Source organism: Coregonus clupeaformis, chromosome 14 (genome assembly GCF_020615455.1).
Source record: "Coregonus clupeaformis isolate EN_2021a chromosome 14, ASM2061545v1, whole genome shotgun sequence".
NCBI lineage: Eukaryota > Metazoa > Chordata > Actinopteri > Salmoniformes > Salmonidae > Coregonus > Coregonus clupeaformis.
The window spans coordinates 25,691,521-25,894,577 of record NC_059205.1 but is presented as its reverse complement, the minus strand read 5'-3'; the positions used below and the strand labels follow the sequence as shown (position 1 = coordinate 25,894,577).

The following is a 203,057-nucleotide window of genomic DNA, read 5'->3' as shown; positions in this document are numbered from 1 at the left end:
TTTTCGGTTGCAATTGATGAAAGCACGGACATTATAGATGTTGCACAACTGGCCATTTTCCTCCGCGGAGTTGATGACACATTGACCGTCACCGAGGAGTTCGTGGAGTTGGTGCCGATGACAGATACAACGACAGCAGCTGATATTTCTACCGCGACTCGCCGGGCGCCGCTGGACAGGGTCGGAGTGGACTGGTCCCGCGCTGTCAGCCTGGCTACAGATGGTGCGCCCCTCAATGATCGGGAAAAAAAGCAGCCGTTGTGACAAAGTTGAGAGAGAAAGTGCAATCTGCAAATGGAGGACGTGATTTTTTGACTTTTCACTGTATTTTGCACCAGGAGGCTTTGTGTTGCAAGTCATTAAAGATGGATAACGTCATGAAGGTGGTCATCCAAACTGTTAATTTCATCCGATCCAGAAGCCTGAATCACCGTCAGTTTGACAGCCTTCTCAAGAGAAAGACCACATCTATGGCCTGCCATACCACACTGAGGTAAGATGGTTAAGCCGAGGTGCTGTGCTGAGGCGTTTCTTTGATTTACGAGAAGAAATTGAACAGTTCATGGAAGAAAAGGGCAAACCAGTGTTAGAATTTCATTCCGCAGAATGGATGCAGGACCTTGCATTTATGGTGCATGTTACAGAGCACCTGAATAACTTGAACAAACAGCTGCAAGGGCGCAACAAAGTTGTCACGCAGTATTATGACAGCATACGTTCTTTCAAGTTGAAGCTGTCATTGTGGGAGACGCAACTTGCCGGTGGTGATGCAGCTCACTTCCCCTGTCTGAAAAATGTGTGCGCGACCCAACATGTGGCAGACATGAAGCGGTTCAAAGATAAAATAACGGGACTGTTACGGGAGTTTGAGCAACGCTTTCAGATTTATGTTTATGTTGATGTGCTATTGTTTTTAATTGATTTTATTTGTATATTTAACCTATTCTTGACTCTGTGGTTCTTGCACTTGTTTGGGGAACAGGATTTCATTATTTTTATCTACATTTCTGCCTGAGAAATGACACCCTGATATAGTTCTGTGATCTGTGAAACAGTTCTGTTAATCACTGAGGCATTGTGTGTTTGTGTGTTCTTTTTCTTTAGAATTTTCAAATAAACTTGACGTGTTTTATGATTAATAGTGATGTTGTGCTTGTACTATTTTGGACACACTGTCCTCAGGCTCCAGCTTTATGTTGTATGTTGATCGTATTAAAACAAAGAAAACAATCTGAAGTTGTTGTTTTTAAGTTATATATACCATGATCTTTCCGGTCCGGCCCACTTGGGAATAGATTTTCCTCCATGTGGCCCCTGAGCTAAAATGAGTTTGACACCTCTGGTATATAACATGATTGACATAACCGTAATAATCATAATGGAAAGGCCTTGGAAGTGCCATAAGTGAAAGCCGACATATTTCATTATTTGACATTAACCTCTTTAACATGAATTATGAAGAAAATGGTGTAATCTAGGCTCTACGAAATATGAAATGCATTATGAAGAAAATCGTGTGCTGTTGCCTACACGAAAAAAGGGCCTTTCTGACTAGAAGTGCACCAGTATCCCAAAGTATTTATCGAAATCAAGCATAGAAAACAGCATTGGCATTAATAAATAAAAAAATCCCACAAATTAAGTCGCACGTAAATGTGTGTATTTTCTCACAAATGATGTTCAGAAAATCTAAAACAGTACATAGGCATACATACTACAATGTTTGAAACATTATTAAATAAAGACAACATTTCTGTATATTCACAACGTTTAATTAGCCATAATGAAGAAAAAAAAGAAAAAATGTTGTGTGCAGCCTACTGTTTAAATTGGTGTCTTTTCGCACGAATTAAGTAGCACATACAGTGAAGGAAAAAAGTATTTGATCCCCTGCTGATTTTGTACGTTTGCCCACTGACAAAGAAATGATCAGTCTATAATTTTAATGGTAGGTTTATTTGAACAGTGAGAGACAGAATGACAACAAAAAAATCCAGAAAAACGCATGTCAAAAATGTTATAAATTGATTTGCAATGAGATTATTCGCAAATGGAAGAAACACAAAAGAACTGTCAATCTCCCTCGGCCTGGGGCTCCATGCAAGTTCTCACCTCATGGAGTTGCAATGATCATGAGAACGGTGAGGAATCAGCCCAGAACTACACGGGAGGATCTTGTCAATGATCTCAAGGCAGCTGGGACAATAGTCACCAAGAAAACAATTGGTAACACACTACGCCGTGAAGGACTGAAATCCTGCAGCACCCGCATGGTCCCCTGCTCAAGAAAGCACATATACAGGGCCGTCTGAAGTTTTCCAATGAACATCTGAATGATTCAGAGGAGAACTGGGTGAAAGTGTTGTGGTCAGATGAGACCAAAATGGAGCTCTTTGGCATCAACTCAACTCGCCGTGTTTGGAGGAGGAGGAATGCTGCCTATGACCCCAAGAACACTATCCCCACCGTCAAACATGGAGGTGGAAACATTATGCTTTGGGGGTGTTTTTCTGCTAAGGGGACAGGACAACAACACCGCATCAAAGGGACAATGAACGGGGCCATGTACCATCAAATCTTGGGTGAGAACCTCATTCCCTCAGCCAGGGCATTGAAAATGGGTCGTGGATGGGTATTCCAGCATGACAATGACCCAAAACACACGGCCAAGGCAACAAAGGAGTGGCTCAAGAAGAAGCACATTAAGGTCCTGGAGTGGCCTAGACAGTCTCCAGACCTTAATCCCATAGAAATTCTGTGGAGGGAGCTGCAGGTTCGAGTTGCCAAACGTCAGCCTCAAAACCTTAATGACTTGGAGAAGATCTGCAAAGAGGAGTGGAACAAAATCCCTCCTGAGATATGTGCAAACCTGGTGGCCAACTACAAGAAACATCTGACCTCTGTGATTGCCAACAAGGGTTTTGCCACCAAGTACTAAGTCATGTTTTGCAGAGGGGTCAAATACTTATTTCCTTCATTAAAATGCAAATCAATTTATAACTTTTTTGACATGCGTTTTTCTGGATTATTTTGTTGTTATTCTGTCTCTCACTGTTAAAATAAACCTACCATTAAAATTATAGACTGATCATGTCTTTGTCAGTGGGCAAACGTACAAAATCAGCAGGGGATCAAATATTTCTTTCCCTCACTGTAAATTTGTGTCTTTTCACACAGAAATGCACGAAATCTGCTGAAATACGTTATGCTACCTGTGGCTTTCTCGAGCACGGTTATATGTCAGTAATTTAAACGGCTACGGATAGCGGAAAGCAAACCCCGTATTGAGTCAATACTGACATCTATTGGTAAACATAATCCTTAACATAAATATCCCAGGTAAGTACACAACGATTTTCCTTACATGTTGTGCTAGGTCCTGCAGGACATCACCCCCTTCATCTTCCTGTAAAAAAAACAATATAGTTGTAATTACCTGGGATGAACCGGTTGAGGTGGTACCACTCCAGAGATGTGGAGCCACGTATGTAGCAATACACCGGTAGCTTCACTCCGCCCTTGGTGATTGGCTTGCCGGTGTCTGTGTACAACTGTACACCGGGAGGGTCTTGGATGTAGCGGAGGTGACGCCTCTGCTCTTGACAGATTGCTTGGATGCGGACGGGGTCCAGCAGCGGAATGCTCAGGGTGTCATGCCCCATCTCACTGTTGAAGGTCCCCAGCGTGTCCATGAGGAGGAGTTCCGTCTCTACAGCTCCACGCGTACAGCGACGGCAGTGAAGAGTCATCTCCCTCCTCCCCAAGTGGCTGTAGACCTCTGTGTCAGTAAGGCCAACCATTTCACAGCTTCCCCAGCTTGGATCGCTTGGCCTCCAGCAGTTGACGGACATCTCCTGCATCCCATTAAAAAATGCAGGACGACAGCTGCCGCATGAACGCCCTATACAGCTGGTGGCTTTCGGTGGTGACACCTGCTACGAACCGCCGCAGCAGATGCCAGATGTCAAGACGAACCACGAGCTGGTCCAATTCAAGAAACATGGAAGCTGTCTTCGATCCGCCAAAGCTGGAGCAACAGTCCCGGTCCACGTACATGAGCTGGGGGGGTGGTACCCCAGCGAGTTGGTACCGCTTCATAAGGCCCTCGCCCTCACCAGCAGTGAGGACATGGTTGAGGACCTGCCCGTGTTCATTCCCCACGTTTGTGGCCCAGGCAGCCATGTCCGAAGCGTAACCGGCGAGCTTCTTGGTCACCTGAAAAGAGAGAGAGAGGGGGAGAGAGTGAGCGTCAGTGGGATGCGGAGGGATGAAATTATGGTATACTTTCAATATGGTGTGACAAAAGTGTTACCTTCTTTGTGGAGTCCATCTTTAAGATGGTCCCGAAGACAGAGGTAACCCTGACCTTCACCTCGTCAAGCCGCGACAGCACATCCATGCTGTACACTGTCAGCAGCCAGACGGGAGAGGGCACCACCAGCATTTCTGGTAGTGGTGGGAACTGTGGCCGGATGGTGCCCGAGGCCAGGAAGTGCTCACACTCGCCGACGTACTTGTTGTATAGCTGAGTTGCGCTGTTCCCCAAAGCACGCTCCCTCAGCATTCCCACAACTGCCAGGTCACAGGAACGCCTGGAGAGAGGGGCAGTGAGAAAAGGGTGAGGGACATTTAGTGTACTCAACTGTACTACAGCATTAAAAGTAAAAATATGCATTTCAACACTTACCTGTAGGTCAGAATTGCTGGAAACTGGCAACGATGCGCAGGGTCCAGCTGACCCAGGACGTCCTGCGACCAGCCCGCCACCTACTTCTTACACCGTGGGCACTCCAGGTACTCAATGGCCATGAGATACTAACCCTTGATGTCCAAGACCCTCCGGATAGTCTTGTACAGCCCAGCCTTGGTGAGGGTGGTGTTACACACAGGCTGGGTGCATGTCAGCTTCAATGCCCACATACGAACGGGCATCCAGAGGAACAGCGGACATGCAAAGAAGAGGTCGGGGAGGGTACCACCACGGACGCAAGTCTGTGATGAATAAGGACCTCCCTGAGCTGCTCCTGGTAAACAGCGTCCGGCCAATCCACCGCTGCTGCTCCTTGTTGAGAGTTTCCCGCTAGCTCTCTGGAAGCTGCAGCTGCATTAAGAGAGAGGAGTTAAAGAGAGTTAAAAGTACAATAAATGGAAGATTCATTTTCCAGCGTGACACAATAAAAATATCAAATTACCTTTTGTAAGATTTGCGATGTTACTTTATTCACCTCAGCACTTTCTTGGGCAGGCCTTGGAGGCAGGAAGGACAGCCGGGGCACATCCCCCTCTTCTTCTCTTCGCCCCACCAGGGCAAGGACAGAAGCCAGCGATGGATTCAGGGGGTCCCGGTCCAGGGAGGCACGGGATGGGTCATCAGCCGGACGGGAGGCAGGAGGCAGTGGTGGAGGGACCTGTACGTTCAAGGCTTCATACATAATACATAAATCAGCAAAAAGTGATGATTATGCTCCCCAAGGATGTGATCAGGACAACAGAATCAGTTAAAGCAATATATTGATTTAGGGTTAGGGAATTGAAACAAGTTAAGCTCAGGTTGATGTCAGAAAAGCAGGAAAACTCTGGAAAAGAGCTTTGGAGTGGAAACAATGTCACAATGTGTTCGGAATCTAATCTATGTTATAGATTTTTTTTAAATAACATGGCACATTTTTTCACAATGTGAGAGTAACATCATGAAAATACTAAGTAACAACTACAAATAATATTAGTATAAAAGTTGGAAAAGAATGGAGAGTGATAACAAGTGCCAACTACAAATAATATGAGTATCAAAGTTGGAGGGGGATACCAGCACCATGACAGGAAATGCATTGATATGGAGTTTCTCAATCAAACCTACCTTACCCAAGGTACCTTCCTTAGTCTGATGAATATTACAACGACAAAAAAAAGAAGGTTACATTACATAAAAAGGTTATTTCCGTCAGTCAGAATCCAAAACTTGATTTAAAAATATCAGTATTGCAGTAATTAACTTACACTTTTCAACTTCTATGGCCACAACGACCAGCTCTGCATCTGAGGTCTCTGCGGGTTGCAGAGCTGGTCGCAGATCTTTTCGGGAAGCAGACAGCCCTTTACGACAAAGAACAGAGTATGAGATAAATGGTTGTCAAAAAAAGATTGAGATCTCATTACAATGCTCATTACAATGCTCCAGTGTGTAGACACTTACTTGGAGCTGCAGTCTTTGGGGCCAAGAACTTCTTCACCGTCGACTGCAGTTTGCCTGGGGGCACCGAACGCTGCCCCAAAAACACTGTGATCGCTGGACCAAGTGGTCTTTAATAACAAACAAAACAGAGACAACAAGTACCGTTATACTCTATAAAAATCAAATAACTGGTTGTTTTTATCATTACTGATACCACATGTAATACTAACTCTGGCCATCATCTCTCCTTTCTCCTCATCTGTTACTGCCACATCCTCCCCACTCGTCAACACTGGATAATCCCACTCCCTTCGGATCCCACTCATCCTCTTAATCATCCCCCACACTTCTCCCACAGGTGTCGCCCTTCCAATGGTGTCACAGAACCGATGCCAACATGACCTCCTTGCCTGACGGATAGTTCTCCTCACCATGGCCTGGTCCTGCTTATACTGAATCAGATGTTGGAAGTTATGCGTCCTTTTCAGTACTCTAAATGCCCTGTTCCTAATCCTCACCATTGCCCCACATTCCTCCGTCCACCATGGGACTGCTTTCCTCCTCCTCCTCCCTGAACTCTTAGGTATAGCCTCAGTAGCTGCCCCCGCTAACGCTGTTCTCACCCAGTTATTCATACTATCTATATCCCCTCTCATAGCCACCCAAGCCATCACCTGCTCACGCAGCTCCTGAAACTGATCCCACTTTGCCCTTCCAAACACCCACCTGCCTACTCCATCCACTAACACCTCCTCCTCCCTCCGGCCTACTGTGCATACAATGGGGTAATGATCACTCCCTACTGTCGACCATTCCCATACCTCCCACTCACATATTCCTGCCATCGCACTAGATACCAGAGTGAGGTCTAAGGCAGACTCTTTCCCTGTGGCTACATCAATCCTGGTCCCTCGGCCATCATTCAGGCCCACATTTTCCATCACTTGGCCATTTCCATCCATCCCCCCAAAGCGTGTTGTGGCCATTAAAATCCCCACACCACATTACCTTACTTCTTTCCTGGCCCTCCACCCTCTCCAGCACTTCCATGTCCAATATCTGACACGGATTATAGTAATTCACTACCACCCCTTCTCTCATCCACACCTCCACCACCACATACTCCTGTTCAATACCTTTGCCTATCATCTTGTAGGGAATTCCTTGCTTTATGAAGGTGGCACTCCCCCCCTATATCTCAGTCCCTACGAACCACTACAGATCCCTGTATGATAAACCACTTTCGGTTTGAGCCATGTTTCCTGCACACAAATCACATCAGCCTTAGCTATCGTATCAACAATCAACTGCTTGAATTCCTGCCCATTAGCCAACAGGCGTCAAGCATTCCATTGTAGTACTACCACCATAACTAAGATCCAGTAATACATGACTCCACCATCGGCTGATTGAGGTCATCTCAAACCTCTTCCCATGTCAACCCTGTCACTCAAATGTCTCCCAGCAGCTTTCACTATTAGTTTAATCCTCTCCGTTTTAGATTCTCCTTTATCAGTGCTATTGATAGCTCCTGCTATAAACATCACCAGCTTTCTCTTTTCTATGTATACCATATCGCTGCCCACCTGCCCCGTAATCCCCGGTCTAGATCTCCTACCCATCTCTCCCTTGAACCTGTATCTCCCTGGACCTCCCTCACTGCCTCAGCATATGACACCCTTCTCTCCTGGACCACCCTCACTGCCTCAGCATATGACACCCTTCTCTCCACTCTCACTTGTTGCGCCTCCACTGCCTTCTTCATAGCCTCACACCCACTATATGCCACACTATGAGCACCCCCACAGTTGCAGCACTTTGGTTGTACAGCATCTCCACACTTCCCATACTCATGCTCTCCTCCACACCTGGCACACCTCTTTTTCTCTTTACAGACTGTTGCCACATAGCCAAACCTCTGCCATTAATAACATCTTGAAGGCTTCGGTACATAAGCCCTCACATAATAACTAATATATCCTATTGTTACCTTATTTGGCAGTGCCCGGTCCTTAAAATGTAACAGAATAGACGCGCTATCTACCCTATCTCCACCCATTGTTGTTTGTGTGGGGTTCTATTTTCTCATAACTGGAGGGATGAATAGCTTAGAAGGAATGCATTGGTGATTAAAGCATAAAAGGTTTGTACTGTACTGATATGAATTGTTTCACATAACAAGCTGTGATTCATGTGAGGAACGTTAGGGGGTAGGATGAGATAAGACTTGTATTTCTTACAGATAAGACTTGTATTTCTTACAGATACGAACACTGCCTCTTTGTTGTCTGTGAACCGTTGTCTGTGAACCGTCCTTGAACGTAGGTACTTACAGTACAGTGGAACGGTGTCTATGGGTGATGACTCTACAGGTTGTTATGATAACAACTTATGCCTGGCAACAGTGTGCAACAGTGGAGCGCCAAGGGACTGGGACCAGCCGGTGCGCCAACGAATAGGCTGAGTAAGTCTAAACCACGCTCAGTCTCTACTCTGATTGGCCAGCAGGGAGCGGAAACTATCTCTGTCAGAGTATTTTAAGAAGAACTCATAACAATGGATCAGTTCTCTGTCTGCCCTGCGTGGTATTTCAGTGAGCCCGTATACAAACCATCATACTTCTCATACATACATTTTGCATATAATAAATTTAGCTTGGATTTAATATCTCTTGATTATGTTTTCTCTTATTCCAATACCAGATTTGAATTACGCAATTTCTAACAATTGGTGACCTCCGACTGTGATCTGGTAGCGGAACTTCGCTGGAATTCACCAAGCCCATTGGACATCGCTGTCGTCGAACGGTGTGTTTCACAAAGTGCCCGGGTTTCTAAAAACAGGTAAGCAGACACCTATTGTTATGTAACTAAAGTTCTGCACATTGGCTTTATCCAAATTAATTTTGTGAAACACCTGTTTGATGTAAGTGAACTCTATTATGAAATCATATTGATAAAGTTCTAGTTTACATGTCTCTGAAAATGCAAAATGTTTGATAAATGTGAGGGTCAAACGCCATGGCATATTGAGTATACTGAAAATACTGAAATCCCTAGACTAGGTACCACTAGAGGTGGGCTGGGGATACAGGGAATTATTGGATAAAAGTGTGTACGCTATTTGTCGCTATATTTCATAACAATCTATTGTCATTGTATCAGTTTAGACTGGTTATAATTGGGAACATAGATTAAATCTATTGTCATTGTATCAGTTTAGACTGGTTATAATTGGGAACATAGATTAAATCTATTGTCATTGTATCAGTTTAGACTGGTTATAATTGGGAACATAGATTAAATATAGTTGGGATCATAGGACGACACTTCTAAAAACTTAGAAGACAGTATAAAACGCCATTTGTCCTTGTACTTGGGGCTTGGCCAGCACAACTGGGAACATGGGAGATACTGCAAACGAGTAGAGTGTAAACTTATTGTCTTTGCACCAATAGGGTGCAAATAGGAACATAAGAGAACAGAGTAGACTAAGTGAAAGGGGTAAGGGCGTGGCAACGTACCTATTGTTGTAAGCATATCCCTACACAGATATATCAAATTATACGACGCAGGTTGTATACCTTGATATAAAACTAATTGGGAATCAAAGACGTCTGTGGCTGTCCAAACTGTATAATTTGGGGATAACTGTTGGGTTTGTGGTTGCTTAAACCGTATATAACCCGTTAATAACAACTGGGAATATAAAGCTAAAGTGATGAATGGCTAGTGTGACTGAACTGAAACGTTTGAGCTGATATGATTGAACTGTGGCGTTTGATGTTTGACATAGCATAATACTGGTTTTAGGTGCTTGGGTTGAGGCTTTTTGGTTTATTATTTGATTTAACGTTTGATGTTTGACCCTGCAAAATACTGGTTAAACAATTAGACTGAAATAATTTGGTTTATCGTTGAAATATAAATATGCACCGACTTTAACTAATTAGGTGGGAATAATTTGATTTAAATAAATAGACTAAAGTACTTTAAATAACGGCAGAATATTGGAAACACTCAAACGAAAAACAGCTCCTCAAAAAGACTGTTCCCGCTGGACACGGAAGAGAGAGTTGCGAGGGGAGGGGCTGGAGACAGCGAAAGTGTGTCTTTTGGAGCCAGGAAAGACTGGGAGTTGGCTGGGAACACCACGGGGCGATTGTTTGAGAGGTGCCTGTGGGTTTCTGACGATATATACGTATGAACTTGCTCACCCGAACGTAGACGTACATCATGGGTGAGAAAGTAGAGAATATTTACATTTGCATTTTTGGTAATTTGGCAGACGCTCTTGTCCAGAGCGACTTGCGGGAGCGATTGGGGTTGAGTGACTTGCTTGAGGGCACATCGGCAGATTTTTCGCCTGGTCGGCTCGGGGATTGGAACCGGCGACCTCTCGGTTGTTGGCGCGGCACTATTGGTCACTAAGCTGCCTGCCGCCCCATATGAGTTTAAGGTTGTGCCGTTATTTGATCATGTGACAAGGTTTAATGGGTAATCAGACCATAACTAATGTGGTTATGGAAGTAATGTATAGATAGTGGAGAGCCAATAGGGGGCTCCATTGAACTATTATGGTTTATTTGGCATTTCGGTGGCATTTCGAAGTCTGTGTGTATGAGTGAATTCAACGGCTGGTGTGAGTGGTGACCGGATGCTACTGAGTATTTGGTTTGGTAATGTTGAATGGACGATTTGTAGCGTGTTTTGGGGTTAAATAGAAAAACTCACTTATTCAATAGGGAATGGGTGAAGGGAGAGAGAGTTTTTTGCTGAGGTGAAAGCTAGTGCGATTTTCATTTGGTGACGACACTTGCTCTATGAACTGGAAGTAGTTGCTTTAAGAGAATCGCAGATGGTGTGGAGTGACTGGCAATGTATGTAGAGGGTTCCTGGTTCGAACACAGGTAGGGACAGTAGGTAAAGCTTTCGCATTGGGGCTATAGACCTAGATTACTATGGGAAATGTGAAAGGTTGAATTAGATAGCTTAAGTAGAAGTATTCTAGAAAGGTCTATGAAAATATGTTACTAGGTCCCCGCCCCTTCCCCGTTGGATAGAAAGGAGCAAGGGGAGGGGTGAGAGATAGTTCAAATGTTAGGAATATCATTAAATGTATGCTTATCAACGATAGAAAGTATTTGTTTTATTAATTAGGGCCTAATCAGAGAGAACAGTTAAAGAAATTGAATAGCGAACTGAAATGGGTTAGCGGGAAAATACAAAGAGTTGGTAAATTTTAGAACGATAATTTATTTTCGTTACAGGGAAGCAAGTGGCATTGGCTGTTGTGCTGGGGGAATAGCGCCAGCCTGTGGTGGGTTCTGGATTTGTTATAAACAAACTTATATTTTAAACTAAAGTGATGGAATAGGCTACAATTATAACATTATCAGAAAAAAGGCACAATATAATGTGTAATAGTTATTACAATTATTATGAATAGTTATTACAGTTATTATCATTGATCCAGTAATGATAGAAGGATAGTAGAGGAAAGGCAAGGGATTAAATCTAATTTAGGGAAAGAGGAAGAGTATGAAGATATATTAGGAAGAAAATACTATTAATTGAGGGATATAAAACGTTTAGCTGAAAAAAGAAAACAGGAATAATTTACCTTACACCCTAATATAGACATTGCATTACTTTTGATGTAACCGTGATTGTATTGGCTAAAAAGTGAAGTATGACATTTACAGGGGGGACAGGAACAATAGAAGGGGAGACAGATTTTCCTAGGGGGTTGAACAAATAATTGATAATGGATCATTTGAGATGAGATCACATGTAGCAGAGTTAGGGTAATCAATTAAATAATCATTGTATACTCAAGGAATTTTGAGTGGTTTTATGGATTAGTTATGAGGAATTAGATTGATACAAACAATTATTGATGGGTTAAGACTGGGGATATCTGTATCATGTTTTGTGTGTACTACCATCTTTAGATTATAACCAGGAGAAAGAGATTAGCTCATCTCATTGGAATGTTGCCCAGGGCTAAGGGGAGCAGTAGTGAAGTTAGGCAGTATTTAGGTCATAAAAGTGAGCTACCAAATTAAGTGAGGCCTGGCTATTTGTGGTTGTTGTTTTTCAAATTGGGTTTTCAGCAGGTCAAGGGTGATAGGTCTTAGAGGAGCACGAAACAGTGAATTTTATGGAGTTTTTTAGGTTTTGGCTGAGTTTGGGGTATATATGATTTCTTATGAGAATTAATGTCATGAGGACTTAATGAACACTTGGGATAACTAACATTTATGAAATATTTAGAATAATGGTAATGTTTGGTATACTATGGGATGGAACAGTTCGTTGAATAATTTCAATTGCCTCTGAACTCTGTTTTAACCTTCTGGTGTTAATTAATCATCCACACTAGTAAATTCTAAAGGCATGAGAGGAGGACTTTAAGATAGTTTATTTTACTAAGTTGAGGGTAATTTATAGTACTGTGAAAAGTGTGAAGAAGATTATAATTTGGTAATAATATATATGATTTAAACCATAAAATAACAGAAGAGAGAGTGGAGGGATGGCAATTGGATAATGAATTACCAATATTACCTAAGTGATTGTTTAGGTAGGTGGTAATATTGACACATGGGCAAATCATGTGTCAAAAGGGGGATGGTAGGATTAAATAATAAATATATACGAAGGAGAGGACAAAATACTTAAAAAACAACAACAATAGAAATTGAGAGCTGAACATGTATGTGTGAAGATAGTTTATTAACCACACCCGTATGTCAGAGGTTTTGTGCCCCACAGGTGAACTAAAGGAGAAGGTGACCCACTCTATCTAACCAGGAGACTGGTGAGCATCCAGTCCCTAAAAGAAGAAAAACTGGAAGCAGGCCTGTTGGGAAGGGCCCTACCAAGTCCTATTAGATCCACCTGGGTGCATGTCACACACTGCAAAAAGGTAAACCCAGCTACACCTGACGAACAAACACAGAGTTAGGAGAACGTGGTCCTCTGTAGCTCAGCTGGTAGAGCACGGCGCTTGTAACGCCAAGGTAGTGGGTTCGATCCCCGGGACCACCCATACACAAAAATGTATGCACGCATGACTGTAAGTCGCTTTGGATAAAAGCGTCTGCTAAATGGCATATTATTATTATTATTATGAGAAAGAACCGATCACCACTAGGGCTCGGGGGTTGGCTCCTTAACGAAGATTCCCTTACCCTGTCTGATCATCCCTGTGTGAGTTCGATAGAAGGTAAAGCAATGGGTTGGCCTCTGGCGTCTGACATGTTCTCAGGGCGAGGGTGGGGATTCACAGGTCTCCCGACGGTAGGTAGCTGTCTGATTGTGGGGGCCACACTCAAACCCTCCTGATCAGCCAGAAGTAGTAGTTAACCTAACACAAGTTGATAAAATAATACCTGAGCACAGTCTATGAAGGCATAGGAGACAGCTAGACGTAGGGAAAGGGGAAGTACTAGGGACTGTAGGGAAGGACATCACCATATGTAGTGGTGGAATTGATTTGTGTGCATCTGTAGTTGGCCACCAGGTTTGCACACATCTCAGGAGGGATTTTGTCCCACTCCTCTTTGCAGATCTTCTCCAAGTCATTAAGGTTTCGAGCCTGACGTTTGGCAACTCGAACCTTCAGCTCCCTCTACAGATTTTCTATGGGATTAAGGTCTGGAGACTGGCTAGGCCACTCCAGGACCTTAATGTGCTTCTTCTTGAGCCACTCCTTTGTTGTCTTGACCGTGTGTTTTGGGTCATTGTCATGCTGGAATACCCATTCATGACCCATTTTCAATGCCCTGGCTGAGGGAAGGAGGTTCTCACCCAAGATTTGACGGTACATGACCCCGTACATCGTCCCTTTGATGCGGTGAAGTTGTCCTGTCCCCTTAGCAGAAAAACACCCCCAAAGCATAATGTTTCCACCTCCATGTTTGACGGTGGGGATGGTGTTCTTGGGGACATAGGCAGCATTCCTCCTCCTCCAAACACGGCGAGTTGAGTTGATGCCAAAGAGCTCGATTTTGGTCTCATCTGCCCACAACACTTTCACCCAGTTCTCCTCTGAATCATTCAGATGTTCATTGGCAAACTTCAGACAGGCCTGTATATGTGCTTTCTTGAGCAGGGGGACCTTGTGGGTGCCGCAGGATTTCAGTCCTTCACAACGTAGTATGTTACCAATTGTTTTCTTGGTGACTATGGTCCCAGCTGCCTTGAGATCATTGACAAGATCCTCCTGTGTAGTTCTGGGCTGATTCCTCACCATTCTCATAATCATTGCAACTCCACGAGGTGAGATCTTGCATGGAGCCCCAGGCCGAGGGAGATTGACAGTTATTTTGTGTTTCTTCCATTTGCGAATAATCGCACCAACTGTTGTCACCTTCTCACCAAGCTGCTTGGCGATGGTCTTGTAACCCATTCCAGCCTTATGTAGGTCTACAATCTTGTCCCTGACATCCTTGGAGAGCTCTTTGGTCTTGGTCATGGTGTAGAGTTTGGAATCTGATTGATTGATTGCTTCTGTGGACAGGTGTCTTTTATACAGGTAACAAGCTCAGATTAGGAGCACTCCCTTTAAGAGTGTGCTCCTAATCTCAGCTCGTTTCCTGTATAAAAGACACCTGGGAGCCAGAAATCTTTCTGATTGAGAGGGGGTCAAATACTTATTTCCCTCATTAAAATGCAAATCAATTTATAACATTATAGACTGATCATTTCTTTGTCAGTGGACAAAGGTACAAAATCAGCAGGGGATCAAATACTTTTTTCCCTCACTGTATATATATATTTTTATCTATGAATAGCATACATGTTTCATTATATTTGGTCTTCCACACTACCTTAAGCATTAAGACATAATTAGGCTTTATACCTATTATTTATATAGTTTTGGCCTTGTGAAACCGCTCTCAATTTGGCCCCATGAAGTATGGTTGGTGGTCATTTTGGACGAGATGGGTCCCATTTTGTCTGGCGAAAACCAAACACTGCATTCCACAGTAAGAACCTCATACCAACGATCAAGCATAGCGGTTGTAGCGTGATGGTTTGGGAATGCTTTGCTGCCTCTGGACCGGGACGACTTGCCTTAATAGAAGGAACCATGAATTCTGCTCTGTATCAGATAATTCTACAGGAGAATGTCAGGCCATCCGTCTGTGAGCTGAAGCTGAAGCGCAGCTGGGTCATGCAGCAAGACCAAAACAATAACATGGTTTCATATTTCTAGAGTGCATAAAAAAGGGAAAGCCATTTGGGCGGTGTCCCTAATAGCTGAAATATTATATCATTCTCATTACATTTACGTCATTTAGCAGACGCTCTTATCCAGAGCGACTTACAAATTGGTGCATTCACCTTATAGCCAGTGGGATAACCACTTTACAATGTTTTTTGTTTTTTGGGGGGGGTGGGGTGGGGTAAGGGGGAGGTAGAAGGATTACTTTATCCTATCCCAGGTATTCCTTAAAGTAGTGGGGTTTCAAGTGTCTCCGGAAGGTGGTGAGTGACTCCGCTGTCCTGGTGTCGTGAGGGAGCTTGTTCCACCATTGGGGCGCCAGAGCAGCGAACAGTTTTGACTGGGCTGAGCGGGAACTGTGCTTTCGCAGAGGTAGGGGGGCCAGCAGGCCAGAGGTGGATGAACGCAATGCCCTCGTTTGGGTGTAGGGACTGATCAGAGCCTGAAGGTACGGAGGTGCCTTTCCCCTCACAGCTCCGTAGGCAAGCACCATGGTCTTGTAGCAGATGCGAGCTTCAACTGGAAGCCAGTGGAGTGTGCGGAGGAGTGGGGTGACGTGAGAGAACTTGAGAAGGTTGAACACCAGACGGGCTGCGGCATTCTGGATGAGTTGTAGGGGTTTAATGGCACAGGCAGGGAGCCCAGACAACAGCAAGTTGCAGTAATCCAGACGGGAGATGACAAGTGCCTGGATTAGGACCTGTGCCGCTTCCTGTGTAAGGCTGGGTCGTACTCTCCGAATGTTGTAGAGCATGAACCTACAGGATCGGGTCACCACCTTGATGTTTTGCGGAGAATGACAGGGTGTTGTCCAGGTTCACGCCAAGGCTCTTCGCACTCTGGGAGGAGGACACAACAGAGTTGTGTGATCATGGAACGGGCAGTCCTTCCCCGGGAGGAAGAGCAGCTCCGTCTTGCCGAGGTTCAGCTTGAGGTGGTGATCCGTCATCCACACTGATATGTCTGCCAGACATGCAGAGATGCGATTCGCCACCTGGTTATCAGAAGGGGGAAAGGAGAAGATTAGTTGTGTGTCGTCTGCGTAGCAATGATAGGAGAGGCCATGTGAGAATATGACAGAGCCAAGTGACTTGGTGTATAGCGAGAATAGGAGAGGGCCTAGAACTGAGCCCTGGGGGACACCAGTGGTGAGAGCACGTGGTGCGAAGACAGCTTCTCGCCACGACACTTGGTAGGAGCGACCGGTCAGGTAGGACGCAATCCAAGAGTGAGCCGCGCCGGAGATGCCCAGCTCGGAGAGGGTGGAGAGGAGGATCTGATGGTTCACAGTATCAAAGGCAGCAGACAGGTCTAGAAGGACAAGAGTAGAGGAGAGAGAGTTAGCTTTAGCAGTGCGGAGAGCCTCCGTGACACAGAGAAGAGCAGTCTCAGTTGAATGACCAGTCTTGAAACCTGACTAGTTTGGATCAAGAAGGTCATTCTGAGAGAGATAGCAAGAGAGTTGGCTAAAGACGGCACGCTCAAGAGTTTTGGAGAGAAAAGAAAGAAGGGATACTGGTCTGTAGTTGTTTACATCAGAGGGATCGAGTGTTGGTTTTTTGAGAAGGGGTGCAACTCTCGCTCTCTTGAAGATGGAAGGGACATAGCCAGCGGTCAAGGATGAGTTGATGAGCGAGGTGAGGTAAGGGAGAAGGTCACCGGAGATGGTCTGGAGAAGGAGGGGATAGGGTCAAGCGGGCAGGTTGTTGGGCGGCCTGCCGTCACACGTCGCAAGATTTTATCTGGAGAGAGAGGGGAGAAAGAAGTCAAAGCATAGGGTAGGGCAGTGTGAGCAGGACCAGCAGTGTCATTTGACTTAACAAACGAGGATCGGATGTCGTCAACCTTCTTTTCAAAATGGTTGACGAAGTCATCCACAGAGAGGGAGGAGGGGGGGGGGGGTGTTCAGCAGGGAGGAGAAGGTGGCAAAGAGTTTCCTATGGTTAGAGGCAGATGCTTGGAATTTAGAGTGGTAGAAAGTGACTTTAACAGCAGAAACAGATGAAGAAAATGTAGAGAGAAGGGAGTGAAAAGATGCCAGGTCCGCAGGGAGTCTAGTTTTCCTCCATTTCCGGTCGGCTGCCCGGAGCCCTGTTCTGTGAGCTCGCAATGAGTCATCAAGCCACGGAGCTGGAGGGGAGGACCGAGCCGGCCGGGAGGATAGGGGACATAAATGACAAGGATGTTAAGCTTAAATGGGCTAGTGACTGTGACAGCATGGAATTCAAATGAGGAGATAGACAGATGGGTCTGGGGAAAAAGAGAGAATGTCCACTTGGGAGAGATGAGGATTCCTGTGCCACCACCCCGCTGACCAGATGCTCTCGGGGTATGCGAGAACACATGGTCAGACGAGGAGAGAGCAGTAGGAGTAGCAGTGTTTTCAGTGGTAATCCATGTTTCCGTCAGCGCCAAGAAGTCGAGGGACTGGAGGGTAGCATAGGCTGAGATGAACTCTGCCTTGTTGGCAGCAGAACGGCAGTTCCAGAGGCTGCCTGAGACCTGGAACTCCACGTGGGTGGTGCGTGCAGGGACCACCAGGTTAGAGAGGCAGCAGCCACGCAGTATGAGGCGTTTGTATAGCCTGTGCGGAGAGGAGAGAACAGGGATAGACAGAGGCTTAGTTGACAGGCTACAGAAAATGGCTACAATAATTCAAAGGAGATCGGAATGAAATGAACTAAACATCTGGGAAAGGAGAGAGCGGGGCCTCCCTCACCACAACACCCAAATATAACTCTCCCAACTTCCACCTCAGAAACTATAATTGTTGTAAACTACAGCGGTTCAATGTTTTCTAGGAATAGACTAACTTAGTTTATTCAGCTAGCTAACTTGGTACAGTATTCTTCCGTGAAAATCGTCCAGGGCACCTAGTCATAAGACGCCACAGCCAGCTAGCATGCCGGACTCCAACAACACGGTTTAGCACCAATACTCGGCCACAACAAACCACCAGTGTGTCAACACGCCAAGCAGATAATTTGTGTCCGTGTCTAACGTTGTGGGTTAGTCCCGACAGCTTGAGCGAGTCCGTCGTCAACTTATTCAGCCAGTTAGTTAGCTAGAATAGTTAGCATACTAGCTAGCCATTGCTTTCAGACAAAGAAGAAACCCCTCCTTTCACGGCACGAACACACAGAGAGAGCCAAGCTAACGTTAACTAGTCACCCATGTCGCGAATTCCCTTGAACGACTCTGGCAACCAATATGTAAAAAACAAAACACAAATGTAGGTTATAACTTACCCCTAGCAGCTACTGTTAGCTAGCCAAGTGCAAAGCTAGCCACTGAATTGACTCAGCCAGTTTGCGTCTGTTCGCTAGGTCGTTCCAGCTATTGTTTACTAGTAGCTATCCAGGTAGCAACAAGCTAGCTGAATTTCAAGTACAGTAGCCACTTACTACCTAACGTAAACGCTTCAGACATTGAGGTTAGAAAACAGCTGAATGGTAGGCATTATTGTATGTAATTATTGTAGGCAGCCAGCTGGCGTAATTACAGGCACTCTCAGGCGTGAAACAACTATCCACCGTTGCTAATAGTTGCCAGTAGCTACCCGCTAGTTAGTCCAGGTAGTGGGTTAGCTAGCTAGCTCCGTGCTTCACCGGGCTCAGCCGAATACAATACTAACGTACAATAATTACATACAACAACCCACGATAACTACCTACAATACCTAACTACAATCTAAATACATAGTTTAAGCTTTACTCGACAAAGCCCAAACTATGTATAAAGCCAAGCTTACCTCACGCCAGAGAGAGACACAACCTCACCCAACAACCTCCTGCAGCAGTAGTCATGACCAGGAAGGAGGAAGAAATTGTGCCTGTTTTGCATACGCATAAGGAAGGAACAGTTTTCTTTACAGAATGTAGTGCACTATATAAGGAATAGAGTTCCATTTCAGACGCAGACAGCGGGCTTCAAGGCTTCAATGTTACTGTAGGCTTCAATATGCAATTAGGCAGGGGGTTCTGGCAGTTGTAGATACAGAAGTTAGTTCTACAGTGGGGAGAACAAGCATTTGATACACTGCCGATTTTGCAGGTTTTCCTACTTACAAAGCACGTAGAGGTCTGTAATTTTTATCATAGGTACACTTCAACTGTGAGAGATGGAATCTAAAATCCAGAAAAAAACAAAAATCCAGAAAATCACATTGTATGATTTTTAAGTAATTAATTTTTACATTTTATTGCGTGACATAAGTATTTGATACATCAGAAAAGCAGAACTTAATATTTGGTACAGAAACCTTTGTTTGCAATTACAGAGATCATACGTTTCCTGTAGGTCTTGACCAGGTTTGCACACACTGCAGCAGGGATTTTGGCCCACTCCTCCATACAGACCTTCTCCAGATCCTTCAGGTTTCGGGGCTGTCGCTGGGCAATACGGACTTTCAGCACCCTCCAAAGATGTTCTATTGGGTTCAGGTCTGGAGACTGGCTAGGCCACTCCAGGACCTTGAGATGCTTCTTACGGAGCCACTCCTTAGTTGCCCTGGCTGTGTGTTTCGGGTCGTTGTCATGCTGGAAGACCCAGCCACGACCCATCTTCAATGCTCTTACTTAGGGAAGGAGGTTGTTGGCCAAGATCTCGTGATACATGGCCCCATCCATCCTCCCCTCAATACGGTGCAGTCGTCCTGTCCCCTTTGCAGAAAAGCATCCCCAAAGAATGATGTTTCCACCTCCATGCTTCACGGTTGGGATGGTGCTCTTGGGGTTGTACTCATCCTTCTTCTTCCTCCAAACACGGCGAGTGGAGTTTAGACCAAAAAGCTCTATTTTTATCTCATCAGACCACATGACCTTCTCCCATTCATCCTCTGGATCATCCAGATGGTCATTGGCAATCTTCAGACGGGCCTGGACATGCGCTGGCTTGAGCAAGGGGACCTTGCGTGCGCTGCAGGATTTTAATCCATGACGGCGTTGTGTGTTACTAATGGTTTTCTTTGAGACTGTGGTCCCAGCTCTCTTCAGGTCATTGACCAGGTCCTGCCGTGTAGTTCTGGGCTGATCCCTCACCTTCCTCATGATCATTGATGCCCCACGAGGTGAGATCTTGCATGGATCCCCAGACCGAGGGTGATTGACTGTCATCTTGAACTTCTTCCATTTTCTAATAATTGCGCCAACAGTTGTTGCCTTCTCACCAAGCTGCTTGCCTATTGTCCTGTAGCCCATCCCAGCCTTGTGCAGGTCTACAATTTTATCCCTGATGTCCTTACACAGCTCTCTGGTCTTGGCCATTGTGGAGAGGTTGGAGTCTGTTTGATTGAGTGTGTGGACAGGTGTCTTCTATACATGTAACCTGTCTTAGGTCAGTTAGGATCACCACTTTATTTTAAGAATGTGAAATGTCAGAATAATAGTAGAGAGAATGATTTATTTCAGCTTTTATTTCTTTCATCACATTCCCAGTGGGTCAGAAGTTTACATACACTCAATTAGTATTTGGTAACATTGCCTTTAAATTGTTTAACTTGGGTCAAATGTTTCGGGTAGCCTTCCACAAGCTTCCCACAATAAGTTGGGTGGGAAGCTCCTGACAGAGCTTGTGTAACTGAGTCAGGTTTGTAGGCCTCCTTGCTCGCACACGCTTTTTCAGTTCTGCCCACAAATGTTCTATAGGATTGAGGTCAGGGCTTTGTGATGGCCACTCCAATACCTTGACTTTGTTGTCCTTAAACCATTTTGCCACAACTTTGGAAGTATGCTTGGGGTCATTGTCCATTTGGAAGACCCATTTGCGACCAAGCTTTAACTTCCTGACTGATGTCTTGAGATGTTGCTTCAATATATCCACATAATTGTCCTTCCTCATGATGCCATCTATTTTGTGAAGTGCACCAGTCCATCCTGCAGCAAAGCACCCCCACAGCATGATGCTGCCACCCCGTTCTTCACGGTTGGGATGGTGTTCTTTGGCTTGCAAGTTCCCCCTTTTTCCTCCAAACATTCTGATGTCTTGGCTGATTTCTTTTGATTTTCCCATGATGTCAAGCAAAGAGGTACTGAGTTTGAAGGTAGGCCTTGAAATACATCCACAGGTACACCTCCAATTGACTCAAATGATGTCAATTAGCCTATCAGAAGCTTCTAAAGCCATGACATCATTTTCTGGAATTTTCCAAGCTGTTTAAAGGCACAGTCAACTTAGTGTATGTAAACTTCTGACCCACTGGAATTGTGATACAGTGAATTATAAGTGAAATAATCTGTCTGTAAACAATTGTTGGAGAAATTACTTGTGTCATGCACAGTAGATGTCCTAACCGACTTGCCAAAACTATAGTTTGTTAACAAGAAATTTGTGGAGAGGTTGAAAAACGAGTTTTAATGACTCCAACCTAAGTGTGTGTAAAACTTCCGACTTCAACTGTAAATAGTAAATCATTTATGGACAACTACATGTACATTGCCAGCAATGTTCCCTCTAAGCTGCGCGCATGCCCGGGCACGCAGCTCCCCTCGCCACATAGAAGAAATATCAGCCCCCGCAGAGAGAAGCACGAGATTGAACTTCACTCAACGTTCTAGAGTTTTCCCCTTTAGTTAACCCTACCAACATTTCACTCTAGTACTGTGAGAATTGTGCTCGAATGAACGCAATATAGCCACTATTAATGTAACATATCGAAACAAAATGAACTATGCAAGACTTAGTATGCAAAACTAACTGTGCAAGATATTTTCTTGTAGGCAGAGAGCATTGGAGTAGGATTATATTGCACTGACAGGCACGACTCAGGCCTGTACTCTACACAGACCGGTGCGCCATAACCAATCAGAGCTGCAATAGACCTATATGCAAATACCCATTGCCATATATGGTCTGTGCCATTCACTTTGAACTGGACTGTGTTTATAGCATGAGCGGTCGCGAGTAGATTCGCTTGTTTGGATACCAAAGCGAGAGCTGCATGTAGCCACCTGTGCACATTTGTTCATATTATTTGCTAGTTAGTGAGTTATTAGCCCAGTTGTAGCTAATTTATAGTCAACAATGGGGGAGTGGTTGCTTTCTACAAGAGCACAACATGTGTGAAAAGCCAGTCAGGTAAAGAGCTTTTTTTATGTCTTAAAGGGGCAGTGTTGTATTTTGAGATGGTCTTGAATAAGCAAAGTAGCCAATAGGCAGAGGGTAGCTTAATTTGTCTGTTTCTCTCTAATAATGGTATGGGAATAATTATTAATGTTATTTTGTAAAGTGTTTTTTTGCATCAAACAACAACATTTTCAGTCACCTCCTTGTCTGAAGGACAAGTGGATAAACAGGTTAATGTCAAGCCCTGCATGTTTTTTTCAAAAGTCTCATGGAAAGTAGGCCTACATTGAACACCACACATTTGCTGCTACTGAAAGAACAGCTACTTCCATGTTAAAATGTTATGGGATGCATTTTTCTCCATTGTTTTTGATGGTAGGACACTCTGGTAGGCCTACATTATGATCAAATAGCCACAGCAGCCTACTTGGCCACTGTTAAAACTGTAACTTAAAGCGGATACAGCTTCAGTGTTCACAGTAAACGCATGCTGGAAGTTGCACATAATTTTCACAATGTTCAAGTTTGCTCTCAGCAGACCTGAAATTTGCTCAGTGACACATTTTTTTTGAGGGAACATTGGTTGCCAGGTAACCATACTTGAATCCATGAAGTGAAACTGTGCAGGGTAGTGTGGATTCAGGAGTGGTGGTGGCTATTCAGCATGATAAATGTCCAATGGGGTGGGGGCAGGGTAGATGCCTGTTGGGGAGGGGAGATATGAAGTACGGGTGGGGGACAGGGTGAGCAAGTAGCTGACTAGTGGTGGCTATTCAGCAGCTTGATGGTCTGAGGTTAGAATCTATTGGCCAGTCTGTTAGTTTTAGCCATGATGCTCCTGTACTGCCCACGTCTGAGTGATGGAAGCGGGGAAAACAGGCAGTGGCTCAGATGGCTGAGGTCCCTGATGATCTTCTTGGCCTTCCTGCGACACCTGGTGTTGTAGGTGTCCTGGAGGGCAGGCAGTGTGCACCCAACGTTGCGTTCAGCTTAGCGTACCACCCTCTGTAGTGCCTTGCGGTCAGCGACGGGGGAGTTGCCATACCAGGCTGTGATGCAGCCCGACAGTATGCTATCGATGGTGCTCCCGTAGAACAGGAGGGCCCTCTGGGACAGGCCAAATTTCTTCAGCCTCCTGAGGTTAAATAGTCGCTGTCGTGCCTTCTTCAATACAGTGTCCGTGTGGTTTGACCATTTCATCTTTTCGGAGATGTGTAAGCCGAGGAACTTGAAGTTATTGACCGTCCTCACGATGGCCTTGTTGATGAGGATGGGGGCGTGCCCAGCCTGGTTCCTCCTGAAGTCCACAATCAACTCCTTTGTTTTGCTGACATTGAGGCAGAGGTTGTTTACCTGGCACCACACCATGCCTACCTCCTCCCTGTAGGTCGTCTTGTCGCTGTTGGTAATCAGGCCTACTATTGTCGTGTCGTCAGCGAACTTGATGATAGAGTTGGAACGGTGTTCCTAATGTTTGGTATACTCAGTGTATACAGTGTTAATGTTTAAACTCTGATATTTCATAACCAATTACTCAAAGCACCTACAGTTGACCTAATCTACTTCTGCACATACATAATTGTTCCATTTTCCTCACCACTTCCCTGTTCACAAACCAAAGGAGAAAACCTTTAGCCTACATCTTACAGCAGGGGTGGGCAAACCTTTTGGCTCAAGGGCCACATTTAGTTTTTGAAAAAGCAAAGGGCCACATACTATATGCGTGACAAAACATGTGAAGCCTTTATTCATTTTCACATTGACACGCAACTACTAGTGTACTGTAGGTGTACATATGCTTGCAGAACAATTCTACCCTTATACCATCTCTACCCTTGTTTTTGTGAACACATTTTTCAAGGAACATACCCATCTCCCCTCTCAGTTCCCACACAAGGCGAAATACTTTTCCCAGGCTTAGCCAGCGCACATTTGAATGGTACAACAAGTCCTGGTGCTCTGCCTCTATGTCATTGAGCAGCTGAATGAACTGACGATGGTTAAGCCCCCTTGCCCATATAAAGGTGACCAATTTTACAACCACTTTGACAACATTTTCCAGCTTTAACACACTTTTACACAGGGCTTCCTGATGAATAATACTGTCAATTTTTCTTTAAACACACGACATTCAGAGTCCACTTTTCTCATTTTCGCAGCACTCATTTTTCACGTCAAAAGTCGTCAAGCAATGAAGTGTCTATGATGACTGAGCGCACGCATTCTGAATCTGACTGTAGGCCCAAATACAGAGCGTGGTGCCAGGCTACGGCGCCATCTATTGGAGGTTGTTTGTATATCATGGAATTAGTCATTTTTAACCAAAAATCGTACCTGAAATATAATCATATTTAAAACATTTTTTAAATGTGGGCCATAGTTTGCCCCCCCACCTTGTCTTACAGTATACATTGGGGGGGATTGAAGGAATCTTAAATCACATTGTCCTCTCCACTTCCCTTTTGCCAAACAAAGGGAGAAAACTATTACATCTTTATGGTACAAATGAGACTAGGTGGGACATTTTACGCCTACTTGGACTTAATAGTTAGTAAGTGAAGAAATGACTTTCGAATCTTTGGAATGGGCAGATATTGTATTCAAGATTCATTTAAATTGACAGATTAGATTGTAGTTTACACAATATCCTTTAATCACAAAATCACATTGTTTGGTCACATAACGGGACTATATTAACCCACTGTATTCAAAGCATTAATAGTTAATCAGTCAATTAAATATTACATAATTGAAAGATTGTGCTGGATATAGTTCATCATCCCATTATAGAGGATAGTAAAAAAAAGAAAAACCCTTGAATGAGTAGGTGTGTCTAAACTTTTGACTGGTACTGTATATACATTTTAGACTTTGCTCTGCCACCAGGTCAATATTCATCCCAATAAACGTCAACCTGACAGTTTTCAAGGGAGATGTGAGAGAACCACCTGCTGAAAATGTAAATTATTGTGACGAAACATACAAAGCATTTTGAGCATACTAACCATGAATAATATCTCTGACCCTTGTGCTCTCCATTACACCCTGGAGTGATGTCACAACTCAGCATATGTGATCAGCCATTACCCCGGGCCACAGCTGTCCTGCCTATTGGCACCAATCAGTGGCCATTCTCATGTGTTAGTTCGAAATGGCACCCTATTCACAATATAGTGCCCCATGAGTCCTGGTCAAAAGTAGTAACACTGTATAGGGAATAGGGTGTCATTTGGGACGCCTTTTTGAAGGTGGTCGGTTGGTGTCGTTCTGTGTAAAACCACTCCAATGTTGACATATTGATTTTGTGCAAAGACATCAATACACTACACCAGGGCTATTCAACTATATTCTTATGGGGACTAGATGTAAAAAAGGTTAATTGCAGGGGGGGCGGACATTTTCCAAATGCAATTATTCTTCGGAAGAACTGCATAAAAAAAGCAACGCAACCACCAATAAAGCACTTTTCTTAAAATTAAATGTTGCTAAAAGTAACTAGGATAGAAGTGGAGAGCACTCAACCAACGTGAATCGATGTGCAACCCCACAATTTGATCATCATAGAAAAGGAGCAATGCTCGCTCACCATTATTTTGTTTATTTAAACAACTAGCCTATTAAAAGCTTCTTAAAAGAAATAAGTCATTTTTAAATAATCTGAAAACTAAGCATCTCAATAAATAAAACAAATATATTTCAAATCAGGTAATGCCAAATTCCGGTCTGAAGGAAGTATGGTTTGAATTAATTTCCCTCAGTCATTGGGTGCGTTTTTTGTCACACTCCCTTCTATCAAGTCATTGTGAGTACCAGAGAGGGAAACAGAAGGCATATGTGTTAGACTGGTAGCTTTCAGGAATGGGGTCATAATATTTTGTAACTTAAACCGTTGAAACGCTAGAGGCAAATTCATATTATTATAATTTTTTATGATAATAATAACAATAAAAATATGCCACATAGGTGCTAGAAACCACAGTGCTTGTCATTTTGGCACTGAAAGTCAGATTTTTGAAGGGATTTTTTTGCTGATCTTTTATTAATGTTCAGAATTGATCAAAGGGACAGTATAAATTAATAAACGAAACGGATCTGTCCCGCGGGCTGCCAGTTGAATATCCCTGCACTACACAGTCAAATTTTTGACCACATGGCTGCTAACATTGAGAGAGTTATTTGGATTCAGGATAAATTATTTGTGCCACTTAAATAATAGCCAGGAAGAGTTCAATATTGAACCACTATATTGACGTTTACACATTCACAGTGATTCGAACTATTATCGGCTGCATGGCCTTCATCATGGCTGCTTGTGTTGATGAATCTTCCACCCACTGGACATTATGAAACATAAAATAGGTCCCACAAAATTACAATCAAAATGGAAGAAACTGAGTTCTTTAAATGACAGGGCATATACCCACCACTTGCATACAGTAAACCACTCTTCAGTGTAACAAGCACTTAAATTCATATAATTGAAATATTGAGGTTTGCCCTGAAGAGGGCACAACGTCATAGCATTTGCTGAGGAGAAAAGCAAATGGGGAAAGATATGGGGATATTACAGGTGTAGGGGGATATTATTTCCACATTGCACATCTTTCTATTCCAAATAGTTAGACGACACAATCGCACTGGATTACTGAAAGACCACGTTATATAGGCACATTTTATGATTATAAAGAATTGTTGTTGTGGAAATGTAGCCTACAGCATAAACAAGCGCAAAAGAAGAAACAATGGAATGCAACGATACCAGAAATAGCCTACAATCACATCGAAACCCATTTTGAAGAATTGCCCGATATAGGCGTAAAAAAATATTGTCAAACATTGAATTGAAAACATGATTATGGCCGTGTTCGAGAGGATCAAACCCGCAACGTATCATTGGTAAATTGTGATGGACTGACTGATCTAAAAGTAATAATGAGTCGTTATTTATGACGCAAGGTGATTTGTAAATCAGTCAGTAGGCAGTCATTTTGATTCTCTGGAACATGGCCAGTGCCTATATGTCAGCTTGCAGGAGAGCAACACCTTCTACGTCAGAGCGACGCTGGAAATGACGGACACACCGACTCTCCTCCTTGCCTTACCTTCTTCATCTCACAGAGAGAGAGAAAGAGAGAGAGAATGAAAGAGAAGCCCTCATCAGTCCCACTGCGATGACACTTATGTAGCCTGTGACCACGGCTACAGACCATCTTCTGTCAACTCGAATTATTAATAATTAACTGTTTTTGGACCACAGTTGCACGACCGTGAGGACAACAAACAACTTTTACTCTTAACAACTAACTAACCAACCAACTACAGTCCTGTGAACATTTCGTGGGTGCGTTTGTTTCCCTTATGTCCCGAAAATCGAGCGACCATGACTATAGTCTTCATAGTATGAGCAACCTGATGGGTGAGAGGAGGAAGAAAGTGAACGATGACGGAGAGCGGAGCCTCATCAAAGCTCCGTCCAACGCGAGCATCAACAGCCAGGCTGCCGCTGTCCCTGCCAATGCCGCTGCCGCCACCTCCACCGGGGACCTGGAGAGAGAGGCGCGTAAACAGTTCCAGCAAGATGTCACACCTGCGTTTGTTTATGTTCTGGCCGCGTTTTCCGCGCTGGGTGGCTTTCTGTTCGGCTATGACACCGGGGTGATCTCGGGAGCGATGCTCCTGCTAAAGAGGGAGATGAATCTCAGCGCCCTATGGCAGGAGGTTCTGATCTCTAGTACTGTGGCTGCCGCCGCGCTGTCCGCGTTGGCCGGCGGGTTCTTGAACGGAGTTTTCGGGCGCAGGGTCTGCATCCTCCTGGCTAGTTGTATCTTCACAGCTGGGGGAATAGTGCTTAGCGCAGCTCCCGATAAGGAGGTTCTCCTGGTCGGACGTCTCATTGTCGGGCTTGGACTGGGTAAGGTGCCTCCTTAAAATAAGTGAGACCTGTGTGCCAATAGTATCTTCATGGGCGGGCCTAACTAGTTTTGAATGTGATGGGTTATATTGCCCGAAATCTATGTAGTTATACTTAAAGGATAGTGAATACTTTATTTAGCCATATACCAAAACAATAATCAAACCAGAAGTTGCTAACTTCATCCCACTACTTTGAGATTGGCTTGTTGTCAGGGTTACTGATATCTGACTGCAGTGCCTAGGCCTATGGTAGATTTCACCCTGTTTGGCATTCAATGAGAATTCGATGTACCAAAGGTATTTATAGCAACTTCTGGGTGACTCATAGTCTTGACGTTGCCTTTGATTGGGAATGAAGATTGGCGTGTCATGCTTAGTAGAATAATGTTCATAATATGGAGTCAAACGCACATCACTTTAGGCAGGAAAATCATGTGGTAAAGTAGTGTGCCATGCTTGGAAATCATCACTGTTAAGCCTTGTCTTAATTCTTGGCTTCATTGAGTGCAATACGTGGAGGAATGGACAAAGGGTGCTATGCTTTGTGTGTTTTTGCTGTTTGAATGTACTAGTCATAGTCATTAGCCAATCTTTGTTTTTGTTTTGGACACCAATTAATAGACCAAGCGAGTAAGCCTGTGCAAATATGAATCAGCCTTTTATCTTTCAAGTACAAAAACTGCTCTCTCTCTCACACACACACACACACACACACACACACACAGAGAGTAGACTCTCACTATCTTCTCCCTCAATATTACCCCACAGACATATCAATCTTTCAAAACATATTGAATTGTTACTATTTTCCCAAGATTGAAAGCGGCAGTTTATCCGGCCATAGAAAGAGTTGACAGTTACATTGATGTCATTTGCCTCTCCATCTCTAGGCGTGGGGTTTATTTCTGCTCATGCATTACTCATTTTGATGCCAAACCCACCACTGGTGTGTGTGGCTAAAGAGCTCTATTTTCATGTCATCCAACAAATGTAAATGCATGGAGTATGCTAAACAGCATTGTCACTTGGATTGGAACTGGTGCTTTGGTCAGATAACATGAAAATAGAGCTCTTTGGCCACACACACCAGTGGTGGGTTTGGCGTTGAAATGAGAATGCATGAGCATAAGGCTGCATACCTATTGTAAAATATAGTGGTGGACCTTTGATGTTATGGAGCTATTTTGCTCCCACATGGATATCAAGGATCTGGAAGGATTCTGTATGGAGGAATGGTCTAAGATCCCTCCCATTTTTAGAAAAAGGCTTAATGCTGTTATCCTCGCAAGGTAAGTTATTGAATGGTATTGAAAACAGGGGTGTGAGAAAAACAATTATTACTTGTTAAACGAAATCTCTTTCTCTGAGCAATTTTATTAGTATAACAGAATATAATTTCCCATTTTTTTAGCATACAATATACCTCAGTATTTTATACAGTCATTTTTGCTCATCTTTATCAAGTGTGTTTATAATTTCGGACCCCACTGTATTCCGAGCGTACCTTGTCACACGTCCAATCACATTTACATGACGGCAGACCGGGCTCTTCATAACTTTAATTGCTTAGCATTTCTGAGGGAAAGAGGGAAGGTCATTCTTGGCGTTTGTCAGGAGGAGGCAGAAATGCGTACCTTTGACTGGTCTTTAACACAAGCCTGGGGTTTGGTCCATCTCACCATCTTGATTGGTGAGTTGACCTTTAGGTGAACACATGGGAGAGCTGGGGGAGAACTGGCCGGGTCCCAAATGGCACCCTATTCCCTTCATAGTGCCCTACTTTTGACCAGGGCCTAAAAGGCAGTTGTCCCAAATCTTTCATTCCGTCCATCCTCAACCACAGGACGTGGGTGCTCACATTACACGATGATTCTCTAATTGATCTTGCACTGCATTTCTCAGTTGTCGTAGGAAAAAAATGCCAACACGCAAACAGCAAGCTGCTTTATTATTGTGCACGTTATTATGTGCATAAACATAAAAAAAGAGACGGAGATGCAGAATATTGACTTAATATGAAATTATCTTATTGGTTTCTGTCACGCAGAGGTAATATTGAAAAGGCAGTTGCGTTCTGTCCACAGCTCCACCAATCTGTCTTCCATCACCTAGGTCCACATGGTGCGTGTTGTTGTTGCTTTCCTCTTCCCCATCATTGTTTTGGTCTCACATGCTGAGTCATCATTGGCTATTGGCAGTAGTCCTTGCCCAATTGCGTCATAGCACTTCTCATACTGCAAGGTGCACAGCCAACATTTCTAACGTCAGAAAATGATCGGGACATCCAACAGGGGTCTGGAAAACGGAACAGCCATCATCGGTGTGTCCTTGACCCGCTCAGACTAGACGCGTCCCGACGTACTGATCCTATCCCAAGTTCATTGGATTTCACCCCGATCATGAACATTTGTCTGGGACTGCAAAAACATGCCGAATTTGTGGCCAAATCGTATGTCCTGCATTAGGGTTTTATCAACATTAGGATAACATCCCAAAAACATTCACTCTCTCTCTCGCTGTCTCTCTGTCTCTTTCTGTCTGTCTGTCTCTCTCTCTGCCTCTCTCTCTCTCTTACATTCCCCTTTATTTTTGCATTCACAACCTGTGTTTGGTTCTGTCGTTCTCTGCAGACCTCTGAAGCATAATAATAATAATAATAACTACCTTGGCGTTACAAGCGCCGTGCTCTACCAGCTGAGCTACAGAGGACCACGCCAAGCATGCTCAGCTCTAGTTGTTTACTTGGTGGTGTTACCCACTGGAGGAACTGGGTATGCATGCTTTTGCTCCAGCCCTGTATTAACACACCTGACCGAAATATTAAACTAATCAAAGACCTCACTCTGAGTCTGGACCATGATCAGCTGAATCAGGTGTGTTAGGCTAATGCAGGGCTGGAGCAAAATATCTGCACACCTAGTAGCTCTACAGGTATAGTTGGTAACTCTATGAACCACACCTCTAGGGTTGGTCACCCTAGGTGTGTACCGTATAAATGACACCCCTAGGGCCCCTACCTTTAACAGTAGGATCCATCCCTCCATCCCTCACTCCTGGGTTTCTAAAAAAAATGAATGAAACGCCAATAAAACTTCTCACGTCTCCCAGATATTGATTAACCCCAGCCGGTGTCAGATAACGGCGAGGCTGCATGGTGAATCAAGCTGTTCCCATGGCAACATGTAGCTACGTCGTCTGCCGGGCGACTGAAGGAGGGACAGGAAGCAGTGCACTGTGGGTGCTATTAATAGTCCCTTATCGGTGTGGCGCAGAGCGGAGCGGTGATGTCACGGCCCTTGTCGGATGAATCCGGGCAAACACATGTTGTTTGCTCTAAGCAGTCAGTGTAAATATGTAGTCGTTTTGGGATGGTCTGTGGCTGCAGCAGCTGAGAACACCACTGACTTACATACTGTATAGGCTACAGTATCTCTGATGTAGTGGATGCACTTGAGATCTACGTTGTAGATCTGGTTACAGAGATGACTGATGTTGTGGTTTATGTTGTTTAGTCTGTCAGACATGATTGATGTTGTTTACAATGATGAGGGCTCTTTAGTGCCCTAATGGCTAGTGTGTGATTGGTGCAGCAGCTCTGTGGTTGAGTGTTTTGATTGGTCAGGTTCTCTAGATGAGGGATGTGGCTGAGGACACTCAGATTCCACTTGATTGACAGATGTGGAGAGGATATGTTGTTTAATGCCTAACTCAGACCCTGTACCACTGTACTTGTATTAGGTAAACCAGTGAACTGAACTAATCATAAAAGCTGAATTTACACCTATCCATAAACGTTGACTGTACTGTATGCTCTGGGGTAAAGTTTCCTCTAGGTGCAGATCTGGTATCAGCTTCCCCTCCCCCAATCCTAACCTTAACCGTTAGTGGGGAAACTGATCTGAGATTAGCGTCTAGGGGCATCTTCACCCTACACTGTACAGTTTTACACTCCTCATCGGGTCTTCCCTGTCCCTGTCCCTATCCCCTATCCACATGAGTAGGTATTGCGTCCATGACGGTGCCAGTGTACATAGCTGAGGCATCTCCCCCCCACCTGAGAGGCCAGCTGGTGACAGTAAACACACTGTTCATCACGGGAGGTCAGTTCACTGCCAGCATCATAGACGGGGCCTTCAGCTACCTACGCCACGATGGATGGAGGTGAGACACACACACACACACACACACACACACACACACACACAATTGCTGTACATGCCTCTTCTTTGAATATCTCAATGATTTTACATGGTACATCATTTACCACACTTACATCAGGGTTGAATTGAGAATGCCTCATATATTCCAATTAAATTCTTGAATTTGAATTGGATTTGAATTGAAGTAAGTAGTAAACAGGATACAGAATTGCAATTCAAATTTGAATTAAAGGAAATATAATTTAATTCACTGAAATTCAAATGCTTCTATTCTAAACTGACTGTACAAAATATTAACATGCTGGCCCATGTTGTCCTTTGGGTGGTGGACCATTCTTGATGCATGCAGGAAAATGTTGAGCATGAAAAATCCAGCAGCGTTGCAGTTCTTGACACACGCAAACAGGTGACCTGGCACCTACTACCATACCCCGTTCAAAGGCACTTAAATCTTTTGTCTTGTCCATTCACCCTCTGAATGGCACACATACACAAGCCATGTCTCAAATGTCTCAAGGCTTCAAAATCCTTCTTTAACCTGTATCCTGTACCTGCAGGGACCCGTGTAGCTCAGTTGGTAGAGCATGGCGTTTTCAACGCCAGGGTTGTGGGTTCTATTCCCACGGGGGGCCAGTATGAAAATGTATACACTCACTAACTGTAAGACGCTCTGGATAAGAGCGTCTGCTAAATGACTAAAATTTAAATGTATTCCCCCTCATGTACACTGATTGAAGTGGATTTAACAAGTGACATCAATAAGGGATCATATATTTCCCCTGGATTCACCTGGTCAGTCTATGTCATGGAAAGAGCAGCACTCAGTGTCTACAAAACACAAGAAAATCACATTTTTGACTGCACTGGGCCTTTCGCTTCTTCATATTTTGGTCTGTCTACAGTAACAAGGTTTCAGTGGGATATAACAGGTGTTAGGATAACTGTTGATTTCTGAGACAGACTGTATTGGGAATGCTTCCAAGTGGTGTGCTAGTACAGACATTGAAATGTAGCCAACTAGTTTCAGTAAGTTTTTATATTCATCCATCTGTCATCTGTGAATCATTTCACATCAGATGGCAGGTCCAGTCTGGACTAGTAGTTCAGATCAGATCAGTGTAAATGTCAGCAGCACAGATGTGGATCCTCATCCAGCCTCCAGCTGATGGAACATTCACTCAGAGCAGAGCAGGGATATGTTCAAAAGATAACATCAGCTTATTTCTTATTGTAAATCTAAATGCTACGTTGTCGTCTAATAAAAAGTGCTTTAGCTAGGCTCAAACACAGCCTCCCACTGTTTTTAGATATGAGTGGCACTGGCACATTGTAAAATGAGTATTGATTTGTCTTGCTATAGGTCGTTATTCAGAACAGCTTCCTTGAACTTGCCACAGCTAATTGTCAAGTGCTGGATTTAATTGAACTTCTCTAAAAGCGGTAGCTGTCAGCGTGTGTGTCCTTGCATTGTTATTTTTTGTGTCACCTCTGAATCCTTGAAAGTTTAGTTTTAATTATGTGCTCTGCTCTGTGGGAGACCTCTATTTGACAGTCAAATGAAAAATGTTCAATGACACAACAAAGTTGTTACGTTAGGCTATTATTCACAATGTTGTTAGCCTGGTATTGATTTGATGTGGGTCCTGAGAAATTAAATCAAATCAAATTTGTCACATGCTTCGTAAACAACAGATGTGGACTAACAGTGAATTGCTTACTTACGGGTCCCTATGCATTGTTGGAAAATGACCCATAAAAAAAGGACTAACTTACTGTCGGTGCATATGTACCAACTTAATAATTATCATAAAAAACAAACTTCATTACCATCACAATAAACTTAAAAGGGGGCAACAGTCATAATATTATTGGCTTAAGAGCCAATGTGTATTATTTAACATTTTAAAATAGTCCTCACTTATAGGAATGGGTAATTGTTTAAAAGTTGCTAGATATCCCATAAAGCCATCACCGAAAACACATATTTTCATCTTCTGTGTTTTTTTGGTAACTACCTGTTCTTCGACGGACTCTGGCTAGACTGCAGATGACACAACGTTTGGAACATTTTAAAGTATGCGGCATCTGTCTCGCAACGGAGCCGTCAACTGCAAGGGGGCATTGCCATTCCACTCCATTGTGGACCTCCCAATTGAAGTGCATGACATCCGGCGCAACGTAACGGAGTATTTAGGGGTAATGTGAACGAGGTTTAAGTAGACTACAGACGTGTATGCTGGAACATTGCTACATTGTGGGAGGCAACCCATCAGTGGTCCCTGCTATGCTCCAGCTCATGGGGTTTCTCCTCTCACCCTCAGATGAAACAGCTAATTTCTCTCCTCTCTTTTTCCATCCTTCACCTCCATCCCCTCTCCCCCCTCTCTCCCTGTCCTCTCCTCCCCCTCTCCAGGTATACTTTATGTTGGGTCTATTGGTGGTTCCTGCTGTGCTGCAGTTCATGGAGTTTCTCCTCTCAAAGATGAAACAACTAATATATTAAATTCTCTCTCTCCCTCGCTACCCCCTTTCTCCCCCTTATCTCCTCCCCCTCTGCAGGTGGGCCTGCCAGTGGTCCCTACTGTGCTCAGGTTCATGGGAGAAGAATCAACTAATATATCGCTCTCTCCCTCCCTCCCCCCTCCCACCTCTCTCTCCCCCTCTCCTCCAGGTATATGTTGGGTCTGTCGGTGGTCCCTGCGGTGCTCCAGTTCGTAGGGTTTCTGTTCCTGCCAGAGAGCCCCCGCTGGCTTATCCAGAAAGGCCTTACCCAGAAGGCCCGGCGCGTGCTCAGCCAGATTAGAGGCAATCAGAACATAGACGAGGAGTATGACAGCATCAAGAACAGCATCGAGGAGGAGGAGAAAGACTGCGGAGGAGGTGAGAGGGGAGCAGGAGGTGCAGGAGAAGCACACACACATATACACACATAAATTAATAAATAAATGAATGAACGCATCAATGAACATGCCCATGTGCCCCCTGTCTCTCTTTCTCTCTCTCTTTCTGTCTCTCTCTTTCTGTCACTCTCTCTCTCTCTCTCTCTCTTTCTCTCTTTCTTTCTCTTTCTATCTCTCTCTCTCTCTCGCTCTCTCTCTCTTCTCTCTGTGCCCAGATGAGAAAGCTTTATTTGGCTGTTATATAATCTCTATTACACTCCCATGATGTTGGACAAAACAGTTAGCCTCTTCTGAGAGTCACAAAACTGCACTAAAAGTCAGTCTGTCAGAGCCAGGCAACTCAGAATAGACTCCGAATAGACCAAGGACATTGAAAAAAAAAGCTCTGTTTTTCTATGAACATTTTCTGAAAGAAGCGTATTTATGGTAGTCACTGTGGCTCAAGTGAAGGTCAGTGCTAACGTGAATGTATATGTGTGAGCGTATGAGAATATATGGGTCAAAGCATGGCCATAGACCTAAGCACTGAATCAAACTCAATGAAACCACCATACATGGAAAACTGCACATATCCACTTGTTGACATGAATAGCTGATATACACATATATTGAAAGTAGCCTATATGGACAACCAATGGTTAGATGAATTAGTGTTTTGTACTGCATTCTCAAGTCAATGACATTGTATACAGTAAGGTCAGTCCAGCCTTGAGCACATTTATTAACTCTTATTGATCCAATGACACCAAGCCATCTCCTGAAAAGAAAGGAGAGGGAAAATAAAGGAGAGGAGAGGTAAACGTGCATAATTCCTTTGTTCTGTAGTTAACCCTTCCTGTTAGTCCTTCAGAAAACACTAATTGAGTACCTCACGCTGGAATTGGGCCATAATAGGGGAGCCTTAGCCAATCAGAGTGCTAGAGTGCGGTCAGTGGGGCCACAATTCAAGAAATAAATAAAAGACTCCCCTGGCAGTAAATTGTAACTCTGTTGTTGTTGGGTGTTGGGGGGATAGGCTCACAGCTGGGAAAAAAAGTGCTTCCTTTGCCCCCTTGCTCCCTGACGTCTCTGTTTCCATGATAACCTCACCCCTTCCTGTCTCCATCACCTCTGATGTGATGATAGTGAGTGTCACTCTAACCACCAGTCACTCATCCACCCATACACAGCCTGGATGAAGAGCAATAATAAACACAATGACACATACAGAGTGACAGGGCTACATAATGGCAATAACAACAACATCAGAACATAGTCCTATCTGTATCAGTCAATTCTCTCTGGATGAAAGGACAATACATTACAGAGACACATACAGGGTGACAGAGCAACACAACATCAATAACAACAACAACACAACTAACAACAAGATATGTATCAGTCACTGCTCTCTGATCTCTGTTTCTCTTTGCTATAGTATATCTTATTAAAGCATTGGGCTACCATCTCTGGTGTAGAATATGTTTGAAATGCCCATCATGGATGACTTTTCTGTAATCTTAGTACTACTAAGATAATCTTTCATCCAAGATAATCTTTCCTAAAATGATCTTATCTTAATCCTATACGAAGCTTCCAGGAAACTCACCCCATGTTTTTATTCAGGCCTACTGAACTGATTATATCTACATAGATTAACCTATTTTTTACCTGGCGTATACGGCTGGGAACAAGCCTATTGCCAGTCAACATGATAATGTTTTCCTCTTTAAAAGAGTGTTTTATCTCAGCGTTAGACGGAGCAAAATAGAAAAAGGGGGGAGAAGAAAGAGAGGGGGAGAGATAGATAACAGAGAGAGAGAGCAAACACAGATTCTCTTCCAGCTAGGGAGAGAATTAGAGAAGCTGAGAAAAGAGAATGTGAGGTTTAGATAGAGAGGGACGAGTGAAATGAGAGGCTTTTATTTTTAGCTAAAGCTTTCTTTGACATCAGCTTAACTGTTTTGACAACCAGCGAAACATGAGTAACTGACATGATGTGGATTGATGTACTATATGTAGCCTACACTCTTAGAAAAAAGGGTTCCAAAAGGGTATTTCGGCTGTCCCCATAGGAGAACCCTTTTGGTTCCAGGTAGAACCTTTTTTGCTTCCAGCTAGAACTCTTTTGAGTTCCATGTAGAACCTTCTGTGCAAAGGGTTCTACATGGAACTCAAAAGTGTTCTACCTGAAACCAAAAAGGCTTCTTCAAAGGGTTCTCCTATGGGGACAGCCAAATAACCATTTTAGGTTCTAGATAGCACCTTTTTTTCTAAGAGTGTATGTACTGCATATAGTACCAATAATCTATTACATTTGTAAAGCGCTTTTCATTATACAGAATAATCTCAAAGTGCATAAAATAAACCACACACATTTTTTTTTTTTACACAAATAGACAGGGCAACTGACACAAAGAACACAGCTGACACTACAAGGGACAAAGACACCAATGAGCACAGCTATCAACAGAAAACCTTCCTAAGGAGAAAAGTCTTTAGGCCTGTTTTAAAGGAGCCCATAGTCTGTGGTGCCTTCAAGTGGTCCGGGAGGGCATTCCAGAGGCTGGGGGCGGTCGAGCTGAAAGCCCAATCCCCCAAGGAGCGGAGCTTGGTCCTGTGGGCATGGAGGAGCAGGCTATCGCTTGACCTGAGGGTGCGGGTGGGGTTATGGAGGGAGAGCAGTTCTTTGAGATAAGGAGGGGCATTGCCATCCACGGCAATTTCCCCATTTTATTCGTAATTGCCATTTTGCTCTCAATGGCTGCTGTGCTTTCAGGTATTGGAATGATGCAGTATGTCATTCTTAATGAATGCAAGGTATGCTACTATATTTGTTATCTGCTCGCTGTACAAATTTACAATGAGGTTTTATGAAATATTCCTCCCTCTCTCTCTCTCTGTATTTCTCTTCTTTCTCTCTATTTCTCTCTCTCGCTCATTCTCTCTCTCTCTTTCTCGCTCACTGAGATGTGGGGAGAAGAAGCAGATGAGATATTAGATGAGATATTACACAGATAGACATTAATCCAGGAGATAGAGAGTGTAGCATAAGTCATGCCCCTTCTCCTGCTCCTCTTCTGCTTAATTCATAATTTACCGTTTTAACATTTTATGGAATCCTGTTGGTTGGTGCCTTAGATCTGATTAAATCATGTATCTGTTGGAACTTCATTTATGGGAAAATTATGGGAATATAAGGTATATTTAGAATTGCATAATGAGAAATGAGGGAATACAGAGAAGCACCTAGGAAAATGTGGACTTTTATGTAATGTAGATGTTCAAATAGATTCCTTCAGTCATTAATGCATGAAGATGGGATGCATCCCAAATGGTACCTTATTCCCTATATAGCCCCATAGGACTGGTCAAAATTACTGCACTATGTTGTGAATAGAGTGCCATCTGGTACACAGACATGAACTCATTCACCCGTTGTATTATTGTCTTATTATTCTGTAATTTGGATTTAGTATTAGGCATGTCGTGCTGTGTAACAGTCGAATGACACCCATGTTCATTTCCTAGCTGAATTATCTGGAGACACCGGGGGATTTGCATTGTTATTTGAAATAAGGGATAATTTAATATTAACTTGCTAGCGGCGTTATCTTCTAATTCAGTTCAGCTAATCGAGTTTTGAATGAATATTACTTCTCTTCCACTCTCATTTATTCTGTTTTATTTTTAAGCCCAAGGGAAACAATTTCAAGACAAACTGAATTAGTTTATCTTGCCGAATATGTTTTCAATGATTTTACCCGTAAATATATTTGACACGTGGATACAAACAACAATTTTCACAGACATCAACTATTACCTACTTTATGATATTAGAAGAACTGGTATTGTACAGAGAGGGCCATTAAATTCAACAAAGATCCCAATGGTGTCATTATGTAATGATGTAAAGGAAGCATTAGAGGAGAATGGAAGGCTATGAAAGGCTAGAGGACAGCTATTACAGATGATCTCTGTCAAAGCAGATGAAAGCAGAATGAGTGAAGATTGATGACTGACCTTTTGTGTTGAGATGTGAATGAAGACAGCTATACTCTTACTCTCCACCAGTCTGATACTTGCCCACTTAAAACTCTCTTCCCCTCTGATATTTGAGGTCTGTCATATCCCATAGCTCAGGGTTGCAGGTGGATTGGAAATTATTTTTGCATTGATTCACCCATATCCACTTTTCCAATTAAAGTATTTGTTTAATGAATATTACATCCTTAACAGTACAAAGAACCCAATGAGCCATAATAATAGCCAACCAAGAACAACCTACGCACAAACCACTCTGTACTCAAATGGCTCCTAATAGACACAGGTTATTAGCTCTTCAATGATCTCAGCATACTTACATCACAATATTAATTATTGCTAAGTCACAAGAGAACATTGTGTGAGTAGTAATATCCAGAGTTGTAAATGATGCGGAAGGAACACCACAATGTTCTTCTCTCTCTTTTCTCTCTCTCTCTTTCTGTCTCTCTCTTTCTTTCTATCTCTCTCTATCCCTCTCTCTCTCGATCCCCTGCCATTTGGATCACATTTACGGAGCCATTATTATTATTTTTTTGTTAGGGGCTGTATCCCACACCCTGGCACAGCTCTCTCTCTACCATTTGCATTGGGGCAGGTGTTAGTCTGGAAACCATGCATCTCAATGAGTGATTACATTTTTCTTTCCAGACGAACCACATAATGGGCCCAGATATTACCCTCTACCTCTAGACTCCCAGCTCCTAGCCAGAGCAACACCTTAGGGGACTGAGTTGATTGGTTGAAACTGGAGGTGTGTGTGTGTGTTGCTCATGTGTTTTTGGAACAGTTCACATGTGATCACGTGAAATTCATGTGCTGTACCCAGAGATAGCCCAATGTCTGCTTTGATTGAATGGATCAATTTGACCATTGATTTTTGTCCTGTTTTTGTGGAGAAAATGCTTTTTTTTGTCTTCTGAAAGCACCATAGAATGCCTTCTTTTAAAGGGCCCAAAGTGACTTTGTAGCAGACATCTTTTAGCAAGGTTTCAGAATCTTATCCAAAGAGATTCTGTTGTGGTGGTATACAAGCCTTTTTGTCAGGTTTCAAGGTTATTTTTAATGAATAATGGGACTCAATCATGAGGAAAAAAGCTCTGATAGAAAGGCTATGTTTTTGTATTCACCAGCAAGGACAGAAGCATCACATTTAAAATAGAAATAGAGGCAGTAGTTAGAATCAGATAAGATAAGTATTCCTGCAACATTATTATATATTGAGAAATGAAGCTACTTGATTGTACCCAAATTGGCCATTAGAATCTTTAAGATTCATATAATATTTTATAAATATAGTACCCAACATCCGATTTGAACCATAGTAATAATAATTAAGACATAAGCAACTCCCAAAACATTTAAAAAGTCTCCCATGGACCCCCCAGTCCCCACATCAATCCCACCCAAACGGCCAGTATACAATATCAGTTCTCTATGTCTGAGAAGTAGTATGAAGCTGTGGCTTGGAGTATTGTTTCTTCATATGCATTCCCTGTTAATCTGGTGATGGTTATGTTCCTCTGTTCAGATAAATGAGTCATTGAAGTTGTTTGGATTATTTCCCATAAACAGCGTGATAGTACCAGGTGGCGCTGTTCCTGCTATACTGCCCCACATTAATACTTTCAACTCTTAATGTTATCAAACACACACTGAGCTCTGGTCAGCCTGATTCTCTGGAGGTGGTTGGGGTGGTGAGAGAGAGAGAGAGAGAATGGGTGTTTTATATTGTGAGGAAGACATAGAAGGTTGGGGGGTTGTGAGGCTCTTTTTTGATGCAGGAACTGAGAGAAAGAGAGTTTGCGTACGTGTGTGCAGCACAGTCAGTTGGCACTTATCTTAATCAGTATTATTTCCTGTTAGACTTTTGTTGTTTAGCTACAGAACTATTCACCATTAAATGTATCTATTGCCAAATAGTCCTGCTTTACTTTATCTTTGAGAGAGAGAGAGAGAGAGAGGGGGGAGAGAGAGAGAGAGAGGAGAGGGGGGGGGGAGAGAGAGAGAGAGGAGAAAAAAAAAAAAAAAAGAGAGAGAGAGAGAAGAGAGAGAGAGAGAGAGAGAGAGAGAGAGAGAGAGAGAGAGAGAGAGAGAGAGAGAGAGAGAGAGAGAGAGAGAGAGAGAGAGAGAGAGAGAGAGAGAGAGAGAGAGAGAGAGAGAGAGAGAGAGAGAGAGAGAGAGAGAGAGAGAGAGAGAGAGAGAGAGAGAGAGAGAGAGAGAGAATCAAAACGTTCAGTCACCTGCAGGTTTTAGCTGCTTATTAATTTTAAATAAGGCTGCTAGTGCAAAGGCCTAGATGTGATCTATGAATTTGGAGAAGAGAGAAGACAGTCTGCTAAACTCAGAGTATTTTGGGGTTCTGTAATTTGCCTGTGTAAATATGTGATAATGATTTGCTATAGGTGCAAAACTATATACACAAAGACACTGCCTTTACACATTTCTATAGTGTCAGATTGTTCAAGCTGTCTTCATATGCACATTGTAGAACTCCTCTTAGATGTATGAGCCTTTACATTGTACTGACTATTTAGGTCAGTGTATCTCTCCCCATATCAATCATTTTCTCTGTGTGTGTGTGTGTGTGCATGTGTTTGTGTGTGTTAATGTGCATATGTGTGCATGTGTCCTGTCTTCCTCTTCTCTCTCCTCTCTTCCATTGTTAGCTAGCTCCCCGAAGGCTCCAATGTTGGACAATATGCTTCTGTTCGCTGCCTCCTTATCCCCCTCTCTGTAGCTCTGCTCATCTGTGTTATAGAAATGCCATTGCCCATCTCTTAATGTGTCAGTTCACTCTCATCTTATAGAGTAACCCTAACTGAGCTGGACTATGCGTCATCTGTACGCATACATACAGTAATGCAGCCTGCCCTCCCGCTGCTATATGCTCAATATTAATGCTCAATGTAAATGCAATCATAACAGTCCACAGGTGGGCTAGAGGAAAATATCATAATTTCAGTGAATGAATGATCATGAATGAAGGGAGATGGGAATACAGAATGTAATCTTAAACTATGAAATGCACTAAACGTACAGTGAAAAGCTTAGCTAACTGTTAAATAATACAAGTACTAAATCTGAGCTAGAGAGTGGAGAAGTTAAAAAATGCATCCCTCCTGTCTCCTGGCTGTCTGAGTGAGATGGGATCTAACTCTCCCTTTTGTACTGTTACATAACCTGGAAAAGATTTCTAACTAGGAAGAGAAGATTTCTTAACACTTCAACCTCAAAGGGAACACCTACCTAACTGTAGCTCTCTGCTCTCTCCACGCATGATGGAATTACACTGAGATAAGCGTTGTCATCTAATTGATCATTGAGATGTTTGTTGCTGTGGTTTATTTGCCTGCTTGTTCTGGGAGGTTTTAAAACAGCATCAAGTCTTTGCACTGACGTCAACAATTCCTTTTGCTTCAAAGTAAAGTCATGTCCTCTCCTCTTCAGTCATCCTGATTGTGCTCTTGTCTTCTATTCTTATTTTCTCTCCTCCTTCATATTAAACTGTATATCAGTGTCTCATGAGAAGACAGCCGAGTGTTATTGACCGTAACTCAGGGTCAGTGTTTGTTCTTCTATAAAGCTAAACGCTATGGAACAGAACACAACAGAACAGGCCTGATCATAAAGGATGGATCACTAGATCTGTGGCTCACAGACTGGACAGCAGAGCTATCACACAGGGAGAGGTTTACAGACAAAAGGACAACATCAGCGAACAGAGAGTCCAGATCGACTAGGAGAATTGGGCATACGTGTATGTGCGTATGTGTATGCACGTAGTTTACAAGGTGTATGTGTGTGTGTGTGTGTGCTCTCGAAGGTACAGTATGTGTCTGTGTGTCCGTCTGCCTGTCTGTCTGACTGGGCTTGGCTCTCTTCGTCTAGGGAGCGGCTCCTAGCAACCGCAGGTGGCCGGCAGTGCCCTCGGATAACCACCCAGCTGCTACCCCCATACATCTGTAGAGAGGGAACAACAAAGCGGGAAAGGAGGAGAGGAGAGAGAAAGAGAGGGGAAAGGAGAGAAAGAGGAGTGGAGAGGAGAGAGGAAAGAGGAGGAGAGGGGTAGAGAGGAGAGGCTGTCAATATTAAAGTGCTTAGCTTTCTAATCATTTTCTAAGAAAATGCACTAACATTGCTGAAAGCGCTTACAGACACTTATGTCAAATTACATGTGCTACAGAAAGAGCTATTTCCATCATCTCTGAAAGGAATGGAATTTGTTTTTAATCTTCCTGTAGATGGGAGTTCCATTGCTTGCTTCATTAAGTTCCTTGGGTTGACTTGATTGGGTATTGTCCAAGGTCCTGTCTGTCCCTGACCTAATCAAACTATCTATTGACGACAGATGATGGCATTCCACAACCTTACAAATGACTTACAGATCAATAATAAGATAGGGACATTAATCTCCATTGATTATCAGCAGCTGGATTTGAATCTTAATCAGTATACTGAAAACTTTAATCCTTCTCAAAGGAACACGTAATATAATCAACATGTTGTCAAACTTCTCTGTCTCTTTCGCTCACTCAATCTCTCTCCCCCTCCCCATCCCTTTCTCTCTCTTTGTGTTATTGTCTTTCTCCCTCTTCCTCCCCCACATGCCCTCTGTCACTCTCCATCTCTCTCCTCTCTCTTTCTCCGTCTCTCTCTCTCTCTCTATCTATCTCCTGGCACTGTGTCTACATTCATCCTGTCACTATTCGTTGTGTAGCCTAAGACAGGCAGTGGAGAGATGTTTCCACTGTAGTAATCAAACAGTGACTCGTGCCTGTGCAGAAGGTTCCAGGAGAGAACGACTAGGAACCCTTTCTGGGTTATTTGATGTGCAGAATAAAACATCCCAGTTAATGAAGCTCTCGCTACACCAACATTGGAAAATTCACTCTTAATTGGAGTTGCTTGGGTGTTTCCCTGGTAAAGGTTGCCATGGGGAAATGAGATAATTGGGGATTCCATTGGTGGATATCAAAGGGGAAAGATATTGCTCTCATTAAGACCCCATAACACTGGCCTCATCTGACTGTACTAATTAGGTTTTAATTCAGCTGTGTGTATTGTGTTTCCTTTGTACTGTATGGCTACTGCACTCTGTAGGTTTGATATTAGTAATATGGAATGAAATTAAAGAGAAGAGCAGTGCAGTGTCTTTGTGGTAGACTTTTAAAGGATAGGTGGTGCGTGTATAATGGCTAAAACGACTTTTATGGTTACAGCAGAACACATTACTTGGACAGACAGACCGCCTTGAACCAACTGGGACAGATAGAGATAAATTGGAAGCTAAACTCACTCAAATGAACACTACATTAGGATGGAAAGCACATTCTATCCCTGTTCCCTGCTTTCCATCCTAATATAGTGTTCATTTGAGTGAGTTTAGCTTCCAATTTATCTCTATCTGTCCCTCACCCCCCTATTCCCCTCTCACTCATCATTCTCTCTCTATTCTCTCTCCCCCCTCTATCTGTCTCTCTCCCTCTCTATCACCTCCTCCCCCCTCTCTTTCGCTGAACTCATCCTTTCTCTAATTAGGTTAGAGGGGAGCTCTGTTAATGCCTGTGTGTGTGTGTGTGTGTGTGTGTGTGTGTGTGTGTGTGTGTGTGTGTGTGTGTGTGTGTGTGTGTTTATGTATGCCCTCGTGTGTATGTGTGCACGCGTATCTCTGCCTGTGTGTGTGTTACTTTCCCCAGCAAGAAAACCAAAAATGTCGCTCAAACAGAAGGGGGAACTAACAGAGTCACTGACCAACAACCAAAATGAAACAGGTGGGGTTTTAGGAGGGGTTCTGAAAGACACTCATGGGGGTGTCCACTGAAAGTTGACTAGCAACAACAACTGGAACCTAACAGACACCCGCCATGAGCACCCACTAAACTTGCCCAAGAAGAGGCAAACAAAAGAAAAACACACACCAAACTTAAAGACAGGAAGTAAACCAAAAAGGTGGAGCAAAACAAAATCAGATAAAGGATTGTTTGTCTAGAGCTCAAAATAGGGAGCGCCAACTAAAGTTGTTAACCCTCCGCATCTATCAAGACAACTGGAGCATTGGGCCAGACACTCTTATATAGCACCTGGGCCAGGACAGGTGAAACACCTTCCCACTAACGAGATGGCAACCAGCACAGATGTAACGCATACTTACTACGAGGTGATACAAATCGGTGCGCCCTACTTGCTAACGAGCTATACTGTACGTGCTAAAGTCCAACGTCATAACATAAATGGAAAAACCAAAGCCTGTAACACCTTCCCCCTTAAGACAACAAAGGAACCTAGGCATCACATCACCAAACCTCCGGTAGACAAGATGGCGTATTGAATACACAGCGGTGCGAATCACCTCAAGATAAAAACCTAATATTCAATATCAGTAAGTTAGACTAAATATTAGCACTTCATATATTCGCGGACAATAACATTCAATCTGGATAATAACACAAAACAAAATTTAAGGCTAGAGAAATTTTACGACAAATATTACAACAACAAGCAACACTCAAACATGACGGAGGATAAACGAGGAGAATCAATCTCCAAGAGAAACCGGGACTCCTCGACTGATACAGATGATTTATGTTTTTCACCACTGGGACTGGTAAGTGTGGAAAGCGATCTGTTGAAGTCGATAAATGACAAACTGGGCATACTAGGGTTGGTCAGTAATGATGTAAAAGAGTTGAAGGCGAGTCTTGAAATGAGTGACGAAAAAGCTGCGATAATGGAGAAAGATACAAAAAAACTAAAAGGGACAGTCACTAAGATAAAAACGGACGTTAAGGAACTTAAAAAAGAGAACAACTTTCTTAGAGAAGCCTTACTAGACATACAAACTAGATCGATGAGAGAAAATCTAGTACTTACGGGTATCCAAGAAAAAGAAGGACAGGTTACCAAAATTTTTTTGAAGGACTTTTTTTTTTACAGCGCTTCAAATCCCACTCGAGGCTGTCTATAAAATTCAACTCGAACTTGTACACCGTTTCGGACAAAGTGGACAGAGATATGAGCATCCAATCGTTGTCAAATTTGCTTAATGGTTAAAAGCCTAGGTAAAAGACTTGCTGGCACGAAAAAAGGCATGAATGATCAGTACCCGAGAGAGATTGCAGAACGGCGCAAAGTTCTGTACCCAATCTTCAAGGAAAACAGATTAAAAGGGAAGCGTGTTGCTCTCGTTGTCGATAAACTGTATATTGACAACCAAATGTTCCGCGACACAAAGACTACTCCATGGCTATTCTGAAAGTTCTAATACAGGAGTCGAATAATGGAACACCCAATACTAGCCATGGTAGGGATTATAATAATAAAGCACATTTATAGTATTTATAGTATTTTATAAAGGGATAAGACGGTATTACAAGAAAAGACAAGCTAAATAATACATCTTCAAATACAACTAATTAGAACACAAGTACTCAATCAACATAGTGGAGATAAAAACATAGCAAACAGAAGACATAGAAGGCACAGTACAGTGAGGGAAAAAATGTATTTGATCCCCTGCTGATTTTGTACGTTTGCCCACTGACAAAGACATGATCAGTCTATAATTTTAATGGTAGGTTTATTTGAACAGTGAGAGACAGAATAACAACAAATAAATCCAAAAAAAGCATGTAAAAAATGTTATAAATTGATTTGCATTTTAATGAGGGAAATAAGTATTTGACCCCCTCTCAATCAGAAAGATTTCTGGCTCCCAGGTGTCTTTTATACAGGTAACGAGCTGAGATTAGGAGCACACTCTTAAAGGGAGTGCTCCTAATCTCAGTTTGTTACCTGTATAAAAGACACCTGTCCACAGAAGCAATCAATCAATCAGATTCCAAACTCTCCACCATGGCCAAGACCAAAGAGCTCTCCAAGGATGTCAGGGACAAGATTGTAGACCCAAACAAGGCTGGAATGGGCTACAAGACCATTGCCTAGCAGCTTGGTGAGAAGGTGACAACAGTTGGTGCGATTATTCGCAAATGGAAGAAACACAAAGGAACTGTCAATCTCCCTCGGCCTGGGGCTCCATGCAAGATCTCACCTCGTGGAGTTGCAATGATCATGAGAACGGTGAGGAATCAGCCCAGAACTACACGGGAGGATCTTGTCAATGATCTCAAGGCAGCTGGGACCATAGTCACCAAAAAAACAATTGGTAACACACTACGTCGTGAAAGACTGAAATCATGCAGCGCCCGCAAGGTCCCCCTGCTCAAGAAAGCACATATACAGGGCCGTCTGAAGTTTGCCAATGAACATCTGAATGATTCAGATGAGAACTGGGTGAAAGTGTTGTGGTCTGATGAGACCAAAATCGAGCTCTTTGGCATCAACTCAACTCGCTGTGTTTGGAGGAGAAGGAATGCTGCCTATGACCCCAAGAACACCATCTCCACCGTCAAACATGGAGGTGGAAACATTATGCTTTGGGGGTGTTTTTCTGCTAAGGGGACAGGACAACTTCACCACATCAAAGGGACGATGGACGGGGCCATGTACCGTCAAATCTTGGGTGAGAACCTCCTTCCCTCAGCCAGGGCATTGAAAATGGGTCGTGGACGGGTATTCCAGCATGACAATGACTCAAAACACACGGCCAAGGCAACAAAGGAGTGGCTCAAGAAGAAGAACATTAAGGTCCTGGAGTGGCCTAGCCAGTCTCCAGACCTTAATCCCATAGAAAATCTGTGGAGGGAGCTGAAGGTTCGAGTTGCCAAACATCAGCCTCGAAACCTTAATGACTTGGAGAAGATCTGCAAAGAGGAGTGGAACAAAATCCCTCCTGAGATGTGTGCAAACCTGGTGGCCAACTACAAGAAATGTCTGACCTCTGTGACTGCCAACAAGGGTTTTGCCACCAAGTACTAAGTCATGTTTTGCAGAGGGGTCAAATACTTATTTCCCTCATTAAAATGCAAATAAATTTATAACATTTTTGACATGCGTTTTTCTGGATGTTTTTGTTGTTATTCTGTCTCTCACTGTTCAAATAAACCTACCATTAAAATGATAGACTGACCATGTCTTTGTCAAAATCAGCAGGGGATCAAATACTTTTTTCCCTCACTGTATGTGGGTATGTTTGGATGTATTGTGATGGAAGGTGTGGTGTGCGTTTTTGTGTTTGGAAATGTGTGGCGTTAAGTGAGTGAAAAAGGAAATGGTTGCATATGCCAGAACCAACGTGTGTCTGTGAGCAGGGGTTGTGATAGAGAGCTTTCAATTTTGTGCAGATGAGGGATATACATTTTAAAATAAAGTATACATCTAATCTATTTTGTTTATTCACCTATCATGATGGAACGATCCTCAACCCTATATCCTAGACACCCACCTGAGCGACCCATACACCAAAGAGAAGTCATCTGTTTTATGGCCCTGCTGTGAGTTGCCTATATGCAGCCAAAACAGAAAAATAAATGCGGTCAGAGACCTACTTGAGCAGCACCGCCCCCTCAAGATTCTGAGCCTGCCTGGCAGGGTTGGTCCTACAAAGCCAGAGCCCCCTGATGGGAGAGCATAATATACAAGGAAATTCTCAAAGCTGCTAATGAGAACCTTGACGATCTTGTACCTAGCCGGTGGGTTTTCCGGTGGGGTACCCCCACCCAGGTAGTGGCAGTGCTGGCAACACTGGCTGCAGTAACCCATGGGGAGGGGGTCACACTCGGACAATCAGAGAGGGGGCATATTATTGTGGCCCTGGTGGCACAAAATAATGACTCTGACTGCACGAAGATGCTTGGGGAAAATGGTTACAACGGGGGATCAGAGTGTTTGTGTCTCAGGGGAAGAGGGTGGATCTGAACTCCATCACCTAGGACTTGACATAGATTAATCAAATATCACATTGTTTTCAATTTTTGCTTAATCTTTCATGCTTTCTCAAACAGCTGTAACTGTATATGCATTCGTAAATCAGGTCCTTTCTTGAGTTGGGCTCTGGGATGTAACAACAGTTGAGCATCTGATCTTATGGTTGATTGTGGAGGAAAGGGGTTGAGTGTGTTAGAGTATGTGCGTGTGTGTGTGTGTTTATCCCACATCTGTTGCAAGGGGGTAAGGATGTTAGGGAGAATATACAGTGGGGAGAACAAGTATTTGATACACTGCCGATTTTGCAGGTCTTCCTACTTACAAAGCATGTAGAGGTCTGTAATTTTTATCATATGTACACTTCAACTGTGAGAGACGGAATCTAAAACAAAAATCCAGAAAATCACATTGTATGATTTTTAAGTAATTAATTAGTGTTTTATTGCATGACATTCAGTAGGGGAAAATAGTATTTAGTCAGCCACCAATTGTGCAAGTTCTCCCACTTAAAAAGATGAGAGAGGCCTGTAATTTTCATCATAGGTACATGTCAACTATGACAGACAAAATGAGAAAAGAAAATCCAGAATATCACATTGTAGGACTTTTAATGAATTGATTTGCAAATTATGGTGGAAAATAAGTATTTGGTCAATAACAAAAGTTTCTCAATACTTTGTTATATACCCTTTGTTGGCAATGACACAGGTCAAACGTTTTCTGTAAGTCTTCACAAGGTTTTCACACACTGTTGCTGGTATTTTTCATTGGACACTGTGTTAACAAACCTCCAAACGAGCTTCAATGCCATACAACAATCCTTCAGTAGCCTCCAACTGCTCTTAAACACTAGTAAAACTAAATGCATGCTTTTCAATCGAACGCTGCTGGCACCCACCCACCCGACTAGAATCACCACTCTCGACGGGTCTGACCTAGAGTATGTGGACAACTACAAATACCTAGGTGTCTGGTTAGACTGTAAACTCAACTTCCAGACTCACATAAAGAATCTCCAATCCAAAGTTAAATCTAGAATCGGCTTCCTATTTCGCAACAAAGCCTCCTTCACTCATGCTGCCAAACATGCCCTCGTAAAACTGACTATCCTACCGATCCTTGACTTCGGCGATGTCATTTACAAAATAGCCTCCAACACTCTACTCAGCAAATTGGATGTAGTCTATCACAGTGCCATCCGTTTTGTCTCCAAAGCCCCATACACTACCCACCACTGTGACCTGTACGCTCTTGTTGGCTGGTCCTCACTACATGTTCGTCGTCAAACCCACTGGCTCCAGGCCATCTATAAATCACTGCTAGGCAAATCCCCGCCTTATCTTAGCTAATTGGTCACCATAGCAGCACCCACCCGTAGTCTGCGCTCCAGCAGGTATATCTCACTGGTCATTCCCAAAGCCAACACCTCCTTTGGCCGCCATTCCTTCCAGTTCTCTGCTGCCAATGACTGGAACGAATTGCAAAAATCTCTGAAGCTGGAGACTCTTATCTCCCTCAATAACTTTAAGCATCAGTTGTCAGAGCACCTTACCGATCACTGCACCTGTACACAGCCCATCTGAAATTAGCCCACCCAACTACCTCATCCCTATATTGTTATTTATTTTGCTCTTTTGCACCCCAGTATCTCTATTTGCACATAATCTCTTGCACATCTAGCATTCCAGTGTTAATACTATTGTAATTATTCTGCACTATAGCCTATTTATTGCCTTACCTCCATAACTTGCTACATTTGCACACACTGTATATATATTTTCTGTTTTATTTCTGACTTTATGTTTTTTACCCCATATGTAACTCTGTGTTGTTTTTATTGCACTACTTTGCTTTATCTTGGCCAGGTCGCAGTTGTAAATGAGAACATGTTCTCAACTGGCTTACCTGGTTAAATAAAGGTGAAATAAAAAAATAAAAAATTTGGCCCATTCCTCCATGCAGATCTCCTCTAGAGCAGTGATGTTTTGGGGCTGTCGCTGGGCAACTCCCTCCAAAGATTTTCTATGGGGTTGAGATCTGGAGACTGGCTAGGCCACTCCAGGACCTTGAAATGCTTCTTACGAAGCCACTCCTTCGTTGCCCGGGCGGTGTGTTTGGGATCATTGTCATGCTGAAAGACCCAGCCACGTTTCATCTTCAATGCCCTTGCTGATGGAAGGAGGTTTTCACTCAAAATCTCACGATACATGGCCCCATTCATTCTTTCCTTTACACAGATCAGTCGTCCTGGTCCCTTTGCAGAAAAACAGCCCCAAAGCATGATGTTTCCACCCCCATGCTTCACAGTAGGTATGGTGTTCTTTGGATGCAACTCTTCTTTGTCTTCCAAACACAACGAGTTTTTACCAAAAAGTTATATTTTGGTTTCATCTGACCATATGACATTCTCCCAATCCTCTTCTGGATCATCCAAATGCACTCTAGCAAACTTCAGACGGGCCTGGACATGTACTGGCTTAAGCAGGGGGACACGTCTTGCACTGCAGGATTTGAGTTCCTGGTGGCGTAGTGTGTTACTGATGGAAGGCTTTGTTACTTTGGTCCCAGCTCTCTGCAGGTCATTCACTAGGTCCCCCCGTGTGGTTCTGGGATTTTTGCTCACCGTTCTTGTGATAATTTTGACCCCACGGGGTGAGATCTTGTGTGGAGCCCCAGATCGAGGGAGATTATCAGTGGTCTTGTATGTCTTCCATTTCCTAATAATTGCTCCCACAGTTGATTTCTTCAAACCAAGCTGCTTACCTATTGCAGATTCAGTCTTCCCAGCCTGGTGCAGGTCTACAATTTTGTTTCTGGTGTCCTTTGACAGCTCTTTGGTCTTGGCCATAGTGGAGTTTGGAGTGTGACTGTTTGAGGTTGTGGACAGGTGTCTTTTATACTGATAATAAGTTCAAACAGGTGCCATTAATACAGGTAACGAGTGGAGGACAGAGGAGCCTCTTAAAGAAGAAGTTACAGGTCTGTGAGAGCCAGAAATCTTGCTTGTTTGTAGGTGACCAAATACTTATTTTCCACCATAATTTGCAAATAAATTCATTAAAAATCCTACAATGTGATTTTCTGGAGAAATAAAATCTCAATTTGTCTGTCATAGTTGACGTGTACCTATGACGAAAATTACAGGCCTCTCTCATCTTTTTAAGTGGGAGAACTTGCACAATTGGTGGCTGACTAAATACTTTTTTTCCCTACTGTAAGTATTTGATCACCTACCAACCAGTAAGAATTCCGGCTCTCACAGACCTGTTAGTTTTTCTTTAAGAAGCCCTCCTGTTCTCCACTCATTACCTGTATTAACTGCACCTGTTTGAACTCGTTACCTGTATAAAAGACACCTGTCCACACACTCAATCAAACAGACTCCAACCTCTCCACAATGGCCAAGACCAGAGAGCTGTGAAAGGAAATCAGGGATAGAATTGTAGACCTGCACAAGGCTGGGATGGGCTACAGGACAATAGGCAAACAGCTTGGTGAGAAGGCAACAACTGTTGGTGCAATTATTAGAAAATGGAAGAAGTTCAAGATGACGGTCAATCACCCTCGGTCTCTATGCAAGATCTCACCTCGAGGGGCATCAATGATCATGAGGAAGGTGAGGGATCAGCCCAGAACTACATGGCAGGACCTGGTCAATGACCTGAAGAGAGCTGGGAGCACAGTCTCAAAGAAAACCATTAGTAACACACTACGCCGTCATGGATTAAAATCCTGCAGCGCACGCAAGGTCCCCCTGCTCAAGCCAGCACATGTCCAGGCCCGTCTGAAGTTTGCCAATGACCATCAGGATGATCCAGAGGAGGAATGGGAGAAGGTCATGTGGTCTGATGAGACAAAAATAGAGCTTTTTGGTCTAAACTCCACTCGCCGTGTTTGGAGGAAGAAGGATGAGTACAACCCCAAGAACACCATCCCAACCGTGAAGCATGGAGGTGGAAACATCATTCTTTGGGGATGCTTTTCTGCAAAGGGGACAGGACGACTGCACCATATTGAGAGGAGGATGGATGGGGCCATGTATCGCGAGATCTTGGCCAACAACCTCCTTCCCTCAGTAAGAGCATTGAAGATGGGTCGTGGCTGGGTCTTCCAGCATGACAATGACCCGAAACACACAGCCAGGGCAACTAAGGAGTGGCTCCGTAAGAAGCATCTCAAGGTCCTGGAGTGGCCTAGCCAGTCTCCAGACCTGAACCCAATAGAACATCTTTGGAGGGAGCTGAAAGTCCGTATTGCCCAGCGACAGCCCTGAAACCTGAAGGATCTGGAGAAGGTCTGTATGGAGGAGTGGGCCAAAATCCCTGCTGCAGTGTGTGCAAACCTGGTCAAGACCTACAGGAAACGTATGATCTCTGTAATTGCAAACAAAGGTTTCTGTACCAAATATTATGTTCTGCTTTTCTGATGTATCAAATACTTATGTCATGCAATAAAATGCAAATGTATCACTTAAAAATCATACAATGTGATTTTCTGGATTTTTGTACCTATGATAAAAATGACAGACCTCTACATGCTTTGTAAGTAGGAAAACCTGCAAAATCGGCAGTGTATCAAATACTTGTTCTCCCCACTGTACACCTGTTCTGAAAGGCCCCAGAGTCTGCAACACCACTAAGCAAGGGGCACCACCAAGCAAGCGGCACCATGAAGACGAAGGAGCTCTCCAAACAGGTCAGGGACAAAGTTGTGGAGAAGTACAGATCAGGGTTGAGTTCTAAAAAAATATCGGAAACTTTGAACATCCTACGGAGCACCATTAAATCCATTATGGTGATAAAGTACGACTGGGGTTTATATATAAATGCCTGGAGCATTTCCATTTTGGAGGATCTCTTATAAAATGGGTTAAAATCATGTATAGTAACGCTAGGTGTAAAATAGTAAATAATGGCTATTTCTCAGAAAGTTGTAAACTGTTAAGAGGAGTGAAACAAGGTTGTCCACTATTGGCATATCTATTTATTATGGACATCGAAATGTTAGCTGTTAAAATCAGATCCAACAATAATATCAAGGGATTAGAAATCCAGGGCTTAAAAACAAAGGTGTCATTGTATACTGATGATTAATGTTTTCTTTTAATTCCACAACCAGAATCCCTCCACAGCCTCATAGAGGATCTAGATACATTTTCTAACCTCTCTGGATTACAACCAAATTATGATAAATGTACTATATTAAGTATTGGATCACAAAAAATAAACATTGTACATGACCATGTAGTTTACCAATAAAATGGTCTGATGGTGATGTGGATATATTCGGAATACATATCCCAAATGAAATAAATGATCTCACTCCAATACATTTTAATAGAAAGATCTGGGGAAGGGTACCAAAAAATGTCTGCAGCATTGAAAGACCCAAGAACAAAGTGGCCTCCATCATTCTTAAATGGAAGAAGTTTGGAACAACCAAGACTCTTCCTAGAACTGGCCGCCCGGCCAAACTGAGCAATCGGGGGAGAAGGGCCTTGGTCAGGGAGGTGACCAAGAACCCAATGATGACTCTGACAGAGCTCCAGAGTTCCTCTGTGGAGATGGGAGAATCTTCCAGAAGGACAACCGTCTCTGCAGCTGTCACGACTGTCTATGAGATGCGGTAAACGAAGTCAGGCGCAGGACACAGAACTCTCGGATACGTACTTTATATACGAAAAGGATCCAAAAGGACACAGAAAATAACTCCACGCCGGGAGGAAATAACCCGCTCAAAAAATAGACAACCGTGAAGGGGAAAACAATCACACACAAAGTACAGATGAGAGACAGGGGTAATTATAAGGGAAACAATTAACATAATGACGAACAGGTATAAACAATACAGACAAAACTAAACAAACACCGATAACATCGAACGGCAGTAGCTAGTACTCCGGGGACGACGAACGCCGAAGCCTGCCCGAGCAAGGAGGAGGAGCAGCCTCGGCAGAATCCTTGACAGCAGCACTCTACCAATCAGGCCTTTATGGTAGTGTGGCCAGACGGAAGCCACTCCTCAGTAAAAGGCACATGACAACCCGCTTGGAGTTTGCCAAAAGGCACCTAAATACTCTTAGACCATGAGAAACAAGATTCTCTAGTCTGATGAAACCAAGATTGAATTTTTGGCCTGAATGCCAAGCGTCACGTCTGGAGGAAACCTGGCACCATCCCTACGGTGAAGCATGTTGGTGGCAGCATCATGCTGTGGGGATGTTTTTCAGCAACATGGACTGGGAGATTAGTCAGGATCGAGGGAAAGATGAACGGAAAAACCATCAAGCGCTATGATGTAACTGGCTCTCATGAAGACCGCCACAGGAAAGGAAGACCCAGAGTTACCTCTGCTGCAAAGGATAAGTTAATTAGAGTTACCAGCCTCAGAATTTGCAGCCCAAATAAATGCTTCACAGAGTTCAAGTAACATACACATCTCAGCATCAACTGTTCAGAGGAGACTGCATGAAGCAGGCCTTCATGGTCGAATTGCTGCAAAAAAACACTACTAAAGGACACCAATAAGAAGAAGAGACTTGCTTGGGCCAAGAAACACGAGCAATGGACATTAGACCGGTGGAAATCTGTCCTTTGGTCTGATGAGTCTAAATTTGAGATTTTTGATTCCAAATGCCGTGTCTTTGTGAGACGCAGAGTAGGTGAACGGATGATCTCCCCATGTATAGTTCCCACCGTGAAGCATGGAGGAGGTGATGTGATGTCCATTGCTCGTGTTCATGAGTGCTTTGCTGGTGACACTGTCTGTGATTTATTTAGAATTCAAGGCACACTTAACCAGCATGGCTACCACAGCATTCTGCAGCGATACACCATCCCATCTTGTTTGGGCTTAGTGGGGCTATCATTAGTTTTTCAACAGGACAATGACCCAAAACACACCTCCAGGCTGTGTAAGGGCTATTTGACCAAGGAGAGTGATGGAGTGCTGCATCAGATGACCTGGCCTCCACAATCAGCCGACCTCAACCCAATTGAGATGGTTTGGGATGAGTTGGACCGCAGAGTGAAGGAAAAGCAGCCAACAAGTGCTCAGCATATGTGGGAACTCCTTCAAGACTGTTGGAAAAGCATTCCTCGTGAAGCTGGTTGAGAGAATGCCAAGAGTGTGCAATGCTGTCATCAAGGCAAAGGGTGGCTACTTTGAAGAATCTAACATCTAAAATATATTTTGATTTGTTTAACACTTTTTTGCTTACTACATGATTCCATATGTTTTATTTCATAGTTTTGATGTCTTCACTATTATTATACAATGTAGAAAATAGTGAAAATGAGTAGGTGTGTCCAAACTTTTGACTGGTACTGTACATATAAAAATGATATTTTTTATTTCTATAGTTGCCTAACCCACACAAGTTTTTGAAAAACTCACATACATTTCTATAACTTGCGTCCTCTTGGAACGAGACCAAACAAAACAAAACTGATCTCCAATATAGAAAGATGTGCAGTCAAAATAAATTGTGAGCCAGAGCAACACACTAGCTAAACGCAAAACACAACTTATTGACTTCCCACCCTTGAGACATAATCAGTAACCAAGTTGTCCTTTCCACGGACATGTCTGATTTCAAGGGGAAACTCCTGCAATATCCGCAGTAACTTTTTCCTTCTGTCATTTTCCTCAGTGGAATTGCCTCAGGGAAACGAGTGGCAGCGCACATGATGTTTAAGAGAAACTGGTTACCACTCTTTGCTTTGGGCAAAGGACCAACACAGTCCACCAGAACCCTGCTGAAATGTTTGTCAAAGCAGGAATAGGCTGCAAAGGTGCAACCGGCACAGCTTGGTTCGGTTTATCCGTCCGCTGGAAAACAGGATTTACAGTAAGACACAACATCCTGTTTCAGACCAGGCCAGAAGAAGTTATGCAAGATACAGTCATACATCTTGTTGACCCTAAGATGGCCTGCCATACTACCATCGTGAGCCAACCTCAGTATCTCTTGTCGAAGCGTAACTGGAACACTTGTGGCGCGAGGACGCCATTTCCTCATTAGAACACCATCTCTGTCAAAGTAACCCACACAAACTTAATCAAACTCCTCCTCTGGACATATCTCAGCAAAAAGAGGGGAGAGGGAAACATCTTTACTCTGTTCCACAATGAACTGCTTGCTAGACATCGAAGTATCAACTCTACAAACTCACTCACCTTTGGGGTTTTCAAAGGAGAGGTCAACTCAGGAGGCTTACCGAAATCAGGATCACCCATAAACCTCTCAGACAGATCGACTATGGTGGGATCGCTGACATCCTCTTCAACACTAGACTTGCTCCCGGCGACTTTCTTAGACATAGCACGTGTAACGGCACACGCTGGGAACACCTCTAGGGTACTTTTCTGATAACCCATCAGGTTCCTCTACTCTGGGTTCCTTACAAACGACAGGATTTGGCACGACCTTCCCTCCTGCCAAATCGTTTCCCAAAATGAATGAGACCCCTTTCACCAGTAGGCTAGGCCTCACTTCAAATACAACGGAACCAGAAATAAGATCAGACTCGAGTTCCACATTATACAACGGAGCTTCCATGCAACCCATCTCCACGCCTTGTACTAACACACTGTAACCAGTTGCTGAAGTGTCAGACAAAGGCAAAACACCCTCCAAAATGAACGACTGGGCTGCCCCAGTGTCTCGCAGTATCTTCACCGGCTGCTTAAAAGCATCACAATCCTGCAGAGACACAAACACGTTTTGAAACAAAGGGTTCATACACATCCAAAATCTTGTTTAGGATATACCACAATCCCAACCAGAGACTTAATGGGTTGGAATGCTCCCACAAGAAGAAATATATTTTTCTCTCTCTATTTTTTCTGTTTCAACTTAGGACACTGAGAGACAATGTGTCCTTTCTCATGGCAGTAATAACAAACTGGCGGACACGAAAAACCAGTTTTCTGCCGATCTTTATCTTTGGGCACTCGCAGTAGGAGGTGAGTTCTCTGGATTGCTTTTTGAGTAGGGATAACTACTGGGTGCTTTGTTTGTGAAGGTAGTTACAGTGGGGAAAAAAAGTATTTAGTCAGCCACCCATTGTGCATGTTCTCCCACTTAAAAAGATGAGAGAGGCCTGTAATTTTCATCATAGGTACACGTCAACTATGACAGACAAAATCAGAAAAGAAATTCCAGAAAATCACATTGTAGGATTTTTAATGAATTTATTTGCAAATTATGGTGGAAAATAAGTATTTGGTCAATAACAAAAGTTTCTCAATACTTTGTTATATACCCTTTGTTGGCAATGACACAGGTCAAACGTTTTCTGTAAGTCTTCACAAGGTTTTCACACACTGTTGCTGGTATTTTGGCCCATTCCTCCATGCAGATCTCCTCTAGGGCAGTGATGTTTTGGGGGCTGTCGCTGGGCAACACAGACTTTCAACTCCCCCCAAAGATTTTCTATGGGGTTGAGATCTGGAGACTGGCTAGGCCACTCCAGGACCTTGAAATGCTTCTTACGAAGCCACTCCTTCGTTGCCGGGCGGTGTGTTTGGGATCATTGTCATGCTGAATGACCCAGCCACGTTTCATCTTCAATGCCCTTGCTGATGGAAGGAGGTTTTCACTCAAAATCTCACGATACATGGCCCCATTCATTCTTTCCTTTACACGGATCAGTCGTCCTGGTCTCTTTGCAGAACAACAGCCCCAAAGCATGATGTTTCCACCCCCATGCTTCACAGTAGGTATGGTGTTCTTTGGATGCAACTCAGCATTCTTTGTCCTCCAAACACGACTGAGTTGAGTTTTTACCAAAAAAGTTATATTTTGGTTTCATCTGACCATATGACATTCTCCCAATCCTCTTCTGGATCATCCAAATGCACTCTAGCAAACTTCAGACGGGCCTGGCGTAAGCAGGGGGACACGTCTGGCACTGCAGGATTTGAGTCCCTGGCGGCGTAGTGTGTTACTGATGGTAGGCTTTGTTACTTTGGTCCCAGCTCTCTGCAGGTCATTCACTAGGTCCCCCCGTGTGGTTCTGGGATTTTTGCTCACTGTTCTTGTGATCATTTTGACCCCACGGGGTGAGACCTTGCGTGGAGCCCCAGATCGAGGGAGATTATCAGTGGTCTTGTATGTCTTCCATTTCCTAATAATTGCTCCCACAGTTGATTTCTTCAAACCAAGTTGCTTACCTATTGCAGATTCAGTCTTCCCAGCCTGGTGCAGGTCTACAAATTTGTTTCTGGTGTCCTTTGACAGCTCTTTGGTCTTGGCCATAGTGGAGTTTGGAGTGTGACTGTTTGAGGTTGTGGACAGGTGTCTTTTATACTGATAACAAGTTGAAACAGGTGCCATTAATACAGGTAACGAGTGGAGGACAGAGGAGCCTCTTAAAGAAGAAGTTACAGGTCTGTGAGAGCCAGAAATCTTGCTTGTTTGTAGGTGACCAAATACTTATTTTCCACCTTAATTTGCAAATAAATTCATTAAAAATCCTACAATGTGATTTTCTGGAAATTTTTTTCTCAATTTGTCTGTCATAGTTGACGTGTACCTATGATGAAAATTACAGGCCTCTCTCATCTTTTTAAGTGGGAGAACTTGCACAATTGGTGGCTGACTAAATACTTTTTTTCCCCACTGTATATGTGTCAACACAAACTCATCTGCATGAACTGCAGCTTTCTCAAGAGTGAGATCCTTGTGGTCATAAATGTAGGTCGCAATCCTTTCATGAAGGCAATTCTTGAACTGTTCGAGAAGTATGAGTCCTTGACCTCTTGTGAACCGCACCACCAATCAAAAATACATGCTTGTTCCCTTGCGAACTCAACATGGCTTTGTGATTCTGTCTTTCGTAATTTACGGAACTGTTGTCTGTATGCCTCTGGGGCAACTCGTAAGCCCGAAGAATAGCAGCTTTAACAGTGTCATAATCTGAACTCTGGTCAAGAGATAAGGCGGCATACACTTTCTGAGATTTTCCCACAAGAACACTTTGGAGGAGCAGTGACCAAATATCTCGCAGCCATTTTAGGGATGTGGCAATCCTCTCAAACATAGTAAAATATACATCCACCTCCTTTTCATTGAAAGGCGGTACAAGCTGGCTGTTCCGACAAAGATCAAACTCTGTTGAGGGTGCAGGATGGCTTGACTGGATTCGGAGAGCTTCCAGATCCATCTCTCTTAATCGAATGGCATGCACACATTCTTCTTGTTCTTGTTCTAGTCTAGCTGCGCGTTCTCGTTCTTGTTCTTTGTTCTGCACGCTCATCTTGTCTTTCCCTGTGCTCCACCTCTTCATTTATGTTGATCCAATCTCTCCTCACGTTCTCTTTCCTTGTGCTCAAGCTCTAATTTCTGTTGTTCAATCTCTACTTTTAAAAAAATCTTATAACACCTCAAGGTGGATGTCAGTGACAGAAACTCTACCACAAAAGTGTATTTTGAACACTCAAATATCTGGGCACAGCAGAGCTTCAGAGTAGGTGACTAGAGCGACTACCATACTCATGGGAAACAAGATCCCGGACGAGCCCCCATTTTGTTACGTTCCCCCTTCTGTTTGAGCGACATTTTTGGTTTTCTTGCTGGGGGATGTGAGTGTATGCACAAGCAACATGTGTTTATCGGTCTGTGTGTGTGTTTGTGCGTCTCTGTGAAGTTAGCGCTTCATTCATTAACAGACCCATTACCTAGGTCGGTTGGTTCACGGCAATCTATCTGTCCATGTCTCAGGATCTGAGCTGCAGCTAATCAGATCTCTGTCCTCTGGTATTGTCTCCTGGGGCCATCCAATCCTGCCTCTACAATGTTAGCGCTCTGCAAATAGTTGACTCTCATAAACACATCACTTCCTCTCAGTTTCTGATGGCTGCATTTGTAACCTGGCAGGATTGTCCACACTCACTTTACTCACGCAGTCGATAAACACACACACACACACACACACACACACGCGCGCGCACACACACGCGCGACACGCACACACACACACACACACACACACACACACACACACACACACACACACACACACACACACACACACACACACACACACACACACACACACACACACACACACACACACACACACACACAGTCCAAGTCAACATTCACTTCCGTCAGCTAGTAATAATAAAGTAATAAGAGGCTGTCAACTTCCATGACGGTTTGTGACATCTTTATATTATTTTGTGATACACAAGATATGAACAGATCTATATTTTGATTAATAACATAGCTACGCTTATGAGGCGTTCAAAGATGATGACAGCAGTAATAATCAGAAAGTGTTGTGCTGGGAAGAACAGCGTGATTTGATTGGTCCCCCTGGTGAGTGTGGCTGAGTGCCAAGTGGCTCGGTCAGTGTTGATTGGTTCTCGGGAGAGCCTGCTGTGATTGGTCCTGGGGAGAGTGTTTTCTGTGTCAGTGGGGCGCTGTCCGGTAGCTGTGTGTGTGTGTGTTCGGCCTGTCTGGGAGCTAAAGGAGCTCTTCCCAGCCCAGCGAGCATCCACCCACTCACAGCTGCTCCCCACCAACACTGTGTGTATCCATGTGTGTGTGTTTGTCTGTGTTTGTCAGCGTGTGTATGTTTATCAGCATGTGTCTGTGTAACTGTGTCTCTGTGTGTGTGTGTTTGTCCATATGTGTCCATTCTTGTGTGTGTTTTGTATCTCAGTGGAGTAAATCAGTCAGTAAGTGTGTGAGTCTCTTTATCAAAGCGCTGCATGCCTGTCCAGACATTCTGTTATCCTATTATGACTGCTTCTCCCTGGAGTCTCTGTTTGAAGGTCTCCGCTATAAGCCAGCTGCTTCTCCTGCTGTCTCAGACAGAACTTTACTTTCAGACAGAACTGAACAAACTTCAGCCACTTGTTGGTATCGCTGTTGACCTGTTTCATGTGTATTGTGTTTGTTCATTGATAGACTGATGATGATCAATAGGTCTATTCTAACCTCTGCTCCTTTGTGTGTGTGTGCGTGTGTGTGTGTGTGTGTGTGTGTGTGTGTGTGTGTGTGTGTGTGTGTGTGTGTGTGTGTGTGTGTGTGTGTGTGTGTGTGTGTGTGTGTGTGTGTGTGTGTGTGTGCATGTGTGTCCAGCTGGCCCTGTGATCTGGAGGATGCTGACCTACCCCCCCACGCGGAGAGCGCTCCTGGTGGGATGTGGACTTCAGATGTTCCAACAGCTCTCTGGGATCAACACCGTCATGTGAGTACACAGCCTAAGCTTTAGCATCTTAGTGGCCTTAGTGGCCCCCTGCACATTGAATATGGTACTGGCACTGACCTGTATATACTTGCATTCTCGTGTTTCTTTATCTTATCTTAATATTTATTGTGTTTGAAAAAAATATATATATATATATATTCTGCACTGTTGGAAGAGCTCGCAAGTAAGCATTTCACTGTACTGTTTTACACCTGTTGTATCCTGTGCACGTGGCGAATAACTTTGAAACTTGTTGGTTAGAGTTTCCGCATTAAGGAGATTTTTCTTATTTAACTCTACATCGTTGGGAAAGAGTAAGTAAGCATTTTACTGTAAGGTCTACACCTGTTATATTTGGCACATGTGACAAATACAATTTGACTTTGATTTGATTTGATTTGGGGGAAGGCCCTGTTATAGACTAGCGTCCTGTCCAGGGGATGTACTTGTACATCAAGCTGCCTCACGCTACAGAAACAGGAGATATGCTCCGGCTCGCACTTGTGCAAGTTCGGTGGGCTAACATGCCTAGACTATAGCTCAGTGAGGTAACATGGTTTTGATGAAGGTACATTCATATTTACAGGATCAACACCATCATGTGAGTGGTGTGGTAACATGACTATAGCCTTTAGCTCAGTGGGCTTACATGGTCCTATGACTCATGTCGAATACCAGTTCAATGGTCCAGTCAACACTTAGACAATTGCATGCAGGATCTACACTGTCATGTGCTGTAAAGGAACCACACCTGTGTGATTGATAAGCAACCTTGCCTGAAGAAAATTGACAATTGACAGTGGTAACCCACACTATACATTTTTTGGGGTGTATGAAATGGTTTTCTTTCACATAACACACCCCTTTTTCTATTGCTGTTAATGGTTCATGCACTTTTATGCACTTTTCAGGGTCAATCGCTTGTGCCTGTAAGGTGGTAAACCATTGAATCTTTATTTCCATCTCAAGTGAGATTGCATCGTCTAGTTCTCTCTCATCCCCCCTGAGCTCAAGCATATTCTGGGCATTGGAAACAATCTTGCGATATGTGCTGTTGCTAAGCAACCATTCGAGGTGAGAGGAATAGGAAGTGGGTGTGCATGGGTGTCGGTTTGGTTCGGTGTGCCAGCGTGGGTATGTGTGTGTGGGTGATAACCAAGGTTTTACGTTTGTGTGTGTGTCCGTGTGTGTGTGTGTGTGTGTGAGTGAGTCTGTTAAGGTAGCTAGTGTGTGTTTTGGTCCGTTGCTGTGTTTACCTCTCCCTCTGGTAATTTGTAAAGCCACAGGTGGTGGCAGAGACAGCCGAGTGACAACAAATCAGGTTGATGGGTTGTCTGTCTCAGTGGGATCCGACATGGGGCACATTCCTCTGTGTCACTCATTCCTCATCAAACCAGCCCCAGCCCCAGCCCTAGCCCAGATAGAACAGCAGCACAGAGAGTCACAATGGTTCAGGGCAGTCACACAGAGACACTCACTCTTTCCCTGCCCAGCCCAAGATTGACTCAGCTTGCTAAGGAGTATATGGAGAGACAGTCCCTCACCCTCTGTTCAACTTAGACCTGTTTGTGTCACTCACTCTTTCTATTAGATCTGGAATCATAATGATTCGATTAGCCACATCATCCAGCAAGCAAAGGTCACTGTAGGAGAGAGAGGGAGCTAAAGAAGGAGGGAGAGAGAGGGAGGGAGGTAGAGAGAGGCAGACAGACAGAAGAGAGAGTGAGGTGATTAAGAAGTGGACAGAGAGAGGGAGAGATAAAGAAGGAGGGAGAGAGAGGGAGGGAGGTAGAGAGAGGCATGCAGGCAGACAGACAGAAGAGAGAGTGAGGTGATTAAGAAGTGGACAGAGAGAGGGGGGAGATAAAGGGAAAGAGAGCTAATTAATGAGAGAAGGAGGGGCCGAGAGGGAAGGTCATCTGTCTGTTTCTCCTCTGCGAGCAGTTAAGCCTGAGACTACAGCGAGAGCCTACTAATCCTGTCTGGCAGACTAGCAGAGGCCACAGGTGTTGTTGATCCATCCATAATAGACAATGTCTATTAATGACGATGTCACTGAACATTAAGCATGTCTTACTCTGGTCTCAACATGATACTCATGTCCACAAATAACCGTATTACTTACAGTATATGTCAAAGTTTGTATTTAGTAAGAAATGCCACTGTACATCCTACTGTAAAATTATACATTATTTGGAATTAACCAGCATAGGGTAACCTTTCAGATGTTGTTGTTTATATCTTAATCTTTTGGTTTGTCATATTTTGGTGTATAATTTAGTTTTGATGTGTGAATGTTTGTTTTTGTGGGGCAGTTGGCAGACACAGATGGTCAGCTGTAGAAATGTAATGTTGAGAGATGTTGAGACATGCCAATTAACTAGTGACTCCGCTGGACAGCCTGGGAGGAGAGCTGTAAAGGTCCAGTCGTTCGTGTGTGTTTGTGTGTGTGTGTGTGTCTGTCTGTGTCTGTCTCTGTGTGTGTATTGCCCTTGATGACTGATGACAGTCTGTTGTGTATTTCTTATAGTTGATAAGCAGCTTTTAGGCTATCGTAGTAGAAAGGCCTCATGTAGCTTATGCAGATCACGTAGCTGTGTGTAATTACTGACCCACCTGACCAGGAAAAACTCTGGACCCTAACATACAGTAGTTGTTGTTGTTTTCTTTTAGAGGTGTGTAAGCGTCACCATCTTGTTAGTATAGTTGAACAGGTTTGAGCAGAGTTGAGCAGTATCCTTGTGTTCTCTATGTTTAGTAAACTCAGTCTCTGTGTGTTCAGCAGCATTAGACATGAGTGTGATAATGCATTCTCCTTTCATTGGAGAAATAGGCCAGTTCCCAAGGGAGACATTTCTCGCCTCAATCTCTCCATTCTCTCCATTCTCTCCATTCTCTCTCTCTCTCTCTCTCTCTCTCTCTCTCTCTCTCTCTCTCTCTCTCTCTCTCTCTCTCTCTCTCTCTCTCTCTCTCTCTCTCTCTCTCTCTCTCTCTCTCTCTCTCTCTCTCTCTCTGTCTCTCTCTCTCTCTCTCTCTCTCTCTCTGTCTCTCTCTCTCTCTCTCTGTCTCTCTCTGTCTCTCTCTCTCTCTCAGTGCTCTTAGGCCCCTATGCTTTCTATCTCTCCTGTTTCTCTCTCTCTCCCTCCCCTCCTCCCTCTCTTGAATTTATATGTTACCTGGTCAGTGTGCTGTCTGTGAGTATCAATGTGTTTAAATGATTGTGCCATTGAACCCCCAGTCATGAGTGGTTATTGGTTAGGGATATGATAGCTGGTCCTCTCACTCCTCGCATCTCACATACACACAACACACAGTCAATGCTGCTGCTCTCGTATACACGATGTATTCAACTGCGTTACCAAGACACTACCCACTATATTTGTAAATACAGTCATGCTTGACATAGCAGTAGCACATTCATTATCTATCCTGTATATGATATTGTGTACGTGCCAGGCTATTAATATGCATACTACCTATATACTATTATTATTATTATTATAATTTGTATTTTTTTACTATTATTATTGATATTGATTATTGTACTGCAATGTTGTGGGAGCTAGCACACGAGCATTTTGCTGCACTTTTTATACCTGCTGTAAACAGTGTACGTTGACACACACATACACAAACACACACTCCTCGTGTCAGACTGAGGCTGCCAATGCATCCATCCGCTTTAACGATCAGGCCATCATGACCTTTCCAGACAATATCATATTGTTTGTCTTTAGGTCAGCTGACAGCGTAGCCAGCCTTAAAGGAGCTCTGATAGGTTAGGTTAGGTATTGTTTGCTGGGTCCTTAGACCCCCCCAAGTATCTATCTCTGGCTGCGTCCCAAATGGCACCCTATTCTCTCTATATATATTGCACTACTTTTCACCAGAGCCCTATCGGCCCTGGTCAAAATTAGTGCGCTATGTAGGAAATAGGGTGTCATTTGGGACGCAGCCTCTATCTCCTAGGAGGGAGTGGGCTTTTCAGCTTGCTCTCTCTTTCCCGCTTGAATCCTTTTCAATCGTGTGCATATTCAATGAAGCTCCGGTAATGGATTTGTAAATGTCAGCTGTAAGTGAATAATTTATGTCCCTCTCACCTTTAGAGTGAAATGGACTGGAGCACGGTAGGTAGACAGAGAGAGGTGAGAGGGTCAGGCAGTCAGAGCGAGGTGAGAGGGTCAGGTAGTGAGAGAGAGATGAGAGGGTCAGGTAGTGAGAGAGAGGTGAGAGGGTCAGGCAGTCAGAGCGAGGTGAGAGGGTCAGGTAGTGAGAGAGAGATGAGAGGGTCAGGTAGTGAGAGAGAGGTGAGAGGGTCAGGTAGTGAGAGAGAGGTGAGAGGGTCAGGTAGTCAGAGAGAGGTGAGAGGGTCAGGTAGTGAGAGAGAGGTGAGAGGGTCAGGTAGTGAGAGAGAGGTGAGAGGGTCAAGTAGTCAGAGAGAGGTGAGAGGGTCAGGTAGTCAGGTAGTCAGAGAGAGGTGAGAGGGTCAGGTAGTCAGAGAGAGGTGAGAGGGTCAAGCAGTCAGAGAGAGGTGAGAGGGTCAGGTAGTCAGAGAGAGGTGAGAGGGTCAGGTAGTCAGAGAGAGGTGAGGGGGTCAGGTAGTGAGAGAGAGGTGAGAGGGTCAGGTAGTGAGAGAGAGGTGAGAGGGGAGCAGAGGGGTGAGGAGGGAGAAGAGGGGGAGATGGAGGAGAGGTGAGGGGGACACATTGTATTTCTTATGAATAGAATTGATTGTACAATAGTTCTTTCTGGCCATGTGATTAACTCCAGGTCAAAACCTGTATTATATATATATATATATATTAATATCAGGACACAGACACATACAGGCCCACTTCTCTCTTTCTTTTCTGCCTCTCCTCCACCTATCTCTCCTTTGCCCGTCCACCCAAGTCTCAGAGGTGAGTGCACACAAACATATCTCTTTCAGACACCACTTCCATCCTTCTCTCTTCCACCTTAACATTCCATTCCTCGTACTCTACCTAATCACCCTCTTTCCCCTCCTACACTCTCTCTTCCTCCCCTCTCTCTGACATCTTTGTTGTCACCTTGTCTTCATGTAGGAGTGGAAAGAGGAGAAAGGTGTGACGTGAATCTACGGCAGAGCATAGCCAGTGGAGTGCAGACAGAGTGCAAGTTCCATTTTCAGAACAGAGGTTCTGAAGGACATTTCACACCTTCTGCCTGCTCCTCTCACATCACATACAGCCCCTGGCACAATCTGAAATGGCACCCTATTCCCTATATAGTGCACTACTTTTGACCGGAGCCTATAGTGAATAGGGTGCCATTTCGGACACAGCCACTCTGTTATATAACCTCCATCTTGGATCTGTGAATCATCTTGGAGGAGGTCAAGCGGTCAGTGTTGGTGACACGCTGGGATATTGTTAACGTTGCTGTTGTTGTTGTTGTGTTTTTGTGTATTTACACAATCTACAGTCTACCATGTCACCTTTGTTTTGGTTTTCAAGAGCCAGCTTGTGTGTCCTCCTTCAAACCCAGTCAAAGTCAGCCAATGTTTATCTAGCTAGACTCTCAAGAAGGAGATGAGTGTTTCTTGTTTATGTACTGATTTGTTTGTCTCTCCACTCCACTGTGAAGTTCCTGTTCAGCTTTTTATACTTGCATAAATGTATGAATGTAATCATGTAATAGGGACAGCGTAACATCTTGAAAATGCATTACAGCACTTGTTGCCGCACAATTCCGAGCATAAGCACCATAGCTAATGCAGTGGAAGACTTGATTATTACACTTGATGACTCTCACTCAGTCACTCAGTCACTCTCCTCCTCCGTTTTGGTCTATACAGTGCATTCTGAAAGTATTCAGACCCCTTGACTTTTTCCACATTTTGTTACGTTACAGCCTTATTCTAAAATTGATTCAATTGTTTTTTTCCCCCTCATCAATCTACAAACAATACGCCATAAAGACTCTGGAGCTCTGTCAGAGTGACCATCGGGTCCTTGATTGCTCAGTTTGGCCGGGCGGCCAAGCTCCAGGAAGAGTCTTGGTGGTTCCAAACTTCTTCCATTTAAGAATGTTCTTGGGGACCTTCAATGCTTCAGAAATATTTTGGTACCCTTCCCCAGATCTGTGCCTCGACACAATCCTGTTTCGGAGCTCTGCGGGCAATACCTTCGACCTCATGGCTTGGTTTTTGCTCTGACATGCACTGTCAACTGTGGGACCTTATATAGACAGGTGTGTGCCTTTCCAAATCATGTCCAATCAATTGAATTTACCACAGGTGGACTCCAAGTCGTAGAAACATCTCAAGGATGATCAATGGAAACAGGATGCACCTGGGCTCAATTTCTAGTCTTTTAGAAAAGGGTCTGAATACTTATGTAAATAAGGTATTTCATTTTTTTTTTTTTTATACATGTGCAAACATTTCAAAAAACCTGTTTTTGCTTTTCATAATGGGGTACTGTGTGTAGATTGATGAGGATTTTTATTTATTTAATCAATTTCAGAATAAGGCTCTAGTGTAACAAAATGTGGAAAAATGGAAGTGGTCTGAATACTTTCCGAATGCTCTGTATACCTCTCTTGTCTCTTCTCCATCTTCCTTTCTTTCTCTTGGCTGTATGGTATCTTTTGGTGTCTTGTGCTATTGGCATTCAGACCAGTATATGGAACAGTCCTGTGTATTTGTCCCTATCCTACCCTTGGCCCAAGTGATCCCCACAGACCTCAGATGTACAGGGCTATGGATGGGTGTAGAGGGGTGTGTGTTTGTGGGGTGCGGAAGGGTGTGCGTGTGTGGGGTGCGGAAGGGTGTATTAGAGGGTTGTAATTGAACATGTCCATGGCATATCGCTGACCTATTGCTAGATATCACTTATTAAAGATGGTGGTTACCATGGTGAATTGAACTGGCTTCCAGATAACTTTTTTTTCTCCTCCCATACTGAGAACAAGAATTCTCTCCTCTTTTCTGTATTCTCTCCTCTCTCTCTCTCTCTCTCTCTCTCTCTCTCTCTCTCTCTCTCTCTCTCTCTCTCTCTCTCTCTCGCTCTCTCGCTCTCTCGCTCTCTCGCTCTCTCGCTCTCTCTCTCTCTCTCTCTCTCTCTCTCTCTCAGAGCTTTGATTTAGATTATCACACTGTGGTAAATCTGTTATTGTGTCAATGCAGGAATTAGTCTCCCTTCTTACCAATGCTTTTACCCACAGTGGGCTGCAGAGACAGGAAGCCAAATAAGGGTGGGCTTTTACTGGCACACGCACACACGAAGATCTGCATGAAGTCTGACTGTAGGGCTGTGGCAGTCATGACATTTTGTCAGCCGGTTATTGTCATGCAAAAGACTGCTGTCTCACGGTAATTGATCGTTAATTATCATAAACACGTTTAGCATCTCTAGGCCTCCACGCATACAAGGTACAGTGGGGAGAACAAGTATTTGATACACTGCCGATTTTGCAGGTTTTCCTACTTACAAAGCATGTAGAGGTCTGTAATTTTTATCATAGGTACACTTCAACTGTGAGAGACGGAATCTAAAACAAAAATCTAGAAAATCACATTGTATGATTTTTAATTAATTAATTTGCATTTTATTGCATGACATAAGTATTTGATACATCAGAAAAGCAGAACTTAATATTTGGTACAGAAACCTTTGTTTGCAATTACAGAGATCATACGTTTCCTGTAGGTCTTGACCAAGTTTGCACACACTGCAGCAGGGATTTTGGCCCACTCCTCCATACAGACCTTCTCCAGATCCTTCAGGTTTCGGGGCTGTCGCTGGGCAATACGGACTTTCAGCTCCCTCCAAAAATGTTCTATTGGGTTCAGGTCTGGAGACTGGCTAGGCCACTCCAGGACCTTGAGATGCTTCTTACGGAGCCACTCCTTAGTTGCCCTGGCTGTGTGTTTTGGGTCGTTGTCATGCTGGAAGACCCAGCCACGACCCATCTTCAATGCTCTTACTGAGGGAAGGAGGTTGTAGGCCAAGATCTCGTGATACATGGCCCCATCCATCCTCCCCTCAATACGGTGTAGTCGCCCTGTCCCCTTTGCAGAAAAGCATCCCCAAAGAATGATGTTTCCACCTCCATGCTTCAAGGTTGGGATGGTGTTCTTGGGGTTGTACTCATCCTTCTTCTTCCTCCAAACACGGCGAGTGGAGTTTAGACCAAAAAGCTCTATTTTTGTCTCATCAGACCACATGACCTTCTCCCATTCCTCCTCTGGATCATCCAGATGGTCATTGGCAAACTTCAGACGGGCCTGGACATGCGCTGGCTTGAGCAGGGGGACCTTGTGTGCGCTGCAGGATTTTAATCCATGACGGCGTAGTGTGTTACTAATGGTTTTCTTTGAGACTGTGGTCCCAGCTCTCTTCAGGTCATTGACCAGGTCCTGCCGTGTAGTTCTGGAATGATCCCTCACCTTCCTCATGATCATTGATGCCCCACGAGGTGAGATCTTGCATGGAGCCCCATACCGAGGGTGATTGACCGTCATCTTGAACTTCTTCCATTTTCTAATAATTGCGCCAACAGTTGTTGCCTTCTCACCAAGCTGCTTGCCTATTGTCCTGTAGCCCATCCCAGCCTTGTGCAGGTCTACAATTTTATCCCTGATGTCCTTACACAGCTCTCTGGTCTTGGCCATTGTGGAGAGGTTGGAGTCTGTTTGATTGAGTGTGTGGACAGGTGTCTTTTATACAGGTAACGAGTTCAAACAGGTGCAGTTAAAACAGGTAATGAGTGGAGAACAGGAGGGCTTCTTAAAGAAAAACTAACAGGTCTGTGAGAGCCGGAATTCTTACTGGTTGGTAGGTGATCAAATACTTATGTCATGCAATAAAATGCAAATTAATTACTTAAAAATCATACAATGTGATTTTCTGGATTTTTGATTCCGTCTTTTAGATTCCGTCTCTCACAGTTGAAGTGTACCTATGATAAAAATTACAGACCTCTACATGCTTTGTAAGTAGGAAAACCTGCAAAATCGGCAGTGTATCAAATACTTGTTCTCCCCACTGTACATACAAGCTACATTTAAAAAAGTTGAATAAATCAATTGAGTATACACCATCACAGTAAATCCATTATTTATTTTAGGCAGTTCTAAAGAAACTGTCTCGTTCGTTGTGTAAAGGATCGGACCAAGGTGCAGCGTGGTATGCGTACATAGTCGTTTATTACACTGCTCAAAAAAATAAAGGCGCGCACATTCCTGTGTGAAATAATATATAATATATGCCATGTGTGTGTTTTGTGTGCACTACCGGTTGGCGTGTGTCTATACCTGCGTTTATCCATGTGTGTGTGGCATTGCGTGCCTGTTTATACCTGTGGATGCAGAGGGGATTATAGACAATGACGCACCTGCAGTCACTGAGCCATCATCGTTTTCATCATCACCACTTGGTTTTTCCAGAGTAAACTGGCTTCTCCACTAATGTTTCTTGCTTCAGAGGAGTGAACAAACGAAATGAAACGTTGATATGTGGCAGGCTTGTCACAGAACCCAATCACACTCTGTTCCCTGGTGGTAAACCACAGCATGAGTTTATTCAAAACGTTTCTAAGAGCTCAATTCGATCTACTCAATCATACTCTGAAGTGCAGGGTGAAGTTTGTAAACAAAGACACTGCATATACACTGCTCAAAAAAATAAAGGGAACACTTAAACAACACAATGTAACTCCAGGTCAATCACACTTCTGTGAAATCAAACTGTCCACTTAGGAAGCAACACTGATTGACAATACATTTCACATGCTGTTGTGCAAATGGTGGAAATTATAGGCAATTAGCAAGACACCCCCAATAAAGAAGTGGTTCTGCAGGTGGTGACCACAGACCACTTCTCAGTTCCTATGCTTCCTGGCTGATGTTTTGGTCACTTTTGAATGCTGGCGGTGCTTTCACTCTAGTGGTAGCATGAGACGGAGTCTACAACCCACACAAGTGGCTCAGGTAGTGCAGCTCATCCAGGATGGCACATCAATGCGAGCTGTGGCAAGAAGGTTTGCTGTGTCTGTCAGCGTAGTGTCCAGAGCATGGAGGCGCTACCAGGAGACAGGCCAGTACATCAGGAGACGTGGAGGAGGCCGTAGGAGGGAAACAACCCAGCAGCAGGACCGCTACCTCCACCTTTGTGCAAGGAGGAGCAGGAGGGGGCACTGCCAGAGCCCTGCAAAATGGCCTCCAGCAGGCCACAAATGTGCATGTCTGCTCAAACGGTCAGAAACAGACTCCATGAGGGTGGTATGAGGGCCCGACGTCCACAGGTGGGGGTTGTGCTTACAGCCCAACACCGTGCAGGACGTTTGGCATTTGCCAGAGAACACCAAGATTGGCAAATTCGCCACTGGCGCGCTGTGCTCTTCACAGATGAAAGCAGGTTCACACTGAGCACATGTGACAGACGTGACAGAGTCTGGAGACGCGGTGGACAACGTTCTGCTGCCTGCAACATCCTCCAGCATGACCGGTTTGGCGGTGGGTCAGTCATAGTGTGGGGTGGCATTTCTTTGGGGGGCCGCACAGCCCTCCAGGTGCTCGCCAGAGGTAGCCTGACTGCCATTAGGTACCGAGATGAGATCCTCAGACCCCTTGTGAGACCATATGCTGGTGCGGTTGGCCCTGGGTTCCTCCTAATGCAAGACAATGCTAGACCTCATGTGGCTGGAGTGTGTCAGCAGTTCCTGCAAGAGGAAGGCATTGATGCTATGGACTGGCCCGCCCGTTCCCCAGACCTGAATCCAATTGAGCACATCTGGGACATCATGTCTCGCTCCATCCACCAACGCCACGTTGCACCACAGACTGTGCAGGAGTTCGCGGATGCTTTAGTCCAGGTCTGGGAGGAGATCCCTCAGGAGACCATCCGCCACCTCATCAGGAGCATGCCCAGGCGTTGTAGGGAGGTCATACAGGCACGTGGAGGCCACACACACTACTGAGCCTCATTTTGACTTGCCTGTAGTGTGGTTTTCCACTTTAATTTTGAGGGTGACTCCAAATCCAGACCTCCATGGGTTGATAAATTTGATTTCCATTGATAATTTTTGTGTGATTTTGTTGTCAGCACATTCAACTATGTAAAGAAAAAAGTATTTAATAAGATTATTTCATTCATTCAGATCTAGGATGTGTTGTTTAAGTGTTCCCTTTATTTTTTTGAGCAGTGTATTATAAACACAGACAAAATAACAAAATCCAATAGAACGTGAAGTTCTAAAGGCTAACAGCAACAAGCCTAAACAAATACAAGATCCCACAACTAAAGGTAGGCAAAATGGCTGCCTAAGTATGATCCCCAATCAGAGACAACGATGGACAGCTGCCTCTGATTGGGAACCACACTCGGCCAACATAGAAACAGAATACACTAGATTCTATCCAAATCACACCCTGACCTAACCAAACAGAGAATACAGGTGATCTCTAAGGTCAGGGCGTGACAGAAACATTATGATATGAAGAAAATGTATTTCAGAAGAACAGAATATGAGTCATGTTATCTGGCTATGCACCATGCCATATGCTGTAGGCTAGTTCATTTAGCTGACAAGATACGCTTATAAGTCCTGTGCCATTATTTTATATTATATGATTTTATAGTAAGAAGAATATAACTGAACTTAGCTGAATAAAATAGAACGTATATTTTTCCCATTCCGGAGCGAGAGTGCACTTATGATGTGGCTATGTTGAGCGTAAAGGTGATCATTTGAAACAGGTCCTATACGCTAGATTTAGAGTTATTTGGCAATTTTAGTTGTGAATGATACAAACCATAGAATGCCTTGGAAATCAAAAGATAAATGGGCTGTATGATGCGACTTTAGGCTATTGATGATTTCCGAAACTCACAAAAAAAGCTTGTGCTCTTTTCCTTGCCTCAGGCTGCACACGCTGTTCTCTCATCAAGTGCTCATATTTTTACCTATCAGACTATTCTCAATTTAATATTGTCTTTACTAAAATGCACAATTCGTTTTGATTTAGAATGGCCCATTATCAAATGGGCAGGAACAGGGGCAAGAGAAAAAAATCTATTTCATCCTTATGCACTCGAATAGCTAATAGTGTCACGGTTCAGACAGACGACAAGAGGACCACAATTGCGACACACCAGAAAGTTTATTTAAACTTAAGGGGAAAGGGATGTAGGGAGTGAGTGAAGGCTCCAGGGGTTATCCCGTCCGATGTGCTGGGTCTGTGCCTCCCCCCAGTGGCAGCGATGCGTCCGATGACGCCGGTGGTTGGTGGTCCAGAAGTCCTGGGGGGGGAGGAAACACAGACACAACGGGGCGGATGAAAACAGGCAGAAGTACAGTTCAAGGGAAATCCAAAATACGTAGTAGCAAGGCAGAAGGCTGGTCAGAGTTACCGGGATTGAAGAGTAGTCAGGAGTCGTAATGGCAGAAGCAGGTCTGGATCTCCTGAGGCAGAAGAGTATCCAATAAACAGGCAGGTCCGGGGTCACAAAACCAGGGTGAGCCAGAAGCGCGAGCAAACAGGTTCCGGGTGTGAGCTTTGCAGACGATCTGACACCGGAGAGCTGAAAGACAGGGCCTTAAATACTGGGAGAGGTTAGTGGGTAATGCAGCGCAGCTGGCAGAGTAATTAGAGCCGAGCAGAGCAGGGACAGGTGGAGCTAGTTAGGCTGAGTAGAGAGAGGGAGGTGAGCAGAGTGGAAGATAGTGGAAACCAATTAAGGTGGTAACCCGGTGGAGTGAGAGGGCTCATGACAGAACCCCCCCCCCAAGGGACGGCCCCAGAAGTCCCAAGAGCAACACCACGCCGGGCGGGAGGAGGGGAGCCGGAGGAGGGCTAGAACTCCTCCGAACGGTCCGAGTGAACGTCCTCAACCTCGGAGGAAGCCAGAGGGCCGTGGTCGGGAGATGGGACAGGTCCCGAGACAGGATCAGGCACAGGACAGGAAGCCGAGCGGGCCGGACGGTTAGGGACCCCTCTGGGGCGGCCCCTACGGATTGCAGGTTGGTCAGGATGCCGTTGGTGGAAAGCGGTGATGAGAGTCCTATCCACAATCCGACTAGCTGGCACCCAGGTCCTTTCCTCAGGTCCATAGCCCTCCCAGTCAATGAGGTACTGGAGACCCCTACCCCTCCGTCTGGACCGAAGCAGGCGGCGGACGGTGTAAACCAGACCACCATCGACGAGCCGTGGAGGAGGAGGACAAGGCGCAGCAGGGACCAGCGGACTCCTGGGCACAGGCAGGGGCTGCAGCAATCCAGCTGGGGGCTGGCAGAACGACTTGTGTTGGTTGCAGATGGGGCAGGCTTGGACGAATTCCCGTACATCCTTCCTCAGAGAGGGCCACCAGAACCTCTGGGCGAGCAGGTTGTAAGTGCGGGTGGAGCCAGGGTGACAAGCTAGGCGGGAGTCATGTCCCCACTGAACGACCTGGGACCTCAGGTCTTCGGGGACAAAAAGGCGGTCAGCTGGGCAAGTGCTGGGACCTGGCTGGTTACGGAGAGCCTCCAGCACCTGTTCCTCAACAGCCCAGGTCAGAGCTGCAACGATGCAGGGACTTGGCAGAATCGACACAGGGTCCTTGGAGGGGTCAGGAGCGGAGTTAGTAGGTACTGGCCGAGGGGTAGTGCGGCGGCAAGCAGGCAGGTACGGTGGCAGTCCTCTCCCCACTCCCTGATCACCCCGGTCACCCAGTCGAGCTGAGGGTTGTGCCGGCGGAGCCATGGGTAACCCAGGATGAGGGGTTGGCCTGGAGAGGGGAGCAGGTGAAACTGGATAGTTTCTTGATGGTTTCCGGACAGACCCATCGAGACCGGGGCCGTGACATGAGTGACCGATCCGAGTAAGTGTCCGTCCAGTGCCCGGGCAGGAATAGGAGGTGTCAAACGGAGGTTCTCCAGTCCCAGTTGGCGTGCCAGCTTGATGTCCATTATGTTGGCTTCGGCGCCAGAATCCACCAGAGCAGCCAGGGTGTGAGTTGAGTCAGGGAGGCGGAGGTGAACTTGCAGCAGGGGTTTGCGGTCGGAGGACTGGATGGTCATTGAACTCAACCGGACTCCCCCTATGCCCGGTGAGCTTCGGCCCTTTAAAGGGCAGGTTCCCACACGATGTCCATCACCTCCACAATAGAGGCAGAGGTTTGAGGTGAAGCGTCGCTGGCGCTCTGCAGGAGTGAGAGAGGCTCGCCCAATCTCCATAGGCTCAGACTGATCAAGCTGACCTGGGTGAGTGGCAGTAGATGACAGGGGCCCAGTCGGATCTCTCCGAATGCCGGTAGTAGGTGGACCTTGGCGCCCCCTCACGACGACGGGTCTGTATCCTACTGTCGATCCTGACAGTCAGTGCGATGGCTTCATCAAGAGTGGAAGGCAGTTCATGGGAGACCAACTCGTCCTTGATATAGTCAGCCAAACTATGGAAGAACGCGTCCACCAACGATGGTGTGTTCCAAGAACTTCGTCTAGCCAGGGTTCGGAAGTCGATGGAATGGTCTGCGACTGTACGTCTGCCTTGTCGAATACTGAACAGTTCACGAGACGCCTCTGCGGTTGGGGAATCCAGGTCAAACACCTTCAGCATCTCCTCAGCAAACAGGTCGAAGGTTGCACATGCGGGGTTTGACGTTCGAACTCTGCTGTTCCCCAGAGTCGAGCTCGGCCCGTCAGGTGAGTGATGGCATACCCAACTTTAGCCCCCTCCGTGGCGAAGGTCCTTGGCTGCAAGGAGAACTGAAGTCGGCAGCTAGTCAGGAATGGCCGGACCTGGGTTGAATCGCCGTTGAACCGCTCGGGGTTTCCAATCTTGGGTTCGGAGCAGCGGCTGCAATGACCGGGGCAGGTAACTCGGGGGCAGGGGCTGGTGGGCAGACTGGCTGGGGTCAGGTTGGTGAGGAGTTGAATGATCATGGCGAGTTGTTGTTGCTGCTGCTGGGACTGCTGCTGGTGCTGCTGGAACTGCTGAAGCTGTTGGTGGCCGACCTGAAGCAGAGAGGAGATGACGCCGCTCATGCGGCCTAGCTCTCTCTCAGTGTGTTCCAGGCGTAGCATGGCGGTGGGTTGCTCAGGCTCTTCGGTTTCCATGTCGGGGAAGTGTGCGCTGAGTCCATGATGGTCAGATCGTACTGTCACGGTTCAGACAGACGACAAGAGGACCACAATTGCGACACACCAGAAAGTTTATTTAAACTTAAGGGGAAAGGGATGTAGGGAGTGAGTGAAGGCTCCAGGGGGTTATCCCGTCCGATGTGCTGGGTCTGTGCCTCCCCCAGTGGCAGCGATGCGTCCGATGACGCCGGTGGTTGGTGGTCCAGAAGTCCTGGGGGAGGAAACACAGACACAACGGGGCGGATGAAAACAGGCAGAAGTACAGTTCAAGGGAAATCCAAAATACGTAGTAGCAAGGCAGAAGGCTGGTCAGAGTTACCGGGATTGAAGAGTAGTCAGGAGTCGTAATGGCAGAAGCAGGTCTGGATCTCCTGAGGCAGAAGAGTATCCAATAAACAGGCAGGTCCGGGGTCACAAAACCAGGGTGAGCCAGAAGCGCGAGCAAACAGGTTCCGGGTGTGAGCTTTGCAGACGATCTGACACCGGAGAGCTGAAAGACAGGGCCTTAAATACTGGGAGAGGTTAGTGGGTAATGCAGCGCAGCTGGCAGAGTAATTAGAGCCGAGCAGAGCAGGGACAGGTGGAGCTAGTTAGGCTGAGTAGAGAGAGGGAGGTGAGCAGAGTGGAAGATAGTGGAAACCAATTAAGGTGGTAACCCGGTGGAGTGAGAGGGCTCATGACAAATAGGGGCCGGTTCATTTCACTCATGTTGGGTAGGCTACTCCGGTTATTTCACCACATGACCGGTGATATTCCGCCCAAACTCTGTATGCCATTTTGCTCTCCAACCCTGTTCCTGCAGCTACCCAGTGCTTCATTTGGGAAAGCAAGTCAAATCTGTTCGGGAACATCGATAGTAACATGTTTTCACAATGAAACATGGGCTATTTCATTAAACTGTTGACAGCCTCTCTCTCTGCATGCTGGAGAAAATAATGAAGGAGAGAGGAGAGGAGATGGAAATGCACAGTAGTGAGCTATTCTGTAGCTAAAGGTAATGTGTCAGACTATTATTATTATTATATTTTTTATGCCCTATTACTAAGCTATTCAAAATCAAATTCAAATTCACTGTAATTGTAGGCTAACTCTGAATTTGTTTAATTTAGGCTAGAACAATTATGTTCCAAAGTTATCTTAAATCAGTCTTTTTTTATGTTTTTCTGCCATGTGTAATATGCGGTAGGCTATGTATTGTATAATTATTATTTTAATTCAGGGGTTTTTTCAGGCTTGGGCTCATATATAGGCCTATGCCAATGCATAAGCTCTAATATGCATATGTGGTTTTGAATTAATCATCATCTTAGAAAGCACTGTCCATTTCGTTGTGTTAGGTTTTGAAAAAACATCCACAATGACCATGTTTTTCACTCAGATTCAACCTGTTCTTTCTTCAAATTGATCAATCACAGTGAGGTGAGTTTTAAAAGCACATACTCTTTTGATCGTAAGTGTTTGATGTGATTTTTGATTGCATTTGCATTGATGTCAAAGTGGTTAGAGGGACAATAGAGCCCTGAGTACCAGGCCATTAGCGACCTGATGATGATTAGCGAATTGGGTACTACCAACTCATGTCCAGAGTGCATAAGAGGAGATTACTGTGACTCAACGGTCACGTTGAATTTTACTGCGGTCATGAATACGGTCACCGCAACAGCCCTAAGTCTGAGTCATACTGCATAAACACCTGGTGCTTTTTAGTTGTGTTGGATTAATCGTTTTGGCTACAGAGCTTCAGACTTCACGTCCGCTCCGGTCTTCATACATAGGCTATATCATTTTAATATTGTTTTTATATATGACAGCTTTATTGAGTGTCTGAGACCTTCCAGACTTGTCAGAAATGACAAATGACATCTGTACTGCCAGCTGTGTCCAGTTCAGAGTAGTTACCCTTGTCTAAAATGTATTACATTTAATAACAAATTGAACACAGTCATTTCAATTAGCACAGGCTGTTATTATCTACAATCTACAGTATCATCGCCATTTGACCATCTCACCACCTGCAACAGAGGGCCACATGGACGTCATTAGTAGAATGTTTTAGTGGGCAGTGTAATTTATATAATTGGGCTGTGAGCTCCCCGGGAGTCCAAGAATGAGCCTGCAGCCTCATCGTTAGCAGGGACTGGGGAAGGTTCCTTCTTCCCTCTGCTTGTGGTTTGGGAGGGGGTCTCCCCCACAAAAATACATCTGTTTTATTCCACATTTCTGGAATGGACCCAGAGCCTAAAGATACATACACTTTGGCTAACTCTGTTTGAGACTATGATTTTTAACTGGCACCATGTGGTTACCACCCAATAGTCTGTATTATGGCAGTATTTGAATGCTGTGTTGGAAGTACACTAGTGTAGTATTTACAGCACTCTATGTAGCTGGTTACGTCATGTTTGTTGTGGATGTGTATGAAAATGTATGCACTCACTAACTGTAAGTCGCTCTGGATAAGAGCGTCTGCTAAAAGACAAAAATGTCAAATGTAAATGTAATGTGGTGTGGTGGTGATGCTATGTTCTGTCAGAGCAGAGGGTAGCTGGCTGGGCTGGTTAGCTGTGAGCTGTGCTTCCCTTCCGGCTGGCCTTGCTGCTTCTTAATCAATCTGATTCAGACCTGAGATGGAGCTTAGCGGGCCTCTACTGCAGAGTGCTTTTACACCCGCTGCTACTACAAACCCCTTATCAGTCATACTGTGTTACTGTGTTTCTGTGTGTGTGTGGGCAGATGCATACTGAGATTGAAAGCCTCTGCGAGGCGAGACAGAAATCAGGCGGCTTTTTTGCCTTCCGCCCAACATGTTGTTACATCACTACATGAGGCTATTGCCAGTGCTGTGGGCTCCGTTTTTTCTTAATGGCTTTGCTTGACTTTTCCTGACCCTGTGTGTGGTCCTCAAGACCCTTAGACTCAAGTTGAGAAACATGTTGGCTGACTTACATAAAGGAAAGATCTATGCAAATAGGCAATCGGTAAGAGTGTTTGGTTTTGAAAAAGAGCAGACGGGTGCAGATGCTTTTTAAGAGATGGAAAAACATCTGCTCCCTGCAGAGAATGAGGGAAACAGTGAGGGAGTGAAAGAGAAAGCAAAGGAATGCCTTTTATTTTTTACTTTTTTAATGAATGTTTTCCTCTCTTGTCTTTTTTTGGTGAGAATCTTTGCTTTGCGTTCCGAGTGTCTGTATTTTCTCATTTAACCTGGAGAGTAGACAGTGTTTTTCTACAGAGGCTGGGGTGCTGCCTTGTGAGGCAGGGAGAGGGTTGATTAGAGAGTGGTGTAGCCGGCCGCCGCGACGTGAGACCCATGGGGCGGCGCACAATTGGCCCAGCGTCGTCCAGGGTAGGGGAGGAAATGGCCGGCAGGGATGTAGCTCAGTTGGTAGAGCATGGCGTTGGCAAAGCCAGGGTTGTGGGTTCGTTTCCCACGGGGAGCCAGTATGAAAAGAAATAATGTATGCACTCACTAACTGTAAATCACTCTAATATAAGAGTGTCTGCTAAATGACTAAAATGTCAAGGAGATAATGTTTAGAGGCCCTGTCTGTCGAGCTTGATGAGGTGTAATCTGCCTAAGTGAAGCAGAGTTTAGCAGCATCCAGGCAGAAAGGTGGCACTTTAATTAAACAGTGACACCAGTGGTTGCGTCCCAAATGGCACCGTATTCCCTACATAGTGCACTACCTTTGCCCAGAGCCCTATGGGTCCTGGTCAAAAGTAGTGCACTATTTAAGGATTAGGGTGCCATTTGGGACACAAGCAGATACAAGAGTGCAGGGAGTGGATAGATGGAGACTCGGCTCATTGAGTCTATTTCAGGTTGATTGCTTTACGGGTGGTTGATTGGTGGCCACTCGACTAAAGAACATAATGGAGTGTACCTCTTCTCTATGGAGAGAATCATTAGCACATGGTGATCTGTCTCTTTCAATCTGTTTCCTACTTCTATCTGATTTCTCAAGCTTTATTGGCATGATGATCTTTGGGTTTCCTGTCCTGTCCTGTCCTCTATAGTCTGTAGATAGCCATTCCAGAAGGACATTACTACCTGGCTGTTCTTTCTAGCATGGCCAGATAGTGGCCACTATGTTCATCAACATGGCGTCCAGCTAGTGTCAAAGTTAGCCAAACTCTCTCTTTATATGGTAGCCATGTGGTGACTGATGATGACCATACATTATATCTCTATGGGCCAAATTCTCGCTCTTTCTCTATGGTTCTGTTGACTGATGAACCACCCTCTCCTCTTTGTGCAGGTACTACGGCGCCACCATCCTGCAGATGTCGGGAGTGCGGGATGACAAGCTGGCCATCTGGTTGGCTGGGGTCACAGCCTTCACCAACTTTCTGTTCACCCTCCTGGGGGTGTGGCTAGTGGAGAGGGTTGGCCGCAGGAAACTCACCCTGGGGAGCATCATCGGTAAGGGTCAGAGGGTCAGGGTAAAGATTAATGTATGGATCCTGATGATTCAGGGACACATTTAGTGTATGTGAATAGATGGCATATTGGATAACAGTATACCTTTCACAGATAGATTTTAATGGAATTACATGGACTACGTGGAATTACAGTATTACATGAAATTGTAATACATGTAACTACACAGACACTAGCAGTAACCCATATTATGTCTAAAGCAGTACACTGTTTGGTTAGACTGTGTGTGTATGACTGTGTTGTTTTCTCCTAGGTACATGTCTGAGTCTGTCTCTGCTGGCCATTGGGTTTCTGCTCTCTGCCCAACACACCCCTCCAGTCACCCTCCACCCCACTGACCCCTCCATGGTCAACTCCACCTGCAACAGACACCTGTGAGTACTCCCTACTCTACTACTGTATTGTACTGTACTCTATCTGCACTGTAGTCTACTGTTCTACACAATACTGAATATGCTGTCCTATTCTGAAAATATTGGTTACATTTCATGTTCTGAAGGTCACATTGACATATGCACATCACTTTATTGTTAAGTGCAGGGGTAAAAAAATGTCTCAATATGAACCTGATCCACCATGAATCGAAACATGGTCACTAATGAACATTTTACAGGTCCAATTCAGTGTGTGGGTTTGTTTCTTAATGCATTTTCCTGTTCTTCCATCTAGGACTAAATTAATGCTATAATGCGATCTAATTGTACATGCTGTACATGTTTCTGAACACTTACCTTGCAGATTCATCTCTCTGCTCCGAGCCTTTTTAAAATTCTCCCAGTGGTTAATTCTAACTGCAACAACAGACTCCATTAGCGACAGTGCAACAGGCGTTGGGTCTCTGTGTCAGCTTCCTGCCTCCTGTTTGTCTCCGGGCCTCTAGAGGTCATCTGTGTTCCCCTCTGCCTTAGTTCTTCCTCGTGTGTCCTAATTAGCTTGATCCAGGTCACCTGTGCCTTGTTTCCCCTTGTGTATTTTAGCTGTGTGTTTTCCCCTTGTTTCTCACTTGGTTATTGAGTCCTGGCTATGTGTCTCCTGCTTTGTTCCACCGTGTCTTTCCAAGTAAGGTTTTCTAAGTTATCTTTAGTTTGTTTTTCTCCCCTCGTGGAGTTATTTTGTTTTGCCTCCTGTTTTGTTAACATACCTCTTTCTGAGAAGAACTTTTGTTGGACTATTTGTGAAGGGCGAAGAACCTTTGTTTTTACATTAAATCTACTGGCCTGGAGTATTGCCTTGGGTGTTTCATTTGGGTCCTACTACACCTCCTCTGTGGCTAAGGGTATTACCCCCAGCTCTCCACATCTGAGACCGGAGTTCTAGCACGGCTTGTACAGAATAACCAAGTCAATCATGGACCCAGAAACACTCAGTTCCCAGGACCTGTTGGCGGTGATCACTCGACATGAGGCTTCTTTCCAGCGCCATGAAGCCGTTCTCAGCCGACAAGAGGAGCTGATGGCTAGACATTCTCAACTCCTGGCCGAAATGATGAGTTCCCTTCACCAGCTCTTTGAACGCCTCCTTGGTCCTCTCCCTTCCCCCAGGTCACCTCCCAGTGACGACAGGCCTTCTCGGTTGGCGGAGCCCCGACTACCACCTCCCAAGCCCTTTTCTGGGGATCCAAGCTCTTGCCAGGGTTTCCTCACCCAATGCTCCCTCACCTTCGAGCTCCAATCCTCAAGTTTTCCCACAGACCGTTCCAAGATTGCCTACATCATTACCCTTCTTTCAGACAAGGCGCTCGCCTGGGCCTCTGCGGTGTGGCAGTCCCAGGAGGCCTGTTGTGATTCCCACGCTGCATTTGTAGAAGAGTTCAAGCGGGTGTTCGATCATCCTGTCAGTGGGCGGGAGGCTTCCAAGCGCCTACTGTCTCTCCGTCAGGGCTCCCGAAGCACGGCAGATTTCGCCATTGGTTTTCGGACCATAGCAGCAAGGAGCGGATGGAATGATGAAGCGCTGAGGGTCTGCTTTCAGGGAGGGTTATCGGAGCCCCTTCAAGATGAGTTAGCCACCCGAGAACCAGCGGGAGATCTCGAGTCCCTCATAGCCTTGGCCATCCGCCTGGACAATCGTCTAAGAGAGCGGAGAACGGCTCGCCGCCAGGTGTCTCAGTCCCAAGTTCCTCGGAGCAGCTCTGTTTCTCCTGTTTGGACTCCGTCATTCAGAGCTTCCCCGGCTCCTGAACTGCTCCAGGATTCCCTGGAGAGCATGCAGTTAGGCCGTTCCAGGCTTTCTCCCAATGAAAGGGAACGTCGCATGAGGGAGCGTCGGTGCCTCTACTGCGGGGTTGCCGGCCACTTCCGATCCACTTGCCCCGAGCTTTCGGGAAACGCCAGTCCCCGCCCAGCTACAGGAGGGCTGTGATGGGGAGAATTAGAGCTCCTCCTACTAACGCTGTCCTGGCTATTCCAGCCGCTCTGTCCTGGGAGGGCCACCAGCATCGGGTCCAGGCTATGATCGATTCCGGTGCCGCAGGTGATTTCCTGGATGTAACCTTGGCTAAGGAACTTAAGATCCCTACCCAACTACTTCCTCATCCCCAGGCAGTTACAGCCTTAGATGGCAGACCTCTGGAACCAGGAAAGGTTACAGAGGCGACTCAGTCCCTGCGACTTACCATCTCTCAACACCAGCAGGAGGAAACCTTCTATCTCATTGACTCTCCCGAGTATCCTATTATCCTGGGTCACCCTTGGCTATGCAGACATAATCCCCAGATCGACTGGCCTACTGGCACCATTCTAAGCTGGGGTCCCACTTGCCAACTCACCTGCATGCTTCAGAGTCCCTCAGCCCCTAGTACCCAGTTTCAAGAGTCTGTTGACGTCTCCCTAGTCCCCAGTGTTTACCATCGGTTCAAGGCTGTGTTCAGCAAGGCCCGGGCTACTTCCTTACCGCCTCATCGCACGTATGACTGTGCCATTGATCTACTCCCTGGGTGCTGCCCTCCTAGAGGTCGGATCTTTTCCTTGTCCTCCCCGAGCACGCAGCTATGGACACCTACATTAAGGAGTCCTTGGCAGCCGGCCTCATCCATGCCTCTACTTCCCCGGCTGGGGCGGGCTTCTTTTTGTTGAAAAGAAGGACGGGGGTCTTAGGCCTTGTATTGATTACCGGGGACTCAACAAGATCATGGTTCGGAATCGATATCCTCTTCCTCTCATGGCCACTGCTTTTGAGCTGCTTCAAGGGGCTTCCATTTTTTCTAAACTGGATCTCCGCAATGCTTACCATCTCGTGCGGATCCGGCAAGGTGACGAATGGAAGACGGCGTTCAACACGCCCACGGGCACTATGAATATCGGGTGATGCCGTTCGGGCTCACCAATGCCCCCCGCAGTATTCCAAGCCCTGATTAATGATGTTCTCCGGGATATGCTTAATCTGTTCGTCTTCGTGTACCTGGACGATATCCTCATCTTCTCGAGGTCACTGAAGGAGCATGAGGGGCATGTTAGCCGGGTTCTCCAGAGGCTCCTTGACAATCACCTCTATGTTAAACCTGAGAAGTGTGAATTTCATGTTTCTCAGACTCAGTTTCTCGGGTTTATTGTCACTCCCGGGCACCTAGAGATGGATCCCAAGAAGGTCGAAGCGGTCCGCAGCTGGCCCACACCTGCCACGGTCAAGGAGGTTCAACGGTTCATTGGCTTTTCTAACTTCTATCGGAAGTTCATCAAGAATTTCCAGCTCAGTGGTAGCCCCCTTGACGACGCTTACCAAGGGAGGAGGGACCAAGGTTCACTGGGGTCCGGGAAGCAGCAGGGGCCTTCGAGGATCTCAAGCGCCGCTTCACGTCTGCTCCGATTCTGGTGACTCCTGACCCAGAAAGACCTTTCGTGGTGGAGGTGGACGCCTCAGAGGTGGGGGTGGGAGCCGTCCTGTCACAGAGGGGTGAGGATGGGAGATTACACCCTTGTGCCTTCATGTCTCGCCGCCTGTCTGAGGCCGAGCGCAACTACCACGTGGGGGATCTAGAGTTGCTTGCAGTAAAACTGGCCTTGGAAGAGTGGCGCCATTGGCTTGAGGGGGCTCAGCACCCGTTCCAGGTTCTCACAGACCACAAGAACCTGGAATATCTCCAACAGGCTAAGCGGATGAACCCTCGGCAAGCACGATGGTCCCTTTTCTTTAATCGATTCCAGTTCCTCCTGTCTTACCGACCTGGCACCAAGAACGTCAAGCCGGATGCCCTGTCTCGAGCCTATTCTCCCGAGGTACAAGAGAAGCCCTTGGCATCGATTATTCCGAGGTCTAGGATCGTCGCACCTCTTCAGTGGGAACTAGAAAGAGGGGTACGAGAAGCCCTTGTCCATGAGCCCGATCCAGGCGGTGGTCCTGCCGGTCGCCTGTACGTTCCCTCTCTCTGTTCGGGGCCCGCGTCTTGCAGTGGGGTCATGAGTCGCCCTTGACATGCCATCCAGGCAGTGCTCGCACACTGGAATTCCTCCGACGGCGGTTTTGGTGGCCGTCCATCAAGAAGGACGTGCAGGTCTATGTTGAGGCCTGCCCGGTGTGCAACCAGGGGAAAGTCGACGCGCCAGCGACCCCAGGGACTGCTCCATCCCTTACCTATTCCTCGAAGGCCATGGTCACACCTTTCTCTGGACTTTGTTACGGGACTTCCTCCATCCCAGGGCAACACCGTCATCCTAGTGATCGTTGACCGGTTCTCTAAGGCTGCCCGGTTTATTCCCCTGCCCAAGCTGCCCTCGGCTAAGGAGACTGCTGAGCTCCTCATGAACCATGTCTTCCGGATATTTGGCATTCCCCTGGACGTGGTCTCTGACCGAGGTCCACAATTCTCGTCCCGGTTTTGGAGGGCCTTCTGCAGGCTTATTGGGGCCACAGCCAGCCTATCGTCAGGGTTCCATCCAGAGTCTAATGGCCAAACGGAACGGATTAATCAGGATCTGGAGACCACCCTGCGGTGTATGGCGGCCAGTAATCCCACGTCTTGGGCCACCTATATCATTTGGGCTGAATATGCCCACAACACCCTCCAGTCTTCAGCCACCGGATTGTCCCCCTTCGAATGCCAGTTCGGTTACAACCCTCCATTATTTCCAGAGGAAGAGGCGCAAGTTGGTGTTCCCTCGGCCCAGCGCTTTGTCCAACGCTGTAGGCGGACCTGGAAGAAGGCCAGGTGTATCCTCCTTCGGACCTCCCAGAGATACCAAAGTCAGGCTAATCGACACCGCCGGACGGCCCCTAGTTTCCGAGCTGGTCAGAGAGAGTTTGGTTGGCCACTAAGAACCTGCCCCTCCGGGTCGAATCCAAGAAGCTTTCCCAGAGATACATCGGCCCTTTCCGCATTGCTAGAAAGGTTAACCCTGTTTCGTATCGTTTGGTTCTGCCTCGCTCCTTAGAGTTAACCCCACTTTCCATGTTTCACTCCTTAAACCTGTCTTGTCTTCTCCTTTTGCCCCCCACGCAGACCCCCGCCACCTCCCAGGATCATTGACGGCCAGCCAGCCTACACAGTCCGCCGGATACTGGACTCCCGGAGGGTCCAGAACTCTCTGCAGTATCTGGTGGACTGGGAGGGCTACGGGCCAGAGGAGCGCTCCTGGGTTCCAGCCAGGGACATCCTGGACCCAGGTTTGATCCGAGATTTTCGCACCCTGAGTCCGGGGTGTTCTGGAAGGAACGTCAGGAGTCGTTCCTAGAGGAGGGGGTCCTGTCAGCTTCCTGCCTCCTGTTTGTCTCCGGGCCTCTAGAGGTCATCTGTGTTCCCCTCTGCCTTAGTTCTTCCTCGTGTGTCCTAATTAGCTTGATCCAGGTCACCTGTGCCTTGTTTCCCCTTGTGTATTTTAGCTGTGTGTTTTCCCCTTGTTTCTCACTTGGTTATTGAGTCCTGGCTATGTGTCTCCTGCTTTGTTCCACCGTGTCTTTCCAAGTAAGGTTTTCTAAGTTATCTTTAGTTTGTTTTTCTCCCCTCGTGGAGTTATTTTGTTTTGCCTCCTGTTTTGTTAACATACCTCTTTCTGAGAAGAACTTTTGTTGGACTATTTGTGAAGGGCGAAGAACCTTTGTTTTTACATTAAATCTACTGGCCTGGAGTATTGCCTTGGGTGTTTCATTTGGGTCCTACTACACCTCCTCTGTGGCTAAGGGGTATTACCCCCAGCTCTCCACATCTGAGACCGGAGTTCTAGCACGGCTTGTGACACTCTGTTAATAGAAATTATGGAGAGATAGAGTGAAAGAGAGAGAGAAAGAGACGCTGTCTGCCTTCTGAAAGACTGAGCCACTCTCTGTCCTAATTTACACAACAGCATGTGGACGGAGTGTATAAAACAGGACCACCTGCTATTTCCAGGACATAGACTGACCTGGTGAATCCAGGTGAAAGCTATGATCCCTTATTGACGTCACACTTCAATCAGTGTAGATGAAGGGGAGGAGATTTTTTAAGCCTTGAGCCAGTTGAGACATGGATTGTGTATTTGTGCCATTCAGAGGGTGAATAGGCAAGACAAAATATTTAAGTGCCTTTGAACGGGGTATGGTAGGAGGTGCCAGGCGCACCGGTTTGAGTATGTCAAGAACTGCAACGCTACTGGGGTTTTCACACTCAACAGTTTCCCGTGTCTATCAAGAATGGTCCACCACCCAAAGGACATCCAGCCAACTTGACACAACTGTGGGAAGCATTGGAGTCAACATGGACCAGCATCCCAGTGGAACGCTTTCGATACCTTGTAGAGTCCATGCCTCGACGAATTGAGGCTGTTCTAAGGGCAAAAGTGGGTGCAACTCAATATTAAGAAGGTGTTCCTAATGTTTTCAACACTCAGTATATATTTACCAGCACTCTCTCTCGTCACTCACAGCTGCAACAAACAAGACAGATTAATTTAAGACAGACTTGTTTTTAATGCAGGCGGAATGGGTCTGCTGTTCTGTCATTAGAACTACTCTCTCTGTGAATGAACACACTCTCTGAAATGGGTCTGCCCAACGCTTGCCGCACTACACACTCACGTATGCACACACATGGATGCACACACACACACAACAATACGTACACTCACACACACTGTAGATTATTTGCAAGTTATCAGCGTAAAGAGCTGAAGAGAGCATCTTCTCCATTCAGAGTGTAAATGTGTTCCATTATACCTCCTCAAGGATCTTGTCTCTGTTTGTGACATCTCTGTCCAATCCTCCTCTGTGATCACAGGCTGTGTGAGCCGTGTATGTTGGACCCGGGGTGTGGCTTCTGTTACCGTGAGAACAGCACGGCTCTGTTCGCCTCCACCTGTGTACCTGTCAATACAGCCTCCACTGAGAAGGCAGCCTGGGGCAGGTGAGCTAAAGGAGGCACTAAGGGGAGGGAGAGAGAGTGTGTGTGTGTGTGCGCATAGGGCAGCAGGGGGCAGGTGAGTCATATAATGCGCACAGTGTGTGGGTTTATTTGTTGTGTGTTTGTGGAGGGGGTTAGTGGAAGGACTGGAATAAGATTCCTTGAATGCTTGAGAAGTGGTTCTATAATACTGTACTCATAGTACTCCTCTATCCATAACATAGCTACTGTTGCTACAATACAATAACTGTCTTACACCATGTTATTCCAGGTGTTCCAACTCGACCCAGCTGAGAGTCCATACGTACTGGGCCTATAACTACTGTCCCACCTCCTACTCCTGGGTGGTCCTACTGGGTCTTGTTCTCTATCTGGCCTTCTTCGCCCCAGGTGAGAGAGACAACACTGTGATCTATGTATATATCTAATTTATGCTCTATTTCACTTTCACTGTGGGGCAACTACTAACTAAAGAAATGCATCATTAGAAAATGTGATATCTCATTTCAAGTTTGGCGTTAACCATGCATTGATGTAATTTGGGAGGTTTGATTTGTGTGCTTACTGTCTATAAGTTTCGATTCAGCATTGTTTGCATACTGAGGGGTAGTTAATGTACTGTAGAGCTATCCTAAGCCCTGTGTCAACCCTCTCCTTGCAGGTATGGGTCCGATGCCGTGGACAATCAACTCTGAGATTTACCCCCTGTGGGCCCGGAGCACAGGGAACGCCTGTTCAGCTGGAGTCAACTGGACCTTTAACTTCCTGGTCTCCATCACCTTCCTCCACGTGGCCCAGTACCTCACCTACTACGGTACAGACCAGCTAATCACTGATCAATACCCCCTTACAGGACACCCTTGATCAATCAACCTGAACAGCAGGCCTGCTTTTACTGCAGGATCTGACTCTTGTTGGACATTTGATTAATCTAGAGAGAGACTTGAGACTTATAGGCTCAGTGTGTAATGAATGTAGTTTCATCATGTTTGATTACTTGCTGTCATTTAATAATGCGCAGTAGATACTGGATAGTGCTTGACTGAATTTTACACTGTTGCAGACTAGAACTGAACTCTGCTGTCAGTACAGGAAAACCTTGGGTCCTTCCTGGTCAAGTCACTTATGGTAGTCAGGCAAAAACTATAGGTCCTAATAATGACTGACAAATAATGTGTTGTTGATTTTGTAGTTGTTGTTGTTATTTCCCAGGAGCGTTTTTCCTCTACTCCAGCCTGGCTCTGCTGGGGTTCTTCTTCATCTACGGCTGTCTGCCTGAGACTAAGGGCCGGAGGCTGGAGGAGATTGAGTCCCTGTTCGACAACCAGCTGTGCTCCTGCGGGGCCACAGACTCTGACGAGGACCGGCAGGTGGAGTACATCAGGGTGAAGGGGAGCAACTACCACCTCTCTGATAACGATGCCTCCGACGTGGAGTAGCCCTAGCCTGAGTGCCTGCCTGTTTGTGCTTTCATAGCAACTCACTGTCACTCATTGTCATGCCAGTTAATGGCTTGATGATGACAGCCATGGAGTTGACAAGAGCACAAACAGATCTGGGACCAGGCTAAAGTAGCCCAGTCTAGATTGTAACTTTGGCCTTGGATATTGTCCCTGTTCTCTCATCTTAGAAAGTATGTATCAAGTGACTCAGAGTAGGAGCGCTGATTTAGGATCAGTTTTTCCTTTTAGATCATAATGAATAAGATTACATGGACAGGAAGCTTGGTACATACAGCCCCTGATCTACAACCTCCCCAAGTCCTGTTCTCTGGTTTGCCTCACAGTCACGTAGGTTACATGGCTCCATCTTTATCACAGACAGGGTAGCTATTTATAACATGTGAGTTACTTACACATTTGACTGTGCCAATTGAATGTTGTAGGAACATCTATAGTTTGAAGATAATTATTTTTGATTTATAAACCATAATGTAAGTAGTATTAAGCATACATTAAATTCATACTAATCCTCAGCATGTAGACATTTATTTTACTGTTCATACGTTGCATAATTATGAATTTCCATATGTGAGGCAGACCAACCAAGATTAACAAAACTATTGCCTTTTCCCTCACATAAAACCCTATGATTAGAGATGCAACCTCCTCACAACAAAACCTTATTGTAGGAGGCCAAACGTCCACCAAAAGTGTTACATTTAGAGAGATGGGTTGTCATATAATGTATACAGTGTTGATACCAGTATGCCTTTCTATATGAAACACATCTCAGTAAAATATTGTCTCAGCTTGTCTGTAGCATCACAAATGGGTTTTCAGACACTAGTAGTACACCTGGGGACTGCGTCCCAAATGGCACCCTATTCCCTATATAGTGCATTATTTTTAACCAGAGCCCTATGGGCCTTGGTCAAAAGTAGTGCACTATAAAGGGAATCGCATGCCATTTGGGACGCACCCTGGTCTCCGTCTAATGATGAAGTTCAGTCTTGCTTTGCTGTTTGTTTAATCATGTTGGTTGTTGATGAGCTACAGTAGCACATGACCTGTCTCTGTTTTCTCATTAGTAAACCTATGGATTATTATGTTATTTATTCCAATGTATTTGACCCATGATGTCGGTGCCTGCACTGAAGTGAAATGTATGAAGGAGTTGACTATATGGCCAGCCAGCGTGATGATTGCCTTTTTTGATTTCAGAAGTTGCACAAATGTTTTTATTGCTAAATGTAGACTAGACTATTCATTGGGTTGTATTGTACCTCGGTCCATCAGAGAGAATACCCATACATTGAAATTGACAGTTTAGTCAGTTTACGTCACACACATAGTTGCTCTTTGGGAAAACAATGTCAGAAAGAATGTCTTATTTTGTCTCCACATTTTACTTTGTGTCTTCCTCCACAGCCTTATGTACAAATCACAATGCATACTCTTCACGTGAAAGAGCTGGGGTTCTCGTGTTCTAAAGGTTCGAGGAGTACTGAACTGTACTTGCTAGTGTCGTTTTGTATATCGTAAAACTATGTAAGGTGACACCTTTTAGTTGAGTACTTCGAGTACACATAGATTTGTGTGTAGCAGACTCTCGTTGAAAGTGGTCAACATAACGTCGCTGAGAATATGTCTGTGTATTATTGTCTGTGACAAAACAAGATAGATAGATACTATTCAAATAGGATTTTCTTTAGACTGAAATGAAATGACAGCTTTTCAAAGGATCACTAGATGTGCTTTGCCAGTTCATTGGAACATCAGTATCACTATTGGATTATTGAGTATTTATTATCAATATTTGAGTATTTGATTAGAAATGTGATTAGAAAAGAGAGGATACTATAGGTAGACTAAACTGGAGGTTCACTGGAAGAACGAAGTATCTGTTTTTATGATCACAGATAGTTTTATAGAGATACAACGCTTTATTGCAAATCCCCTTCACAGAGGTGACAACATTGCCGTCATGTAACAGACTTGTAAATGAGATAGTGTCAAACAAAATATTTGATGTGTTGTGATTTCAGAATGCACTTTAATTTTAAGGAAAGACGCTCAACAACCCCTTGACAACCCATTGTGTTATTATTATATTGCCTTCTTTGCTTTAATTCCTAAATGGGGACATCCAATGTGTTTATGGTGAACGGGTGCAATTTTTTCCATGTGAAAACAAATTAAATGCAGTGTTTCTATTTTACAGTTTATGAAGAACTCGATTTAAAAAAAAGGATTTATCCAGTGCTGTATAGTATACATTTGATTATTGTTGCTGTAAATGTTTTGCTAGAATTTATATTCTATCAAAGTAAATATATTCATGAGAATCTTGAACACTTGAATATGTATCGGGAAAAAATAAATAAACGAATTATCTTGCAATGTCTGGCTTTCGTTTTAATGTAGAATCCAAAGGACCTTGTTAGAAATGTTTAAATATGCAGAAACAGATTCGGTGGTAAAGGGATGTAGTTGCTAGTGTCATTCACAACTCTTAAAGGGATACTTTGGGATTTTTCCTCTCCTCCTCTCCTGTCCTCCCCACCTCTCCTCTCCTCCTCTCCTGTCCTCCCCACCTCTCTCCTCTCCTGTCCTCCCCACCTCTCTCCTCTCCTGTCCTCCCCACCTCTCTCCTCTCCTCCTTTCACTCATCTTCTATCCTCTGCTTCAGCATGAGCAGAATGTCTGCTATTTCCTGAAGTGTCTCAACCTCCTCTGAAAGCCTGTTAACTCCGCTCTCAGCAGTGACCTCCCTCTCCTCTACTCTCCCTCTCCTTTTCTCCTCTCTCTCATTTGGAAGGTCATCTCTAAGAGGAACATTCTCAACAGGGTCCTATAACTCTCTTTCATCTCCCTGTCCTCTATGCTGCAGTTGCTCACCTCTCAAGTCTGGGAGAGAGAAAAACATCATTAGGGAGTAACATCCATTTTCAAAATACCACTGAAAATACAAGAAAATACCACCATAATGAATCTCGGTCCGTAAGAAAATAACTGCAACAAACTGTTCGGAAGAATGTCAACATATACAGATCAGAGTACATTTAATTGCAGTATAACGTGTGCTTGTTACACGCATTCACTAGCTTTACTTTCAATCGATGATCTATGATAAATTACACCACATATGAAGTTGTTTGCATTGATTTGGAAATCATCTGCCATAGATATGTCTATATTCGGCTACACTGATTAGTTAATTACATCAAACATTTGCTATTTATTCCTTGCACATCATTGGTGACGAGGAGAGTGTCTAGTATAGAGGTAGTGGGTCTCTGAATACACACTCTACTCTCAGTGTTAGTGTTATGACACTTGTTTAAAGGGATGATTGATGGATGGTGCCCAGGTCCAGCCTTGAGCTCTCTGGCTGTTGATTTTCTCCAAGGCGTGTGCTCTTCTCTCTCCCTCCTGGATCTGTCTGATAATGCGATAATGTCTGTTGTCTTATAGACTCATCTCTGTGACTTGCCTGCCCTCTGGTGGTTGGCGTCAGTATTACATTGTAAGCAGAATTGTTGTGGGATTGAGAGTCCATGAAGTTATTTTCTTTACACTCCAGTCAAAAACTGCACTGTTGAAACGTCCGATGTTGGACATTTCGCGGTGATGTTGCTGACAGTCTGTGTTCCCATTTCTCGTGTTTGTGTTTCTTGTGTTCTGGTGGCTGCCATCTTTTGTTGTTGGACCTCAGAGCTCTGTGATTCAGACAGAGGACGAGATGGGACATACTGATCGCCTATAACCCTAACCTGGCTGTCACTGTCATCTGTAACTACACAGCCTGACCGTCTCTCAGAGTAGCCTGAGCTCTCCACAGCTCTCTGGTCTTTATGATCTCTCTGGTCGTTTCCACAGTTCCCTGTGCATTGAGGCCTAGTGGGTGGGGTGTCAGGTCTGGGTTGAGACTGAGGGTAACCTCGTTGTTGTGTGTTCCAATGTGATGAGGCCTGGCTGAGGACAGGGATCTCTTCACTACATGACCCCACTGTGTGTGACTGTGAGGATCCACCCTGGTGACACTGGTGATAATCCTCCACCTCCTGATATGACATTTAAAGATGAGTATAAAAATATGTAGCCTGAGTGTCATATCTGTTTGTGCTGTCTTGTCAACTACATTGCTGTCATTGTTATGCTACGTGACAGCAATGGAGTTGACAAGACAGCACCAACAGATCTGGGACTCAGGCTAAGAAATATGTTGATATTACCATGTAAATACAAAGCAGTTACTATGTCACAACATGTTATTAAACAGTAACTATGCAGACTTATAAGAGCAACTAAATGTAAAGTGTTACCAATAATGAATTTCAAGTCAGTAAGGGTAGGCCTATGGGATCTATGGGAAATCAAAGCATCCCCTTACAGTACATTAACCAAAGCAGATGTAAACAGTATTCATTGTTGTTTACTTACGTCATCATCAGAGTCTGAACTGAAGTAACCTCCTCTTGGAGAGTAACTGGGCGATGATTCACAGCATTCCTTAGGACCATGATGAGTGTTTCCAGGACAAGCTGAAGACACGTCTGCAGGTAAGTCTCTACCAGGCTGCGTCCCAAATGACACCCTATTATTCCTCATATGGCACTATATAGAGAATAGGGTGCCATTTGGGACAGACTATCAGTGTTAGACAGGTGGTGAACACTGAACAGTAGACGATTTTGAATATAGTGTGGAAACTTACATGAGCTGACATCAGTGCAGTTGGAAACCTGTTGGAATACAGACGTAACAATGAAACAGGCTAGCCTTCACCGTATGAACACATTTCCCCTTACCTTAACCTATCATCATACTATCATCAGGTCCTCTGTGGCACAGTTGGTAGAGCATGGTACTTGCAACGCCAGGATAGTGGGTTCGATTTCCGGGACCACCCGTATGTAAAATGTTTGCACGCATGACTGTAAGTCACTTTGGATAACAGTCTGCTAAATGGTACTGTATCATATTGTCATCATTGTTTAGCTCTGAAATTATTCAAATTCTGCCACTAGGTGGCATTAGACACCTGATGTAATGCTGCTGCCTGCAATTACCTGAGTCAGGAAATCAGGTTCAGTGCCTCGGCTCTGTGATTCATTCACATCTCTGGAAGACGTTGTCGGTACTTCCTCCTTGAGATATATCTTAGGCATCCCCTTCTTAAAATTAGATGCTGGGATGAATTGACATACATATGTCAGTAAAGAGAGATTGGCAAACTTTCTGCAAAAACATGTATCATAGTTTTAGTGATTAATTGCCTACATAATGCACACTAGACAGTGTCTGCGTAGCAAATAGCACCCTATTACCTACAAAGTGCTCTACTTCTGACCAGAGCCCTATGGACCCTGTTCAAAAGTAGTGCACTATATAGGGCATAGGGTGCCATTTGGGACACACAGGTACCTTCACTTCCATATTCTTCATTAGTGCAGGCCCTGAAGAGTGCTTCTTCGTGTTGCTCTTCACTCTCTAATTGGTTGAGAGAGAACTCCATTGTCTGATCTTTGAGAGAGAACTCAAAGGTGTGGTCTTTGCCCTCCGATTGGTTGATAGAGAACCCCACTGTGTGCATGGCATGGTCTCTGGTCTCTGTGCTACTGGGTAGGCAGATGCACACCCCCTTAGTCAGTGCACAAGTTATGGAAATATCCACTAATACTTCTATCTTCACAGATGTAATCAATACAGCAATAGAAATCAGGAAAAAGAGAATATCAGTTCAGGGGAGGTTGTCAATCTCAATAATGTACGAACAGAAGATGGATAAAGAAAATCAACATTTCCTGCATATCAGTTAAAAACACATTTTCAGTTCAGTACTCACTCAGGCTCTGTGCCTCCAAACAGTACCCTAGACACTGGGGGGGTCATGTTCAGCTGCTGTTTGGGTCCACTTGGTCCCGTGGCCTACGGGGCACACTCTCTCCTCCCTCCTGGCTGAGAGAAAGGTCTAAACTACAAAATCAAATATCCATTAGGTTTCAGTTATACTTTATCTTTACTTTACAAAACTGTTAGTACAGTGGAATTAATGCACATTCATTTGTCTTTGTTTCATGTGTTTGTGGGGTAGAGGTGGGGTTAAATCCATTCCAAATGAAGGAATACTGTTACTATGAATGTATTTGAATGAATACCTGTGGTTGCTCTGAGGTGGAGGTATCCCAGGAGGGTCTAGGGGAGCAGTGTGGCTGTGGCAGGACCTGTGCTCTCTGCTGGAGGGAGAACAGGCCGGACCCTGAGGAGGAGACTGACGACGATGCCGAGGAGAATGGGCTCAGGGTGTCCTGGATGTGTTGCTGGTAGTCTGACGTACTGGTGTCTGACATGTTCGACTCCAGCACTGGTGAGAGCTGAGAGCAACAATCAATGAACCAGCCAAACGTCACAAGGTTGAGTCATCATTTCCATAAAGCTTACTGTATCTGTATGTTCAGAAATATGGTAAAAAGAGTAAGGTGATTTATTTGTGTTGTCAGAAAAGATGAATCAGTGTGAGTAAATGTGACTGACCTGTCTACATGTGAATCCATCAGGAATGCAGTGCTTTCTCTTTCTAACAGCCTGGACACTAAAATACATCAGTAGTAAAAAATAAAAAAATAAAAATAGTAGTGCCGTTATTACAAATAATTGAACGTCATTAAAGATGAGCTACTGTTTCACTTTGTCCTCCTAGAATGATTCTATAATTGCTTGATATATATAACCGATACCTGTACAAAGGCTGGCTCTCCACAAGGGAAAGCCGTGACGGGGAGCAAGGGCTCAAGGGTAACTCCAGGGGCCCCTCCCTCAACGACTTGGGTCCTCCTTTATCATCAGTGATGTGAGTTATCTTTGGCTGATCTAGAACAAACCAAGTTATTGTTGTGGGTGGGTGGGATCCTTTTTCAATGTTATTAGTATTTATCCATAATGTATAGATGCCTGTCTGAACTCACTTTTGTTTTCTTTCTTTGCAGCAATCTGGTTTACTATTAATAAAGTCACTAGGTCCATACTTCCAGAGCTGGCTCCTTTAGGAGAGGTTGGTATTCCTAAGGTTTTAATCTTTCTCTGCATTTTCTTCTTTTCAAAGAATTCCTGATAAAATGTTGGCATATGTATTATCATGTCACATATACGGTATTATAATGTATACAATATGGTACCTTATTTAAGGCCACTGTGGGTTTAACTTACCCTCTGTTTTTTCATGTAATTTCTCATCATAAACCGGTTCCTGTAATATTCATAATGGGAAATCAAGTTAAAATTGCTATTAAAAAGGGGGTCAATTGAATATTTTTAAAAGGGGGTCAATATAATATTTTTGTTAAATAGTAACAGTTCTGTAACAGTTGTAATGTTATTTGACAAAGAAAGAGAAAGTTAATGTTGAATATTTGGTAACAAGCAGGTTTTCTAAAACTCGTTCCACCCAGACTGTCAACAAGCACATCTGTAAAAGTGCTAGCTAGCTGTCAAACTCACCTTGAACCACCGACCCAATTCATTTTGTCCAGTAAAATCAGACAGACAAAATAAACTTTATTGGGCCATATATTTTATCAGCACTTTTGAAATGTATCTAACAGTATAAATTAGTTGATAGTTGTTGAGTTTTTATGAAACATAGCCAACTAGCTACTAGTGAAACATTCTCATAAAGTAGCCAATTGTAATGACGCTTCAGTTGAGTTGACAGGTAATACAAAGAAGCAGGAGCCAAGCCAACAGACATCGAATAAATGACGTAGCTACTATGTCACTCTCAAAGATGAGAGAGGCGTTGGTAGGAACCGTGTTATTACACTTAATAACAAAATATAATTATTATTGTTTCAATGATGACATTAGTTTATTCAGTGTACTGTACACAGATGCTGGGAAAATAGTCACAATACAGTATGTGCAGTAAAACGTACAGCAGAACCTCATTTGAATACGTCCCTCACAACTGATCGTGTCCTTCCGGGGTGTTGCCTATAAAAAGAAAACACTGCCAAACCAAATAACGTATCTAGCGGTTGGGTTTTCTAGCTGAAACATCACACCATTGTATGGGGTATAAGGTTTTTCCTTTTCTTTTCGCATCAAGATCCATCATGACACTAACTCCCGATGGATGTAGCACGGATTAACATAAAAGAAGACTAGCTCTTTGATCGCTTCGTAGGGGGGAAGATGTCCAATATACTTGATGCAGCGTCCAGAGTGAAATGGGACCGGAAGACTGCAGCGAAGCGAGCTATCTTTCTCGCGGCCGCTGCCTACGGGGTGAAAACCCTGTACCCCATCGTCTGCAGACAATTCGTGAAACGGAAAGAATGCAAGAATAACAGGGGGTCTAAAGGAGAGGAAAATGGCTCGACGGTTGGCGTTAAATCACAAACAGATGCACTGAGTCATAAAAAGTCGCCTGGGGTAAACGCAGAATTTTTTAAGCAGATACTTGAACTGATCAAAATCCTATTTCCAAAGCTTGTCTCCAAAGAGCTCGGATTGCTATCTCTGCATTCGGTCGCGTTGATTTCCCGGACATTTCTGTCTATCTATGTCGCTGGCTTGGATGGCAAGATTGTGAAAACAATCGTTGAGAAAGAACCACGCAGCTTCATCATCCAACTGATGAAATGGCTCCTTATTGCCATCCCGGCCACATTCGTGAACAGCGTCATCCGCTACCTCGAGTGCAAGCTGGCCCTCGCCTTCCGCACTCGGCTAGTGGACCATGCCTACACCACCTATTTCACAGACCAGACCTACTACAAAGTCAGCAACATGGACGGGAGACTGACCAACCCGGACCAGTCTCTTACCGAGGACGTAATGATGTTTTCCCAATCCGTGGCGCATCTCTACTCGAACCTCACCAAGCCCATCTTGGATGTGATACTCACCTCCTACACCCTCATCCAGACGGCCCGGTCCAGGGGGGCCAACGCCAGCGGGCCGACCCTGCTGGCCGGGCTGGTGGTGTTTTGCACGGCCAAGGTTCTGCGGGCCTGCTCGCCGAAATTCGGAAAACTAGTAGCTGAGGAGGCCCACAGGAAAGGCCATTTGCGCTATGTGCATTCCAGGATAATTGCCAATGCAGAAGAGATAGCCTTCTACAGGGGTCACAAGGTATACAAGGAAGGATGCATGGTGGATTTTGCTTGCAAAGTGACGATGTATTTATTACAATAGAAATACCCATGGGTTGGATCCCTTGGAGTTGGATCCAATGCACACCCATGACATCATATCCAATTCCCAAAAGTGATTTTCAATCATTTGATTGACAGCCTCTTTATATGCACTATTTTTAGATAAGACTGTCTGCAAGTGCAAAATAACTAACATACAATGTGAATGTAATGTGAAATATATTGTAATACATTTGTTGTAAATGTGCTATACTGTGTAGGCTAGATACTTTTGTATGTAAACTGCCTGTTTGTGTTTGTCTGTCCTGTGTGTGTCAGGTGGAGATGCGTCAGCTGCAGAAGTGCTACCGGGCCCTGGCAGAGCAGATGAACTTGATCCTGTCCAAGCGTCTGTGGTACATCATGATAGAGCAGTTCCTCATGAAGTACGTGTGGAGTAGCTGTGGACTGGTCATGGTGGCTGTGCCCATCATCACCGCTACCGGCTTCGCTGACAGCGGTAACAGTCATCACAACATCATCTTGTTTTCTTCTAAAGCCTCTTGTTTTCAAGTACAGCATCTCTGGAGAAGAGGGAATAGTTGTCATGGTTTATCTCTGTTTGTGCATACCAGTTGGTAGCCTATTCCGTCTTTCATTTGAACCAATTGACATTTGATTCTATTTAGGTCATTTGGTGCTGATCTCACATAGTCCAAAAACCTGTCCCTCTTCATTTGCATATTCCACGTACAGTAGTAGATGATCAGCATGTGTTAACCCACAGGAACCAACTATCTCAATGATACCATGTAGGTGTTATTCAAGTGAATGGTGTCAAGGACTTTGTTGTGCTGATAAGGGTATATTCATCTTATTGTCCCTATTGTCCTGTTAGCTGCTAACTAACTGAATGCTACTGTTGTCTCCACCAGTGGAGGCTGCTGAGGGGAGGACGGCTCATAATAATGTCTGGAACGGAGTGAATGGAATGGCCTCAAACACATGGAAACCATGTGTTTGATGTATTTGATTCCACGAGCCCGTCCTCCCCAATTAAGGTGCCACCAACCTCCTGTGGTCTCCACCCCCATCAGTGTCATACACACTGATAACATGGCAACTGTTGGGTTTTTGGCCACAAAAAAAGAGCAGTCTTTACAGTCTTACTGGTCTAAGCACAGTCTTTATTCCCTTTCCCTAGTTCCTCGGCCCTTCCTTAGGCCATACCCCCTAGGTGTTCACAGATCAGAAAGCCAAGGGGCTAGGGTCCCAGTATGTCATCTCATAGTGTCTATCCTTAATTTCCCCTCTCACAGAGACTGCCGACGGTCAGACTCAGGTGCTGGTGAGCGAGAGGACAGAGGCTTTCACTACCGCACGCAATCTCCTGGCCTCTGGAGCTGACGCCATCGAGAGGATCATGTCCTCCTACAAAGAGGTGATGTCTCACTCTTATCTCTCCTCTCTTCTCTCCCTCCTTCTCTTCTCTCTCTCTCTCTATCTCTCTCCTGTCTCATCTCCTCTCACATTCAAGTGGCATTAGAGTGAGAGGACAGTGTTAGAGTAAGCCATTAGACCCACTCATGACAAGAGGACTCTCAAACTGTCAAGGTTGCAGACCAACTTGGAGCAACACCAAAGAAGGGCTGTGCTCTTTCATTGAATCACAGGGACGTAATCCCTTATTTTAATCCCAAAATGATGATGTCCATTCATGCATTTATTTTTGAGTTACCAGAATTTGGCCCAAAAGGACATTTTATGTCCCCCATCACAGTGCTGATTTGAATGTTGTCTGTGTTGGTTGTCATATGCCCACTACAATATTTGTGAATATGACAGTTATATCTATAGTATCACATGGATGTGAGAAAAGGGCTGATGTACAAGAGAGTGCACTGTTTCACTCTGTGCGGGAGGGTAGACCTTTCAATAAGGGGAATTGAGTATTGTTGGTGTCAGACTGTGGTTTTTGTAATCTTTTGCCTTGCAAATCAGACAACTGTCTCTGTCTTGGATCTACAGTATCACACTTCCTACTGAAGGTTAGGCTACATTTAGTCATATATCATACAGCGTGGTGTCACGATCGTTGAAAGGAGTGGACCAATGCACAGCGTGGAATGCGAACATACTTTTATTAAACATTCACCACACGAACAAAAACAACAAAACGATACTTGAAGTCCTTGGGTACATACACAAACCATACACGGAACAAGATCCCACAAACACAAATGCCCAAACGGCTGCCTAAGTATGGTTCTCAATCAGAGACAACAAGCAACAGCTGATTCTCGTTGCCTCTGATTGAGAACCACCCCGGCCAACATAGAAACACAATGAACTAGATCCTGAACATAGAAACACAAAACATAGACTCTACACACCCTGGCTCAACATAACAGAGTCCCCAGAGCCAGGGCGTGACACGTGGAGAACACAGGTAGTGTTTTGGATGTCACCCAACAAGCCTGTGCATGCAGCAATTCCACTCAATGCACTGGGCTCAGTGAGCGACTTACAAATTGGTGCATTCACCTTATAGCCAGTGGGATAACCACTTTACAATGTTTTTTTTTTTTGTTTTTTTTGGGGGGGGGGTAGAAGGATACTTTATCCTATCCCAGGTATTCCTTAAAGAAGTGGGGTTTCAAATGTCTCCGGAAGGTGGTGAGTGACTCCGCTGTCCTGGCGTCGTGAGGGAGCTTGTTCCACCATTGGGGTGCCAGAGCAGCGAACAGTTTTGACTGGGCTGAGCGGGAACTATGCTTCCGCAGAGGAAGGGGAGCCAGCAGGCCAGAGGTGGATGAACGCAATGCCCTCGTTTGGGTGTAGGGACTGATCAGAGCCTGAATGTACAGAGGTGCCGTTCCCCTCACAGCTCCATAGGCAAGCACCATGGTCTTGTAACAGATGCGAGCTTCAACTGGAAGCCAGTGGAGTGTGCGGAGGAGCGGGGTGACGTGAGAGAACTTGGGAAGGTTGAACACCAGACGGGCTGTGGCATTCTGGATGAGTTGTAGGGGTTTAATGGCACAGGCAGGGAGCCCAGCCAACAGCGAGTTGCAGTAATCCAGACGGGAGATGACAAGTGCCTGGATTAGGACCTGTGCCGCTTCCTGTGTAAGGCAGGGTCGTACTCTCCGAATGTTGTAGAGTATGAACCTACAGGATCGGGTCACCGCCTTGATGTTAGCGGAGAACGACAGGGTGTTGTCCAGGGTCACGCCAAGGCTCTTCGCACTCTGGGAGGAGGACACAACGGAGTTGTCAACCGTGATGGCGAGATCATGGAACGGGCAGTTCTTCCCCGGGAGGAAGAGCAGCTCCGTCTTGCCAAGGTTCAGCTTGAGGTGGTGATCCGTCATCCATACTGATATGTCTGCCAGACATGCAGAGATGCGATTCGCCACCTGGTTATCAGAAGGGGGAAAGGAGAAGATTAGTTGTGTATCGTCAGCGTAGCAATGATAGGAGAGGCCATGTGAGGATATGACAGAGCCAAGTGACTTGGTGTATAGCGAGAATAGGAGAGGGCCTAGAACTGAGCCCTGGGGGACACCAGTGGTGAGAGCACGTGGTGCGGAGACAGCTTCTCGCCACGCCACTTGGTAGGAGCGACCGGTCAGGTAGGACGCAATCCAAGAGTGAGCCGCGCCGGAGATGCCCAGCTCGGAGAGGGTGGAGAGGAGGATCTGATGGTTCACAGTATCAAAGGCAGCAGACAGGTCTAGAAAGACAAGAGCAGAGGAGAGAGAGTTAGCTTTAGCAGTGCGGAGAGCCTCCGTGACACAGAGAAGAGCAGTCTCAGTTGAATGACCAGTCTTGAAACCTGACTGGTTTGGATCAAGAAGGTCATTCTGAGAGAGATAGCAAGAGAGTTGGCTAAAGACGGCACGCTCAATAGTTTTGGAAAGAAAAGATAGAAGGGATACTGGTCTGTAGTTGTTGACATCAGAGGGATCGAGTGTTGGTTTTTTGAGAAGGGGTGCAACTCTCGCTCTCTTGAAGATGGAAGGGACATAGCCAGCGGTCAAGGATGAGTTGATCAGCGAGGTGAGGTAGGGGAGAAGGTCACCGGAGATGGTCTGGAGAAGAGAGGAGGGGATAGGGTCAAGCGGGCAGGTTGTTGGGCGGCCTGCAGTCACAAGTCGCAAGATTTTATCTGGAGAGAGAGGGGAGAAAGAAGTCAAAGCATAGGGTAGGGCAGTGTGAGCAGGACCAGCAGTGTCATTTGACTTAACAAACGAGGATCGGATGTCGTCAACCTTCTTTTCAAAGTGGTTGACGAAGTCATCCACAGAGAGGGAGGAGGGTGGGGGGGGGGGATTCAGCAGGGAGGAGAATGTGGCAAAGAGCTTCCTAGGGTTAGAGGCAGATGCTTGGAATTTAGAGAGGTAGAAAGTGGCCTTAGCAGCAGAAACAGATGAAGAAAATGTAGAGAGGAGGGAGTGAAAAGATGCCAGGTCCGCAGGGAGTCTAGTTTTCTTCCATTTCCGCTCAGCTGCCCGGAGCTCTGTTCTGTGAGCTCGCAATGAGTCATCAAGCCACGGAGCTGGAGGGGAGGACCGAGCCGGCCGGGAGGATAGGGGACATAGAGAGTCAAAGGATGCAGAAAGGGGAGGAGAGGAGGGTTGAGGAGGCAGAATCAGGAGATTGGAGGGAGAAGGATTGAGCAGAGGGAAGAGATGATAGGATGGAAGAGGAGAGAGTAGCGGGAGAGAGAGAGCGAAAGGTTGCGACGGCGCATTACCATCTGTGTAGGGGCAGAGTGAGTAGTGTTGGAGGAGAGCGAGAGAGAAAAGGATACAAAGTAGTGGTCGGAGACATGGAGGGGAGTTGCAGTGAGATTAGTAGAAGAACAGCATCTAGTAAAGATGAGGTCAAACGTATTGCCTGCCTTGTGAGTAGGGGGGACGGTGAGAGGGTGAGGTCAAAAGAGGAGAGGAGGGAAAGAAGGAGGCAGAGAGAAATGAGTCAAATGTAGACGTAGGGAGGTTGAAATCCCCCAGAACTGTGAGGGGTGAGCCATCCTCAGGAAAGGAACTTATCAAGGCGTCAAGCTCATTGATGAACTCTCCAAGGGAACCTGGAGGCGATAGATGACAAGGATATTAAGCTTAAATGGGCTAGTGACTGTGACAGCATGGAATTCAAATGAGGAGATAGACAGATGGGTTAGTGGAAAAATTGAGAATGTCCACTTGGGAGAGATGAGGATTCCTGTGCCACCACCCCGCTGACCAGATGCTCTCGGGGTATGCGAGAACACATGGTCAGACGAGGAGAGAGCAGTAGGAGTAGCAGTGTTTTCAGTGGTAATCCATGTTTCCGTCAGCGCCAAGAAGTCAAGGGACTGGAGGGTAGCATAGGCTGGGATGAACTCTGCCTTGTTGGCAGCAGAACGGCAGTTCCAGAGGCTGCCTGAGACCTGGAACTCCAGGTGGGTGGTGCGTGCAGGGACCACCAGGTTAGAGAGGCAGCAGCCACGCGGTGTGAGGCGTTTGTGTAGCATGTGCGGAGAGGAGAGAACAGGGATAGGCAGAGGCATAGTTGACAGGCTGCAGCAAATGGCTACAATAATGCAGAGGAGATCGGAATGAAATGAACTAAACATCTGGGAAAGGAGAGAGCGGGGCCTCCCTCACCACAACTCCCAAATATAGCTCTCCCAACTTCCACCTCAGAAACTATAATTGTTTCACTGAAACACCCGAATATAACTCTCCCAACTTCCACTTTAGAAATTATAATTGTTGTAAACTAAAGCGGTTCAATGTTTCTAGACACCCTAAGAGGCATGCAGAGATACATTCCTGAGGTAATATTCACTCACTGTAGCTCACCCTGCAGCTAGCCTATTGCAGTGTCTGAACAGGGCCACACACCCCAACAGGTTATGTAATGTTATGTAATAGTATGGTATGTTATGCTGCATTCAGACAGACACAGGTAGTACACATTACACTACTGCTGCTGTCACATTACACTGTCTGAACACAGCCTGAGACTGTGACACACCTAGGGCTGTGGCGATTTTGTCAGTTGGTGATTGTCAAGCAAACAACTGCCGGTATCACGGTAATTGACCGTTTATTAACATAAACACATTTAGCATCTTCTGGCTTCCACGCATAGCCTACAAGCCACTGATGCAGACCTTTGGAACATCTACATTTAAAAAAGTCTCAGAAATCCATGTAATATAGCCTACACCATCACAATAAATACATTATTTATTTTAGACAAGTCTAAAGAAACATGATATGAAGAAAATGTAGTCTATTTCAGAAGAACAGAATAGCATACTCTGTGTTGTCCTTATGTTAGGCCCTAATTTACATTTTACATTTACGTCATTTAGCAGACTCTCTTATCCAGAGCGACTTACAAATTGGTGCATTCACCTTATAGCCAGTGGGATAACCACTTTACAATATGTATATATATTTTTTAAAAAATGTTGGGGGGGGTAAGTGGGGGGTAGAAGGATTACTTTATCCTATCCCAGGTATTCCTTAAAGAGGTGGGGTTTCAAGTGTCTCCGGAAGGTGGTGAGTGACTCCGCTGTCCTGGCGTCGTGAGGGAGCTTGTTCCACCATTGGGGTGCCAGAGCAGCGAACAGTTTTGACTGGGCTGAGCGGGAACTGTGCTTCCACAGAGGTAGGGGGGCCTGCAGGCCAGAGTTGGATGAACGCAATGCCCTCGTTTGGGTGTAGGGACTGATCAGAGCCTGAAGGTACGGAGGTGCCATTCCCCTCACAGCTCCGTAGGCAAGCACCATGGTCTTGTAGCAGATGCAAGCTTCAACTGGAAGCCAGTGGAGTGTGCGGAGGAGCAGGGTGACAATGAGAACATGGGAAGGTTGAACACCAGACAGGCTGCGGCATTCTGGATGAGTTGTAGGGGTTTAATGGCACAGGCAGGGAGCCCAGCCAACAGCGAGTTGCAGTAATCCAGACACAACGGAGTTGTCAACCGTGATGGCGAGATCATGGAACGGGCAGTCCTTCCCCGGGAGGAAGAGCAGCTCCGTCTTGCCGAGGTTCAGCTTGATGTGGTGATCCGTCATCCACACTGATATGTCTGCCAGACATGCAGAGATGCGATTCGCCACCTGGTTATCAGAAAGGGGAAAGGAGAAGATTAGTTGTGTGTCGTCTGCGTAGCAATGATAGGAGAGGCCATGTGAGGATATGACAGAGCCAAGTGACTTGAAGTATAGTGAGAATAGGAGAGGGCCTAGAACTGAGCCCTGGGGGACACCAGTGGTGAGAGCACGTGGTGCGGAGACAGATTCTCGCCACGCCACTTGGTAGGAGCGACTGGTCAGGTAGGACGCAATCCAAGAGTGAGTCGCGCCGGAGATGCCCAACTCGGAGAGGGTGGAGAGGAGGATCTGATGGTTCACAGTATCAAAGGCAGCAGACAGGTCTAGAAGGACAAGAGCAGAGGAGAGAGAGTTAGCTTTAGCAGTGCGGAGAGCCTCTGTGACACAGAGAAGAGCAGTCTCAGTTGAATGACCAGTCTTGAAACCTGACTGGTTTGGATCAAGAAGGTCATTCTGAGCGAGATAGCAAGAGAGTTGGCTGAAGACGGCACGCTCAAGAGTTTTGGAGAGAAAAGAAAGAAGGGATACTGGTCTGTAGTTGTTGACATCAGAGGGATCGAGTGTTGGTTTTTTGAGAAGGGGTGCAACTCTCGCTCTCTTGAAGACGGAATGGACATAGCCAGCGGTCAAGGATGAGTTGATGAGCTAGGTGAGGTAAGGGAGAAGGTCAACGGAGATGGTCTGGAGAAGAGAGGAGGGGATAGGGTCAAGCGGGCAGGTTGTTGGGCGGCCGGCCGTCACAAGTCGCAAGATTTTATCTGGAGAGAGAGGGGAGAAAGAAGTCAAAGCATAGGGTAGGGCAGTGTGAGCAGGACCAGCAGCATCATTTGACTTAACAAACGAGGATCGGATGTCGTCAACCTTCTTTTCAAAATGGTTGACGAAGTCATCCACAGAGAAAGAGGAGGGGGGTGCCAGGTCCGCAGGGAGTCTAGTTTTCCTCCATTTCCGCTCGGCTGCCCGGAGCCCTGTTCTGTGAGCTCGCAATGAGTCATCAAGCCACAGAGCAGGAGGGGAGGACCGAGCCGGCCGGGAGGATAGGGGACATACAGAGTCAAAGGATGCAGAAAGGGAGGAGAGGAGGGTTGAGGAGGCAGAACCAGGAGATTGGAGGGAGAAGGATTGAGCAGAGGGAAGAGATGATAGGATGGAAGAGGAGAGAGTAGCGGGAGAGAGAGAGCGAAGATTGCGACGGCGCATTACCATCTGAGTAGGGGCAGAGTGAGTAGTGTTGGAGGAGAGTGAGAGAGAAAAGGATACAAAGTAGTGGTCGGAGACATGGAGGGGAGTTGCAGTGAGATTAGTAGAAGAACAGCATCTAGTAAAGATGAGGTCAAGCTTATTGCCTGCCTTGTGAGTAGGGGGGGACGGTGAGAGGGTGAGGTCAAAAGAGGAGAGGAGTGGAAAGAAGGAGGCAGAGAGAAATGAGTCAAAGGTAGACGTAGGGAGGTTGAAGTCACCCAGAACTGTGAGGGGTGAGCCATCCTCAGGAAAGGAACTTGTCAAGCTCATTGATGAACTCTCCAAGGGAACCTGGAGGGCGATAAATGACAAGGATGTTAAGCTTGAATGGGCTAGTGACTGTGACAGCATGGAATTCAAATAAGGAGATAGACAGATAGGTCAGGGGAAAAAGAGAGAATGTCCACTTGGGAGAGATGAGGATTCCTGTGCCACCACCCCGCTGACCAGATGTTCTCGGGGTATGCGAGAACACATGGTCAGACGAGGAGAGAGCAGTAGGAGTAGCAGTATTTTCAGTGGTAATCCATGTTTCCGTCAGCGCCAAGAAGTCGAGGGACTGGAGGGTAGCATAGGCTGAGATGAACTCTGCCTTGTTGGCAGCAGAACGGCAGTTCCAGAGGCTGCCTGAGACCTGGAACTCCACGTGGGTGGTGCGTGCAGGGACCACCAGGTTAGAGAGGCAGCAGCCACGTGGTGTGAGGCGTTTGTATATCCTGTGCGGAGAGGAGAGAACAGGGATAGACAGAGGCATAGTTGACAGGCTACAGAAAATGACTACAATAATGCAAAGGAGATCGGTATGAAATGAACTAAATATCTGGGAAAGGAGAGAGCGGGGCCTCCCTCACTTACGTTTCACTGAAACACCCAAATATAACTCTCCCAACTTCCACCTCAGAAACTATAATTGTTGTAAACTACAGCGGTTCAATGTTTTCTAGGAATAGACTAACTTAGTTTATTCAGCTAGCTAACTTGGTACAGTATTCTTCCGTGAAAATCGTCCAGGGCACCTAGTTATATGACTCCACAGCCAACGAGCATGCCGGGCTCCAACAACACGGTTTAGCACCAATACTCGGCCACAACAAACCACCAGTGTGTCAACACGCCAAGCAGATCATTTGTGTCCGTGTCTAATGTTGTGTCTAACGTTAGACACGGACGTTGTGGGTACGTGTCTAACGTTGTGGGCTATGCCATATGGCTGTGGGCTACACTAGTTCATTTAGCAGAAAATATTTGCTTAGAATTCCGTGGCATTATTTTATATTATTTTATAGTATGAAGAATACAATTGGAACACAGCTGAATAAAATAGAAAGGATATTTTCTCCAAACATTTGAGGGAGTGCGCACATGCGTCTCTTCTGTGTTGAGCGGTTATCAAAGAAACAGGTACTCCTATATGCTTATTTATGTAACTTTAGTTGTGATACAAACTGGGCTATATGTTTAGATTTTTAATACATTCTAAGGCTGCATGATGCGACTAATGATGATTTGAAAAAAGTTGCATGAAAGGCATGAGCTCTGCTTTTTTTGCGCAGGCTGTAAACACTTCATCAGTCTCTCATTCACAATTTGACAAGCTCTTTGACAAGAATGTATTAATGCCTCAAATTTTCAGGCTGCATCCCCTTTTTGTGGCAGCAATGCCACCTAAAAAAATCCTTGCCTTTTGCTTCCCTTCTCCCGGCTGCGTGCCGAAGCACCTCTCACTCACATGGCTGTCCGTCACGTGATCAGGTTTTTCTCACAGGCTACATACAAGTGAAGACAGACACATCGGGGACGCAACTGCGGGCGTTCTAATCCAATTCCGAAGCGAATATGGAAGATATTGGAAGAACTGTCCACATTTATTTTTCATTAGCCAACAAGATGAGTAGGCCTAACGAACAGCAAAAGCACTAGCCTATGTCAATCTACTATCCCCCATAGTACAAAAGTTGATCTATTCTATTCTGTGTGAGAAAACATAGTTTTGGACAGTTGTGGGATGCGATAGATCCCAAATTAATACAACCACTAGCATCCAAAAACATGTTTTAAGTAATGAGCCTGACGCAACAGATGAGAACGTTTAGCTTAAATGTTGGGAAACTATTAGGCTATTTCTTCACATTATAAGCGAAGCAATGCGCACACGGCAGTAGGCTATAAGCGCGAATGTTCTATTAGCAGGAAAACACCATTCTCTGAAGTGACCACAAATGTGATTATGCATGTTATACTTTTACTATAAAGGTGCATTTTTATGGTGAAAATGCTCTTCCCCAAACTTGTATATATTATGCCAGTTAGGCTCTACACCCTTTGTAAAGCGGATTAATGTGCTTCATTTTAAGAAGTTATTTGCCCACTTTAGTTGTGATACAAACCTTATCAATATAGGCCTATGGCCTAGGCCTACATGAGGTGTGCGACTATGCTTGTGAATGATGCCTTAAGCTGGGCATCATTCACAAGTGATAGGCTAATATTTGTCAACCATCACACTATTCTTGATGTAATCTTGTCTTTACATATACTAAATAATATATGTGTGAAATTTGATTTAGAATGGACCATTATCATGCACCTGTCTCGAACCAGGGGCAGCGGAAAAATAAAAATAAAAATATATGCGCTTAAATAGCGAATGGAGGACGCTTTTCCCGTGGTTAATTTTCATGTCAGCCATGTAAGCTATACTCCTGTTGTAAAGAGAAGCAATGTGCTTAATATTAGGAAAGTTGAGAAATAAATATAGTAGGCCTAGCCTATAGAAAGCTGATGGGATCCTCCTCTTTTTAATAGAGGCCATCACTCTGTTTTCTCGCGCAATTGCATAGCCTATAGAAATGTAGCGCAACATGAGCTCATGCTCTCATGAAGTGTTTGATTAGATTTTCGATCACATTTGCATTGATGTCAGAGTGATTAGAGGGACAATAGAGTGCGGAGTACCAGGCAGTTAGCAAGTTTGGTAGGCTACTAATGACCATCAGCAGCATCAGAGCTTGGAAAAGCCTAGCTACCGTGACTAAATGGTCACTGGAATTTGTCTGCAGTCATGACTCGTGACTGCCGGTGTGGCGGTAATAAGGTCACCCTAAGTAACAGCCCTAGACACACCCATGACACAACCCCATAGGTTATGTAATGTATACCACAGCGTTGTTGAATACTCATTTCTGATTGGCTAGAAGGGCATTCTAGAATGGACAATAAAACCAGTTGGAAACACACACCTTGCAATCATGACGCAATAAGCTCCTACACATGCAGACCTTACTTACTACAAAGTTACAGAAAGCTAAACCAACAACCACACAAACCGAAATTGGATACATTGTAAACGCAGGTCCAACGAGGGAAAAGCTTAGCCAGCCAGCTAGTATTGATTTGTTTTTGCAGATACATTTTTTTGGAGTATCTGATGACCTAATGTGTTGAGTGATGATCATGAATTTCTCTGGTCCCGGCTACTGTTTGCAGTCCCACGTTTCTAGTTTGACCAGCTGTTTTCAGTAACTGATATTTTTTAATTCTGTCAAATTGGCAGGTTTGCTAGCAACAAACGATTTAGCTAGCTTCTAGCCTAGTGTTTGATATGCAATGCGATCTCCTTGTAATGAACAGGGTCGAGTGTCCTGACGAGAATGCACACTTTTCTAGCTATACCAGGCCAAATCGGGCATTATCAGCTCATTGTTATGGATGTATCCAAATGAATGTCAATAGAAAACAGCTACTTTGCTGTTATTCTGGCGGCAGAGGTCGTGACTGAGTTAGCCGTAGCTTGCTGGATAGCTAGCAAGCGAGGGATAAGAACGTTGCCAGCGAGCATGGCAACGGAACATAAAGAACAAACGACTGGGTCGTGTCCATAAATATCGAACTTATCGAACGAACGACTGGGTCGTGTCTCTAGCAACCAAAATATGAGAAAGTATGAATTAGCTTATAAAAATGAAAATATCACTGAAAAAAAACATTTATACTTCTGTGTGCTTTCACATTGTTTTCTTCTTCTTCTTCAATGAGGTTTAACGGCGGTTGGCATCCAATTTGTTGCATTACCGCCACCTACTAGACTGGAGTTCAACTCCCTTATCTTTCCTTGAAAAATAAAATAAACATTTTACATTTACATTTTAGTCATTTAGCAGACGCTCTTATCCAGAGCGACTTACAGTTAGTGAGTACATACATTTTCATACTGGCCCCCCGTGGGAATCGAACCCACAACCCTGCCGTTGCAAGCGCCATACCAAAGCAAAGAAATATCCTACCATCTAACACTACACTCACACCTTCAACACTACAACTAATAATTAACCCCACCCTTCTCCACTGTTTAAATACACTCACTCCTACCTCATGCCCTCAACCTGAATTGATGGGACATCCTGTAACTCTTCTGCTGTCAAGTCTTGCACACCCAATTATCTCTCTGCAGCTGCCACCACCACCTCAATTTTCTTCGATATGCGTTCCATCCCTGCAGTACAATTAATAACCATTGCTATAAACGCAAAAAATCCAATCTTGCTGAACCATATATCACTTTTTGGTTTATCCCTCTGTACTTGTACATCTCTACTACTCACACCATTTCTCTCAGGATCCCTCCCCCTTGACCCATCTTCCTCTACTTTCTTCACTGCCTCCGCATATGACAACTTCTTCTCTACTCTTACCCTGGATACCTTAACCTGCTTCTCTCGCACTGGACATGTCTGATCCCCAGCCCAATGTCCACCCCTACAATTAGCACACACCACCACTTTCCCCACTGCCTCACACTCCTTCGTCTCATGCCCTTATGCACACTTCTCACACCTTGGAATCTCCCTCCTACACACTGCTGCCACATGCCCACAAGTTTGACACCTGTAACATCTTAAGGTATTCGGCACATATGCTCGAACTGGATAACTTACAGTGAGGGAAAAAAGTATTTGATCCCCTGCTGATTTTGTACGTTTGCCCACTGACAAAGACATGATCAGTCTATAATTTTAATGGTAGGTTTATTTGAACAGTGAGAGACAGAATAACAACAAAAAAATCCAGAAAAACGCATGTTATAAATTGATTTGCATTTTAATGAGGGAAATAAGTATTTGGCCCCTCTGCAAAACATGATTTAGTACTTGGTGGCAAAACCCTTGTTGGCAATCACAGAGGTCAGGCGTTTCTTGTAGTTGGCCACCAGGTTTGCACACATCTAAAGGAGGGATTTTGTCCCACTCCTCTTTGCAGATCTTCTCCAAGTCACTAAGGTTTCGAGGCTGACGTTTGGCAACTCGAACCTTCAGCTCCCTCCACAGATTTTCTATGGGATTAAGGTCTGGAGACTGGCTAGGCCACTCCAGGACCTTAATGTGCTTCTTCTTGAGCCACTCCTTTGTTGCCTTGACCGTGTGTTTTGGGTCATTGTCATGCTGAAAAACCCATCCATGACCCATTTTCAATGCCCTGGCTGAGGGAAGGAGGTTCTCACCCAAGATTTGACGGTAGATGGCCCCGTCCATCGTCCCTTTGATGCGGTGAAGTTGTCCTGTCCTCTTAGCAGAAAAACACCCCCAAAGCATAATGTTTCCACCTCCATGTTTGACGGTGGGGATGGTGTTCTTGGGGTCATAGGCAGCATTCCTCCTCCTCCAAACACGGCGAGTTGAGTTGATGCCGAAGAGCTCGATTTTGGTCTCATTTGTCCACAACACTTTCACCCAGTTCTCCTCTGAATCATTCAGATGTTCATTGGCAAACTTCAGACGGGCCTGTATATGTGCTTTCTTGAGCAGGGGGACCTTGCGGGCGCTGCAGGATTTCAGTCCTTCACGGCGTAGTGTGTTACCAATTGTTTTCTTGGTGATTATGGTCCCAGCTGTCTTGAGATCATTGACAAGATCCTCCCGTGTAGTTCTGGGCTGATTCCTCATCGTTCTCATGATCATTGCAACTCCACGAGGCGATGGTCTTGTAGCCCATTCCAGCCTTGTGTAGGTCTACAATCTTGTCCCTGACATCCTTGGAGAGCTCTTTGGTCTTGGTCATGGTGGAGAGTTTGGAATCTGATTGATTGATTGCTTCTGTGGACAGGTGTCTTTTATACAGGTAACAAGCTGAGATTAGGAGCACTCCCTTTAAGAGTGTACTCCTAATCTCAGCTCGTTACCTGTATAAAAGACACCTGGGAGCCAGAAATCTGATTGAGAGGAGGTCAAATACTTATTTCCCTCATTAAAATGCAAATCAATTTATAACATTTTTGACATGAGTTTTTCTGGATTTTTTTTTTGTTATTCTGTCTCACTGTTCAAATAAACCTATCATAGAAATTATAGACTGATCATTTCTTTGTCAGTGGGCAAACATACAAAATCAGCAGGGAATAAAATACTTTTTTCCCTCAATGTAGATGCTCCATTAAGGCTGGCAAATGGCTTATTCCACTCTGACCTCTGTGACATCATTATTCAGCACCAGCCAGCATTAAAGTGGAACTGACAGCGTTTTAACTATTTTGCAGATATGAAACAAACAGACAATCATAATATCAGTAAAAAATATCAAATTCACAGTTTATGCTTTATAACCAACGTTATAAAAAATTATATATGTTAAAATGCTATATACAGCATCCTATGTCCATAAGTGGACATTATAAAGGGCCATATTTTTTCAAATAAAACAATGGCCAGTTTGGGTCGAGTTGCAAGTTTTTTTGTAAAAACAAATACGCTATGTCTGGCCCTCGAATTAGTTGTGTTTTTTTCAATATGGTCCGTGAACTTATTGAGTTTGACATCCCTGGGCTAGCGCATCTATTTATGTAGCTAGCTATTTATTCAGCATGCTAAAAACACAAAGCCTAACATTAGCTAGCTAGCTGCTGGGAGGATGTCATGTCATTGGAGGAGTGGGTGAGTGACCGACGTTTTCCCCTTATATCGTTTTTCGTTGGCTACAGCTAGAGATGCTGCAGGTGTCATTTGGTTAGCTAGCAAGAAATGTTAATCGCTTTGTTAGCTAGCTAGCTAGCTATGCTGAACTTGAGCCACTGTTATCCACAGTTAGCATATCTCTTAATTGTCAATCAAATGTATTTGGCATCGATCAAATGGGCGGGCAGGCAGGAAAGTTCCCATTCAGTTGTCAAAACGTGGGTTGGGACAAGCATGCATTGGCAGGCAAGCTGCAGAAGGATGAGCAAGCTACTATTCCCCATCGGTTATCAGTGCAATTTTTACGGCCAACTTACTGAAAGGTTTGAGAGGGTTTATCTAATGTTCCCTCATTAGATTTTAGCTCAAACCGCTCTGGCTAGCATTAGTTGTTGATCTTGTTGATGTGCATAGGCAACTGAGGGAGAGAGCCTACCTTTTCAATGCATTCAAATGATCTAAGGTAGCACTGCCTGTAAACACACAGTCCAGTTCAAAGTGAATTATTGTCAGGCCCATGTGGCAATTGCGTATTTGCATATATGCCTACTGTAGCTCCGATTGGCTATGGCGCACCGGTCTGCATAGACTCCGGTCCTGGACAGGACAGATGTTTTTATTCGGTTTTATTTACTCCAGGGTCTTAAATGGGCTCCCGAGTGGCACAGCGGTCTAAGGCACTGCATCTCAGTGCTAGAGGCGTCACTACAGACCCCCTGGTTCGATTCCAGGCTGTATCACAACCGGCCGTGTGTCACGCCCTGACTTATGGAACTCTTGTATGTTGAGTCAGGGTGTGGAGATCTATGTTATTATTTCTATGTATACATTCTAGGTTTTGTGTTTCTATGTTTGGCCGGGTGTGATTCCCAATCAGAGGCAGCTGTCGCTCGTTGTCTCTGATTGGGGATCATACTTAAGTAGCCTGTTGGCAATCATTAGTTGTGGGATCTTGTTCCGTGTATAGGCTTGTATTGTGTTTAGCCTGAGGACTTCACGTTACGTTGGTTTGTTGTTTTATTCGTGTGTTTATTTTGAATATTAAACATGTATTCATTTCACGCTGCGCCTTGGTCTGACCCGTCCTTCAACGTCCGTGACAGAAGATCCCACCAAACACGGACCAAGCAGCGTGCCCAGGAGCAAACACCCTGGACACAGGTGGGGAAGATTTGGTCTTGGGAGGAGATATTTGCGGGGAAAGGACCCTGGGCGAAGGAGGAAGCCCAGGCAGGAGAGGAGCAACGGCAACACAGAAGGCGCCGGCCGAGGAGGAAGCCCGAGAGGCAGCCCCAATAAATGTTTTTGGGGGGGCTAAAGGGGTGGTCGGGGAGCGAGAGAGAAGAGCCCCGACCACTGCACCCGGTGGGTTTCCAGGTTGAGTCCCTACGACCATGGGAACAAGAGTGGGAACAGTTTTATACTGAGGATTCGGAGGATGACGACGACGATGAGTTTCTGTTCCCTAACTCGTGGGGGCTCCCGGAGGAATCCTCACTGGAGGAGGATTGCCGAGAGAGAGAGAAGGATCGGATCTGCAGGGTAAGAGAGGAGGCCACCACATTACGGGGGCTGATAGCGAGAATAGAGCAGGAGAGCTCCATTCAAGAGGAGGCACTGCAGGAGGCTCGTAGGGAGAAGGAGGAAGTAGATGCACGGAGAGAGGGAGCTGGTCAGGCAACATAAGGAGCGTGGGTTAATTGAGGAACCCATGTATGCGGAGATACGCACTGTATCGCCAGTGCGCATGCATAGCCCAGTGCGTTCTGTACCAGCGCCCCGCACGTGTCAAGCGAAAGTGGGCATCTAGCCAGGACGGGTTGTGCCGGCTCAACGCTCCTGGTCTCCAGTACGCCTCCACGGTCCAGTATATCCTGCTCCGGTTCTACTCACTATGTCACCAGTGCAACTCACCAGTCCTGTACGGCCCGTACCTGCTCCTCGCACCAAACCAGTGGTGCGTGTCGTCAGCCCGTTACGCCCCTTACCTGTTCCTCGCACCAAACCAGTGGTGCGTGTCTCCAGTCCGGCACGGCCCGTGCCTGCTCCCCGCACCAAACCAGTGGTGCGTGTATCCAGCCCGGTACGCCCCGTACCTGCTCCCCGCACCAAGCCAGTGGTGTGTGTCCCCAGTCCGGCCCGGCCCGTTCCTGCTCCTCGCACCAGACCAGTGGTGCGTGTTCCCAGTCCGGCCCGGCCCGTTCCTGTTCCTCGCACCAAACCAGTGGTGCTTGTTCCCAGTCCGGTACGGCCCATGCCTAGTCCCCGCACCAAGCCAGTGGTGCGTGTCGTCAGTCCGGCCCGGCCCGTTCCTGCTCCTCGCACCAAGCCAGTGGTGCGTGTTCCTAGTCCGGTCCTGCCCGTGCCTGCTCCTCGCACCAGACCAGTGGTGCGTGTGTCCAGTCCGGCACGGCCCGTGCCCGTTCCACCGGTGGCTGGTCCAGCTCCGGTCAGTGGATCCACTCCGGAACCAGAGCAGTCCGTTCCACCGGGGTCTAGTCCAGCTCCGGTCAGCAGCTCCACTCCGGAGCCAGAGCAGTCCGCTCCACCGGTGCACAGTCCAGCTCCGGTCAGCAGCTCCACTCCGGAGCCAGGGCAGTCCGCTCCACCAGTGCTTAGTCCAGCTCCGGTCAGCGGCTCCAGTCCAGACCCAGACGTCAGCCCCTCTCCAGGTTCGGGGTCTCCCACACCGGGGTCCAGACAGGGCTTGGTGCATCGCGGGAGGATTGCCGATCCAGGCCCAGACGTCAGCCCCTCTCCAGGTTCGGGGTCTCCCACACCAAGGTCCAGACAGGGCTTGGTGCATCGTGGGAGGAAGGAGAGGGGAAGCAGCGAGCCGAGGTCTAGACCAGACAAGGGGCGCAACGGGGAGGCTGAGAGAATGTGGTCGTCATGCCCGGAGCTGAATCCGCCTCCGAGGCGGAATGCTCACCAGGACTCTACCCTGTTATGTCAGGTTTGTGCGGTCGGAGTCCGCACCTTTGGGGGGGTACTGTCACGCCCTGACTTATGGAACTCTTGTATGTTGAGTCAGGGTGTGGAGATCTATGTTATTATTTCTATGTTTACATTCTAGGTTTTGTGTTTCTATGTTTGGCCGGGTGTGAGTCCCAATCAGAGGCAGCTGTCGCTCGTTGTCTCTGATTGGGGATCATACTTAAGTAGCCTGTTGGCAATCATTAGTTGTGGGATCTTGTTCCGTGTATAGGCTTGTATTGTGTTTAGCCTGAGGACTTCACGTTACGTTGGTTTGTTGTTTTGTTCGTGTGTTTATTTTGAATAATAAACATGTATGCATTTCACGCTGCGCCTTGGTCTGACCCGTCCTTCAACGTCTGTGACACCGTGATTGGGAGTCCCATAGGGCGGCGCACAATTGGCCCAGCGTCCGGGTTTGGCTGGTATAGGCCATCATTGTAAATAAGAATTTGTTGTTAACTGACTTGCCTAGTTAAATAAAGGTTAAAAAAAAATAAACAATTGTCCAAACGCACAGGCGCTTTCCCTCAAATGTCACAAATGCCTTACTACGTAATTCCCAAACATTATATGAATTTATGAAAACGTGAAAATGACCATATCTAAGTGCTCGTTTGTCAGAAATGTAAAAATAAATAAAAGTGTCTTATTCTTCCTGGGTGTTTACAGACTTGAATAAGATTTAATATTGCTAAAATGCTGTCAGTTCCACTTTAAGGCTTTCCCCGTCTGCCACTCTTCTGGCTGGCTTAGCCTAGCTGTGAATAATCCTCCATCTGGTGATCATCCAGCAGGGAAGGCTATACCTAGTAGCCCTCTCTCCCAGGAGAGAGTTAACACAGCCAGCCAGCCGGCCCCAGAGACTGCCTGCCACACCCCATGTAGCCTGTCTGGCAGAGTTCAGCTCCTCATTACCAATCCAATGGCACCCTAACTAACCTGGAAGAGATCTCCTTGAAATGTTTGAGGTTTTGCATGCAACTCATTTGAATGACGTATGTATGACTGATTTGATTTATGTAGGCATGCAGTACTGTAGACCATGCATTCTCTGTAATGCCTAGGCAATCTGTTTGTGTCTAGGCAATCTGGTTGTGTCTAGGCAATCTGTAATGGCTAGATAATCTCTGTAATGATCATATACTGTAGGCCTATTTCTAGTCTGCTTAGGTTGTTTTCATGGAGTTTCCTCTAGCAGTACCCTATAGGGAGATGATTCCATGACTGGGAATGTTTCTGTCTCTAGGCTATGTCTCTCTCTCTCCATCCCAATCATTCCCTCCCTTCCATCTCCAAGTGTGTGTAGGCTGTTGCTCCTGTTGACACTACACTCTTAGAAAAAAAGGTGCTATCTAGAACCAAAAAGGGTTCTTCGGCTGTTCCCATAGGATAACCCTTTGAAGAACCCCTGTTGGTTCCAGGTAACACCCTTTTGGTTCCAGGTAGAACCCGTTTGGGTTCCATGTAGAACCCTTTCCACAGAGGGTTGTACATGGAACCCAAAAGAGTTCTACCTGGAACTAAATGGGTTTTACCTGGAACCAAAAAGGTTTCTCCTATGGGGACAGCCGCAGAACCCTTCTAGAACCCTTTTTTCTAAGAGTGTACAGTCGTCCCATTAGACAGGCTATGTTATCTGTAGGAAGGCCTCGGGCCATCATCAGTACTGTGTGTTCCCTAAACACAGATACAAACAGCTATAAAAAAAACAACACCAGACACTGTTTAGAGTCAGATTAAGCTATGAGCGGAAATTAGTTGCATAAATTATAAAGAGGGCTTTTGCATCATTCGATCAAATAATGGCCCTTCAACTTGTACTGTAATCCTGACCAGATTTTCAGTGCACACTGCAATACACTGCTATACACCAGCTCTGCTGCTGACTGCTCCGATAGTTCACGTGCATTAATGTAAGGGTTTTCCCAAAGACACACACACTGCTCTACTTTGCAAACATCTACTGTTGGGCAATGGTGGTAAACTCTGTTGGGTAAGATGACCTAACTGACCCTGTTCAGTTCAGTCTGACTCCAGTGTTATTTACCTCAACAAATGACCTCTGACCTTTCTGGTTGTCTGTGATAGGTCACAGAGCTGGCGGGCTACACGACGCGTGTCTACAACATGTTCCTGGTGTTTGGCGAGGTGCAGAGGGGCGTGTACAAGCGCTCATCCACATCGACCACGGGAACAGGAGAGAAGAAGAACGTGGCCAGACCAGAGATGCACATCGACGGGCCTTTGGAAATCAAAGGTAGACTGTCTGAGATGTTAAGCATTTTGTACATATTTGTCAAGAGGTACATAGGATACACATACACATTCTGAGACACTCAAATGTCATCCTATTCCCTATTCAGTACACAACTATACCATAGTATACTACTCTACTACATCAGGGGGTGGTGTAAGCATCTGGGTTAGAGAGGCGGACCGGTAGCCTGGTAACCGAAAGGTTGCCGGTTCGAATCCCCGAGCTGCATGCAGGGAGTAAGCCGGCAGCCGGAGGGTTACCAGCTTCAATGATATTTGTGCGTCTGTAACTTTCTCACTCATCATTATTCACAATTCATTCAGGATATTCTGTAATCATGATAGCATCCACATGAACGTAGAAGTGTTCAGAAACATAATCTATTCCAAAATGACACAATATTCATCATTCATTTCTATTGGGCACAAAATAATCTGAAACACAACCAAAACAAACAGCAAATGCATCCAAGAAGTTTGTAGAGACACAAGATATATGTAGTCATTGCGTGCTAGGAATATGGGACCAAATACTCTGCGGCAAGGAGAAGGGCCTCTAAAATGTTCAGTCGCCTGGAGTGACAAGTTACAGCGTATATTTGTAGCATTTGATGCATTCATAGTCTTTTGGGGTTTTTCAATTAGATACAGTACATTCGGAAAGTATTCAGACCCATTGACTTGTTCTACATTTTGTTACGTTACAGCCTTATTCTAAAATGGATTAAATAAATGTTTTCCTCGTCAATCTACAAACAATACCCCATAATGAGAAAGTGAAAATAAGTTTTTTTGTAAAAAATGTTTGCAAATGTATTAAAAATAAAAAAAAACATACTTATTTACATAAGTATTCAGAACCTTTGCTATGAGACTCGAAATTGAGGTCAGGTTCATCCTGTTTCCATTGATCATCCTTGAGATGTTTCTACAACTTGATTGGAGTCCATCTGTGCTAAATTCAATTGATTGGATATGATTTGGAAAGGCACACACCTGTCTATATAAGGTCCCACAGTTGACAGTGCATGTCAGAGCAAAAACCAAGCCATGAGGTCGAAGGAATTGTCCGTAGAGCTCAGAGACAGGATTGTGTCGAGGCACAGATCTGGGGAAGGGTACCAAAAAATGTCTGCAGCATTCAAGGTCCCCAAGAACACAGTGGCCTCCATCATTCTTAAATGGAAGAAGTTTGGAATCACCAAGACTCTTCCTAGAGCTGGCCGCCCGGCCAAACTGAGCAATCGGAGGAGAAGGGCCTTGGTCAGGGAGGTGACCAAGAACCCGATGGTCACTCTGACAGAGCTCCAGAGTTCCTCTGTTGAGATGGGAGAACCTTCCAGAAAGACAACCATCTCTGCAGCACTCCACCAATCAGGCCTTTATGGTAGAGTGGCCAGACGGAAGACACTCATCAGTATAAGGCACATGACAGCCCGCTTGGAGTTTGCCAAAAGGCTCTCAGACCATGAGAAACAAGATTCTCTGGTCTGATGAAACCAAGATTGAACTCTTTGGCCTGAATGCCAAGCGTCACGTCTGGAGGAAACCTGGCACCATCCCTGCGGTGAAGCATGGTGGTGGCAGCATCATGCTGTGGGGATGTTTTTCAGCAAAGTACAGAGATCCTTGATGAAAACCTGCTCCAGATGGCTCCGGACCTCAGACTGGGGCAAAGGTTCACCTTCTAACAGGACAACGACCCTAAGCACACAGCCAAGACAAAGCAGGAGTGGTTTCGGGACAAGTCTCTGAATGTCCTTGTGTGGCCCAGCCAGAGCCCGGACCTGAACCCGATTAAAAATCTCTGGAGAGACCTGAAAATAGCTGTGCAGCGACGCTCCCCATCCAACCTGACAGAGCTTGAGAGGATCTGCAGAGAAGAATGGGAGAAACTCCCCAAATACAGGTGTGCCAAGCTTGTAGTCATACCCAAGAAGACTTGAGGCTGTAATCGCTGCCAAAGGTGCTTCAACAAAGTGCTGAGTAAAGGGTCTGAATACTTATGTAAATGTGATATTTCCATATTTTATTTTTAATACATTTGCAAAAATTTCTAAAAACCTGTTTTTTCTTTGTCATTATGCGGTATTGTGTGTAGATTGATGAGGGGAAAAAACAATTGAATCCATTTTAGAATAAGCCTGTAACGTAACAAAATGTGGAAAAAGTCAAGGCATCTGAATACTTTCCGAATGCACTGTAAATGCAGATGTGCCATCCCAAGCTTCAGCCTATTTATTTCAGGCTACAGGTTATAATGCTTTTAAAGGGAAAATTATATTTCAAATTGTGTCAACATAATCATATATTCTTTCATTTTGGAGTAGAATGTCCTTTTCAAAGTCACCAGAAGTGACCTCGTCACAGACGTTCCCCCCCACTCTAATTTTGCCACCGCTGCTGAAAAAAATCCTAGGGGAAACACTGACATTTGACCAGAGACCTATGGGCCTTTGTAAAAAGTAGTGCACTATAAAGGGAATAGGGTGCAATTTGGGACAGAGCCTCGGCTAATCCTGTGCTGTGTATCTTTCTTGATGTTCTTTCTGACCATCTTGGTCTAAAGCTAGATACCCATCCTCAGCATCAAACGACTCAGCTGTAATCATGATATACAGTGAGGGAAAAAAGTATTTTATCCCCTGCTGATTTTGTATGTTTGCCCACTGACAAAGAAATGATCAGTCTATAATTTTTATGATAGGTTTATTTGAACAGTGAGTAACACCAAAAAAAATCCAGAAAAACGCATGTCAAAAATGTTATAAATTGATTTGCATTTTAATGAGGGAAAGAAGTATTTGACCCCCTCTCAATCAGAAAGATTTCTGGCTCCCAGGTGTCTTTTATACAGGTAACGAGCTGAGATTAGGAGTACGCTCTTAAAGGGAGTGCTCCTAATCTCAGTTTGTTACCTGTATAAAAGACACCTGTCCACAGAAGCAATCAATCAATCAGATTCCAAACTCTCCACCATGGCCAAGACCAAAGAACTCTCCAAGGATGTCAGGGACAAGATTGTAGACCTACACAAGGCTGGAATGGGCTACAAGACCATCGCCAAGCAGCTTGGTGAGAAGGGGACAACAGTTGGTGCGTTTATTCGCAAATGGAAGAAACACAAAAGAACTGTCAATCTCCCTCGGCCTGGGGCTCCATGCAAGATCTCACCTCGTGGAGTTGCAATGATCATGAGAACGCTGAGGAATCAGCCCAGAATTACACGGGAGGATCTTGTCAATGATCTCAAGGCAGCTGGGACCATAATCACCTAGAAAACAATTGGTAACACACTACGCCGTGAAGGACTGAAATCCTGCAGTGCCCGCAAGGTCCCCCTGCTCAAGAAAGCACATATACAGGCCCGTCTGAAGTTTGCCAATGAACATCTGAATGATTCAGAGGAGAACTGGGTGAAAGTGTTGTGGTCAAAAGAGACCAAAATCGATCACTTCGGCATCAACTCAACTCGCCGTGTTTGGAGGAGGAGGAATGCTGCCTATGACCCCAAGAACACCATCCCCACCGTCAAACATGGAGGTGGAAACATTATGCTTTGGGGGTGTTTTTCTGCTAAGGGGACAGGACAACTTCACCGCATCAAAGGGACGATGGACGGGGCCATGTACCGTCAAATCTTGGGTGAGAACCTCCTTCCCTCAGCCAGGGCATTGAAAATGGGTCGTGGATGGGTATTTCAGCATGACAATGACCCAAAACACACGGCCATGGCAACAAATGAGTGGCTCAAGAAGAAGCACATTAAGGTCCTGGAATGGCCTAGCCAGTCTCCAGACCTTAATCCCATAGAAAATCTGTGGAGGGAGCTGAAGGTTCGAGTTGCCAAACGTCAGCCTTGAAACCTTAGTGACTTGGAGAAGATCTGCAAAGAGGAGTGGGACAAAATCCCTCCTGAGATGTGTGCAAACCTGATGGCCAACTACAAGAAACGCCTGACCTCTGTGATTGCCAACAAGGGTTTTGCCACCAAGTACTAAATCATGTTTTGCAGAGGGGTCAAATACTTATTTCCCTCATTAAAATGCAAATCAATTTATAACATTTTTTACATGCATTTTTCTGGAATTTTATGTTGTTATTCTGTCTCTCACTGTTCAAATAAACCTACCATTAAAATTATAGACTGATCATGTCTTTGTCAGTGGGCAAACGTACAAAATCAGCAGGGGATCAAATACTTTTTTCCCTCACAGTAAGATGTTTTATTGTCACATACACCGGATAGGTACAGTGAAATGTGTTGTTTTACAGGGTCAGCCATAGTAGTACGGCGCCCCTGGAGCAAATTAGGGTTAAGTGCCTTGCTCAAGGGTACATTTCACCATGTCAACCCAGTATTCAAACAAGCCACCTTTCGGTTATTGGCCCAACGCTCTTACCGCTAGGCTAATACAAACGGTGAACGTGTGCATCTGGACATACTCTTCATTAACACAGCTAGTTAGTCAGTTGGCCACATCCTCAGTATCTACAGCTGCACTTTTTTACACTTTCTCACACTTTTTAAATGCTGCCACACATTTTTCTGGCAGCCACATGTGCTCTCGTTGACTGAACTGATCATATTAATTATTAATCAACACACAATGACTGATTTCTCCTTTGTTTTTTGTCTTTGTCTTCTGCAGGAAGAGTCATCGATGTGGATAATGGCATCGTGTGTGAGAGTGTCCCTATCATCACTCCCAATGGAGACATAGTGGTCTCCAGCCTCAACTTCAAGGTGAGAAATAACACAGCAAAATCCTGGCCGATGTTCAGTAGTGATAAAACGTTTTCAAATTAAGTGAAATACTTCAAATTAAGTACTACCTGAATTTATCCAATAAGAAAACATATTTTTGTCTTCCATTTCCAAAGTGTTGTGAAAATGTTTCCTACTAAAGATCCTGCTCAGCATCCTACTAAATCATTCTAAATGTTACAGTACCTGTGATGTGTTTGCTGTTACTATATTTTCCTAATCCTCCAGCCATCTTCCCCCAGGGTAGGGTGCTTTGTCCTTTGTTATGTTACCAGGAAATTAGCTCACTTTGAGATTTGCATTTCTTTTTGAAGTGAACCCTGGCTAAGAGAAGGAAGCACACATGTAATTATCACACACGCACACACACACTAAATTGCATAGTATAAAATAAGGACAGTATGGCTTCCTAATACTCTACATAAACCATGACAAAAAATATGTAGGGACTACTTACAGTCAAGTGATTCAGACTAGTCTCGCTTTGCCAAACTCATGTCATGGGTTGTTAGACACAGCAGCTGTGATGAGACTATTCAGTTACTCCGAGGCTATAACGTGTGTGTGAATTATGTTTCTTGCAGGTGGAGGAAGGTATGCACCTGTTGATCACAGGTCCTAACGGCTGTGGGAAGAGTTCTCTGTTCAGGATCCTCAGTGGGCTGTGGCCTGTGTATGGGGGGCTGCTGCACAAACCCTCCCCACAACACATGTTCTACATACCACAAAGGTCAGTGGTTGTCACTGTCACACACATCTTTATGCCCACACATGTACTGACTCTGACACACATGGACCCATGTATAGATGTAGGATCTTCATTTGAAACTTGTAGGGTATTCAAGGTTTAAAAAGGCTTCTAAAGTTTGTAATTCCACTTTAAAAAGATGTATCAACCCCTACAAAAAATGTCCATTCATTATAATCCACATAATAATTCACATTTCCTGTTGCTGCAGGATTATTTTCCTGCTGTAGCAAACTGGCTCAAATGAAGATCCTACATCTGTATATGTACCATGCAGGCTTGCATAGAGGCATGCACGGATGCATATTCTGCATGCATGCACACGCACAACCACATTCACACACTACATACACACAGTTAAATGTATTGAGAATCAGCAGTAGGGATCCTTACCCTCTAGACTCAGTAACTGGATATCCATGGAGAGAGAGAGAAACCAGACCTTAGAGTAGTGAAATATTTACTAGCTCTTCCAGGTGTTTGACGGCTTTACAGTAATGCTGAAACGTGACACACACACAGTTTTGTATTGCTATACTTGTGGGGACCAAGTCATTGATTCCCATCCAAAATCCTATTTTCTCTAACCCCTAAACCTAACCCTAACCATAACCCTAAACTTACCCTAAGCCTAACCTTTAACCCAAACCCTAACCCTAAAACTATACAACCTTAACCCCAACCTTAATTCTAACCCTAATTGTAACCCTAACCCTAAACCTAACCCCTAGCTTAAAATAGCATTTTTCCTTGTGGGGACCAGCAAAATGTCTCCACTTGTCTGAATTTTCCTTGTTTTACTATCCTTGTGAGGACTTCTGGTACCCACAAGGATAGTAAAATAAACACACACACACACACACACACATAAACTCAGCAAAAAAATAAATGTCCCTTTTTCAGGACCCTGTCTTTCAAAGATAATTCGTAAAAATCCAAATAACTTCACAGATGTTAATTGTAAAGAGTTTAAACACTGTTTCCCATGCTTGTTCAATGAACCATAAACAATGAATGAACATGCACCTGTGGAACGGTCTTTAAGACACTAACAGCTTACAGACGGTAGGCAATTAAGGTCACAGTTATGAAAACTTAGGACACTAAAGAGGCCTTTCTACTGACTGTGAAAAACACCAAAAGAAAGATGCCCAGGGTACCTGCTCATCTGCGTGAACGTGCCTTAGGCATGCTGCAAGGAGGCGTGAGGACTGCAGATGTGGCCAGGGCAATAAATTACAATGTCTGTACTGTGAGACGCCTAAGACAGCGCTACAGGGAGACAGGAGGACAGCTGATCGTCCTCGCCGTGGCAGACCACGTGTAACAACACCTGCACAGGATCGGTACATCCGAACATCACACCTGCGGGACAGGTACAGGATGGCAACAACAACTGCCCGAGTTACACCAGGAACGCATCAGTGCTCAGACCGTCCGCAATAGGCTGAGAGAGGCTGGACTGAGGGCTTGTAGGCTTGTTGTAAGGCAGGTCCTCACCAGACATCACCGGCAACAACGTCGCCTATGGGCACAAACCCACCTTCGCTGGACTAGACAGGACTGGCAAAAAGTGCTCTTCACTGACGAGTCGCGGTTTTGTCTCACCAGGGGTGATGGTCGGATTCGCGTTTATCGTTGAAGGAATGAGCGTTACACCGAGGCCTGTACTCTGGAGCGGGATCAATTTGGAGGTGGAGGGTCCGTCATGGTCTGGGGCGGTGTGTCACAGCATCATCGGACTGAGTGTGTTGTCATTGCAGGCAATCTCAACGCTGTGCGTTACAGGGAATACATCCTCCTCCCTCATGTGGTACCCTTCCATGACCCTCCAGCATGACAATGCCATTTACATTTTACATTTAAGTCATTTAGCAGACGCTCTTATCCAGAGCGACTTACAAATGGTGCATTCAACTTAGGATAGCCAGTGGGACAACCACATCTTGATCAGTACACTTCTTCAAACAAGCAGCTGTGAGCAAAGTCAGTGCAATCAGGGACAACTACATCTCGATCACAATAAGTACATTTCTTTAAACAAGTCAGTGCTAGCAGGTGAAATAAGTCAGGTGTTAGTTTAAACAAAAGACAGTGGTAGTAAAGGGGGAGTAGAAGGATTACTATAAAACTATTCCAGGTATTCCTTAAAGAGGTAGGGTTTCAAGTGTCTCCGGAAGGTGGTCAGTGACTCCGCTGTCCTGGCGTCGTGGGGGAGCTTGTTCCACCATTGGGGTGCCAGAGCAGCGAATGGCTTTGACTGGGCTGAGCGGGAACTGTGCTTCTGTAGAGGTAGGGGGGCTAGCAGGCCAGAGGTGGATGAACGTAGTGCCCTCGTTTGGGTGTAGGGTCTGATCAGAGCCTGAAGGTAAGGAGGTGCTGTTCCCCTCACAGCTCCGTAGGCAAGCACCATGGTTTTGTAGTAGATGCGAGCTTCAACTGGAAGCCAGTGGAGTGTGCGGAGGAGCGGGGTGATGTGAGAGAACTTGGGAAGGTTGAACACTAGATGGGCTGCAGCGTTCTGGATAAGTTGCAGGGGTTTAATGGCACAGGCAGGGAGCCCAGCCAACAGCGAGTTGTAATAATCCAGACGGGAGATGACAAGTGCCTGGATTAGGACCTGTGCCGCTTTCTGTGTGAGGTAGGGTCGTACTCTGTGAATGTTGTAGAGCATGAACCTGCAGGATCGGGTCACCGCTTTGATGTTAGCAGAGAACGACAGGGTGTTGTCCAGGGTCACACCAAGGTTCTTTGCACTCTGGGAGGAGGACACAATGGAGTTGTCAACCGTGATGGTATTATCATGGAGCGGGCAGTCCTTCCCCGGGAGGAAGAGCAGCTCCGTCTTGCCGAGGTTCAGCTTGATGTGGTGATCCGACATCCACACTGATATGTCTGCCAGACATGCAGAGATGCGATTCACCACCTTGTTATCAGAAGAGGGAAAGGAGAAGATTAGTTGTGTGTCGTCTGCGTAGCAATGATAGGAGAGGCCATGTGAGGATATGACAGAGCCAAGTGACTTGGTGTATAGAGATAATAGGAGAGGGCCTAGTACTGAGCCCTGGGGGACACCAGTGGTGAGAGCACGTGGTGCGGAGACAGATTCTCACCACGCCACCTGGTAGGAGTGACCTGTCCGGTAGGACGCAATCCAAGAGTGAGCAGCGCCGGAGATGCCCAACTCGGAGAGGGTGGAGAGGAGGATCTGATGGTTCACAGTATCAAAGGCAGCAGATAGGTCTAGAAGGATAAGAGCAGAGGAGAGAGAGTTAGCTTTGGCAGAGCAGAGAGCCTCCGTGACACAGAGAAGAGTAGTCTTAGTTGAATGACCAGTCTTGAAACCTGACTGGTTAGGATCAAGAAGGTCATTCTGAGAGAGATAGCAGGAGAGTTGGCTAGAGACGGCACGCTCAAGATTTTTGGAGAGAAAAGAAAGAAGGTATACTGGTCTGTAGTTGTTGACATCGGAGGGATCAAGTGTAGGTTTTTTGAGGAGGGGTGCAACTCTCGCCCTCTTGAAGATGGAAGGGACATAGCCAGCGGTCAAGGATGAGTTGATGAGCGAGGTGAGGTAAGGGCCTTGTGGAGAGGTTGGAGTCTGTTTGATTGAGTGTGTGGACAGGTGTCTTTTATAGAGGTAACGAGTTCAAACAGGTGCAGTTAATACAGGTAACAGGAACAGGAGGGCTTCTTAAAGAAAAACTAACAGGTCTGTGAGAGCCGGAATTCTTACTGGTTGGTAGGTGATCAAATACTGATGTCATGCAATAAAATGCAAATTAATTACTTAAAAATCATACAATGTGATTTTCTGGATTTTTGTTTTAGATTCCGTCTCTCACAGTTGAAGTGTACCTATGATAAAAGTTACAGACCTCTACATGCTTTGTAAGTAGGAAAACCTGCAAAATCGGCAGTATATATACAGTGGGGGAAAAAAGTATTTAGTCAGCCACCAATTGTACAAGTTCTCCCACTTAAAAAGATGAGATCCAGAAAATCACATTGTAGGATTTTTAAGGAATTTATTTGCAAATTATGGTGGAAAATAAGTATTTGGTCACCTACAAACAAGCACGATTTCTGGCTCTCACAGACCTGTAACTTCTTCTTTAAGAGGCTCCTCTGTCCTCCACTCGTTACCTGTATTAATGGCACTTGTTTGAACTTGTTATCAGTATAAAAGACACCTGTCCACAACCTCAAACAGTCACACTCCAAACTCCACTATGGCCAAGACCAAAGAGCTGTCAAAGGACACCAGAAACAAAATTGTAGACCTGCACCAGGCTGGGAAAACTGAATCTGCAATAGGTAAGCAGCTTGGTTTGAAGAAATCAACTGTGGGAGCAATTATTAGGAAATGGAAGACATACAAGACCACTGATAATCTCCCTCGATCTGGGGCTCCACGCAAGATCTCACCCCGTGGGGTCAAAATGATCACAAGAACGGTGAGCAAAAATCCCAGAACCACACGGGGGGACCTAGTGAATGACCAGCAGAGAGCTGGGACCAAAGTAACAAAGCCTACCATCAGTAACACACTACGCCGCCAGGGACTCAAATCCTGCAGTGTCAGACGTGTCCCCCTGCTTAAGCCAGTACATGTCCAGGCCCGTCTGAAGTTTGCTAGAGTGCATTTGGATTATCCAGAAGAGCATTGGGAGAATGTCATATGGTCAGATGAAAACAAAATATAACTTTTTGGTAAAAACTCAACTCGTCGTGTTTGGAGGACAAAGAATGCTGAGTTGCATCCAAAAAACACCATACCTACTGTGAAGCATGGGGGTGGAAACATCATGCTTTGGGGCTGTTTTTCTGCAAAGGGACCAGGACGACTGATCCATGTAAAGGAAAGAATGAATGGGGCCATGTATTATGAGATTTTGAGTGAAAACCTCCTTCCATCAGCAAGGGCATTGAAGATGAAATGTGGCTGGGTCTTTCAGCATGACAATGATCCCAAACACACCGCCCGGGCAACGAAGGAGTGGCTTCGTAAGAAGCATTTCAAGGTCCTGGAGTGGCCTAGCCAGTCTCCAGATCTCAACCCCATAGAAAATCTTTGGAGTGAGTTGAAAGTCAGTGTTGCCCAGCAACAGCCCCAAAACATCACTGCTCTAGAGGAGATCTGCATGGAGGAATGGGCCAAAATACCAGCAACAGTGTGTGAAAACCTTGTGAAGACTTACAGAAAACGTTTGACCTGTGTCATTGCCAACAAAGGGTATATAACAAAGTATTGAGAAACTTTTGTTATTGACCAAATACTTATTTTCCACCATAATTTGCAAATAAATTCCTTAAAAATCCTACAATGTGATTTTCTGGATTTTCTTTTCTCATTTTGTCTGTCATAGTTGACGTGTACCTATGATGAAAATTACAGGCCTCTCTCATCTTTTTAAGTGGGAGAACTTGCACAATTGGTGGCTGACTAAATACTTTTTTTCCCCACTGTATATATATATATATATATATATATATATATATATATATATACACTGCTCAAGAACATAATGGGAACACTTAAACAACACAATGTAACTCCAAGTCAATCACACTTCTGTGAAATCAAACTGTCCACTTAGGAAGCAACACTGATTGACAATACATTTCACATGCTGTTGTGCAAATGGAATAGACAACAGGTGGAAATTATAGGCAATTAGCAAGACACCCCAAATAAAGGACTGGTTTTGCAGGTGGTGACCACAGACCACTTCTCAGTTCCTATGCTTCCTGGCTGATGTTTTGGTCACTTTTGAATGCTGGCGGTGCTTTCACTCTAGTCGTAGCATGAGACGGAGTCTACAACCCACACAAGTGGCTCAGGTAGTTCAGCTCATCCAGGATGGCACATCAATGCGAGCTGTGGCAAGAAGGTTTGCTGTGTCTGTCAGCGTAGTGTCCAGAGCATGGAGGCGCTACCAGGAGACAGGCCAGTACATCAGGATACGTGGAGGAGGCCGTAGGAGGGCAACAACCCAGCAGCAGGACCGCTACCTCCGCCTTTGTGCAAGGAGGAGTAGGAGGAGCACTGCCAGAGCCCTGCAAAATGACCTCCAGCAGGCCACAAATGTGCATGTGTCTACTCAAACGGTCAGAAACAGACTTCATGAGGGTGGTATGAGGGCCCGACGTCCACAGGTGGGGGTTGTGCTTACAGCCCAACACCGTGCAGGACGTTTGGCATTTGCCAGAGAACACCAAGATTGGCAAATTCGCCACTGGCGCCCTGTGCTCTTCACAGATGAAAGCAGGTTCACACTGAGTACATGTGACAGACGTGACAGAGTCTGGAGACGCCGTGGAGAACGTTCTGCTGCCTGCAACATCCTCCAGCATGACCGGTTTGGTGGTGGGTCAGTCATGGTGTGGGGTGGTATTTCTTTGGGGGGCCGCACAGCCCTCCATGTGCTCGCCAGAGGTAGCCTGACTGCCATTAGGTACCGAGATGAGATCCTCAGACCCCTTGTGAGAACATATGCTGGTGCGGTTGGCCCTGGGTTCCTCCTAATGCAAGACAATGCTAGACCTCATGTGGCTGGAGTGTGTCAGCAGTTCCTGCAAGAGGAAGGCATTGATGCTATGGACTGGCCCGCCCGTTCCCCAGACCTGAATCCAATTGAGCACATCTGGGACATCATGTCTCGCTCCATCCACCAACGCCACGTTGCACCACAGACTGTCCAGGAGTTGGCGGATGCTTTAGTCCAGGTCTGGGAGGAGATCCCTCAGGAGACTATCCGCCACCTCATCAGGAGCATGCCCAGGCGTTGTAGGGAGGTCATACAGGCACGTGGAGGCCACACACACTACTGAGCCTCATTTTTACTTGTTTTAAGGACATTACATCAAAGTTGGATCAGCCTGTAGTGTGGTTTTCCACTTTAATTTTGAGGGTGACTCCAAATCCAGACCTCCATGGGTTGATAAATTTGATTTCCATTGATAATTTTTGTGTGATTTTGTTGTCAGCACATTCAACTATGTAAATAAAAAAGTATTTAATAAGATTATTTCATTCATTCAGATCTAGGATGTGTTATTTTAGTGTTCCCTTTATTTTTTTGAGAACTGAAAATGAGGGAATAAGTATTTGACCCCCTCTCAATCAGAAAGATTTCTGGCTCCCAGGTGTCTTTTATACAGGTAACGAGCTGAGATTAGGAGCACACTCTTAGAGGGAGTGCTCCTAATCTCAGCTTGTTACCTGTATAAAAGACACCTGTCCACAGAAGATTGTAGACCTACACAAGGCTGGAATTGGCTACAAGACCATCGCCAAGCAGCTTGGTGAGAAGGTGACAACAGTTGGTGCTATTATTCGCAAATGGAAGAAACACAAAAGAACTGTCAATCTCCCTCGGCCTGGGGCTCCATGCAAGATCTCACCTCGTGGAGTTGCAATGATCATGAGAACGCTGAGGAATCAGCCCAGAACTACACGGGAGGATCTTGTCAATGATCTCAAGGCAGCTGGGACCATAGTCACCAAGAAAACAATTGGTAACACACTACACCGTGAAGGACTGAAATCCTGCAGCGCCCGCAAGGTCCCCCTGCTCAAGAAAGCACATATACAGGCCCATCTGAAGTTTGCCAATGAACATCTGAATGATTCAGAGGAGAACTGGGTGAAAGTGTTGTGGTCAGATGAGACCAAAATCGAGCTCTTTGGCATCAACTCAACTCGCCGTGTTTGGAGGAGGAGGAATGCTGCCTATGACCCCAAGAACACCATCCCTACCGTCAAACATGGAGGTGGAAACATTATGCTAAGGGGGTGTTTTTCTGCTAAGGGGACAGGACAACTTCACCGCATCAAAGGGACGATTGACGGGGCCATGTACCGTCAAATCTTGGGTGAGAACTTCCTTCCCTCAGCCAGGGCATTGAAAATGGGTAGTGGATGGGTATTCCAGCATGACAATGACCCAAAACACACGGCCAAGGCAACAAAGGAGTGGCTCAAGAAGGAGCACATTAAGGTCCTGGAGTGGCCTAGCCAGTCTCCAGACCTTAATCCCATAGAAAATCTGTGGAGGGAGCTGAATTTTCGAGTTGCCAAACGTCAGCAACAAGGGTTTTGCCACCAAGTCATGTTTTGCAGAGGGGTCAAATACTTATTTCCCTCATTAAAATGCAAATCAATTTATAACATTTTTGACATGCGTTTTTCTGGATTATTTTGTTGTTATTCTGTCTCTCACTGTTCAAATTAACCTACCATTAAAATTATAGACTGATCATGTCTTTGTCAGTGTGCAAACGTACAAAATCAGCAGGGGATCAAATACTTTTTTCCCTCACTGTATATATACACACACACACAGATTTGTATTGCTATCCTTGTGTGGACCAAATAATTGACTCCCATCCAAAATCCTATTTTCCCTAACCCTGAATCTAATCCTAATTCTAATCTTAATCTAACCTTAACCCTAAATTTACGCTAAGCCTAACCTTAACCCCCAACCCCTAACCCTAAAACTATACCTAACCCTAAACCTAACCGTAGCCCCTAACCCTATCCCCAACCTTAATTCTAACCCTAATTGTAACCATAACCTAAACCTAACCCCTAAGCCTAAAATAGCATTTTTCCTTGTGGGGACCGGCAAAATGTCCCCACTTGTCAGAATTCTCCTTGTTTTACAATCCTTGTGAGGAGTTCTGGTACCCACAAATAAAAACACAGACACACAACACACACACAGTTAAATGTATTGAAAATCAGCAGCAGGTAACCTTACCCTCTAGACTCAGTAACTGGATCTCCATGGAGAGTGAGAGAGAGAAACCAGACCTTAGAGTAGTGAAATATTTACCCGATCTTCCAGGTGTTTTGACGGCTTTATTATAATGGTGAAACGTGACACACACACACACACACTGACCTCTTTACCCAAATGTTGTGTCTGACTATCTCCCCCCTCCCTCGCTCTCTCCTCAGGCCGTACATGTCCATTGGGACCCTGAGAGACCAGGTGATCTACCCAGACTCTTTAAAAGATATGCATGACAGAGGCTACAGAGACAAGGACCTGGAGGTCATACTAGACATCGTTAACCTCAACCAGATAGTGACTCGCGAGGGCGGTAAGAACCGGGGAGGGGGCAGTGAGGGAAATACTATCTGAGTCAGCCTAGAACAAAAGGGCTGCGTGAGTCTGACGGCATAGTAACAGGTGCACTATGAAAATAGGTAGCTGAAGCCTGACAAAACTCCCAGTAACCTATTTTTAAGCCATTTACCCTTGAGATGAATGATATGGTTTCCAAAGGGATTCCCAAACAACAACAACAGACATACTGAATGGGGCCCTCTTAGTTCAGCTAACACATCCTTCCTCAAAAAAATTATATATCTCTTATCATACTATGCGCTGTCTGTAGTGCATTTGACCACTCAATAAGTTATTTCTGTATTTTTCTAGTGGCATCAGTCTATCCCGCTGTCACGATCGTTGAGAGACGGGTCAGACCAAGGTGCAGCGTGATATGCGTACATATTTAAGACGAATAAACACTTGACAAAATAACAAAACAACGAAACCGTGAAGTCCTCTGGGCTATACACACAACAAGCCAAACAGGAACACAAACTAGATCCCACAACTAAGGAAGGCAACCAGGCTACTTAAGTATGATCCCCAATCAGAGACAACAAGCGACAGCTGCCTCTGATTGGGAATCACACCCGGCCAAACATAGAAATATAAACCTAGATCTACAACATAGAAATACAATTAGATAAAGATCAGGGCGTGACAGTACCCCCCCCCCCAAAGGTGCGTACTCCGGCCGCACCAACCTGACTCATTAGGGGAGGGTCCGGGTGGGCATTCAGCCTCGGAGGCGGCTCCGGCTCCGGGAGTGACGACCTCTCCCTCTCTGCCTCCCCGTTGCACCCCTGGTCTGGTCTGGACCTCAGCGCGATGCTTCCCCTCTCCTTCCTCCCACGATGCACCAAGCCCTGTCTGGACCCTGATGTGGGAGACCCCGAACCTGGAGAGGGGCTGACGTCTGGGCCTGGATCAGCAATCCTCCCGCGATGCACCAAGCCCTGTCTGGATCCTGGTGTGGGAGGCCCCGACCCTGGAGAGGGGCTGACTTCTGGGTCTAGAGTGGAGCCGCTGACCGGAGCTGAACTGGACCCCGGTGGAGCGGACTGCCCTGGCTCCGGAAGGGAACTGCTGACCGAAGCTGGACTAGGCACCGGTGGAGCGGACTGCTCTGGTTCTGGAGTGGAGCAGCTGACCGGAGCTGAACTGGACCCCGGTGGAGCGGACTGCTCTGGCACTGGACTGGAGCAGCTGACCAGGGCTGGACTAGGCACCGGTAGAGCGGATTGCTCTGGCACTGGACTGGAGCAGCTGACCAGAGCTGGACTGGGCCCTGGTGGAGCGGACTGCTCTGGCACTGGAGTGGAGCAGCTGACCGGAGCTGGAATAGGCACCGGTGGAGCGGACTGCTCTGGCACTGGAGTGGAGCAGCTGACCGAAACTGGAGTGGGCACCGGTGGAGCGGACTGCTCTGGAAACAGCTGTACTGGGCTGCGGACACGCACCACTGGTCTGGTGCGAGGAGCAGTCACGGGGCGTACCGGGCTGGCGACACGCAGCACTGGTTTGGTGCGAGGAGCAGGTACGGGCCGTACCGGACATGGATACACGCACCACTGGTTTGGTGCGCGGAGCAGGTACGGGCCATACCAGGCTGGGGAGGCGCACTGGTGACACAGTGCGTCGAACCTGAGCAGGATATACTGGACAGTGGAGATGTACTGGAGGTCTGGAGTGTACAGCTGGCACAACTCGTCCTGGCTGGATGCCCACTTTCGCACGACACGTGCGGGGCGCTGGCACAGGACGCACTGGGCTGTGAATGCGCACTGACGACAGTGCGTATCTCCGCATACCTTGGTTCCTCAATGAACACACGCTCCTTTTGTTGCCTGACCAGCTCCTCTCTCCGTGCCTCCACTACTTCCTTCTCCCTACGGGCCTCCTGCAGCGCCTCCTCTTGAAGGGAGCTCTCCTGCTTTATTCTCCCTATCAGCCCCTGTAATGTGGTGGCCTCCTCTCTTAAACTGCAGATCGGCAGGTCTTGGAGGACCTCTAAAATAGCGGCCTCCTCCTCTACAGTCAGCCCTTTCACGGCCTCCTGCTGCCTCGTCGTCCACCCTGTGTGCCCCCTCAATTTTTTTTTATTGGGGTTGCCTCTCGGGTCTCCTTCGTTGTCGGCACTGTTGGCGCCGTTTCTCCTCTCCTACCCGGGCTTCTTCCCTCGCCCAGGGTCCTTTATCGGCTAGATTCCCCTTCATTGCCTCCCGGTAACGGATGGCCTCCTCCTCAGTAATTTTCCCCCAACCGAGGAGGACATCTACCAAGGTTACCTCCCGTTTGGTCCTTCTGGGCACGCTGCTTGGTCCTTGTTTGGTGGGATCTTCTGTCACGATCGTTGAGAGACGGGTCAGACCAAGGTGCAGCGTGATATGCGTACATATTTATTAAGACGAATAAACACTTGACAAAATAACAAACCAACGAAAACGTGAAGTCCTATGGGCTATACACACAACAAGCCAAACAGGAACACAAACTAGATCCCACAACTAAGGAAGGCAACCAGGCTACTTAAGTATGATCCCCAATCAGAGACAACGAGCGACAGCTGCCTCTGATTGGGAATCACACCCGGCCAAACATAGAAATATAAACCTAGACCTACAACATAGAAATACAATAACATAGATCTCAACAAAAACTCACACCCTGACCCAACCAACAAGAGTTCTCTAGATCAGGGCGTGACACCCGCTCCATCACTTTGGTCTTATTAAGGACATGTAGAGTGTAGTTAATTGGAGACCAGTGGTCCTGTTATTCTCCAACAATCAGCTCTATTGTTGTGACCTCACTACTAAGCCAGGTCACTCTAGGTTAGAGCCATGAATGGCTGCTCTGTCTGTAACCACTGTGTGAATGGTTCCTAGCCAGAGGAGAGGATCATTCAACTAAAATAATCTCCATGATCCAGATTTTCCACATGTTGGTTTCCCTCCAGAAGGATTATTATTTTCCCTGTTTGTTCACAAACGCAGGCTGTAGAGACAGTGGAGTCCTGCGTTTTCCTCCTGCATCATTGTTCTAAATCAGGATTAGAAAGTATTAGGTTTTTGGTCTTTTGAGATAAATATGAAACCTAGTCATTTAAATGGAAAATACACAGGATGTCTTGCAGCGGGACAAAGAAAATGCTTGTTTTTAAGCCTTTGAGAGAGACAACTTTTTTTAAGTAAGTCAGTCTCCTATTGAATATTCTTGAACTTTCAACTCTCTCCACAGTTGTTCCCATGGTTACGCTAACTTTAAACCCTTTGCGTTGGTCTTTGTGTAGCATTTAACCTACTTATTCCAATGGAGAATAAAACTGTAGTCAATGACAGTACTTCCAATATTAACTGACTGTGATGTGTGTATGTTTGTCTGTGTGTAGGTTGGGATGCAGAGATGGACTGGAAGGACGTGTTGTCTGGGGGAGAGAAACAGAGAATGGGTATGGCTCGCATGTTCTACAACAGGTAAGACTTGGCCTGCCATCTTAGGCTTTCTTTAACCCTGGATGTATGGTTTGGAAAAACTTCATAGTAGATATTTAGAGGTGCTGTTGATTGAATAGCCCATATTCCTCTCTTGTTTGATAGTTGATTGATTGGTGGCTAGTTGATTTAATGAATTGTTAATTATAAATATATAAATGACTAAATTCCTTTTAATTGTGTGTCAGGCCAAAGTATGCCCTGTTGGATGAGTGCACCAGTGCTGTCAGCATTGACGTGGAGGGAAAAATATTCCAGGCTGCAAAGGATGCTGGGATATCCTTACTGTCAATCACCCACAGGCCCTCCCTCTGGTAAGAGACAGATATCATATCTGGACCAGTCTGTCCACCCCAATTCTGATATTTTTTCCACTAGTTGGTATTTTGACCAATCACATCTTTTCACGTCAGATATTTTTTTTGGAGCTGATCTGATTGGTCAAAAGACCAATTAGTGAAAAAATATCAGAATTGGGCTGCCTGTGTAAATGCAGCCATAGTGTCTCTTCCGACAGCCGCTGTGTCTCCAATACTTAGGTGGAGCACCATGAGTTTGGCAAGCAAGACTAGTCAGATAGTTTCTTAAACCTCCAATGTGTAATATTTCTGCCACTGTTTGTCTTGAAGCACACAGATTCTGTACTGAACACTGTAGAACAGTTTTAAAGGAAAACTGTATAGAAACCTTTAGAAAAAATTAAAAGGAAATGCAAAAAAATGAACGCAAAACAAGTAGTAGGCTATAAGCAAATGCACCACTAGTTATCACGTCAGCAGTGCTCTATTCTGTATTTTCTCAGAGTTAGCCTCAGGCGTTAAACATGATTGTAGTGCAAACACAAATAGTACTACCACAATATTGTGCAAGTCTGTTCCTCTCAGGAGATTGCTGCTGCTAGTTAGTTGCTTGTTTAACCTTAGCAGTCACGTAACCCTATGACATTTTATACAACATGACATAACATGGCATGACACTACATCACACAACAAGGCTGAGCACAGCACAAAATAATCACAACAAGACTGCAACCACAATAGAACAGAACTCATGCACCATCACGAACACTGCTATCATTTTGCATAACACAACCATAAGGTCAAAGACAATTGTATACTATTTTGAAATAATGTTGTGCTTGGACTGGATAATGAATGAAATAAAAAGAGAAACATAACGCAACCATGAAATAATCCCATCCCTAACCCATATTATTGTCATACCTACAGGAAGTACCACACCCACCTGTTACAGTTTGATGGTGAGGGAGGATGGAGGTTCGAGCAGCTGGACACCGCTACGCGTCTCTCCCTGACCGAGGAGAAACAGCGCCTCGAGTCCTCACTTGCAGGAATACCCAAGATGCAACACAGACTCAACGAACTCTGCAAGATCCTGGGAGAGGACTCAGTCCTCAAAACAGCCGACGCAGCAGAGGAGTGAAAGAAGAAGAATGAAAGAAAAAACGAGATGGATGTTTCTAAAAGTCAAAGTAATTTTTTTTTCTGTTTCAACGCACACCAACCGCATATTCCCATACGTTTCCAGTGTTGGGGTTGAGTTTTAAGAATTAATCAACAATGTTGTTTTATAGATGTTTTCATCGCTGGAAATGGTTGAGAGACTTAAAATCTCTGACAAGCTGAGACTAACATTTTATTTGGTTGAACAATGAAGTAAAATAATTTTTCATTTCTAGCACTTTACTCAATTTGAGGAAATGTAAATTTTTTATGCTGCTGAAGAAGTAGGCTAATGCTTTTTTTTTTTGAGACAGTATTTTCCTTCTTTTATTGTGTAGATTTGTTTGTGTTATTAAAAAAACTAATATGGACCTGAAAAGGCGCAACGCTCGCCATTAAAAATTCGTAGTTTTATTAGAAAAGTTTAAAAAAGATTGACGTTTTGGCCTTTAATAGCTTTCTACGTCAATCTTTTAAACGTTGCGTCTTTTCCTGCCCAATGATGTCTACACATTTTTAGGTTTCACCTCTACTCCCTTTGGTTGAGCACCCTCTACTTCTTTCTGTAAAAGAAAAACTACTAGAAAGGTCATTGGATGAAATGAAACAATGATCATCAAGTTTTTACAATCATATCAAGTTATTCATTAAGGTTAGGCTAATAAGCATACAGTTTTAAAGGTAGCCCAACTGCTCAAATTTAAAGTACCACAGCTGCGATAAATGAGTGTCCCTTTCTGTTATCTCAGCCACTGGCGCTGGGTTATATCATAAGGACATCTTCCTTATAACATTACTGAATGTGTTGTTCACAGGTTATCTCCTCAGAACTGCGGTATAGTAATATATTCAAAATACCTCAGTAGCTTTCAAGTTATCTGGCTCTGCATTTTAAATAACACCCTTCCCTAGACCTATATAGTGCACTACTTTGACCGCAGCCCTGATTTGTCTTTGTTAGTGGCTAAGAGATGGTTTTCTTAGGAGCTATTATTGGACATTGGTGCATTAGTGACAGAGCTGTTGGTCTGTTGCTATAGACTTCTGGTTTACTGAACAAATACAATGGATTTCAAGGCATTTTGTCTTGTCTCCAGCAGAGCACAGCAGGAATCGGACTGGGCTCGCTCACACAAACGCACGCAAACGCGCGCACACACACACACACACACCACCTGGCAAAGCTCTACTCACTATCACTAGGGTAATATCTGTGTAACAGGGTGTTTTGTGTTGTCTCAGTCTACAATCTTCACCCCTATAAAAAATATGTCACATCTTCGGCAAGAGGTTTACATTGTGTTTTACAATAACCACTGTTGTTTTCCGTTGTAGTTCAGTATGGTTTACTTGGTTGCTGAGTTTAATTAACTGTTGTTATATCCACCCACACTAAAATCAATCTAGTTCAACAATTCATATTTGTTACCAGCGACCTATCTCAGACTGTATACTGTGAACTTTGTTGTTTCTTTTTTTGATAATGTCATAAAATGTATTTTTAATGTAGTAATTTTAGAGTTTGATTATGCTGCCTCTGTTCACACCTGTGTATGTACAGTAAATATTCTGCTGAACAAAGCTGTCATCTCAGCTCTGCTGAGGTTACTGTAGGTCAAATCCAAGACCAGTCCTTCTAGTACTGTAGCCTTATAGCCTGGCTGTGTTAGTGTATCCCCTATACCAAGGTTCTCCAACTGGCGTTCCGCGGGCAGGTGATTTTTTTTTTTGGGGGGGACAAGTGATTTTAATTTTGGAAATTTGTTACAAAGTATTCCCACGCATAATAGAGGGATATATTTGATCCTATACAGAAATGAGTATGTTTTAGTCAAATATTATATCTGTTTGGGCTTCTTGCGGTCCATTTGCAGTCTACAAATGATTTGTAATTATGTTCCGGCCCCCTGACCATCCACTCAAGAAAAAATAAGCCTGCGGCTGAATCTAGTTGATTATCCCTGCCCTATACGGTATATTCAATCAGTGATATCTATAAACATTGGGTATACTGATTGGGTGGCACATACAGTGGCTTGTGAAAGTATTCACCCCCCTTGGCATTTTTCCTATTTTGTTGCCTTACAACCTGGAATTAAAATGGATTTTGGGGGGGTTTGTATCATTTGATTTACACAACATGCCTACCACTTTGAAGATGCAAAATATGTTTTATTGTGAAACAAACAAGAAGTCAATACTTTGTAGAGCCACCTTTTGCAGCAATTCTTCAAGGCAAAACTGCTCCAGCTCCTTCAAGTTGGATGGGTTCTGCTGTTGTACAGCAATCTTTAAGTCATACCACAGATTCTCAATTGGATTGAGGTCTGGGCTTTGACTAGGCCATTCCAAGACATTTAAATGTTTCCCCTTAAACCACTCGAGTGTTGCTTTAGCAGTATGCTTAGGGTCATTGTCCTGCTGGAAGGTGAACCTCCGTCCCAGTCTCAAATCTCTGGAAGACTGAAACAGGTCACTGTGGGAATGGTGTTCTTGGGTGATGAGAGGTGTTGGGTTTGCGCCAGACATAACGTTTTCCTTGATGGCCAAAAAGCGTAGAGTACCTTCTTCCATATGTTTGGGGAGTCTCCCACATGCCTTTTGGCGAACACCAAACGTGTTTGCTTATTTTATTCTTTAAGCAATGGCTTTTTTCTGGCCACTCTTCAGTAAAGCCCAGCTCTGTTGAGTGTACGGCTTTGCAGCTCCTTCAGGGTTATCTTTGGTCTCTTTGTTGCCTCTCTGATTAATGCCCTCCTTGCCTGGTCCGTGAGTTTTGGTGGGCGGCCCTCTCTTGGCAGGTTTGTTGTGATGCCATATTCTTTCCATTTTTTAATAATGGATTTAATGGTGCTCTGTCGGATATTTATAACCCAACCCTGGTCTGTACTTCTCCAGAACATTGTCCCTGACCTGTTTGGAGAGCTCCTTGGTCTTCATGGTGCCGCTTGCTTGGTGGTGCCCCTTGCTTAGTGGTGTTGCAGACTCTGGGGCCTTTCAGAACAGGTGTATATATACTGAGATCATGTGACACTTAGATTGCACACAGGTGGACTTTATTTAACTAATTATGTGACTTCTGAAGGTAATTGGTTGCACCAGATCTTATTTAGGGGCTTCATAGCAAAGGGGTGAATACATATGCACACACCACTTTTCGGTTATTTATTTTTTAGAATTTTTTGAAACAAGTTATTTTTTTCATTTCACTTCACCAATTTGGACTATTTTGTGTATGTCCATTACATGAAATCCAAATAAAAATCCATTTAAATTACAGGTTGTAATGCAACAAAATAGGAAAAACGCCAAGGGGGATGAATACTTTTACAAGGCACTGTACTAGTGCCAGGTTTTTTGATTGGCTTATACCCCGACTGTAATGACTGTGACATGTCAGTGTCACAGAATGAAATCATTAACCGCAATGGCAGAATCTTAACAAGTGTACAATAAGTGCATCTGCTATATTTTTACCACTACATCTCAGACTAAACTGTCTTGAAGAGAAGTGACATGGAAAATAATGTATGTAAGTTATAAATATGTAAATTATATATTGTAATGTATACTTTGTTAATATGGTACTTATATTTGCCTTTGCATTGAATGGGTGAGTGTGAGTGATGCCTCAATTACTTGTTATATTTGAACTGTCTCTTTCAATCAATGCTAAACAGAGAGCATTGTGGGAGGAGAAATACAATAGCTTGCACCATGAATAGTTAGTGTTCATGGAAGTAAAGGAGTGAACTTTTGTAATATACTTGGTTATAACTACTGTTGTAAATAGGTAATAAGGCTGAAAAGAACCTACATATTCAGGCTTCTCCTCATTCCTTGGTATTCTAACTAATATTTTGTGTCTTGAAAAGGACACCTGACATAGTTTGAAACCTGATTTCCCTGTACTGTAAAAAAAAAAAAAAAAAAACATTATGTGTTGCTCAGCCCTGTTGATAGGAAGTATCTACAGTATACTACTGGATGAAACAGTGTCTTAAAGTGACTGAGAATGGTATGGAGTGAGTAGAATCAAGAGGTGATGCTTGAAACTGTATACATGAAAACATGTATACATGACCATGAGTTTAGCAATGTAACCAAGACTATGGATCAAAGTCAAACAAAATCAAATATACTTTGATATTCTATAAAATTGCAACAGTTCATTTAGGCCTACTCTAGTATGTTCCCACAACACTTTGACTTACTAACAATTATTTTATACAATTATTTTGTCATTTTGTGGAACATCCGAATGTACTGTATTTGACATGTATTATAGCATTTTACTTTGTCATAGGCAATTCATTCAATTTTGGCAACTGTGACAATTTAAGTTTGATTAGCAAAATTGTTGTTAATTTAATGGTACCTCTTGTAGTAACTAATGCATGTGAGAAAACAGACAAAACCTTTTACGCCCACCTGTTCTGGTACTGTTGTTCATTCTGCATGCAAGAATGTGCACTGAGTGTTCATTTACATCAATGTGATTCCTATATGTAGTTTCAAATATGCTTGGCTCATGAAACTTTTGATTTGGAAAATGTATTTTCCTGTAAATAAAATAAGGCAACCACTAAGACTGTGTAAAACTCAAATAATTGATTGATTCATTGTTGTGTTGTGTTGTAATTAGTCAGCATTTTGTGGTTGGTTGCATATTCCAGTCTCAGAGTACAGGGGTATTCAATTTAACGTGTATCTGATGCCATCTGGTGTATAACGACGGAAATGATTTGGATCACACTGCACTTTTGTAATCTGAACCAATGACCACGCGATGGTGCCATGCGCCATCCATGCACACTTACATCAGTAACACTAACTATTAGGCCTACACCATTTGGTATTTCACAAACATATTCACTATAGATTGGAATGTCAAACTATATGGCTACATACAATATGCTAAACCTCTTCATTTTTAATTGTATCGGCGGTTGTCAACTGCATTGGACGTTTTAAATTGCATTGCAGATAACAAGTTTGCTTGAGTGATTGCTTGAGACTCAGCTAGTGGTCATCAATAATCCACAATTTTCCATCAGTTGGCCTCTATAATTGGCCTTGAGAAGGTTATCATTTAACGAACAGTTTTACATTCTTAAGAAAACTATACACATTCACTTTAAGTATTCCATTGAATGATGTTACAATCGAGGGGCTACGATGTTTCTTCACTCATTCAACGGGGTTGATATTTTCCCTCTGTCAGATTGGGAGGGTACATCTCAGAAGGCGTGGCTTAATTACGTTTCGCTCCTCGGGTGCCACACAGGAGCGGGCAAGTGTATTCTTCTGTCCCTACCACCTAGCAAGGCTGGCCTCTACACGGGAATAATGCAATGTCATTGAAAATGTAACCTCGAATATCGTAGCCTACGTTTATTCAGAATGCGCCTCACCCGAGATATAGCACAGAGAATAGCACACTAATGCTGACTTCGTATTTAATTTATTTATATAAGGTGGATGTGAGCTGTGGTTGCTCACGCGCTTCGGGTAACGAAGCTGCCTGCTGTGCTGTAAGCGGATAAAGAAAAATAAAATCAAGCTATTTATATCGTGGTTGTTCCAGCCGTGACAACCCTAATCGGAAACATGAGTGGACAGGACGAAAGTTCGGTGCGGGTCGCATTGAGGTAAGTCTGTGACATTGGATGGTGTTCTGTTCTGTCGGAAAATTATACTCATCTTGGTCACGCCTCTCCAGGAGAATGTACCTATTATTATTGTGACCATGCCGGTGTTGATAAACCACAGCATGGGCCGTTGTGATGGCCTAGTTACTGTGTAAAAACATTAATGTGTGGATAGCCTAAACAATTGGGCATTCGTTCCAAAATAACGCACAGTAGGCTGCAATGTGGCAAAGCAATCGACGCTTACGTAGGGATTAGAGATAGCAGTAACAATACGTTTCTCCTTGTATTTATTCTAGGACGCATGTCAAATGTCAAACTGCTAAAGCAGCAGGGCCTTGGATTTGTTTAAGTGTCACCATCAGCCCCCCATATATACCAAGTATATAGCCAACACAATTGCCTAGGTTATGGGTTTCCTTTGTTGATGCTTAAGCTACAGTACACCATTTGTCAATGGCCTGGCTGCAGAAATTCTGACTACATGGATTTATGAATGAAGGGAGGAGGGGCGGATATGATTGGAGAAATCAATACCCCCCCCCCTTAGGAAGAATGAAGGAACCAGAATGAACCAAAACAAATTATAGACAACATATCAATACAATAATCAATAATGTGTGTGTGTCTGTTTGTGTGTGCGCACATGCTTGTGTCATAGATCTGTATTGTCATGTGAGAGGGGTCAGTGGAAGACAGAGACTAAGACCTGACCCCCAGGTTAGGTTACCTCTCTCTCTCTCTCTCTCTCTCTCTCTGTCTCTCTCTCTCTCTCTCTCTCTCTCTCTCTCTCTCTCTCTCTCTCTCTCTCTCGCTCTCTCTCTCTCTCTCTCTCTCTCTCTCTCTCTCCTCGCTCTCTCTTCTCTCTCTCTCTCTCTCTCTCTCTCTCTCTCTCTCTCTCTCTCTCTCTCTCTCTCTCTCTCTCTCTCTCAATTTCAATTTCAATTTAAGGGCTTTATTGGCATGGGGAAACGTGTGTTAACATTGCCAAAGCAAGTGAAGTAGATAGTAAACAAAAGTGAAATAAACAATAAATATTAACAGTAAACATTACACTCAGAAGTTTCAAAAGAATAAAGACATTTCAAATGTCATATTATGTATATATACAGTGTTGTAACAATGTGCAAATAGATAAAGTACAAATGGGAAAATAAATAAACATAAATATGGGTTGTATTTACAATGGTGTTTGTTCTTCACTGGTTGCCCTTTTCTTGTGGCAACAGGTCACAAATCTTGCAACTGTGATGGCACACTGTGGTTTTTCACCCAGTAGATAAGGGAGTTTATCAAAATTGGGTTTGTTTTCGAATTCTTTGTGGATCGCTGTAATCTGAGGGAAATATGTGTCTCTAATATGGTCATACATTTGGCAGGAGGTTAGGAAGTGCAGCTCAGTTTCCACCTCATTTTGTGGGCAGTGTGCACATAGCCTGTCTTCTCTTGAGAGCCAGGTCTGCCTACGGCGGCCTTTCTCAATAGCAAGGCTATGCTCACTGAGTCTGTACATAGTCAAAGCTTTCCTTAAGTTTGGGTCAGTCACAGTGGTCAGGTATTCTGCCACTGTGTACTCTCTGTTTAGGGCCAAATAGCATTCTAGTTTGCTCTGTTTATTTGTTTGTTCTTTCCAATGTGTCAAGTAATTCTCTTTTTGTTTTCTCATGATTTGGTTGGGTCTAATTGTGTTGTTGTTGTTGTTGTTGTTGTCCTGGGGCTGTGTGGGGTCTGTTTGTGTTTGTGAACAGAGCCCCAGGACAAGCTTACTTAGGGGACTCTTCTCCAAGTTCATCTCTCTGTAGGTGATGGCTTTGTTATGGAAGGTTTGGGAATCGCTTCCTTTTAAGTGGTTATAGAATTTAACGGCTCTTTTCTGGATTTTGATAATTAGCGGGTATTGGCCTAATTCTGCTCTGCATGCATTATTTGGTGTTTTACGTTGTACACGGAGGATGTTTTTGCAGAATTCTGCATGCAGAGTCTCAATTTGGTGTTTGTCCCATTTTGTGAATTCTTGGTTGGTGAGCGGACCCCAGACCTCAGAACCATAAAGGGCAATGGGTTCTATAACTGTTCAAGTATTTTTAGCCAGATCCTAATTGGTATGTCAAATTTTATGTTCCTTTTGATGGCATAGAAGGCCCTTCTTGCCTTGTCTCTCAGATCGTTCACAGCTTTGTGGAAGTTACCTGTGGCGCTGATGTTTAGGCCGAGGTATGTATAGTTTTTTGTGTGCTCTAGGGCAACGGTGTCTAGATGGAATTTGTATTTGTGGCCCTGGCAACTGGACCTGTTTTGGAACACCATTATTTTTGTCTTACTGAGATTTACTGTCAGGGCCCAGGTCTGACAGAATCTGTGCAGAAGATCTAGGTGCTGCTGTAGGCCCTCCTTGGTTGGTGACAGAAGCACCAGATCATCAGCAAACAGAAGACATTTGACTTCAGATTCTAGTAGGGTGAGGCCGGGTGCTGCAGACTGTTCTAGTGCCCTCGCCAATTCGTTGATATATATGTTGAAGAGGGTGGGGCTTAAACTGCATCCCTGTCTCACCCCACGGCCCTGTGGAAAGAAATGTGTGTGTTTTTGCCAATTTTAACCGCACACTTGTTGTTTGTGTACATGGATTTTATAATGTCGTATGTTTTTCCCCCAACCCCACTTTCCATCAATTTGTATAGCAGACCCTCATGCCAAATTGAGTCAAAAGCTTTTTTGAAATCAACAAAGCATGAGAAGACTTTGCCTTTGTTTTGGTTTGTTTGTTTGTCAATTAGGGTGTGCAGGGTGAATACGTGGTCTGTCGTACGGTAATTTGGTAAAAAGCCAATTTGACATTTGCTCAGTACATTGTTTTCACTGAGGAAATGAACTAGTCTGCTGTTAATGATAATGCAGAGGATTTTCCCAAGGTTGCTGTTGACGCATATCCCACGGTAGTTATTGGGGTCAAATTTGTCTCCACTTTTGTGGATTGGGGTGATCAGTCCTTGGTTCCAAATATTGGGGAAGATGCCAGAGCTAAGGATGATGTTAAAGAGTTTAAGTATAGCTAATTGAAATTTGTGGTCTGTATATTTTATCATTTCATTGAGGATACCATCAACACCACAGGCCTTTTTGGGTTGGAGGGTTTGTATTTTGTCCTGTAGTTCATTCAATGTAATTGGAGAATCCAGTGGGTTCTGGTAGTCTTTAATAGTTGATTCTAAGATTTGCATTTGATCATGTATATTTTTTTGCTGTTTGTTCTCTGTTATAGGGCCAAAAAGGTTGGAGAAGTGGTTTACCCATACATCTCCGTTTTGGATAGATAGCTCTTCGTGTTGTTGTTGTTTGTTTAGTGTTTTCCAATTTTTCCAGAAGTGGTTAGAGTCTATGGATTCTTCAATTACATTGAGCTGATTTCTGACATGCTGTTCCTTCTTTTTCCGTAGTGTATTTCTGTATTGTTTTAGTGATTCACCATAGTGAAGGCGTAGGCTCAGGTTTTCTGGGTCTCTATGTTTTTGGTTGGATAGGTTTCTCAATTTCTTTCTTAGGTTTTTGCATTCTTCATCAAACCATTTATCACTGTTATTACTTTTCTTTGGTTTTCTGTTAGAGATTTTTAGATTCTCTCTCTCTCTCTCTCTTTCTCTCTCTCTAGTTACTGCAGGCAGACTTTGACCCAGTACTCTGTTTACTGTCTCTGTCTGGGCTGGGCCTTGGTTTACAAACCTCTCTCCTGCATATAAATCCATCCATATTCATGAGACAATAAACTAGCAGCAAGCACTTCTACGTTACATAATACATTAGAGACTGTTTTAATTGCAGACATTTCAGGCAGACAGCGTTTAGATTTACACATTGAAAGTACTAATTACAATGACTACATAATAGCCACTGAACTGTTGGTAGCATGAGCAAAAGAGACTGTCCTCAGTGTTAACATAGCTAGCTCCCAACAACACAACCGCAGACAGACACAAGTGTGTGTAAACCCTGCCATTTTATCTATCTGCATAGAAAGCACATGCCTCATGAATTATGTGCTAGCTTTTTCCCATTCTTTTTTAATCTCTCTCTCTTGCTACTTTTCTTTCTACTTTAATCTGGTCTTTTGTTTCCTCGACAATCAGGCTCCCACTCATTCTTTTCATGGAGGAGCCAGTGGAGAGAGTCTGTACAGGACAAGACCAACTACTGTATCTAACTGTGATCACGAAACCGGAGACATGCATAGACTCAAATGATCAGATAGCATGTAATAACATGTTCATAATATGTTTATAACATGTAATAAACGATCTCAGTATATCCATCAGACGTGTTGCTGTGCGTTTTGTTGCTGTGCGTTTTTGCTGCCAACTTTACTTTATTTTGCTAGCTGACAACTTTATGTTTTTTTTGTTTTGTTTTGTTTTTAATTACCGTTTATATTTTTAGTTTTTCCATCGCAACTTTTTTCCCTCATTCAACTTTTTCACTCCGGACGCTTTATCTGGACATGGTTCGTCAACATCTTCAACAGCCGAAGCTAAGTAGTAACATTAACATGATGTCTTCTAATTGCAGTCGCTGTACTCATAATATACAGGAGAACGATCGCCTTGCGGCGAGAATAGCTGTGCTACAAGCCCAGCTTCAGACGCAATCGTTAGGCAAGGGTAATTTCAGTGTAGGAAAGGAAGAAACAGCGTCTGTGCCACCAGTAAGTACAGATAGTAACGTTAGTATAAATCCCCCCGCACAGTCCCCGCAGCCGGACAACTTTCTCATGGCTTCTGGAGGGAAATACTGTTGGAATGCTCAACCGGTGTCGCTCATTCAGCCGACAGAAACTTTCAACCGGTTTTCCCCATTATGTAGCGAGTCGGAGTCTGAGTCTGAGTCTTCTCTTATCTCTACTCCTCCCGTTACGGGGTCTGAGACGCCGAAGGCTCCCACCATTAGCTCTGACAAATTGAAAACCCTAGTCATTGGCGACTCCATTACCCGCAGTATTAGACTTAAAACGAATCACCCAGCGATCATACACTGTTTACCAGGGGGCAGGGCTACCGACGTTAAGGCTAATCTAAAGATGGTGCTGGCTAAAGCTAAAACTGGCGAGTGTAGAGAGTATAGAGATATTGTTATCCACGTCGGCACCAACGATGTTAGGATGAAACAGTCAGAGGTCACCAAGTGCAACATAGCTTCAGCGTGTAAATCAGCTAGAAAGATGTGTCGGCATCGAGTAATTGTCTCTGGCCCCCTCCCAGTTAGGGGGAGTGACGAGCTCTACAGCAGAGTCTCAGCACTCAATCGCTGGTTGAAAACTGTTTTCTGCCCCTCCCAAAAGATAGAATTTGTAGATAATTGGCCCTCTTTCTGGGACTCACCCACAAACAGGACCAAGCCTGACCTGCTGAGGAGTGACGGACTCCATCCTAGCTGGAGGGGTGCTCTCATCTTATCTACCAACATAGATAGGGCTCTAACTCCTCTAGCCCCACAGTGAAATAGGGTGCAGGCCAGGCAGCAGGCTGTTAGCCAACCTGCCAGCTTAGTGGAGTCTGCCAATAGCACAGTCAGTGTAGTCAGCTCAGCCATACCCATTGAGACTGTGTCTGTGCCTCGACCTAGGTTGGGCAAAACTAAACATGGCGGTGTTCGCCTTAGCAATCTTATTAGGATAAAGACCTCCTCCATTCCTGCCATTATTGAAAGAGATCGTGATACCTCACATCTCAAAATAGGGTTACTTAATGTTAGATCCCTCACTTCAAAGGCAGTCATAGTCAATGAACTAATCACTGATCATAATCTTGATGTGATTGGCCTGACTGAAACATGGCTTAAGCCTGATGAATTTGCTGTGTTAAATGAGGCCTCACCTCCTGGTTACACTAGTGACCATATTCCCCGTGCATCCCGCAAAGGCGGAGGTGTTGCTAACATTTACGATAGCAAATTTCAATTTACAAAAAAAAAAATGGCGTTTTCGTCTTTTGAGCTTCCAGTCATGAAATCTATGCAGCCTACTCAATCACTTTTTATAGCTACTGTTTACAGGCCTCCTGGGCCATATACAGCGTTCCTCTCTGAGTTTCCTGAATTCCTATCAGACCTTGTAGTCATAGCAGATCATATTCAAATTTTTGGTGATTTTAATATTCACATGGAGAAGTCCACAGACCCACTCCAAAAGTCTTTCGGAGCCATCATCGACTCAGTGGGTTTTGTCCAACATGTCTCTGGACCTACTCACTGCCACAGTCATACTCTGGACCTAGTTTTGTCCCATGGAATAAATGTTGTAGATCTTAATGTTTTTCCACAAAATCCTGGACTATCGGACCACCATTTTATTACGTTTGCAATCGCAACAAATAATCTGCTCAGACCCCAACCAAGGAGCATCAAAAGTCGTGCTATAAATTCTCAGACAACACAAAAATTCCTTGATGCCCTTCCAGACTCCTTCTGCCTACCCAAGGATGTCAGAGGACAAAAATCAGTTAACCACTTAACTGAGGAACTCAATTTAACCTTGCGCAATACCCTAGATGCAGTTGCACCCCTAAAAACGAAAAACATTTGTCATAAGAAACTAGCTCCCTGGTATACTTGAGTGGGTTGAGTTACTGACGTGATCTTCCTGTCTGGGTTGGCGCCCCCCCTTGGTTTGTGCTGTGGTGGAGACCTCTGTGGGCTATACTCGGCCTTGTCTCAGGATTGTAAGTTGGTGGTTGGGGATATCCCTCTAGTGGTGCGGGGGCTGTGCTTTGGCGGAGTGGGTGGGGTTATATCCTTCCTGTTTGGCCCTGTCCGGGGGTTTCTTCGGATGGGGCCACAGTGTCTCCGGACCGCTCCTGTCTCAGCCTCCAGTATTTATGCTGCAGTAGTTTATGTGTCGGGGGGCTGGGGTTAGTTGGTTATACCTGGAGTACTTCTCCTGTCTTATCCAGTGTCCTGTGTGAATTTAAGTATGCTCTCTCTAATTCTCTCGTTCTCTCTTTCTCTCTGAGAACCTGAGCCCTAGGACCATACGTCAGGACTACCGGGCATGATGACACCTTGCTGTCCCCAGTCCGCCTGGCCTTGCTGCTATTCCAGTTTCAACTGTTCTGCCTGCGGCTACGAAACCCCTACCTGTCCCAGACCTGCTGTTTTCAACTCTTTAATGATCGGCTATGAAAAGCCAACTGAGAGACCTGAGCCCTAGGACCATACGTCGGGACTACCGGCCGTGGTGACTCCTTGCTGTCCCCAGTCCGCCTGGCCTTGCTGCTATTCCAGTTTCAACTGTTCTGCCTGCGGTTATGGAACCCCTACCTGTCCCAGACCTGCTGTTTTCAACTCTTAATGATCGGCTATGAAAAGCCAACTGAGATTTATTCCTGATTATTATTTGACCATGCTTGTCACTTATGAACATTTTTGAACATCTTGGCATGGTTCTGTTATAATCTCCACCCGGCACAGCCAGAAGAGGACTGGCCACCCCTCATAGCCTGGTTCCTCTCTAGGTTTCTTCCTAGGCTTTCGCCTTTCTAGGGAGTTTTTCCTAGCCACCGTGCTTCTACACCTGCATTACTAGCTGTTTGGGGTTTTAGGCTGGGTTTCTGTACAGCACTTCGAGATATTAGCTGATGTAAGAAGGGCTATATAAAATAAAATTGATTGATTGATATACAGAAAATACCCGAGCTTTGAAGCAAGCTTCCAGGAAATTGGAACGGAAATGGCGCCACACCAAACTGGAAGTCTTCCGACTAGCTTGGAAAGACAGTACCGTGCAGTACCGAAGAGCCCTCACTGCTGCTCGATCATCCTACTTTTCCAACTTAATCGAGGAAAATAAGAACAATCCAAAATTTCTTTTTGATACTGTTGCAAAGCTAACTAAAAAGCAGCATTCCCCAAGAGAGGATGGCTTTCACTTCAGCAGTAATAAATTCATGAACTTCTTTGAGGAAAAGATCATGACCATTAGAAAGCAAATTACGGACTCCTTTGAATCTGCGTATTCCTCCAGGGCTTAGCTGTCCTGGATCTGCACAGCTCTGCGAGGGCCTGGGATCGGGAGAGACACTTAAGTGTTTTAGTACTATATCTCTTGACACAATGATGAAAATAATCATGGCCTCTAAACCTTCAAGCTGCATACTGGATCCTATTCCTACTAAACTGCTGAAGGAGCTGCTTCCTGTGCTTGGCCCTCCTATGTTGAACATAATAAACAGCTCTCTATCCACCGGATGTGTACCAAACTCACTAAAAGTGGCAGTGATAAAGCCTCTCTTGAAAAAGCCAAACCTTGACCCGGAAAATATAAAAAACTATCGGCCTATATCGAATCTTCCATTCCTCTCAAAAATTTTAGAAAAAGCTGTTGCGCAGCAACTCACTGCCTTTCTGAAGACAAACAATGTATACGAAATGCTTCAGTCTGGTTTTAGACCCCATCATAGCACTGAGACTGCACTTGTGAAGGTGGTAAATGACCTTTTAATGGCGTCAGACCGAGGCTCTGCATCTGTCCTCGTGCTACTAGACCTTAGTGCTGCCTTTGACACCATCGATCACCACATTCTTTTGGAGAGACTGGAAACCCAAATTGGTCTACACGGACAAGTTCTGGCCTGGTTTAGATCTTACCTGTCGGAAAGATATCAGTTTGTCTCTGTGAATGGTCTGTCCTCCGACAAATCAACTGTACATTTCGGTGTTCCTCAAGGTTCCGTTTTAGGACCACTATTGTTTTCACTATATATTTTACCTCTTGGGGATGTTATTCAAAAACATAATGTTAACTTTCACTGCTATGCGGATGACACACAGCTGTACATTTCAATGAAACATGGTGAAGCCCCAAAATTGCCCTCGCTAGAAGCCTGTGTTTCAGACATAAGGAAGTGGATGGCTGAAAACTTTCTACTTTTAAACTCGGACAAAACAGAGATGCTTGTTCTAGGTCCCAAGAAACAAAGAGATCTTCTGTTAAATCTGACAATTCATCTTGATGGTTGTAAAGTCGTCTCAAATAAAACTGTGAAGGACCTCGGGCGTTACTCTTGACCCTGATCTCTCTTTTGACGAACATATCAAGACTGTTTCAAGGACAGCTTTTTTCCATCTACGTAACATTGCAAAAATCAGAAATTTTCTGTCCAAAAATGATGCAGAAAAATTAATCCATGCATTTGTTACTTCTAGGTTAGACTACTGCAATGCTCTACTTTCCGGCTACCCGGATAAAGCACTAAATAAACTTCAGTTAGTGCTAAATACGGCTGCTAGAATCCTGACTAGAACCAAGAAATTTGATCATATTACTCCAGTGCTAGCTTCCCTACACTGGCTTCCTGTTAAGGCAAGGGCTGATTTCAAGGTTTTACTGTTAACCTATAAAGCGTTACATGGGCTTGCTCCTACCTATCTTTCCGAGTTGGTCCTGCCGTACATACCAATACGTACGCTACGGTCACAAGACGCAGGCCTCCTAATTGTCCCTAGAATTTCTAAGCAAACAGCGGGAGGCAGGGCTTTCTCCTATAGATCTCAATTTTTATGGAACAGTCTGCCTACCCATGTGAGAGACGCAGACTCGGTCTCAACCTTTAAGTCTTTACTGAAGACTTATCTCTTCAGTAGGTCATATGATTGAGTGTAGTCTGGCCCAGGAGTGTGAAGGTGAACGGAAAGGCTCTGGAGCAACGAACAGCCCTTGCTGTCTCTGCCGGGCCGGTTCCCCTCTCTCCACTGGGGTTCTCTGCCTCTAACCCTGTTACAGGGGCTGAGTCACTGGCTTGCTGGTGCTCTTTCATGCCGTCCCTAGGAGGGGTGCGTCACTTGAGTGGGTTGAGTTACTGACGTGATCTTCCTGTCTGGGTTGGCGCCCCCCTTGGTTTGTGCTGTGGTCGAGACCTCTGTGGGCTATACTCGGCCTTGTCTCAGGATTGTAAGTTGGTGGTTGAGGATATCCCTCTAGTGGTGCGGGGGCTGTGCTTTGGCAGAGTGGGTGGGGTTATATCCTTCCTGTTTGGCCCTGTCCGGGGTTTCTTCGGATGGGGCCACAGTGTCTCCGGACCGCTCCTGTCTCAGCCTCCAGTATTTATGCTGCAGTAGTTTATGTGTCGGGGGCTGGGGTTAGTTGGTTATACCTGGAGTACTTCTCCTGTCTTATCCAGTGTCCTGTGTGAATTTAAGTATGCTCTCTCTCAATTCTCTCGTTCTCTCTTCTCTCTGAGAACCTGAGCCCTAGGACCATACGTCAGGACTACCGGGCATGCTGACACCTTGCTGTCCCCAGTCCGCCTGGCCTTTGCTGCTATTCCAGTTTCAACTGTTCTGCCTGCGGTTACGAAACCCCTACCTGTCCCAGACCTGCTGTTTTCAACTCTTAATGATCGGCTATGAAAAGCCAACTGAGAGACCTGAGCCCTAGGACCATACGTCGGGACTACCGGCCGTGGTGACTCCTTGCTGTCCCCAGTCCGCCTGGCCTTGCTGCTATTCCAGTTTCAACTGTTCTGCCTGCGGTTATGGAACCCCTACCTGTCCCAGACCTGCTGTTTTCAACTCTTAATGATCGGCTATGAAAAGCCAACTGAGATTTATTCCTGATTATTATTTGACCATGCTTGTCACTTATGAACATTTTTGAACATCTTGGTATGGTTCTGTTATAATCTCCACCCGGCACAGCCAGAAGAGGACTGGCCACCCCTCATAGCCTGGTTCCTCTCTAGGTTTCTTCCTAGGTTTTGGCCTTTCTAGGGAGTTTTTCCTAGCCACCGTGCTTCTACACCTGCATTACTAGCTGTTTGGGGTTTTAGGCTGGGTTTCTGTACAGCACTTCGAGATATTAGCTGATGTACGAAGGGCTATATAAAATAAAATTGATTGATTGATTGATAATATAGGACCCTGAGTTCTAAAAACTCTGGGTATTTATTAACATGTTTTAGGTGTTCTAAATCACCTACACACCATTGCCTCTTCAGGAATCGAATAACATCTTTATCACCTGCCCCTGGGCCCTGATATGAACTTTGGAACCTGTCACTAATCCAAGTGTCCACTGTATGGGTCAGTAAGCAGATCCCTTATGCCCACAGTACAGAGATACCTTCCCTGACCCTGCTGTACCCTGCACCTTACTGCTCTCTCTGCTATCCTGAGAACTCCGTCTCCGCAGACCAAAGCTCACTTTATCACATTACGTACACATCCACCCATGGCACCCGCACGCTAGCACACTCTCGCATAGTCACTCTCTAAGCCTCTAGATCTCTTTTCCTTTCTCTCTCCCGCTGTCTATCCCTGTCTTACACACACACCACACACACACACACACACACACACACACACACACACACACACACACACACACACACACACACACACACAGGCATTACAGCCGTTACACTGGCTCATAAACAGATAGGCACTGTTTAAGCTTCACGAAACCCTCAGACAGACACACAGACCTCCAGTACAAAAGGTTACACACACTCCTGAGATCTAGAGAATCATTACAAAGACAGCCCTGTGTCTGTCTAAGCCTGTTTTCTGCTGTTGCCTTGGGTCCATTAGGCTGAATGTCTACCTGTCTCTGTATCAGAGGAGTTCTTGCATGGTGACATCAGCTTTGTCTGCTGTCTGCCAACCTGTCTCAAGGATAATGCTATTAAATAGGCCATTTCATATTCTGATATAATGTAATACTTGCAGCCTGGTGGCCGCCAGATCTGTATGTGCTTGCCTTGATCCAACCCTACTGACTTGAAAGCACATACAGTGAGGGAAAAAAGAATTTGTTCCCCTGCTGATTTTGTACGTTTGCCCACTGACAAAGAAATGATCAGTCTATAATTTTAATGGTAGGTTTATTAGTGGCGCAGTGGTCTAAGGCTCTGCATCGCAGTGCTGGCTGTGCCACTAGAGATCCTGGTTAGAATCCAGGCTCTGTCGTAGCCGGCCGCGACCGGGAGACCCACGGGACGGCGCACAATTGGCCCAGCGTCGTCCAGGGTAGGGGAGGGAATGGCCGGCAGGGATGTAGCTCAGTTGGTAGAGCATGGCGTTTGCATCGCCAGGGTTGCGGGTTCGATTCCCACGGGGGGCCAGTATGAAAAATCAAAAAAAATAATGTATGCACTCACTAACTGTAAGTCGCTCTGGATAAGAGCGTCTGCTAAACGACTAAAATGTAAATGTAAAATGTAAACAGTGAGAGACAGAATAACAACAACAAAAATCCAGAAAAACGCATGTCAAAAATGTTATACATTGATTTGCATTTTAATGAGGGAAATAAGTATTTGACCCCTCTGCAAAACATGACTTAGTACTTGGTGGCAAAACCCTTGTTGGCAATCACAGAGGTCAGACGTTTCTTGTAGTTGGCCACCAGGTTTGCAGGAGGGATTTTGTCCCACTCCTCTTTGCAGATCTTCTCCAAGTCATTAAGGTTTCGAGGCTGACGTTTGGCAACTCAAACCTTCAGCTCCCTCCACAGATTTTCTATGGGATTAAGGTCTGGAGACTGGCTAGGCCATTCCAGGACCTTAATGTGCATCTTCTTGAGCCACTCCTTTGTTGCCTTGGCCGTGTGTTTTGGGTCATTGTCATGCTGGAATACCCATCCACGACCCATTTTCAATGCCCTGGCTGAGGGAAGGAGGTTGTCACCCAAGATTTGACGGTACATGGCCCCGTCCATCGTCCCTTTGATGCGGTGAAGTTGTCCTGTCCCCTTAGCAGAAAAACACCCCCAAAGCATAATGTTTCCACCTCCATGTTTGACGGTGGGGATGGTGTTCTTGGGGTCATAGGCAGCATTCCTCCTCCTCCAAACACGGCGAGTTGAGTTGATGCCAAAGAGCTCGATTTTGGTCTCATCTGACCACAACACTTTCACACAGTTCTCCTCTGAATCATTCAGATGTTCATTGGCAAACTTCAGACGGGCATGTATATGTGCTTTCTTGAGCAGGGGGACCTTGCGGGCGCTGCAGGATTTCAGTCCTTCACGGCGTAGTGTGTTACCAATTGTTTTATTGGTGACTATGGTCCCAGCTGCCTTGAGATCATTGACAAGATCCTCCCGTGTAGTTCTGGGCTGATTCCTCACCGTTCTCATGATCATTGTCACTCCACGAGGTCAGATCTTGCATGGAGCCCCAGGCCGAGGGAGATTGACAGTTCTTCTGTGTTTCTTCTATTTGCGAATAATCGCACCAACTGTTGTCACCTTCTCACCAAGCTGCTTGGCGATGGTCTTGTAGCCCATTCCAGCCTTGTGTAGGTCTACAATTTTGTCCCTGACATCCTTGGAGAGCTCTTTGGTCTTGGCCATGGTGGAGAGTTTGGAATCTGATTGATTGATTGCTTCTGTGGACAGGTGTCTTTTATATAGGTAACAAGCTGAGATTAGGAGCACCTGGGAGCCAGAAATCTTTCTGATTGAGAGGGGGTTAAATACTTATATCCCTCATTAAAATGCAAATAAATGTATAACATTTTTGACATGCGTTTTTCTGGATTTATTTGTTGTTATCCTGTCTCTCACTGTTCAAATAAACCTACCATTAAAATTATAGACTGATCATGTCTTTGTCAGTGGGCAAACCAACAAAATCAGCAGGGGATCAAATACTTTTTTTCCCTCACTGTATGAGTACATATCTGGCAACCAAGCTAACTTACTTCAAGTAGAAAAACATGACACAAAAAGTTAAAACATCCACTTAATCATTCTTGTCATGACTTTACAACATTATCAAAGCTGCTATCGTTACAGTACATTAGCCTTGATGAGTTATAGTAATATCCATAAGATAACCCCCTCCTCCATGGCAACACTGTAATTACTTCTGTGTGGTGGTAGACTGTAGAGCAGCAACTTTATCAGAGTCACTAAGTACATGTTTAAGACAGATTGACTGACAGGTTTTCACTGACTTGTAACAGTTGAAATAGACACCACGCACACACACACACACACACACACACACACACACACATACACACACACACACAAAGCGATCACCAATGTAGCTTGTTGTTGTTAGATACAGAGCCTGCCTGTGCCATTTGGCCTAATGCTGTCTGTTAGCAAGGCTTAATTCTTCAGCCCCAGTTTCATGCACAAGGCTCATATGGTACATTATCATCCTAATGCTGTTCTGGTAGAGTTAATGAATGTAAGTAAAAGGTCAATGCTTTGGCAATGTTTTCACCAATTCATTGGTGCATTACTGCGACAGAGTCAGTCAGTGACTCTCATGAACATATATTTTCCAATGCTGTTCTTCAACATAAATTACTGGCATATAGATTTTGGTTAGATTTTTTCTGTGCATTACACATTTTCATTTTGTGCACATTACACGTTTGCATCTGTTTAATTTTTTTAGGCCAGAGCTGTTAAAACACACAGACAAGGCTATAACTGTCCTGGACACAACAATATTAAAATACACTGCTCAAAAAAATAAAGGGAACACTTAAACAACAGAATGTAACTCCAAGTCACACTTCTGTGAAATCAAACTGTCCACTTAGGAAGCAACACTGATTGACAATACATTTCACATGCTGTTGTGAAAATAAAATAGACAACAGGTGGAAATTATAGGCAATTAGCAAGACACTCCCAATAAAGGAGTGGTTCTGCAGGTGGTGACCACAGACCACTTCTCAGTTCCTATGCTTCCTGGCTGATGTTTTGGTCACTTTTGAATGCTGGCGGTGCTTTCACTCTAGTGGTAGCATGAGACGGAGTCTACAACCCACACAAGTGGCTCAGGTAGTGCAGCTCATCCAGGATGGCACATCAATGCGAGCTGTGGCAAGAAGGTTTGCTGTGTCTGTCAGCGTAGTGTCCAGAGCATGGAGGCGCTACCAGGAGACAGGCCAGTACATCAGGAGACGTGGAGGAGGCCGTAGGAGGGCAACAACCCAGCAGCAGGACCGCTACCTCCACCTTTGTGCAAGGAGGAGCAGGAGGAGCACTGCCAGAGCCCTGCAAAATGACCTCCAGCAGGCCACAAATGTGCATGTGTCTGCTCAAACGGTCAGAAACAGACTCCATGAGGGTGGTATGAGGGCCCGACGTCCACAGGTGGGGGTTGTGTTTACAGCCCAACACCGTGCAGGACGTTTGGCATTTGCCAGAGAACACCAAGATTGGCAAATTAGCCACTGGCGCCCTGTGCTCTTCACAGATGAAAGCAGGTTCACACTGAGCACGTGACAGACGTGACAGAGTCTGGAGACGCCGTGGAGAACGTTCTGCTGCCTGCAACATCCTCCAGCATGACCGGTTTGGCGGTGGGTCAGTCATGGTGTGGGGTGGCATTTCTTTGGGGGGCCGCACAGCCCTCCATGTGCTCGCCAGAGGTAGCCTGACTGCCATTAGGTACCGAGATGAGATCCCCAGACCCCTTGTGAGACCATATGCTGGTGCGGTTGGCCCTGGGTTCCTCCTAATGCAAGACAATGCTAGACCTCATGTGGCTGGAGTGTGTCAGCAGTTCCTGCAGGAGGAAGGCATTGATGCTATGGACCGCCCGTTCCCCAGACCTGAATCCAATTGAGCACATCTGGGACATCATGTCTCGCTCCATCCACCACAGACTGTCCAGGAGTTGGCGGATGCTTTAGTCCAGGTCTGGGAGGAGATCCCTCAGGAGACCATCCGCCACCTCATCAGGAGCATGCCCAGGCGTTGTAGGGAGGTCATACAGGCACGTGGAGGCCACACACACTACTGAGCCTCATTTTGACTTGTTTTAAGGACATTACATCAAAGTTGGTTCAGCCTGTAGTGTGGTTTTCTACTTTAATTTTGAGGGTGACTCCAATCCAGACCTCCATGGGTTGATACATTTGATTTCCATTGATAATTTTGGTGTGATTTTGTTGTCAGTACATTCAAATATGTAAAGAAAAAAGTATTTAATAAGATTATTTCATTCATTCAGATCTAGGATGTGTTATTTTAGTGTTCCCTTAATTTTTTTGAGCAGTGTATATATTCACTGGGCAGTCTCGTATGAGTTCAGTCTAAATTGAATAAATAGCTAGATTAGAGCAATTTGGCCCACGTAAGTGTTAGTATGTTTGTTTGGTAAAGTAAAGTGTTGCCCAGAGGAGCCAGTCAAGTGGTTGTTTCATCAATATCCTTGAAGTGAATTAATTATGCATAGCCTCAAGCCTGGAGCTATGCTACAGTGGTAACAAACAGTGTTGGTTGTTTCAGGTTTCAAGTTGTTCATGTTAGAAGCTAGACAGGCCTTTTACACTATTTCAGGTAAAGGCAGACAATTGTTTCAGAAAGCAATAGAATTGACACTATAATGGACATGTCATGTTATGTTAGTGTAATATATTGTGTCCAGCTTCTGTTTCAGATTTTCACGTGGGGCAAAAGTAACCAAAACAGCTGCTATTGGGCAATGGGACCAAACCCTCACAGAGTAACGTCCTTTCCACTAGTTAAAATATCACCATGATTAAAAAACAACCTGTCTACCGCTTGCAGTTAGGACACTTTGCAATTAAGAAACTTTGTAGCACCACAGCTACTTCTAATTTGAGCCTGGTACTTAAAAAAAAAAAAACGTGGTTATTACTCCAACTCCCATGATGCCCCTCTTTGGACACCTTGTCCATGCTGACCATCCACATCTCCCATTGGTTTTTCGAATCAAATCAAATTGTATTGGTCACGTACACATATTTAGCAGACGTTATTGCGGGTGTAGCGAAATGCTGGTGTTCCTAGCTCCAACAGTGCAGTAGTATCTAACAATTCATGACAATACACACAAATCTAAAAGTAAAAGAATGGAATTAAGAAATATATAAATATTAGGACACGCAATGTTGGAGTGGCATTGACTAAAATACAGTAGAATAGAATACAGTAATTAAATGAGTAAAGCAGTATGTAAACGTTATTAAAGTGACTAGTGTTCCATTATTAAAGTGACCAGTGATTCCATGTCTATGTATATAGGGCAGCAGCCTGATGGCTATTTAACAGTCTGATGGCCTTGAGATAGAAGCTGTTTTTCAGGTCCCAGCTTTGATGCACCTGTACTGACCTCGCCTTCTGGATGGTAGCGGGGTGAACAGGCCGTGGCTCGGGTGGTTGATGTCCTTGATTATCTTTTTGGCTTTCCTGTGACATTGGGTGTTGTAGGTGTCCTGGAGGGCAGGCAGTGTGCCCCTGCGGTTGCGGGCGGTGCAGTTGCCGTACCAGGCGGTGATACAGCCCGACAGGATGCTCTCAATTGTGCATCTGTAAATGTTTGTGAGGGTCTTAGGGGCCAAGCCAAATTTCTTCAGCCTCCTGAGGTTGAAGAGGTGCTGTTGTGCCTTCTTCACCACACTGTCTGTGTGGGTGGACCATTTCAGATTGTCAGTGATGTGTACGCAGAGGAACTTGAAGCTTTTCACCTTCTCCACTGCGGTCCCGTCGATGTGGATAGGGGGGTGCACCCTCTGCTGTTTCCTGAAGTTCACGATCAGCTCCTTCGTTTTGTTGACTTTGAGGGAGAGGTTATTTTCCTGGCACCACTCCACCAGGGCCCTCACCTCCTCCCTGTAGGCTGTCTCGTTATTGTTGGTAATCAGGCCTACTACTGTTTTGTCTTCTGCAAACTTGATGATTGAGTTGGAGGCATGCGTGGCCACGCAGTCATGGGTGAACAGGGAGTACAGGAGGGGGCTGAGCACGCACCCTTGTGGGGCCCTGTGTTGAGGATCAGCGAAGTGGAGGTGTTGTTTCCTACCTTCACCACCTGGGGATGGCCCGTCAGGAAGTCCAGGACCCAGTTGCACAGGGCGGGGTTCAGACCCAGGGCCCCGAGCTTAATGATGAGCTTGGAGGTTACTATGGTGTTGAAGGCTGAGCTATAGTCAATGAACAGCATTCTTACATAGGTATTCCTCTTGTCCAGATGGGATAGGGCAGTGTGCAGTGCGATGTCCATCAAAGCCCAGCTCCTCCCCCTGCTCTTAGCCCAGGGTGGATTATTCTTAGGAGAAGCGTGCTGCTGCCATGGCAATGGAACATTTTATTGTTATACAGTACATTCATGATAAATATTCATGAACCGCCATACAAAGACATGCATGCAAACCATCTGCCGGCACACGTCATGTGATATTGCAAAGTGTCCTTTCTTACTATGGGAGACAATAACAACAGTTACAGTATCTATTCAATTTCATCCACTTCTCTCAGTATACAAGTAAGGCTAGGTGTTGTAGCTGAATCCTTCTGGCTGAGACTTCTCTGTATGTATTTGACTCTTAGGCCATAACTGTGTTGCACTATGTGTCGTTCCCTCGCCTACAGCTTCTTTGTTTATATATAGAGAGATGGGTCTCTTGACTCTCTTCTGTCGACAGGCTGAGCTGCTGCACTCAACCGCCAGCCCAGTGATGTAGTCAAATCACTAAACCTTGAGTCCGAGTCAAGTTCCCAAGTCCCTAGTGTTCGATTCCGACTACAAGTCTGAGTCCTTTATACTCGAGTACTACAACACTGCCCCAGCCTGCCAGCCAGAGGGACAGAGTGTTTACTTTCTAATATTAGTTTTATATTAGAAGGCGTTTCACAAATAGATAGGGGATATTTATCTTTCACACAACACACAACAAGATCATCACAACATGCCCTTAAACCCAAACATGACCACAATACAAGCCATTAAAAAGGCACAACAGAATATCACAAGATAAGCTTGTGTTGGCTTGAGGTCAGATACATTAACTCAGCCCAGATTGATAAACTGAAGTGTTTTAGGAATCTCACTGGTATCCCTTTGCCAGAAGAGAAGAATGTGTCTCTCAATTTATTTTCTGCAATTATCACTCATTGCCCTTGGCTGTGACATTGCAAAACATTTTTGGGTAGTTTTTTTCCCGTTTGAAATAACTCCAACTCACAAGATTGTATGTCTGTTAGTGTCGTCCTCTTATCTAGTGTTTTGACAGAGTTCCCTTTGTGGCATAATGGTATTTAACTGCACTTGTCACAACAGAATATTTCCACATATGATCGCTGTTATTTTGTGTTATTCATCATAGTGCTGGGCTTGAGGAAGAGAAGATGGGTGTGTGTCCTCTGTCTCTTGTCCCCCCTAACTGACAGTGTGAAACCCACAGCCACTGCGTGGACCCCTGCACCCCTCTTCCTGCTCTTCCCTATAGCTGCACCATGACCTCTGACCCAGGAAGCAGTAGAGCTGTGGCCACTGGTCAGTGAACCCCCCGCCCAGTGTGGTGACCCTGTGAATGGACATCAGTCACCCGTGTAGAAGAGCCCTGCCAGATTTAAGCAAGGGGAAGAGAAGTGGCAGTTCAAGAGTGGAAGAATTCTCTGGCTGAATCTTCCCCTTCTTTCACTAGTGGCATTGGTAACTGAAGTGACATAATTATCCTGTGTGAATACTGGACACTAAGAGAGAGTGAGATTTATTCATTGAATGACCATTTGATGAAGACATTTTAGGAAAAGGTTTTAGGAAAAGGTTGTTTGGTTTATTTGGTTTGAGGCGCTTACATGTATCATTTGCATCAGTTGATCATTGTTGAAAACTGCAGAGTTTGTCTTTCTGTGCTCTAAGGGGAAAAGGCCTATTAGTACCTGTTAATCACAGAGCATTGACGTTGAGAATTATCCAATGACTTGCCTCATGATCTCCACTCCAGTACAGTACTTAACAATGGACAGACTGTAACTAAAACAAGTACAATGGACCATAACACAGTTGAAGACTGAGCATTAAACACTGACACTGCTGTTATTGTTTACTGTAGCTATTACTCACAGTGATGCTCTGTAAACTTTGCTTAATGCACATATTCATTATGACAGACACTAAACAACGTGTCAGTCAGTGAGTCAGGTGCCAGGTGCCTCTAAGGCAGAAGGAAAAAGAAAAATCACACCTGATGTCCTGGAAAAGGCAACTGAACAGTGAATGATGACAGTTGGCATCATAATCCATACGCACAACACACAGTGTTGCCTTTTGCGTTTTGCTTCACAATGTCATAATTGAAACAAACACACAACATTAGAGCATCAGGACAGGAGGACTTTGTATGAAATCCACTCCATATGACGACAGTGGATGATGTCAGTCAGATGACCGTGGAAGTAATATTTCCATTGAAGTGCCTTTTTCTCCCACAGTCCATTTCCTCTTCATCATCCCCCAGCCCATCTCCATCAGAGGCATATCATAAGACATCAGTGGATGTCGTCAGATAATGGTGATGATGATGATGACGATAAGAATATTGATTGTACCTTTTACTGCAGTGGGCTAAATCAGGGTGTACTTTGAAACAAAAGTATACACCTCACACACATGGTTATGTGCTTAAAAAAAAGTGTTTGCATCCCGATATTACACTTTATATACATCACAGAAAACTGAAATATAACAGAACAGTTTGACATAGAAACACCAGATTATTGGCGGGTACATTTTTAAAATGTTTATTCATTATGAAATTATGACAAATATTAATAACATTCCACCCATGAGGCCACTAGGTCATTTGACTGCAGGAAAGGGCTACAGTGCCATTTCCTTTCCCAGCCATCCCCTCTCTTCTTTCTCTATCCCTGGGCATCCATTAACCCAGGCCTGTTCTGCTCCTACCCATGTCATAGAGGAGACAAGTTATACAACCTGCCTGCCAAAGGCCATTGTACATCAGCTGCCTGCTTCCTTGACTGCTGTAGTTAGTTACATAATGACCATGTACAACTTAACCGTCAAACTGATGGTACTTTACGAAAGAGAGGAGAGGCTGCTGTAGTGTTTCCTGTAGTTACTGATTCCTGAAGAATTGAGGGCGAAGCTGAAGCTTTTCTTTCTTCTTTCAAGGGGACCTTTCAAAACCGACTGAGACACTTGTTGTAAGCAGCGCAACAACAGAACCAGTTATCAGTGTGTGTGTGTATCAAAATATCACTGTAAGCCCAGTGTCTACAGTTCCCTGGTCTCAGTTTCAGGTGCAATGAAGGGCCAGAGAAGGGTGTGTGTGCATGCCTGTGTTTGTGGGCATGTTTTTGTGTGTGTGTGTGCGCACGTGTGTGTGTATATGTATGTATGTGTGTGTGTAGAATGGTCACTCATTAACCCCTGCTCTACGCATCAGTGTCTCAGGGTAAAGACACCCTGAGGAGTAAAGGGTCTGCTCCAACGCTCATTAAAGGCCCAGCGCAGTCAAAATAATTGTTCCTATGGTTTACAGTATATCATATTGTACAAAAGCTGATGAAACTAACACTGTAAATGTGTGAACAAATTTGATCACTGCTATTTACTGATAGTTGCTGGTTGAAAATACAATGTACAAAGGACCTTCTAATCAGCAGGTTTGCATGGGCGGGAGTTTTGGCTTTCCATGGGGACATCACCATGCAGTAAATTGATTAATAGACCAATAACAAAGAGAGTTCCAAACCGCTCTGCCAATAACAGCAAGTTTTCAGTTTTCCCCTCCCCACACAGACCACTCCCAGACAGTCCTAATTGTCCAAACAGCTTGATATGAGATAGAAACAACAATAATATTTACCACGCAGAAATGATTTGATATTGATATAAAAACAGCTGCATTGGGCCTTTAAAAACCCTGTTCCTAGTGCCTGAATTCCTCAGGTACTTAGCCACAATTTAACCTCTGATTTGAGTGGAGTTAAAAAGCCAGCCACCTGAGTCCATTCTCCTCTCTTTGCAATGTGTGGGCACAGGGCAGCAATCCTCCCTCTTCTTTCTGTTTTCTTCTAAAATGAATCCGAAGAAGTCTATATGAGTGAATGATTGATTGTTTCCTGTAATCTAGTTGTGTATCGTGCCTGTTGTTTCCCTCCAGTGTGGGTCCAGATGCTTCTCAGGACTCTTTGTACCTATAGAATTAGATTAGGGCTGAGATTAGATTTTGCAATAGTCTGATGTTACTGTTGTGGTTTGCAGATGGGAAATGATGTGCAATGGTCTCTCAGGGGACCATTGTGATTGGCTGAGGCAGAGGCAGGGGCTGAAGTCAGGTCCTGATCTACACTGAGTCAGCATGATGGTGCTGTGGCTGAATGACCTTTCTTACCAGCATAGTTATTACTATACATGGAGATCTACACACATACTGTATAGACTCAACCATATCCATAGCAGAGTACGCTGGTTATGACGGTCACCAGCCTGCCCTGGTGCAGCCAGTGCACCCTGGCCTCTGGCCTGCAGTACATGTTTGTTTAGTAGGAGATTATGCTGGCTAGAAATGTGACTGTGCTGCCGCCTGGCCCTGCGTCAGTGTGTGGTGGTGGTGGCTGTGTGTGTGGAGGAAGGGGACAGAGAGAGAGAGGTAGAGAGAGAATCAGAGAGACAGAGAACAAGAGAGAGAGAGAGAGGGAGAAGAGAGAGAGAGAGAGAGAGAGGAGAGAGAGAGAGAGAGAGAGAGAGAGAGAGAGAGAGAGAGAGAGAGAGAGAGAGAGAGAGAGAGAGAGAGAGAGAGAGAGAGAGAGAGAGAGAGAGAGAGAGAGAGAGAGAGAGAGAGAGAGAGAGAGAGAAGAGAGAGAGAGAGAGAGAGAGAGAGAGAGAGAGAGAGAGAGAGAGAGAGAGAGAGAGAGAGAGAGAGAGAGAGAGAGAGAGAGAGAGAGAGAGAGAGAGAGAGAGAGAGAGAGAGAGAGAGAGAGAGAGAGAGAGAGAGAGAGACAGAGACAGAGACAGAGAGTGGGACATAGGGACAGAGGGTGCAACAGACAGGCAAGGCTGCCCCAGATCATTCGAACTGGGTCCATAGGAGAGAAAGGAGAGTCTCGGCTCAGGCCCAGGACAGCTGCTTCTGAATGGGGTAGAGCTATAGTGAGCTAGCCTGGCGCTGTCCATTTTGTTCTGAGTGGGGTTAGTGAGTGCCACCGCCATGGTGCATGGCTGTCGCTGTAATGAGGCCACCAGTGTGAGGCTAACTGACACCTTTCACCAAATATTTTAGATTCCTTGAAGCAGGCTTAACCTGACCAGGGGTTGACTGAGTTGTCATGGAGGATAAATGTACAGCCGTTATTACAGAGAGCTAGGTGCTTACTGCTCAGTCAGTCAGTCAGTCCCCCTGTACTGTGTTAGGCAAAGGCTTTGGGGTCCCTATAGAGGGACAGGAACTGGGAAGTTAGATTACTCTGGGAGAAAACAAGACATAAGACTCAATGCTTTGTGGCACTATAGTGTAGTGTTGTTCTATGCTGGTCCTGGGGATGGAGTTGGACTCAAAGGGTGTGTACATTTTTGGTTCAGTTGTAGTGTAGAGGGTGGATTAGTGCTTTAAAAGTCTACATGAAGGTATGGAGCAGCTACTGTATAGGTCAACCCTTATTCACCCTGAAGGATCCAGTGTTTTCCTTTGACTCATAGCCCAAAACCTGTCAGTCAACTATCCCAGCTAGAGGACAAATGTAATGTACACAAGTGCACTGCTCACTCACACTGCACTGTGAAGTGTGCTCAACACTCACAAACTTCTCATTATAACTTTTATAGGCCTCATAATAACAGAGGCGCTCATCCACTGTTGATGACCTCATAGAGCTGTCACAGAGAGAATGCCCTAATCTACAGACGGGGAGAATCTCACTTTCATTTCCTTGATTCCTCATGTCCTCTCTCCTCGCCTCCTTCCCAAAACGTATTTTGAGAAGGAGGCAAGAGAGAGGAAGCAAGGAAACAAGGAAATGCAATTGAGATTTTCCAGGATATTTGACCAGCTCAAGATTGTTGACAGATTCCTCCTGAATAAGACCAATAAACTAAACTGACCACTGCCACTTCAAAGCTGCTTTCTCAACACCAGAAAGACATTTCAGACCAGATGTTTTTTTAAACGGTATAGGTCTCTAGACCAGAGCCAAATAGGTGAATGTATATCTGTCTCAGTATCTTATATCCTTCTCTATGTAGTAGATTATCACTGGTGTCTGGACTGGGGTTGAGGGGGGGAGTGGGTCATCTGTTTGTTTTTGTGTATGGGAGACACTGGGGGATGTCACAGAGCAAGGCTGGAGTCCTAGACATACACACACAAGGAGGAGTGTTTGACTGTTTGTCTTGCGTCACCGCCTTGGCTGGGATGCTCTCATCACAATCAATCAGACCAATGATGTGATTTACACTGCACTGAACACACTCTCTTTCCTAATGTAGGGACATTTGACACCAAATTAAATGCTATTGAATGTAATCTGACATCTCATGACCAGTGCTGTGTATTGTCTAGTGTCTTTGATCTCTTTGGCTGGAAGCCAGCCCAGCATTCTCACTTTTAGTATTTCCGTGACATTATTGTTACTTAACGTGTTGTAAGCGGTGATGAGTATTATCTTTGTTATGGTAGATAAGAGTGATGGTTCTGTCCTGTTTTAGGAAGCTGGCCAAAGGGATTACTATGGATTCCCCCTAACCCCCCAAACCCCTAAAACGTGTCAAACAGAGGTCTGTCAGAGGAGTGTTCTGCAGGAACATGAACAAAGAGATCAGTGATGGACTAGTATACTATACAGTCAACAACTAGCCTACCTGTTGAGACATCAGCAATACTGAAATACTCTGTAGCAAATACAGAAGGAAGTTATGACCCAGATGATGTACTAGAGGTGGAACATTCCGGGTAATTCAGCCTCCTCTCCTCCTCTTCTCGTCCTCCTCTCCTCTCATCTATCCCTCCCTCACTTTGTCCCCTCTTCTCATTCACTGTGTAATCCCAGAGAGAGGATGCTAACTAGCTGGGATCTGATGACACTGGGGCACAATAACACCACTGTAGCCTGACTGTGTGTGTGTGTGTGTGTGTATAAGTGTGTGTATAAGTATGTGTAAAGTGTGTGTGTGTGTGTACTGTAGCCTGACTCTCTTGTGACTCTCCAATCACAATACTGCCTGTATAAACACAATTTCAGGCCTAACACAAGTAGTGCACTTACTTACAGAACTCTTTCTTCTGAATATTTCCCATTTGAACTCCTGTGATATTTGTTCTGTGATGAGCTAGACATATGAAATATGACAGGCACAGGGGCAGCGTGTATGGGGGAATTGCAAGGCAGGGTGTGACTGTTTACGTAGCGTAGTTCCACAGCTTCCACTCTTCTCTGAGCACAGGCTCGAACACTGAGGGCTCTGTATGGGGCAGTGGTGGAGTGTGCTGGCAGCGTGAGGGGAATCACACACACAGACACACATAAGCAGGCACGCAAACACACACGCGCAGGTATGCACGCACGCAGGCACACATACAAACACGCAGGTATGCACACACACACACGCTCCAGTCCCCACACACGAACGGCATACTCCATGGTATTACCAGGGGATTCAACAGGCCACTAGAAAAACTGATTAGTGAATAATACTCGTATTACTAATAACTGGACCAACTGTTTGTAGCACACATTAAGCTAACTGTTTTATAGAAGCAATAAAGCACTCAAACATGATATATCGTGAAAAACAGGGTTAAGCGGTTCACTTAATGTCTAAAAGTCAACCATAGCCCTGAATCATACTCGACATGCAACTTTCAAACACAGCTTATCAAACTTTCAACATTCAAACTCTGCTTATCAAAGCTTTGCCCTTGAGGTCTTGTCAAGGAGCTAAGGACTCTATACCTACTGCATGCCACATCCCTGCATACCACAAGTCAACTGAGTCGGGTGTAGTGACAGTACAATATGGGATAACATTTCCATGCCTCTTCTGATAACATGCCACAAGTGAAGATATCAACATATTAGACAGATCTATGGAAGGGTGGAATGTTATACAATGACAAACTGTTATGAGATAATGTTTTCCTTGCCTCAAATTTTACTTTGCCTTCAGCAATTAAGAAGGCATAGATGGAAACCAAGCACGCAAAGCATCTCCATGATAAACTCTCGCTTCCTTTTTCTCTAATTCCCTCTCTCTCTCTCTCTCTCTCTCTCTCTCTCTCTCTCTCTCTCTCTCTCTCTCTCTCTCTCTTGCCGTCTTTCTCATTTTTTGCATATCTGTTCATGTTTAATGTTTTATACAGTTACAAACCCTAACCCAACATCTCTCTCGCCCTCTCTCAGGATTCGTCCTCAGCTGGCGAGGGAGAAGATCGAGGGATGTCACATCTGTACGTTCTGTATGCCCGCCGAGCCCCAGGTGATGCTGGGTAAAGACAAGGCGTTCACGTACGACTACGTGTTTGACATGGACTCCCAGCAGGACAGCATCTACACACACTGCACTGAGAAACTCATCGAGGGATGCTTCGAGGGATACAACGCTACCATCTTCGCCTATGGACAGGTCAGATATTTGCATGACACACACACACATGCACACACACACAGATGCGTACATGCACAAATGCATGCATATACACACGTGCACACACACACACATTTACAAACACACACACACATACCATATTTGCCTACAGACACAATGCGGTGCAATGCTGGTCACACCCATGGAAAGGGCTTGGCTCTGCCACACACAGGAATCCACCACGTGCCCTGTGGTCTCTGGTCCCTTGCTGGATGAATTCAAAAACAGTGTTGTTACTGTAAGCAAGCAGAACATGTTATCACACCTTGTTTCCAATACCAAACTCACACTGGCTATTACAACGTCATTTATCAAACCCCTATCTGTGACTCAGTGAGGGATATACTGTAACTCTGCTAAACTCACATTGACTGTAACAACGTCATTTATCAAACCTTATATCTGTGTCTCAGTGAGTGATATGGCACTGCTAGAAACTGTTCTCAGTTAGGCTCCACGTCTTCAAATGAAGAGAGAAGCAAATAGGCCATGAAAACTCAGTCAACTCAGCAACAGCAGGCATGTTCTAACATGACCAACCTCAGGGTTTTTATTGGCTTGATAGATTAGCACATGTGACTGACTTTCTACAGTACATGTTCATATCTATCTATCAGTGTCACGCTCTGACTCTGAGGACTTGTATTTGTTGAGTCAGGGTGTGTATTTTCTGTGTTGTGTTTGCTAGGTTGTTTTTCTATGTTTTAGATCTAGATGTGTAGATCTATGTTGGCCGGGGTGGTTCCCAATCAGAGGCAGCTGTAGCTCGTTGTCTCTGATTGGGGACCATATTTAGGCAGCCTTTTGACACCTGTTAGTTGTGGGATCTTGTTCCGTGTGAGGTATGTTATTTGTCTACCTTGGACTTCACGTTTCATTTGTTGTTTTGTCGTGTGTTCAGTACATAAATAAATATGAATGCATATCACACTGCGCCTTGGTCCTTCTCGTTCATGAACGATCGTGACAGAAGATCCCACCAATCCTGGATCAAGCAGCGTGACGAGGAGAGAGGATGGACTTGGGAGGAGATGAGCGAGAGTCTGGCAAGAGGGATGGAGGCCATGATCACGGGGGAGAGACAAGCCCAAAAAATTTTTAGGGGGGGGCTCACGCCGTGGACGACGAGGCAGCAGGAGGCCGCGATAGAGCGGTTCAGCCGTTTAGCAGAGGAGGCCGCCAGATTAAGGGGGTCATTGGTTCAGAGGGAGCAGAAGGAAAGTGTAGAGGCACGGCGAGAGGAGCTGGTTAGGCAGCAGAAGGACCAAACGAGTGGTGCGTGTCGTCAGTCCGGTCCGGCCCGATCCTGATTCCCGCACTAAGCCAGTGGTGGGTGTTCCCAGTATGGTTCGGCCCGTTCCTGCTCCTTGCATCAAGCCAGTGGTGCGCATCGCCAGCCTGGTCCGGCCCGTTCCTGCTCCCCGCACCAGGCCAGTGGTGCGCGTCGCCAGTCCGGTACGGCCCGTTCCTGCTCCCCGCACCAAGCCAGTGGTGCGTGTGTCCAGTCCGGCACGGCCCGTGGCTGTTCCACCGGTGCCTGATCCAGTTCCAGTCAGCGGCTCCACCCCGGAGCCAGAGCAGTTCGATCCACCGTCGTCGGGTCCAGCTCCAGTCAGCGGTTCCAGTCCAGACCCAGACGTCAGCCCCTCTCCAGGTTCGGGGTCTCCCACACCAGGGTCCAGACAGGGCTTGGTACTTCGTGGGAGGAAGGAGAGGGGAAGCAGCGCGCCGAGGTCCAGACCAGACCAGGGGCGCAACGGGGAGGTGGAGAGTAAGTGGTGGTCACACCCGGAGCCGGATCCGCCTCCGAGGCGGAATGGCCACCCGGCCCCTACCCTGTTATGTTTATGTGGCGCAGTCGGAGTCCGCACCTTTGGGGGGGAGGTACTGTCACGCCCAGACTCTGAGGACTTGTATTTGTTGAGTCAGGGTGTGTATTTTCTGTGTTGTGTTTGCTAGGTTGTTTTTCTATGTTTTAGATCTAGATGTGTAGATCTATGTTGGCCTGTGTGGTTCCCAATCAGAGGCAGCTGTAGCTCATTGTCTCTGATTGGGGACCATATTTAGGCAGCCTTTTGACAACTGTTAGTTGTGGGATCTTGTTCCGTGTGAGGTATGTTATTTGTCTACCTTGGACTTCACGTTTCGTTTGTTGTTTTGTCGTGTGTTCAGTACGTAAATAAATATGAATGCATATCACGCTGCGCCTTGGTCCTTCTCGTTCATGAACGATCGTGACAATCAGGCTCTCTTTCACTATATCTCTCTCTCTCTTTCTCCCTGCTCTCTCTCTGCCTGTCTGTCTCGCTCTCACTCTCTCAAACTCTTTCACTTTATCTCCTTCTCTCTCGCTCTCTATCTCTCTGTCTCTCTCTCTCGTATTTTTAGCGTTTCCCTCTGTCACAACCTCTTCCTCTGAACTGAAGCTCTATAGTGGAGGTCTGCCAAACTCGCCTTTCACTCCTCTCCTCCTCCTCTTAATCTCTCTGTCCATTCTCCTCTGCCCGCTACATTCTTCTCAGCCCTATTGTTTCCCTGTCAGACTCTCATTCAGGGGGTACAGCGGGTTGCGGACGCACACACACATGCACACTCACACACAACAATTTATATGTACGCATGCATGCACACACACTCACATGACATCTACACAAATATACACAAAAATGCACGGGCACACACACACACACTACTGACAGAGTATCTTTCAGGTGACGTGTGAATTAGCGTCGCATTCTTTTGGTAGTCACCATGACAACCAAGCCCCTAACCCCAATGTGTGTGCACTGTGCACTGTGCAGTAGTAGCTACATATATTAGGACTAGGCTTTAGTCCAGAAGAATCATTTTGGCAGGTTTTTCTTCTATTCTGAACATTGGGGTTTTGTACTGTTTTTCTATTTGATTAAGAAAAGCTCAACTGATCCCCGCTCCCCGTTTATAACTTGCTGTATTCATGAAATAGCAGCATAGGCCCACTGACTGTCTGAATACGTTTGAAGTAAGATAAATTAGTAAATAAATGAAACAATATCATTGGTTATTTATCCTATCATATCCTCCCCCTTCTTCTCCCTCTCCCCCAGACTGGTTCGGGGAAGACTTACACCATGGGTACAGGGTTTGACGTGAACATCAGTGACGAGGAGTTGGGCATCATTCCCCGGGCAGTCAAGCACCTCTTCAGGGGCATTGAGGAACGACGGCAGGCCGCCACAGAGCAGGGCAAGCCTGTACCCGAGTTCAAGATCAACGCACAGTTCCTGGAGGTATGTGTGATGGAAAGGGCAAAACTTAGTATGTGCTTTTGTAGCTGAGGTGATTTGGTTAAGACGTTGGGTTGATGAGCGGGAGACCCGTATTCAATCCCCACTGGTTACACTTTTGAACCAGAAATACAATCTCTCTCTGTAGTCTCACATTCGCTCTGCAACATGAGGAAGCTTGGAGATGTAGGTTTCTAAATCTCTGAAAAGAAGCCACATTGGCCCTGGAAGGCAAGGTGGAGCCTTCATTATTGCTTACTTAAACCTATCCGATTCCCTTCCCTCAGAGCTGCTAACACAAGAGAGGTATTAGGGGAAAGGGTTCTGGCTAGGGGTTGCAGCAGCTGTGTGTAGCAGCCTGGAGCAGAGGGAAGTATACTGTACTTCTGTCTGCTCATGGGATGTGTTCAGCTAACTTAATGGGATGTGTTTAGCTAACTTAATGGGATGTGTTCAGCTAACTTAATGGGATGTGTTCAGCTAACTTAACTCTACAGGCAGATGATTTATCACCATAGAGTAATTAATAGGTAATTACGTGTCTCACTCAAATCTGATATCGCTTGCTGATACATGTCTCTAACAACTAATAAAGCAGTATACCTGCCATGACCAAAATTACATAGCTACTGATGTTTTCCATGCATAGTTATTTTGCTTTGGGGTATTGGCTCATCGGCGTGTTTTCTCATTTTAAAAAGTATCTATTTTTTCCCCCTATCCCAGCTGTACAATGAGGAGGTGTTGGATCTGTTTGAATCAACGCGGGACATGGATGGGAAGAGACAGAAGTCCACCATCAAGATTCATGAGGACTCTAACGGAGGCATCTACACTGTGGGAGTCACCACACGCATGGTCACCTCCGAGGCAGAGGTTAGTCTCAATCACAGTCTAAAGCAGAATAACATCAATCTGTACCTATGGTCATTGGTTAAATATATGTTATTGCTGTGAGCCTAAATATGTCTGTATATGTGTTTTTCTGAAATTGTCCAACAGGATTTCTCTCTTGAATACACTGTACTAACTCTAAACTCTCCTAACCTTTTCCTGTCCCTGGCCCCTCCCTCCCTCCCTCCCTCCCTCCCTCCCTCCCTCTCCCTGTACAGATGATGCAGTGTCTGAAGCTGGGTGCTCTGTCCCGTACCACGGCCAGCACCCAGATGAACGTCCAGAGCTCGCGCTCCCATGCCATCTTCACCATCCACCTGTGCCAAGTCAGAGTCTGCACTCCGGATGACAGCGTACGTGGCATCGCACCACTGGGCTGGAGCTCTCTAGAGCCAAGCCTAAGATAGGATACGCTTTTCACAGTCTATTTTACTGGCTGTACTATTTTCACTTAGCTGTTTTCTCTGTCATTCTTTAGAAATTACATGATAAATAGGTTATTAGGCTGCATAATCATTACCATTTTATTTGGGGGTTGTTGTAACAAACAACCACTTGTTTGTTGTCAATTGTGAAAATACACATTAATAACATGTCATTTCCTAGTATTTATGAGATAAACCGTAAACACCCCAGCTGATTAACAAGAGGACTGTGAAATGCAGTGTTCCCCAATCCTCCCACACAGTTCCCCAGCCAGCGACACAGTTCCCCACACAGCATATCTCCCCACATAGCTCCCAATGGACACACACACCAGCTGGGCATGATGTCACCCTCCTCTCCCTGCCCGCTGATTACATGGACAATATACAGGCTGTTACGGATACAGATAGGCCTATGCACTGGTGTTGTTATTGAGAGTTATAATGGAAGACGAAAACCACCAGTTATATTTCTCTCATAGGCCTAAACAATGCTACAGCCGAAATGTCGATACGTATGTCCAAGACATGGAATTACAAACACAATCACCATGCGTATTTGCCCCACAGTGTCTTATTTGTTTTTATACACAATACCCATCTCCTCCTTCAGGAGTCCAATGAGACAGACAACCGCCTGGCCAACAGTTCCTCTGAGATGAACTCTGAGTTTGAGACGCTGACGGCTAAGTTTCACTTTGTGGACCTGGCTGGGTCGGAGAGACTAAAGAGGACAGGCGCTACCGGGGACAGAGCCAAGGAAGGCATCTCCATCAACTGTGGACTGGTGAGACTCTCACTGTAAAATAATGCATGCTATAATTAGTAAGATGCTGTACACACAGTGCCTGGTTTGGGTCAATTTATGACAAGTTGACTGACTTGAAATGGAATTGACCCAAACCATTCCCGATGCTAGAACAGTGCATGTAAAGGTCATAGATTACTCAGCACTAGGAGGTTTTAGAGCGTCAGGACAGTGATGATGCCATGTCCTCTTCTTGGATGACTGACATGAGCTGTTTCAATGATACACCTGTTGTGTAGAGCTGGGAAACTATGGGGAAATGAGCCTCCTGGTGGTTGAGAAAGATATTGCAGATGTTCTACCAACACTGTCTTCCACCACCTCTTTGATTGACAACTGAATTTAAACATCACATTAAAGGAAGGATTTTATGCTTTATTTTGATAGAATATAAATGTTTAAGCCTCATCTCATCTTCATGTCTCCTTGGTGTGGTTTTCCTCTCTCTCTCTCTCTGCAGCTTGCGCTGGGTAACGTGATCAGTGCTCTGGGAGACAGGAGTAAGAGGTCCACCCACGTGCCTTACAGGGACTCGAAACTCACCCGGCTACTGCAGGACTCCCTGGGAGGAAACAGGTCTGTATGTCCTCATAAACCACATAAAGACTCTGTATGTAATAGTGTTTCAAGGTGTAGATATATTAGCAGTTTTATTTTATTTCTAGAATATCACTAGAACCTCTCCCTGAAGCTTTATTCTGTGGATGAATTAATTATATGTAAATGTTTTAAAAGTAATCTATTAAAACTCGAATTTATTTATGCTAGTGGGTGAATTAATGACCATCTATATGAAAAATTCTATATTGTTGAATAAATTATGATAATTAATTAGATTTCTGTGCGGTTTTTCCAAGTAGTTTACAAAGTGATTTACATTGATATCAATACATTGCCTATATAGTTATTCAGTTTCTAATGTAGTCTTATTTTTTCTGTGTGTCTGTCTACGGTCTGTGTCGGTCTTCCGTGCATCTTTTATCCATCTTCTTTCTCTATCCCCAGTCAAACGGTGATGATAGCGTGTATCAGCCCGTCTGACCGGGACTTCATGGAGACACTGAGCTGTCTGAACTACGCTAACAGAGCCAGGAACATTAAGAACAAGGTGATGGTGAACCAGGACAAAGCCTCCCAGCAGATATCAGCTCTCAGGACTGATATTGCCAGGCTACAGATGGAACTGATGGAGTACAAGACGGTAAGAGAAGGAAAGAGGGATGGAGGGTGAGAGAGAGATAGATATATTTTAGATATCGTTATAAAGGCCCTGTTTTCCAGGTCATCTCATATGGTAAACTGTACCATAATATGGACCCATATAACTTTTAAAACGTACTAACGGCTGCACATGTATCCTTTGAGGCTGTATTTCTGGTAGCCTAGAATCCAACTAATTATCGCTGAAACAATAGTGAAACGGAGTGATATTCAGTGTGGATTTCAGGCTATATTTCTCTATGACCTACACTCATCTCTCTGGTCCCTCTGGTCTGAGCAGGGCAAGCATATAGTAGGGGAGGTATAACAGTGTATAGTTGTATTGGCCTAACTGATCTACTATAATAACCATAGTCCTCTGGTCTCTCTCCGGTCTCAGGGCAAGCGTATGGTGGGGGAGGACGGCATGGAGAGCATCAACGATATGGTCCATGAGAACAGCATGCTACAGACAGAGAACAGTAACCTGAGGATCAGGGTCAAGGCCATGCAGGAGACCATTGACGCCCAGAGGGCCAGACTCACACAGTACCTCAGTGACCAGGCCAACCAGGTTCTGGCCAAAGTGGGTACGTACTGGGACAGGAATAATGGACCTTATTCACACTGCACCATGATGACTCAAAATCCAGGCTAGTGAGATAAGAAGTGCTCCATTAAAGTCTATGGAAAAAGGGGCTGAAAATGCCCTCATGTTCAATTATCTTTCAGGTGAGGGGAATGAGGAGATTGGAAATATGATCCAGAACTACATCAAAGAAATCGAGGAGCTCAGGTATGATGCATGACATGTCTATTACATGTACAGTATGATGTGTCTGTAGAAAGGAAGGCAGGAGGATTGTGACCTTTGGTTTTGGTGTTTGGAGACCCACAACAGTATTCTGACCATTGGTTTTGTGTCTGCAGAGCCAAGCTCCTGGAGAGTGAGGCAGTGAATGAGAACCTCCGTAAAACCCTGTCCCGTGCCAACACACGTTCCTCCCTGTACGGGGGTGGGGGCTCCGTCTCCCCAGCCCACCTCGCCCCCGAGAGAGAGGCTTCCGACATCATCGAGATAGCCAAGAAAGATCTGGAGAAACTCAAGAAGAAAGAGAGGAAGAAAAAGAAGAGGTAGGCGTTGTTTTTTTCCCTTCATACTTTTGATATTGCACTCTTTGATATTGCACTCACTCCAGGTTTCTGTTTTGATGTACATTTCACATACATGCCATGAAACCGATTGCATTATGTTTGTTACAATTTGTAACTAAGTGTCTATGTCCAAACGTGTGGATGAAACAATACGAAGAAAACGAAGCAATGGGTATACTTTAATGGTAGGCCTTGAGTCTGACAGTGATATGCTTGGTGGTGTCTAAAGATGGGGTGGGCATGGTGGGGTGAGGGGGAGAGGTGGTACTGGGGAGGGGGGGGATTAGAGAGGGGTGTGGGGGGATTACAGAGGCGAGGAGAATTGGTTTCCTTTGTTGTCCCAGGGTGTTTTGGGTAATTAGTTCTGGCACTCAGCCTTTCCCCTTCAGCAGCTACCTGTTCCCTCTCTAATGTCTATCTAATACCTCATACACGATGATGGGTTTATATAACAAGCCCAGTCATGTTCAGGTGTACCTATACTGTACAACTGGTCTCTCGCTTTCTCTGTGGTTTAATACACATTTGATAAAAATGTGATAAACAACATAGCACATAAACGACTTGGTACACATCAACAAGCAGAATAAAAGACAACCAGTGCCAAATCCTCTAAGGTTAACCTGTTCTTCTTTGCTACACTCTTTTCTGCTCTCTGGTTCACTCCTTTCCCCTGCCAACCTTACTCTTTCCAACTGTCTCCCCCATTCTCCTCCCCCGCTCTGAAGACTGCAGCGGCTCGAGGAGAGTCACCATGAGGTTGAGCTTGCCAGGTTTGCTATGCCCCGCTCTCCCCCATCTCTCTAACCCCCTCTCCTCCCTCTCTCCCCCATTTCTCTAACTCCCCTCTCCCCGCCTCTCTAACACAGCTTTTACACCTACAGGTAGTTGCCACACCTGGAGAAAAACCCATTTGTAATCTCTCACCCTTCTCCTTAACCCTCCCCCCTTTTCTGCATTGTTGAGACCCTTAAACTAAAGGAATTAACTAAAACATTCAGCTTTTTTTTACCATGATGCAACCACATAATGTCAATCAATCATTCACTAACGTCTACTTCAAGGATGATTCTAACAACCAAATGACTTGTGTTCTGATTGAATTGTGATTCTATCCTTAAATGTATTTTTACAGTATGCAGAAAAATCAAGAATCAAGGTAGTGTGCTCATGTGCTGTATGGTATGATAGTGCTCCCTGGCTCCCTGATAGTCTAGTGACCTGATGTGGTTGGCCCATCTTGCATTTGCGGTCAATGGCTACCTAAACCTCTGGTTCTGTCCTCACAGTGTAGTCAAGGAGGAAGTACCAGACAACGAACAGGAACGAGGCAACGACGAGGCTGAGGGGGTACGTCTAAGAATGTCCTTAATTGCCATATTTATGTCAGTGTGTGTGTGTTCTTTGTACTCACATTGTGTAAATATGTGTGAGCAGGATGACCATGTCAGTGACCATGAGGAAGGCGAGGAGCTGGAGGGAGAGGACGAGGTGTATGAGATGGAGGGAGAGGAGAGCTCGGACGAGTCAGACTCTGAAGAACTGGATGAGAAAGGTTAAACTCTCTCACACACACACACACAGACACATCCAAAGGTGCTTTTACACTGTCATACAGAATGCCTTGCAACTTTGGTCCTGGAGGGCCGTGTGGAGTGTGTGCAGGGTTTCTTCCAACCCAGCTCTAACAACCCTTATTCATTCACCATGATTAGATTATTCTGTTCTTTTAATAAAATAATGGTGAATATGTCAATGTGTAACGTAGACGCAGGGAGTCAGGAAGCAGGTGCAGATGGTGAGTTTAATAATAACGAACATGAAGAGTTACAAAACAAGAGAAGCGTCTGGACATGAAAACTGAACCACTACTGCCTGAAGAGTGATGCTAGGGAATGCTGGAGTAATCAGGGTAGGGATGGAGTCCAGGTGTGCCTCATGATGTGGCGCAGGTGTGCGTAATGAGGGTTGCCAGGTGTGCGTAATGATGAGTTGCCAGGGCCGGTGGTTTGTCAACCGGCGATGTCTCGTATAGCTAGCTCTGTGTGTGTGTGTGTGTTCTCTGAACAGAGAACTTCCAGGCGGACCTGGCCAACATCACTTGTGAGATCGCCATCAAGCAGAAGCTGATAGACGAGCTGGAGAACAGCCAGCGCCGTCTGCACACGCTCAAACAGCAGTACGAACAGAAACTCATGATGCTGCAGAGCAAGATCAGAGACACACAGCTGGAGAGGGACAAGGTGCTGCACAACATGGGTACGTATACGAGAGAAAGCGACACGCACAGGATATGATGTCATGTACCATGGTCACAACATCGGTACAGCGGAGACGCACAGGAATATGGTGACAGATTAATGAAGGGTTGCATTTATTTGTTTAGGTGCTATGTGCTATGTCGGTAGATCTCAGAGTGAGTATATTATGGAGTTATATACCTAGCTCTGTCTAACTAATCCTATCCACCACCAATGACATCATACCTGTACATAACATTTTAATGTATTTGGTGAAAGTCTCTGTCATTATTTGTTAATTAACACACCATAAAGTACATGTGCTTGTGTAAATCACTTTGTGACTGTGACAACTGTTGCTTTAAAAAGGCTAACATTTGAATGACTGATTTGATTGATATTCCACTGTGCCTGTGCTGAGCTGTGTCAGTTGAACTGAACTGTGTTGTGTTGTTTCCACCGTGCCTGTGCTTAGCTGAGTTAGTTGTGTCTGCAGGCTCGGTGGAGACATGTACGGAAGAGAAGGCTAAGAAGATTAAGTTAGAATACGAGAAGAAGCTGAGCTCTATGAACAAGGAGATGCAGAAGCTGCAGTCAGCCCAGAAGGAACACGCACGCCTTCTCAAGAACCAATCACAGTACGAGAAACAGCTCAAGAAACTCAACCAGGATGTGGCTGAGATGAAAAAAACAAAGGTAAAGAAAAAATGGTGAATGGAAGGATGGGTGGTTGGGTGGTAGGGTGGGTAGTTGGAGGGATGGGTGGATGGATATATTGACTGATTGATTGATTGACATGTAAGTGGTGGGTGTTGTGCTAGGTGGGTCTGATGCGTCAGATGAAGGAGGTGCAGGAGAAGAACAGAGCGTCAGAGTGCCGACGCAACAGAGAGATCGCTACTCTGAAGAAGGACCAGCGCAAACAGGAGGTAACGTTACAGACTGGAAATAATGTGTGTTGTGAAGTTGTGTGTTAGCCTGAGACAAAGTTCAATTCAATTGAATTCTATTGATATCATGTGGCCTGTCACTTACAGCACCAACTGAGACAGCTGGAGGCTCAGAAGAGGCAGCAGGACCTGATACTACGCAGGAAGAATGAGGAGGTAAGATACACTGGGTCATGTTCAGTATGGCAAACTGTAGCAAAACAATGGAAAACAAAACATCTTTGTCCTTTTTGGACACGCTCAGGTAGTATCTCTGTTTCAAAACATTTTCTCTCTAATGAACATGGCCCTGCTTACCTCCTTCGCAAGGTGACAGCTCTGAGGAGACAGGCGAGGCCCACCTCAGGGAAGGTGAACAGAAAGGTGAGCCTACCGGAACCCCTCCAGGACGCTTCACACCGCGGCATCCCAGGCAGACCTCACTCTGCTGGGGCAGCAGCCCCCAATGGCACCCCAAGGTACTACCAGCAGGACTGATGGTGTGGGTGTGAGTGTGTGTGTGCGCGTGTGTGCGCGTGCGTGCGAGCGTTTGCCCGTGTGCATAGGCATGATGTGTTTGTTAACCAAATAGCTACCCGGACTATCTGCCTTGATACTCTTTGCACTAACTCGTTTGACTCAACACATACGCTGCTGCAACTGTTTATTATCTATCCTATTGCCTAGTCACTCTAGTTATATGTACAGTACATATCTGCCTCAATTACCTCGTACGCCTACACATCGACTCTGTACTGGTACCCCGTGTACAGGGATGGGCTAAAATCTCAAAATACAATTACAAAATACAGATACAAAATACCATAAAGATCAATATATCAAAATAAACTACAACATACTTGTATTTTGTAATGTATTTAATAAAATACAAGTAGCCGGCCCGAACAGCAACAACATTCTCAGTAACGGTTACAAAAACGTTTTACTTTCTATGACTGTGATATGTTGTTGTTTATCTACCTTAGTTGAGCAAGTCACTCTGGATAAGCATGTCTGCTAAATGACCAAAATGTAAATGTATGTGTGAAAATGAACATACCAAATTGAACCAAAGAGACTTCTGATACCAATGCAGGGTGAAAGGGGGCCCACAAAATGTGAATCACTATAAAACATTTAGAAAAGTATCTGGTATTTTGAAAATACAAATTACAGTATTTTGAAAATAAAAAATACATTGGAGTGTAGTTCTGCCCAGTGTAATTAAAATGACAAAATACTCAGAAGTAATTAAAATACGTATTTCAAATATATGTAACAGAAATACTGCCCATCTCTGCCTGTGTATATAGCCAAGTTATCGTAACTCATTGTGTATTTATTCCTTGTGTTATTATTTTTTCTATATTTTCTCTCTGCATTGTTGGGAGGGGCCCGTAAGTAAGTATTTCACGGATAGTCTACACCTGCTGTTTACAAAGCATGTGGCAAATACAATTTGATTTGGTTTTTGATTTGATTTGTGTACAGGAAAGGACTCCTACTCTAGCTAAAACAGGACAACAATATGTCCCTCACCTAGTCTTTGTTTTTCAGTAATATATTGGTCCGTACTGTACACTGATCTCTGTTGAATTCCACTTATCAGGAAGTACCCGGTGAGGATGGGGAGTGTCTACACCACCAGGACAGCTCGGGCTAAATGGCAGTCTTTGGAGAGACGCATCACTGACATCATCATGCAGAGGCTGACCATCTCGAACATGGAGGCTGATATGAACCGGCTCCTCAAGGTGAAATAGACGTACTGTAGTTTTACTGTATTACTACCAAGTCTACTGTATTCCTATCAGACTGACGCCAACGTAGTTCTCTGTCTGTGGAAAAAGGCAAAAACCGACAGGGGAGTATAAAGAGACTTATCATTGTTGCCGTTTTGGCTACACTCTTAGAATTAAGGGTGACTCAAGGAACCCTGGAGTTCCTCAATAAAACATTGCAGTAAATGGGTTCATATTTGCACCATTGGTTAGTTCAGGGGTTGTTGAAGGAACCTTTAATGTTTCAATTTAGCAAAGGTTCCTGGGGGAACCTTTTTGTCGGCACGTGCAGATCACTTTGAATTTATTTTGCCATCGGATTTGTTGTGCTGCCAGACTCAGAAGAAGATGAAAATGTTGTTTTCGCCGAAGGCTTTATGGGATAGCTAGCAACTTGTAAACAATTACCCATTCCTATATGAGTACTATTTTAATACCAATGTTGAATAATACATTATTGGCTGTCAAGCCAATCAAATTATATGACTGTAGCTACTGTTTTAATTCCGAAAAGTTTCTTGTGATGGTAATGACGTTTGTTTATGATGATAATTATTAGGTGTTGGCTTAGGTTGCTAGCTAGCTACAGTATCTTCAACCTAACCAACACTCTTGGTTGTTTGGATGACCCAACTGCTGGGTTGCAGGCATTGGGTCACTAAGTTGGGTTGTTTTCTTTAAAAGGGCCAGGTTGAGTTGTTGTTGATGCTGGGTTATTGATGCTGGGTTATTAAGATATGACCCAGCGGGTCAGATGAGAAAACTGCGGTACATGGCTTAGAAAGGGTGGTCCTTTCAGATAGTTCTATTTGGCCACCCGTGGGAAGAAACATAATTCCTGTTCATCTTTTCTGTTATATTGTCATCACACGTTGGGCTCCCAAGTGGCACAGTGGTCTAAGGCACTGCATCTCAGTGCTTGAGGTGTCACTACAGACCCCCTGGTTCGATTCCAGGCTGTATCACAACCGGCCGTGATTGGGAGTCCCATAGGGCGGCGCACAATTGGCCCAGCGTCGTCCGGGTTTGGCCGGTGTAGGCCATCATTGTAAATAAGAATTTGTTCTTAACTGACTTGCCTAGTTAAATAAAGATAAAACACATTAAGGTTGAATACTGATAATTTTGTATCCTCAATGAAGCTTACAGACGTGTATGAGTTCCTCAAGAGCCTTTAGACGGGTTGGTTGTGTGATTGACGCGTACGCAACTATGTGGCAAAACAGACAGGGTTGGCTTAGATTGTTGACAACATGTAAACTATATTTTGTCTCCAATGTTTATTGAAAACATAAATACATTTGCACAATTAGCACTTGTTGTCTCTCAAATACATAGTTACAGTTGTTGGTTAGCTAGCTAGGGAATTTTAGTCATATTAGCATAGACGTGACATCAGTCAAAACACCTCAAAACAAGACATCGTATCAAGATCAAGATAAAACTAGCTGAAACGAGCCACCTACGATTTCCCACATGGCAGCTTCTTGTCATTGTTGCTGGCTATCTGGCCATCCAGAATCACAACAACACACCACCTTATGCCCCATTGAAGCGCGCATCGTTTTTGTGACGTTGTAGCCCGTCTATATGCAAATCCCATTGTTGGAATAGTTACTACTTTATTACTATATAAAGAGGTCATTGCATTGGATGACTGTCATGGCTCTACAGTGCCTTCAGAAAGTATTAACACCCCTTTACTATTTCCACAATTTTTAAATGGATTAAATTGAGATTTTGTATCACTGATCTATACGCAGTACCCCGTAATGTCAAAGTGGAATTATGTTTTTGAAAATGTTTACAAATTCATTAAAAATGAAAAGCTGAAATGTCTTTGAGTCAATAAGTATTCAACCGTTTTGTTATGGCAAGCCTAAATAAGTTCAGGAGTAAAAATCTGCTTAACAAGTCAAATAATTGTGTTTACCATGATTTTTATATGACTACCCCATCTCTGTACTCCACACATACAATTATTTGTAAGGTCCCTCAGTCGAGCAGTGAATTTCAAACACAGATTCAACCACAACGACCAGGGAGGTTTTCCAATGCCTCGCAAAGAAGGGCACCTATTGGTAGATGGATAAAAATAGAAAAAGCAGACACTAAATATCAATTTGAGCATGGTGAAATTATTAATTACGCTTTGGATGGTGTATCAATACACCCAGTCACTACAAAGATACAGGCGCCCTTCCTAACTCAGTTGCCGGAGAGGAGGGAAACTCCTCAGGGATTTCACCATGAGGCCAATAGTGATTTTAAAACAGTTACAGAGTTTAATGGCTTTGAGAGGAGATAACTTAGGATGGATCAACAACATTGTAGTTACTCTACAATACTAACATAAATGACAGTGAAAAGAAGGAAGCCTGTACGGAATAAAAGTATTCCAAAACATGCATCCTGTTTGCAATAAGGCACTAAAGTAATACTGCAAAAAATGTGGCAAAGAAATTAACTTTTTGATCTGAATACAAAGTGTTATGTTTGGGGCAAAACCAACAAAGCACATTACTGAGGACTACTTTTCATATTTTCAAGCATGATGGTGGCTGCATCATGTTATGGGTAAGCTTGTCATCGGCAAGTACTAGGGAGTTTCTTTGGATAAAAGAAATGGACTAGAGCTAAGCACAGACAAAATCTTAGCGGAAAACTTGGTTCAATCTGCTTTCCAACAGACACTGGGAGACAAATTCACCTTTTAGAAGGACAATTACATAAAACTCAAGGCCAAATATACACTGGAGTTGCTTACCAAGATGACGTTGAATGATCCTGAGTGGCCTAGTTACAGTTTTGACTTAAATCGGCTTGAAAATTAATGGCAAGACTTGAAAATGGCTGTCTAACAATGATCAACAACCAACTTGACAAAGCTTAAATATAAAAAAAATTATAATAATAGGCAGAAATTGTAAAATCCAGGTGTGCAAAGGTTTTAAAGACTTACCCAAAAAGACTCACAGCTGTAATCGCTGCCAAAAGTGATTCTAACATGTATTGACTCAGGGGGTTGAATACTTATCTAATCAAGATTTTTTATTTTTTTTATTTATTTCACCTTTATTTAACCAGGTAAACCAGTTGAGAACAAGTTCTCATTTACAACTGCGACCTGGCCAAGATAAAGCAAAGCAGTGCGATAAAAACAACTGTATATTAGTGTTTTATTTTCCATTAATAAAAAATAAATAAATTATTTGTTCTTCCACTTTTAGTATTTTGTCTAGATCACTGACAAAAAATGACAATTAAATCAATTTGAATCCCACTTTTTAACATAACAAAATGTGAAAAAAGTAAAGGCGTGTGAATACTTTCTGAAGGCACTGTATATGTAATCAGCAATGTTAATATTATATTCAGAGGGATCACTCCAGATTCAAGGCGAAATTCAACGTTTGTGCAGGCCCCCAGGACGTCAGGACACGGCATCAAAAAAAGGGGAAAAAACACTGGGATTGAACACGCTGTCTACAGAGCCAGAGGCTTAGACTACTCCGCCATCTGTCTACAACGATTTAGCAATTCCAGTCGGAATTAATGCCTAAGGTTTGAACCCTATCCCAAAACTTAATACTTAACTTAACCAGTCGGAATTAATGGCTAAACTTAACCCTAGAGTTGGTTCTGTTTTAACCCTATCCCAAACATTAATCCTTAATTTAACCCTGTCGGGGGTTAATGCCTAAACTTAACCCTAGAGTTGGTTCTGTTTTAACCCTATCCCAAACATTAATCCTTAATTTAACCCTGTCGGGGGTTAATGCCTAAACTTAACCCTAGAGTTGGTTCTGTTTTAACCCTATCCCAAACATTAATCCTTAATTTAACCCTGTCGGGGGGTTAATGCCTAAACTTAACCCTAGAGTTGGTTCTGTTTTAACCCTATCCCAAACATTAATCCTTAATTTAACCCTGTCGGGGGTTAATGCCTAAACTTAACCCTAGAGTTGGTTCTGTTTTAACCCTATCCCAAACATTAATCCTTAATTTAACCCTGTCGGGGGTTAATGCCTAAACTTAACCCTAGAGTTGGTTCTGTTTTAACCCTATCCCAAACATTAATCCTTAATTTAACCCTGTCGGGGGTTAATGCCTAAACTTATCCCTAGAGTTGTTTATATGTGCCTTAATTTACCACGTTTGTCACAGAACATCAGGAGATGAAGTCAGTTTACTCATCAAAAATTGACGTTAGTCAAAGGACATCGGTACATGAAGTCAGACTGTGATATCTTGTTGTTATATTAGAATATTTAATATGCATAAACATTCAAGGAACATTTAACTTTATAGTGTACAAACTTTATATGATGAACAGGAATGACATTTACTCTAACAGGTGACCAAAAATAAATATCTGCAAGCCACTCCTCCAATAAGCCACGTCTCCATTTTCTGATAGGCTGCTGCTACACAATATATTATTAAAAAGGTTAAAAATGGAATACGTTCCATCACGAAAAGGTTCCTGTTTGAACCTTTACACAGGCAGCCCAGTATCAGCGTATAAGCGTCAATCTGTGAAAAGATATGGATCATGTCACAGGGGTTCCGCGAATAACCTTTTCAGAGGGGTTCCTCAAGGAACCTTTGTGACCTGGAAAGGTTCCCCGTGTGGCAATTTTTAGAACCCCCAAAAGGATCCTCCAGACTTCGGAAACACTTTTATTATAACTATTTTTTTCTCTCTCCCACCCTGCCTCTTACAGCAACGTGAGGACCTGACCAAGCGAAGGGAGAAGGTGTCTCGTAAGAGGGAGAAGATCACCACAGAGGGGACCGACACGGACCGAAGCATCCAGTCTTTCAACGAGGAGATGGACGCCCTGGCGGCCAACATCGACTACATCAACGACAGCATCGCTGAATGTCAGGCTAACATTATGCAGATGGAGGAAGCTAAGGTTAGCTGACGCAAACACACACAGTTTCTTCAGGAAATTTACCCTTTCTAGTTATTAGTACAGGTGATGCCAGCCCACACATTGTCTTCATAATTGTTATTATGACTGACTGTGTGATGTTGTTGTGATGCAGGAGGAGGGAGACACAGTGGACGTTACCGTGGTGATCAGCTCCTGTAACCTATCAGAAGCCCGCTTCCTGCTTGATCACTTCCTGCACATGGCCATCAACAAGGTAACCACAGAACACCTGTCCCTATTGAGTTCTCTTTACCTTTCGATTATTTTATTTTTTTAAACACTATGTTTATTTTAGAGTTAAACATACGTATCTGCTGTTCTGTGGGCTGAATATCACACCACTCTGTTGATGTCAGTGTGGGATTTATGTGTGTGTTTGTTATGTATGTAATGTATGAATTTACTGATATGTGCGTCGCCCAGGGTCTGCAGGCGGCCCAGAAGGAGTCCCAGGTGAAGGTGATGGAGGGCAGGTTGAAGCAGACAGAGATCAACAGCGCCACTCAGAACCAGCTGCTGTTCCACATGCTGAAGGAGAAGGCTGAACTCAACCCTGAGCTGGACGCTCTGCTGGGCAACGCACTGCAAGGTATAGATAGCTCAGTGGTATAAACACGCTGCTTTTCAGTTCTTCATCTTTTGGTTACACTTTATTTTACAGTCCACTGTTTTATCTGACATTCACAATGGTAGCTCAGTTGGTAGAGCATTGCGCTTGCAACGCCAGGGTTGTGGGTTTGTTTCCCACGGGGGGCCAGTATGAAAATGTATGCACTCACTAACTGTAAGTCACTCTGGATAAGAGCGTCTGCTAAATGACTAAAATGTAAAATGTAAATGGTAATGATTGACCTAATAATAACAATTTATAGAAAACATATCTCCCATATTGTTTTTCTTTCGGATTCAGTAAAACTTGTACCATCACGTATTCTCTTACTAAATAGCCTACCAGTAAAATACTGACTGAAACAGGACTGTAAAATAAAGTGTCTCTATTCTTTTAACTTTTGTTTGACTTTGATTTCTTTGTTTTGTTTTCCTGTTTGTTCACCCTGAATTCAAACAGAGATAGGTTACCTAGTGGTGGGTAAGTAACAGATACCAGACTGATTGGTCCCAGAGAGCATGGGTCTCCCCTAAAGCCCCTCCTCCCTCTAAAACTTCCCTTTAAGACTAACCTGAGAAGGTAACTTTGCCATGAGGTGCATGAGGTGGTGTGTTGCCCCCTGTCCCCTGACCCTGACTTCCCTGTCTGACCCTCCCCGTCCTCTTTGTGGATGTCTAGCTTTCTCCTGTTCAGCAGACTCATTCAGGACGACCTGAATACTAAGAATTAACACTAGCTTAAACCCTGACCCCCACGCAAACCTGAAGTTCAGGCCTTAACTAGAGTAGTACTCCAACTCCAACCTTTACTAAGTTACCCTCCTTAAAATGTAAACGTCAGATGCATCATACTAATATATAGTATACTATACTATTGACCTCCTTCTGACCTTGTCTGACCCCTGATGGATTTAACCTGACCTCTGAACTTTGAACCATGTACCTTAGAGCTCTTTTGAATTCAAACGATTGTTTTGCTGCTGCAGCATTAGTTTGAAAACACTGTATGCATTTGTTTTCTTTGTGATATCCTGTTAATTGACTTTGAAAACGGTCTACCTCTAACAGTTTAAGATAGTAAAGTAACACAAGTTTAGTGCTTGTAATGGGATATTTGAAAACATGCTGTGAAGCCATAACTACCCCATGTCAGACCATGCAGTAACTGAGGCATGTTGTGTATCTGAGGGCCCAGTGTAACAAGGTGTATGGTTCTGTCCTCAAGCAGAGAATGGAGATGACAGCAGTAGTGATGAGTCCTCTACGCCCAGCCCAGCCACAGAGGGAAGGTAAATACCATTTGACTCAGACAAGACAATGAGGATATTGAATATTTAATTTAATCACTTAAAGCTGGAATCTTAATGGTGAAACTGCCACATCCGTTTGCAATATTACAAAAACAAAGAAGTTACTGCAAACAACTAACACTGTTTTTTCCCCCTTGGACATCATTGTACGTGCGATAGAACAGAAGAATATGTACTGCAATTTTTTTACCACGTTGGGCCGCGCTCCTCACCTCTAGTTTGTCAACTAAACAAAAACAATAACAATGGCCGCCGGTCGGACAGTGCCGCTGTTTCTCCTACTTCGGATTCCATCTTTAATGTCTGTTTATACCTTATTATTAGACTATGAGTAACATGTAAATTGCCCCTCTATCTTTGTTTCAGTTCATTGGCCTCTGACCTCCTGAAGCTGTGTGGAGAGGCCAAACCTAGGAAGGTACAGTCATCTACAGTACTTCACATGCAAAGCATTTTTCTAAACACCATTTTAATTACATTTTCATGAACTCTAAAGTTAAGAAGTTACTGATAAGCACTATGAGATAAATGCTATTTGTAAAACACTCTTTATGAATGGATATGTTATTAATTAATTGATTGATTGATTGATTGATTGATTGATTGATTGATTTGATCGATCCCACTACCACAGGCACGCAGAAGAACAACCACCCAGATGGAGCTGCTGTATGCTGGTAGTGGTGAATTTGACTCTCCTATGGGGGACTTCTCTGACCCCCTGCTACCTCTGGCAGAGGCCCAGGAAGGGACAGGGGACATGGGGACAATAGCAGGACATCTCGGGGACAGGGAACTCACTGTGTCCCCCTCAGCACTGTCCACCAGGATAGCTGGACTGTAAGTCCTTATTTTGGTCAAATGTCTTTGTGTTTCGTTTTTAGAACTATAGTACAGGAAATACAGTGAGATACTTGTGGAGTAAATCCTTACCTCCTGTATGTGCATTTGATGGGTCATCATAACAGTGTTATTGTTGAAAAAAATAGTTAATCAGCACGAGAAGGATAGAATGTTTAACTTGACCCAGAATGCATTGTAACCTTCAGTGATGTACAGTCGTGGTCAAAAGTTTTGAGAATGACACATATTGGTCTTCACTAAGTTCGCTGCTTCAGTGTAATGAGATATTTTTGTCAGATGTTACTATGGTATACTGAAGTATAATTACAAGCATTCATAAGTGTCAAAGGCTTTTATTGACAATTACATTAAGTTTATGCAAAGTGTCAATATTTGCAGTGTTGACCCTTCTTTTTCAAGACCTCTGCAATCCGCCCTGGCATGCTGTCAATTAACTTCTGGGCCACATCCTGACTGATGGCAGCCCATTCTTGCATAATCAATGCTTGGAGTTTGTCAGAATTTGTGGGGTTTTGTTTGTCCACCCGCCTCTTGAGGATCGACCACAAGTTCTCAATGGGATTAAGGTCTGGGGAGTTTCCTGGCCATGGACCCAAAATGTCAATGTTTTGTTCCCTGAGCCACTTAGTTATCACTTTTGCCTTATGGCAAGGTGCTCCATCATGCTGGAAAAGGCATTGGTCATCACCAAACTGTTCTTGGATGGTTGGGAGAAGTTGCTCTCGGAGGATGTGTTGGTACCATTCTTTATTCATGGCTGTGTTCTTAGGCAAAATTGTGAGTGAGCCCACTCCCTTGGCTGAGAAGCAACCCCACACATGAATGGTCTCAGGATGCTTTACTGTTGGCATGACACAGGACTGATGGTAGCGCTCACCTTGTCTTCTCCGGACAGGGTGTTTTCCGGATACACCAAACAATCGGAAAGGGGATTCATCAGAGAAAATGACTTTACCCCAGTCCTCAGCAGTCCAATCCCTATACCTTTTGCAGAATATCAGTCTGTCCCTGATGTTTTTCCTGGAGAGAAGTGGCTTCTTTGCTGCCCTTCTTGAAACCAGGCCATCCTCCAAAAGTATTTGCCTGACTGTGTGTGCAGATGCACTCACACCTGCCTGCTGCCGTTCCTGAGCAAGCTCTGCACTGGTGGTGCCCCGATCCCGCAGCTGAATCAACTTTAGGAGACGGTCCTGGCGCTTGCTGGACTTTCTTGGGTGCCCTGACGCCTTCTTCACAACAATTGAACCTCTCTCCTTGAAGTTCTTGATGATCCGATAAATGGTTGATTTAGGTGCAATCTTACTAGCAGCAATATCCTTGCCTGTGAAGCCCTTTTTGTGCAAAGCAATGATGACAGCACATGTTTCCTTGCAGGTAACCATGGTTAACAGAGGAAGAACAATGATTTCAAGCACCACCCTCCTTTTAAAGCTTCCAGTCTGTTATTCTAACTCAATCAGCATGACAGAGTGATCTCCAGCCTTGTCCTCGTCAACACTCTCACCTGTGTTAACGAGAGAATCACTGACATGATGGCAGCTGGTCCTTTTGTGGCAGGGCTGAAATGCAGTGGAAATGTTTTTTGGGGATTAAGTTGATTTTCATGGCAAAGAGGGACTTTGCAATTAATTGCAATTCATCTGATCACTCTTCATGACATTCTGGAGTATATGCAAATTGCCATCATCAGCATATCACTTAGACTGTTCATGTCACTCAGTTGGTGTGTCTGTCTCTATGTTGCGTAGTTCTGGAGCCTGGTGTTCTATGGGATCTGAGAGAAGATCACTGGAGCGCTCGCCTCTAACACGCAGGAGGATGCTAGAGAAGGGAGGACAACCCCCCTTAGACATCAAGGAACACACACCTATGGACCCCAAGGGTCACCCAGCAAGAGAGACAAAGTCACACATACCCACGCCCACAGCCATAGAGAAGACCAAAATCACAGACAACAAACCAACGTAAGAGCCATTGCATGAAGCCGTTAACACACCACTACACAAATGTCATGTTCCTACGACGTCCCGATGGTCATAGTAGTACTTACTTCTTGTGTTTCAGGTTGGAAGAGTCGCTTATATATCAAGGACAAAGGTATGTAACACTACTGTATGTCTACCTACAATATATATTATACTACTGTATACATCTAATGTCCTTTTTCACTCTGGCCCCCTTCCAGCATTGGGGAACATCCCGCAACCCCAGCTGCGCGCGTGCACACGCCACATCTATTTCTATGGGCACAAGCACTGTTCATGACACAAACTGTTTACACCCCTCTTGTTGGTGGAGAGAATTTTGCAGATTTAAAGCTTATTTCCTACAATTCTACAGATTTTGTCATTGGGTGCAATGAAACATTTGCAGTTTTAAAGCAAATTTTCTTGCAATTCTATACATTTTGCCATGTCTAATGTGTATTCATGTGATATTTGAGTGACACATTTTTTAAAATGTTAAATATAAAAATGTTAGCCGACATGGGCTAGTTGATCTGGACATTTCCGACAAGTTATAAATAGCTCTCTAAGGTATGCAATGACTAACATGACAAGAGGAACTGATGATGCACTACCCAATTTCGAAATTGCACCTTGTGCATTCTACTATTACAACATTCAAGAGTAAGCCCCCCCTGCCGACCCCTTCAAGAGTAAGCCCCTTGAGCCCCCCACAGTTTGGGAACCACTGTCCTAACAAACTTAACACTTTGTCTTTTGTCCTTGTTATAGAGGGGTGATCAACCCTGTGTCATCCCCTAAGAGCAGCCATGCTGCCAGACTACAGTGTGTCTATGTGGCTGAGGGACACACCAAACCTGTCATGTGTGTCGACTGCACTGATGACCTGCTCTTCACTGGCTCTAAAGGTACAGCTCTCTAGTTCTATAATGTTCAGAAACAAAATCAAACCTTGACCTCTAAACCACGACCCCTAGAAACTTCTCACACCTGAAAGGCTCAGATGAGTGTAAGTCATATTATTTGGTATTAGCTTCATCTAGCTTTCTGGTATGGTTGATGGTGTTTCTGCCATATTACACACTCATCGTAACCCCTAACCATTGACCTCTAACCCGTGTGTGTGTGTGTGTGTGTGTGTGTGTGTGTGTGTGTGTGTGTGTGTGTGTGTGTGTGTGTGTGTGTGTGTGTGTGTGTTGTCAGATCGTACGTGTAAGGTGTGGAACCTGGTGACTGGTCAGGAGATCATGTCTCTGGGAGATCATCCCAGCAGTGTGGTGTCTGTTAGATACTGTTCCAGCCTGGTCTTCACTGTCTCCACCGCTTACATCAAGGTCTGGGACATCCGAGACTCCGCCAAGTGCATACGCACACTCACGTGAGTAAATATATACTATAAGTATTCAGACCCCTTGACTTTTTCCACATTTTGTTACGCTACAGCCTTATTCTAAAATGGATTAAATAAAACAAATTCCTCATCAATCTACACACAATACCCCGTAATGACAAAGTGAAAACAGGTTTTTAGAAATCTTAGCAAATGTAATAAAAATAAAAAACAGAAATACCTTATTTACATAAGTATTCAGACCCTTTGCTATGAGACTCATAATTGAGCTCAGGTGCCTCCTGTTTCCATTGATCAACCTTGAGATGTTTCTACAACTTGATTGGAGTCAACCTGTGGTAAATTCAATTGATTGGACATGATTTGGAAAGGCACACACCTGTCTCTATAAGGTCCCACAGTTAACAGTGCATGTTAGAGCAAAAACCAAGCCATGAGGTTGAATGAATTGTCCGTAGAGCTCAGAGACAGGATTGTGTCGAGGCACAGATCTGGGGAAGGGTACCAAAAAATGTCTGCAGCATTGAAGGTCCCCAAGAACACAGTGGCCTCCATCATTCTTAAATGGAAGAAGTTTGGAACCACCAAGACTCTTCCTAGAGCTGGCTGCCTGGCTAAACTGAGCAATTGGGGGAGAAGGGCCTTGGTCAGGGAGGTGACCAAGAACCCAATGGTCACTCTGACAGAGCTCTAGAGTTCCTCTGTGGAGATGGGAGAACCTTCCAGAAAGACAAGCATCTCTGTAGCACTCCACCAATCAGGCCTTTATGGTAGAGTGGCCAGACTGAAGCCACTCCTCAGTAAAAGGCACATGACAGCCCGCTTGGTGTTTGCCAAAAGGCACCTAAAGGACTCTCAGACCATGAGAAACAAGATTCTCTGGTCTGATGAAACCAAGATTGAACTCTTCGGCCTGAATGCCAAGCGTCACTTCTGGAGGAAACCTGGCACCATCCCTATGGTGAAGCATGGTGGTGGCAGCATCATGCTTTGTGGATGTTTTTCAGCGGCAGGAACTGGGAGACTAGTCAGGATCGAGGCAAAGATGAACGGAGCAAAGTACCGAGAGATCCTTGATGAAAACCTGCTCCAGAGCGCTCAGGACCACAGACTGGGGTGAAGGTTCACCTTCCAACAGGACAACGACCCTAAGCACACAGCCAAGACAACGCAGGAGTGGCTTTGGGACAAGTCTCTGAATGTCCTTGAGTGGCTCAGCCAGAGCCCGGACTTGAACCCGATTGAACACCCCTGGAGAGACCTGAAAATAGCTGTGCAGCGACGCTCCCCATCCAACCTGACAGCTTGAGACGATCTGCAGAGAAGAATGGGAGAAACTCCCTAAATACAGGTGTGCCAAGCTTGTGATACGCAAGAAGACTCAATGCTGTAATCGCTGCCAAAGGTGCTTCAACATAGTACTGAGTAAATACTTAGGTAAATGTACATTTTAGAATAAGGGTGAAAATTAACAAAATGTGGGAAAAGTCAAGGGGTCTGAATACTTTCCGAAGGGACTGTATATACAAACACCAACAATATTTATATACACCTCTAGTAATAAACCGAAGACCTTTGTTATGTCAAAAGTTGTAGTTGAGCTTGCCAGTTCCTTTTTCAACACATTCTAGCACATTCCAACACAGCCCAGGGAACTTCAGATTCTTAATTTGCTACTTAAAAAAAGTACTTTTACACAATGTCATTCCCATTGACATGGTATTGACTGCGTGTGTATGTGTGTGTGTGTGTCGCAGATCGTCGGGCCAGGTTAGTACAGGGGACAGCTGTGTGTCTCTCAGGTCCCTGTCCATCCCTCCAGGAGAGAACCAGATCAACCAGATTTCTCTGAACATCACGGGATCCTACCTTTACTCCGCCTCTGGCAACTCAGTCCGCATGTGGGACCTCAGGAAGTAAGAATGAAGGCCAAAAAAGCCTTGTTTTTTCCACCAAGAGCAGTTGAATATCTTGTTTAGTTAAAGTAAGGACTGGAGGTGGCACAAAATAAAGATAAAAGGAGAAGAATTGCGTACACCAAAACAGGCACAGGTGCTGAGTGTAGAGTGTAGAAAAGATAGATAGTGAATGCTCATCATTACTCCCAAGTATGATTTTTAGTTGTACCGAAGAGTCCTAGATCTGAACTCTCCCTGACCCTTGAACTTTGACCTTATGCTCTAGGTTTGTGTCTACTGGCAAGCTGACGGGTCACCTGGGTCCGGTCTTGTGTCTGACCGTCGACCAGATGGGCAACGGTCAAGACGTGGTCCTAACGGGGTCCAAGGACCATACCCTGAAGATGTTTGAGGTGACGGAGGGTGTCCAGGGCAGCATTGTGTCCTGTCACAACTTTGAGCCGCCACACCAGGAGGGTGTAGTCTCTCTGGCTGTTCAGGGGGACAGCCTCTACAGCAGCTCCAGAGACTACTGCATCAAGAAGTGGGACCTGTCCCGCAAACGACTAGTACAGGTAAGACATACTGGACACTAGCTGTATATACTGTACTGATAGTACCTGAAAGAGAGACACGGCTCTCAAAAACATACAATGAGCTGATAGCTGTGATTTTCACATTGCATGTTGCTTTGTAAGCATCAGATCTTGTTTTGTTGAATTGCTTTTGCTAGCTGCAACATGATCATCATTGTAAGACCAGTAGTGGTAGTAAACTAAATGTATTGTCCCCAAGGAGTTATTTTTCAACTGTTTGTAGCCCTGTTTTGACCTAGTGCATACCTGCTTCCTCCACAGCAGGTGGCGAGTGCCCACTCTGACTGGGTAAGTGCGCTGGGTTTGGTGCCAGGGTACCCGGTAGTGCTGAGTGCAGACAGGGGAGGTCTGCTGAAGCTGTGGCACGCTGATACCCTGGCACAGCTAGGAGACCTGAGGGGACACGACAGCCCTGTTAACGGACTGGCTACCAACAGCAGCCAGCTATTCACTGCCTCAGAGTGAGTTTAACGCCTAACCCTAACATGACCCTTGAATGCCATAGGAGTCTACAGCTATGTCTCACAGAGAAAATATCTCCTAACTTTGACCATGATCCCGATCATACCCTGACCCTAACCCTCTGAGTATATCAACACACTGTTACTATAATAACAAAGTCATAGTTTAACCTAAGAAAGAGAGATAATCAAATCTCTGATACACATGTTGATCCAGCGATTTCATGTTCTTTCTTGTGTGATCTTGTGTGACAGTGACCGGACAGTGAAGATTTGGCAAGCAAAGGGTTCTTTGGAGGAAGGGATCCACTGACACTGAGAAGGAGACCTCTGGACGGTGACTGGACACAGCTCTGTGGATATACTAGATCACTCTGGATCTACTACAGCCCTATGGATCTATTGCTGCTCTGTGTATCTACTACGCAATGTATTTGCTGCTGCTCTGCACAATGATCCATGGATGGAGGCCCTCCAAGACTGTCACAGGGCAGATGACCAGCCCAGACACACCCATTGAGTTCACCAACGTAAGACATTCACTCAACAGGGCTGGAGGAGAGTAGCACAACAGTCATGGTATTCACCTGAAGAAAAGTGAAACTCCAGTGAAATGCCCATGGTTCTGTCTCATGCTGTATCCTTTCTATACATATCATAGAGGAATCTTCCGGTACAGTGCGTGGAATCATCTCTCTGTGTCGGGAGGTGGGATGTCTTCTAAATAAAGGCCCTATGGAGGTTGGTCTTACAGCAGCTGTTACTGCCAAACCCTATGGGAGACTCATAGAGCCTCAGTGGGGAATAGAGATGTCTCAGTAGGAATAGCACAGTGAACTAGTGGTGTGGGATGGTGTAGCTGATCTTTGCTTCAGAAACAAAGCTCAATGAGGGTGTGTCGTCATCATGCTACAAATGTGATCGTGGAGGTTAATCTCAACCGAATTCAAGTATTGCGTTTAATGTCGTTACCTGCAGATTGTGTGTGACCAAAGTACAAACCTTCTCTGTGTTAGTCAACGGGCTGTTATGAGAGTATCTTTAGCCAATGCATTCCGTTGTACTTGCCTGTGTACAGTACAGTACCTCTGCAGTGGTCTTACTCTCTTTGTATCATACAAGTACAGTCAAACCTCAAACTACAAAAAGTGATTTGATCTTTAATTTTCTGTCAACATTTTTGTATTTCTGTGTGTTTTCCTGGTGACTTTGAAACCTCCAAAGTTCTGCGCTTCCATTTCATGTTTTATCCAATGGCCTGCGTCAATCATTTCAGAGCCCAGGTAAAGTGAGGTCACGAGTGCACAGGCGTATTTACTATCTTAAATCAACTCAAAGTTTATTGGTCGCATACACAGATTTGCAGATGTTATCGCAGGTGCAGCAAAATGCTTGTGTTTTGTAGCTCCAATAGTGAAGTAATACCTAGTAAAAAAAAAATTCTGAGTGAGTTTTCCTGTGCCCACGTATGCCCTTCCCCCAATCTGATTCAGGAACAGGCTGAATAGAATAGATAGTAGATAGTACAGTATCACAACCTAATTTGTGTGGACTGGCCCAGTATCCCTAAATTGGGTTGACATAGGGGTTAAATGACCACATCTTTATGTAAATAAGAATCAGGTTTTTTTTTCTCCTGGACATCTTGTGCACAAATTCCGACTTTCTAGTGATTCTAATGTCAGATGCAGTGTGGAAATAAATGTAATCTGTCAAAAATAACATGAACTGGTATATCTTTCAACATGGAGATGTGTGTTGCCATGATACCACCAACTGGTGGCAGTATAATACAGTATCATATTAGGAAACATGACACGGTTTCAAAACAGAGAACTTTGGCACGGGAGATTTGTTTTCCTTCCTCCTGTTCTTCGGTAGATATTCAGTCCGTGGCAGTTTTAATCTGTTGCAGGAAAACGATTCCATCTAATGTCCATGAACCAATCTCCTCGAAATGTTCATAAACACATGCAAAACAACCTGCTTTGGTTGGGTCTTTTGCTAATTTGTTTGCAGCAGATAAAAACATTGCAAGAATTCCATAAAGGCAGACCATAGGCACATATCATAGCTCCAAGGTATAAACGGTGAGCATGGTAAGAACTATACAGCTCTCCTTACCTGTGAATTCCCACTTCCTGCATGGTCACCTGTGTGCCTACCTATGCATGTGACCAGCGACCCTTGACTCAACATATGTGGGGTCATCATGGATCACTGGTCATGTAGGCACACATGTGACCAACAGTGTATACATTTATTGAGGGGGAACCTTTATGATGACATTCTTGTTTTTTCCATTAGCTTCTTTCTGAAGAAGAGAAGTGATGGGAATGAATCAGTATTTAATGTACAACAATTAGAGCATCAGAGTTTCATGTGTACAATAAGAACAGAACAATCTCTTGCACCTTAAGCACTGCATTACTTCTGAACCACGGACTATTTCTATTTTTAATCACTGTTCCAAACATCACAAGCTACTGTATATTTAATACAATGTGGTCCAGCCGTATAGAGTTAATTCAGTGTTCTTAAAATAGCCATGATTCTTACTGCACTGTCAGCATATTCTGATAGGGTTTCTTGGTCTGTTCTCGGTTTCTCATATTTCTAACATACTTTATCCCAAGATAACACCAGGACCCAGACGGTACTCTTACAGTTTCATAATAAATCAATGTACAGACCGACCTCAATAACGGCTATGTGGGATAAGAGTTCCTGTCTGGGGTTATTTTTATCTCAACCTATATGGGTTTGACAGGGGGCTTCTGTGCTTTTCTGAACCTGGTTTAGTATCCTTTATACCTGAGAGAAAAGAGCTGAAGTGTATGGTAAATAGGGACCCTATTCCCTGTATAGTGCACTACTTTTGACCAGGGTCCATACTCTGGTCAAAAGTAGTGCACTATACAGTATAGGGAATGAGATGCCATTTGGAATACAGCCATTGTAGCCAGAGACTGATAGTATTTTTAGGCTTTTGAATTTGTCATAGGGATTATGTGACTGGCTACATTCATCCAATCTCTCCTGGGGTGTGTGTGTGTGTGTGTGTGTGTGTATGTGTGTGTGTGTGTGTGTGTGTGTGTGTGTGTGTGATCATATTGACCCTGTGAATCATTGCTTGAATCATCCCTCCCTTCAGTGATATTTCTACAATACTCTTTATTTCCCTGTTGAGTCACAGTTTGTATAATTTGGCTTTGGAATAAAGGGTTGACCAAGAAAGGGAAGGAGAGGGAGTAAGATAGCTTGATTAGACTGAGAAACAGTGTGGGGGTCAATACCAAACACAACAATGCTTACCTCACATACAGGGAATACTGTGCCATTTCGGACACACCCAGAGTGAATTTCCTGGCATCTGCTGGGGGAGGATGGAGAGGATGATGAGAGGATGGGAGGATGGAGCGAGGGATGAGAGGAATAGGGGAAGAAATGTCAGGGAAGAGAGGAGATATCCTGCCCCTCAGTACACAGATCATGGGTTATGATGAGGTGTATTGTATTAATTACATACGGGCATTTCCATCTAAAAGGACCCATGAGCACCAACATGTGAAGTTCATAGGAGCATATCAAATTGGGTGTCAAATGAAAGAGTCTATGTTTTTGGGAAATTAAGGCATAGATACATTTTTCAATCATTTTCCATCTTAAAAATGTGGCATAATTAAAGGATTTGATTTCTGGATAAACAGATGGAAAAGGGGTCTTAGAAAACATTTACCAGAAAAAGTCTTAAAAGGTATCAGAAATACATAAAAACACAATAATGTTGACGTAAAGACCCCTGCCAACTAATATCAACACTTATATTTAGTTTTGGAGAAATCGTTCACCTTCTGTAAGTTTAAGAAATATTGCTTTGTGCCTTGTAATTCCATTACCAAAAACCCACATACATGTCTTTAAGATATTTTCTAATTTCTCTCCCTCGTGAGGAGGGAGGATAATGAAAGTTCACAGAAGTAACAGGCAATGGTAGACTTACCAATTCATTGAAGTGATTTTACTGATATATTTTTTTTAATGAATGATTAAGATATTAAAACTCGTAATTCGGTTATCAAATTGGTAACGGAATTACCCAAAAATCACTAACAAAATTACTGCAACTGAATTGGCTACAATGGGAAATCATAATAGTCAAAAACCACAGTTGGGTCCCCTGCTACTGTCCTCCCTTCCACTGGCATACTGTTATGTTCAGCTCATAACTGTTTTCTTTCTCTTTCTGTCACGTGATCAAAGCAAGAGTGTTAAAACAGTCTGGACAACCCCTCCCTCACCT

General features: G+C 44.7%; 4 protein-coding genes across 8 annotated transcripts; 3 read left to right on the top strand and 1 right to left on the bottom strand.

Annotated features, from left to right (window-relative positions):
• The first annotated feature begins 27,446 nt into the window (after positions 1 to 27,446).
• LOC121581263 (proton myo-inositol cotransporter-like) lies at positions 27,447 to 93,168 on the top strand. Its single transcript, XM_041896772.2, has 10 exons — positions 27,447 to 28,379; positions 32,383 to 32,542; positions 35,213 to 35,421; positions 62,383 to 62,491; positions 81,838 to 82,001; positions 82,273 to 82,393; positions 89,203 to 89,328; positions 89,597 to 89,715; positions 89,987 to 90,139; positions 90,538 to 93,168. Exons 1-10 carry the CDS (start codon positions 27,827 to 27,829, stop codon positions 90,762 to 90,764), a joined length of 1,941 nt encoding a protein of 646 aa, XP_041752706.1. The 5' UTR covers positions 27,447 to 27,826; the 3' UTR covers positions 90,765 to 93,168.
• Positions 93,169 to 93,863: 695 nt separating this feature from the next.
• LOC121581593 lies at positions 93,864 to 96,688 on the bottom strand. The gene is made up of 6 exons (XM_041897091.2): positions 96,616 to 96,688; positions 96,195 to 96,385; positions 95,840 to 95,958; positions 95,485 to 95,512; positions 95,211 to 95,311; positions 93,864 to 94,831 (listed from the first exon to the last, which is right to left on the bottom strand). The coding sequence occupies exons 1-6, from the start codon at positions 96,660 to 96,662 to the stop codon at positions 94,340 to 94,342; spliced, it is 978 nt and encodes a 325-aa protein (XP_041753025.2). The 5' UTR covers positions 96,663 to 96,688; the 3' UTR covers positions 93,864 to 94,339.
• Positions 96,689 to 98,765: 2,077 nt separating this feature from the next.
• Positions 98,766 to 142,131, top strand: LOC121581262 (ATP-binding cassette sub-family D member 2). Its single transcript, XM_041896771.2, has 10 exons — positions 98,766 to 99,902; positions 100,244 to 100,424; positions 101,224 to 101,345; positions 120,275 to 120,443; positions 125,095 to 125,189; positions 125,795 to 125,940; positions 134,927 to 135,072; positions 138,475 to 138,559; positions 138,766 to 138,891; positions 139,807 to 142,131. Exons 1-10 carry the CDS (start codon positions 98,961 to 98,963, stop codon positions 140,018 to 140,020), a joined length of 2,226 nt encoding a protein of 741 aa, XP_041752705.1. The 5' UTR covers positions 98,766 to 98,960; the 3' UTR covers positions 140,021 to 142,131.
• A 3,219-nt stretch (positions 142,132 to 145,350) lies between these two features.
• Positions 145,351 to 200,476, top strand: LOC121581261 (kinesin-like protein KIF21A). 5 transcript variants are annotated; one of them, XM_041896770.2, is made up of 35 exons: positions 145,351 to 145,691; positions 171,814 to 172,036; positions 175,144 to 175,326; positions 176,050 to 176,199; positions 176,436 to 176,570; positions 177,256 to 177,429; positions 177,911 to 178,026; positions 178,456 to 178,651; positions 179,051 to 179,240; positions 179,383 to 179,446; positions 179,581 to 179,784; positions 180,534 to 180,578; positions 181,095 to 181,155; positions 181,243 to 181,360; positions 181,876 to 182,064; positions 182,542 to 182,741; positions 182,867 to 182,974; positions 183,083 to 183,151; positions 183,305 to 183,453; positions 184,584 to 184,728; positions 189,483 to 189,677; positions 189,811 to 189,912; positions 190,122 to 190,287; positions 190,768 to 190,788; positions 191,536 to 191,596; positions 191,984 to 192,035; positions 192,252 to 192,457; positions 194,230 to 194,445; positions 194,546 to 194,578; positions 195,220 to 195,356; positions 195,652 to 195,826; positions 197,557 to 197,715; positions 197,984 to 198,272; positions 198,555 to 198,754; positions 199,010 to 200,476. In XM_041896770.2, the coding sequence occupies exons 1-35, from the start codon at positions 145,651 to 145,653 to the stop codon at positions 199,065 to 199,067; spliced, it is 4,830 nt and encodes a 1,609-aa protein (XP_041752704.1). In that variant the 5' UTR covers positions 145,351 to 145,650; the 3' UTR covers positions 199,068 to 200,476. The 5 variants fall into 5 exon arrangements, with proteins under 5 accessions (XP_041752704.1, XP_045080694.1, XP_045080697.1 ...); XM_045224759.1 differs by having other exon boundaries at positions 191,533 to 191,596; XM_045224762.1 differs by lacking the exon at positions 180,534 to 180,578 and having other exon boundaries at positions 191,533 to 191,596.
• Positions 200,477 to 203,057: the final 2,581 nt, after the last annotated feature.

Bases quoted from the DNA above. Each gene is read 5' to 3' on its own strand.
- LOC121581593 (XM_041897091.2), bottom strand. From the start codon at position 96,662: ATGACCCCCCCAGTGTCTAGGGTACTGTTTGGAGGCACAGAGCCTGA. The intron at 96,386-96,615 runs GTGAGTACTGAA...CCTACCCAGTAG, and splicing joins TTTGGAGGCACAGAGCCTGA to CACAGAGACCAGAGACCATG. The intron at 95,513-95,839 runs GTAATTGCAGGC...GTATTCCAACAG, and splicing joins AACCTGATTTCCTGACTCAG to GTTTCCAACTGCACTGATGT.
- LOC121581261 (XM_045224759.1), top strand. From the start codon at position 145,651: ATGAGTGGACAGGACGAAAGTTCGGTGCGGGTCGCATTGAG. The intron at 190,288-190,767 runs GTATAGATAGCT...GAATTCAAACAG, and splicing joins GCTGGGCAACGCACTGCAAG to AGATAGGTTACCTAGTGGTG. The intron at 195,357-195,651 runs GTACAGCTCTCT...GTGTGTTGTCAG, and splicing joins GCTCTTCACTGGCTCTAAAG to ATCGTACGTGTAAGGTGTGG.
- LOC121581262 (XM_041896771.2), top strand. From the start codon at position 98,961: ATGTCCAATATACTTGATGCAGCGTCCAGAGTGAAATGGGACCGGAAG. The intron at 125,941-134,926 runs GTCAGTGGTTGT...CTCTCTCCTCAG, and splicing joins ATGTTCTACATACCACAAAG to GCCGTACATGTCCATTGGGA. The intron at 138,560-138,765 runs GTAAGACTTGGC...ATTGTGTGTCAG, and splicing joins GCTCGCATGTTCTACAACAG to GCCAAAGTATGCCCTGTTGG.
- LOC121581263 (XM_041896772.2), top strand. From the start codon at position 27,827: ATGTCCCGAAAATCGAGCGACCATGACTATAGTCTTCATAGTATGAGC. The intron at 28,380-32,382 runs GTAAGGTGCCTC...CCACATGAGTAG, and splicing joins CATTGTCGGGCTTGGACTGG to GTATTGCGTCCATGACGGTG. The intron at 32,543-35,212 runs GTGAGACACACA...CCTCTCCTCCAG, and splicing joins CTACGCCACGATGGATGGAG to GTATATGTTGGGTCTGTCGG.